General features: G+C 52.6%; 90 protein-coding genes across 90 annotated transcripts in view; 45 read left to right on the top strand and 45 right to left on the bottom strand.

Annotated features, from left to right (window-relative positions):
• Positions 1-4029: 4029 nt before the first annotated feature.
• CORC01_03052 (UDP-glucoronosyl and UDP-glucosyl transferase) lies at positions 4030-5298 on the bottom strand (the record flags this gene model as incomplete). Its single annotated transcript, XM_022614702.1, has 3 exons — positions 4030-4347; positions 4679-4846; positions 5170-5298. The coding sequence occupies 3 exons, from the start codon at positions 5296-5298 to the stop codon at positions 4030-4032; spliced, it is 615 nt and encodes a 204-aa protein (XP_022478704.1).
• A 966-nt stretch (positions 5299-6264) lies between these two features.
• CORC01_03053 (GDSL-like Lipase/Acylhydrolase) lies at positions 6265-7295 on the bottom strand (the record flags this gene model as incomplete). Its single annotated transcript, XM_022614703.1, has 3 exons — positions 6265-6593; positions 6657-7099; positions 7180-7295. The coding sequence occupies 3 exons, from the start codon at positions 7293-7295 to the stop codon at positions 6265-6267; spliced, it is 888 nt and encodes a 295-aa protein (XP_022478705.1).
• Positions 7296-8184: 889 nt separating this feature from the next.
• On the bottom strand, positions 8185-9480 carry CORC01_03054 (glycosyl hydrolase family 6; the record flags this gene model as incomplete). Its single annotated transcript, XM_022614704.1, has 3 exons — positions 8185-8867; positions 8929-9185; positions 9251-9480. 3 exons carry the CDS (start codon positions 9478-9480, stop codon positions 8185-8187), a joined length of 1170 nt encoding a protein of 389 aa, XP_022478706.1.
• Positions 9481-12354: 2874 nt separating this feature from the next.
• CORC01_03055 (uncharacterized protein) lies at positions 12355-14367 on the top strand (the record flags this gene model as incomplete). Its single annotated transcript, XM_022614705.1, has 2 exons — positions 12355-13507; positions 13571-14367. 2 exons carry the CDS (start codon positions 12355-12357, stop codon positions 14365-14367), a joined length of 1950 nt encoding a protein of 649 aa, XP_022478707.1.
• A 1075-nt stretch (positions 14368-15442) lies between these two features.
• On the top strand, positions 15443-18308 carry CORC01_03056 (uncharacterized protein; the record flags this gene model as incomplete). Its single annotated transcript, XM_022614706.1, has 7 exons — positions 15443-16067; positions 16123-16429; positions 16494-17037; positions 17117-17456; positions 17658-18076; positions 18136-18169; positions 18229-18308. 7 exons carry the CDS (start codon positions 15443-15445, stop codon positions 18306-18308), a joined length of 2349 nt encoding a protein of 782 aa, XP_022478708.1.
• A 1006-nt stretch (positions 18309-19314) lies between these two features.
• Positions 19315-19755, top strand: CORC01_03057 (uncharacterized protein; the record flags this gene model as incomplete). The annotated part of the gene is made up of 2 exons (XM_022614707.1): positions 19315-19381; positions 19469-19755. 2 exons carry the CDS (start codon positions 19315-19317, stop codon positions 19753-19755), a joined length of 354 nt encoding a protein of 117 aa, XP_022478709.1.
• A 4960-nt stretch (positions 19756-24715) lies between these two features.
• Positions 24716-25978, bottom strand: CORC01_03058 (NUDIX domain-containing protein; the record flags this gene model as incomplete). Its single annotated transcript, XM_022614708.1, has 3 exons — positions 24716-25395; positions 25479-25837; positions 25902-25978. 3 exons carry the CDS (start codon positions 25976-25978, stop codon positions 24716-24718), a joined length of 1116 nt encoding a protein of 371 aa, XP_022478710.1.
• Positions 25979-26583: 605 nt separating this feature from the next.
• CORC01_03059 (AT hook domain-containing protein) lies at positions 26584-29376 on the bottom strand (the record flags this gene model as incomplete). The annotated part of the gene is made up of 1 exon (XM_022614709.1): positions 26584-29376. One exon carries the CDS (start codon positions 29374-29376, stop codon positions 26584-26586), a length of 2793 nt encoding a protein of 930 aa, XP_022478711.1.
• A 590-nt stretch (positions 29377-29966) lies between these two features.
• CORC01_03060 (ribosomal protein S21e) lies at positions 29967-30377 on the top strand (the record flags this gene model as incomplete). Its single annotated transcript, XM_022614710.1, has 2 exons — positions 29967-29998; positions 30146-30377. 2 exons carry the CDS (start codon positions 29967-29969, stop codon positions 30375-30377), a joined length of 264 nt encoding a protein of 87 aa, XP_022478712.1.
• A 949-nt stretch (positions 30378-31326) lies between these two features.
• CORC01_03061 (major facilitator superfamily transporter) lies at positions 31327-33072 on the bottom strand (the record flags this gene model as incomplete). Its single annotated transcript, XM_022614711.1, has 4 exons — positions 31327-31353; positions 31412-31635; positions 31708-32453; positions 32522-33072. The coding sequence occupies 4 exons, from the start codon at positions 33070-33072 to the stop codon at positions 31327-31329; spliced, it is 1548 nt and encodes a 515-aa protein (XP_022478713.1).
• An 816-nt stretch (positions 33073-33888) lies between these two features.
• On the top strand, positions 33889-35641 carry CORC01_03062 (carboxylesterase; the record flags this gene model as incomplete). Its single annotated transcript, XM_022614712.1, has 2 exons — positions 33889-34512; positions 34610-35641. The coding sequence occupies 2 exons, from the start codon at positions 33889-33891 to the stop codon at positions 35639-35641; spliced, it is 1656 nt and encodes a 551-aa protein (XP_022478714.1).
• A 1340-nt stretch (positions 35642-36981) lies between these two features.
• CORC01_03063 (malic enzyme) lies at positions 36982-39149 on the bottom strand (the record flags this gene model as incomplete). Its single annotated transcript, XM_022614713.1, has 5 exons — positions 36982-37762; positions 37820-38063; positions 38124-38420; positions 38564-38693; positions 38766-39149. The coding sequence occupies 5 exons, from the start codon at positions 39147-39149 to the stop codon at positions 36982-36984; spliced, it is 1836 nt and encodes a 611-aa protein (XP_022478715.1).
• Positions 39150-39861: 712 nt separating this feature from the next.
• CORC01_03064 (uncharacterized protein) lies at positions 39862-39960 on the bottom strand (the record flags this gene model as incomplete). Its single annotated transcript, XM_022614714.1, has 1 exon — positions 39862-39960. One exon carries the CDS (start codon positions 39958-39960, stop codon positions 39862-39864), a length of 99 nt encoding a protein of 32 aa, XP_022478716.1.
• Positions 39961-41081: 1121 nt separating this feature from the next.
• Positions 41082-42733, bottom strand: CORC01_03065 (uncharacterized protein; the record flags this gene model as incomplete). The annotated part of the gene is made up of 2 exons (XM_022614715.1): positions 41082-42046; positions 42142-42733. The coding sequence occupies 2 exons, from the start codon at positions 42731-42733 to the stop codon at positions 41082-41084; spliced, it is 1557 nt and encodes a 518-aa protein (XP_022478717.1).
• Positions 42734-44424: 1691 nt separating this feature from the next.
• Positions 44425-48108, top strand: CORC01_03066 (uncharacterized protein; the record flags this gene model as incomplete). The annotated part of the gene is made up of 2 exons (XM_022614716.1): positions 44425-47872; positions 47930-48108. 2 exons carry the CDS (start codon positions 44425-44427, stop codon positions 48106-48108), a joined length of 3627 nt encoding a protein of 1208 aa, XP_022478718.1.
• Positions 48109-51184: 3076 nt separating this feature from the next.
• On the bottom strand, positions 51185-52293 carry CORC01_03067 (60S ribosomal protein L23; the record flags this gene model as incomplete). The annotated part of the gene is made up of 5 exons (XM_022614717.1): positions 51185-51217; positions 51279-51356; positions 51501-51747; positions 51824-51871; positions 52280-52293. The coding sequence occupies 5 exons, from the start codon at positions 52291-52293 to the stop codon at positions 51185-51187; spliced, it is 420 nt and encodes a 139-aa protein (XP_022478719.1).
• A 964-nt stretch (positions 52294-53257) lies between these two features.
• CORC01_03068 (uncharacterized protein) lies at positions 53258-53671 on the bottom strand (the record flags this gene model as incomplete). The annotated part of the gene is made up of 1 exon (XM_022614718.1): positions 53258-53671. One exon carries the CDS (start codon positions 53669-53671, stop codon positions 53258-53260), a length of 414 nt encoding a protein of 137 aa, XP_022478720.1.
• Positions 53672-54262: 591 nt separating this feature from the next.
• Positions 54263-55979, bottom strand: CORC01_03069 (FAD binding domain-containing protein; the record flags this gene model as incomplete). Its single annotated transcript, XM_022614719.1, has 3 exons — positions 54263-55285; positions 55361-55568; positions 55630-55979. Coding segments are annotated over 3 exons (1581 nt in total), but the record flags the coding sequence as incomplete, so codon positions are not given.
• Positions 55980-58460: 2481 nt separating this feature from the next.
• Positions 58461-60083, top strand: CORC01_03070 (uncharacterized protein; the record flags this gene model as incomplete). Its single annotated transcript, XM_022614720.1, has 1 exon — positions 58461-60083. One exon carries the CDS (start codon positions 58461-58463, stop codon positions 60081-60083), a length of 1623 nt encoding a protein of 540 aa, XP_022478722.1.
• A 370-nt stretch (positions 60084-60453) lies between these two features.
• Positions 60454-60729, bottom strand: CORC01_03071 (uncharacterized protein; the record flags this gene model as incomplete). Its single annotated transcript, XM_022614721.1, has 1 exon — positions 60454-60729. The coding sequence occupies one exon, from the start codon at positions 60727-60729 to the stop codon at positions 60454-60456; it is 276 nt and encodes a 91-aa protein (XP_022478723.1).
• Positions 60730-61699: 970 nt separating this feature from the next.
• CORC01_03072 (uncharacterized protein) lies at positions 61700-61882 on the top strand (the record flags this gene model as incomplete). The annotated part of the gene is made up of 1 exon (XM_022614722.1): positions 61700-61882. The coding sequence occupies one exon, from the start codon at positions 61700-61702 to the stop codon at positions 61880-61882; it is 183 nt and encodes a 60-aa protein (XP_022478724.1).
• A 7953-nt stretch (positions 61883-69835) lies between these two features.
• On the bottom strand, positions 69836-71784 carry CORC01_03073 (fork head domain-containing protein; the record flags this gene model as incomplete). The annotated part of the gene is made up of 2 exons (XM_022614723.1): positions 69836-70612; positions 70828-71784. The coding sequence occupies 2 exons, from the start codon at positions 71782-71784 to the stop codon at positions 69836-69838; spliced, it is 1734 nt and encodes a 577-aa protein (XP_022478725.1).
• Positions 71785-72699: 915 nt separating this feature from the next.
• Positions 72700-72948, top strand: CORC01_03074 (uncharacterized protein; the record flags this gene model as incomplete). Its single annotated transcript, XM_022614724.1, has 1 exon — positions 72700-72948. One exon carries the CDS (start codon positions 72700-72702, stop codon positions 72946-72948), a length of 249 nt encoding a protein of 82 aa, XP_022478726.1.
• A 1827-nt stretch (positions 72949-74775) lies between these two features.
• Positions 74776-76774, bottom strand: CORC01_03075 (uncharacterized protein; the record flags this gene model as incomplete). The annotated part of the gene is made up of 3 exons (XM_022614725.1): positions 74776-74793; positions 74870-74902; positions 75341-76774. 3 exons carry the CDS (start codon positions 76772-76774, stop codon positions 74776-74778), a joined length of 1485 nt encoding a protein of 494 aa, XP_022478727.1.
• A 676-nt stretch (positions 76775-77450) lies between these two features.
• Positions 77451-79471, top strand: CORC01_03076 (DNA photolyase; the record flags this gene model as incomplete). The annotated part of the gene is made up of 2 exons (XM_022614726.1): positions 77451-78856; positions 78922-79471. The coding sequence occupies 2 exons, from the start codon at positions 77451-77453 to the stop codon at positions 79469-79471; spliced, it is 1956 nt and encodes a 651-aa protein (XP_022478728.1).
• Positions 79472-81013: 1542 nt separating this feature from the next.
• CORC01_03077 (cellulase) lies at positions 81014-82261 on the top strand (the record flags this gene model as incomplete). The annotated part of the gene is made up of 2 exons (XM_022614727.1): positions 81014-81400; positions 81458-82261. 2 exons carry the CDS (start codon positions 81014-81016, stop codon positions 82259-82261), a joined length of 1191 nt encoding a protein of 396 aa, XP_022478729.1.
• Positions 82262-83499: 1238 nt separating this feature from the next.
• CORC01_03078 (aflatoxin biosynthesis ketoreductase nor-1) lies at positions 83500-84425 on the bottom strand (the record flags this gene model as incomplete). The annotated part of the gene is made up of 4 exons (XM_022614728.1): positions 83500-83574; positions 83639-83738; positions 83791-83841; positions 83914-84425. The coding sequence occupies 4 exons, from the start codon at positions 84423-84425 to the stop codon at positions 83500-83502; spliced, it is 738 nt and encodes a 245-aa protein (XP_022478730.1).
• A 921-nt stretch (positions 84426-85346) lies between these two features.
• Positions 85347-86516, bottom strand: CORC01_03079 (beta-lactamase; the record flags this gene model as incomplete). Its single annotated transcript, XM_022614729.1, has 1 exon — positions 85347-86516. The coding sequence occupies one exon, from the start codon at positions 86514-86516 to the stop codon at positions 85347-85349; it is 1170 nt and encodes a 389-aa protein (XP_022478731.1).
• A 967-nt stretch (positions 86517-87483) lies between these two features.
• CORC01_03080 (trichothecene 3-O-acetyltransferase) lies at positions 87484-88815 on the top strand (the record flags this gene model as incomplete). Its single annotated transcript, XM_022614730.1, has 1 exon — positions 87484-88815. One exon carries the CDS (start codon positions 87484-87486, stop codon positions 88813-88815), a length of 1332 nt encoding a protein of 443 aa, XP_022478732.1.
• A 663-nt stretch (positions 88816-89478) lies between these two features.
• CORC01_03081 (uncharacterized protein) lies at positions 89479-91285 on the bottom strand (the record flags this gene model as incomplete). Its single annotated transcript, XM_022614731.1, has 2 exons — positions 89479-90828; positions 90887-91285. 2 exons carry the CDS (start codon positions 91283-91285, stop codon positions 89479-89481), a joined length of 1749 nt encoding a protein of 582 aa, XP_022478733.1.
• A 225-nt stretch (positions 91286-91510) lies between these two features.
• Positions 91511-92741, top strand: CORC01_03082 (uncharacterized protein; the record flags this gene model as incomplete). The annotated part of the gene is made up of 3 exons (XM_022614732.1): positions 91511-91877; positions 91952-92491; positions 92665-92741. 3 exons carry the CDS (start codon positions 91511-91513, stop codon positions 92739-92741), a joined length of 984 nt encoding a protein of 327 aa, XP_022478734.1.
• A 1570-nt stretch (positions 92742-94311) lies between these two features.
• CORC01_03083 (FAD binding domain-containing protein) lies at positions 94312-95857 on the top strand (the record flags this gene model as incomplete). The annotated part of the gene is made up of 2 exons (XM_022614733.1): positions 94312-94805; positions 94861-95857. The coding sequence occupies 2 exons, from the start codon at positions 94312-94314 to the stop codon at positions 95855-95857; spliced, it is 1491 nt and encodes a 496-aa protein (XP_022478735.1).
• A 135-nt stretch (positions 95858-95992) lies between these two features.
• On the bottom strand, positions 95993-97295 carry CORC01_03084 (uncharacterized protein; the record flags this gene model as incomplete). Its single annotated transcript, XM_022614734.1, has 3 exons — positions 95993-96256; positions 96342-96661; positions 96893-97295. The coding sequence occupies 3 exons, from the start codon at positions 97293-97295 to the stop codon at positions 95993-95995; spliced, it is 987 nt and encodes a 328-aa protein (XP_022478736.1).
• Positions 97296-98253: 958 nt separating this feature from the next.
• CORC01_03085 (daunorubicin C-13 ketoreductase) lies at positions 98254-99441 on the top strand (the record flags this gene model as incomplete). Its single annotated transcript, XM_022614735.1, has 4 exons — positions 98254-98327; positions 98382-98614; positions 98677-98749; positions 98805-99441. 4 exons carry the CDS (start codon positions 98254-98256, stop codon positions 99439-99441), a joined length of 1017 nt encoding a protein of 338 aa, XP_022478737.1.
• Positions 99442-100587: 1146 nt separating this feature from the next.
• On the top strand, positions 100588-101985 carry CORC01_03086 (uncharacterized protein; the record flags this gene model as incomplete). Its single annotated transcript, XM_022614736.1, has 5 exons — positions 100588-100834; positions 100894-100973; positions 101038-101414; positions 101476-101540; positions 101612-101985. 5 exons carry the CDS (start codon positions 100588-100590, stop codon positions 101983-101985), a joined length of 1143 nt encoding a protein of 380 aa, XP_022478738.1.
• A 3335-nt stretch (positions 101986-105320) lies between these two features.
• CORC01_03087 (uncharacterized protein) lies at positions 105321-107035 on the top strand (the record flags this gene model as incomplete). Its single annotated transcript, XM_022614737.1, has 4 exons — positions 105321-105443; positions 105844-105984; positions 106034-106515; positions 106573-107035. 4 exons carry the CDS (start codon positions 105321-105323, stop codon positions 107033-107035), a joined length of 1209 nt encoding a protein of 402 aa, XP_022478739.1.
• A 207-nt stretch (positions 107036-107242) lies between these two features.
• Positions 107243-107818, bottom strand: CORC01_03088 (uncharacterized protein; the record flags this gene model as incomplete). The annotated part of the gene is made up of 1 exon (XM_022614738.1): positions 107243-107818. The coding sequence occupies one exon, from the start codon at positions 107816-107818 to the stop codon at positions 107243-107245; it is 576 nt and encodes a 191-aa protein (XP_022478740.1).
• Positions 107819-109241: 1423 nt separating this feature from the next.
• CORC01_03089 (UV radiation resistance-associated protein) lies at positions 109242-111136 on the top strand (the record flags this gene model as incomplete). Its single annotated transcript, XM_022614739.1, has 2 exons — positions 109242-109619; positions 109682-111136. 2 exons carry the CDS (start codon positions 109242-109244, stop codon positions 111134-111136), a joined length of 1833 nt encoding a protein of 610 aa, XP_022478741.1.
• Positions 111137-111487: 351 nt separating this feature from the next.
• On the bottom strand, positions 111488-115351 carry CORC01_03090 (WD domain-containing protein; the record flags this gene model as incomplete). Its single annotated transcript, XM_022614740.1, has 1 exon — positions 111488-115351. The coding sequence occupies one exon, from the start codon at positions 115349-115351 to the stop codon at positions 111488-111490; it is 3864 nt and encodes a 1287-aa protein (XP_022478742.1).
• Positions 115352-116573: 1222 nt separating this feature from the next.
• On the bottom strand, positions 116574-117569 carry CORC01_03091 (uncharacterized protein; the record flags this gene model as incomplete). Its single annotated transcript, XM_022614741.1, has 1 exon — positions 116574-117569. The coding sequence occupies one exon, from the start codon at positions 117567-117569 to the stop codon at positions 116574-116576; it is 996 nt and encodes a 331-aa protein (XP_022478743.1).
• Positions 117570-119303: 1734 nt separating this feature from the next.
• Positions 119304-120058, bottom strand: CORC01_03092 (uncharacterized protein; the record flags this gene model as incomplete). Its single annotated transcript, XM_022614742.1, has 2 exons — positions 119304-119574; positions 119637-120058. 2 exons carry the CDS (start codon positions 120056-120058, stop codon positions 119304-119306), a joined length of 693 nt encoding a protein of 230 aa, XP_022478744.1.
• A 505-nt stretch (positions 120059-120563) lies between these two features.
• On the bottom strand, positions 120564-121924 carry CORC01_03093 (uncharacterized protein; the record flags this gene model as incomplete). Its single annotated transcript, XM_022614743.1, has 3 exons — positions 120564-121116; positions 121173-121711; positions 121769-121924. The coding sequence occupies 3 exons, from the start codon at positions 121922-121924 to the stop codon at positions 120564-120566; spliced, it is 1248 nt and encodes a 415-aa protein (XP_022478745.1).
• Positions 121925-123234: 1310 nt separating this feature from the next.
• On the bottom strand, positions 123235-123608 carry CORC01_03094 (uncharacterized protein; the record flags this gene model as incomplete). The annotated part of the gene is made up of 2 exons (XM_022614744.1): positions 123235-123391; positions 123526-123608. 2 exons carry the CDS (start codon positions 123606-123608, stop codon positions 123235-123237), a joined length of 240 nt encoding a protein of 79 aa, XP_022478746.1.
• Positions 123609-124873: 1265 nt separating this feature from the next.
• Positions 124874-125524, top strand: CORC01_03095 (uncharacterized protein; the record flags this gene model as incomplete). The annotated part of the gene is made up of 1 exon (XM_022614745.1): positions 124874-125524. The coding sequence occupies one exon, from the start codon at positions 124874-124876 to the stop codon at positions 125522-125524; it is 651 nt and encodes a 216-aa protein (XP_022478747.1).
• Positions 125525-126387: 863 nt separating this feature from the next.
• Positions 126388-129042, top strand: CORC01_03096 (uncharacterized protein; the record flags this gene model as incomplete). Its single annotated transcript, XM_022614746.1, has 1 exon — positions 126388-129042. The coding sequence occupies one exon, from the start codon at positions 126388-126390 to the stop codon at positions 129040-129042; it is 2655 nt and encodes an 884-aa protein (XP_022478748.1).
• Positions 129043-130612: 1570 nt separating this feature from the next.
• On the top strand, positions 130613-131512 carry CORC01_03097 (TRI15 protein; the record flags this gene model as incomplete). The annotated part of the gene is made up of 1 exon (XM_022614747.1): positions 130613-131512. The coding sequence occupies one exon, from the start codon at positions 130613-130615 to the stop codon at positions 131510-131512; it is 900 nt and encodes a 299-aa protein (XP_022478749.1).
• Positions 131513-132235: 723 nt separating this feature from the next.
• On the bottom strand, positions 132236-134092 carry CORC01_03098 (FAD dependent oxidoreductase; the record flags this gene model as incomplete). Its single annotated transcript, XM_022614748.1, has 2 exons — positions 132236-133916; positions 133971-134092. 2 exons carry the CDS (start codon positions 134090-134092, stop codon positions 132236-132238), a joined length of 1803 nt encoding a protein of 600 aa, XP_022478750.1.
• Positions 134093-135954: 1862 nt separating this feature from the next.
• On the bottom strand, positions 135955-136997 carry CORC01_03099 (S1/P1 Nuclease; the record flags this gene model as incomplete). Its single annotated transcript, XM_022614749.1, has 3 exons — positions 135955-136551; positions 136611-136702; positions 136766-136997. The coding sequence occupies 3 exons, from the start codon at positions 136995-136997 to the stop codon at positions 135955-135957; spliced, it is 921 nt and encodes a 306-aa protein (XP_022478751.1).
• A 1839-nt stretch (positions 136998-138836) lies between these two features.
• CORC01_03100 (isochorismatase) lies at positions 138837-139658 on the top strand (the record flags this gene model as incomplete). The annotated part of the gene is made up of 2 exons (XM_022614750.1): positions 138837-138902; positions 139029-139658. The coding sequence occupies 2 exons, from the start codon at positions 138837-138839 to the stop codon at positions 139656-139658; spliced, it is 696 nt and encodes a 231-aa protein (XP_022478752.1).
• Positions 139659-143558: 3900 nt separating this feature from the next.
• Positions 143559-147168, top strand: CORC01_03101 (hydroxymethylglutaryl-coenzyme A reductase; the record flags this gene model as incomplete). Its single annotated transcript, XM_022614751.1, has 2 exons — positions 143559-146728; positions 146778-147168. The coding sequence occupies 2 exons, from the start codon at positions 143559-143561 to the stop codon at positions 147166-147168; spliced, it is 3561 nt and encodes a 1186-aa protein (XP_022478753.1).
• Positions 147169-148349: 1181 nt separating this feature from the next.
• On the top strand, positions 148350-150394 carry CORC01_03102 (AAA family ATPase; the record flags this gene model as incomplete). The annotated part of the gene is made up of 2 exons (XM_022614752.1): positions 148350-148586; positions 148643-150394. The coding sequence occupies 2 exons, from the start codon at positions 148350-148352 to the stop codon at positions 150392-150394; spliced, it is 1989 nt and encodes a 662-aa protein (XP_022478754.1).
• Positions 150395-153305: 2911 nt separating this feature from the next.
• Positions 153306-154325, top strand: CORC01_03103 (uncharacterized protein; the record flags this gene model as incomplete). The annotated part of the gene is made up of 1 exon (XM_022614753.1): positions 153306-154325. The coding sequence occupies one exon, from the start codon at positions 153306-153308 to the stop codon at positions 154323-154325; it is 1020 nt and encodes a 339-aa protein (XP_022478755.1).
• Positions 154326-154891: 566 nt separating this feature from the next.
• On the bottom strand, positions 154892-156953 carry CORC01_03104 (cytochrome P450; the record flags this gene model as incomplete). The annotated part of the gene is made up of 6 exons (XM_022614754.1): positions 154892-155014; positions 155070-155562; positions 155611-155736; positions 155800-156164; positions 156284-156480; positions 156650-156953. 6 exons carry the CDS (start codon positions 156951-156953, stop codon positions 154892-154894), a joined length of 1608 nt encoding a protein of 535 aa, XP_022478756.1.
• Positions 156954-159370: 2417 nt separating this feature from the next.
• CORC01_03105 (uncharacterized protein) lies at positions 159371-160881 on the bottom strand (the record flags this gene model as incomplete). Its single annotated transcript, XM_022614755.1, has 3 exons — positions 159371-159907; positions 159988-160563; positions 160636-160881. The coding sequence occupies 3 exons, from the start codon at positions 160879-160881 to the stop codon at positions 159371-159373; spliced, it is 1359 nt and encodes a 452-aa protein (XP_022478757.1).
• A 4271-nt stretch (positions 160882-165152) lies between these two features.
• Positions 165153-165520, top strand: CORC01_03106 (uncharacterized protein; the record flags this gene model as incomplete). The annotated part of the gene is made up of 2 exons (XM_022614756.1): positions 165153-165341; positions 165395-165520. The coding sequence occupies 2 exons, from the start codon at positions 165153-165155 to the stop codon at positions 165518-165520; spliced, it is 315 nt and encodes a 104-aa protein (XP_022478758.1).
• Positions 165521-166217: 697 nt separating this feature from the next.
• CORC01_03107 (uncharacterized protein) lies at positions 166218-166733 on the bottom strand (the record flags this gene model as incomplete). The annotated part of the gene is made up of 1 exon (XM_022614757.1): positions 166218-166733. One exon carries the CDS (start codon positions 166731-166733, stop codon positions 166218-166220), a length of 516 nt encoding a protein of 171 aa, XP_022478759.1.
• Positions 166734-168345: 1612 nt separating this feature from the next.
• CORC01_03108 (monooxygenase) lies at positions 168346-169818 on the bottom strand (the record flags this gene model as incomplete). The annotated part of the gene is made up of 1 exon (XM_022614758.1): positions 168346-169818. The coding sequence occupies one exon, from the start codon at positions 169816-169818 to the stop codon at positions 168346-168348; it is 1473 nt and encodes a 490-aa protein (XP_022478760.1).
• A 2870-nt stretch (positions 169819-172688) lies between these two features.
• Positions 172689-173264, top strand: CORC01_03109 (S-(hydroxymethyl)glutathione synthase; the record flags this gene model as incomplete). Its single annotated transcript, XM_022614759.1, has 1 exon — positions 172689-173264. One exon carries the CDS (start codon positions 172689-172691, stop codon positions 173262-173264), a length of 576 nt encoding a protein of 191 aa, XP_022478761.1.
• Positions 173265-175437: 2173 nt separating this feature from the next.
• Positions 175438-176721, top strand: CORC01_03110 (F-box domain-containing protein; the record flags this gene model as incomplete). Its single annotated transcript, XM_022614760.1, has 3 exons — positions 175438-175697; positions 175818-176292; positions 176350-176721. 3 exons carry the CDS (start codon positions 175438-175440, stop codon positions 176719-176721), a joined length of 1107 nt encoding a protein of 368 aa, XP_022478762.1.
• Positions 176722-177269: 548 nt separating this feature from the next.
• Positions 177270-179169, bottom strand: CORC01_03111 (POT family protein; the record flags this gene model as incomplete). The annotated part of the gene is made up of 2 exons (XM_022614761.1): positions 177270-178659; positions 178715-179169. The coding sequence occupies 2 exons, from the start codon at positions 179167-179169 to the stop codon at positions 177270-177272; spliced, it is 1845 nt and encodes a 614-aa protein (XP_022478763.1).
• Positions 179170-185102: 5933 nt separating this feature from the next.
• Positions 185103-186258, top strand: CORC01_03112 (D-isomer specific 2-hydroxyacid dehydrogenase; the record flags this gene model as incomplete). The annotated part of the gene is made up of 2 exons (XM_022614762.1): positions 185103-185301; positions 185390-186258. The coding sequence occupies 2 exons, from the start codon at positions 185103-185105 to the stop codon at positions 186256-186258; spliced, it is 1068 nt and encodes a 355-aa protein (XP_022478764.1).
• Positions 186259-188558: 2300 nt separating this feature from the next.
• CORC01_03113 (F-box domain-containing protein) lies at positions 188559-189860 on the bottom strand (the record flags this gene model as incomplete). Its single annotated transcript, XM_022614763.1, has 3 exons — positions 188559-188897; positions 188963-189497; positions 189562-189860. 3 exons carry the CDS (start codon positions 189858-189860, stop codon positions 188559-188561), a joined length of 1173 nt encoding a protein of 390 aa, XP_022478765.1.
• A 1815-nt stretch (positions 189861-191675) lies between these two features.
• On the bottom strand, positions 191676-192621 carry CORC01_03114 (short-chain dehydrogenase; the record flags this gene model as incomplete). The annotated part of the gene is made up of 3 exons (XM_022614764.1): positions 191676-192170; positions 192231-192486; positions 192584-192621. The coding sequence occupies 3 exons, from the start codon at positions 192619-192621 to the stop codon at positions 191676-191678; spliced, it is 789 nt and encodes a 262-aa protein (XP_022478766.1).
• Positions 192622-193493: 872 nt separating this feature from the next.
• On the top strand, positions 193494-194708 carry CORC01_03115 (Ras family protein; the record flags this gene model as incomplete). Its single annotated transcript, XM_022614765.1, has 4 exons — positions 193494-193556; positions 193623-193687; positions 193765-193894; positions 193962-194708. The coding sequence occupies 4 exons, from the start codon at positions 193494-193496 to the stop codon at positions 194706-194708; spliced, it is 1005 nt and encodes a 334-aa protein (XP_022478767.1).
• A 2212-nt stretch (positions 194709-196920) lies between these two features.
• On the top strand, positions 196921-199610 carry CORC01_03116 (glycosyl hydrolase family 2; the record flags this gene model as incomplete). Its single annotated transcript, XM_022614766.1, has 2 exons — positions 196921-197508; positions 197562-199610. The coding sequence occupies 2 exons, from the start codon at positions 196921-196923 to the stop codon at positions 199608-199610; spliced, it is 2637 nt and encodes an 878-aa protein (XP_022478768.1).
• Positions 199611-200330: 720 nt separating this feature from the next.
• CORC01_03117 (xylose isomerase TIM barrel) lies at positions 200331-200830 on the bottom strand (the record flags this gene model as incomplete). The annotated part of the gene is made up of 3 exons (XM_022614767.1): positions 200331-200454; positions 200519-200638; positions 200694-200830. 3 exons carry the CDS (start codon positions 200828-200830, stop codon positions 200331-200333), a joined length of 381 nt encoding a protein of 126 aa, XP_022478769.1.
• A 518-nt stretch (positions 200831-201348) lies between these two features.
• On the bottom strand, positions 201349-203094 carry CORC01_03118 (sister chromatid cohesion protein Eso1; the record flags this gene model as incomplete). The annotated part of the gene is made up of 1 exon (XM_022614768.1): positions 201349-203094. One exon carries the CDS (start codon positions 203092-203094, stop codon positions 201349-201351), a length of 1746 nt encoding a protein of 581 aa, XP_022478770.1.
• Positions 203095-205814: 2720 nt separating this feature from the next.
• On the top strand, positions 205815-206057 carry CORC01_03119 (uncharacterized protein; the record flags this gene model as incomplete). The annotated part of the gene is made up of 1 exon (XM_022614769.1): positions 205815-206057. One exon carries the CDS (start codon positions 205815-205817, stop codon positions 206055-206057), a length of 243 nt encoding a protein of 80 aa, XP_022478771.1.
• Positions 206058-207487: 1430 nt separating this feature from the next.
• Positions 207488-208561, top strand: CORC01_03120 (uncharacterized protein; the record flags this gene model as incomplete). The annotated part of the gene is made up of 3 exons (XM_022614770.1): positions 207488-207595; positions 207660-208342; positions 208405-208561. The coding sequence occupies 3 exons, from the start codon at positions 207488-207490 to the stop codon at positions 208559-208561; spliced, it is 948 nt and encodes a 315-aa protein (XP_022478772.1).
• A 2214-nt stretch (positions 208562-210775) lies between these two features.
• On the top strand, positions 210776-212018 carry CORC01_03121 (alcohol dehydrogenase GroES-like domain-containing protein; the record flags this gene model as incomplete). The annotated part of the gene is made up of 2 exons (XM_022614771.1): positions 210776-210799; positions 210894-212018. The coding sequence occupies 2 exons, from the start codon at positions 210776-210778 to the stop codon at positions 212016-212018; spliced, it is 1149 nt and encodes a 382-aa protein (XP_022478773.1).
• A 1561-nt stretch (positions 212019-213579) lies between these two features.
• CORC01_03122 (uncharacterized protein) lies at positions 213580-214731 on the top strand (the record flags this gene model as incomplete). Its single annotated transcript, XM_022614772.1, has 2 exons — positions 213580-213831; positions 213922-214731. 2 exons carry the CDS (start codon positions 213580-213582, stop codon positions 214729-214731), a joined length of 1062 nt encoding a protein of 353 aa, XP_022478774.1.
• Positions 214732-218797: 4066 nt separating this feature from the next.
• Positions 218798-219301, bottom strand: CORC01_03123 (uncharacterized protein; the record flags this gene model as incomplete). The annotated part of the gene is made up of 1 exon (XM_022614773.1): positions 218798-219301. The coding sequence occupies one exon, from the start codon at positions 219299-219301 to the stop codon at positions 218798-218800; it is 504 nt and encodes a 167-aa protein (XP_022478775.1).
• Positions 219302-219605: 304 nt separating this feature from the next.
• On the bottom strand, positions 219606-220868 carry CORC01_03124 (globin; the record flags this gene model as incomplete). Its single annotated transcript, XM_022614774.1, has 1 exon — positions 219606-220868. The coding sequence occupies one exon, from the start codon at positions 220866-220868 to the stop codon at positions 219606-219608; it is 1263 nt and encodes a 420-aa protein (XP_022478776.1).
• A 554-nt stretch (positions 220869-221422) lies between these two features.
• On the bottom strand, positions 221423-221842 carry CORC01_03125 (uncharacterized protein; the record flags this gene model as incomplete). The annotated part of the gene is made up of 1 exon (XM_022614775.1): positions 221423-221842. A coding segment is annotated over one exon (420 nt), but the record flags the coding sequence as incomplete, so codon positions are not given.
• Positions 221843-228089: 6247 nt separating this feature from the next.
• On the top strand, positions 228090-229637 carry CORC01_03126 (FAD dependent oxidoreductase; the record flags this gene model as incomplete). Its single annotated transcript, XM_022614776.1, has 4 exons — positions 228090-228336; positions 228391-228736; positions 228806-229331; positions 229413-229637. The coding sequence occupies 4 exons, from the start codon at positions 228090-228092 to the stop codon at positions 229635-229637; spliced, it is 1344 nt and encodes a 447-aa protein (XP_022478778.1).
• Positions 229638-230306: 669 nt separating this feature from the next.
• CORC01_03127 (L-amino-acid oxidase) lies at positions 230307-232520 on the bottom strand (the record flags this gene model as incomplete). Its single annotated transcript, XM_022614777.1, has 3 exons — positions 230307-230534; positions 230603-232101; positions 232154-232520. The coding sequence occupies 3 exons, from the start codon at positions 232518-232520 to the stop codon at positions 230307-230309; spliced, it is 2094 nt and encodes a 697-aa protein (XP_022478779.1).
• A 2206-nt stretch (positions 232521-234726) lies between these two features.
• Positions 234727-235305, top strand: CORC01_03128 (uncharacterized protein; the record flags this gene model as incomplete). Its single annotated transcript, XM_022614778.1, has 2 exons — positions 234727-235036; positions 235124-235305. The coding sequence occupies 2 exons, from the start codon at positions 234727-234729 to the stop codon at positions 235303-235305; spliced, it is 492 nt and encodes a 163-aa protein (XP_022478780.1).
• A 212-nt stretch (positions 235306-235517) lies between these two features.
• CORC01_03129 (LSM domain-containing protein) lies at positions 235518-236040 on the bottom strand (the record flags this gene model as incomplete). The annotated part of the gene is made up of 4 exons (XM_022614779.1): positions 235518-235589; positions 235655-235729; positions 235786-235857; positions 235957-236040. 4 exons carry the CDS (start codon positions 236038-236040, stop codon positions 235518-235520), a joined length of 303 nt encoding a protein of 100 aa, XP_022478781.1.
• A 300-nt stretch (positions 236041-236340) lies between these two features.
• Positions 236341-237849, top strand: CORC01_03130 (uncharacterized protein; the record flags this gene model as incomplete). The annotated part of the gene is made up of 1 exon (XM_022614780.1): positions 236341-237849. One exon carries the CDS (start codon positions 236341-236343, stop codon positions 237847-237849), a length of 1509 nt encoding a protein of 502 aa, XP_022478782.1.
• A 263-nt stretch (positions 237850-238112) lies between these two features.
• On the bottom strand, positions 238113-239333 carry CORC01_03131 (uncharacterized protein; the record flags this gene model as incomplete). The annotated part of the gene is made up of 1 exon (XM_022614781.1): positions 238113-239333. One exon carries the CDS (start codon positions 239331-239333, stop codon positions 238113-238115), a length of 1221 nt encoding a protein of 406 aa, XP_022478783.1.
• Positions 239334-239719: 386 nt separating this feature from the next.
• On the top strand, positions 239720-241671 carry CORC01_03132 (uncharacterized protein; the record flags this gene model as incomplete). The annotated part of the gene is made up of 3 exons (XM_022614782.1): positions 239720-240755; positions 240814-240955; positions 241017-241671. Coding segments are annotated over 3 exons (1833 nt in total), but the record flags the coding sequence as incomplete, so codon positions are not given.
• A 930-nt stretch (positions 241672-242601) lies between these two features.
• On the top strand, positions 242602-244494 carry CORC01_03133 (uncharacterized protein; the record flags this gene model as incomplete). Its single annotated transcript, XM_022614783.1, has 1 exon — positions 242602-244494. The coding sequence occupies one exon, from the start codon at positions 242602-242604 to the stop codon at positions 244492-244494; it is 1893 nt and encodes a 630-aa protein (XP_022478785.1).
• Positions 244495-245645: 1151 nt separating this feature from the next.
• On the bottom strand, positions 245646-246526 carry CORC01_03134 (uncharacterized protein; the record flags this gene model as incomplete). Its single annotated transcript, XM_022614784.1, has 2 exons — positions 245646-245707; positions 245788-246526. 2 exons carry the CDS (start codon positions 246524-246526, stop codon positions 245646-245648), a joined length of 801 nt encoding a protein of 266 aa, XP_022478786.1.
• Positions 246527-246666: 140 nt separating this feature from the next.
• Positions 246667-247002, bottom strand: CORC01_03135 (uncharacterized protein; the record flags this gene model as incomplete). The annotated part of the gene is made up of 1 exon (XM_022614785.1): positions 246667-247002. One exon carries the CDS (start codon positions 247000-247002, stop codon positions 246667-246669), a length of 336 nt encoding a protein of 111 aa, XP_022478787.1.
• Positions 247003-247606: 604 nt separating this feature from the next.
• Positions 247607-248960, bottom strand: CORC01_03136 (uncharacterized protein; the record flags this gene model as incomplete). Its single annotated transcript, XM_022614786.1, has 2 exons — positions 247607-248265; positions 248318-248960. The coding sequence occupies 2 exons, from the start codon at positions 248958-248960 to the stop codon at positions 247607-247609; spliced, it is 1302 nt and encodes a 433-aa protein (XP_022478788.1).
• Positions 248961-249681: 721 nt separating this feature from the next.
• On the top strand, positions 249682-250906 carry CORC01_03137 (uncharacterized protein; the record flags this gene model as incomplete). Its single annotated transcript, XM_022614787.1, has 4 exons — positions 249682-249748; positions 249808-249906; positions 249969-250336; positions 250394-250906. The coding sequence occupies 4 exons, from the start codon at positions 249682-249684 to the stop codon at positions 250904-250906; spliced, it is 1047 nt and encodes a 348-aa protein (XP_022478789.1).
• Positions 250907-251484: 578 nt separating this feature from the next.
• CORC01_03138 (uncharacterized protein) lies at positions 251485-253269 on the top strand (the record flags this gene model as incomplete). Its single annotated transcript, XM_022614788.1, has 1 exon — positions 251485-253269. One exon carries the CDS (start codon positions 251485-251487, stop codon positions 253267-253269), a length of 1785 nt encoding a protein of 594 aa, XP_022478790.1.
• A 1324-nt stretch (positions 253270-254593) lies between these two features.
• CORC01_03139 (immunoglobulin I-set domain-containing protein) lies at positions 254594-258039 on the top strand (the record flags this gene model as incomplete). The annotated part of the gene is made up of 4 exons (XM_022614789.1): positions 254594-254911; positions 255019-255452; positions 255505-256811; positions 256862-258039. 4 exons carry the CDS (start codon positions 254594-254596, stop codon positions 258037-258039), a joined length of 3237 nt encoding a protein of 1078 aa, XP_022478791.1.
• Positions 258040-258680: 641 nt separating this feature from the next.
• CORC01_03140 (kinesin motor domain-containing protein) lies at positions 258681-262278 on the top strand (the record flags this gene model as incomplete). The annotated part of the gene is made up of 3 exons (XM_022614790.1): positions 258681-259066; positions 259135-259251; positions 259302-262278. Coding segments are annotated over 3 exons (3480 nt in total), but the record flags the coding sequence as incomplete, so codon positions are not given.
• Positions 262279-266199: 3921 nt separating this feature from the next.
• Positions 266200-266992, top strand: part of CORC01_03141 (endothiapepsin) — a gene marked incomplete at both ends in the record, with an annotated part of 1306 nt that continues 513 nt past the window's right edge. The window contains one exon of the mRNA XM_022614791.1: positions 266200-266935. Coding sequence (XP_022478793.1) covers positions 266200-266935 — 736 coding nt within the window. The remainder of the gene's footprint in view (positions 266936-266992) is intronic.

Below are 266992 nucleotides of genomic sequence, written 5' to 3' on the forward strand. Positions count from 1 at the left end.
TATTTAGTTAAGGACGTTAAAGTCTTCACTAAAAAGAATTTTTATCTATATATTCTTAAATACATAAGCTTCGAAATATAATTTTATAATAATAATCTTTTTATTAATTTAGCTACTTATTTTTTAACTTTTTATTTATTTAATTTTAATAAATAATTAATTTAAAATACGGTTAATTATATAATTTAATATATAAAATAAAATACTTTTATAAATAATTAATTATTTACCTTTAAAATTTATATAAATTTATTTTTATAAATTATAAAAACCGAAGTAAATTATAATTTTAAAATAAATATAACGTATTTATATAACAAATAAGCTATTATAATAAACAAGCTACTTTTTTTATTATTTATATCTTTTCTTTTATAATAACTATTTTTTATATATAATAATAACTTTTTTAAAAAAGAAAAAGCTAAGTTATTTTTACATTTTAAATTATTAATAAAACTTTTAGATTATATATATAAAAAGCCGTTATTATTTATAATATTTTAAAAAGGAATTTAATATTAATATATTAATTAATAATTATAATAAAAAGTATGTATAGGTTTAATAAAAGAAGCTTTATAAAAAAACCGTAATTGTTAAATAAATTCTTAACTTAATAAATTAAAGATTTTAATTATAATTTAATAATATATAAAATATAATAGATTATTTTTTAATAAACGTAATATAATATATATTAAATTATAATAAATAAAGAATTTTATATAAAATAAATTATAATTAAAAACATTTTTTTAATCTAAAGTTAATTATTTAAAGGTATTAACTTAAGGTTTTATAATTATTTAAACTTAATTTATTTTTATATAAAATATAATTATAAAATACGGAATATATAATAATAATATTTATAATTTTAATAAAACGGGCTATTTAATAGAAAATTCTTTATTTATAAAAACTATTATAATTATTAATTATTATAAAATATAAATATTATATCTTTTTATAATATATTAATAACTAATTCCCTCCTAAATAATATTTTTACTTTAGTAAAAATAAATAAATTATAAATAAAATTAATTTAAATTAATTAAAATATTCTAAAAAGATTTAAAATTTTATATAAAAGAATATTAAATAGTTTTTAAATTTTAATAATTATAATAATTATAAATTAATTAAATTCGAAAATTATTATAAGAAATATAGTATTATTACTTTTTATACACCTTTTTATTTATTATATAAATTTTAATCTTTTAATATAAACTATTTTAACTTATTAAAAATTATATATAATAAAAAAATTAAAAAAGTAATATATATTATAAATCATATATTATTAATAATAATTCTTTTTATTTTAAAATAGCTTTTTTTTATTTTACTAAATAGAAAAAACGTATAAATTAATTTTAAATAAATTAATATTATATTTTTTTAATTTAAAAATAATTCTTTTATTTAAATTTTAAATTTAAAATTTTAATATTATTTAGTTTATATTTAAATAATTAAAGTTTTTAAAATTTAAAAATATAAATTATAATTTATAATATTATATAAAGCTTTATTTTATTTTAAAAACGGATTTATAATTATTTATATAACTTATTAATATATTTATATAATATTATTAATTTATAAATTAAAAATATTAATAAGTTAATATATAAATTAGGTTTTATTAAAATTAAATACTATAAGTTTTATATAATAAATAAAATATAAAATAAATATTAAAAGATTATAAAAATATATTTATATTTTAAAAAGTTATTTAATATTATTAAAATTAAATTAATTTAAGTAAAAAAAATTATTAATATTAAAAATAAATATATGTATTAAAAAAGTATTTATATTAAAAAAGTTAAATTATATAAATAATAATATTATAATCATAAAAAAACTAAATATAATATATAAATATATTAAATAGTTTAAAGAAATTTTAAAAAAAAAGTTAATAAATAGTTTTTATAATTTCGTATAATATAGTTTAATTAATTTATATAAATAGTAAGAGGGAATTTAAAAATAGTCCGCTTATTATAATAGCCCGCTCGCTATATAAATACGTTATTGTTTTTTTATAAAAAGCCGGTATATTAAATAAAACTTTATATTAAATTTTATAACTTTTTTTTAATTAATTTAAAATTTAAAAAATCTTAATATTTCTTTTATGAATAATCGTAATAATGTAAGGGTTTTTAAATAGCTTTATAAAAAAAATAAGAAGGTTAGTATTTGTTATTAATACAAAGGGAGTCTTTTTTATTTGCTTTAATAATAACCTTAAGTTATATATAATTAAATTAACTTTTTAATAATTATTAAATGCGATACAAAATTACGTATAATAATTTAATTAAGGGTATTTTAAATAGTTTAGTTATTAGTCTTTTTAGTTATTTAGTAATTAATAACCTATATTTTAAAATATCATATATATAAACTATAGCTACCGCTTTATTAATTTATTTTTAGTTTAACGTTAATTTACTATTAATATTTATAAAATTAAAGTGGGATGTTTATTAATGCTAAGGACGTGAATATAGTAAATATAGTATTTCTTAATTTAAAAGTATTAGATAATATTATAGGCGAAGATTATATAGATATATTTATAAATATATTTATACATAGAAAAAAATTTAAATTGAAAATATTAAAGAGTTTTTAGTCGCTATATTAAACTATAGTAATTCAATAAACGGCGATAAATAAATTTTTAAATTTACGTAACCTATTTAATTCATAGTTTGGGTATAATTATTGTGAAATTTACTATTTAATTATTAAAACATTAAGCGGCTTAATATTTTATTAATTAAACTAGAATTTTAATATTATTAAGAACGTTTTATTTATAAATATAGTAAGTTTAAAGTTTAAGAGCTTTTTAATACAATATATATAAAATCTTTTTAATATAATTTAGGCTTTTATTTAATAATATTTTATAATCGGTTTTTATATCTATATATTTATATATATTTATGCTTTTTAATTTTGTATTTTACGTAAGTTAAAAAAAATTATTATTATTAACTAAATATTTCTTTTTTTTAAAAAAAAAAAAAAACTAGAACTCCGGGAGCCGCTACGGGCTATTTTTAATTATCGCTTACTTAGGTAATAAGACAAAACTCTTAGTCTACTCCAATATTAGTTATTTAGTCTTATGTCTTAGCGTTATATCTACTGCTCCTAATTAATGTTTCTCTAAAAGATCTACTTATCTTTGTTCAATCTTTACATTTTCTCTACTTTTTTAAATCAATCCTGCTAAATGCTCTCCTTTTAAGAATATTAATTATAGTCTGTTATAGGTAAATTCTTAAACGAGTGGTTAATTGTCGGATTAGAAGCCTAATTCGACCTCGAGTCAGCGCTGGCGCAGGGGCCATCTGAGGGTGTCTATATCAGCGTTCAACTGAGTGTCCAACCGTAGGTTGGAACCTTTCTTTTCCACCTCACGCAGAGATCAATATATAGTTAATTGACCCTTCGTCACCACGGTTCGACTCGAACAATCACACCTGTGATACTTAAATCAACATTAATAGATATCTGATGCTTCCAAATATCATCATTTCAACCGCAATGACTCTGCTACTACCTTCCGCCCTACAAAGACCCGCTATGCCGGCGGCCTTTTTTTCCTAGGACCACCTGCTTTAAGATCGGACCCAGTTCTTTAGTAGCACACTTAGGTGCGTGATTAGTGGTGCCGCGCTTTCTAATACCTAGGTGTTCTACTCGTGTGGCGAAAACTATACGGGGAGGTCGAGTTGAGGAAAACTGATACCGTCAGAAGTTTAACTATTAAGTTGAATAGCTTGATGTAGTGGAAGAGAGTTCAAACCTTACGGCCTTAAAATGCAAGTTTGCGCCTCCATGGTTGACGGAGTAGATGACTGATCCAAACTCTAGGACAAACATTGGGTCCGCCTCGAGCCACTCTATGATACGCATATTCTCATCCCGCTTGGAGCCTATGGTCTCTATGAAGATGACGGTAGAGAAACCCTCACCGGTGTACTCGCCTCATTGATTTAGCTTCCATAAAACCCAAAGTTCCTGGCCAATCTTCCTGGCCGCGATAAATAGAGTCTTGAGCGCACTAGCTAGCTCCCTTGCGTTGGATTCCTCATACGTGGTATGGGTTCCGAGGTTGGTATGAACCGTCGGCAGCTTAGCCATCCGGACAGCAAGGCCAGCGTCAGCCTCCTCCAAGGGCTTCGTGGGGAGAACGAGGGGGCCACAGGAGACAAGGTGATCCGGCACAACAGACAAGGGAAAGTCGACTGCTGTACTGCTGGGTAGGATGATCTTCAGGCCGTCGGGGGACCATAAGGCGACACGCTCAGTCGGAGAACTCAGTTCCAATCTTTTCAAAGATTTATTTGGCGTGACTGATAACGTACGGGTTGTGAGCGTTCTCAACGTACTGATAGAGCTGGTAGATGGAAGGTGGTATGAGGCAAAACGGGACAGGGTAGGAGATGGTAGATCAGGGGCTATGTTTATTGTGCTTAGTTCATGTGTTTCATGGCGCAACAAATGCAAAAGGGTGGGGGAGCCTTACGGCGGGTGTTTCCATATCGCCTCGTTCCGCCATTGTGCGACCATGACGAATTCTCGATAGGTGTTGGGTGACAACACATGCCAGTTTTTGCCTAAGTTTCCAGCACACAGTGATGGCGGGGGTGAAGAGGTTATTCGCCAGGACAAGGTCGGCATTGACTTCCGTGAATACCTTCATAGTCGATTGGACTACGTAGACATACTCTTCGAACCGGTGCTCTGAGCAGTCGAAGAGCGCTTTTTCCACGTCGGCCCCTTCAGTTTGTGGGACGTGGCACTAGGAACGGAGGAAAGCAAACCCTTGTTTGAGGTATGCAAACAAGCAGAAGGGTGGGTCAAGTATAGCGTCGGGGTTTAGGAGCTCCTGGCTCACTGCTAGATGGACATTAACCTGACCAAGCTTCGAGTTAGTGATGAGGACTATGCGCTTACTTTCCGACATGGCTTCTGGGGCAGCGGTGGAAGATCCTTGCAAGAGGCGAAAAGCATGGGCGTAAAAACATGAGTAGACATCATCATGAAGGCTGTCATCGTGCGGGACTGGGCTAATTCATATCGCGCCGCACGTTATCTGATTGCCCTAGTATCGTCATGGCTTACATTCTGAGCATCTCGGAGAAGCTCGACTGCAAGATCTTTGTCTGCGACGGCAATGGTAAAAACGGGATCATTATCGTACAGCAAGATCTGCACAAGCTCGTCAGCGTGTCCGATACGCAGCCGTCTCATTTTCAGAAAATGATTTGACTGGACACTGTTGACTGACTGGGCATACAAGCTATCACAGAGTTTGCACTGGACAATTCGTCCAGATTTGTTTAGTACAATGCGCTTCGAGCGGTGAGGCTGGACAGTCTCCAAGTTGCCGTAGCTGTTCATAGTATGACAGCCGGAACCTGATCCCGGGAACCCCGTGTCAGAAGAGATGTTGGGCTGGAAAGACCAAAGCCCAGTCAGCGCATCTGCTTAAAGATTTGTCTGCCGCCTGTGCGCGTTGACTGTGCCGAGCGAGGCATGATATGTATGGCAATAGGACCACCCGGACCCGGTATGCTTGTGTAAGCCGGCTCGAAATGTCTTGGGCCCAGATGTCTCCGCACTTGTTGAATAGTCACAGGGCATCTTGGAGCCTAGATGGGAAAAGTGGCTAGTACATGTGGGAATGTTTTTCTTGTTGTGCTGAGCACCCCTTGCCGATGCACGGCAAACCCACTTCCCCTCGGCGGAGTTGAACACGCTGCTGACATTGTCAACATGAGCACATAGATCTCTTTGATGACAGTTTGATACTTTAGTGTACGTGACTCGGGCTCGAGTTTACCTCCGGTGGTGGTGCTTGAGCACGGTAAGTTGTAACATACTTCTGTGAGGTTCTGTTGTTTCATAAAGTTGTAAGGCTTATTCCCGTCGTCCTGAGAACTTAATTACTTTGCAGGCCCGAGGGCAACCCTTGATGGCTGTCTCAAGTCGGCCTCATGAGTTCGAATTCAAAAAGTCTCTTGCTCAGCAACTCTAAATTCATCTGGGAGGCGCTATGCCTGTCATCAAGCGCCTTCACTGGCAGGATTTTCCTCAGGAATTGTTATTTTTTAGTCGAATTGGATTCAGCAATTGCAGCCTGAGTGAGAGCTCTATGAGTGCCAGATTGTATTTGAAAAATATATCCTATCCACAGCCGTTACCCAATTATCTACTTTAAAAGACAAAGTTCTCAGCGACACCCTTGACCAAGTTCTGAGCAAGAAGCTTGTGGATGGCCAGGCTGGCGTGGTAGTTGTCAGCCCAGATGCAATCGCTGGAACCGTAGCAGGTGGCATCCTTGGCGCCGTACTGCGCAAAGTTATCGACAACGGTGTCGAATGAGGGCTTGGTGTCAAACACAAGACCCTTGACGCCGCTATTGGCTGACTTGAAGGTGGCGAGACGGGTCTCGAGGGCATTGTTGTACGAGGTGATGTCGGAGCGCAGGCGGGCCAGGTCGGTCTCGGACTGGCCGATCATGGCGGGAATCTGGTCAGAGAAGGCTGGTGGCGAGGTCTTAGGGGAACATGTTTTTAACGAAGAGTTGATTTTTGGAGAACACATACGAGGAACAGAGAGCAGAACAAAGTTCTTCAGGCCATCGTCGGCAAGAGTCTGAAGGAGCTCAAAGTAGCGGTCCATAATCTTGGTGATTGGTGCAGAGACCCTGTCCCAGAACGGCTCGCCAACGTCGTTGATTCCGATCCAGACGGCGACGAGGGCGTCGGCCTTGTTAACGACGCTGGAGACGTACTGCTTGTACTGGTCGACCTGGTCATCGACGCAGTACTGGGCGTAGGTGTCGACGATGCTCTTGTCGGTGGTGGCGCCGGTCACGGCAAAGTCATAGGTCAAGATGGTCGAAGTGTTGAGGGTGCTAGTAAGGTGACCGACCCAGTTCAGACCGCCAGAGGTAGTCTGGCCGGGCAGCGAGGGGTTGCCGAGCGGGTTGCCGGCAGCCGGGAGGGTGCCGCCGGGCCAGAAGCCGACAGTGGAGTAAGAATCGCCGCTACGAAGTAGTGCGAGTCAGATGGGGCCCTCCCAGATGTCACTCTGCAAGTACACGGGACGGAGGTGCGTGTGACTTACAAGACAATCAGGTTCCTTGAGCTGTTGGTCTGTCTCGGGAAGACGCCCGGGGTGGGACTGGCAAAGGACAGGGACAGGCCGGCTGCCAGGGAAATGGCTTGGGTGAAGGACTTCATTTTAGGCCAAGGATGTCAATGTAATGTACCAGCAAAATATCAACAATAAGAAGGATAACAAGTAGAAAAAACGAGAAGCGAATGAGAGGTTAAGAAACCGAGCAGGGAAGAGCAACGAGAGACGGGACGAATGTGAACGGAAACAGTTCAGAGTTCAGACGGCCGGTTCGCGTGGGACGCGTGCTTTACATACTGTACTGGCGGCTTGGCTCCCCTCCGACTGTTAATCAAGAGGGGGGGCTCTTGATCAAAAAGACTTCGTCACTCTGCGTTTGCAGTACATTGAGTTCCCCATACTCGGCCAACGTGCTATTCGATGCGATTGGTGGAACTCCCAGTTCAAGCTCGGGCCTAGGCAGTGCAATTCCCAAAAGGAGCGAAATTGCAGGCCGCTCCGCTGGAGCATGCGGGGCCGAAGCGCGCCATCGGACTCCTTTTTGGTGTTTGAGCTCGACAGATGTTGAAGTTAGCCGCTGCATTTCGGTCTCTTTTTGGTCTGCTGGTGTCGTTGACTTTGTCGTCCTAATTCGGCGGGTTTCCTATTTGGACGACTCGGCTTTTTTTTTTTTTTTTTTATCAGGCTTGAGGAGACTTTGATAAGAGTTGGAGAGACATTATAGAAACTTATTCCCCGTTGAAGTTGTATTCACTTTTAGGTCTCATAGGGTCAATCTCAACAAGTCCACGTCAGCCACGAAGCTTAGGCGTCTGCACAAACTTCAAGTGTGATAGAAAAAACCCATCGTTCTCGAAGCCTCAGGAACATTGTGAAGCATTGAAAAATCTAGTGGGATTTCATTGCGCTTAAATCTTGGATCCTATTGATCTACTATGAAATTGGAACAGAGCAACAACAACACCCTGCAACCAAGTTCCTCGATAGTCACATCTAGAATGCAGGGTTGGCATTCTGCAACAATTGCGCAAAGTAATCCTCGAACCAAGTCCCAGCTTCCGGAGCCGGAATAAGGGAAGACGCAGAACTACACTTCTCGTCATAACGGGCTGAGGAAGAATTGCTTGTTCCATCAGCTTCGCCGCCTGGCTTGACCCAGACGAAGGCGTCCAGGGTATCAATGCCAGTCTTGACGTTCGGCCTCGTGCCGAAGCCAGTGTCCTTTACGTTGCACCAGTCACCCCAAACCTGGCGGCCCCCCGGCTGCTTGCCACTGCGGCTTTGGTCGACGAGATAGTTTGCCGGGTACCCAGCCTGCTTGAGGAGCGGGGTCAGCGCGTCGTGGAACTTGGACTCGTCCCACTGCTTGTTGCCCTGTGTATAAGATGGCGCGGTCGTCAGGTTCCAGCCGTTGTAGTTGGACACGTTCGAGACCAAGCCTCGAACCGCCTTTGGGGAGCCGGCCTTCTTGTATAGTTGGCTGTACAAGTCGGCGGTGGGCTTCAGATTGGCTTCCCAGCCCAACCAGCCTGCGTGGCCCACGTCCACGTAAATGGCGACATTGTCGAGGTTGAGGGTCTTGAAAGCATAGTCGGTGCCCTCCTTGTACGCATCCGCTGCGCCGGCGCACTTCGGCACATTCAAGTTGGTGATGAGGTTTGGCAATCCGTCAGGTTCTGGTTTCGTCATTAGCATGCTGCGAACATGGGGTCTCCGGACCTCGTCCCAAAAACGTACCGTAAACAAACACCAGGCGAACATCCGAGTACTCCTTGGCTAGCGCGGCGATGGGGTCGATGTATTCCTTCTTATACTTCTCGAGACCGCCCTCGGCAATGACAAGCTCGCCAGCTGAAGCCTTGGCGGAGCAATCGCGGTCGGGGAGGTTGTAGATGACATAGGTGCCGGCGTACGGCGGGTTGGCGCCGGCTTGGTTCAGCTTGCGTATCTGCGCCAGAGTGCTGTTCATCAGACTGATCTTCGCGCGGGTGTCACTGCGGTTGTCAGCGGACGCTCATATAAGGGCACTGACCCAACCCAGGGCGTGAATGCTGCTCACAGCCAGGCAAAGGTGGGCACCTCTGCGACCTTGGCGGCCTTGGCCGCGAGATCACTGGTAAGTTTGGGAATGGCGAGATTCTTGATCTCGTCGGCGTAGAAGGGATTGGCGAAGAGTTGTCTGTCCGCCAGCGGATTCCCCTGGTAGGATGCGACGTCACGCGGCTTGAGGGGGGTAGCTAGAGCAGCCGGCGCAAGCGCTGCGGCGAGCAAAAAATGAGCAACAACCATTTTGAAATAACGAGTGGAAAAAAACGGGTGGAATGAGAAAAGAATGTAAGACCCTGGATGGATGTTGTGTGATGAGCCACGATACCAAACAATATTCAACCAGGCGGACATATCTCTCCTCTTATACCACACCAGCTCTTTCGCCCAGCTGTCTCAACTCCGAACTTTGTCATTCTTTGAATCGCGCCGGCGAGGCAAAGTCCGAGGACTCCGTGAATGCACCGGTCGTTCGTTTTCGGCGTGATTCCTCCGAGGACATCGGGACGATCGCTAAGGCTCTCCGTACCCACATGCAGCTTTCTGAGCCTCTGAGGATACTTTTTTCGGCCGTGTGAGATACAAAGTCGCCGGGTCTCGTCCGGCGGGGATGATGCTTGGAACACGGACGAGTGCATTGGCCCCGAGCCGTTGGGACCTGGACGTCTGCTCGATCCGGCAAACTTTGGGGGTTTACTAGCATTTGACCCCGGGCTGGATAATCTAGGCTATGAAGATCTCACGGAGAGTTTCGCACCAAAGCATGACACCACGTGAAGTCGGCTCATCCCCTCGGGGCTGCCGGCAGTGCTGGCCGTTGCTGTCTACTTAGTCTCCACTTGGTTTGGATGACAACATTCGACTAGGGAGTTTATTGAACTTGAAAGGGTGAGCTTGGGGCGAGGCGGATTGATTAAGGGGAGAATTGCGTCTATTATTAAGGTACGCAATGTGTGCCGTTTCAGAAGGGTGCCCTTGTTCAAGATGAGATAACTTTGTAAGTTGGGGAAAACCTTCTTTTGCTGGAATAGAGTAAGGGGCAAAGAATCATCGGCTATAGGGCCATGAGTGTGGGGGCTTCCACAGCACTCGAGTCAATAGCGGGCGGCTACGTTTGCGATGTCGGTGCCGAAGAATTAAGCCCAAATCTGTCCGTCAGGTAATAATGACAGAGTAGCGTCATGTGGAAACCATCCAATCTTCCTCACTTAGAATCGCAGAGTTGAGCTGGCTTCCAGCTACTCTATAGGTTGGAGACATTCATCCTATGATAGCTGAGTTTCCTATGATAAGTTGACCTGCAACCGTCTTGTTTCTGGTTTCCACTTTTCTAGATCAGCTCGTCTCCCTGTTCGGATGACTACCCAGTCCATATTTCCCATGCTACATCGATAACGCCACAGAAGCGCACGGGACACAAATAACGCCGTGCGGTCTATCCGTACCCGTGGGCAAATGGACAACCAAGAACTCGAGGTCTGTGTAGTTCCTTGTTGCCATGATTTGGGAGAGAGCAGAATTGTTAAGAGCATCAATTTTGACGAGAAGGGAATACGGCGGAGATGGCAATAATAGTTGGCGAACTCGCAAGGTTCTGAGAATGCTGACAATTTCACTAACTATATCGATTACTCGTTGAGAATAACTCGTTTACAATCCTTAAACTCCGCAAAATTCAAATGATGGGTGATAAAGCGCTGAAAGAATTCTCGACTTTTACCGTCAGTAGACTCATGGCCGTGCCTTCTGTAAAAGTCAGAGTCTACTTCGTCATACCATATCAAACTTGAGCGAAGGAGAACCATAAGTGTTACATACACACTACCGATAACACTGAGCCATGAGAATTATACAGACCTCGACTGGCCCGTGAGAAGTGAAGGACACCATTAAATGCCGAAAGCCAGGACGAAGCCTACAAGCTGCGCGCCTTGACAACATGAGCAGGGCGAGGTTAGCACTTCAGTATTGAATCGAGCTTTTTTACCCCAGAGATCTTCGGGATATCTCATGTTCATATGAATCCACTCTATCTCGAAAAAAAAAGCTGATCTGCAGTTTGCTTCACCCACAGTCCACGGCTTTTTGCACCCAAGCGAGGGGAAACTAGACCAACATCGCTGTTTGCATTAAGCATCGAATAATGCCGCTCGGATTTGATCGCACGTTTCTGCGGAGTTCCTCCTGCATAGGTCAAAACGAGCAAACTCCTACCCTTCGACCCCACACCGGCCATCAAATACCACAGGGTATGTTGAAGATGATTTTCTCCAAAACGACTTTCGGGGCACGAGGTTGCTTACTGAGATCCATGAGAACAAAGGTGGACAGATCAAAATGAAATGGGAATATGGCCTTGTCTCGCTACGGTTTAAACCCTCGAAAGACTTGGTTAAGGGGTTACTCGGTGGCTCAAGCGATCATCTGGTGTGTATGACTGACCATTTACTACCAACACTAGTAATAAGCTTGTGGAAAGCGACCGAGCCCACGGTGCTGGACCTTTGCCTTCGCAGGCTACCGTGTAGGAGCATCCTACGTCGTCCCACCTGTGACACATTCACTTTGTCGGGTTTTTCTTCGGCCCTTCGAGATTTGTTCCTCGCCGCCGGCCCGCTGCACAAATACAACTACCCAAACGGCTAGCCTAATGTTAGTCCCGGAGTTCCGCACCAGGCCTGTCTCCGCCGGCCGAGTTCACTCACTCACCATGGTAAAAGGTGAGATGATGGCCCCATCTGATTAGATTTGGGAGAAGAGAGGGCGTAGCTAGCGCTGATCCTTCAGCCCACACTATCATGGGATTATTGTACTGCCGTGGCTGTATCCGTAAATCTTTCCGCATAATCTCGACCTAGACACACCACCATTGTCGCGGGGTTCGATGATCCCTACCTCTCTGGTTCAACGACTGCTGCGAATTTTCTCACTCTATACCAGAATCATCTGCCTAGGTAGTCATTGGGCCAGCTCGAGCAACACATTTGATCGGTTCGCGGGTTTGCATAAAACTACATATACCTCCTACGACTCCTGCCACAATGCCCAGTCTTCGCTTCCAAGCAAGCCGTGGTCGCTCAGCCATCCAGTCAAACTGTCGTGTTGTGACTTATCACGATGAATAACAACAAGGAGTCGGGCGTCTTCTCAGACGACGTGCACTTCCCCAAAGATGGCACAATCTCCCCTTCAACAGACCGCGAGGAACTTCAAATCTTTTCCGTTGGCGAGATCCTACAATCACAGGGCGTCACTCGCATAGAGGCAGTCTATCGTAAAGCCAAGCAGAACCGCATCTCCCTCTACCTCGTTGGTCTATCCGTCCTCGTCTGCGCCTGGGCCTACTCCCTCGACAGCTCGACTACCTCTTATTACAGCATGGACGCCTCTTCCTACTACAAACGGCATTCATCCGTGCTATCGACCCTCTCCATTGCCACGAGCATCATCTCAGCCATTTCGAAGCCCTTCATCGCAAAGATCTCCGACACCACGTCTCGTCCATACACCTACATCGTGACGCTGTTCTTCTACGTCCTCGGATACGTAATCGCCGCTTCAAGCACATCAATCTCCGCCTATGTCGTCGGCGAAGGCTTCGTCGCCATTGGCTCCTCCGGTCTCGACCTCACCAACGATATCATCGTCGCCGATCTGACACCCCTGGAGTGGCGCGGCTTCGTCAGCTCGCTGCTCTCGGCCCCTTTCATCATCAACACTTGGTTCGCTGGGAAGATTGTCGACGCGATGCAGGCTCGCAACCAGTGGAGATGGGGATACGGTATGTTTGCCATCATTATGCCCGCCGCTCTCGGCCCGGCGATCGCGACATTGCTGTACCTCGACAGGAAGGCGAAGAAGGACGGCATCGTCAACCTGGCTTCCGCGAATGCGGCGCGTCGTGCTGCAAGGGAGTTGGCAGAGAAGAAGGGCTATGATGGACCGCGTGGAGCTATTGTAGCTCCGGCTGCTGAGCCAGCGGGCACTTGGACAGAAGGCCTAAAGCGCAACTTGATCGAAATCGATGCGCTTGGTCTGATACTCTTGGGCTTTGGCTGGAGTTTGCTGCTTCTGCCATTCAGTCTCAAAACTTATGCCAATAACGGTTGGAGAAATCAGTCACTCATTGCCATGATGGTTGTTGGAGGCATCTTGCTTATCGCGTATGTGGTCTATGAGATCAAGTGGGCAAAGGTACCCAGCGCACCGCGCAGACTGGTCATGAACAAGACGTTCCTTATGGCCATCGTCATCGACTCATTCTACATGCGTAAGTCTTGAATTTCGGTGCTAGTCGTTTGAACAGCGCAGTCTTGCTAAGAACATTTTTCAGTGGCAGGTAATATGCGCGGCTTATACTGGTCATCTTACGTATACATTGCGAAGCCTTGGTCCTCGCAAGACTGGGTGTATTACAACAACACCCTGACACTTGCGCTTTGTGTCTTTGGCATGGTCTCAGGTCTGCTACAGCGATGGACCCATCGTTACAAGATGCTTCAGGTCTTCGGTCTTTGTATCAAGATCATTGGGATCGGCATCATGATCGATGGTCCCCGAGCCACCAACTCCACCGCGCCCATGGTCATCTCGCTGATCATGATCGGTGCCGGCGGTGCTTTCTCCGTCGTAGGCTCACGCGTAGCGTCCCAGGCCTCCGTCCCTCATCAGGACGTTGCCTTGGCCATTGCCTTGCTCTCTCTGTGGTCCAAGATTGGTAGCTCCATAGGCAGTGCCATCGTGGCGGTTATTTGGGCCGACAAGATGCCCAAACTCTTGCGCCAGTATCTACCTGCGACTGCGACTGATAAGGACGTCAAGACTCTCTTCGGCAGCGTCCGCACCATTCGGACCAAGTACGCATTCGATGATCCGATGAGACAGGGTGCCATCGAGGCGTACCGCCGCACATTGTACTATTGCCTGGTGCCAGCTTTAGCCCTGGCGTTTGTCCCTCTCATTGCCGCGCTCTTCCAAACCAACTTCTATCTGGGCAAGCAGCAAAACGCGGTGACCAACGTCGGCAACGATGGTCAAGTTCTGAAGGAGGAGGACCACAACTCCAAAATTTTACCCTCACCAAAAAGCAAGAAGGAGGCGTTCCTTAGGTTCTGGGCCGGGCAGAAATGATGGCCATACCTTTTTCGCGGGGTTCAGAATTGACTTTGCTCTACATAAAGCGTTTGACAGGATGTGCTATCATTTTGGGAAGATCAACCTACTAAGATAGAGCACGTTTCTTAGCTTGAGAAACTTGGTGTGACCTCTCCATGCCTAGAAACTCGTAAGAACATTGCGTCTTTCCTGTTTCTCGATTTCAAATGTGCCTTATTGTAAGACGGATAAATTAAACCTTCAACCCCGAACTACAGAATCGTACTTCCAGAGTATCATTACGGCAGAGCCACACTCGTTCGTCTCATATCTTACATGGCCAAGCTTTGGGCGCGGGTTGCCAAGCGTTTGGCTTAAGGTCAGAAGGCTTAGTGAGATAAGACAAATTTACCCATAGAATCACCCGCTGTGCCGTTGAAGATAACGTGGTGTTAAGCAATGCGAACAGGGACAGGTAAAAATTGTTAGATTAGCGGGTGCCACCACTCTGGGCGGCACTCCTACTGGACAGTCCCAACCCGTTGGTGACCAATCTTTTCCAATTGAGCCCAGCTTGTTTAACTCAAGCTTTTCTATTTGGTGCAAAACCCTCTCCTTCATTGGGCTACCACAAGCGTTTGTGGAGGGTCGCCTTCGCCCGACTAGATTGATGTGCGACCGTCCACGTGCCGTCCAGCTCTTGGGACCGTCCCAGCCGCCCGGCGCTAGCTGTTATTGTAATCGCCTACGCCCGTCTTAATGCATAGCATTTGGTGTCTTCTTGTCTCAGTCTGCCTAGCCGCCCTGTAATGAAGCGATTCAAGGCTGAATCGGCGACTGGCCGCCAGTTCAAGAAGACGGAAGAGTCTTATGACGTGGCCTGGGTATCCGCGAGCCTAGATAAGGCTTTGCCAAATCCACAACTGCCTCTTTCAATTCTTGGATACATGATAGGAAACTAGCAATAGAATGACATGATCCTCCCTGTATGAGGTCGAGCATCCAGGCTGGAAAGAGAGTCGAAGAGACTCTACCCCGCATTCCCCGATATCCATCTCGGATCTGATCAAAAGCGCACCACTTACCATTGAGAGATACCACCAAATCAGCGATGCCCTCCTTTTTCAAGAGGTCCAAGGCCAAAGAAAGGGAGGCAGAGGCAGAAAAGGCCAAGGCAGATCGCCCAGCAACACCTCCCCCCGCCTACGACGCGGCACCAGACGAGCCTCCGCCATTCGAAGACCAACCACCACCATTTGAAGCTCACAGCGGGTCCAAAGGCAAGAGGCCCTACACCGAGCAGGATGTCGCCAATCTTACGAGCGCCTTCGGCTCGCTGCGACTCGGCACCCAGAGAGATCCCGACGTGGACTCCTGTCTCGCTCATCTGAAGCTCCTCTACGCCATTGAGACGCTGAAAGAGGATGTAGGCTACAGCGATGGTCTATGGGACCTGTGGGATTCGCGAGCCGGACCCAAGGACGGCGACGACGGTTCCAGCAAGGGTAGTCAGGACCGGGTGAAGGAGTTATTGGCAATGTTGCGCGAGAAGAGGTGGGCTGTCTACTTGGCGCGGGCGGCGGATCGATATCAGACTTGGTGGAAGATGCTCTCTGGAGGAATTCGCCTGCGTGAAGAGGAGATGAAGGACGCCGAGACGTTTTCAGATAAGTATTTGAACTTCCCTGAAGGAGGTGAAGACTATCCCTGGACGGTCGATAATCTGCCACCCCTAGGTGAGCGCAGCATCCCTGTCAACGCGAGAGTTCGATAAAGTCTAACGAGGGCCAGATGTTCTCATGATCTGGCATGCGCACATGCTGAATCCCAGAGCCTTTCTGGAGGACACTATGCGCTTCAACCTACGTAGATTCTGGACGACGGGGATGCCGTGGGGTCAGGTCAACCAAGTCATTGACTCCAAGTTCAACTACGAGGTTTCTGATGTGGCTAAGGCGAAGTGGGAGAAGGCAACAGGAAGGACGTGGAACAATCTTGACGAGCCACAGGAGAAGCAACTCGAATGCCCAGCATGCAAGCAGACTAGTGTAGTCCCTTGGACCACATGCGGCTTACCAGAGCTGTACAAGGGTGAAGAGTGAGTTTCATCATGACGGAGGCTTGGTACTGCTGTCTGGGACGTGCTGACCTCTCTGCGAAAGGCGGCCAGGTTTGGCTGGGAAAGGATACGGCGATGGAGACTTCTCTCAATTGTGCACAGGCTGCAACACCCTTATTACGCATCGTCTACTTTGCGTCGCCAAGATGGTCAGCGACACGGAGCTATACCTCAGCGAGGGCATCACCCTCCCCAGCACCGTCCTCGATCCAAAAGTGGGCATGCCGGTCGCCACTGAGGCAAAGCTCAGGGAAGTTACGTTTCCCAACAGGCTCATCGGAATAGGAATTTCAGAGAAGCTCTTGCAACTCGTCGAGCCTGGCCAACCAAAGACGCCTACGATGAAGGATGTTCGAGACCTCGTTACTGCCGCACTGGCCGACGACGACACTTTTGCAAGAATACAGGAGGTGAAGCCAGCCCTTTACGTCAAGAAGGACGGGACAGGCGGCAAGGTCATTACGCGAACGGAACGCTTTCAGAGTAGCAAGATGATGTCGAGGTACTGGGAAAACAGCTCAATCTTTGCTCTTGACCTCGTTGGAGCGACCGTACGCCAGGGAGTGTTCATCGGCAAAATGTTCAATGTCAGTTCTCAACATCCCATCTCCCCCGGGCCCTCGGAGCGCGGCTTCTGCGCAAGTTGCTCACAAGAACCATTCTCAGATTGACTGGCTACACAGCCCCAACGCGCGGGCAACCATGGATCGACTCATCCAAAAGTACCAACGCTTCATGCTGATCATGACAGAGTACCCCTTGTCTTTGACAGTACCTACTCTGGATGTGGACCTTGCATGGCACACTCACCAGTTGGCCCCGAGAGCTTACTACAAATTTTCGACATTCAACAGCGCAATGAGTGCCAGCAAGGAAGCCAAGTTCATCGACCACAACGACAAGATTGACGAAGACCAGCTCTCCCAATCGTTCGAGTCGACTAGCAAAACATACTTGGAGAAGTTCAACGAGGTCTATTCGGAATGTACATGTTGGTACTGCGAAGGTTCGTATGAATCGTTTTCCCGTTATCCCATGTTTTGCTGTTCAGTGAAGGAAATAATACTCATCAATGGTTGAACAGCCGTTCGCGTAAAGATCACAATCGATAGCTCCTCCGTCTTTGGCAAAAGCAAGCCGCAAAAAGGCATGTGATGGAAATTCTGCCCTGCCCAGAATCCAAGATATTGACACTTCTTACCTCTAGCCATCGACACGTTTGAGAAAGCATCAGCCTCGCAGATCTGTAACCCATCCACATCAGTCCACATATCCGCCCACAACGCCGTTCGCTCGGATGGGTCAGCTACTCACAACGCAACGCATCGCCAACAACGCGCAGTCTGGAAAATGCGTCTCGACGACGCCTACGAGCGCGCAAAGAAGCGTGCGGCGAAACGAGGAAAGACGCTGCCGCCAAAGGAGGAGTTTTACGACAACTGGGGAAAGACGCATCACAGAGACTCCCCTTACACGTATCCCGCGTACCTAATCGGAGGGGTCTATCCCGCTGGACACCCTAGCGTCATCCATGGATCTTGGGCCGACTGCGCTCAGGGACTTTGTGGTACGAATGAAATTGCTGCTGGAGGGTGTGGTGGCGCTGGTGGATGCACCAACCTGGCTGTGAGTTGCATGTCTTCAACCCACTGCCGAGTTGAGTGCCTAACAAGGTTCGATATCAGGGTTACTGGTCTGGAACAAGTCGGCAAGTTGGCGGTAAGTACAGGTCCATCCAGCCGGTCTCAGTTAAGGTTCTAACATTTCATGATCGATAGCCTGTGCTTATGGCGTGGTCGCCATGGGTTCAGGAGGAGGATGCGGTGGCGGCGGCGGCGGCGGATGTGGTGGCGGATAAGCAATATCTCGGCAGAAGTTGAGCCTCGTTATCTCAGGCGGTGATGCCCTCTTACTGTTGTAGCTGAATCATTTACAGTTTATTGAATCAAATATCGTCAACGTTAAATTGCTCTCCAACCAGCTCAATGCGTCTAGGCAAGCCACTAAGTTGGCATCACCAGTATTCCGCTTTAACAAGGGCGACGCAATATAATACATAGCAAATCCCTGTAATTAAAATTTGCCAAAAAAGAGATCGATAGTCAATTGACCAGAGGGTGTTTGCAAATATTTATCAGGCTCATAGTACCGAAACCGGATCTCAAACGCCCGCAGCATCAAAGGCTTTGGGCACAAGAAACCACTACCAAAGACGCGGCCTGGTCAGATGCAACTCTGTCCTAGATACGCCAGTGGATTCGATAGTTTTTGCGCGGCGACCGAGAATCGAACCGCTGTGTATCGATTTCTGTTTGACAGATAACTAAGAGAATCACCTCCAAGCCACCCGGCCGCCCTGATGGAAGATCGAAGACCTTTCCGCCCTGAAATAGGCCACGCAGGCGTCAGGAGGTAAAAGGAAGGAGCGAGGTGAAAGGGGGGGGGGGGTCAACGGAAGGTGAAGTGAGGGGCTTTTCTTTCTTCTCATTGGTAAGTGGCGGGTGGTGAAACGCGAGGTGGTTTGTTGACGCGTGCTTGCCCTCAGTGGTGATAGTTCACTCTCACCGACCTTCACCGAGAGCCGCCTGCTTTTTTGCTTCCCAAACCAGAGTACGGTAACTCCTTATTTTCCCACCACAACAACCACTTTACATATCCAATTTCAAACCTAGAAAACTCGCCCTTTTTCTCTTGGCTCTTGACTTTTTCACATCATCGATAATTGCACCCTTTTTTGTTCTACTTCACATACAATCCGACCTCACACCGTACCCAAGCGCGTCCTCTCATCTCTTTATGGCGCAGGTTCAATAATGTCACTCCTCATCATCATCAGGATTCTAATTTTACTCCAAAGCATCACAATGTCTCAGTCTCAACTTCCCACCGTCAAGCCGCTGATCGACGGCCACGCTACCTCAGCCATCGGCGGTACATTCAGCGAGGAAACCAAAAAGGCAGAGAAGGACGAGAAGGGCTAGACCAAGACCTTCAAGAAGGTCCTTCCATTCCGCCCAGGCTTCCAGCTGTACCAGAATGCTGCCTGTAAGGATCTCAAGGTTCTCGACGACAAGAACGAGGGCATGGCCTTCAAAAATGCTCTGCGCCTCGTGTCCCCCAATCTCGAGAAAAAAGCCATCGACAACGCCATCGCCCAGCTCTTCCTCACTGCCGATATACTCTCCTCCCAAAGATCCTACGTTACTGAGAGTGTCCCCAGCCTCCTTCTCCTTGCCGCCAGGGAAACCCCCTGGGGCAGAAAGCGGCCGAGACAGAGCTTCAGGAGGCTCATGGGCAGAAGATGAGAGAGCTTGGAATCACAGGCACCGCCGGATTCTTAGGTTAGAGTGTTTGGTTTGGTCTTTGCTGGTTCAACTCTGTCTGCCGTTGTCGCTTCCGATTTTTCCGCCCATATCAGCTAGCAAAGGGGCGATTGATTCTGGTCGCTTCGTGATTACTTTGATCACGAGTAATTGCTGGATGATGAACAATATTGCATTCTTGACTGATACTGACACTATGAATTATATCGAATAAGCCTGAACCCGTCAGTTGCCTACCTACTTACGAGATCATGGTGGTAGGCTGTTTCCTTTTCACGTGAAGCGAGTCAAGTGTACAAAGGTCAAGTCTTTCTTCTAATTCCACTGAGAAACGCATATCAAATTGGTCATCTAGAAGAATGATTCTTACTCCCATAACATTTGAATGCAGCAGGAAGTTTTGCGGTGTCATCATCTCCAAATCCAATAAGTAGAACAGCTATTTCTTATCCTTCGTTGCCGATCCTGAACCCGCAAGCAGTCTCTCCTGGACCGTGTCTTTGCTCTTGATGTAACTATCCAACTGGGGACTCGGCGAAGGCTGAGGAGCTGGTGTGCTTCATTTCATGTAAGCCGACTATCTTCAGTATGATTCGGGAAGAAGACTTGCGAGTTGGGCATTTTGAGAGATGGCCGTAGAGAGTGATATCGTAGTGTGATGGGGCTGGTAATTTGACCAACGTCTGCGCAGAATATTTATTGCAGGGTAATTGCTTTGATATTTCAAAAGTTTTCAGCCTCTTGAACCGTCCTTGTGATGTATTCTTCATTGCGTTGTGGCGTTTCGATCGGCATTTATAGTTTTTGTGACAGTTACTTGTCTCTTGACCACCAACCCCCCCTGGAATTCCTTTCCATGTTGTTGATTCCGTATTTAATCTACCAGATAGCTGATGAGCTAGCTCCTAATCACTGATCACCTGCTCATCTTCAGGACTTTTGTGTGGTCCACCCCACGGCAGGACAACCTACCGAGGTTGCTCAACTCCACCCCTCTGCGGCCGGGACAGGGCCAAACCGCCGAGCACGACCGGACCCGTTTTGCCGCCTCCAACCGCCAACTATTACTCGGGTTGCGTAGCCAATGATAGCGCCCCAGACCCCAGTCTCGTGAGGCTCTGCGACTATCCCTATGAGTTGGCGCGCCGCTCCATGCTCCCATCACTCTATCATCATCCCCCTCGGCGGTTGGCCGCTCTGCAGTTACCCCCACCCCCCTTAGTCCCACATAGTTCATGATAGGCGCCATGGGCCGGCACGAGGGCGGACGGCGGACGGCTCGGGTGCAGATGCTGTTCGGCTGATGTCTTTCCTGACTACACCGTAGTATCAGGCTCTCGTCTTTTTTCACTGCGTTTCGAGGTAACATCCGCCCCTCCTCCTTTTCTGACCCCCTTGTCAGTTCCCTCGTTTTTCTCACTTGCTCTCCCCTCTTCTCATTTTCAGTGCTTTGTGCATAGTAGGAAGTCTAGTTTCCAGAGATATGCTGGTTCAGGTTTTATGACGCACAGACGACAGCAAGGGAAGGCCGTGCGGGTGGTAAGTACCGGTGATGACAACCACAATCGAGGGATCAGTACATTTTGGCCGCAGCGAACAGTCCTGTTCAGATCTTAAGACATGGTTTCAGTGTCAAAGCATCAAATTACTATGGTCGGTATACTGAGTAAAATCAGCCGCGCTGCGGTCAAATCGTCAACCCCTCATCACTCTCTCGCCCATGTCCAGCAGATCCCAATCTCAAGGGCAGAAAATGGGGGATATGTTCCAACTCCAAAACAAGAGGGTATTAGAAAATTCCACGTTGCTCCCCTACTTTCTGTTCCTCTTATGAAGCCATGCTAGAGATTTGCCACTGCAGCCCTCATCGTCGCAGGTAAGCTGCCTCATTACTTTGCTGTTCCCCCCCATAGCAATGTACTCAGATACGCTTGTGGATTCGATGAATTCATCAAGTTGGGAGGTGGTATCGCTGTTTATCAATGGTTTAGTTTGAGGTTCCACCCGTGCTATATCAAACCTGTCGTAAAATAAGAAAACATACTCAGGCATGATGGATGAAGATTGCGGGTCTTAAGCTGGAGTAATGGCCCAGCCACAGATTTCGTGAAGAAAGTTGAACAAGATTGTAGGTCTGAATATTTCAGGAAGCCCAGCTTCAGAAAGTTTGTTTGGTTTGCAGTGAACTTTCATTCATCAACGTGGGAGGTTTCCTCGGTATTTATAACTTCACTTCTTGAGCAGCATCTCTCCAAGACAGATGGGTCACTCTTGTCTCTTCTCGGATCTTATTCGATATGAATCTATATGCAGTCCATCGGGCAGCATAGCTTACAAGCTAATTCCTAATCTATGGATCCGGTCATCTGCTCCTCCACAGTGTACGCGTTACGTTTCACTCTCGGAGGGTATAGATGCTGGCCACCCCACTCCCGCGGCCGCAACGTGAGACCGCAAGCCGCAAGCGACCTCCACCACATGCCGTTCAGCCGCCGTCAACCGACAGACTTCCGGACAGGAGATCCGTAAAATTGTCCAACCACAACGTCCGGAGTCCCGCGGGCTGAGGCTCTGCGTATCTAGAGTGGCTTGAGACTCCTTCTTATTTATCGAATCTTACTCGGTATCGGATCCCTGGTTGGCCGGTCATCATCTTGCCAGCCCTTCCCTCCTTCGGATACGGTCCTTCGGATGAAGCCACAGGCCCACGATAGGCGTAGGCGCCACGGATAGTCGATCGGATCATGGAACAGCACGACGACGGAACTCGGGTAAGGGCAGACTGGATACATCGCCGGCCACCCTTGCCATGACATTCCATAACCAGCCCTTTGACCTTTCTTATACTGGTGTTAGCGCCATACTCCCCGTTCCCTCCTTCTACATCTGCGCTGTCTTTCCCTGTCTCTCTCACTTTCCCCAATTCCCAGTGATTACTACCTCCGGGGTTAATGTACTGATTCAGTATAGATCCACTGTTGGTTTGTACGGCATGCATGCATGTTTCCTGCAACCCACCAACAGCCATTCCGAACGCTCCAATCAAGAAACCTAAACGCATAACGAAAAGAGGGGGTCTCTAGGGTTATGATGTGCTTCCTGCCATTATTTGTTCCATAGCCTTGCTGAGGGCGCATGGATGGCGTATGATGTGCCACCCGATGTAGTCGAGTATTATCCCTATGAGGTAGGTCTTGTACGACACAAACCGCTCTGAGGTTCGGCGAAGGATGGTCAAGACATTGCAGATTGCGGAGGTGGGTGAGGTGAGTAGCTGAGTTCCTTGTGTATTCGGCAAGTGAGGACATGACATCGAGAGGAGTTGATGATCTGCGATGAAGAGTGACAGCTTTTCAGGGATACGGTTCAGCACTTCACTCGTCAACGTTGGCAGGAGGCAAGAACGAGACTATAGTGCCGGTTGGACGACTTGATTTGTGGTTTTGATTCCAAAAACCCAGGTGTGAAGGCAAGGACTGGTGTAGCAATGCGGGATGAAAAGTCGACCAAAGATCCAATCCTTGATCCACGATATACGATTGGACGCAAACCAATTCGGCACTGCACTCGAGATAGATATTTTGCTTGGCTTACCGTCTCGAGGAGAGAGACGGACGGAAATTTCATCAAATCATTCAAGAAAACGACGGGAATCAACGTCATGATGGTTCGATCTGCGTCCACGAGACCGAAGCCTTCGGAGCGATAGTCGTTCCAACTCCCCGATGCCGCGTATGGGGGTGAGGGGGAAAGCCACAAGATAATGGCCCGTCGTTTTTGGCGACCATGAAGTGACGATAGACCGACGAGGATCAAGGATGGAGCAGAGGGCGCGAACGCGTACGCGATGCAATCTTGAGCGGTGACGAACCCTCGCCCTCTCCGGCCACAGAGCCTCAAAGTTCGAGTAGAAGACCAATCATTGGCGGAGAAGGAGGTTTACGCATAATCATTGCGTTTTAGGCGTTGGGGAGCCGTGTTGGCATTGGCTCGACAGATGAGGGAATATGGACCAAGAATTAGCATCACGGAAACACATTTCCCATTTCCCCACGGCTGGTAGATCTTGGTACGAGACACCAGTAGAGTTGCTCTGGGCCAACCACAAGTTCCCCCACGAGCACGGCGTAGCCGAACGTGTGCTATCAGATAATAGCTATATCTTGAGCCAATGATCAACCAGGCGGATAACCACAAAGGAGGTTGGGGCGTAGGGAAAGGAGGGTGGTGTCCTCCACTTCTTGGACAGCAGGGGGCACAGAGGAAGATGGATGGTTAAGCTGATGGCCGCATGGCGGCGGCCCCAAGGCAAGGATCACTCTGCGTTCTGTTCACCGTTCCAACAGCATGTCCAGGATATCTGCATCTCGTGTGGGGTTGCACATACTTGGGTTCGGCGCAACAGGCCTCTTTGAGAGATGAGGCTCTGCACTAGAGGCTCTCTTTTGGACCGACGAGCGTTCAGGTAGGAGCGCATTCCCCCCTCTCGACTCTCTTCTGGACTATGTTTGCTGTGAAGGCCCGGAAGAACTCGCCTGGCAGGGCGGGAAAGGGTTAAGGTGTGGCTGCCATGGCTCGATGAACTCCTGCAACGGCACTGCCCTGGATGCCTTGTTTTCCTGCACAATAGCTATGCTCGTTCGCGTTAAACGTCTCAGATTCATCAGATCTCATCTTCCCATCGTCGGAATGTGCAGTTCATATTTTTTTTAAGGTTTTTCTCGATGTTGTGCGGTGGTAGAATGCCAAAAGCGTTTGACCAGAGTTCTGGGTGAAGAAAGTGAGCTGACCATCCGGTCGGGTGCTGCAGCCCTGGGTCGTCTGTTGTCTCTCCTGACATGTCCAGCCTCAGACCACAACCACACAAACCACAAAGAGGTAAGAAAACCATCCTCTCATTCATCAACTGATCAATATCTAGGCTCTACGATGATGACCAGCTTCACAGCTTATGTCTACCCCCCTCCTCCTCCGCTTCCCTCGCCCTCTTCGCCTCCTTCTCCTCTCTCAACACCTCCTCGCGACCCCTCACCTCGACCTTGCGCGGCCCGTCCCTCGTAAACTTGACCAACACGACCCTCTCCCAATCACCTCCGCGGCCCGACCCCTTGAGCTCGGGACCAGGCTTGTCCAGACCGAGCACGACGCGGCTGTCTCCCTCGCGAATGAACAAGTTGTGCGGGCTCATGACCTTGTCCGCCCACGGAATCTCCGACGAGGGCTGCCTCCGCCCGGCCTCGGACACGGCCGTAGGCGCCCTCTCAAGGAACTCAATCAGGCCCCGCCTCTGCGACGCAAAGTACGCGTCCCCGTGGCCCTTACCGGGCGCCGGCGACGGCGCGGCGGCCTTGCAGAACTGTGAGACCAGGTACAAGAGATAATACTGCGGCGGGAAGAGGATGATCTCGCCTTTATCGGCGCGGTAGAGCCACGTCCACGCGTCGTCAAACTTGGCGGCCGTGTGCTCCACGCCGCCGTCCGGGGTCGGCACGATGATTTCGTTCTCCGCCGCATCGGCCCCGGTCGAGGCGGAGTGCGGGAGCATGTAGATGTACATTTGCGTTGTGAAGCGTTTGGACACGTTCGTGGGCGTCACCCACCTGGTGAACGGGATGAGGCGTCCTATTTGCGAGCATGAGTGAAACAAATTCTTCCCTGCGGCTCTGCGGTGATGTGCTTGGGTGCATTCAATATTAGCTACTTACCAGTATCCGGGACGCCGCCCACGCTGTCGACCCATTCGCTGAACCGCAATTTGCCGCCGTGAATCTGCTTGCGGGCCCTGTCCCTGTCTGCAGATGGAACGTGAATGAGCGTGGACTTGCCGTCGGAGCCCTTTCTGGTAGCAAGGAGGATGCCCGTCTCCTCAAAGCACTCACGTATGGCACCCAGCCGATACGCGTGGCCGTCCTCGTGCCGTTCTCGGGCATCACTTGGCGGGATCTCTCCATCGTGGAATGAGTCCAGATTTCCGCCAGGGAACACATGGGCCGATGCGAACGATGTTGAAGTCTTCACGCGGTGCAGCAGGAGGACTTGGTTTGTCGGTGAGAGGAGCAGGATGCTACGGGCCGGCCATTGTGAGCTGATGGCAACGAGCATGCACGCTTCTTATGGGCGGAACTCACCTGGCACTGGGCCGCGGCTCCATGATCTCTCTTTCGCGCTTCGGCGGCGACGAAGATGATGAACGCTGTTGTGGCATACTGATGTTTGGCGCGCCTGCTTGTTGTCGGGCTGTGCTTGAAAGAGGCGTTGCTATGAGTGACGTGTTTGGCGTGAGATCCCTGCTTGAAATGCGCGTCGCAATCGAGCGTGAATATGAGTGTAATGCGAGGTTTGGGTATCGAATTGATGGTACCGAATAGCTTCCTGGAAAATACAATCTACCTGTACGGAACACTGGCGATAACAAAGGCATTGAGGACCTGGTGGTGACAGCCGATTAATAGCTCTAGTCAAAAAGTCATGAGGTGTACGGGACAAGATCACCGACCCGGCGGGGGGCGTTGGCGTTTTTGCCGAGGCTCGGTGTGCGCCCTGTGACGCGCCCTGTTGCGACCTCTTACAACACCACAGAACACAGTTCATTGCACACCTCATTTCCTCTCACGTAGGGGGGGTAAGTCATATATCACAGCTTCTCGATCGGGATCATTCTCGTCTCAAGGACAACGTTATTTCATTTGAAGTGTGGCTTGACAGTACCAATAGTGTCAATTGGCGCCGGGCATCTTATAGTAATGTCTATGCCTAACAGAATGCAAGAATATTCAATGGGTATCGTAATTGCATGATGTAGACGCCGAATCAATACCTCTTCCGCTCCTTTCCTCTTAAGCTCTCGCGCCACAGACAACAAACGCTCTTGGACTCGCACCATTGCTTCACTTCAGTCGGCGACACTTCCCCGTCATATCCAACCCTAGACAGCTGTCCAGTGTTGAGCCAAGTAGCAAGATCTTCAAGCACGATCGGATCATACATCAGCATCATCTCGTGGAAGGACGGCTGCTTGGGGTCCGTCGTGGGTGGTGCCGAAGTAACAGCTGCAGTGATGCGCGCAAATAAGACTTCCGGCTGCTGGCTTTGGGACGCCGCGAGTGACATTTCCGTGTCGTCGCCGATTGACACTGAAGCTTCTTCTGGAGCTGGCGAGAATGTAGACTCGGGTGAAGAACACGGTGATGGCGACAACGAAAGTGATCCTTCAGATGCCGAGTCCGGGATCTCAATAACCTCTGACACTTTGGTCTTCTTCCGAGGCGGGGATGCCACTGGCGAAGCCGCCTTCAGAGGCACCTTGGGTACATTTGATGCACCAGGATTTGGTTTCGAAGTGCCCTTCTTGCTTGACTTCGAGGCAGTAGCTTTCGCCGGCTCTACGTTCTTTCTCGGTCGACCACGGCCTCGTTTAGGAGACGGTGGTGGAGGCTGAGCAGATGGCGGCGGCTCGCTGGACGGCAATTCAACTTCAACTTGACTATTCTTCCGCGGACGACCTCGCGGTCGCTTCGGGGAAACGGTTGCTACTGATTTCTGTGACTTTGCAGCAGCAGCTTGCGCCTGGGACGTCGTCGAAATTGGATGGTTTGTGGGAAGCGGCGCAAGGGCGATCCTCTGCTTACCCACCCAGCACTGGTCCAAAAGAGCAAGCATGGCTTGCCTTCGCTTGACCGGTTTGAACCCAAAAGACGAAATCTCTCGCGCAAGCTGGTTGTCCGTGTACAGGCTGAAGTCTGGTTTCGCGATTTCTGGGGCCGCGTCACCCACCACCGAGGGCTTGGACGCTTCCGATGCTTGTGTTGGTGGTGACTCAAATGGCAGGTTGCTAGCCTCGTCCCCCATGTTTGGTCCAGATCCACTAGAGACCAACAGCACTTCAGCTCGGTGTTCTTCCATTTTAGCTGGGCTGGCATTTGGCGAGGACGGCGATGCTTCTTTCTGCGACCGCAGCATGTCATCGTCGCGGGTCTCTTTACCCAAAAGATCGTCTATGTCTGGAAAGGACATGTCCGACAATATGTGAGCTGGCAATGGCACCGTTACTTTCTCCTGCGTAGAAACGATAGGCTGTGGCGGCAACTTGATGGCTGCATCGTTGCCCAGTAGGTAATCAATATCCGGGAACGAGACATCTGATGGAATGTGAGCTGGCGGGGGCGCCATTATTTGATCGATACCCGCGTAGCCAAAAGGATTGAGACCATTTGCAGCGTCTGGTGCAGCCTGTGGAGTGTCTGCAAGATTGATGACGTCCAAGTCTAGCAGCCTGCCGTCCTCGTCCCTCGCGCCTACATCCCAAAGCTTTTGCTTGGGTTCTGGCTCAACCGCGTCGCTGTTAATCGGGGTCACGAACGGGTCTTCTCTCAAAGAGTTCGATGCCTGCAGCGCGGACTGGAGATCCCTTAAGAAAGTCGGCGAGTGTTCCCGTGCCAATTGGCTCGAAGTCCCGAAAACATAATCTTGTTTCGCAGCTTGCCTGAGAGCTGCGTTTGGTGACAGCAGGACTGGCTCTGGTGGGGGAGCCTTTTTCGATTTCTTTGCTTTGGATGCCCGCGCCTTGCCCTTTGACTGGACAGTCTCACCGCCATCATGAACACTATCAACTCGGAGCCCAGAGGCCCGTTCCTGTTCGGTCGGATCTGGAACCGCGTAGGCTGCGGTGGCCAGTCCGGTAATTGTACGCGGCTTCTTCCTCGGCGCCTTTACTTTCAAAGCCCCCTTCTGCGGCGGCCCCATTTTTGACGATTGGTTGACGGGCATTGTCTCGATCAATTTCCTCTTCTTCAATACCGGTGTGTCACCATCAGATGGCTCAGCCGAGGGTCTCTTCGGCTCCTCATCCGGCCGACCAAACTTTCCGAAAAGATTATCAAAGGTATCATTCAATGCGGCACGGCTCGGGCTTTTCGCAGTCGAGGAATGGAGGTCGGTGGCCTGGGAAGGTTTCGACCCTAAACTCAGGCCATTGTCGGCTGGGGGTGGTGTCCAGTCCACGCGACGTCTCATAGCCGCCTCTAGCTCCAATGGACCGCTTACATCCTCCTTTGGTGATGGTGGAGAGGCCTCTTTGCCTTCATTCTTGGGCTTCGCGAAGTGGCGACTCTGAACCCCACCCTTCTTCGCCGTTGTCTTGGGCTTCGCAGTCTTGGATTGCCTTGCCGCCTTCGCAGATGTTTTCTTCGGTTCTGCATACTTCTTCCACGGTGGACTAGCAGAGGCATCTTTGATCGGTTTGGGTGGTGGAGGCGGTTGGTATGCCTTCTTCTCCAGAACCTTAACGCCTCTCTTGCGTTTCGGCTTCGGCACATTCGCAATGGAAATCACCGTAACCTCCTCTTCCTCGTCTTGGGGCCTCGGTGGCGCACCCTCATCTCTGCAAGGTGTTGTCAAGTCGATTGCAGGTTGCTCCTGGCGCAGAAACCTCGAAGCACTGGTGAAGTGGTGGCTCGCGTGACTTGGAGAGGACACGGCAGCAATGGGACTTCGAATGGGCGGTTTCTTTGGGAATTGAGACTTGATCTGGTCTAGAGATGGTAGGTCAGGCGAAGAGGGGAGGTTGTAGACATCATGACGGGTGCTTCGAAACGGCGACCCCATCGTGAATCTCGGCGAACGCTGTGCGATGCGCAAAGCGCATGTTTTCGACACGACTCGCAGCAGATTGAAATGTTTCAGGATTGTACCGGCAAATAAATGATTGCACAGCTAGAAATAGATAAAGCGCGTCACTGTTTCCCTTACGAAGACGGGGGAACTGGTGGAAGGAGTAGAGAGCGCATTCGAGTGGCGATGACGGTTTAGAAGGAATTCACGACGTCGACTCAAACATCAACAAAGCACCCACGCGCGAAGGAAGCATGGAGGGGACCAAGTTCTAGGCTCGGGTACGTACCGTGCCTGCCTGCAGCAGGGGGGGAAGACCATCCTGGTCAGGTTCACTAGACGGAAGCACAGACCACACATTCACAGTGACAGCTCCGTCTATCTTATCGCAGCCATGAGGTAAGCAGCGTCGCTAGATCCACGTGATCTCAACCCTTTCCTGCCGCTTCGGCCCGCCCACACGAAATTTCGAAAAAAGAAGGCAGTCTATCACAGCTCTCCCGCATCTCGACCCCGCGAACGACAACATCCACGCAAAACACTACCTACTTGCTTCTAGTCAACCCCGAACGCAAGCAGCAACAATGGAGAACGACAAGGGCGAGATCGTCGATCTGTGAGAAATTCCCCTCCCCATGCCGAACCGTCCACGAGAATTTCCGCGCGACGAAATCGAAAAAAGCAGCTTCGAGGAAAAGCCCGATTACACAAAATTCGAAGTCCAAAGTCTTGCTAACCTGTTGTCTTTTTTCCTGCCGAATAGCTACGTTCCGCGCAAGTGCAGCGCCACCAACCGCATCATCAAGGCCAAGGACCACGCCTCCGTCCAGATCTCCGTCGCCAAGGTTGACGAGAACGGCCGCGCCATCCCCGGCGAGAACCACGTCTACGCCCTCTCCGGTTTCGTTCGCGCGATGGGCGAGAGCGACGACGCCTTCAACCGTCTGGCCCAGCGTGATGGCCTCGTCAAGGCTGTCTGGTCCGGCCAGCGATAAACGCTGAAAAGCTGCGACCTCGGGGGAGGATGGTACGTCGGGAGTTTATTTTACGGCTCGCGAAGGGTTGTTCAACAGCCGGACGGATGGGCTGACTTGTCAAAAGGGTCTAGTCGTCTGGTCTGGTCGGTCAACATCATGGATCTAGAGTTGGTTGCATGGTATATCGCCAATTCGAGGCGTCCGGCTCTCTGCGGAGAGGAAAATGGCATAGGAATGGTTCACGACTACCCAACAAAATGAGAATTTCCGCGTTCGAGATCAAGACAAAAACCAAAAGTCCCCAGTGACCTACCGCCCCGCCCCGATGCGATCGCTTTTCCTTTTCCCCTACGCCCCGGCTAGCGAAGGATTCTCGTGCCACCCTCGATGGTCTCCATGGTCGAGGATTCTGGGGCTACTCTGATAGCCTCCGTGCCGCAGATTGATGCAGGCCTTGAAAAAGCCGTGGCCGTTAAGGTGTTCGTCATGGTACAGATACGGGTCTCACATGTCTAGGCGCAGCCGCCAGGCTGTCAATACGATTATGACTTCAATCCCAAAACTTTCTCCATCGCGCGGCGTCTTCACGCCAAGTTATGGATTGACCTGTCCCGAGACTACATGTATCATTCGTGACCTTCATTCACTGTGAGGCGGAGCTTGCTATTAGATGCGACATCAGAAGCAATCATCCACATGAGCGATGACTACGGTGAGTCTCAAGTGAAACGGACGATGGCGTTGGAAAGTAATGTATGAGCTCTTGTTGCTGAGGAGGATCCCTGATGGCACTCGGGGTCTAGTGCCCAGCCACATCTACACTATGCGCGGGCGATCCCGTTGACCACTTGTACGCTTCAATATGCTTTATGATTCTAGTGATAATCTTGTTTCGAACATGGTCTCATGAATGTCGCTCTTCTAATCAAATTGTCGTCTACAGTCGTCTCTACAACGCAAAACCATCTTACAATACATAACGGAAGTTGGGGTTCTGGCCGCGTGTTAGTCGTCAACCTTTCTTGATGATCACAACAGCTTGGATAACTTACCTCCTTGTCAGTCAAATCAACACCCTCGTCCTCGTGCTCAGCATCCGGTGTGACACCTGCCGCCGCCGCCGCCGCATCTCTCTGCTTGTTGCGCCGAATCAGCAGCATACGCAGGCCAACGGCGATTGCCACCTGCGAAGCCGAGCAGGCGAGAATAAGTTTGCACCCAGTCTCATACAGCGGCGCCTCCTTGGCCAGGAAGGCATGGGGCCCAATGATATTACCTAAAAAAATTGTGTCAGAAAACTGTGAAGCACTCTGTGTCTGGGCAACTGGGGAGACAAAGTAGGTCATACCTAAGCAATATGCCGTAAATACGATGGCCGACGCCGTGATGCGCTTGGTATATCCGCCGAGGTTCGTCGCCGGCATCTGCAGAGCGAGTACCAGAGACGCGACGTAGCAGCCACTCATGTAGTATCCGAACAGGACGCCGACCTTGTAGTGGGTTCTATCGAGCTTCCAGATCATGCAGCAGCCAATGATGGTAGGGATAAGCCACAACGCCATGACGGTCGTGCGTTGGTTGCGGAGCTTGGACGCGGTGAAGGCTCCCGTGAGGATCCAGAAGACCTGGAAGGCTCCCTGGGGGATTCCCAATGCCGTGGTCAACAAGGGGTCAGTGACGAGTCCCTTGATAATGAGCTTTCCAAAGTTGGCCACGCCACCGTTGATGACCTCGTTGAGCAGGACGAAGAGGGTCAGAAGCCAGACCTGGGCGTCGAGGCAAGCCTCCTTGACCTGGTACCACTTGATGGTCTTGTTGAGAACGCCAGTCTTTGCGAGACGAGCACGGCCGACCAGGAGTGCTCTCTCCTCGAGAGAGAATCTCTTGGCGCTCAAGATGCTGTCTGGGAGGAACGCAAAGAGCAGCCCTCCCCAGATGACGGTGATGCCACCACAGATCAGGAAGACGGCCTTCCAGACTGGGAAAGAGTCGATTTGGCCGATTCCGTAACTAAGAACACCGCCGAGCATGCTGCCAACACCGTTGCAGCAGTAGAAGAGTCCTGCTCTCATGGGCTGTTCCGATCGCACATACCTTGGGCACGACGAGTTAGGACCAACATTGGCGCAAGGTTGGGGGGGGGCCGATTCATCTAGACTCACCACATGGACACCATCATCATAAAGCAAGTCGTGATGGGCGCCTCAAAGACTCCGAGCAAAAATCGACATGCAGCAAGTCCCGGGAAGTTGGAGCACGCAGCCGTGATCATCAAGATGGAACCCCATGACAGAACACATCCCGCCACGACCTTGCCCATGCGCGTCTTTTGGGCGATGTAGACCCACGGGTACTCGGCAAACAGGTAGGCCAGGTAGAAAATACTCGCAAACCACGAGTACTCGGTCTGCGTGACGCTCGTGCTGGAGAAGAGGTCAAAGACGGCCGCGTAGGACAACGCCTGCTTGTCAATGTACTGCAAGACGTAGGTTCCTGCCAGGAGCGGCAGGATCATGAGGTCGATCTTGCGGACCAGGCGTCGGTTCTTCTCCTTGTCGTTGACGAGCTCGGCGAGATACTCCTCGGTGATGTTGTTCTCCTGGAGAAACGCCTCGGACTCATCGAGGTGCGCGACCTCGCCCACCGTGAAGGACTTTGTCGGCTCGAGGCCATTCTCGGCGACTTTGATGTCCTTGGAGACCTTTTCCGCCATGGTTGTCGATGTAGGTGGACTTGAACGAGACTGGGACGAGGTGAGCGTGATCCGGAGATGAAGCCTCTCTCCGGTTTTCCCAAGGGACTCCCATCTCTGTCAAGAGCGGGATACCTCCTTTAATGTCTCATGGCCAATTGGTCATTATCTCGACAACCCTGACCACCCACGCAACCCATTCCGGGGTAACTTAGATAGGTTGATAACACGGAGGCCCAAAAGCTCATCAATGGGACGTCTTATCTGAGCCCAGATCCATGAGGAACCACAATTTACGGGCGATGTTATCCACAACACTGGAAACGCAGCTGACAAACAATGGCAATAGTGGCAGTTGGTTATCGCGGGGAAGTCATGTCGTGGGGCATGAGTCGGGGGGCGTCCGATAGCACAAGTCGGAGGCTGATAAGCCGGGAACGGGGGACGTTCTTGAACTTTGATCAAGGGGGCCCGGCACCAGATCTGGGCCCGGGAGCACGTCGCCCGCCGAGATCGGCCGTTTCGTCCCCGCGGGAAAACCGCTCGGTATCAACACGTCTGTCATTTAACGCCAAATCAAGTCTGCCGCCAAGCACATTGGACAACTACTCGTCAGGCCACTATTCGGAGCTTGTCCGAGAACGCATCTCTAAGTCGACTGCAATTGAACGGCAAGCCGGCACGAGCAACCGCCGATTATCGATAAGAGCTTCGTTGCATAACCCCCCCGGTTGAGAGTTGTGAACTGCAACTCGAGTCAACTGAACTCAACTCGACTCAACTCAACTCAATCACCTGTCCCAACACATTCAAGACAGAAAAGACTTCACAGCCGCAATGGGTTCAATAGTTCAAGACACCCGTCCTTCAGTAAAACTCACGCAAGGAACCGTCATCGGCACTGTGGTGTCAGATGGTCTCCCCCGGCCAGTTGAAGCTTTCAAGGGCATTCCGTATGCGCTCCCTCCAACTGGAGATCGCAGGTTCCGCGCGCCGGTGAAAGTCGAACCATCAACCAAAGAAATCGACGCCTCGAAATGGGGTCCCGTTGCGCCCGGCAAGCAGCTCTTCCCCGGCGGTCCTACATTCGAATACAGCGAGGACTGCCTGACAGCCAACGTCTTCCGACCCATCTCGTCATCTCAAGATGAGACGAGCACCTCACTGCTGCCCGTCGCCGTATACATCCACGGCGGCGCATTCAACAGAGGCACAGCTATGATGCACAACACTGCTTCATTCCTGGCAAACTCGGGACAGGCGTTCATCGCGATTTCTTTCAACTACCGTATAGGCGCCCTCGGTTTTCTCCCGTCAACCAAGAGTCTTGAGGAGGGTTCGGTGAATCTCGGTTTGAAGGATCAACTCATCCTTCTCGAGTGGGTTCGCGACAACATCACCGCATTCGGCGGAGACCCCAACAACGTCACGCTCTTCGGTATCTCCGCCGGAGCACACTCTGTAAGTCCTCAGAGACTGATTCACCCTTCGAAACAACCCCCTCCCGCCCCCTCCTCCCCAAAAAAAGGAAAATTCCGAGTCTAACAGAAAACACTAGATTGGTCACATCCTAATCAACGACGAGGGCCAATACAATCCACCCCTCTTCCACAAAGTCATCCTCGAATCCGGCGCCCCGACATCCCGCGCAGTCCGCCCCTACAGCGCCCCGGTCCACGAAGCCCAGTTTGCAGACTTCCTCGCGGAAACCGGCTGCCCGCCCGACCTCTCCGCCGCCGACACCTTCGCCTACCTCCGCGCCGCGCCCACCGAGGTCGTCCAAAGAGCCCAGATCGCAGTCTTTGATAAGTACAACCCCTCCCTGCGCTGGGCCTTCCAGCCCGTCGTCGACGGGGACATCATCCCGCGCCCGCCCATGGAGTCGTGGCGCCTCAACAAGTGGCGCAAGGTGCCCATCATGACGGGCTTCAATCGCAACGAAGGGTCCATATACATAAGCAAAAAGGTATCCAAGTCGGAAGAATTCACATCCTTCTTCGCCGACCTGCTACCGCTGCTGTCAAAGGAGGACGTCGACACCATCGACAAGCTCTACCCGGACCCCCTCACCGTCGCAGACTCGCCCTACAAGGAATCCCTCGACGGCACGGGAGCGCAATACCGCCGCCTGGAAATCGCCTACGGACAATACGCCTACGTCGCCCCCGTCCGCCAGACGGCCGACCTCGCCTCGCGATCCACCGCGGAGCCGGTATACCTCTACCAGTGGGGCCTCGAGAGCTCCCTCCTCGACCGCGCGCGGCACGGCGAGAACATGTACTACGAGGCCTGCGAGCCCGCAAAGACCAAAATCTCGCCGACGCAAAAGGCGCTCTGCCTGACGCTGAACGCGTACCTCGCCAGCTTCATCGTCGCCGGCGACCCCAACGCCGTGCGGGGCGAGAGCGCGCCGGACAGGCCCGTGTGGGAGCGGTACGTGGCCGAGGACCCCAAGGCGCTGGTGTTTGCGGAGGAGAATAAGGAGCTTATTGGGGGCCCGGCGGGTGTCCCCGCGCGTCTACATCCTGACACGTGGGCGAGGAAAGAGTCGGAGTTTTGGTGGACCAAGGTTGATGTGTCGCAGCAATGAGCACATCTGCAAGTAAAAATAAATAAAAATAAAAAATATGATGCCAACTCGGGTTTAGCCCAGTTAAAAAGGCCCTGCTGATAATTGCGGATAACTACTATGATCACATTTTCAAAACTTCTTCCACTGCCGAAACCACTCATGTTCTCTCGAGGTGGGAGTATCGCAATGAACGATATCAATATCCGAGTGAACTGTGCCGAGCCTATGAACGAGAATTCGGCTTCGTCATTTTGTATTGGAGCATTCACATGTAAAGCAGTGCAGCTCACTTGACGTTGAATCAAGATCAAGAAAAGGGTGCTCATTGGATAGTGCTTAGCTTATGTCCAGATCCAGAGATGATTGTCACGGCAATTCGCAAACGAGAAGAAACCGTTATTGACAACAGGCACCATTCGTTAAAGTGTACTTGCATTGAGTGATTGAATGCCACATTGTATATACAGACATGGAACAAAGTTGAGCCTTGAATCTGGGTATCTTGAATCACGGTGATTGGTGAATCGGCTACATTGCTGGAATATGGTACCATGCTGACAAGTTTCGAAGTAAACGACTACGGACATTCCTCATCGGTGGGATTTCTATTTAGATGAAGACTATTTGCAGTTCCTTGAAGCAATCAATAACTGACTTCTTTGCAAATTTCTTGGTTGTTGCCGTTCCTATGGGAAGTGTTTTCCTTCGTCTTAGTCACCTAAATTACGCGTAATAGATCATGGACCCTGAAGAATGAGTACAATTCTGATGTTTCTAAATCTGTTATTGATTTACAGCGATGTTCAGAGCTACTTAAAATTCTTCATTCGTATTGAAGTGAGAGTAATGAGTGAGTTTAGTTGAGGACGTTTCAAAGACCAACGCGATCGGAGATTGCGACTCTCTTTTCCATTTAAAAACAGCATTTATTTGCCAATTTAATTCATAAAACAACAGCACATTGCAATTCTTCCCTGTTACTTACAAAGATATCTCAAGATGAGATTCCAAGGCTATTGTCAAAATTATCCGAAGGATTTGGTATCGGAAATCTTTCAATGACCCCAAAACGAGGCTGAAAGGCCTTTCTACAGAGAGCCTCACGATCAGCCTTCCGCCTTCAGCATCCTCGTTTCCGAAATACGGCACATGCGACCACACCCACTGGAGAACTCGGGATCCCGTCCGCTCTCCCATCGATAAATCAGTGAGGGCCGGAGTAGTAGTCGGGTCGGTGACGACCGGCGAATGCCCGGTGTTGCATGTAAAATTCATTTTTGCCGTCTTTACTTCCTAACGGAAGAGGCTCTCTATTCAAGGACACACACGTCCGTCCTCTTGAAGAAATCGACCTTTATCTACCAGCTGCCGACTCTGCTAAAACTCCCAGCAACCTTCATCTCCCCCTTGGCCTCCCTACTCGCTTCGCTGAACTCAACAAGCTTCAGCGGGCGGTACTCGGGCGACCACATCTGCTCCCGGACCCACTCGTCCAACTCCTCGTCCCCCTCCGGAATCCCCTCTTCCGTCGCCACGCCCTCCTCGATAGCCGCCTTGATCACCGCCCTCGCGACCCTGACACTAACGTCCCTCACGACATCCACTCCAGGCAGCAGCGGCGCCGTCTGGTCCTTGAGCGCGGGACTCAGCGACGCGACGCCCTCCACGGCCGCAACGAGCATCTTGTCCGTCACCAGTCTCGCCCGGCAGAGCACGGAGCCGAGGCCGATGCCCGGGAAGACGACAGAGTTGTTGCACTCCGCGACCTCGATTTCGATCTCCTTGCCGCCGTCGCCCCAGGGGCCCTTTACCGGTTTGAAGGGGGATCCCGTGGCGACGAGGGCCTTGCCGTCGGTCCACTTGTAGATATCCTCCGGCACGGCCTCGTGGAGACGAGTCGGGTTGGAGAGGGGAAGGATGATAGGCCGCTCGACGCCGGCCGCCATGGCACGCACGATTTCTTCGGTGAAGGCCTTGGGCTTCGTCGAGGTCCCGATCAGGACGTTGGGTTTGACATTCTTGATGACCGACAGGAGGGACCCGTCCTTGTCTTTCCAGTCCGCAGGGTCCTTGGCGAAGCCCTTTTGGGCAGCGGACACCTCGCTGTCAGTGGTCAAGAGGCCGGGCTTGTCGATCAACCTGTGTTTCTGTCAGCGGAAGTGATACATCTCATGGGGTTTGCGGACATTCACGTACCAGATCTGCTTGGACGCATCCTCCTTGCTCATGTTTCCTTCTGCGGCAATGGCGTCTCTAACTTGGTCCGCGATTCCAACGCCAGCCGAACCAGCGCCGAAGACCACCAGGCGCAGGTCAGTGAGTTTCTGCTTGCTAACATGCAGAGCAGCCGTGATGGCTGCCAAAGTAACGCATCCCGTTCCCTGCACATCGTCGTTGAAGCATGGGATGTGGGGACGATATTGATCCAGAATTCTTCTCGCTGAAATGTTCATCGGGCGTCAGCAGAGCCTCGAGATCAAGCTTCGCACAACGTGCTTACCATTGGTGAGCCCAAAGTCCTCGAAATGGATGTAGGCGCGGGGATACAGCCTCCTGGCAGCCTTGACGAACTCGTCAACGAAACGGTCGTACTTGTGTCCCCGCACACGCTTCTGTCGGAGTCCCAAGTAGAGATCATCGTTCAAGAGCTCCTCGTTGTCGGTGCCGCAGTCGAGCACCACAGGTAGGGTCCGGTTGGGGTGAACGCCGGCGCATAGAGTGGTGAGGACGAGCTTCGCCACGGAGATTAAAACACCACCGACACCTTGGTCACCGATGCCCAGAATCTCTTCTCCGTCTGGTGCAGCTAGTTAGCAGGCTTTTCGGGCATCACAGGTTCGGAGAACTGGGGGTATAGGCAGGGATCGGGGGACATGCCGGTAACGACAATGTAGTCGATATCCTCTGGTCGCCCCCACTGGGCGAGATCGTGATACACACGGTCTACGTCATTAATGTTCAGGAAACAGCCGTCGGGCCTTCTAAACAGCCTGGAGAAGTTCTGGATGGCGTCTCCTTCAGTCGGCGTGTACACGATGCTAAACATTTCCGGAAGATGCGCTTGGAGCAACTATCTCGCTGTCTCAGAATCACGAATGCCTTTCAAGTCTAAACTGACCAGGATGATATGCAGAAAACATACCCGATAGTACAACACCTCATTCTGCTCCTTCAACGACGTTAGGAAAGTATTCTTGGCGAGATCATCCTGTCGGCTCTTGTACTGCTCGTAAGCGCGGTGCATCTGCTGGTCCAGGGAGTGGATGCTCTGGGGAAGTAGGCCGGTGAGGTTGAACTCGCGGCGCTCGTCCTCGGGGAACGCGGTGCCTTTGTTGAGATACGGCGTGTTCAGCAGCGCGCTTCCGGTGACGGCGCAACTGATGGGGCCGCTGGTACTCAGAGGCAGGTGGGAGAACTTGGGCTCCTTGCGGTCCTTGGCGGGAGCCATGATGTGGGATAGACGGGATGGATGGTAGCGGCGGGTGATGGTGTTACGCAGAGGGTTCACGATGATCCTGGGTAGCATCGAATTCTAACGAGTCTCAAGGGAAGTTGAAGATGGCTTGGGCACTGAATTGGGTGTGGGTGTTTGCACAGTCAGGTATATGATGAGTGCGCGGGAGTCGAGATGAACTGATTTGAAGCACATGCAAGGACGAGAGGTTGTGATAAGACGCCGACTTTGGATGTGTCCCATTTCCTTGGCACAGAAACGCTAAGAGCGGCTACGTACATTTGGGGAAGGGGGGTAAAGCGAAGTAAGGTAGAGAGGAAAGAGCGACGTGATGGCGTTGCCGTCGTGCCGTTTGTGAGCGCTGACTGCCAAGTGACGTCAGGCGTTCCTTTGTGGTGACTGGTGACAGAAAGGGCGGCCAACTGGCGAGGTGCTATTTGCAAGTGGGTGGCCCAATGCGGTGGAGGAATACCTACACGGGAGACTGGCAACTTGGACTGGGTCTCGGCCAGCATGGTGCAAACCTTTGCTCCTCTGAATCCATGGTTCTTTTCACGGAAAAAACGGAACCGGGAATGCGGGCACCATTGACCACAGTTTTATCTCGTGACAGTTCTCAATCCCAGAGGACATTTGGAGGTTTTGCCAACTGGCAGATTTACTGGCGGCGGCAAAGTAGGTGCTCTGCAAGCCTGGAACTAGCAACTCGCAGCCATGCCACGACTTTGCCCAATTTAATTTGACCGGCAAATTGGTAGCTGGCCATCGAATACTGCTGGTCTCTTCACATTCCAATCACCCATTCAATACACATAACGTCACGCGGATAATATATGTCGGTACGCCTGGAGCCTCGCCCATGTAGGAAAAGTAAGATGGGCATGGACTATGATGGTCCTGTTTCTCTCGCAGCCCGGCAAAACGAAAGAAGAGAACGCGACACCAGAGCCGAAGCCCCGACATCCCGCCTCCCCTCGATTCGCCGTTCATAAAAGTGTATTTCCAGTCCTCTCCAGAGTGTACCGCAAAACGCGGCACAAGAAGGAGACCCTCGCCGAAGCGAAGACTCGTGAAAGCCCGAGTGACTGGGTAGACGCTGCTGTGGGTAAGGGAGGTGGCTGCTGAAGCTACCTCCTCCTGTTCGTTTGGCATCGCCTCAATGCTTGACGTGGATCTTGGACACTGCAGATTACAGGTAGGCAGGCAGACAAAATAGTGCGCCGGTTTCTCATAGAGGTGCGAGAATTGCCCCTGTTGGCTCACTTGACCCGTCTGCGTTTGTGCGCTGCCAGTCTTTGCACGATGTGGTGTTCAGCCTGCGAGTTTGAACCAAATCAAGAAAGCTAAAGGAAATTTTCTTGACGGGTTTTACGGTGAGCTTCTAGATTATGTAATCAGAGTGATCCACAACTACGGCGGGGTGCCCGGGACGGGAGGTTGGAAGTAATGTGGGCCTCGGGAGAGAGAGGTGGTGCCGCACACGAGATGCAGCTGGCACCGGCTGCTCTCTCCCGCGCCGTGTAAGTCGGTTTCAGCGGACACCTCAATGTCTGGGGGAGGTCAATGAGAACCGTGGTTTAAGAGCAGATTGACTTTAGTGATTCCGTTGATAACGTCAATGAAAGAAGATTTGATGAATCATTGCTTCGTCGCCGAGGTAATATCACCGTTATCCAAGATACGGGTGCTGCGGCTACCTTATCTCAGCTTAGCAAGTTGATGCGCTTCCAACCCAAGGCTATGGCAAGGCAATCGAACCCATGCTGAATTAGTGCTTTCGTCGGCTTTGTCCACTGAAAACGAACCAAATATTGCATCAAATCTCTGTGCCGGAGTCTTCTGATGTTTGTTACCTAAGGAAGCACATTTGACAAACCATTACAACATTATGCATACTTCCAGTGGCTACCACTAAAGGTGCCAATTGCTTATTGATAAGGATAAAGAAAGCGGTATACCAGAACACCTAGATGAATCCATACAGTCACTATTACTCGACATGGCTTAGATGAGACCAGCCCGAGCCGCCTCGCCACCGCCATCCTGAACAAGCTCATCCATGCGTCTCTTGCCCTTGCCGATGCCTCCCTCACCGACGCCCATCCTCCTGGCAACATATCTCTGTGCCACAACACCGACTGCGAGACTCAACAACTCTTCAATCCACTCGGCAACCCACTCGCGGGGGTCAACGCCGCCGCCCTCGACAATCTCACGAATCTCGTCCGGGATGGATTGGGCCAGAGAAGGCTCCTGACCGTCGTCGCCGCTGGCGGGAGTCAGCGGGTTGGAGGCGTCCAACCAGCGAATCCACTTGGCCGGAATGGACTGGCTGATGGCCGAGTACTCGATCTCGTGGACGGGGTCAAGGCAGAAGACGGCGAAGCACACCGTCTCATCTGCCTCATCCTGATCGGCCACGGCCGAGGCCTCCTTCTCCTTCTCGACAGCCGACGTACGGGCAAAGAGGGCCGAGTCGGCCGTGGTACCCACAGCCTGGATGGCAAGGAAGAGGTCGGAGCTGCGAACCGGATTGTCTTCGCTTACCGGCTCAGTGGCACGTACCCGGGCCAGCTCGACGCCACCATGGGCGGCGAAGTACTCGCTGGCATAACCCTCGGCTCCGGCACGGCAGAGCTTTGTGCCCTCGGTCAGACCCTTAATCAGACCCAGGTCGCGCGGGGAGTCGGATTGTCTCCACCAAGGACCGTCCCTCCAGCCCGCGCCACTGTCATTGGAGTATCTGCGGCTCGTGGTCTCTTGGCCTCTCTGAATCACCATCAACTCGCCGCCCTCCACCTGGGACATGACGCGCGAGAAGGTGCCGTAGATTAGGGGATCAAGGGAAGGGTATCCAACCATGTCGTGAGCGATGTGGATGAGGAGCCGCTCATGGGAGCTGATGGGAGGGGCAATGGTATGGAGAATGTTTGTGAATGTCGGGAGTGCTTGCTGGCGAAGGTTGTCTCCTGTAGACGCACCATTAGCAAACATTTACTCAGTGTACCTATAGCAACGCGTCTAATATGCAGTGAGACGAATGCGCAACAGCTTTGGAACCTACCAAGGGCCCTAAGGCCACCAACGTTTCCTCGAACCTGTTCGGCCCACTTCTTGGCTTCCTCGTTCTTCTGGATCTCCTTGACAGCAGCCTCGGCTTGCTTCATAGCAGCAGTCGCCGTGTTGAAGATGCCACCCCACCAGCCACCGCCAGCAGCAGCAGCAGGGGGCGCGGCTTCGGGGGCAGCAGCTGACGAAGAGGCGGTCGTAAGATGCTCGGCGGGTCTCTTCTCGGGTTCTTGCAAGTCCGAGCTCGTGGCGCTAGGAGTGAAGCTGGCGCGGAGAGATCGTGCACTGTCGGTAGACTTGCGGGGAGCGGTAGACCTGTCTTCGGTGGTAGGAGTCGCAGAGCGTTTGGGAATCCCCTTCGCTACCGTCTCCTTAAGACGCGGCGTATGCGGACGGGAGGGTTGCTCAAGGTCCTTCTCGAGTTCGGCCAGAATATCGTTGTCGGCCATGGCCTTGGAGGCGGCGGTGGTGGGCTTGGGCTTCTTCTCGGGCGACTTCTTGGGGGGAGCAGCATTGTCTCCAATGCCCTCAAAGAGATCGTCAATGTCGTCGCCGGCAGCGGCGGATTTTGTCTTCTTGGAAGCCATGGTGGGCGATGGAGATGTTTTGGTGCTGGTGCTGGTGATGTTGCGGGGCAGACGTCACTAGCTGCGAGCGCCTCGAGGGCGGTTAGGTAGCTCCAAAAGGGATGCTCGGCAAGCTTAGTCAGGCGACGCTAGGTATCAGGACGCCTTGAAACAAGAGCTCAAAGTAGCAACGATAGCGTGGGGTAGTGACTTGGACGGTTCAGGCCGGAGCAATGCAGTGGATATTGGTGGTAGTGACACAGAGACGCCAGCTTGCTGTTGATATGATGACGGGTGGTTGAGAAACACCGTTGGACGGTCAATAATTTGAGTTCCCTGACTGTGAACCAAACGGGGGAACGTGATGCACCAGCGCAGGCACGGCACCGCACATTGGCGACAGCTGCTGGAGACATGCATCACCAGGGACGGGACATGCATCAAGCGGAGAGAAGGGATGCGCTAGCCCGGATCCGGTGTGGATGAGAGCCGTGTCATCTCATTGGCTCCGGCTGGGCATCTACCCCCAGTCGGAAATGAAAAAAGCGTGTCTTGTGGGTCCCGTCTGAAGTCGCCATCTGGCCGGGCGGCTGGGTTCCCATCCAAATTCTTGGTCCGTTAAGGAATGCTTACAGCGGCCTGTTAGGGGGTCCTCGTCACTACTTTTAGCGGCATGTCCGCTAAAAACTCCAATAGACGCAAGATCACAGGGGAGGCCAAGGAGGCTCGATGCCGCTAAAGTAATCTCCCTAGCTTCCACTACAGCACCCGTAGGGCAGGGCTGCGACGGGATCTTGGGGCGGGCGGGAGTCGAGGTACGTATCTCGCTCCCGAGTCCCCTTGTACCCACGTACCGTTTTTTTCCCTCCCATTGCCTGGTCCAGGCGTGGCTGGCTCGGAAGACTAACAGCCAATGCCAGTGCAGGAGCGTTCCCAAGGGGCCCAGTCGTGCCTTCCCTTTCTCTCTCGGCCCCTCCCCCAGCCAGTAACGGAACGGAAGGAGTGGCAGCCAGCCCAGCGAGAGGTGGACGTGGACAGGGCCCCGGCTGGCAAAATTGAGAAATGCAAGTCAACGTGAGGACGGGAAGGAGCCATCTCAGCAACAAGACAGGAAGGGGCCACCAACAGCACAAATCACTGCTTTTTACACGCCAGATATTCCACCCTTACAACTTCTTCGCCCTCTTCAAATTATCGTCGCTATTTGCTCTGGCTCTCTGCCTTTCTCCAGAGCCTATTTTTGTTTGCTCTAGCTATCGCGCAAGCCCTTCCTGACAGGTCCTAACTTGACCTGTTACTGGCACCAGCAAGGCCCGTTTCCTCAGCTCAGGTCTCGGTCTCGCTCACTCACTCACCACACCTCTCACTCAGTCGGGTCCAAGTCAAACCACCACATCACCACTTACTTGCATCAAACCCGGTTTTTGCCAGCACCTTCACCTTCAACCTCCCCCTTCCGACCGTCTTCCACTCCCATCCGTCAAATCCACGGCGAGAGAGAGATCAAGGGACAAATTTCTCCTCATTCACACCACATCAATTATTCAGAGCAGTCGCCTCCGTCTCATTGAATGACTCCTCTGCCTTTCCCGCCATCTTATTGCGGCTCCCCTTCTTCCCCCATCATCTACAACCCTATCTCCGTAAGCCAGGCCACCTCTTCACCTGGCTTATTTTAATCGCACCATTACACAACCGCTGCCCTCACCAATATGGACCAGCGCTCTCGTGGTGGTCGTCCGAATCGCCGGAAAACTCTTCCCACCTCCAGTATCCAGTCTGATACCAGCGCCGGCGGCGAGTCAAACTCGAGCATCATGACGCGCTCTCCTCCCGTTGCTGCCTCTCGCACTCCACAGACGGCACCTCCAAACCGCCGCAACGCCAAGCCCATTCCCATGAATAACCCCTTCAGCGTTCGCTCATCCCCCAGCACAGGCGGACCTGGCCCGGGCAAGGCTCTTAGAAAGAGATCTCGCACTAGCGGCTTTGACGGTCCCGCCGACGAAGAGGATGAGACCTACCGCAAAGGCCCTCACACTTTGAGAAAGCGTGCCAAAATCGACTACTCCGCCGCTGACTTTGAGGATGAGCTGCCCGAGATCGCAATTCCGGCTCCTCGCACTGCTACCCGCAAGAAACGGGCAGATAGTGAAGTCGTCGACGACGAGTACTTCACTCCCACTGCACAGAAGCGCCGCGCCAACTCGAGAGAATTTTCCGTCGCCAGCATCACCGCCGCTCGTCGTCGGACCCCGGCCCGGAAGAATGTCGTTGAACAACAGTCCTTTTACTCCCAGCAATCAGACGAAGATATCGTCAAAGACACTATTGAAGTGGTAGGCGACTCTTCTGATCTCATCAGCTCCGACGATGCCTCGGATCATGAGGACGATAACAAGGACATCTCCGGCCACATCTCTCTCCAAGAAAACCTTGACCAGCCCTCGTCACCCATTCAGCGCAAGACTCAAGCAGTTCTTCAGCTGGCATCCCCCATCGACCACCAAATCATCAAGCAAGATGAGAGACAGTCGAGCCAAGCACAAAACGTCGCCGATGGTATTGTTGCCGCTGCAGATATAGTGTCAGGCCCTATCATTGCCCACCCGCAGCCCATCCGCGTCAACCAAGTCACAATTATCGAGAACACTGGCCCGCGCCCGGACACCGAGGCGACAACAACTCATCACGGCGGATTCGCCGAAGATTTCTCATTCCAGCCCAAGAGAGAGGCCAGTTCTCCCGTACGGCCTGCCGAGAGCTTGCCGCAAAGAACGGCCCTACCGGAGGCGGCTGAGTCGGCCAACACCTCGGCCAACACCGACTCTGCTGTGGTTCCCGGCGCCCAGGAAAATTCCGCACCACCCGTCACGCAGATTTTCAACGCCACCAACAACGACCAAGTCAACGTCGCACAGCCGATTGAGCAACCACAAGAGTCTATTGCTCCAGTGTCAAGCGAAAATACAAAAGTCAACGGTCATGTTGAAGCAATTGAAAACGAGCTTCCGCCTCACAATGAGCCGTCAAATTCACAATTTACTGCCGCGTCGCATGATGCCGACGTCTCGGTATCATTCACTACCCAGTCCGAGGAACTGTCTCGGGCTCAAGATGAGATGGACGTTGATGTCGCAGAAGAACCCGATGCAGAGACGCAGGATGATGTCCCTGTTCCCCAGCCCAAAGCTTCGTCCCCGCAACCCCAACCCGCCGCTACTGAAGCGAAAAAGAAGCGCTATGCGTGGTCCCACCTGACACCTTACATTGATGGCGAATATGTCACTCACTCCATCTATCCCGTCGCGGTCGAGGCGTCTGCGCCCACCTCGAATGCCGACGCCGCTGAAGCTTCCGGCGAGCGAGAAACCGCTGAAGAGACGCCTGAGCACGCTGCCGCGAATGCCGACGCTCAAGGTGCTGAAGGAGATGTGGAAGATGGTGCCAATGTCGATGCGGACGGCGAAGTCGACGACGCTGAGCGCGATGCTGAACACGACGAGGATCTCGCGCATGACAGCCAAGGCCAGCAACTTTCTCAAGGGTCCGCTTACAACTCGGCCGCCCCTACTCCCGCACTTACGCCCCGCCAAGGCTCGCCCGTCTTGACCTCGGCCGCAACTGGAACCAGCACACCAGCCTTGCTTATGCCGAAGCAACGCTTCAGAAAACAGTACAAGTTCAAGAAGGTCCGAGATCCTGCCGAATTCTTGGCCTTCTTGAAGGACTCCGAGGACCTCCCCCAAGAGCAGCTCTGGGACCTCTTGGCTCAGGCCAATGAATGCCTCCTCGCCTACCAAGAGGAGTACAAAGAGTGCAGCAGGATTGTAGACGATCAGGAAAATGCGCAGCGCCGCGCAATTCAAGATGCCGCCTACGAAAAGAAGACCGCCGACTTGAACGCCTTTGCCAAGGTAGACTCATATATGGAAAAGGAGTTCGAGGTGCAGGGCTCCCGAGCGACCATCAAGGAGAAAGACGCTGGAATCCTCGAACAACGCTTGCAAGACAGGATCATGGCCGCCACGTATCACTTCGAGTACGATCCTCACCCCAACAAAGTCGGCAACCAGGATCCCGGTGCCCAGAAGGGTGGTGGAGGAGAGGGTGTTCGACAACTTCGAAGCCAGCCACAGGCAAGCGCAAAGGCAGCTGAGGGCGACGGAGTCATCGTCTCTGGGAAGAGAACCCGCAACCCCCCGAAGTTGTTTGACGGCGTGTTACAGGACGACCACCGTGCAGCAACTCCGGGAACGAACAAGCCGGGTCCGAAGAAACGAGGCAGGGCTGCTGCCGCAGACAAGGCGGCATCTGCCCAAGACCATGAAGAAGAGCCAGAGCCAGAGCCGCAGACCGTATCACCCGCCAAGCCCGGTCCCAAGAAGCGAGGACCGAGAGGCAGGAAGTCTGCCGTGGTGATCTCGGAGCCGAGCACGCCTGTTCCCGAAGAGGAGGCCATCGCCTCGCCGCCGGAGCCAGAGCAGGCACAGCCCCCCAAGCGCAAGCGTGGCAGACAACCAAAGTCGGCCGCCATTGTCGAGGAGGCGCCAGAGGAACCTGAAAAGCCGACCCCCAAGAGAGGTCGCGCAGCGAAGAGACAGAGCAACGGCCATGTCGCTATTGCACCCGAGACAACCGACGAGTCTCGCCCTACCTCGTCATCATCGATGGCCACTATCTCGGACGCTGGGTCTACCTACGGACTGCGCCAGAAGAAGCGACAGCGGAACTGGCAGGACGACGATGAAGTCGACGAGGAGGAAGTGGAGGCAGAGCCTCAGCCCAAGAAGGCCCGCATCATTCGCATCAACAGAAAGCAAAGCGCACCAGAGCTCGCACCCAAGCAGACAATGTCTGAACAAATTCTCGCTGACATACACCGCTTCTCGGCGTCTCTTGATGCACCCGACTCGCCTCAGCCTCGGCTGATGGTGTCTTTTAGATTGATTGGCAATCGTCAATGGACCATGAAACCCGCAGCCTCGCCGCGCCAAACATCGACCGACGTCAGTGAGTACAACCTGTCGACCTCTCGACCAGCTCCGATGTCTGCGCCTACGTCGGCCAAGTCCTCGGCCCCGCCGAGCCAGGCCGAAGGGGAGGAGAAGGATTACTCCACTATGACAAAGTCGGAGAAGATGTCGGCCTCGATGAAGAGTAAGTTTACATAAACCCATCGCTGCTTATCCGACCAGTCACTAACAACCGTCCCAGAGCGATGGCTCAATGGCAGTATGCAGGGTGCTGTCAATAAGAGAAAGGCCACTCTCGCCGCGAAGAAAGCTGCTGCTGCTGCGGCCGAAGCTGAAGCGGCCCGAGTCGCCCAACAGAAAGCGATGCAACTCCAACAATCAGGACAGCCGGCACCGTTTCCCATGGGACAGGGCCAGTAACGTAACTAACACAATTACCCTTACATATCAGTCCGTCAAGAACGGCATGTGGAACCACCACGCAGAGTAAGATGATGACCATACGGATCACATCAAAGTACAACCAACCATGGTCACGAGACCCACGAATATCATTACCAGCATCATGTGCTTCTCAGAGCATCTTTTCTTTTCAGTCTTCCACGATTAGCATTCTATACTCATTCGCATGTCGCATGTCGCCTGACAAAAGTCGCATTCGGATGACGTGGTCGGTTCGGGCAAACAAACACCCAAGACCCGCGTCGACACACAACTTTAATCATTTTTCTTGTTCGAGTACACATAACGGGGGGGACACCATGGGAGACTTTTTCTCCCTTGAGACTTTTTTTCTCTTATACATCAGCATCGGGAAGCGAGGGCATCCGATTTTCATTTTCGCTTCGAGTGTTGGAAACCAAAAAAAGAGGAGAGAGCGTACGGATCTTTGCATTGATGGACCGACGGAACGGCATACCACCTCACCTGCCCAGAGCTACTGAGGATATTTTTAGTGCCGCCGTCTCTCCGTCACTTTTTTCTCCACTTTTCTTACTATCTTCGGCCATTGTGTATTTGCGCCAAACTTTTCCTCTTGATTCTGTGCGACGAACACGAAACTTCGTCGACTTGGTACGGCTTGTCATGTTGAGCGAGCTTTTCAGAGACGGCACTCCAACTACGTCTTGTGTCAATGGAAGCGAAGAGTCAAGTCGTGTACTATCTGGCACTCGACCTCGCGGTAGAGAGAGCTTCGCATTTCTGAGCGGCTCATGGATGAGGGATAATGGCTCTGATTTCCTGTTGAAGGATCTCGTTGAGACGCCCTAGGAAGTGGGTTGGTGATGGATGGGTGGGGTTTTTCTTTTGATACGAGGGTGGGCGAGAGATAGGGTCGATACTCTCTGATGACATTGAAGATGATGCCATATATACGCAACGTTCTTGATGTGACCCGATGAAATTTCTGTGATGTGTCTCTCTTTCTTTCGAGGGAGGTAGACCCGGATGCTGCTCTCTACCTGACCTGAGAAACTCTTCTCATTATGTGGATGTGGTATCTAGCGAGTCTGACACACCTGATGGCTAGAATTCCCCGAAACTGACTGAGCCTCCCCTCTTCCGCAGCGGACCAGAAAGACCACGGCGCCAACATGATGACGCTTATGGATTCAACGCAAGACCTCATATGCAGCCTCACTTGATCCATTATACTGGTGAAACGGCCGGCAGACACAATTTCACCAGCCGCTTTCTCCACCAGTAGCCTATGGCTTGTGCACTCGAGGTTCCGGGGCTCATCGCAGAGTCCAACACCGCCGGCTCCAACAGCCCAACATCGCCGCTACCAATCTAGAAAGCCGCAGGGGTACTGGTGGAGAGGTGCCAGCCTTCTGTCGAGTACGCCGTCTTCTCGAGAAACCACTTTCGCCGCTGGCCTACGAGATTGGTGATTGGGTCGAGAGGCGTCAGCGCTGTGGGCGGCTTTCCCGGGAGCGTCGGCGGAGGCGAGGCAGCTGAGGATGTAAGATGGACGCGACGTGCAGGAGGACGGGCGTCTTTTGCTGACAGCTGGGTTCAATGTGATAGGTCGATGCGCCCAGCACGGCCGATTCAGCCTGAGTGAAGTTCTTCACGGCATGCAAGTCTCTGCCTCCGAAATTCACTGCGATTTTAACCCCCCCCCCGAGGCCTTGCCAGTAGTCACTCCCATATGGGCGCGAATGGCTTCACCTTCGAGGTATGGCCACCCGTGCAAACATCCCACATCGACGGTCTCCCCTTGACCAACTCTACCAAGTCCAGTCCTCGCCAACTCCTTGTCTCGCACACGCAGCCTTTGGCTCGCAACCATGACCGCGTCCACCCGCGCCGAGACTTTGAATCCTGCTATTCGATAACACTGGCTACCTCAGACATATATGTTGGTTCCAATTGCAAACGGGTGATTCCAGTCCGCCACTCGCCTCAGGGCCGACAAGTAGTTGATATCTCCTCGTCACCACCAATTCTTCAACTTTGAGTACGGGTATTCGCTATCAAATTCAATGAGAGACGCAAGTCGGCGTTGATCATATTTTGTTTTCCCCGCGCTTATTTTGCATGCGCTGCAATTCCACCCCCATTTCAAAAGTTTCATTCTCCCATGGTCAGGAGTCGATGTCGGGCCTCTCATGAACGCTCCTGCGAGTTGGTTCGAGATGATTTTGAAGCGGACCCGGTTTGGCTTGCTTGGGTGATTCCTTTGCTTCCGCGCGTGCAGCAAGCTATTCTAGCGCTCACGTCGCTCCTGCCTGTCCCAGCAGCAGTTTGTCCATTGATCAATGTCATGCGTCAAAATGATTGGAAGCAAGACAGAATTGGAATTTCATTGAGGTTTCAATTTGTGGCGGAGTAGGAAGTTGTACTATCTACCTTAGTCGGGCACTTCACTGCAATTTTAACCCCCCCGGAGGCCTCGTTGACCTCGTGTGCTTACATCGCTGACGTAAGCGCTCTTTTCCGTTGATGAAATGATCCGTCGTCCTGGTGCATCGCAGGCATGATAACCGCTTTTTTTTCAGGCAGTGTCCTAATCATTCCCTGTGCCACTACTTGGACGTTGTCCATTGTCTTCACCGGGGACACATCACAGGCAGTCTTGATTCAAACAGACTACGCGTACGCCAAATGGAAATCATGGGGAAAAGAGAGGCCGCATATGTGTGAAACGTGCGCAAAGAATCGGATTTTTGTATCTCTCCTGTATGCGAAATGCCTGGTATGAATTTCTTTCCCTTTACACGCCACAGCCGAAATGCAGAGCCTGCCAGTCCAGCGAGGAAACTAAAAAGAAAAAACCAGGCCCACAACCCTCTTTCAGATGGTGTTTTTGTGTCTTCCCATTCGACCTCGCTCTCCTCATGACGACAGGGGAGGGAGGTGTCAAGGAGAGGAGGGGGGCAAATGGTGTGATGAATAATGTCCCATGGTTCGCACCGGTTGACCTAATCCGTAGCCATAACGTCGTCCTTTTCGCCCTTTTATTTCTTGACTTGTGTAAAAAAAAACTCCTTTACATGACGACACCAGAGTTGCTGGCAATACGCTGTGGGCGGGTGTTAGTCAAAAGCATCCCAAGAATGTTCCTGATGTTGGATGTCACTTACGGGCCAGAGCTCAGCAGCCTCCTTACCGACGGGGCCGGTGATGGCGGAGCCCTTCATCTCACCCTTGGGGTTGACGATCTGTGAGAGGCGCGTTAGTAAACAGTTCTTGTTGGTCCTCTCCGCGAGATAGCGAAGCCATCTTTAAAGACAGGCCTTGCCCAAATGGCATTGCCAGGTCCCGTCCGACGCGTTCAATCCCCCCACATATCGGAGAGTACTTACGACACCAGCGTTGTCCTCGAAGTACAGGAAGACACCGTCGAAGCGCTTCCAGGGCTTGGACTGGCGGACGATGACGGCGGGGTGGACCTTCTTGCGGAGTTCGGGCTTTCCCTTCTTGACGGTGGCCATGACCATGTCACCGACACCACCGGCGGGCAGTCTGTTGAGGCGGGCACCGATACCCTTGACGGAGATGATGTAAAGGTTACGGGCACCAGAGTTGTCGGCGCAGTTCATGACGGCACCACTGAAGCAGCAAAGTCAGCGACGGGGTTCCCATCAGAGAGAGGATTTCTCTCGTTCGGGAGAGGAAAAGTTCGTACACGGGGAGACCGAGGGTCATCTTGAGCTTGCCACCGGGGGCACCACGCCTGTGATCATCTGGTCAGCGCTTCCGTATTGATGGATATGCCAGAATTTTCTCTATTCAAGTCTCGTCCAGTGTCGGCGCAAAATTTCGGTTCTCGTGGTGGACGGGCGGTAGGCGAGGGGTGTCGTTTCGCAGTATTGAATGTTCCATTCGTGCATGCCGTCAACCGTCGCGTCTCTCGCAGTCGAGTCCCAATCCTACACTTCCAGCCTATGCCTGATGTCGGCAGTTTTCCCCCTCCTCTTTCCCTGCTTCAGTTGTTGTTGTTTTGTATCGAAATTTCGAGCGCCCGCCCGCATCCGCCGAGTGCATCCCACCAAAACCTCCGTCGTCGATGGAGGAGGGGTGATACGAAGCCGAAAATTTTGCGCCGTCGCTGGATTCGAAGAATAAAATGACAATGACTTACGAGAGCTTGGCCATTGTGTCGGTTTGGGGGTGTCGGATTCAACTACGGGGCTGGCTGGAGGGTTAGATGGCGGACGTGGAATCGTGAACTAGGCTGGAAATTTCACGACTTCGAAAATGTTTTTGGTGAATCGCTGGTGTGGAGCACCGAACCCTACGCTCCTCCCTTACCCGAGCCAGAAATCCGGGTCACGTGGAGATTAGATAAACATATCAAAATCCTTTCTTTCCAGGTTGGCTCGATGCGTTGAGACCAACCCCTCTATAATTCTTGCCCCACCAATTCCCTCATCGCCTTTGGGAGAGTTTAAATTGCAGTGAAGGTCCACTTTGTGGAAGTACACTAGCTTATCGATCCCTACCTATCGCAGGATGAGAACACACCGGTCCCTTCCCCCCCCCCGCCCGTAATCATGTACCATGACCACCGAGAGAACAAATGATATCCGGTGATAATGATGAGGAAGTGGATTGATCCGGCGATTGTCGGTAGGCTAGACTGAGGGAGTTCGCGGCTGAGATGACCCTGGCGAGCCGTGAGAGACCTCACCGAAGTGGGTTCGCTGTCCGCAGCGCTGTTTTCTCCCATTTGATCGAATGTTTGACGCGACCGTCGTTCACATCGCGATAAGTTGTTTGAGGCGTGGGTTCACGAGAAGTCGTCGGTTGAAAAGTAAGCAGTTGTAGATTTTTGAGAAAGATTCGCTGGCAAGAATATTTGCCGGATGAATAAGGGAAGAACCCCGTGGTTGAGGACCTTTAGTCTGATCATTCTCTGATTACCTGCGCAGCTAGTCTATGATATATCTGACTTGCCGAGTCTCAATACCAGTATTCTCAGCGTGAAGGAGGCTCTTCCAATAATCACAGCAAAGTCCCTTTCGAACCCTCCAAAGTCGCCGCCCAACACAGCATCAACAGCACCATCCTCAACGCCAGGCCACACATCTAAACAAGCATCGTCCATATCCCCTCGCAATCACCTTCTAAGCCATCTAACCCCCTCCTCCGCCAAAGACCCTCCCACAGCCCCGACGAAACCCCACGCAAAAACCTCGTATGCGAAAGCCCAAATCCTCCTCGCCACCATCCACCGCAGCGCCCGGAAGCAATCCCAACGGGTCAGCTCCACCTTCCAACCCGGCGGATACCAGCTCGGTACCGGTGGATCCTCCGGGCACCACATGTCACGGCCGCCGGCCTCGAAGACGAGGTAGCCGAGGCTGCGGAGCGTCAGAAGCGCGCAGTAGGTGATGTAGGCAAGGTAGATGCCAAAGACGACCTCGCGCGAAGTGAGAAGGCTGGGATGGTGGAATATGTGGGTTATTCGTGTTGCTGATTCCCGGGTGGTGTAGGCGCGGTGGGAGAGGCGGCCGTCGATTATGGATGGCATGTTGTGTGGGGTTAATCTTGTAAAGTGATGGAGAGCGAGGTTAGAGAGGATGCTCCTGGTTCTCTGGGCGACTTCTGATGTGGTATTCTTTTATCATTACCTGGTCATTTCCTGAAGGTTGGCAGCTTCATGAAACCCAGGTATCAAGGAACGATGAGGGCTGCTGAGTCTCAAATTGTTGGTGTCGGTTGATGAAGAGTGTTGGTTGACGAGAACGCGAGATTATGGCATGGCCCCCACCAAGTAGCGACCGGGATCGCATGATGGGTGCCTGTGAGATTCGCCGTTGCTCAAGTCAGGACTCTTCCGCGCGTACGGCATCAACCGCATTTACTCAGTTGCCTAACACGCTTCCTTGCGCATCCACAGCACATCGATGACTACCGACCCGCGTAGCCAAACTAGGTAAGAATCAAATAGAATATGCTTGAATTGATACCGGGTATCTTTGACAACAGAGTCGACTGCCTCATGATCTACCGCTACCGAGCCAGTCCTTCACACCAAGAAGAGCGAGGATACCAATACCCAAATCGTCGTAAATGCAAGTGCCATAAGACCATGTGAATGCCGGGTGTTCCCGGCCCCTTCCTAGCTGTCGCCGCCTTTGGAGCCGCTATTGTTCGATCCACCACTAGCCGCGGGTTCAACGTCCTTTGCGCTCGCGTTGGGCCGCACGCTCTGGGGATTCGAGAACAAGTCCTTGGGATCCCATGTCGCCTTGATGCGCTCCAGGGCCGGGAGGTTCGGTCCCCAATACCTCTCCTGCGCGTTGTCGAGCGTCGGGTCGACATACCCAGCGTATGTGCTCAGCTCGTTCGGACTCGCTTTGCGGATCTTGTCGGCGACTCCAGACATGAAATCTTTGGTCTTGCCGCTCAGCGTCGGGATGCCGACGCCATAGCCCTGGAAGAACATGACCTTGTCGCGGTGGCGGTAGGCGGTAGCGTTCATGGGCACGTCGTTGATTGCCCCGCCAGTGGAGTCCAAGATGAGGAACCAGATCAGCGTACCACGGTCGACGCTGTCCACGTAGTCCATCATGGTTTGGATGCCATCTTCGCTGATAAGGTCGTTGTGGGTGAAGGCGAGACTTTTTGAGGTGAAGGCAGACTGGATGTCGCTCAACCAGAGCGCTGCATCTTGTGCCTTTTGAGCAACGTCGCCGAGCCAGTTGTTAATTACCACAGAGACCTTGCCCTTGGGGATGCGATCTGGGATACCCGTCTTCTTGAACTCATCCTCTGTGCCGTAAAACGTAGCTGTGATGGCGACACCGAGCTCTTGCATCACGAATTCGCTGCTGAATCGACGGTCCAGGGTTGGGTCAAAGATGAGTTCTTGCCATTGCTTGAAGACAGGGACAAGATCGCGGTGCTTGGCAAAGGTGATGGCGTACGAGTACTGCACAACGTCGCCGGGCTCCGGATGGGTCCGCATGACGAACTCGGTGATAACGCCGAAGCCGGCGCCCGCGCCCTTGAGAGCGAAGAACAGGTCCGAGTTCTGCTTGTCATTCGCACGCTGGATCTTGCCGTCTGCCGTGACCACCTCAACTTCGACGACATGATCTAGACAGCTTCCCCACATCCTTGAGCTGGGGCCGAGACCGCCCTAACGTGAGACTTGCATTAGCAGGGCGCGCAAAGGTGCGCTGGATCGCCAACTGGGGGGAGGGGAGGGACTAACAATTGTGGCATGGCCTCCGATGCCTACGCCGGGACACGTGCCGTGAGCAATGGCCCGTTTCCCATTGTCGTGCAACTTTTGCGTCACTTCGTGCAGCTTGTGGCCTCCACCGAAGGTTGCCTGCCAAGTATTTGTGTCCATGGAGAAGTTCTGAAAGTTGACGAGGTCAATGACCAGAGCGCCGTCGGTGCCACCGATGGCAAAATTGCTGTAGAAAGACAAGCATGTTAATGATGGAACAGAGAATGAAGACTTTCTCAGAGACTTACCCATATGAGTGACCGCCCGATTTGGCTTGGACCTTGACATTGTTTTCTGCAGCACACTTGACGAAACCGGCGACATCCTCCGCCGTTGATGGACGGGTAACGGCGATAGGCTGCACCGGGATGTCGAGGTTGTACGGCTTCACCCAGTTGATTTGGAAGAGTGGATCGTTTGGATACCCAACGCAAGAGGATCGGCCGTTGCAGACTTTGTCGAGGCAAGTCGCTAACGGGCTGCTGGGCTTCTGTCCCATGATTATCGGCACGGAAGGGGGGTTATCGAGGGCGACGGGACAAGATATTACATGCGCTGAACGGAAGGGCGAGCGGGTGAGAGATGTAAAGGGCTGCGGACAGACTAAATTTATACCTGCCAAGGGGACTCATCTCTTTTTGGCCTCGCAATCCCTCTCGTTCTCTCGAGGCCCCCAGCAAAGAATAATAAGCGCGTTAAACAGGCAATTTCCAGCTTCCTGCAGCGGGATAAATCGAACCTTAAGCAAGATCCCCCTGTGTGTGGGTAGTAGCGACGGGATAGAGTTCCTGGATGATCATCCCATTGCAAGGTTGTGTGTGTTGACGCCTGCCACTCTGGCCATCCGCCGCCGTCATCCCCTTCTCGCCCATGGAAGAACCCGGGTCTATCCTACAATCCCACAATCCAAAGCAAAACCAGCGTACGGTACGCATGGCTGAGGTGTGGCGGGCTGCGAGCCACGGGCCAGAGAAAAGATGGCCAATGGTGCGTTGCCAGCGGCGCGGAAGATTGCTACCGCTTTCCCATATTGCCATGCTGCGCTGCGAGAAATTGAATTGAAGACGGCTCCCGGGCTACCCTCACCAGGGGGACGTCATCTGCCATGCCCCCATGTCCCTACTTTTCGTCAGGCCTGCCGTTGGTGATGTGTCTTGTCGGACCAGTCAGCGTGTTGAGAGAGGCTCGCAGGAATTGTAAATCAAGCTTGTTCAGCGGGGGTGGCGTAGCGCCGCTAGACGTCAAGTCAAGTCAACAGGCTCGCGTGGAATCTTGGCGGTGGACGGGGGATTTTCATGCAGTGACGCTGGAGCATAGAAGGTGGCGGATGGGGGAATTGAGTGGCGCATCCAGCAAGTTGCGCACCCGCACCGTTGGCGCCACGACAGTTGGAAAAAAAAGGGGCGCTGTGGCGGTGCAGAGCTGCTCCAATCACAGACTTCGGATGATGATTGAGTGACGGCTTTCTCAGGGAGTCTGGCGAGGCCCAGCTCCACGTTGATGGTAGCATTGCAACGGTTTGTCTCACTTGATCATTTTGGCTGTTGATCACGCAGCGGTCAGTGGCTACCGATAACAAGGGCATACAATACATTGCAGCTGGAGTCGTAAAGGCGCTTGACTTGACTTCAAATGTGCAAAATAATAGCAGTGTCTGCAGAAGAATGTTTGAAATAAAGTGCCCAGGCCCTGGAGCCACTTGGGCAGTCCACCGCCATGATATCAGGCGGACTCGCACGTGCCGCTCATGATGAACCACGGCCATCTAGTGAGTTGAATAAGGTACTGCAACTCATGAGTGAGTGAGTGAGCGAGTGAATGAGTGAGTCAGTGAGTAAGTGATTGAGTGAGTGAGTGATTGGCTTGGAGAAGCAGGAAAGAGAGTGACAAGAAGTCGCACCTTTTTGGCTGAGACAAATGCCTCGCCAATTCTTGAAATGACCTGGCGGTGCTGCCGAATGTCAGGATGCCCTTGCCGCGTGTGAACTCGTGCAAACCTTATCTAAATTCAGCCTCAAGTCATCCAGATCACCAACCATCCCGAGTTGGACCAAGGTTGCTTCTGCGACACGTCAAATTCAGCCGGCTGCAGCCTATATCAACATGGTACGAACCCAGCATATCTACTCGCAGTCAATGATTGAATTTCTGCGAGAGTGAGGCCACGTAAGAAACCTTCACTGGCAGCTACGTTCACACGGCCAGGTAAGTCGGAGTCACATCTACTCGTGACATTGCCAGTCAGTGTCATGGGAACAACCCAATGCTGTGGTACACCGTCCTCGACAGCCTCACTTGAATTGAATACAGGAGACGTACTGATGCTGCTACCCGGCTCTTCACGTTGTCTTCATGCTCATTCTCACGCACGTTCTCATTGTGGTACTCCCATGTGCCCTACAGTGCAGAAAGTGCGGATACCGCCCCACAACGCCTGCCATCCTTCCGCCCCAAAGTGGCTCAGCCAGGGACAACCACAGTTTTTTACCACTCACTCTCACTGTACAAGGTACCTCGCTGCCTGATTGATGCACAGCAGCACAGCACGCCAAGTCTACGGTGATACCTTCCACCTCCACCTCCACCTCCAACTCCACCTCGACGTCTCGCTCTCTCCCTACCACATATTCCATCCTCGCTAACCCCTACCAACCCGTCCGTACTGCGGAAGTATCGTTGCTTCCTCGTCATACGTGCCACTGCAAGATCATCACAGCGTTTCTGCACCCGACGCGGGGCAACTCATCCATGCCGCGACTGGCACAGCCGCCGTTTCCTCCGCCGCCTTCCATCTCAATCCATCATTGAGGGCTGCATCGAAACGCTGTCTCAAGAGCGGTCAAAAATAGGAAACCCACACCCTTCCTTAAGGTCGTACAGGAAGCCTCTTTGCTCAACCTCCAATTTGCTGCTGCAAGGCTTCGTCTGAATCGGCTCTGACGTGCCCCCGATGCAACGGCCCTCCAGCTGCGAGATAACGCCGCTTCGAGCCCTCAGACGGTCAGCTGCGTCGCCGTTTTTCTTCTAGACCACCGAAATCTGTTCGTGGGTGTCGAGTACACGGGAAGCCTGCATAACCATGACAACGCCGCCAGTCTGGCGACGGCTGCCTGTGCCCCCATCAACCGACTTGCCTAACCTGTTGGTATCGACAACGTTTTTGAACACATCGTATACAATCTATGTCACAGATCTGGCCAACATATGGTCTGAATCTTTGGATCGGCGTGCAATTTACAAGCGCAGCCTCAATGAGTCTACCAGTATCGACCCGACGGACAGCGACAGCAACATGCGAGCTTTCCTATCCAAGATCCGATCCGTGTTTGATCCATCCCATCGAGATCATGACAAAGCATCCATGTCAATGTCAACACGCCCTAACAAGGAAGCTGGGGAACGCGGACTGACTTTGAGTATCATTTGCGAGCTGGAAAACATGAAACCTTTGGAATGGCCGGTGTATCTACAGAAATGCCCCCAATCGGAGCTCACGACCGAGCTTGTCGTACCCCTCGCACAAGCAAACTCTGTGGGCCGAAGACGAGTCGAGTTTCTCGCAGAAACCATCAAGCAGAAGGACGCGATCATCATGAAGCTTCTTGACAAATTAGAGGCTACCGGGACTCGCCTCGAAAACGTCTTTGCCGCCTTGTCAGCGAAACAGAAGCCTACGAGAGAGATGGCGGAGGAAAAGGTCAAGGGTCTGGCTCCCTTTTCACTCGAAGATTGGAAGGGTCAGTCGGATAATGCCCCAGAGGATGTTCTCAGTCTAATCGAGAGCGTCTTCGGCGGTGATGGACTCGAGTATAATCGCAAGGTCGTCATGAACGCCACTACTCCTCTTGACGACTGGTGGTCCAAGTCGGAAGCGTTGTGCATCCCGATTGTGGGACCCAGGGCAAGCTCCCGTTCAAAACAGCCGGCAACGTCGTTATCCGAGTCCGAACAAAAAGGGCACAGACATAGCGAGCCGGCAAATAATGAGGCAGTGGGAGAGGATCAAGACGATGACTTCCAAGTGCAGTCGACGCCTCCCCATCTCATATCCAATCGAAAGCGTTCTGGACAGCCACCCCCCGCATACGACGATGAAAGCACCGAGGATGAAGATGTTTCTCACATTCCTGATAGCGTGCCTGTACTTCCTGAAGAGCCCAAGGTTCATACCAACCGCTTAGGGACGATAGGGAGGAAACGAGAACCCACGCCAACAGCGGAGGCTTTACCACCGAAGAATCTGGGGCCAGATGGTTCGGGTTTGGATACCGAAACGGCGTCTGAAGACGATAGCGCCGCCTCTTTAGCGAAGGTCTCACCGCCACCAAAACCTGCGACGAGGACCACCAGAGGGAGTGTGGGTCGCATTAGTGGTGGTAGTAGCAGTTGCTCAAATACTCCTGATTCTCCGAAAAAGGGGACTTTAGGTCGCATTGGCGGAGAACGTCAACGTTCCAAATCACCCGAGCGCCCTAAGAAGACTGGCTTAGGCCGAATAGGCGGAGGAACGCGCCCCTCTAAAACACCAGAGCCGATGGTCGCAGATGCGGAGACCCGAGGAAGGTCTCGAGCGCATAAGGAGTTGTCGATGGAGCCCAGAGAGACTTCGCAGGAGCGGGCAGATCGGAAACGGGATGAACTCCAGAAGGAGTTGCAGAAGAAGGCCACGTCGGGACCAGCACGGAAGAAGCGAAAGTTCTAGATCTACCCCATTTCCAAATCTGACACTTCTGACACTTCGATCTCGCTCAGAGGATATCCCATGCTACACCTCATCGCGGGATCTCTCCCTAGTAACCACTACAGCGAGTGATTTTTCGAGATTATCTCTACTTCCATACTCGGACCCGAGGATCTATCAACTGAGTCCTACTGAGGAGAGGGCCAAATATTCATGTCCGGGACTGCTCTCAAAATAGACATACACATGTCGTCGGATACGGGTGTTCATGTACACGAAGCATTCCGGAATGTATCCGATGCCGACTGCCTTACACATGAGACCCGTATTCGGCTTCTGTTCGATACTTATTCAGAAACCTCAGAGATGTTGTAATGTGGCATTCGATACTCTAGAATACCACAAGACCCATGCAAGGACGCTTAAGGACGGCCCGAATCGATTTACACGCCGATGACTTGCTTGTCCAACGTGGGATGTTAGTTTCCGGAGCCCCGACGTTGAGCAGCAGGATCTCGCATACGACTATGGAGGCAGCGTTCATTGAGGAGCCCGCAGCTGCGTCTTTCTCCGAGATGATACCGGAAGTTGAGGCGAGGCGAGGCGAGACAGGCCGAGCTGGTACAGCAGCAGATATGGGATTGGCGGCGTCATGGAGTCCGTACATTGCTTCTAGAAGAAGCCTGGTGGTCGATGAGAATTGAGTCCGCTTTCTCGATGTCGAAAACTTCGCCTTCTATCGCGACACCCAGCCAACGGCAAGTAACGTCTTTTGGCAAGGGATGCAATGGAAGGATGGAACGTTGCAGCCTCATGCAAGAACTTATGTGAAAGGAATGATGCTCTTGGAGCTCGTTTCACTTCACCACCACCATGCCATTCTATTTATGACTTCCCGTGATGACAAGACGGCCGTTGAGTTACACATCTCCAGTCGATCCGGAAGATTCTTGTCCTTGGGAAACCTAAAACGATGCTATTCTATATCTCAAAATATTTTCCCCCACAGGGCACTCGAAGATATTTGCAATCGACGTAACATCCTTCAACTTTTGGTGCAAGTCACTGACGGCCTCCGCCTTGTTCGACGTGGCACTGTGCGACATCAATCCCTCAATCCGACAAACCGCGCCAGTTCTCAGGAAATCTACCTCGCGGCTTGACGGCGCGGCCCACCAGCGGGAGCCGAGACTCGTTGTAGAACGGAGGGCACGAGAGCTCTCGCCTATCTCGTCTGTCGGCTGCCGCGTCACGCTGCGGTTATGGGATATTGATCAGATATTCGATGAGACAGAGAAGTCTATATCCATCAGCAAGTCAAGCAAAGCCGCTCGCTTTGATGCATTGCCTAGAATCGAAATCGGGCAAGGGACGGCACTTGGTCTGCATTTCGACCATCTGTCCGAGGCAGCGGCCCGCCATGCGACCTTGCAGCATTGCGGGCCATGTTTCCTTTTCATATGTCTGTCAATGTAACAGGTAGCGATAAGGCTTCGAGATTTTGCAACTGGGCTTGGCCGTCTACCTCCGCCTTTCTGCAGAAGCGAAAGCCAGCATGCACAGATTACCACCTATGCCCCCTCTGTTGATGGCTTCTCGGATGCCTCGAGATCCGACGGGACAGATGCATCATTACCATGCTGATGCTGCACCGGGTTCATGTCCCGGTGGTTTGTCCCATCGATCGGGCAGGACATCTCCGGAGTCTGCACACCACGTTCTGTTCTTTCGGACGTAAGATGACGGGACACCTCTCGCAGCGGGTGGATGACTGCTTTAGCGAATCCAGACGTAAGCTCATGCTACATCCTAATGACTGATCTTGGCTTGCTTTACGTACGTGATGTTTTGACAACTTGTTGCAGGCCGGTGTGCAATACTTTCTCTTCCAGAAGTTGAGCTCAACGGGCGACGCAGAAGCCATTGACTGGTGACCATTGACTTTGCCGACCGAACACAAGCTCGCATGGTCGTTCCGAGCCTGCCAACTCAGGCCTGCAGCTTAGCGAAGGCGGAAGCTTAACTGAGCTCACTGAATCATTGCTATACAGGTCGATGGACATAATAACTTGCGCAATATCATCGTTCGAGAAAAAGAAAGCGCCTCATCAACGCTCATCAACCAAGTGTGACTCAGAATAACTAGCGAAACAACATACAGACATGCCACCGAAAGTTCGATTGAAGCGTTGAGTCGAGGTTGACGCCATCACGCCTCGCGAAAATCGTAATTCAACATCAAGATGTTGCTTTGTCGTCGAGCATCAGATCTTGGATTGAAGGACCCCCATAGTACATCAAGCAGCGGCTGTCCGGGCGGGTAACCAGAGGAACTTTGCAGGTTGTTCAAGCATACCTGGCAATGTAATTGACGCCGACGGGCGTTTGAGTACTTACTTGCCTTGCATGCTGTCGGTTGACGATGCTCATCGGCGTGAACTGGGCATCTGACGGGAAGACGGAGTCTTCAAACGAAAATCATAGAACTCGACCAGAGTCACCAAAGCCATAGATATGGGCCGAGGAGACTGCGGGTTGCCTTCGGGAATGTCGATCCCGCGGCGTTGTGGAACGCGATGAAGCATAATAAGGGCCGTATACCTGTTCCTTTAGGGTTGCACTCAAGGCTGTCAAACGGGCGGCAGCATAGAGGCTACGACTGCCTGGTCTTTACATGCGAAGATCTCGACGAACCGACTTCACCTCCTTGATTCAAGAGCCGGTGATCTCGGCTTTCTGAGAATGCATTGGGCCTCTGGGAACATGCACTTCACATCAGACCCAGACCACCCACCACCAAAGCCTTGGAAGTATGAGGGAGGGCCGAATGGCGGTGGGCGAGATTGCAGGCACACTTTCTGGGCGCTGGCTCCTCCCACATCATCACCAGTGCCGTGCGATGTGTGACAGACCATCATCTTACGTCCGTACTTGGCGAGGACAGCAACAAAGGGGTTGGGGACTCGTCAAGACCAGCATCTCGATAATCATAGATCCAAGATCTTTCACAAATTTCGGCCATCGAGCTCAGAAAATTGTGACGAGTCGGCGGTCGGCAGAGTGAAAACCTGGCAAGCCACGGTGGTGTGCGATCATCCAGCTGGAGGCCTGGATCTGTGGAAGCACCCCCTCATGGATGAGTGCAGAGGTTTGGCGACCTGGCATCAGTACCGCGGGCCTCGGATCGAGGGCTACCCCATCTGACTTGTTGGAACCAACGAATACAGCTCGAGCCCAGAACAGACACTGGTGGCTCCACAGGCGGGATGTTCCCCTACCGAACCCAACAGCCAGGGTAGACTTGCCTGTCTCGCAACCGTCTTTGCAATAGGTAAACCGTTGGAGGTGACTCGACTGTCGACGAGGGTGGGCTAGCGACACGAATAAACGGCGTACTAGTTCGCCCGGCAGGACGGCTGTCAAATCTGTCAACTGCGCGGCCAATCACTACCACCTTTATTCGATGCAGGCATTGGGATGTGTGGGGAGATTGGCGAATATGAGCGAATCAGACCGGTATCTGCAAGCCCCCTTGGTTGGGATATCGTCGTAATTGTGCTCCTCCCATGGCGTTTTACGATCAACCAACGAGTGCCGTCTGGCGGGTTTTGTCTCCTCCGATCATTTATCCGAAGATTCGAAGCCGTTGGCGCGGGGATCTTCGCACATTGGAAGATGCCAGGGCCCAGAGATGGATGGTTGGAAGCCAACCCCCAGGAGCCAACCTTGCAAGCGTCATCTGTCCATCACTGGCCCTGGACTAGGCTAGTTGTCTCTTCAGCCTTTTTGAAAAGACATCAACACGAGAATCAAGGACTCGTGGTTTAGCGACCAAGATCTCCTCTCTAGAGACTAGGTTTCGACCCGTGGGGCCCCCTCTGAAAGAGGGCAAAGGTAACGAGTTGTCGTTGGTCGTTACCAGTTGGGTTTTACCAGTGACAGTCTTCGCCCTGGTGATCCAAGCCTAGATAGGCCAGGGTTTTCATTCGAGGGAGCAGCGGTCGCGGTGGGCGGGCGTCTTGGATGGAGCAGAGGAGATGTCCGTGGCGTTTCCGCAAGGAGGGATGCAAGGGGCTGAGGGGGGTAGCAAGGATTCCACTTGTACCTGGCACTTCCAGGTTCAAAAGTGGACGAATTATGGACCTTGTCCCTCGGACGGTTGCCCGTCTCCCCGCCGCAAAGAAAGGGAAAAGAGAAACGCCCCCAAGAGAGAAAAGACAAGTCTGTTTCAACGACGTGCGTCTTCTTGGTGAGCCGTACACACCATCGTCGGCGTCGGCGGACGCTCATCAACTCCGACCTGGGGCAGCGACGGCCTCTTCAACACCTCAGACGCCTATTTTACCTTTGGGGTTTCTTGCATGCCGCCGCAAACAATACTGGCGGTCAATCAAGGCTTTATCAGACTCGCGATCCTTTCGCCTGCATGTCATGTGCCACAAGATGTGCCCCAGACACTGGACCTACATCAAAGTAGCTGGATCGCTCAGCGGCATCTAATTTGAGCGTGGCTTCCTTGGAAGACTGGCCCCCCTTACTCGCAACTCGTCAGTGCTAGTCCTGCGCCTCAGCTGCTATGCCGGCCATGAACAGCGGCACATCGTATCACGGTGCAAAGTATCTTGTCCCAGCAGCAAAGTGGGACAAGTACCCATGACACCCTCGACCATTAGCCATCTGACCGTGCGACTGCGGGTTTTCCTTTGGCAAACCAGCCACTCGAGAGTCCTGCAAAGCCAAGCCCGCCTGCCGGACGGCTTCCGGGGGACCAGTCAGTATCTCGTGCCCAGCATCGTGGCTTACCGTTTCTCTTGGCTCAACTCCTCGACTTAAAAGAAAGACGGGGGCCATATGGCCTTAGCCAGGGATGCCGTCGCGACATCCCTCGACGCTGTGACATGCCATGCCGTATTGCGCTGCGCCGCTGTCCTCGGGTTCGGTCAGTTTCTCGTCGCCAGTATCTTGATTGATCGATACGTTCGGCGCAAACCCGGCTTAAAGCCATCAAAGTAATATCGACTGGCCGGCGACAGCACCCCCCGCCTTGATCACGCCTGCAGAACATGATGGCTTCTTTCAGTTCCAGCTGTGAGTCTGGTCCCTGGCCTGATGCTGCGAGATTAACACCAATCCGCTCTCCTAGCCCTTTTGGAAAGAGGATGCTTGTACAGGGTATAAGCAAACTAAGATGACGGCAGCGGGACCAAGTAACCTCGTCCCCAACTACCTGCACCATGGGCTCATTAGCTTAGGTCTTGTTCATCCCAGGACCTTGGCATGGCCACACCTGCCAGCTCGAACGAGCAGGAGTCCTGTCTGGGAGACGCCATATACCAGGACCAAGACGCTCCTCAGTGCCTAGCCCGGTCCCGAGGACTCGGTAACCAATGGCAGAGAGAAGAGAGCCAGAGTCACAACTCTCTTATCATCCGTCAACGACAGGCTCTGATAAACAAGCATGACATTCACCCAGGGCGCGGCAGGGTAAGTGGTTCGCCAGTTATTCGCCATTGTTGCATGGCCAAAAATCCCCGGCAGGTTTTTACGCGGCTCGCGGAAGTCGGGGTCGCAGAGCGGCTAGTCCTGTTGCATTCAAGCGTCTGTCATACCCATCTCTTCTGCTCCTCAATGTGCTGCAGATGAAGCAGGAAAAAAGTGAACACGTCTTGCAGGACTTGCTTCTCCAACGGTGCCTGTGTTGAAAGGGAGATGGCCTTCATCTCGACAAAGAGGAGCCTCCTCCGCCTCCTCCCCACCCCCCGCCATACGACATTTGGAAAAGGCAGACTGGTTGACAATACTGTGGGAAAAAGAAAGCGGCAGACATTTGAAAAATTGACGCGAGATTGGGCTTTGAAGAACCTTCACCTTGGGAAGGGGTGTGGACTCTATTCACCGCTCGCATGCACCGTCAACGTTAACCTTGTCGCCGCCGCCGCTGCCGCCTCCGCCGCCGCCGAGCCAGGCCGCCCAGTAGTCCAGGCTGATCTAACCCGGGGCGGCCGCCGCCATCGTCGTCGTCGTCTACGGGACCTATCAAGTCTGAACGCTTAACCTGATCACTGCCCGCCTGCTTTACCCCTCCAATGCCATGGAGGCTACTCTTCGCGAGGCTTTGATCACCGCCCCTCACAGGGCGAAGGAAATAGGTTGGGAAATATACAACCCCACGGCGTGCATAGCTGTGGAGCGGCAGCCCTGGGTGGGCACATCGAGCTCCATCCTGGCGATCCCCAACACTGAGGCTTGCTGTTCACCATGTTCCCACGACGGTCAAGGAAATCCGGTGTGCTCTTTCGTCACAAGGGCTCCCGCACCCCGGGGCATTCGTTCCATGGCATCTCCACATCTCGAATCCTGTAACTTTACCACGGTAGGTCATTCCCGCCCGCCTGGCTTCGGTTATCCAATCATGGTCAGAGATCTGAGAGCGAGGGCGGCACGGCGGGCGAGTGACCTAGCACGAAAGGAGGACGAGGGAATAGAAGCTTTGTGAACATACCGTCGTCTCACTCGAATGCTAGGTCTGAAAGGGCCCGCAGCTGGTGTACGGGTACTGTTACCTTGACCTTACCTTGCCATACCTTATCCTACCTTGTTTACCTGTGCCCTCGCTGTTCGTCCTTTCTGCGCCTTTCATCCTTCCGCGAATTCGCACCGCCGTCCAGGTCTAGACTGAACACCTTGACTGACGGGAGGGTTCATCGTCCGACCTTCAAGATTGGGGCTCCACCCGGCCGCCCACTCTAGATTACTTTGGCCTCGATTACCAAGTTGACATTTGTGACATGCCACTCAGCCTGGCATACCCATCGTCATTTCGACTCCACAATGGGCGGCTGCGTCTAGTAAGGTAGTCTAGAGTTGTTCAAGGGGTATCCATCGACCTTGCTACATATTGTCCCCTTGAATGATCTTCCTACAGCCCTGTCAAAGACTCAACTCGCGGCCCTCCCCCTGGTTCCTTCAGACTTACGCAGTGTCTACCTACCTCACATGGCCCCGCAGGGTGTCCCAGCCCAGTCACAGAGACGGGAGACGACACACGCTTCCGTTGAACTCTGTATTCGTTCTGTACACTCTATGCTGTCACATTCTCTTTGTGTCCCGTCTTCGAAGACACACCGATCTCCCCTCCCTCTATCCTGGTCGAAACTTGTTCTTCTCTTCCTCCAGCCCAGCCGCCATCTCCGAATCAAGTCGACCAGTCACCAGTTTCCCCCCCACCCCTTCCCAAGCCACCCCGCTGGCTATCTTTATACGCACGATCACTCATCGTCCGTGCGTCTCTGTAGACCAATGGACCAGTGAGGCAAGGAACAAAGTTGCTTGCTTGCTGATCGATCGTCCGCTCCGTCCTGCTCCCCGAAAGTCTATCTCTATCTACGCACCACCCCCCCTCAAGCGGGGTCCCACGCGGGCAGATTTTCTCGGAAACACCTCCCCTGTTTCTGCCCAAAGATCCACTCTGATTGAAGGTGACCAGGGTGTCGGAGCCGATCGGGGAAGGGGGGGGAGGGGGGAGGGGGGAGGGGGTGGGCTCGAGGTGAGCGGCCGCCTGTCTGCACGCTGCCTGGGCTCTTTTTTTCCTTTTACCTTTCCGATGAACTGGTAAATTAGGAATCCCCAATTGAGATGAGATGGCACGAAAAGAGGGGAATGGGGGAGGGGGGAGGGGATGGAGAGCGTGAGAGTTTCGCTTGACGTGCAGGTTGGATGCAACAGCGCGGCATTATGAGCTGAGAGAGACTATTGGAACATACATGCATCATCATCATCCTCTGTAGTCAAATTATTGTTCATCACCATCAGAGGAGGGAAACCCTTTGCAACAAAAAAATCATGATACTCATAATTCAGATCATAAGCCAGACTACATTATTTTTTTGCCCTTCTAGATATCAAGACATTTTCCACCGGACTCATACCAACTCACCAAGCTGACAACGTTGAGGCTCGCCTGTGAAACTGTTTCTTGGGAATAAATGCAAAAAAAAAAAAAAAAAAAAGACAGGGTAAGAGAGACCAAATCAAAGCAAAAAGTTCCGAACCGGAAAAGAGAAAAGATAGCTAGTCAAGGGTGAAACATGGGGTATTTTGCAGCAGCGGCTGCACGCGCTCTATGTTGATGATGATGATGATATCGTTGTTGTCGTTGCTGTTGCTGTTGATGATTTTGGCGACGTTTGATTTTGACGACGATTTGCCTGGCCCAGGTGAAGATGATGATTGATGACCGTGGCATGAGATTGGTTGTATTCTTTTGCATCGAGGCCGGCCCAGCACTTCCATCGGTCATGAAGAAAGGAAAAAAAGTATGAGAAAAAGGAAAAGTGGAAGAACGCGAACAGAAAAGAGTTGGTCGTTTCCGGATATCCTTGTTGTTCTCAATTCCCTATGCCCTCACATCGTGTCTGTGTCGTCTGCTGGTGTGTGCCGTAAGAAAGGAAAAGGGGAAACCATAACAGAGAGGAAAAGCGGAAAGAGATAAGCGGTAGATGGAAGAAGGGGATGGAGAAAAGTCGCCACCCTCTTCTCTTCCCTCCTCTCTCTCTCCCTCTCTCCCTCTCTCGTGCGCACGCGCGCTATGCTTCTCTCCCATCTCATCTCATTCCCCTTCCCTCCCCTCGTTTCTTCCCCCCCCCATGCACACACCCCAGTCTCTGATCGTACGTTCAGAATTGCTTTTTCCAGACTTCGCGGCTACTGCTTCCTACAGAAGAGCAGCCTACACACGCCCGCCGCGCCGCACCACCCACCACTACCAGCGGGCAGGACACCAAAAAGAAAAAAAGGAAGAATAGTAGTAGTGAAGAGCGCCAACAGGCCTCGAACCCTGCAGGTGTCAAAAGACGGGCACTGTACTCCCTAGTCCACGCAGAAAGAGAGGGGTGAGGGTGTATGGAGGGGTTCGGTGTGGGAGGGGTGGGACTGGGAGGACGCGGGCGTGTGTGCCTGGATCTGTGAACATAGTGTGGTGTGGTCGGCGTTGGGAGGAGAGGAGCATCGAGGTAAATCTCTCTCGAAGAGAGTTGTTCTCCACCGCCCATGCCCCACGCCCCATGCCCCATGCCCATGCCTGTCCCGTCTCATCGTCGAACGGGGATTGCAGACCACAGATCCCCGTCCCCTGGATCGCTCTCTCTGCCCCCGATATGCGTCGACCCTCATCCGAATCTGTCCCCGGACCCAGATCTTGGCGGAAAGAAACGTAGGAGGACAGGGGTGAGAGGAGTGACCGGGTCCCGTGAACAGCTAGCTAGATAGCCAGCCGTTCGCTCTCTCTCATCCAACGGAATAACCCGCTGGTAGACCTCGTTGTTGATGCCCCCTCCCAAAAGAAAGGCAAAGTAATCGAGCGCGAGATAGGCGTACGTAGACCAACGAGATAGGGAGAGGAAACACACGAGGAGACAGTGGAAAAGAAATGTCCAGAAGCTCTTTCCCTTTTGGAACCGATCTTGATCTTTTTTTTTTTTTTTGCCCTCTTTACTGATCCCTAAGATCGAAAGGCGAAGTTTTTCTTGGCTTCCCGACCGTCCAACCCGCAGTAAATAATACATCATCGCCCTAAAAGGCGGAAAAGCGGGAAAGAAAGCCACCCGCCCACTCTACACGTCTGGTAGGGGGCTGGGGGGGGAGTAAATCGCCATCCCGGTAAACGCCGTAAAAAATAAGATAGAGGAAAGAAAGAGTCACAGACGGCCCCCGCAAGAGCCACACCACCCAGCTGCACCAAGCCTTCCAATCATGAAGTGTGATATGCCAACAGCTCACAACTGGGCGGTGGAGCCCCAGCCGTAGATGGCACCGTCGGTGGGTGTCGAAGGGCTGTACACCCCAGAGACATCAGCCATGGCGTAGGCTTGGAACTGGTAGGGCTGGGCCGCGGCGGCCATGAAGGAACCGGGAGCGCTGGTGGGAGTCGTGATGTTGCTGCCGCCGGGGTTGCTGCCAACGATGACAGGACCGGCGGGAGGAATGGGGTTGAGGTTCAGAGGACCGCCGCGGGCCTGGACCTCACGCTGCTGGAAGCACTGCTCGTTGGCCGCCTGACTCCGTCGCATCATCTCCTCGTGCATCCCCTGGATATGCGGAGGGAGCTGCTGGTGATGATGGTGGTGCTGCTGGTGATGCTGCGAGGCCATGACGGGGCTCATGGAACCGGTCTGGGATCGCTGGCGCCTCGCGTTGCGGGAGTTCGTCGTGGCGCGGCCTCCACGGCGTCCAGACATGGCGCGGCCGGGCATTGAGCGGTTGGGGTAGTCGGGATTCGGGTAGTGAGTAATGGTGGAGGAACGGGGAGGGCTGTTGCGTCTACTCATGCCCATGGGACCGCCGCCGAACGAGTTGGCATTGGCAGCTGCGTTGCAGGCACGGCGGCTGAGGAGGCTGCGCGAGGAGCCGCCGCGGTTGCCATCGCGGAAGTGCGTGGTTGGCAGGATGTCGTCAAGGTACTTGGGGTTGAGATACCACTCAGACACGCGCTTCTCGCTAGACGTGTGGCCATCTGGTTGAGTGTAGCTCTCCTTTTCTCTCCTCTGGAACGCCTAGATGAAGGTTGTCGTATTAGCGAAGAGGATCATTATGCTAATGTGGGGGGGATAGGGACAGGGAGGCTCTTCGATTATGATTATGCAATGCAAGGTGTAAATGCTTCACTGGCCAGGGGTTGGAAACCAGGCGCAATATGCATGGGGGGCTTCCTGAGGGATCATGATCCCACTGGAGTGACGTGGGGCGAGAGAATAAGCAGGGTACTCACGTCGTTCATGCTGAGGTTGTGGCGGATGCTATTCTGCCACCCGTTCTTCTCGGTTCTCTGGGGTTTGTTGGTGTTGTCTCTAAACCACTTGTAGAGCTCTTGGAGAGTCATGGAGTAGTCTGGCGCGTCCTTGAGGGCTTTATGGATAAGCTTGGCGTACGGCGGGCCGTCGTTGTTGCTGTTGGCAGCGTCTGGTTGGGGGTTGACCTTGGGAGGGGGACTCTGGCCACCAAGATCCTGGATACCATCGGGCAAGTCGCCGCCGTGGAATTCGGTCGGGGACCCGCCGTAGGGGGATCCAGGGGCGTCGGTGCCGGGCGAAGACGCATGGTGAAGCCTTTCGCTCTCCAGAGTGCGCTGCAAGGGCTCGGGGTCGAAATGGCGCTGGTCAAAGCCGTGTGAGTAGCCGCCGCTACCATAGTGGAGAGAGACATTCAGGTCCGTTCCGCGCAATGTTTCTGGCGACATTGTCAACTGGTCGTTGACGAGCCCAAATGGCGGTTCATGAGAACGAACGGGCAGCTCGTACTGAGAGGCTTGAATCGGTGGCGGAGTCTGGGTTGATGAGGCCCAGCTTCGCGGCGAGAGAGAGGCCGAGTTGTATATCGAGTGAACGGCTTGGCCGCGGTATGAGTAGTTGTCAAATTCATCTGTCGTGATGGACTGTGGTGAGGACCAGGCCGTCTGGTTCATGACGGGCGACTGGTATTGATGTTGGCTGACGGCGGAGAGCTGGGTGTAGTATGGTTGAGGATCTTGGACGGTGAAAGAGCGTTGCTGCTGCTGCTGCTGCTGCTGCTGCTGCTGTTGTTGTTGCTGTTCCGGAGCCATGGTGTTGAATGTTTCCATCATGTCCGTCCTGACGCCCAAGGTGGCTGGCGATTGTGTGGCGTTGGTCCGTTGTTGATGACTCAAGGTAGCGCGCATGGTGTGCTGAGGTGAGTTCTTTGCCGTCATGATGCGGGAACAGTGTGACTGAGGAGGTGTAGAGGAGGAGGATGTGAATCAGGTAACGTTGCCTAGAGCAAAATGGGGAGAAGTTTGCGCGGGAAGACGTTTTTAAACGAGGGAGAGATCAAGATGTCACAGACACCACTTGAAGATGTTGTTGTAAGGATGAAGGGAGGGTGGGGGGAGGAGTCGAGGTTGAACAATGATCGAGGTGAGACAGCAGGTTGATGATGGAGAGCTTGCTTCCGGATGAAGACCGTCTCAGGAAGGCGTCTCGAGAAAGAAAGAGGAGACACGAGAGGTTATTAATGAGGCGACCACAACGATGTTGGTTCAAGAACTGAGCGCTGGTCGCTGTTGAGAGAGCCTCCAGCAAGGGGTTGACCCCGTTGTGATTTAACGAGACAGAGGCCCATCCTATCCTCCAGATGTTCCCATGTTGGTAGAAGAGCGTTGTGTAGGTAGTGCAAGGAACATGTGTATGTCGCCCAATTTGGCCCCATACTTGTGTACAAGAGATACGTACAGGATCTGGGATGAGCAAGAGAGGCGCAGGGCCGGGGTAGTTTGGGAGATGGGGGGGAGTGTGGACTGTCGATAGAACAGACATTGGATGGAGGGGGGTCGGCCTAACATGGCCATGTGGATATCGGGGGGGAGAGAGAAACAGAGAGAGAGAGAGAGAGAGCAACGTGTGCCAGCTCATTGCTTGGCCTGTTTTAGCGTTGTCTTCCCGCAGCCGCGGCGGCGCCATGTGTGCGTGTGCGTGCGTGTGCGTGTATGTGTGTCTGTCTGCTTGTTGTGTATATGCTTGTGTGCATATATGCGTCTGTCTGATGTTCTTCTGTATGTCAGATTGCTGGTCTGCGCGCCCTCTCTCTAATTCCGTCTGCTGCCTGCGTCTCCCTCTCGTCTTTGCCCATGTATGTGTCGACTAGATGGAGGTCCCCATCCACGTCTGCGGCAAGCTCTCCACTGCATGCACAGATCCGTTGCAGCCTCTATTCTCCAAAGTGGATGCAAACGGAAACAGATGGAGGCTTGGTTGTGGCTTCTGCCATCAGGTCCGTCTGGGACAAGTGCAATTGTCGACCGGGATCATGGAATTTTTTCCCTCCAATGCTGATTGAAGGAACGTTGGAGAAGGCGTTCCCTTCTGCATTCCCATGAAGGGACCAGGTGAGTAAATCTGAACAGATGAGTTGCCCTGTTGCCAAAGAACAGGTATGTGGACAGCTGAAGCTGGATTGGGCGGTACGGAGAGCCTCCAAGACGTTTCTTTATTCGTCTTGCATTTCTCTCTCCTCCCTCTTCTCACTGTAGTCTCTACCCTGAAGGTCGAGCAAAAACCGTTGGAACTAACAACGCCACCGACTTGGAGCCCATTCGTTAAGAGCCGTCGACCCATGATCCAGGTCGTCTGCGTGCAACCATGGTTTGATAGCAGGAGCGGAACTCTGCCCCAGTGACCACAAGGGACGACCATGGCGGCCATGCCAGTCCAGTCCTCCGCCTCATGCGGGACGCGGGTGAAGAGGGGGAGTGTGGGAGGTCAACGGCAGGATACCAGCATGGTACACGCTCTGAGCCTGAGGCTACCTCAGCACTAGACGAGGACGCAAGAGGAGAAGAGAGAGAGACATTGAGAGATTGTTGCACACATCCACAGCCAGGCCGATGTGGGTAGCGGGTCGTGGCGGGGCTATTGTACCAGGTACAGCTTGACATGAGATGTACAGACGATGTACGCCTGTCATTAACATGGTTGGAGTGAGGCCTGCCGGCCAGGTAGACAACCAACCAGTCAACCTTTGAGCTGAGAAGCATTTCGGGCAGAACAACAGCTTCTCGGAGAGCAGCAGCAGGTACACCGGACGCGTGCATTGACTTTGGCGAGAAGGCCAATCATCCGCAGCCGTCTTCATGGGCGCTGCCTCCAAGTCCTGGTTTGTACCAGTGTAGAGGAGTTACAAGGCAGGCGGAAGATCGGTCTCTTGATGCCAGCCCGCGGACACGTAGATCATTGTCGAATTCTAGAAAGTCCATGGTGCTCCTCAAAGTTCTCGAGACGGATTTAGAGTAGGGACTCATGTAGTCAAGGTGGAGGTTCAATCCCGCCTAGGCCGAAATGTGGCCGCTTGCCCAGGAGTGGTGTTTCGGGTTTCTTTGCCTTTACATCTGTGCATCACCGGGGAAGACCGATCGTTCCAGGTAAGTAGTACCCGGAGCTCTGCTGCTCGTCATAGTACCCCATCTTCCACCGTCAATGCCCAACAGCCACGTCGGTGAAGGGGTTGGATCGCCAGCCCAGAGATGAGAGGACAGGCGTGGCAGGGTCGTGAGTGGAGTCGTCTGCGGTGGCGTGGAGATCAGCAGTAGCTGCAGCCATTGTACTCCGACTCCAGTCAGGATAGCTTCATACAAGACTGCTTCGGATCATGTCAGTCGCCCGGGGATGGCAGCACTTGGCGTCGTGGGGGCCAGGCAGGCAGCTACACCAAAAAAAGGTGCAGCAAGAGACCCAAAAGGGTTGCCCTGGCGTCCTGCTACCCATTGTTGCACGAGAAGATGGAAAGGAGGTATTTGATTAGTTGGAGACGAGAGCTACGGTCGCCTGTGTGATTGTGCGTCATTCTCTTGTCTTCCCAGAGGTCGGCCCGCGGCCAGCGACGGTCAGTTACGGTCGTCGGCGGGTGTATGTTCCGAACGATGGAGGGGGGAAAAGAGGAGGGAATAGTACGTGGTACCAGCGAAAGTGAGAGCGGCGAGTGAGCAGGACAAGAAGATGAGGCGGACGCGATCCGGAGAACAGACACCAATCTGTTCTGGCTTCTGGCCAGGCCAGAGAGAGAGAGAAAGAAAAAACAACCTTCCAACACCAAGGCGTCCCGATGTATCCGCCCACACGGTTGATTCTGTCACATCGTGACATCGTAGATGCATCGTGACGAGACGAGCGAGCCTCCTTTCCAACCCCCAGCCCGATTCTGGGGACAATCACTTCCGGTAGTAGATCTGCGGAAGGGGGGGGGATCATGTCAGTACGGTTGCAATCAGTGAATCAAACGTGGGAGTGGGACTTGTCCCTTACCTTTTTGAATTGAAAGTGCAGTTGCAGGATACCCTGCAGGGAGTATAAGATTAGCTCAACGCCATGACCAGGATGGTTGGTAACAGTAATATGACAGAAAAAAAGGGGAACTATTTGGAGGCGCGCGTGTAGGCGGTTGGGTTGGGTGGGATGGCGGAGTCGGCGGTGCTGGTGGAAAGCAAAGACGGTTCCCCCTCGTGGCCCGCCTTTCTCGGCATTGGAGAACGGGCTTATGGACATGGAGGGTTGGTTCCTTCGACATGACGGCAGATGGGGGAAACGAGGAAAAGAGAGAAAGTTGAGGGGCACAGTTATGCAGGCGCTCTCTTGCTTGCCCCCCCATGAGTGACTCTCGTGCTCTCCGTGCATATGCACCGCGTCGACTCCGCCACGAGCAGGATGAGATGGGGGGAGAGGAACTAGACGCAAAGGACGGCGCGAAAATGGTGTAGAGAACGCCACAAAACATACCTTATCGAAGGAACTTTTGAAGCCGCGATCCTTCTTTGCACTGTAATCCCACTCGCGGTCCACGATCCTGAACGCAATGTCTTCATATGGGGGACCTGCGATGAAACGAATGAGGCACGTGTCTTCCTCCCCTGCTGCGGCAAAAGACTCGCCCCTTTTTCTACCGTGTTCTCGAATGATCTTGAATGTGGGCGCCTTTGTCTTGTCGATGAGTTCGGGGTAGAAGATGTTGAACTTGTAACCCTGGACAACCTTGGGTGGCGGGTTGTCGTGGTCGTAATGTGTCTGGTTGTACTTGTTCCACTCGTAGCCCATCTGAACGCGGTTGAAGTATCTCGGCTTTCTTGGCCGATGCTTGTCGGCCCATTGAGGCTTAGACCCGCTGGCAACGGTTTCTTCTGCTGTAAATATCTCCTCGTCTTCGCCAATGCCACGCGCGACTTCGCGGTCGTAGAGAGCTTTGGTGGCCTGGGAAAAGTCTTCGTCGCCCGTCTGCGTAAATCGAGCTGTTCCTGGGGGCGCACTTGAAACAGGTACCGTCTTTGTTTCTGTCCTGCTTGGTTCAGATGACAGGTTCCTGACTGCTGCAGTAACCGAAATAGAATCGGCATGGTTGGCCTGGTGCTGGCCGAGGGCCTTTGCCTTTTCCGGATCCTGCAGCTTGAGCAATGCAGCTTTGCTGGCACTGATTGCGTCGGAAACCTTTCTCAGCTTGGCCTTAGCCTTCCACACCAGCAGACTGCGGAGAAGCTGCTCCCAATAGTCAACGTCTATATCGTCGTTGGAGTGGAGCTTTGCCTTGATCTGGGACTCGAGGGCCTCGAGCTGTTCGTACGTCTTGGGGCGCAGGATCTTGTCAACGTCTTCGGATACTGTGCTGACAACCCGAGCGTCTGGGCCTTGCGGTTTCAGCTTCTGCCGCCTGTCGGCACAGATGGTTTGCAACGACTTCCAGTACTCGCGGTTGCGGTCGTTCTGCTCGAGGGTGTGGTAGGACGTGATGTCAGAATCCAGTTCTCGGAGCTGTGATTCGTCGAGCCCCTGCAGGACTTGCTCTGGAGAGGCCACATTGAGGTGCAGGTCTGCATCGTCGTCGTCGAAGACGTCCCGGTCGTCGTCGAAGAAGCGCAGATTGAAGGCCAGGAGATCAATAGGCTTGGCTCGGCCTTCCCGAACTCGAATGTCAGCCTTCTTCTTGGCTTGTTTCAGAACGAACTTGTCTTCGTCGGCGACAAACTGTCTAGACTGTTCATCCTGCGTCATATAGCTCGAGCTGTTGTTCTGACGTGGCCTTGAGAAAGGGGGCGGGTTCGAGGGTTTGGTGATGCGATTATTGGGGTCGCGTCTTGGGGAGGCTATGTCCCGGTCCCTTTCGCGATCTCTGCGGCTGGGTGATCTGCGCCCAGAGAGCATGGCTCTGCGGCCCGGGTCCATGTTTGCTGTCGTATGGAGGGATCGGCAACAACGGTTCGGGTGTCAGGGAAAATGTCGTCTTTGTCGTGGAAGTCGCAAGTTGTGACGATCTCGACGTCGCCAGTTGCCTTGCGACATGAAAGAAGCTTATCGGACACTGCGTTACGGGGCTAGCTCTTATCGCCATGTGACATGCGAATGCTGCGTGGGTCCGGCTGATCTCCGGGTCCCTTGGTCCCTCTTCTGGCACAGTACGTACCTGCATGGTGCTTGGCAATGCTTGGCCCTACCTTAAGGTACTATAGTAGGTAGTTGAGCTCACCGAAGACCAGTTTAGCATACGGAGCCCCTCACTCGTCCCTCACCGCGAGCCGCACGGGCGGTTCCGGAGAGCCAGTCAGCTTGGCTCCTTGCAGTCAATGCCCCCATAATGGACTCAATCGGGCGGGCCCCCCGCTAATCCAGGGCCCTGGGACGCTAGAGCTGATGCATGTCCAGATCTCCCGATTTCAGGAACATGATGACGCACAAGACATCGGCCGATCGTGGACCAGTCTCTAGCTGGATCCCATCGATCCCCATTCCGCAAGCTGAAGAGCTTGATGGGAGGGCCGATGGAAGTTAGTACTATGCAATAATCAAACAGCCAATTCAGAATTCGTCTTATGATTGGGAACACCTCGCTTTTCGACTCTCTATGCTCCTGTGTCGCGTCTTGCTCCCCGGCAACGCGCACTTACCTTTCGCTGCTCCGGCTCCTCCTCCCTTCGCCTCGTCCTCCACCTTGCGTTTCGCCTCGCTCTTTTCCCAGGTCTGCATTTCTCACCAGCCGAACCCAAACCACTTCCCAATAGCGTACTCCCGCTATTTTACCACGATGCCACCCAAGCAGAAGCGCAAGGCGGCACCCGCCGCGGAATCCAGCGACTCTGGAAGAAAGAGAACAAAGACCGAGCAAAACGGAGGAGATGCCTTGCGCAAGCCGCACCCTTTCCACGAGGACGCCGAGAAGCATGGAATCGTCCTCCGGAAGTTCTATCCGCACGAAATGAGCAATGACCGAGCACGCGCCTACAACGAGAACGAGCTTCCCAGACCCATCGAGGAGCTCACATCCGCCTTGGAGCAGACTTCCAAAACCAGGAAGGCCGTCGAGACAAAGAATGCCGTCGTCCACTGGTTCAAGATGGATCTCCGGACGACAGACAACAGATCGTTGTCTTTGGCAAGCGAAAAGGCCAAGGAGGCAGGGGTTCCGCTGATCGCCATGTTCATTGTCAGCCCCCAGGACTATGAGGCTCATCTAACGGCCCCCATCCGCATCGACTTCATGCTCAGGACTCTGCATGTTCTGAGAAAGGACCTCGCCAAATTAGATATCCCACTCTATGTCGAGACCGTTGAGAAGCGCAAGACGATTCCCGACAGAATCGCCGAGCTCATGGATCAGTGGGGCGCCAGCCACTTGTTTGCCAATATGGAGTACGAAGTGGACGAGCTTCGACGCGAGGGAAAGATGGTCCGCATGTTTGCCGACAAAGGACTCTCGTATGAGGTGCTGCACGACACGTGCGTTGTTCCTCCCGGGCAATTGACCAGCGGAGCAGGCAAACAGTACGCCGTCTATTCGCCTTGGTTCCGGGCCTGGGTCCGGCACGTCCACGAGAACCTTGACCTGCTGGAGCTATACGATCCGCCCGCGAAGAACCCGCCCAGCGCCAGGGAGAACTACAGCAATTTGTTTGACACGGAGATCCCGGAGGAGATTGTGGATCGGACGCTCGATGACGACCAGAAGAAGCGCTTCCGCGCCTTCTTTCCGGCAGGGGAACACGAGGCACGAAGCCGTCTGGAGAAGTTCTGCGAGGAAAAGGTTGGCCAGTATCACAACAAACGCAACATCCCTCACGATGCTGGGACCTCGAACTTGTCAGTGCATCTTGCCAGTGGGACCATCAGTTCGAGAACATGCGTGCGTCACGCCCGGGACCGCAACAAGACGAAGAAGCTGGACGCGGGCAACGAGGGGATCCGCGTCTGGATTAGCGAGGTGGCATGGCGAGACTTTTACAAGCACGTCTTGGTAAATTGGCCATACGTGTGGTATGTCGGATAAGGTTCCCCTTGCGTCGCAATATGAGCCATGATCACTAACGAGCCCAACCCAGCATGAACAAGCCTTTCAAGCCCGAATACGCAAACATCGAATGGTCCTACGATATGGACGACTTCAAGGCCTGGAAAGAGGGCAAGACCGGCTTCCCCATTGTGGACGCTGCGATGCGCCAGATGGTCCACATGGGCTGGATGCATAACCGATGTCGCATGATCGTCGCCTGCTTCCTGGCCAAGGATCTTCTCATTGACTGGCGCATGGGAGAGCGGGTGTTTATGGAAACCCTCATTGATGGCGACTTCGCCTCCAACAATGGTGGCTGGGGTTTCTCTGCCAGCGTCGGCGTCGATCCCCAGCCTTACTTCCGCATTTTCAACCCGCTCCTTCAGAGCGAGAAGTTTGACGCCGACGGGGACTACATTCGCAAGTGGGTGCCTGAGCTGAAGGGCATCAAGGGCAAGGCCATTCATGCTCCATACGATCGCGGTGCTGGCGCTCAGGCGAAAAAGGCAGGCTACCCTGAGCCAATGGTTGAACACAAGGGATGTCGTGAGCGGGCGCTCTCGGCATACAAGGCCGGCCTAGGAAGGACTGACTTGTGAGCATTTACTCTTTGACTAATCGGGTTTGAAGAGCAGGTCTATGTAGGTAGGTTAGTATCGCAAGTGCTGTTGGAGTTTAAAAGCAAGGCATGATATCGAACAGGGTGATATTGGGGCAGTATGAATCCCTTCGTGAATGCCCGCCCTACCAGTACCTGTCCTCGAGACTACAACATCCTTGGTCACAATGTAAGAGATGTCACCCGTTTGACCACTAGCCATCTAAACGACATATATGACAAAATCTCTGCAATAAAGAAACTATGATAGAGTAGAACGATGCTGCCTACCTCGAAGCGCGCTGGCCGTCCTGAGATGAGGAAAAGATCAGCAAGTATACATTTCCCTCCTGCTTATCTTGCGCTTGTCCCGAGTAAATGCTCTATTAACGCTTTCTCTCTTCCGAATAGAAGGCTATAATACAGCACTATGTCTGCGAATTCAAGTGTTGTTTTCCGGTGTCCTGTTTCGCAAGTGGCCATATACATCCTCATCGCCTTTTAGAGGCCAAACACAAGTCTGAGACTATGTGCGTTCAAGAGGGATCTTCCGTCGCACAGATCTACGACAGTCTCGGCAGTACTGTTCCGTCACCTGCATCTGGCATTGATGGAAAGACATTGTTCAAGTAGCTGTTGGCGGTTCCGCCAAGATGCCAAGCCATGAAGTTTCCGAAGGCTTGCAGCAGGTTACGCAAGTCAGTACAAAACTCTCGACCACATCGCCAAATAATCTACAACTCCAGACTCGGCGCCAACTTCTTCAGTCTTGTGTTTATAGTATTGTGCTAAATGTGGATGAACAGAATTCGAGGCAGGACGGAGACGTACCGACGAGCCGTGACGGGAGCTCCCAGCGGCGGGAACCGGGCCTTCTTACCCCTTGTGCCCACTCTCAACTTCATTAAAGTCGGATTCGTCACTGGTGGGTTCGTGAATGAGGATTCGTCATATTGTGCGTTACCGAAAATTGCTCGAGTCGTAGTCATGTGCTGTAAAGTGCGTTCCGATGGCCCGATGCAACCCCGGAGCCAGCTACTCCGGCTCGACCTCCCGTCTAAAATCACAACTTTTCCGACATTGCAGCACCTGTTCTTCCACTTTAGGAAATGAAACACATTCTTACTGGTACCATGTAGTCGCATTTCTTCAAGGTCACCTGCTCAACCCCCCGGATTGTGTGATTCCAGTGAGCCGGTCCGACGTTGCTGTCGTCCTCACCAAGGCTTGATGGCACCTGCGGCTCTATACATGCCGGCCCCCAAGGAGAAACACACTGGGGACCCTTGTCTATATCCTTCTCCTCAGAAAGCACCTGCGATCCTACGGGGGTTCGTGAACTCGATGGCGAAAGGGGAAAGGTGCAACGGAATAGAGGGCCCTATGGGCCGAGGGAACTGACTCTAAGGATTAACGGAAGCATGGTCGAAAACATGCCCATTCAGTTTTCAGACGTATAAGAAGGCGAGCAAGGCCAAGGGCTGAGACATACCTTTGATTCTCTATCCAGATACCCAAGAGAAGAGAATCCACGCAGCTCACCATGAAGTATCTTGTATCTCTCGGAGCCCTCATCGGCGCGGTCTCTGCTCAGGCCGGCCCCTGGGCGCAGTGCGGTGGATCTGGCTGGACGGGTGCCACGACCTGTGTATCGGGGTACATCTGCATTATTTCAAACCAATGGTACAGCCAGTGTCTCCCCGGCTCCGCCACGCCCTCGGCTTCGACGACGCTGGTCACGGCTTCGACGACGCTGGTCACGAAGACGACTTCCACCGCCAGTCCCACCGCTACATCGACTCCTCCCCCTGTCAACTCTCTCGGCTGGAAGTGGTTCGGTGTTAACGAGGCCGGCGGCGAGTTTGGAGAGAAGACGCTCCCTGGTACCTGGGGCACGGATTTCATCTTCCCCGATCCGTCTACTATCACGGTGAGTTTTCCACGTCACCTACCTCGGTAATACTCCGCAAGACTTACAAGCAAGCAGACCCTTCGCGGCCAGGGCTATAACACCTTCCGCGTACAGTTCAAGATGGAGCGCATGACTCCCAATTCCCTGACGGCCGGCTTCAACACCGCATACCTGCAAAACCTCACAAACGTCATCAACCACATTACCTCGAGCGGAGGCTGGGCTATCCTGGACCCCCACAACTACGGCCGCTTCTACGACAACATCATCACCGACACAGGTGCCTTCCAGACGTGGTGGAAGAGCTTTGCTACTCAGTTTAAGAGTAACGATCACGTCATCTTTGACACGAACAACGAGTATAACACCATGGACCAAACCTTGGTCCTCAACCTGAACCAGGCCGCCATTGACGGTATCCGCGCCGCAGGGGCAACCCAGTACATCTTTGTCGAAGGAAACCAGTGGTCCGGCGCCTGGTCGTGGCTCACGGTCAACGACAACATGAAGGCCCTCACGGACCCGCAGAACAAGATCGTCTACGAAATGCACCAGTACCTCGACTCGGACAGCTCCGGCACCTCCACGGCGTGTGTATCGACGACGATTGGTGTCGAGAGGGTCACCGCGGCCACGAATTGGCTGCGCCAGAATGGCAAGATTGGCTTCTTGGGCGAGTTCGCCGGCGGCGCCAACAGCCAGTGCCAGACTGCCGTCAAGGGCATGCTCGACTACCTCAAGGCCAACTCGGACGTGTGGACTGGGGCAGCATGGTGGGCCGCCGGGCCATGGTGGAATAATTACATCTACGGCTTTGAGCCCCCGTCCGGCACGGGCTACACCTATTACAACTCCCTGCTCAAGGGGTATGCTGCGTAAGGGGGTGGGAGATGTGGCGCACCGTCGAGTGTGTCGCGGGTCGAGAAAGGTGCTTTGGGATGGGTTAAACTGATTTTCAGGTTATGCTGATATCTATACTTCGCTGTAAATATTCATTTCGTATATACTATCCATTCTCACAATTACATGATCAAAGCCGACCTCAAAATGGGAACCTGAGAGCTTGCTATGGTCTTCGGGTGCCAGGATGCTTGACGTGCTATCACTTTCGGTTCAGCTTAGAAGATATGATGTGTGGGATCAAGCAGACTAAACTCGTAGAGCTACTATTACTAAGTCCCGATGCCCCCGATGCCTGGCATCGCCAATGGTGCGACCGGTGGATCGGCCCCACAGGCGGCGGAGGAGTGGATAACCTCCGGAGCATTCCCAGATGGACCTGCTCTGACAGTTGAGCTGTCATCATGATTTCACTCGTTTGAATTAACAACACTGAATAAAGGTAGAATCTGAATGCCGCAAAGCCTGAAAACATCATTGATGCCTTCGGCAATGTGTTTACGAAACATCAGTGAGATGAGATTTCGAGTATTCTGGAGCTCATGATATTTATTGCGGACGAGATGGCATCCCTGGGAAAAAGGTTGGAAGAGGAGGATAAGAAAAACATGGTGATTTGTGTTTATTTACTTTATATGTTCGTGACTTTTGCTGACGTATCCAATTTCCCGTCGCAGAATGCCCTCGAACTGATCAAGGGTCTGCCAGAAGAATTTCAAACCACAAGGTTGCTTTCGAAGGCGACCAATGGGCGAGTTGCTCACCTGCGCCACCAGTCTTCAGATTGATCTGCAGATACGTAATCCATTGGTTCAAAAGGAAGTGTTGGAAGTTTTGGGCATGTGGCAAGTTAGGAAATCCGAAGCCCCTGCATAATCTTGCTCAGAAGCACAATAAGGCTCCGTTGACGAAGTAAGATGGGTCATCGTTGATTCCATTTCATAGGTAGTCCCATAATGGCACGTAGTATTTTCGATGCGCACCCTGCGCGATGAGTTTAGACTACACGGCTCTATTGTAATTATGTGTATCATCCACTGGAGCACCTTGCTTTGGCCATGGAGTCCACGTACAATAAGCCTCAGTGCCTGAAAGATCATTCTGGAATCTATTTGCGACCTTGCAAGTACCGAATTTCGAATAAAATCCTCTCAAATCACAGTTCTCTGTTTCGCGGGGGGAAATTTTGGCGTGCTAGGTTCGCTTGTGAACGCGAATCACCAGGGGATCTCCTGACCGGTGATGACGTTGATAAATTTGCCCGACGTATTGTCACGGGTTGCGTTATCAATCTATTAACAATTCAATCAGTCAGCCAAATTAAAAAGGGATTAGAAGAAATGCAAGGTAGCTCACCAACTGCACCGTCTTCAAAGTGCTCTCTTCGATTGTATGCGGTGCTTCTTTGAGTCCCACCATCTGGGCACCGATGTTACCCATGTCCGTTTGGACGTGGCTAAGTCTAGTGTCAGCATATTCTCGCCGCCTCAATTTCTGGAGTGACTTACCCGGGGTGAATGGCAAAAGCGACCAAAGATGGATTGCCAGCGTGGATGGCCCTGATTTGAACGAATTGTAAGCCATCTGATCTCTGAAGCCCGTCTCCCACCCAACGTCGCATAATGACCTACACGGTAAACCAATCTTGAGCGGCCTTGGACACACCGTACGCACCGGCGTAAAACGCCATGTACTTTTCGCAGTTGGTGATGGATCCAGCACCGCTGGACACCGATACCCATTTGGGCGAAGCGGACTTGTCGAGAAGCGGTTTGAACGCCTGGAAGAGACGGATGGGCCCCAGAGTGTTGACCTGCAAGGCCCCCTCCACGGTCTCAATTTCGGCGGTGTCCAACTTCTTGGGAGGCAGCGGACCCATGCCGGCGTTGGCTATGATGAGGTCTACATGCCCAACTCCAGCTGTCTCGACGTCCTTGAGGGCCTGTAGCGGATCGGTTGGTGAACTGCTGTCGATGCCCACGAGAAGAAGCCGCGAGCCTTCTGCCTTGGGTAGTTTGTCTAGGTCTTGCGATGCTGGGGCCTTGGTGTCGCGTACGCTGCCGATGACCGTGTGATTCGGCCGGGCAAGGTACTTTTCCAACAGCCCCTTGCCAATACCTAATGGGTTGGTTAGATGCGACATGTTGAAACCCCGTATCGAGATACGGCATCAAGATGGGGAGGTCAACTCGCCTTTATTGACTCCGGTAATGAGAACAACAGTTGCTGCAGACATATTTCCGTCTTCGTTGAAATTTCGAAACTGATGAGACTTTTAAATCTAGAAGCTCAGAGTGTCCAGCGTGAGATGAGAGTGAAGGAAGCCAAGATGCTGAGCGTACTGTATGCAATCTGAGTGAGGTCAGGTCTCATGTGACGACGGAAGCCCTTTTATTAGTCTCTTTATAACATGTTGAAGCACTTACAAACCGTTTGAAGCCACCAAAACAAAAGATTTGTTCTAGTCCCCTCTTGGACAAGTGTCGTTTGGTTCCGGAGTAAATTGCTGCCTAAGGTACGTAGTGAGGGGGAGGACGGCTGGTTGGTTGTTGGCTGATAATGCGGCATCGGAATACTTGCTGCCTGTTTATCTGAAAGCATACACGAACCAGTCGCGTTGGGGAAATGTTCGAATTATGCGGGTCCACAAACAGTCCGTCGATGTGTTAATGGCGCACATCAGTGGATTAATGCTGCATGGCATATGCGGTGGATGTCAGTCCGGCTCACGGCTAAAATCTGGGCCCACCAAGTACACATCAAACAATGCGGAACTCATGCTGATTCTGTTGATCAGCCAATTGCAATTACTTGAATGATATCAAGAAGCTTATTCCAAAACTTCTGCCTACTGAGAGCGGGGCATGAGGAGCTAAGTCTCACTGAGGCAACAATCTTGACGCATTCCTGGCCCTCACCCTTGCAAAAACATTGACCATGATTACTAAATCCGTAGAAGGATGGTCCGAGTGATTGGTATCGTAGGTAATGCGATAAGTTCTAGTGCATCATCTTCGATTCGGGGTCAAACGATCATGGCTTTGCGGAGCTTCATAATAAAATCTCACTCATCCTCCAATGCCTTGTAAATGGCCTTGATATAAGACCTTACAGCAGTGTTTCCCAAGCCCGTCATGGACATCTTATTCATCACATATGTGATGGTGAGTTTCCTGTCCAGATCCATGACAACGAACGAACCGCCAAGGCCTCCCCAGAAACAAACACGTCCGTTGGGCAGGAAGTCAGAAACGGTTGTACCGCCCTCGCCCGTGATGCCAAATCCGACACCAAAGCGAATGGGCGCGCCAATGACAAGGTCAATCCCGTTGGACTGTTGCTCAAAGATGAGGTTGATAGTCTCCTGTGAGAGCAGACGTTTGCCGTCCACGATGCCACCGAGACTGAGTGTCGAGAGGATCCGCATGAGTGCGCGGGCGTTGGCGTGCCCGCTCCCTGCGAGAATGTCGCCACGGCGCCAGGCAGGGCCGTTGCCAAAGTCCGATGGAAAGGGCGGGGGGTTCATGGTTTTGAACGTGATGGAACCCGGCTGGGGACCCATGCCGGGACTGAGGGTAGGCATGGGTGCGGGAATGATATTGGTCGTCCGGAAAAGCTCTTCTTCGGACACGCCAAAGTGGAAGTCTGCATCCAGCGGCTTCACGATCTCGTCCACGACGAAGTCCCTCAACGTTGATCCCGTCGCGCGACGGACGATAGCTGCCAATAGGTGGCCGAATGTGTATGAGTGATATCCAGAAGCGGTACCAGGCTCCCACCACGGCGCTTGCGTAGCTAGCTTTGCTGCGGCCTCGTCGAGGTTGGATATGTCGTCGAAGGAGAGCGGCCCGTCGGCATCCCAGCCAGAGACCCCCGACGTGTGGGAGAGGATATGGCGGATTTCAATGTCTCCTTTGCCGTTGGCGGCGAATTCAGGCCAATGTTTCGAGACCTTGTCATTAATCGACAGGACCTTACGGTCGATGAGGATGAGGACCGCGAGACTGAGAACGGTCTTCGTGGAGGAGAAGATGGTGACAATCGTGTCATCGGCCCATGGCCGGGTGCGTTCCTTGTCCGTGAACCCACCCCACAGGTCTACAACATCTTGGCCATCGATATTCACAGCGATGGCAGCGCCGACTTCTGCCCCTGAGTCGATGTTGTCCTGGAGTTGTTTGCGTACCTGTTGGAATTTGGGGTCGCAAGTGCCGTGTGCTTGTGTCTGTGCCATGATTGCGAAATTGTTGATAGGGAGTGGGTGTAAGACGTGATCGAGCTGAGAGATGAATGGCGGGGCTGGAGTTGCTCAAAAAGCTGATGATGATGAAGGCTGAGCCATTGTGGACATACTGAGATGCCCTCTCGTTATATACTTGAAGACCATTGGTATTCACATTATCGGTTCTTCTTCGTTCCGAACCATCACGGCACTGAAGGCAAGCTTGCAAATCCATAGAGCTTGTTAGCGGAGGTCGTGTCGCATTTGCGGCATCGGCGACCACCCCGCCGACTCGCCGGCCGTCGGAGCGGCGCCTGGCGCCTGAGATGTCGGTGCTTCAGCCGCCGACTCGCCGGGTGTGCGTGAGACCAGGGGCTGAAGAGAGCATCAGCGCCTCTTAGCGAGCTGATTTTTGTCCATATCTCTTGGCTGACTGTCACGACCCCCAGTCTGCGGCGCAGAAAGCCGGGCGCAAGGCATGGGAAGAAGAATCAACTCCCGAGACCTCCCGGAAATAACTTGTACTAGGGTCAGTCAGCCAGGTTGCCATCCGATGGCTGGACGTTTCGTTGCATCTTTTAGCCAAAGGTGAGAAAGCGGCGTAGGTTTGGTGGTGCCTGAGCACTTCAAGGATGTGGATGAATCATTATGAACCAGAAGTGTTCAGAAATAAACGAACCAATCGAATGCTTGCGCCCTTTCTTTTGGGCAGGCTCATCCCCGCTTGGCTACATTGCTGCTGCAGTGACTTCATTCTCGTTCATCCCTACATACTTAATGCTCCATGTTTCTTAGTTCTCAGTAAGCATATAGCCATAACGCTATTGCTCCTTCGTTGACTCTGATTCCAGAGAATATCATCTATATCATCTCCTACAGAGTTTATGTGAATTTCGGCATTCCTAAGGCCTCCTATTTGAGAGTTTTCAGAGCAGCTTCACCAATTACGACCACCATAGCCCAAGTCACAACGAGCAAGATGAACGAACCGATTGAGATCCTCGGCCAGCAGCCAGGTTTGAAAATATACACGCAGATAGCGGTGTGCTTCTCTGTCGAAGATGACCACTCATATGCAAACATCACAAAAACCCTTTCGATCGGTCTCAAGCGGCTTACTGCAAGTTTTCCCTGGGTTGCCGGGCAGATCGTCAATGAGGGCGCAAGCGACGGCAATACGGGCATCTTCAAGATCGCACCACATGAAGCAACCCCGCCCTTCATTATCAAAGATTTACGAACGGATTCATCAGCACCGTCGATGCAGGATATGAAAATTGCAAACTTCCCTTTCAGCATGATAGACGAGAGCATCGTGTGTCCTCGCCCGACTCTGCCGATCGACCCGACGTTGGTGGGGAAACCAGAACCAGTCTTCATCATCCAGGCTACTTTCATCAGGGGCGGGCTCATTCTCGCATTCCTCGGCCACCATCAGGTATTGGATGGCACCGGACAAGGGCAACTCATCAAGCTCTTATCAAAGGCGTGTGAACATGAAGGATTCACCGAAGAAGAAGTAGCAACTGGGAACCTGACACGCCACAACATCATTCCCCTCCTTGAAGGATATAGTGGAGGGCCCGAGACCGATGCGATGATCATTAAGCCATCAACGACGCCATCAAGGGCGCTTGCCACGTGCAGCTGGGCCTATTTTGACTTCTCATCAGCTTCGCTATCAGCCTTGAAGTCATTGGCTTCAGAAACTGTCAAGTCGGGGTACATTACAACAGACGACGCAGTCACCGCGTTCGTCTGGCAGTCCATTTCTCGTATCCGCGCAAAACGTCTGTCGCCCGACGACGAATCCAAGCTCGCCCGAGCCGTAAATGTGCGAGGCTACATGGGAATCCCTCAGACTTTCCCGGGACTCATCCAAAGCATGACGAATAATTCCATGACGATTAAGAACCTTGTCGAAAGGCCCCTCGGGGAAGCGGCATCTCTACTGCGATCGACTGTGGACCCCGAAACCTTGAGTTATGGTGTGCGGGCACTGGCGACGCTCATAGACCAGGCCGTTGATAAGAGCATCTTCTCCTTCACCGGTGCCCTTCGTCTCGATAGGGACTTGGCGTTCAGTTCGTGGGCGAAACTCGACCTTTATGAGCAGGACTTTGGCTTGGAGCTACGGAAGCCAGAGTCGGTTCGACGACCACAGTTTACACCAGTGGAAAGTCTTGGATATCTGCTCCCCAAGGCACCAGATGGAAGCATAGCACTTGCGGTGTGTTTGAGGGACGAGGACATGAAGGAACTGAAGAGAGATGAATTATGGTTGAAATATACCAATTACATAGGAGAGTGATTATTGGGAATTCGAGCCCGGTTTAACGAATTTAAATTTGTATGCCAATCTCCATCTAACGTGAAAAAAGTTTTTAACCTTCATGTACGTAGCAAAAGGGTGAACCATCATGCCCCTTGAGTTGAACGCTTGTCCTATTCGTGGTAATTACTCACACGAGACATGGGGCAAGCACAACGCAGTATTGCGAGTTTTGACCGACTCTCTATATGCGAAAATTTGCATCGATGGTCTTGCGCACTAGCAGTTTGAAGACAAAAAAGGTACTACTCATTTCGCGAGAGCTTGATCCAAAGGACAGTTTTTGGTGATTCAGGATAGCCAATGAGAAGGTTGATTTTTTTCTGGGAGAGACTAAAAAGCGTTGCTCAATAGAAAATAATTCCGTTTGTTAAGTACACATGACACACTGAGCGAAATTGAACGGGAGTGCCGACAAAATTGATTTCAACAGAACACTAACAACCCGCCCCTTGATGAATTATGCAGCGTAATTTCCATCCGGCGCTTGCTGTTCTCGCTCCTCGCTCTAATGCTTTCCCCTTCCGTACTTAGCCAACCACTCTCCAGATTCGAGATGGCATTCATGACGCCCCCGGGCGAGTAGATCATAACAACCGAAGATATCATATAAAGGTACTTATGTATGCGCTCATGGCTCAATCAGAAAGACTCTTCATTCTCCTCGCCGAAATCCAGTACGCCTATCATCTCCTCTAGCACCCCTATCGTGTTGTTGTAAACCGCCTCCTGCAACTCCGGTTTCGTCAAGTCGTAGCCGTGGCCAAAGTCACAACGTAGACACTTTCTTGTAATCTCGCCGTACTGCGGTCCGAGGGAAAAGCGACACCTCGACATCCGCCGGACCCCAACAATGTCGTCGGGCGTCTCGATCTCCAAGCTCTGCCACCTATCAATCTGGAGCAATGCCACGCCGAGGCTGTGCAGGCTGAGGTTATCAACGCCATAGAGCAACTGGTCATAATCCGCCCCCGCAGTCTGGTGGTTCGCTGCCACCTGAATTTCATCCGTTGAGTCTGCTACTTGCCGGCGTGTGTCCTTCTGTGCAAGGCCAACACCGACATGTAGAGTCCCGAGGGTTTCAGACAAATCATCTTGGCTCCGCGAGAAGATAGAGAGATCCTGCAGCCGCCACACGTCATTAAGCCAAGGCGTCGAGTGAAATCTGAGTATCGCCAGAACGAGAGCCCGCGCAAGCTTGAGCTTAGTCACAATAGACACGGAGTCCCATGTTGAAGAATTGAGCATCTGTGAAAGTGATACCGCTTGGTTGCAACAGGCAATATCATGGAGCCTTGGGAAGAACGAGTACCTATAGCCTGGGTCCGTAGTGATGTCGAGGTGGCCGATACACACGGTAGCGGCCTTTTGCGGAAGTGGCTGAGCCCTCTGCGTTAATTCCCAGCAAAAGTCTTTTGTAGAACGAAGATCATAAGATATATGTGACTGAGGGTCTGTTCGTGGAAGGTCGGTGTCGACCTCGATTACTCGGTTGGACGATCTGAGCACATCCTTACCGGTAGGCAGCCTGATAGACGGAAGCTTGGGATGTTCCAGCGCCTGAGACCGCACGACCAGCTCTACCAGTGTGCTGAATCCCGTCTCATGAGCATTGTCCTGGCTGGCGAAAGCAAGGCTAAGCTGGATCTCGTTGCAGATGAGCTCACTTTCGGTAAAGAGCTTGACGAAATGTCTCTCATGGACTGCCTGTCCACAGTTCCAAGCCTCTGACAGCGCTTCATGGAGGGCTTGCGATGCGCGGCGGGTTTTCTGTACGCTTGCCCATTCGTTGGGCGGCGGTGGTCTGCTCTTCACGCGGATTGCCGTCCCCCCTTTCTCAAGATCCAGGATCTGCGTCCTGAGCAAGATGAGGGCCTCGGTCGACTCTTTCAGGTTCGCTATGACTCGGCAGTATTCAGCCTCGTTGATAGCAATCTTGAATCCTTCTTGTACCTTGCGGAGGCGCCGTACGGTGTCCTTTAGCCGTTCGCCCTAAGTTGATATAGTGTTTAGTGAGGCATTTGGTCGGTGGGCAAACCTCGATCCATACCGTCTTCTGTTGGGCATACACAGCCTCAAATTCTTTGCACTGTTCCCGGAGTCCCTCGAGCGCCTCCGAGCACGCCTCTACAGTACACAGGTACGCTTCGCGATTGCTGCCCAGCCATACGGTGATATTTCGGTCCAGGTCTACGTTCATCCATTCGGGGTGATCAGGGTCGTCCAACATTTCATCGACTGCATCATCTCCGCGGTGCGCACGCTGCAGTAGTAACTGACATTCGTTCTTGAAGATCCTCTCCTGGTACGTGAGAATGATCCGGGTTCTCTTGACGACGGTTGAACAGTGCCGGAAGTCACGGAACGTCTTGGAAATGGCCTTGTAGGACTGGAGAACAAATCCAACGATTGGCACTACACCGACGACGCCGAGGGCGAGCTCCGCCATGCTTCATGAGATGTTGTAGAAGTTGCCTGAAGAGAAAGAAGATTCAGACCCTTGCCCGCAAAGAACACCTCCAATCATATGGGGCCTCCGCCTCATCTGCACGGCTGCAGCCTGATCTGGCCCCTATGATTCGTTGTCCGTAGCCAAGAGCGCATTTACCCCTCTTTCTGATCACTTTGCTTCACTATCTTGTCACTCGATGGACAGACCTCATGAGCAGTTCCAATGTCACTGTACCAAGAGAAGGACTCGGTCGAATCGACTCCTGGGCCTGGTGAGAGCGAGCTTACCGCGTCGCGTGTTAGCAAGTGGGATGTCGACGCCTCCGACAAGGACGCCCGGAGTGTCGCAGGCGTTCTCTGCACCGAAACCATCCGAGCATTCAGAGGCATCGTGCGAAATATCGAGCGGCGTGACGACCTCCCTCAAAGTAACCGGCATTGCTTGAAGAAGACCTGTGATACTTTGATCCTGTGGGCCTCAGGATACGGTGTCAATGAAGGAGATCTGGATGAGGCCCTCGCAACATCATGGGTATTGCAGCGGTCTATGCTTGAGTTAATGGTATCCGTTGGTAGTCTGCTTTTGCTCAGTGCGTGTCCTTTTCCCCTAGGTTCCAATGCGTGCGCTCTGCTGACTTTGAAGAACTCATTCCCCTAATATCAGAGCAAGGAATCCCAGGAGATGTCGACCCCTTCGCCCTGAAGACAGCCATTTCTGATGCATCAGGCGTTTTGTCAGAAGGCCTCCAAAGCCATCTTCGCAGGGAAACCGAGAATGATAACGACAGCGACAGCAGCAGTGACTTGTCGGCAACCGAGGGCGACAAGCTCGAATGCATCATACAGGACATCGACCTCTCAGTGCAGTGCCTTCTCGACCTCGGACCTCTCATCAACAGTCAAATAAAAGATCGCAACATCATCGAGGTGCCCCGTTCTGGAGCCGCTGTGGCCACATTTAATCCACATCAGTTCTTCGCCGACATGCTGTCACACCGATACCCGAGAGCAGAAAAGGACATGAGAGACCGACTTGCTAGAGCCAACTTTGACCGCTTTCTCAGGACGAATGAGCTGAGGGCAAAGAATGCTGAGGGTACTCCAACAGAAGATAATGCCGCTGGTTCTACTGAATTCAATGACTCGGGCATCGGAACGTCCATTCACACAGGAGCTCCGTATGCCGCGACACTCATGTCTTACCGTCAGAAGGACAGCCACTCCGTGAAAATTCCACCGTTATCCACAGCCGCAAAGCAGGGGGAGCCTTTTGAATGCGTGGCCTGTGGAGGCAGGGTCTCTTTCAAGAATAATTCTACCTGGAAGTTAGTCGAATTCTTCCGCGATAAAGAATCGAGACTGACGTCATATTCGCAGGGAACATTTATTCCGGGACCTTAGACCCTGGGTTTGCCACGACACTACCTGTCCTCGAGGATGCAAGCCCTTCGTGAGCCGTCAGGAGTGGATCGGTCACCTCTCAAACGGACACAATGTTGACAAAAGTTGCCAACCCAGGTGTCCGTTCTGTCAGGAGATAGTGCAAAAGTTGGACATTGTTGATCATTTGGCGGCGCACCTCGAGGAAATATCACTCTCAGCCCTTCCTGCGACAATCAACTCGGACGAAGATGTATTGGGAGGCGAGCAAGATCATACCACACTTGATGAGTTGGCTTTTGATGGCGATTCCCCCAGGTATCGCTTTCAGACCCGGTGGAGCCAAGTTTTGAGTCCACGCAAGGAGGCTGCGGAGGGTCTATCAACAATTTCGCCCGCAGACCAGCGGACAGTGTCAAAAACGCCCATAGATGGCTGTGTGAGTAGGGCCAGTAAAGATTGGCGTTTTTATACCTGTCCAACGTGTCTCAAGGTATGGTTCAAGTAGCCTTCAGTGCGGACAAAATCAGTAGACTCGCAGATGCTAATGCAACTTACAGATCTACACAAGAAGAGATAATTTAATGCGTCATCAAAACAGACACCACAATGGTTAAGCCTGTGGATTTCCTGGTTGTGGCAGGCGTTTCCATCGCCAAGATCTTCTCGATAGTCACCAGCAAGAACAGTAAGATGCTCTCTCGTCGTAAGCTTGAACAAGCTGATATTAGATATTAGTACGGATACGGGCTTGGCCTCCTAGGAAATACCCGAACTAATTCATTGCAACTAGGCTACAAATCGAAGACTGATGTTTACGTGCCTTTTGGTGAACAACGTATGGGTGGGCGACCCAGTTAGTTACCTTAGGTGTGCTAGTTGCCAATTTAAAACCGAGGAGTGGCTAAGCCTTGCTCGGGGTAGCCCGAATGTATTGAAATGTAGCACTTGGAAGGTGATGATTGATTTGATACATCCGACCATCGAAACGAAGCAGCCATCTTATGAATTGCTCCTGCGCCAGGCTGTACGTCCCGTTCACAGTCTCAAATAGTAGGAAATTATAATCTAACGCGTGTTTTCATATTTGAGCTTCAACGTCTTGCGTCGATTCGCGATCTCTGTGGACTGTGAGGGTTGCTCAAGATAGGTACTTTACCTAGAACCAAGGAATGCGATGTCTGATACAAGGTGGGCTGCGGGCCAGGAGAGCCCGAAACTACGGGCGCCACTTCAGAATGTTTATTTGACTTGCCGTAAATTTGACCACAATTCTGAAAGGACTCAATTGCGATCGGCTTGGCCATGGGCTGCTTCCGTCGATGCGGACAGATCGGTCCTCCAGGCTAAACTACTTGCGACTCTGGCCCCAGACAACCAGACTAGTCACCAACTCTGGACCCGATGCATCTCTGTATGGTCTGGTCTCATCACCAGAAAATCCATACATATAGATTGACCCGTGCAAAGATACTGTGGAGATCGGTTTCAAGTATCAAAGAGGCGTTGAGCGGCCCTATCCGCAGCACCAGAAACAGGCGTCGCTTTTATGGCTCGGCAACATATAATAAACCTCCATAGCATGGCGAATAGACCGAAGGAATCCCACCTCACAAGCCAAACTCGTTCACACTCATTGAAATCATGCGGTCCAACATTATTCTTTCCTTAGCGGTTGGCAGCCTTCCCTTGGCCGGATCCAACCCGTTGCCCGAAGCAGCAAGCAAGCCCGGCACATCCAACAACACAGTCCAAGGCTGTCTCAATGCCGCCAAAGCACCGGTTTCCGTGCCCTCATCCTCAGATTGGTCCGACGACATTCGGCCCTACAACTCTCGCTTGCAGTATACTCCGGCCGTCGTCGTAACGGCTACCGACGTCAGCCACGTGCAGGCGGCCGTGAAGTGCGGAGCGCAGTATAATCTCAGGGTCACGGCGCGGGGTGGTGGCCACAGCTACTCCTCCGCAGGGCTCGGTGGTGAAAACGGCCACGTTGTTGTGTGGATGGACGAGATGTACGAGGTCACGTTGAACTCCGATAACACTGCAACTGTTCAGGCGGGCGCGAGGCTCGGCCATATCGCGACGGAGCTGTTTGATCAAGGGGGCCGGGCCATCTCTCATGGCTCATGTCCTGGGTAAGCATTGGAGTACTTGGACCAGCTGAAGAAGAGGCTAACACCTAATCGACAGTGTTGGAATGGGACATGTCTTGCATGGAGGCTTCGGCTTCTCATCTTCAATGTGGGGCCTTGCGGAGGACTGGATCATCGAGGCAACCGTAGTCACGGCCGACGGGAAGATCGTCAAGGCATCGCAGACCCAGAACACGGATCTCTTCTGGGCCCTCCGTGGTGCAGGATCTTCCTTTGGTATCGTCACCGAGTTCAAGTTCAACACCTTTGAAGCTCCCTCCGTCGTCACATGGTTCAAGGTCCCATTCGCCTTGAAAAAGGATAAGCTGGCTTCGGCTCTGGTGGCTCTCCAAAAGTATGCCCAGAACGATAAGCCTCTCGAGTTGAACATGCGGGCCGTCCTCACCCACGACATCACCTCGTTCGACGGTCTCTACTTTGGGACCGCAGACCAGACACGCACCGTGCTCAAGAAGTTCCTGTCCCCGCTGGTTATCGACATTGGTGGCGCCAACATCACCCAGACTGACTGGATCGGTCAGCTGGAGCACTTCGCTGGCGGGACTCTGGACCAGACTGGACCGCAGAGTCTAACGGATACGTTTTACGCGTCAAGTCTCATAACGAAGACGGTCTCGAATGTGGGCTTCTCTGCCTTTGTCGACTACTACCAAAACACGGCAAAGTCGACAAACACTGACTGGTTCGTCTTGATTGATGTCCACGGCGGCAAGACCAAAACAGCTCAGGTCGCGAACTCGGCGACAGCATACGCGCATCGCGATAAGGTATTCATGTGGCAGTTCTACGACTCCTCTGGCTTTTCCACGTACCCTAAGTCCGGGTACAAGTTCCTCGGTAACTGGATGTTGTCCGTCACGGACACGATGGCGAAGAGTGACTGGGGTCGGTACGTCAATTATGCCGACTCTCAGCTCAGCAATGCAGATGCGCAGGATCAGTACTACCGGGATAATCTGGGGCGTTTGAAAACCATCAAGGCTAAATTGGACCCCAAGGGCTTGTTCACCTACCCGCAGGGTGTGGGCTCATAAGTCAAGCGCATAAATGTACCTACTGCCTAGGTTACACACAGGGGTGTGCAGGTGTGTTATTTAATTGAGACAAAAAAGCATCGGTACCAGCATAAACATCAAGTATTGATAGAGATGAATTTCGAGATTAGTATATCAGGAAGTTCTCGTCGGACGTAGTACATAGTCCATGTTCCGGGCCACTCCCCCTAGCCTTTGTGGTTTCTCCGATTTAAAGCTGAGATTAACCTGTGCTATGTGAGCCGGCGATTCATCATTTTCGCTGAAGAACATTGTCAGATCATTGAGCGCGCCATCCCATTCTCCTTCAACTGCCTTCATTCCTCCGGTCGCCAACAGAGCCATGCGCTCCACAGCTTTCATGTGCTTTTCGGCAACTTCAGGTTCTCCAACCAAATTCTTGGATGATGATGTTAGTGTCTTGTGTTTGTACTCTTTTGATGGGCATGTGATCTTGGCCCTTGAGGATATATGGAACTCTTACAGCGTCTGATGCCAAGCAGAGGCTCTTGGCCATGGTGAGGTTACTGATGTTGTTCCCCTCTCTGGTTATTGATGCGTTGAGCTGACGGATGGTCTCCATCTTGTACATCGTCATCATGGGGTCGGAGTAGCCCTGCTCGCGTACGGTGGCAAGGTGTCGCATTGACCAAAGAAGTACCAACGAAAGCATTCCCGGGTCAGAGAGGGCTGACTGCACCCAGTAGGTGGTCATCGTCTTGCAGAATGCAGTCCTTTCGCCTTGCACCATCAATTCCATGTCTGGCAAACGAATCAACTCTAACAACGCCATGCTATGAAGAACTGCATCCCGACAGTGTCAGCCATTGGCCTTGGCCCGATCGAGGAGAGTATTATAAGCTTCCTAAGGTACAGAATGCGGTCCTGTTATATAAGCAACCAGCGGAACGGATCCAAAGGAAGGGGGGGGATCACCCTTTCCCGCAGCCCACCCATTAAGACTCGTGAACACCGTTCCGCAAAATCTGCAAGCTGGTACACATGTTGTGCTAAATCTTCGGGTCGCATACTCACAGTGGTCAAGAAGCCCTTGCTCCTGGATGGTGACCCTCCTAACGAAGGTATTGAATGGATCTGTTCTAGCGGCGCCCAGCATTGATATTGGGCTGTTGGCGAGAAGGGGGGTGTGGCCGGAACGCGAGCCGTTTTTGAGGGTCGTGACAAGCCATGACCTCACAGACTGGATCGACGGGCGAGCCGGGGAGTCTTCTACCAAACCTTGGCCGAGGGAGAGTTGACCACCATGAGGGGGTGTGGTTGACTGCTGATAGGCGGCTACCCGCTGCTGACGGGCCTTTGGATTTCGTGCGGCATGCGATCTGACCTTTTTCTTCCAGGCCTTGGACTCGCTCGGGTGGGTGATGGGTACAAAAAGGAACCCATCCTCCGGGGACCTGCCCTTGCTTGGGGACGGCATCGCGGGCAGGGCATATAGTGCGTCGAGAGAGGGGAGGAGTGACGGCCGGACGTTGGACGAGCCTGGATGGCGTACCCTTCGTACCCTTCCCAATTCACCCTGGCAAGGGAGCGACGGTCTTCGCTACCGAATTGCCAGAAGACGAGAGGAAGCCGCTAATCGAACTGAACCGCAGGGTCGGGACGAGATGGGTGACTTGAACGCGCCTCACTGGCTCAGGAGACGTCCGTGGTGATCTGAGAATAAGGCTTGCATTTGCCTATTCCAGCAAACGCTCGGGTCACAACACACAACGTTCCTGGGGTACGATGAGAGGAGTAGGTAAGACCCTGACTAACGCGAAGGCCGTGTGGCAGAGTCGACAGAAGAGGAGGTCTGGAGGACGCACGAAGCTGACCGTGTCGTCGAAGTCGGGCTATGAATCCCTCTCCGGCCCCTCCTCGTCCTTCGACTTCCTTTGTTTGTTGGTTCTGGCTGTGATGCGGAACTTGACCAATGATATGTCTCATCGTCTCGACCTGATCCCAGCATCAAAGGGCAACCGATGGATAGCGTCAAGACAATCCACGAATCGGAACCTCGGACGATTCAACCGTCCCAGCAATGGTGGAGAATGCCCAGAAAAGCATTATCCCGAATCGGACGAGAACCAGGGAGCAGTAACGGGCCCATCCGAACCCCCACTCACCTTGGCTCTCCGCCCCTCCGTCGGCTTCGGCATCGGTGTGCGGGTTGATTACATGAGCAAACGTGGATAAGTGTCCGAGAAAGGAGACGTAGGCCTTTATGCCTAGCAAATGATACAATGTTACTAGCACAATGAATCCTTCGCGCTGAACGTCATAAGTATAGTGACAAGGAGCGGAATCAAACTCAGTGGTTTGGTCCGGTTCGAAAATTTCATGACCGATTTGCTCCTTGAAATTAGCTTCAATTGAAAGTCAAAAAGCAGCTCAAGATGTCCAGCCAGTGGGATCCCCTCACTGACATGCCTAATCTTGATGGTAAAGTGGTCGTCGTGACTGGCGGGAAGTACGCATTAGGGCCATTCAAAGGGAGCAACGAATTATTCTGACACACCCACAGTGCAGGCATTGGCTTGTCAACCGTGAAGTACCTCGCCCTTCGCGGCGCAAAGGTCTACTTTACGGCGAGATCAAAGGACAAGGCAGACGAAACTCGCACCGTGCTGACGACCGAGAACCCGGCGATAGAAGCCGACAACCTTCATTGGCTTCCGCTGGACTTGGCAGACCTAAAGTCGGTCGCGTCCGCAGTCGAAGAACTGAAGAGCAAGGAGACCCAGGTGGACATTTTGAGTGAGTTGCCATTGTATCTTTTCGATTTGGGGATGAAGCCTTGCTGACGGGATACCAACAAGTCAACAATGCCGGTGTAGCTTCCAGCACGACGGAGACGACAGGGCCCGGGTGGGAATGGCACATGGGGGTCAAGTAAATACTCCTCAAACCCCCAGAAACATATTGGCTAATATGACATTAAAAATAGCCACGTAGGGCACTTTGTCTTCACCAACGGCGTACTGCCGCTTCTCAAGGAAGCAACAAAACAAGACGGGGCCGACGTGCGCATCATCACACTCAGCTCCAACGTCAACTACAAAATGCTGCCGTCCAACTACGGATTCACCTTCGACTCTGCGTCGTTCTTGACCAAGCCCGTGCCATACTACCCCTGGCACTGGCGCTTCCTCACGAACCGTATCTTCGTGGTCGACATGATCCGTTATTCCGTCTCCAAAGTCGCCAATCTCCTCTTCGCCCAAGAGTTGCAGCGACTCCTGGACGAGCAAGGCCTACCTATCCTGTCCATCTCGGTGCACCCGGGTGGCGTGGCCAGTCCTGGTACCAAGAACATTGGGAACTACTTCTTCTCGCTCGTTAGGTCGGTCTTCCTCACGGTCGACCAGGGCGCCATCACGTCCGTCTTCGCAGCCACTGCCACAAAGGTTCGCGAGAACGCCGACAAGTACAAGGGTAAGTATATAGAGCCATTTGGTAAGATCGTGACGCCGAATCCAGTCGCCAAGGACGAGAAGCAGGTGAAGGGCATGTGGGATCATACCACAGTTGAGGTGAACAAATACTTGTCGACTCTCGGACTCGCGCCCCTACAAGCATGGTAGTCACCACCTCTCCAGCGATGAGATCGAACCATGCTTGCCAACGTCGCGAGAGCTGGAGAATATGTAATGACCTTTCACAGACTAGTAATAATTACACCGCGTTTCACCAAGGATGATCTCCCGCACAATAACCACAATCTCACAAGAAGATGCACACTTAGCGCCTTGGCCATTACAATATGCCACGCTGATCTCAATAGCAGCTTTCCAGATGAACGTCGAACTTCTCACAGATGCCTGTATCCCACGTGTTGGGACTGCCGTGATATCACATCGAGACGGTCCGTTCCCGTCAGGTGAGTCGCAAGTGAAGAAATTCGTGGACCAGGCGCCAGTGCACTACGGCCTAGCCCCCTCCCAATCCGGGGCACTAAGTTGTTTATGGTGAGCTAGTCGATGATTCTTGGGGGGGTTTATCGGTCTAATTTGGGAATGCTAATTTTGATCTGGCCGTGCTCCCCGTTGAGAATTGGAGAGGGAGGCCTTGTGGCGGCCTCTTGTCGATTGGCGCCGAGATAAGCTGTGCCGTTAATCTTCTTTTCATGTTCCAAAGAGACATGCCCTTCATCTTTCTTTCCTTCGCAGTTTCAAACGAACGCGTAGAGTTGACTCTGGTAGTCACTCTGCTGGACACTTTCCTCGGCTATACTCACTGAGAATGATGTCGTTTCTCATACAGAATCTTCTGGAGGGCCGTGTTGTATCGCCCTCGATGAACACGAGTATGCACGCACACACTCGGGCTTTTTACAAAGACGTTGCACGGAGTAGTGCCCTTGGGAGATGTTGCTAGCTCGCGCTGGTCGACGCGGCACTCGGTGGCATTTCCCTTTGATCTGCTGGTCTTAGGCGGCGCCGAGGGGAAGAGGCGCAAAATGTCACTCGTGAAACCACCGTGGCTTGCCGATGCTCATGACAACGGCCGTGATGCATGTGCGTTCGAGAAGACTGTTGCGTGTGCATAGAAAAGTCAACCGTCTCCCGCCACGCGACGCGCTTTCGCCATGATGTCTGATGTCTCTGTTAGCAAATTTGTTTCTCATTCTTTTTTCCAGCACTTCACTTCAGTTGCAGCCGCCGACATTGAGTGTCGCCATGATTAATCGATGACAGTTGTACGCCTTTCCTAGTTTATATACACCAAACATGAACAGCGAATTCGCCAACGGGTCAGAGCTGGAGGTGGTTCAGACCGGAGAAGACGTCGGTGACAAGAGGAGTCTGGTAGCAGTAGTTTGGGCAGTCAACCTGACGGCTTTTGTCCTCGTCGGTATAATAGTGCTTGTACGGATTATCGTCCGCTGCACGGTAACCCGCAACTTCTTCAGCGACGATGTGCTGGTCATTATCGCGGCTCTTTTCACATTCGCAGTATGCGCATTGCTACCCATTGGTATGTCTTTCGTGCGCCGAAAAGTGTCATTCTAGCCCTGTCACTTACAATGATGTTAGCTACCGACCTCGGTCTTGGTCAGCACTACTGGAATCTCGATGCTGAATTTCTCCCCGACAACACCAAGAGCTTGCTTCAGGTAAGGACTGCGGAGAGCTCATGAGATTACAATCTTGCATGGAAATGACTGACGGACCTTGTAGCTCATTTTCATCGCTACTACTCTATACCCTTGCGCAATCGCGTTCACACGTCTCTCAGCCATCTGCTCCTTTCTCAGAATCACGACACATCAAAGTGCGCGTTGGGTTATGTACAGTGCGGCTGCCATCACTGGAGGATTTGGGCTGGCGTCCATCTTTGCCGTCATCTTTCAATGCAAGCCTATTACTGCGGCATGGGACTCATCGATCAGCGGCGCGAGTTGTTATCCATTCATCGACTTCCTCCATGCCAGCGCGGCGTTGAACATTGCGATCGATATGTTGCTATGCACCATGCCTCTGTTGTACATCTGGAGCATGAAGATGGCGCTGAGCAAGAAGCTTCTGCTGACGATTCTCTTTGCATTTTCTGGACTGTGAGTTTTGACCGGGATGGCGTTGCTTGGAGAAGAACGTTCAAACTGACCAAAGACTCAGTTCCTGTGCTGCGGTGATCATCAAACTCATCAATCTAGAGCCTCTGAGTGACTCTGACGTTACCTGTAAGCTCTCCTTATATCCAAAGACAAGAGGTCAAGCAATGAGGCGAAGTATTAACTTTCAAATGTAACAGACAACTGGGTCTCCTGGGTGCTCTGTTCCATCGCAGAGTGCACCATCGGTATCGTCTGCATGTCAATACCGCCAATCATTCCTCTCTTCGCCAAATGCTCCCGCAACAAGCCGCCCGCGCCTCGAAAAGAAAGGAGCAAGTCGTTGCGGTATACCTTGTTCGCCGAAAAGCCAACATTTGGCCGCGCCGTGGCGCCGCGAGTCATAAGGCCGATGGCGACACCATGGAAGGATAAACCGCTCGAGAGAACCGTCAACCCGGATTTCAAGCCAGATTTCCATTGGCTCAGGCTGGAACAGGAAGAAGCCGGCCACTGTTGGGATAAGACGCCTCAGTCTACCAAGGCGGACCAAGTTCTTGGGATTGCGTTGTAGAAAGTCCCTTTGTGTTATACGTCACTTTCGTATTTTACTATTCGATTCCGAGTTATTCAGCGACGGAGTTTGGAAGATTTTCACATAAATGTACGGATACATCCAGATTGACGGACGGATAAAAGACGGTTGAGAACGGGCTTGATTAAACCCAAAACAGTCGTAATTATGTTTCTATCGATCGGGTATCACGAGTGCCATCGTACAATAATACGAACGCGAGTCGTTCAGAATGTAATCAATACCGTTTCATACATGTAATCCAACCTGGTTATCAACTGCCGAGCTGCAGTACGAGGTAAGCTCCGCCGAGGCTCTCACGCTTCGCCTCGCACGTCAGTCAGCCGGCGATGGCCCCAGCGACAGAGCATCGCCGGTTCTAAAGAACAGTTCCCAACCTGATTGGGTGAGCGTCATCGCAGCCAATGGGGATTCCATCCGCGGCCGGCGGCCGCTGGTAATCAAGTGTACGTCGGCAGCTATATTTCCGCCTTATATCCCATGGGGCTGGGTCGTAAAGTTATCCGTCCAGGCCAGAGCTTCTGAAACCCAAGCACCCGCCATGGGGTGATCTTCGAAGCTTCTGTAGGCTCTCGTAGAGACAGCAATGGCCCGGGTGCGGTCTGGACTCAGGCTGACATGGTCTCATGCCTGGCCCCGTGCATGTGGTTGAACCGTCTGGTGGTCGAGGCAGACCAAACCTGGAAGGAATTCTGACAGCTGTGTTCTTTTTCTGCTGACTCTGCAAGACTGCCGATGCGCAGGCCCCCGTTTCAAGCTGTCTGGGAGGATTTGATAGTCAGACTACGCGGCAACGAGGATCTCGAGCAGCACAGAAATCCGTGACATTTTCCATAGGAAGGACCTCGGAAGCTCTAGACTGCCCACGAGACCAATCATGTCTGGCATTACGTGTCTCAGTATCGTGTTGACCTAAGCTCGTCATAGATCTCTCGCAACGAGGCTCACAATGTGATGCATCAGGGGGGAGAACCGGGAGATTTTCCGCTCCCTATGAAGTTCCCGAACCTCAGATGGAGATAAAATACGACTCTAGCAGGGAAGGAACTTCTAAATACCGGTTCGACCACTAGAAAACTGACATCAAGATTGAACCAAAGGAGCCTAGGCGGCACCGCAAACCAGGTGATAGAGGCGAAAAAATCTATACTGCTTTTCTGGAGTTCTTCTGACACTACATACTCACTTCCGCCTCGAGCCACGTCCCTGCTTCATTCCATCTACGCCGCGCGGACAACAGGGCCAGACAGTGGCACGAACACCGGCAAGAAGAGCACACGGGACAAGAACTAGGGGCCGCGCCTATCTCAGTCCCATGCCCCAACTACGAAGGCACACCAACCTGGTATCTGGACCTCGATCATGACGTGCAGCATCAAAAGCGACTCAGAAAAGTCCTGCCACTCCGAATCAACAACATCCCCCCCACCGAAACTTTAAAAAAAGGGAAAAAAAAAAAAAAACGGATAATCCACATGGACTCGGCTGCAGTTGTTTTCCGTCCGCCGCGCCCGTCCGCTCTCCCCGTTCTAATAGCTCATTACGAGGTAGTAAATCGAGTAGAAGAACAGCAAGGAACACACAACCACCCTAACCCAGTAAAACAGTCCAGGCGTCGCCTAACCCAGGCGCCGGGAGAGACTTGTATCTGCGGAGCTAGCGCCTGCTGCCTGCATAGCACTAGCGACCGGATTGGAACAGAGTTCGGCCATGGTTTGATATGATCCTTCAGCCCAAGGTGTTCAAGGGGGCTGAAATCTGCAAATGGCAATGAGAAGCTGTGCGCGGTGACGCTAGAAGTCGCTTGGAATCTACCTACGTTTAAGGGTTCTCGAAAGGGACTGGACGGTGCTGGAAAGGAGGAAGACGTACATCCTCGGTCACAAAATTAGGTATCGATCTTTTGGTTAGATTGGGTTCATTCTGTAATGGATGTTGGCTTCAAGATTCTTTACGTCGACACCAAGCTGTCAACTCTATCTTAGTGATTCGACTTGCCGAGTTGCCATTCGAAGGGAAACCAGAGTTGTCATCCCTGGTCAGGCACAAAGTCAACTTGAGTCATTGCTTTGCCTCATCAACCCCAGTCATGTGTCATTGGACAAGCTGATAATTCGACGTCTTGGTCAGACCTCTTTTCCCGAGATTCAGCCTGCTTCTATCCGCTACCCCTTGCCTGAGGTGGCAGCGACTTAGTAATTATCAGTCCGAAGGTTGGCGAGCCAGTAAGCGACGAGCTGCCCCTGAGGCGCCCGAGCGGCATAAGATTCGGCGATGGGTAGCGTCCGAATCTCTGTCTGGCAGTCTGCCTGTCTCTTACCCTCCCTCTCTCACCCTCCCTCTCTCACCCTCCCTCCATCTTCTCTTTTCTCGAACGAAATGGTCAAAGGATGGTGGTGGGGGGGCTTCCCCTTTTGGCATGTCGCTGATCCAAGGTTCTCATTCCCCGCACTGACGGGGCTTAAAATGTGATAAATTTCCTAAATAGTGGTCTTTCCATCGGGGAGATCTCCCCGATTCACCGCCCCCAACGCAACCTTACCAACTTGGCCGTTCGAAGACGTTTCGGCTTGGCTTCGCCCATTCTAGGAATTGTTCGCTACCCTCTTTCTTCAACAAGTGTGTCTGGTCATACAAACTGTATGAGTTTGTATGGCCGATCTAGGGACAATAACACAAGTTACACGAATACGGGAGTAGGCGGCGGCCTACGCAGCCACTAATTGCCAAAGACTTGGAGTATCTTTACACGCATTGACGGCCCTTCTTTTGGTCTAAACTATCGTCGGCCAGGGTTCATGCAGAAGCGTGTGTCAGGAGAATAGTTCACGCCATGTGTACTTCCCTGTATTTCACCCTCTGTACTGGTGCGTCACGCCTTTTTCCTGCCCCGGGCAGCAATTCTGACCTCGGTGGGCTAGCCCGCTTCTCCTCATTACGCTCGGAAGTCTGCCGCGTCGACGCAGATACAAGCGTGTGTGTGGGGAGGGGGGGAGGTGGGTGGGTGTGCTGTGGTTCAAGATGGGCTCGTACGCTCGCGCGATGAGGTCTTGGCCACAAGGTAGGATCAAGAAGTGTGAGGGGGGTCCCAATGCTGCACACTGCGTAGCCTTCTTAATCCGTTCCAGTCTCTCTCTCATGTAGGGCAGTGGGATGAAGGGCCTTGCATCATATTAAAGAAGAAGGGCGTGTCACACAAACACCGTAGAGAATGGAGGAGGCCTTTTTCCCCCTTCGCTTCTCATGTCTTTCTCTGCTGGTTGATCCTGGGTTCACTTGTTTCTGTTTATGATTTCCCCCAGGGTATCTAGGAAATGACTACAAACCCGGGGCAGTATGGCCAGCGCTCGCTACTACTGCTTTTGTTGTGCTTTATCGCTTCGGTAGTCGAGGCGCAGAGCGTCGCCGGGGTGCTTACGCAAATCCCCAATTGCGCCGTAAGTCATCAAGATGCCAGTTTTTTTTTGTTCTTGTTTCCCCAAGTTCTTTTTTTTGCTCTTTCATAATTATGCCCCTACATTCCAGCCATGGAGCCTGGTCAATCATTCTGCCAAGGTACAGTAGGGCTGACTGGTCATGTTTTCCCACGATAGCTTCCATGCTTTACGCAAGGTCTAGAGGACGGCAATTGCAATCTGACATCGATTGCTACTGTCACTGGTTGTCTCTGCCCTAATATCAAACTTCAATCCGATTTGTCGACGTGTGCACAACTCAAATGCCAACTCGAAGACCAAGCCCGTAAGTATTCCTGAGCAGCAATGTTTTGTTCGGCATGTTGAGTAGAAATCAGGCGCCGCAAAACTGGAGACAAGTCTCTGTGATACATACCCAAAGGATTTTAGAAGCGGAGAAGTCAAGGCCATCGCCATCGCCCTGTCGGTCATCACACTTCCCGTTGTTTCGCTGCGGTGCATATCGCGATGGAAGATCACCAACAAGTTGTGGTGGGATGATTGGACGGCCATCTTTGCAACGGTGAGTAGATTTTTGGAGTTGCGTGGGATGATGGCTGACAGAATCTCAGATGTTGCTAGCCGGGTTGACCAGTATAGAAATTGCGAGCACCAACTTGGGATTCGGAACACACTACTGGAACATCGGACTCGACGCCGGAATAAAGCTGCTGAAGCTTTCTTACGTCGTCCAGCAACTCTACATCCTGATCCAAGTCTTCGCCAAGATCTCGATTCTCTTGTTCTTCTCCCGCATCTTTCACGCAAAGCGGTTCCAACTCACTGTCCGCTACTTGATCATATTTTTACTACTACACGGCCTGATATCCCTTTTGGTCGTCATACTCCAGTGTACGCCAGTCTCGTCGACCTGGGACAGAAGCAACACGAGCCGGAAATGCCTCAACGTCACCGCTATTGAATACACCGGAGCAGTCTTGAGCATTGTAGAGGACTTGGTAATCTTGGTTTTGCCCATTCCCGAGTTGGTCAAAATACAGCTCAACATGCGGAAAAGAATTGCGCTGGGGCTCATGTTCAGCCTTGGCTCATTGTGAGTTTCATTGATAGCATCACTGGTATCCTTATGACTGGCTAACAAGACTTGCAGTACTTGTATTGCAACCATGGTCCGTTTGAAATACCTAGTCATGTTCTCGAGGAGTTTCGACACTACTTGGGACAATGTCGACATTGTCATTTGGTCCATCATCCAGGCATTTTGCGCCATCCTCTGCACGAGCCTCCCAGCACTGCGGCCGTTGCTGCAGAAAGTACCGCAACTCTTTCCCAGCAATAACATCAACACCAAAAATAACAGTAAAGGAACTGTAAACTCGAGACACTCGATGCTAAACACTGGCAAAGACAAGTTTCGCGAAATCCCCGAGGCGCCGTTGGCGCCAGAGTTGCCACCCACGCCAATCGACATTGCGGACGAGATGGCGGCAAAGGCAGACGGGAAGCGTCAAGTCCTCATCACCAAGGACATCAAGGTTAATTTAGCCAATTTCGAGTTGCAAGATGTAACGTCAAGCAAGAAAGTGCAGAAGAACGAAAACAGAAGGTTCTGATTGGTCAACGAGGGCAACGAGTAAGGGAAAGAGAGCATCCAGCATTATGGATAAAACTTTTGTGTATTACATTGGCATCAAAGCGACGGCGAACTTGAAAACTTGATTTGGGAGCGGCGGAATACCAATAACCAGGATACCATTTTGTTTTAGCAAGGGTATAGAACACGATCAAACTTATGGAGTGTACATGGAAGGATGAGCAGATCAGCCGTCGCGCCCTTTGTCCAATTCCTGCGTCTCTCGTGCCGCCTCTGCCTTCTCCAAGACCAGGTCCCAGTCTTCATCCAACTGACGATGATACTCTGCCGCCGCCAAGCCAGTGGTGACCACCAGATCGAGGTCAAGATCGGCGAGAGCGGCATGCAGCTCAAACCCGGGCCCCCACCCCGCCTGGCTCATCATGTTTGTATGACTTGCAGGGGGAGGACTGTTCCCGTCTTCTCCACCCTCTCTTCCACCTCTTCCTCCTCCTCCGCTTCCAAGACCAGCATTCATCACATGCAGCCTCGAACGGAAAAAAGCTCGAGTTTTGCCGTTGAAGTCGACGAGCCTCATGCCCTTGCCATGCTTGCCCAGCACCTCCCACCGCATCTCGCGCACGCCCAAGAAGCGGAAGCTGAGGGTGCTGGACAGGGGGTGCTTGCGTGCCATTTTGAACTTGACACCTCGGACGATAGCGTCGACTCGCGGGGGTATCTTGCGGAGTTTGAAAGCGCCGACGGGGCGGTGTTTTGCGAATGTGGCGTCGCAGTCTACTCGTCGGATCTCCAATTTGGTCATTTTTGAATTATGACTGAAGGAGTATAATGGGGCGAGACACCCTTTGTGTTTGACAAGGTTGACCACGATGGCATCTTCGTTGCCTCTACTTAGGACGAGGATATGTTGCGGCTCTGGGGTTGTTTCCATCTCTCATGGTCTGGCTTGAAAGAAACCAGCTGCGTGAGCGTTCGTAGCTATGTCAAGTCAATTTTGGACAGAGGTCCTACTCTAATCGCTGGGAAATCGTGTAGCAAATGTATTCCGTGGATTCTCGTATCTCCGTTGACGTCCACCAAAGTTTTCAAAGGCACTGAGCGAGACTGTCTGTGGGCGGCATCCCACGGCTTTGTGTAAGTAAACGGACCGAAGACGGGATGGAGAAGCCCATAGAAAGCGGTTCATCCATGAGCCTCGAGCGCCATGGTGAGACGGATAGGCGAACCAAAGTCTCAGATCTATGAGAAGAGCTGCAGCTGCCACACTTGCCATCTAAAACCCGCCCTAGGCGCCCCGTTACCCATGGATCTTTGGGCCGTAGGCATGCTGCGTACGTTTATACGGTGACGTACGTCTTACTGTTGCTTTCTCCAAAGCTGATGTGAAAACTGACCGGCGGATCCCACCCACAGCTAAGCTCGGGCATCTTGGCAGCGATTTAAGGTTTCGGTGAGGGCGGGGCGATCGGAGTGGAGACGCCTTGCAGCCGTGATGCCGGTCCTGCCGGGGGAGGGAATCTCGATACAACGGGGGTATGCGGCCAGAGATTTTGTCATCTCGGTTCTCCTTGATGGAGCGACGGCTGGATAGAGAGAAGTATGTCTAGCCGGGAACAGCCCATCTTCTGGGGTTGCTGCAAGAAACCACAAGTTTTGGTTAATCGATGGGGTGGTAACCGTGGAGGAGAAGGTTCCTTTCTCCATCCTAGGTTGAAAATATATTGAAGCTTTAAATACTGTCAAGATGATTGAAGGGACGAAAGCTGAGGAAGAGAGATGTGGAGAGGACATTAGAATCCATACGGAGTACGGAGGTATTGTTCATCTCGTTTGTATCAATGGAGGATATGTACGTATGCACTGATCAGTTGCTGGATTGAAGCTTATGAGATGTAAGCAGTAAATGCATCTAAACAGCTATGACGATAGTGGGGCTAATTTCATGGGCAGGAGCTCCTGCCTGCATCAGCGAGGCACCTTCTGTCAGCAAACCGCCTCGGCAGCAGCAGCAGCAGTGGCAGTGGTAGGAGCAACGTGGACAGCAACGGTGAAGCTTTGTCCGCCTGGGAACCCCAACCATCACCACATCACGATCCTTTAGCAGACTTGGCGTGCGACTCTTACACAGCACATCCTTGTCATACACCATCGCAACTGCGACATCCAGTCCCATGAATCTTTGAAGCAAGCCTCTCCGCCAGCCATGAATTGAGTGGCACGTCAAGATGCCTCCGCCCGAGTCCCGCCCCCTCCTTGTTCCTCAAAACCGCAAGCTTCGTCACCTGCGCGGCATCTACCTCCGAAACCTGAGTTTCATTCGCCCTCGAGGCCACACTATTGACGATACTGCTCTGAATAAGACGCCCTCGAAGCTCGAATCTCTTCGCGATGCCCCTCAGCTCCAACATGCCCTCTCCAGCGGCAATCTGCGACCCAAAGCTCCGCGCCGCCGCAGCACTGCCCTCGCCCAAGCCACTCCAGTGACGCGACAGCGCATGCTGCAGTTGACCGTCGACGGTAGAGCTGCCGATGCCTTCTTCTCGCTGCATTGCGAAGGCGAGGATGAGCCGGTCTATATCAGCGAGATGCAGGAGCATGCGACGGTACGTCGCATTCCCACCCGGCTGAGGTTGTCGGCCTGCTGAACTGACATGATGATCATCAGAACTTCAATTTCCAATTCTTCGATCTCAATCATCACGGTCCCTCCGTCACTCGCTCACCTGTCTTGACGATCAAAATCTGGGCGAAACGAACATCGTGGACCCTCCTGCTCCAACACACAATCGATCTCCGAAGCCTGCATTTCATCGGCAGCCTCCAGAATCGCAAGTTCCCGCCCAACGGCCTCATCTTCCACCTCGCCGACGGTATATACTCGCTCGATGTTCCGGCTAAGCCCACACAACCAAAGGAGCTGCCACCCCTCCACACGTCGTCGTATAACGCCCTCATGAAACTCGCGACCCTGGACAACTCGATCCAGGACGCCATCGCGACACAGGAGCAGCTCATGTCACAAATCAACCAAATCCTCGACAAAACCCCGCACAATGAGACACCGGCCGCCGAGGAAAAAGTGAAGCTGGCCAATAAGTATGTGGCGCAAGAGCTGCGATCCTTAAAGGCAGCTGAAAAGCGGCGAGAAGAGCTACGCGCATCTCTCAAGTCGCGCCGAGAGGCCATTGCCCAAGGCCGCGCTCTTCAAGACAAGCTGGCAAAGGATATCGTGGACGCCACGGAGAACCTGTCGGCATCCAAGGACGTTCTTGCCCAGACCAAAGAGACAATTCGCGGTCAGCGCCGCCGTATCTGCGCAGATCTCGGTAACATTTACCAGATCACCCCCTCCCCGACGGGTGCTCCGCTCTCTTTTCAGATCTCGGGTTTGCCGCTCCCGAACACAACTTATGACACCGCTACTTCTCGAGGGCCTGACGATGACCTTCTCTCCGCCGCGCTGGGTCATGTTGCTACCCTAACGAATGCGCTGCAGTACTACCTCTCTGTGCCGCTCCCGTATCCCGTCACCCCTTTCGGCTCACGATCCTCGATCCGCGATGATATCTCTCTCCTCACCGACCTGAACTCGGCGCAGGCGGCTCGGCAGCGTGATTTTCCTCTGTACCTGCCACGAGGTGGCTCGACCGCAGCCCAGTATCGATTCGACTATGGCTGGTTCATTCTCAACAAGAATATCGAGGCCCTCTGTGCAAGCCAGGGATTGAAAGTTGTCGACATCCGTCACACCCTGCCGAACCTCAAGTACCTTTTATACGTGTGTAGCGCGGGTACTGAAGAAGTTCCCGAGCGGAAGCGCGGAGGCGTCCGTGGCCTCTGGGCAGGACGGTTCAAGGGTCGCATCCCGTCGTCGGTTGCAGGCGTTGGCGACGGAGACTCGAGCAGCGTCGGTGGCAGTCGCCGTGGTAGTACCGACAGCGAAGTGCTCAGCCGCCAGCGTGACGAGCTCCGGAAGGCTCTGACCATTCGCGATGGAGCTAACTCCCCAGTCGACTACGACTTCACTCATAACGGCAACGGTGGATCTGCGGGCCTGCCGTTCGATGAATTCAAAGTATCGTTGAGAACCAAGGGGATGAGAGAAAATGCTGGAAAGTGACAACGACGACCGGTACCAGTTTGCTGCTGCTGCTTCAATGGAAAATTCAGGATGGTGGAAGTTGGTCAAATTACGTGGTTTCATTGTTGAGATACCCCGGCGATCCATCGCCGCCATAATAAAAATTTGCTAATGTTGGGACCTTGATCAACCAAAATCCGGGCGGAAACGTCTCCGCGCACCCATCGCGCCCATGCCCTTAGATTTAAAAAACAGCAGCTTTGTAATGAACATGGTCAAAAACCCAAATGCTTGTGACCACAACGCCGTAGAACCTCACCTGAACCAACCCGATCCCTCCCTCCTCCCTTGAAGTGATTACAGCGAACGAAAAAGACGGCCAAGATGCCACTAGCGCTCCGTCGGCACAAACTTGACGCTCTTCCTCCTCTCGCGCTCCCCTGGTCCGGACCTGCTCCCCGGGCTCGAACTCAGTATCCCCGACGTAGGGGTCCCATTCGCCAACGCCTCGCGGACGCTCTCCACCGCACGGCTCTGCGGAACTTCGACGCTGTCCCCGCGGACATTGGGCGGGATCACGGGGCTTCGTCCGCCCTCGGCCTTTCCCCCGCCACCGACGCCGCCGATACCACCGGCGCTAATGCGTACCTTTTCAACAGCCGCGCGACCCAGTTCGTCTGACCGCGTCGTCGACTTCTCGTCCCGCCATTTGCCCGGAAGACACGCGTGTCCGCATCCGTCGAGGGGACAGCACCCGTCGCTGAGCTCGTAGCTGCCGTCATCCGAGAGCGCGTGCCAGCCTTGGAGACAGGTCGCGTGGCCACCGTGAGCACAGCCGGGACAATACCACCATATACTCATGACCGGGTCCGAGGACGCCTGGGTACTGGCGCCAGCAACGCCATCGGCGAGGGAGAGCATCGTGGCCGTGGTCTCGCGGTGGCCGCATACGGCGCAAGGGGCCATTGTCGTGCGGCAGCGCTCGCATTTCCAGAGGGCCCTGGAGCCGAGGGACGGGTCTAGCTCGCGGGGCTTTCGGCAGCTGGGGCAGATGAAGCCGCCCTTGACGCCTTGTTGAGCACGGCCGAAGATGGAGGTGTAGTTGTCGCCCCAGTCGGGGATGCCCTCCGGCCAGCCCTTGATGCAGAGCTTGCGGAGGAGGGCGGCTTCGATGAAGAGCTTCATTCCTGTGAGGCGCGAGTGGTGTTGGCGGAGGATAGAGGATGCGCGAAGGGGGTCGATGACGGATTCAGACACGAGAGGCTTGAGAAGCAGTACCATGGCGGAGGCGTTGAGTGCCGATGTCCGCGTTTCAAAATCCAGGGCGCGAGCGAGGAGGGTATCAGGGTTGAGAGGCGGAGAACAGTCTGCCTCTGGATTCGATGCTAGAGGATATGGGTAAGGTGGATCTTCTGGCCATGGAAGGTAGTCGGATTCGAGAATGCTTGGCGTTGAGTCATGTTGAAGGGCTGGAGAGATCCTTGGAGGACTCGACGAGGCAACACCGACATGAAGAGGTGCGTGATCTTCGTAGGTTGCAGGTAGAGATCCCAGCTGTGAATGTGCCGACGGTTCATCCGTGGCTGTATCAGAAGCCATGGTCGTCTGAGAAATCATGAATATTTCTTCAGGAGAATCCTCCGGCCCGCTCTCGCCAGGACCATGGAGTGATGTCAGGGCGCCATGTTCGGGAGAATCTTCGATTTCTCTGCCACGGATGCGGCTCTCATATTCACCCTGTTCTTTAGCATTACTTTGATGTGCGAGTTGTGCAGGATAGCTTGTGATGGATTGTGCCGACACTGACGTCCCACCTTCAGAGGATGATGCCAGCCCTGAAGTTTGCCGGCTGCTCTCCGACATGGAGAACATTTGGGAAAAGCCATCAGAGTCATGTCGCAATGGGCGTCGGCTATTCGGCGTGCGGGGGCCATAGTCCAGGGGCTTCTGCTCCTTTTTCTTTGGCTCGGGCACATCTATGGCTTGAGACAGGGCGTCAGTATCATAGAAGTCGTATCCCTCTGTGATGGAGGTCTGCGACTGATCGCTTTCATGACTTGTGGTAGACAAAGGAACCGAGTCCAGTCGCCTCCTTGGACTAACGTTAAACGTACTGTGGGCAGCGGGGGGCAAAGCAAAGCTATCCAACTCCTTGACCGGTGGCAACTGAGCCTCCGATGGGTAATCAAACTGGGCCGCGTGTTCCTCGTTGATGGCCCGAGCAATTGGGGTCGCAACGTTGGATGTACTTTCGATCTCTTCGGAGAGCAAGGACCGCGGCCCCAGAGACTTGCTGTCTACGCCGTTCGATAGGAGAGCTGACGGTCTTCTGGGAGTTTCCTCCCCATTCACTTCTACAACAACATCCAATGCCCTCGGTACCCTCAGCTTGGGAATGTCTTTGGCTTTGGAGATGGACGGCCGCTTCTGAAACCGTCCGAGTCGAGTCTCGAGGTGAAATTGCGCTCTCCTGTACAACAGCAGGTTCATCGAGTACGCCAGGATTCGCCATGTTTGTGCTAGACGAAACAAATTAACGTGCTCGGCAGCGCGCGCGTAGTTTTCCATGATTCCGGCAATTCTATGAGCCAGAGGCTTTCCACCCTCAACGAACGGCAGTTCTCTGTCCAGCGTCTCGAGGTAATAGCTAGACAGATATTGGTAAATGTCAGCTCTCGCGGCCGCAGGTACGTGCCCGACGGCCATAGACTGCTGGGTCTTGTAGGTGCCAGTGACTTTGATGGCTTGCTCGAGACCCAAGACGAGATCGTCGCCGAGACCTGGGCCTGAAGAAGGGGGAGTGGTGCTGAGGATAGGAATAGAGCGCAGACTATGCCTCCGTTTCCTACTCACTCTTCGACGAGGACCTAGGAAGCTACCTACGACATCTTCTTCAGAGTCGCTGCGGCTGATGCTCAACATTGGTGTCGTTGGGCTTGAGCTATAGGATGTCCGAGGGGGTGCAACACTCGGCTGATGATGAACGATGGAAGGTCGTGGGCGGTCGTGCAATCGCTCGTCGAGGAACATGACGGCATCACCTCTTGCAGAGAGTGCCATTGTCGACACAGATTGCCTGTCAAGGACTTTCGGGGCGAAGGCGACATCGCATTGGTTGAAAAAGCCGTCGTGGCTGACAGTCCAGAGAAGGTCCTGATTCTGCCACAACAGACCCGAGGGTGAGATTTCGAAGCGCTCGATTTCCTTATATGGCATGGAGGGTCTAGCCAAGTCCCAAATATGCACAGCATTGATGCCGTACCGCTTATGGCTGCCGTCGTCGTAGGAAACAGCAACCTGGGCGGCACGTTTTCCCTGGGCGCTTGCAGACCAGAGACCAGGCCGCCAAGCCACCGCAGACACAGGGGCTGGTGTATAGATGACCCATCGAGGTTTCTGCCGCTTGTCGGCGTTCTTGGACATATCCCACACGAAGCATTTGCTGTCCCAGCCACCGCTTATCAGATGGTTGCCGTCCGGATGCCACGAGATGGAAGCGCAAGCCTTGTCATGCGCAGCTATCTTGAGCAACGGCTGAGCAATCTTGCGTACATCCCACTTGAGCACGACGCCAGACTCTGTACCACAGGCAAAGTAGAAGCCATCTTTGGGTGACCATTTGACCTGGCGAACGCCGTCCGCATTGCATTTGTATGCTCCTCGAGGGCTGTAGGTGAGACCCCCTGACCTGCTCTGCACTGGTGCGCGAATGTCGAAATACCGCACCAGACCGTCCTGACTTCCAGAGAGCAAAGTTGTCTGCCTATGGGGATTTATGTCGAGACTGTTGACCTGGCGTGAATCCTCCCTCGTCTGTACGAACTCGAGCGCAGCGCCGCCTGTCGCAATTCTTGAAAGGTCATAGGAAAAGATTTTGCCGTTGGCGCAAGCCGTGAAGATGGTGGAGTCGCCGTGCCATTTGACGTCTCGAATGGAGAGCTGGTCTGCCGTTAGAGAGCTGGACGCGCCCTTGCTGGAGGCCGATTGGGCTGTGATGGCGGAGCGAAGGTCGGTGCCCTCGCTCACGGACAGCTCGTCGAAGACGATGGTCTTAAGGACATGTCTTCCGGCGATGACAGCGGCTTGGTGATCTGGGGATGTGTCGAGGCAAAGGATGGGGGCGCCGGCGGAGTAGACGGCATTCTGCGAGGCGCTGGGCCGGTACGAGGTCTGGTAGTGTGGCGCACTGGTGATGCCGATGGAGTGGGTGTCGGTGCTGCTTTCGGCAGTTACTTTGCCGAGGAGTTTTCTCATGATCTTGTTCTCGCGACTATACATGGAGCTCAGCCGGCGCCATTGGCAGCGCCGTTATGTTGCGGTCGGTATACCGAAGGGGGTTTGGGGGGTTTCGTGGATGTGATACGAGGATGTTGAGTCGAGTCGCAGCTCTCACCTGCGAAAGCGATGGTGACGGTAGTCAGTCACTCTGGGTGCGTTGGTGCGAAGCTCGGCGCGCCCAAGCTCGGGTCAGTGGCGGCGTGTTTTCGATAAGCAGATAGCGATAAGACACCTTCCAGGTTGATTGTGGTGTGATTAGATAAGAAGCCGATGGGAGAAGGTACCTCGAGGTATCCGTAAATGCCTTACCCTACCTAAGGTACCTAGGTATTTACCTGGTGTGTAGGTAGGTACCTGGGTGCCTACGCGCTTACCTACCATAGGCCCCACCTCATCTTTCTTTTCAACATCCCGTCGTCACGGTTGCCTCGTTTCTTCTGACCTTGCCAATCCATTCCTGTGATACGCAAAGAGGAACAGGTGTTCCGAAAACATACAGAGGATTTTCCTGCCAAGAGAAATAAGAATACAGTCGGTGCTAACGAAACAGCGTTCGGCTCGTGTGCCACCTTGAGTCGCTAGATCTCACTACATGGAACGGCTTACACCCAGGCATTGGAATACATTCAACAATTCAAAGGACCTTGGCCTCTGCCGACCCCTTCGTGGGTGGCTTTCCACCATCGAAGAATTCACGATGCTATTGGAGCGGTTCTTCAATTCATCTCATTCACCGTAATCGCACTATTTATCGCCTCGGCGCAGACGTCGCCCAGACTTCTAGTCGATCTACCCTTATCACCCCAAGTTTCAGGCAAAGCCAATACACCTAGCACAACTGCTTGCCCTCGGAACCGCGTACGATGTCTCGCAGGATAGCCGATACTCCTACAAGCAAATGAAGATGGCGCTGCGAAACCCTCTGCATTTGTCGCCGCCGACGACGATAGTCGGCTATCTTGATGGCCGTGCAGCTAGTTCACCCCGGGCGCCTTGCCAACGGAGACCGCCGGGATGCCCATAGTCCCTCCATCATCTCCGAGTCCTCATCCTTTTCGGCCTTTCGACTCTTCCTTTGGGGGTTCTTGCTGGCTGGAATGTTCTGGTTCTCCCCGCCTCTCTAGCCCGACGGCCTTCTGCCCTGCAAAGCGTCAGCAAACAGTCAGTCGACGATGCTAAGTCTTTTCGACTTTTCGACCTACAAAAGCTGGTACAGCTCCGCCGTATCCAAGTCTGATATAGCCGAATCCGAGCCATGACGCTCATATCCCACCTCGATAGGACCTTGTGGTGCGGGCACTGCGGACATGGCGGGCGATGGTACCGCAGGTGCTGGTGGGACATCGTCTGCCTTGTGACCGGCCTCCAAGGATATTGAAGGGTTCGAAGCAGGCATAACGTTCTCCCGCGATCTATTCATACCCATTTCCAGGCATGAGTATCGGTTGCTGCCTTGCAGCGTGCTCTTAGACTCAAGCTCCCACATCTGATACGCCAGCACTTCGTGGGGATGGATTGAAGACAGGTACTGCGTCAACGGTTGCCCGATTTTGCCGTCTTTTGTGCCCTGAGCAGTTCCAAACGGCGATGTGTTGCGTTTGGGCTGCTCGTAAACGCCAGGCACTCTTCCCTTGCCAAGGACTACCGATCCGCAGGTCGAGGGGTCTGCGTCTCGCTCTCGATCGTCATCGTCGGGAGGCAGCCAGAGCGCCCGTCTCTCATGTGAATGGGGACATGCCAAGTACGATTCCAAAGGCCCAGCATTTTGTGGTGTTGTTTCTGATACCAAGCTGCCGGACGAGGAAGCCTCGGGTGTTGCTGGAGTCCCGGAACTCGACCGCGTTGCTCGGCCTGCGTCGTCGTCTCGCGCGTTGGGGCTCCCGTCCTTGTTTTCATGCATGTCTACGAGAGACTCGGGAGATGGGGCTGACGACCGACGAAATTCTTGTTTCGAAAGCTCAACCTTTGGCCTGTGTGCAGTTAGAACACCATCCTCGTCGGTTGCGGCATAGGAAGAACGGTACCGTAGCACATCTTTCGCCTCTTTCCTCGGTTCTAGGCTGATGCTAGATCCGTCCGGGGATTTTGATCCATCACGCCAGATACCAACTACGTTGATCTCCGAGCTCGTGCCAATGCCATGGTATTCGATGTCATCCAAGCCGGGCAGGAAGCCAAGACTTGATATGACCATGCTGAAGAACGAAGACTCGACACTGCGAAGGCGTTATCCCTCTCCCTCTCTGCCGCGAGGATTCGACCTGGGGATTATTGCAAGGAGGCTTGGGATGGCCAATGGTGTTAGCAGCCGAAGCTGAGCGAGGCAGTGAGGAGGATGGGAAAAGCAAAGATTGCATAGAACGGGTGCGCCTTAGTGTCGTACGAATGGTGTTATCTTCTTCTCTATTTTGGACCCTCGCGCAGGCCAACACAGGACGAGCGAGTCCCAAGCTAGCGGCGCAGCAAGGCGACCACTATCACGCTTTCCGAAATCCCGATGCCAGAGCGTTGGGTTCCCGCCAGCGTGAAGTTCTGCACGTTGGCGGCGGGACAAGGAACCGCCACTCATTTAACCGACCACCTCACATCGTCCCAGACTGAAGCCTCTCCTCCAGAGAGACCGTCCTGCATTCCTAGGCCAAGACAGGAGAGACCGGCAGTAGGATGGTGTTACGATCACTGGCGGAACACGGTGGGGCGCCGCAGGGTTCCCGACAGAATGGCACACCAATTGAGAAGTTCCTGGGCGGCAATAAGCAGTCATCCTTCCCTATGGCTCCCACCGGGGAAGCCCGGCGGGGAGACATGAGGAGGGCTTGACCGGGGCCCTGGTCGATATTGTTGCTTTTCTGTCTTGGCATCCCACCCCAACTTCATTTCGAGAAGCAGTTGCCTCGTCTGAGAGGGCGCCGTTTGGCTGGAAATCGCGCCGGTGGTATGGATAGATGCCGCTGTAACACCTCTCCCCTGGCTGGCTGACCGGGTCTGCTCCTCCCATCCAGCCTCTGCATGTCTCTATCTGCGAGTCTCTACTCGTGGATGGACCAGTGGATTGTTGATGATATGATTGACACGCACACACACAGCTGTCGACATTGGGAGACAAAAAGCAAAGCTTGCTTGGTACCGAGCGAAAGCGGACTCGGAGCGTTGCAATGCAGACTATCATTTGCCCATCCGGGAGAGACATGCATCCGTCATAAAAGCACAGAGCCGAGCGTCTTACTGACTTATTCAAGGCTTCATCTTAGTGTTGCAGTCTTGCAGACCTTGCATACCCATCGACGGGATTCCCATCCGGATATAAGACTTCGGGATTTGAACATTTTCTCAGCCCTCAACAGCGGCCCACCTCGTATCTCATTCTCGCTCTCTATCGTTGTGTTTGTCTCTCCCGTCACTTTGACTTCGGCTCGGCATTTGTTCGCATGCAGGGGGGGACAAACCGCTGGAACTGGAAAGAGATTCGTCAATTGTTCAGGGGCTGCCCGGGCGTCCCGTCGCGCCCGCTCCTCCTTACCATTCGGTTGGGTCATCCCCGCCATCGCCTGATGGGTTGACAGATTTTCCCGCCCAGGCGGCCCTGGCGAACCATTCTTCTCCTTCACATCTATACCTATCTCCTTCCAGGCCTTCCAGGTTGTCAAATTGGATCCTCCTCCCTCATTATCGGGACCAGACTGCAGATCCAAATCACATATCATTCACGCCATGGAACTGCAAAGGCCAGCCAGCCCTTGACAAATTGTGTCCTCGACGCTGCGATTACGGTCTGCATGCATGCAGCTCCCTCACGCTTGGCACCGCTCATCTGTCACATTTCTTCCACCTCCTTCGCATGCAGTATCCCATCACGATCGCCGCGCCCACAGGCCTGGCCTCAGCGTTAGCAACCACGCTATTGCCGGTCCGCAGTCATGTACCGAACTCACAGTAACAATACCCGGAATACGCCCACCGCCATGCCCATCCTCAGCCCAGCCCAGCACTCCGACGCCCTGTCGCCGTACTGGTCGCACAAAGCCTTGTCCAGGTTGGTCTTCATCGCAAAAATGAGATAGGATCCCGTCGCGGTGGCATTGAGGCAGAGGAGGGCGGCAAAGGCAACGGAGAGAGCCATCCCGACGCAAGAGCACGCCACTAAGGTGGCCATGATCCCAACGCCAACCTCGACGCACATAGATATCAACGATAACGTGCTTTGTATCTTGATGTCAGTCCTGGATTGTTTGACTCAGCGACCGGGTGGGCCAGAACTCACGACACAAAATCGGCCCTGTGAACGAGCCACGAAAACTTCTTTACCCTTTCGAGGCTCTGTGAGGAGATGACAAGGGCGATAACCTCGAAGATGACGAGGACTACATGTCCCACAAATATCAACGTACCGCCGTTTTCTGGGTTGTACCACGTCCACGACGACGCCGGCCGCACTTGCGCTCTCACCGGTATAAGATGACGGTTCGATGAACCATTCGCCGCGTTTCTTGACGTTCCAAACAAGGTGAACCTGCCAAGTGTCCAGTGCCGGGTCATGCTGGTATTGGCGTTGTGATATGTCCAAGGCTGTGCCGTGTGCGATACCGCCGAAAAACCGGCCCCGTTGGTTCCAGGGCTTCCCCATGGTGACTGCGGAGCGTTGGCGTACCCGATCGGTGTCTCTGGATCGGCATCGGTAGCCATGTTGATGAACTTGAGTGCGACGAGCTTCTCTTTTGAAAGGATCTTATTCTGGTTAAAAACTCGAGTCTCGGGAGAAGACACTCTAGCTATGAGAGGGGATTCCAACTGATCACTTATTCACCTCACGATGAAGTGCTTAGGCACTAGGGCACCAGGGCGCAAAGCGAGGCGAAGACCTCCCGAAGTTGCCAAGCACGATTCTGCCTTATTGATCTGCAAACACGCGCGACTAACTTGGTCAGCTCAACCTTGGATCCGCTTAGCCGACTGACAGCATGCTTAAAGCCTCACCCTGGGCCTTCAGTCAGTCTGTAGTGTAAGGTTTCAAGTGGATCATTGCTGCCCGCTGGCCAAGGCGCAAGCATATTTCAAGGTCACGATGTACTGAAATGTAAACGGACGAGACCCAACAGTGTTGCATTTGATTGACTGGATGCATCAAAACAGATGCATGAACCCTGGTCGCAACCCCACAAAGCGCTGTGTCATCTCACATATTCCCCTCTCAACTCTGGAAAATGTCCAGAGGAAATCTGTCCGCGATCTCCTGGTACCCAGCCACATTCGGATGCAAATGATCACCGCTATCAAACTGCGGCTTCAACTGGTCCCCTTCGCCAATAAACGACGCAAAATCAACAACTTGATCAAACGTCCCGTTCTCCAGAATCCACTTATTCACCCGCAGCCGCGTCTGCTCCCTCGCCGGGTCCGCGTACGACTGCCCGGTCCCCGAAAACGGCGTGATCGTCGCCCCGATGGTGGCCAGCCCGGCCTTCTTGCAGTCGGCCACGATTTGGCTATAAGCGTTGATGAGCCCGTCGCCGATGCGCTGCTGCGTGGCCGCGTCGGTGGCGCTGGGGCCAATGTCGTTTACGCCTTCAAAGATGAGCACGCGGGCGACACCTTGTTGCCCGAGGGCGTCGCGGTGGTAGCGTGACAGGAGCGTTGGGCCGATGCCGCCGCTGAGGACTGCGTTGCCGCCTGCTGCTTCGTTGGCGATGGCGATGTTGGTGAAGCCATTTTTTCGGATGCGAGCGAGGAGCAGGTCGGGCCAGCTGGAGGGATGTTAGTTTGAGGCGGAGCCGTGTCACAAAGGAGGGAGGTAGCCAACCGGTTGTTCTCGTTGTCGATACTCCCGCGTCCGTCTGAGATGCTGTCCCCGAGGACGATCAACGCAGACTTGTTCTTGGGAGCCCACGCCTCCACCGCACTGGCAAAGTACCAATGCGTTGTATTTACACCGCTGATGGAAGATGCATTCACTCGATTTCCGCTCTGAATCCATGAACTCGTGCGACTTCCGGGGTGTCCCGTGATACGGGTTCCAGATTGCCCCGACTGTGTGTACAGACTCAATGCGATGTTCGCTTGAGGGGTCACGTTGAAGTCTATGGGGTCAGAGTAGACAACGGTGCCTTGCTTGATAGTCACGGACGAGGACCCGGAGAAAGTGAGTCCCTTGAGGGTGGAGGTATCGATCCCCGGGACACCAGCCGCACCGCCGATGGGGAGAGCCAAAGAGGCCGCTGTGATGGGCAGATCTGAACCCCCAAAGGTATTGGTAAGCTGAACGCGGATGCGCGATGCGCCGATGGAGGCGTGAAAGGTCTGGCGGAGGGTGGCATTGCGAAATTCGGCACTTGCTCCGTTCTTATAGAGTGAAGTTAGCACAAGCATAATGTGTGAGAGGAGGTAAAGGCAACATACGTAAGGCGAAGGTGGCAGGTTGCTCTGCCCTACGTCTTGGGGCATGGACGTCCATGTCACGACCCAGTGGTTGTCATCCTGTCTTTCGTGGAGGCTATCGCCGGTTGGAACGGCGAGGGTGAGCGTTGCCCAAACGAACAGCCAGTATGCCAGCATCGTAGAAATCCGTGATGAAGAATCGTCTCCAGTGACTTAGCAGGACTCAAGCCCCTCCGTTATAACTAATATATTTGAATTGGATTTTGTCGCTGATAATGCAATAATTCTTTGTTTCAGACATTGGATGGAAATCGTCCGTATTAAATAATAAAATTCTTTGCACCCCTCTCTCAACTGGCTTTTAGCCAGTTCACTTTAGCCAGAGGGCCCCTGATTCCATTCCCCCGATTCCATTCCCCCGAACATCCGCACTTCGCCCAAAGTGTTGACTCGACATGGCTAGGAACGATTATGCCATGCCAAGGGTTCCCCGGCTAGTCTGTTTAAGCTTTATAGACGGGGTGCCGAGACCCGCGTTTTCAACTTAGTCCCAGTACGGATACTCCATATCGACACCCCCTTACAAATTCACTCCCATCTCGTCGGATCCGATTCAAGAAGCAAGAAATAATCGGGCACTGTGCGATGTTGTCCAGACAGTTAGACCTGGAAAGGGTCTGGAAGAAACAAAGAGAATCAGCAGCTAGTCCTCTGAGGAATGAAACAATCAGAAGGCAACCAAGTGAACTTCTAGTCCCTTTTTAAGCAATAATCGTGCCTTTTGGGGAAATTGCCGTCGTTATGTCCTTGAGGAGTCTGATTGCCAGCATCGGTTATTCAAGGCGTAAGTGAAGCAGTCTGCACATCGTCATCGACTGGTTGAGCACCACCAATGATAGTGGAACCTTTCTTTAACAAGGTGATTACTGGCATATGATTCACAAAATCATTAAATCACTACTAGAATCGGAGGGTCGAAGGCAGCAAGTTTTGATAAGAGTATTGAATTAATGAATACATCGAAATTAATGTCCTGAGCAGAGCCGTTCTGATCGATGGCTCCGCGAAGGCCCTCGATCTTTGCTCCACGTCTTTTCGATTCGAATCCCCCCTGCTTCTCCCACCCGTCCCCCCAATTGTTGTATACTGAGTTCCTAGGCTTTACACTTGGTGTACGGGGTCGAACGTAACGAGGCACGGCGTCTATTCTTTGTCTGGCGGCGCTTTTCGTATCTGGTCCGGAGCTTTTTCCACTTGGCTATGGCTCCGTCTTGAAGCTCTTGCTCTACCAAATCGTCAAAAATTTGTTTTCCGTCACTGAATTGTTCCAGGGATATAGTTACAGTCTTCTTTTTGTTTTTATCGAACCAACTGAGCGTCTTTGTCTCCTCTTCCCATTTGTAGTCCTGGGCTTGATAAGCGATGTTAGGGCGGAGCGGTTTCAGTGGACTGTCGATGCCCCGGGAAAAGGGCAAATCATGAGCTGTTCAGTCCTCGTCCCAGACCTCCCAGCGACACCATTTGGTCCATAAGTCAAAGTCTACATCTTCGTCAAGGATCTTGTAGACCGCAAGCGCGAGCTTGGCTTGAGTGAGTTCCTCCAGAGAGGGATGAATCTGACTCATAAGGATCCATGAATAGCAGCTGGTGATGAGTTTGTCAATGCTCTTGGCTGCTGCATGTTCATGAATGTTCATCGACCATGTTTGCAGATGAATGTGCGCTTTTTCTGCCTTTCCGTTTCTGCCGCCGAGACAGGTGTGGTGAGAGGGAGGAACGGGAGACCCAAGAAGCCTGCTTTCGAAGTAGCAATGTTGTTGGGGATATTGATGCCCTGGACGGTAATGGCCTTGGAAGACATGTTGACGTAGGGGCTAGTATGACGTTTACCGTACTCTTAGTCGTAGAAGAAATTGAAGATTGCTTGATTGGAGTTGTGAGCTGCTCGTTGCTATGAGATCAGTAGAATGAAGGTTGTCACTTTGAAGGAAAGGCAGAGGCTTACGGCACAACGACGGCAATATGTAATGCTGTCAGAGAGTTTCTCCGGGTCTTGTTACCTGTACGTCCCCGGTAACCTTTTGAATTTCGTTGGAATGATGGATAGTTTTCACATTTCCTCGTTCGCTGTGATGATGGAAGTCCCGGAAAGATGAGGCTTGAGTCATTTAGAAGGGTGGCACCTATGCGGACAGGTTTGTAACACTGGCTTTGGAAATCTACTGTCACATGGATTGAAGTGAGCACCTTTTCGTTCCGGAGTAAATGTGTGATCGTTGCGAGCCGACGGTCTGAAAGGCTCCATTTCGAGTCAACGAAGATCATCGAGGATGCCTACGTCCCCTAATTGAAATGCACTTGACATGATAGATTTAACACCCCATCTTGTTGAATCCACGACATAAATGCAGTGTGAATCAGGTTGTACAATTAGTATAGGGGTAGATAAGATAGGGACAGGAGGGTTCAAGATCACTGTGTGGACGACAATGACTTCAGGTTGCAGCTTCATACAATATGCCGGTTAATTCAAGGGTTGCCCAACTTACACTAGTCAAATAGGCTACCCTAATCTTCACAATGTATATATTCGTTTGCATTTCTCATCTTTGTGGAATCTTTCTCTACGTTAAATCTTCGTTTAATCTCTGTGGTATTGATCCGTCATAATCGAAACCATCGCGATCTAGCCAACCGGGGTACCGGGGGTAGAATTGAAACCACACCAAGATGACCGTTAGAATTCGACCTGCAAGCCAAGACCGTTTGCGGAGATAAGCATCTGCAAGAGCCGCAAAGCTTAAGCGGACTAGCTCCAAGCCAAGACGCTGGGAGCGTGTGCCTCTGATACCTCAATGTCCATTTGGGGTAAGGTAGACACACGGGTGCCTAGTCTCAAAGCTTCTTCTCACCATGTTTTAACTTCCATCATAACATGGGCCTCCAAACCTTTGCATTTGCCCATGATATCGACTCTGGAATCAACCTTTGACCAGTACATTGAGGTCTTCGGCGTGAAGTATTGCCTGACGAGAACGCTACGGCGTAGTGCGTCTCTTATTGTCGCTCAACATTACATGTACACACATCCGCGTCTCCAGCGAAAAGACCACCCTCAGGCGAACCATGGCAAGCCTCAAAGCAGAGACCAATATGGAAGCAGGAAATTTGCCTGAAACGCCCGGCACTATAACTCTTCCACCAAGGTCCCCGGAATCCATCCCGACCCTCCTATTTGAAGATAAATTCAAGTGGGAGAACTACCTGGAGAGCTCCTACCGAAGTCCACTTGGCGTCTGGCTCAAGATCTCCAAAAAGAACGCCGAAAAGTCGACAGTCACCTACGACCAGGCCCTCGACGTAGCGCTTTGCTTCGGCTGGATCGACGGACAACGCAAAGCCTTTGACGAGCAGCACTTCATCCAGAGATTCACACCGCGTCGGAAGAACAGTCTGTGGTCAAAGAGAAACGTTGACAAAGTCGCGGCTCTGACGCAAGCGGAACGCATGAGGCCAGCTGGACAAGCGGAAGTCAATGCCGCCAAGGCAGATGGGCGATGGGATCGGGCCTACTCTTCTGCAAGCATGATGGAAATGCCTTTGGACTTTGCGGAGGCATTGCGAGGAAACGAAAAGGCGAACGAGTTCTTTGATTCTTTGAATAAGACGCAGCGATATGCTTTCTTATGGCGGATTGAGACTACGAAACGGTCAGAAACGAGGAAACGGAAAATAGATCAATACGTCGGTCTGTTAGCTGAGCACAAGACGATCTAAATTGACGACGCCGGAGGTGGGAATCATTGTATGGGGCCTTGGCGATGAAATGTTCGAAAGTCATATAAATAGCTCTCCCTTAGGCTCAAGGAGGTGATATTCATGCAAAGAAATTCTGGGAAGGGGCCGAAAATCACGTGCAGATTCGGGAGTCATTCCAAAAGCAAGCGTAGTGTCTGACCACATGCAGAATGCGCATGGGTGAGCATACAGCAAATAGCATGTAACTAACCGTGGGTTCGCATTTGACAGGGCATCGAAATACAAGCTTGAATGGATTCACTCGCGCCCTCCACGCTCTATTTTCTACATCTTGGCCTTGTGACTCCATCCTAGATTACTGGTCTAGGCCAACATGACAGGCCTTCAAGACAATGGGTTTGGCATATTGTCATACCGCAGCCGAACGGCATAGAAGAACGTGGAAGTCTTCAACTTCTTGTCAATCCAACTTACGCCCTTCACGTTCATATCATTGTGGAGGCTCATCTTCTCCTTGCCAGGCAGCAGCCGTCAGCTGCGTCATTCCAGGGGTTCGCGCATTTTCCCGATGCGGACTGCCCACATCAGGTCAGCATTCTTCGCCGCAAAGCCATCCCAACCAACAGAATTTCGGATCTGGCCTTGGCTTACCATCTTTCTCAGCCCATCGTCGAGTCACAATAAATGGCCCATCCCCACTGCTTGTCAAGAGCCAATTTGTATAACAACAGCAAATACGTTCGGGCAGCTGGTGCATTTATTAGCATCACTTGCACCAGCTCACGAACCCTTCTTCCTTGACTTTGACTTTGACTCGTCGATTTGGACTATTCAACTCTCCATCGTCCAGAGCAGCCAGAAGATGAGCTTTGACCAAAGCGATGGATGACCTACTCCCTCCAAGAATTGTTCGAATCGCCCGCCAACTATCGGTGACACCAGTCGAGCTTATTGAGCCTATCCTCGCCGACCTCCCATATCACCGTATTCTCGACCTCTTAGCAACTCAGTATGGCGCCGGATCACATTACGGCACAGCACTTCAGTCCGCTATCAGCAACAGTAAAGCCTGGGCGGCACTACGCGGTCAAGACCTAGCCCGAATGGCGGCACTCTGGGTGGCCCTGAACAGGCTCTCGTTGTTGTCAGAAGGGCAACTTGTTATGGCGACGCCGGCGGACTCCGAGTTGAGACCTCGTCACGCCAACGATTCATCCTCGAGCATGCAGAATTGGCCGCGCCTCGCCTCTCTTCTTGAGAATGATCTGATTCGCGCATTTTCCAGGGTGACACTTCAGAAGGAAAAGTTTCGGGATCGAGGCACCAAGCTTTATGCTGTGACACAGTACCTCCCTGAGCCCGAGACATCTACGTCCTCCCAACATCCGAGGACCGTTGCGGAACTTCGCGCCAAAGGCTGGCAACCCAACGACTGCATCGAAATCATTCCACGTCTTGCCGAGGCACAGAAGCTTCTCAATGAAGCAAAGGCATCAGAACTTCACCGCCTGGCCGACCTTTACGAGCAGTTTCCGACCTATCTGAAGACCCCTTTGGCACCCCAGACCCCTCGGAAGAATATTGCCCACGTTCCTCGACAATTACGTTTCTACGCACGAAAACCGGATCGTACTGTATGGTCTTTTCGGTACGCCCACCCGATACTAGTCCCATACGATTGGTGTTTCCAGCTATTTGACGCTGTCAACCAAGAATTGGAATACTCCGCGGACCTGCAGAAAACGAGAGACGGTATTCAGAGCATTCAAACACTCGAAGACACCCTCCCGCGCTTGAATTCGACCAAAGGACAAGAGGTTCAAGAGAAAAAGCACACCATACCGAGTTCTGCTTCAGAGCTCGAATGGCTCGAATCCTTCATGCGCATCATTGAACAAATGGAAGGCCAGTTCCCCGATTTAGCTGCAAGCATCAAGGAGAGGACGGCAGATCGGTCTTTAGACACAACTTCCGACAACCCTCCTGACACTGTCAAGAGACCCAAGACCCCTTCCAACGTTCTTCTAGAACCATCTGACTTCCACCATTTCATTACAAACTCACGCTACCAAGATGTCGCAGTACAACTTCGATATGATTTTGAGCTCTCAAAAAAGGCTAGCAGAGGCGCAACAGAGCTTCCCAGCCTCGTCGCGCTTTACATGCCTCCGTTCTCTGCGAGGGAATCCAGAAATGTCGCATATTCCATATGGCCTACGCTCGATCTCGGTATGCGCCAACTGCTGTTTGAACAAATGATTGAGACCATCAAGAAGAAACTCTCCGAAACGCCCGACTCAGCTGCTCCTGATGGTCTGCCTGACGAGCTTCACCAGTATGTGCCCAGCGGCACTCGCCAGCGAACTTGCTACGTCTGCCGAATGGTTCTCGATAAACCCCACCAAAAGCTGGCATCAATGTGCATACCTTGCGGAGAATTTAATCTCGCAGAAAGAGCCTTGTCGCTTCCTGAGAATCTGTCACTCATTGGGAAGACGGCCGTTGTCACGGGTGGACGTGTGAATCTCGGCTTCCAAACGGCTCTGCGACTGCTCCGGTGCGGCGCTGCTGTGATTGTGTCGTCGCGGTATCCCGAGGATGCCCTCTCGCGGTACCGACTGGAGTCTGATTTTGAGGACTGGGCTGAGAGGTTGAGAATTGTTGGGGCGGACTTCCGAACAGCAGCTGATGCTTTCGCCCTGGTTCAAAGCATCAGGAGAATCTTACACGAAGAAGGATGGGTCCTCGATTTCCTGATCAATAACGCCGCCCAAACTCTTACTGATCCAGTTGAGAAAGAGCAGCATGCCATTGAACGGGAGAAATCGCTGCTTGGAGACACCTCGGACGATGGCCAAAAAGTGGTCGTACGCCAAGGCTACTCGGCTCGCGTACGCGGTGGTGCCGGTGGTCTTCTGGGCGGTATGGCCGGAGGAGAGCCTGGCCGCATTTCTGCGCCTTCGGCTCCTGACAACACGTTCCTTGCTGGTCCAATGTCCGAGCTGCAAATATCTGGCACAGACAAAGAGACACCAGCCTCGTCATCTTGGGTTCAGTCTCTCTCAGATATACCCTACGAAGATATTATCACCGCTCATAGCGTCAATACCTTTGTGTCACTCATCTTGATTCGAGAGCTGTTGCCCTTGATGCGAAAAGGGGGCCACATCGTCAATGTTTCATCCAGAGAGGGCTTGTTTGAGTCAAATCAACGCAGCTCTGCCAAGAAGAGCAAGCATGTCCATACCAACATGTCAAAGGCTGGACTGAATATGATCACTGAGACCGAGGCACCCACCGCTTGGAAACAAGGAGTAGCCATGAACACTGTGGATCCGGGATACATGAGTGCCGCGCCAGAATATGAAAATGCGTATAACGGCGAGCGACCTATTGGCTGGGAGGATGGTGCTGGCCGCGTTTTGTGGCCGATTGCTAGGGTTGAAAGGAAAACATTTCCTTCTCCTCCTATTTGGGGACGGTTCTTGAAACATTACGGTGCGATCAGAGTTGATACCCGACTTGGTCGTGGATGATGTGGTTGGTTGCATTCTGATGTGTACTCAGCAATTGGGCAATTCCTGAGACTTCGGAGGAACATCAGTGTTTATTGCGTGTTTATAGAGGTCCCTGTTTCTCACTCATAATCTTTTTTGCTGTTGGTGTTTGTGTTATTTACTGATAATAACCACGCCGACATTTTGGGGTGGTCAAGATGCTTCTGTATCCGCTTGAAGGTAATGATAGTCGATTTGTCTTTCTCCCTCTGGGTCCCCATCGTGATGTGATTTCTCCTCCCAAACATTTGGGGGAGTTTGTCGTACCTGCCACCCCTCAATGCGAGAGACGCATCTTGTCGGTCGCAGATACTTGGAATTCTATTTCCAACTTGCGTCATGAACTAGTTGCCTCCTTCTACATCATTTTCGAGGAGGAACGATCGGAGGAAATTTTAGACGCAACTGCCATTGGTATTACGATGGAAGGCAGCCTGCTTCTGGACAGTACCAGTATCTTGAGAGGTGGCTTCACCTCAACTAGAGAACCACGAGAGCAGCATATTCTACAGTAAACAGGCTTCAATCAACAATCTGACCAGAGAGTACGAGGTTGAGGAATTTCGACATGAGCATAGGGCGATCGTACTTGGCACATCATACCTTAGGTGGAGGATCTCGAAGGGATCCGCTTCATCGGGCTGAGATGGCGACGACGACTGGCATGGAGGTCTCGAAATGATTGATGAGAGCGTCAATTTCTTGGCGAGAGTGACGGAAGAAGCAGTACCATCCAACTCCAAAAGTTCTTTTTCTTGACACCAAAGTCCCACCCCTCTTCCCGGTTCTCGGCAATTGCTGTGCCTCTCAGGCCCCGCAGACAACCCCGACCTCAAAAGGCGTCTTCCAGTCCGGACTGTTGTCACGATTTCATCAATGATGTGTGCGACAAAAACATTTTAACGATATCGTAAGAAAACACACAGATAACTGGCATGCTTGGCAAGCGTTTCCAACCCGTAATTTGGGGCTCGAGAGGCTTACCTGAAGCATGACCTGATATAAATGGCGAAGATGGCTTTCTCCTAGCCGTCTCTGGCTCACAATTGAAACGTTTCTTCAATGCCGATAGAGAGTGATTTCTATGACAGCAATAGTCAAATTTATCCTCATGTTGGAGATCAAGGGCCCCTCAAAAGCTTGTTTATCATCACTCCATATGCTCAAACTGCAGCAGAAAGTCTGTTGGACCCTGGTTCTCCTTCATATCCCCGTCACTCCACTGTCTTCTTGAGATACCGCATATGCAGTCACACGGCGACTTACGCAAATAGGAAGGTCGACAAGAACTTTAGTCGATGAGTCTGGGCCCCATCGTTCCATGCCTAACGTGTTTGCTTCTACCGCTGACGTTCGAAGCTTGTTCATCCCAAACTATAAGGCACCCGAGGCCAGCTCTACAGTCTCACAACTCACAGTCTACGGCTTTCTCGGCCTACTCTTATCCTACCTATATCAAAATCAGACATTCCAGTTCGATTTATTAATATCTGCCATTCCAACAAGCCTCTTTGGCCTGGGCAACTCATAAAATCCTCACCTTCCCAACATGTCAGAACCGCCGGTCCCGCGACCGATCTCTGTTGCCGAGCTCGACAAAGATATCGAATCTCTCAATGAAAGGCTTGCAGACATATCTCTTCCGGACTCTGACGCAGATGAGTACGACACCGAATCATCTGACGGAGACGTTGCGGCCCAAGACAACTTCGATCCCACGCGGTGTCTCTTTTGCAATCAACTCAGTCCAAGCTTCGCAGAAAACATGACACACATGCAGAAGGGACACGGACTGTCGATTCCGAATCCCAATAGTTTGATAGTAGACTTCGAGACGTTGATCAGGTACTTCCACCTCGTCATGGTCGAGTACAAGGAGTGTCTCTACTGCGGATCCGTCAGAAACACAGCCCAGGCTGTTCAGCAGCACATGAGAGGGAAGGCGCACTGCCGAATAGACATTGACAAGGAAGACTCGGAGTTTAGAGATTTCTATGATTTCGACTCCAGTTGTGGCACAGAGAGCGGGGACGACCCTACGTTTCGGCAACTTCTTGACTCGGACGAGAACACCAGAGAATTAGCATCTGGAAAGACTGTATCTCATCGAAATGCCAAAATCTCCAGAGTGCGACGGAAACCACAAAACGACGAGAGGCAAGCCAGCGACTCGCTGTTGGGGCGGAAGAGTTCATCCAGCGGAGATACATCGACAGCCTTGACAGCAAGCAGCAGTGCCAAGAAGAATCTAGCAGCGGCAACAGAGAAGCGAGACAGAATATTCGAACGGCAGATGGCCACGCTGCGTCCGACCGATCGGCAGACGTTGATGCACCTGCCGCTCCCTCAACGAAGGGCTCTGTTGGCTAAGGCGAAGAAACAGCAGGAGACTTGGAACAGCGAGCAAATAGCACAGAAGATCAAGCTTCAGGCAAAGGCCAGGAAATAATAGAACTGTAACTCGAGGGTAACCTCTCCTCTTTGTTCCTATACGGTCTTGCCCCATGAGCATTTGCGATACCTATGGTGCGCTACATGGGTAAAATAGGTGTCAGCATCCTCCTCATCTCCTCTTGGAAACGGAGCGGGAACCCGCTCCACCAGGGACCGGTGAGGCATCCTGCCGTACCTGTCCGGCCGAAACCAAAAGCCAAGTGTCATGCGCCTATCGGCAAGTCTTATGCCAGGAATTCACTAATCCAGCTCAAAATCATCCGGAATAGCTTCAAAAGCAAAACGAATCTGACAAGAGTGGGATTCGAACCCACGCCAATTACTTGACTAGCACCTGAAGCTAGCGCCTTAGACCGCTCGGCCATCTTGCCTTGGTATCCACCGAGACTGAATTGCAGCCTAAGTTCCAGTTCGTGGAGTCGGGCCATTCTCGACCATTTTGATCTTGCAACCCCCATCGAATCTCAATCTCCGTAGGAGTCGCTGTCTAGAGGTTGTGCTTCGGCATGGAACCTTGGAGCCATCGAACATTGCGCATGTATGCAATGGCTTCAGAACTTTGGTGCCAGCACCTCAAATCACCGGCGTGAACCACGACACGATGACTGAGAGCATCATTCCTCTTGTGCTGATATCAGCAGATCCTGCACATAAACCACTCTAATTAGCTTAGCTGCTGAGGAAGTTGTACAAAATGTCTTGCCTCCACGACCTGAGCCTATGGTTGACTTCTCCCGTTATTACCATCCGCCAGGTTCTCCGTGCTCCTACCAGCCTTGACCTCCTCCCTCCAAACCGATCTCTCCTGCTCGGCGACACCAGGGCCCTTGTAGACACTACCATACAACCCAGAAGCCCAGCCAGCACCGTCCTTGGCCTTCTGACTCTTGCTGTCCTTGAACTTGCGCCGGTACCACTTTCCATACACCAGCAGATAGTACAGCCTAAAGCACAAGAGCGCAAACTTGTCATGCTCCAGATCCTCGGGGTACTCCGCGCCCATATCGACGGCGGCAGCAATGCCAGACATGATGGCGACCTCGTGCGCGTTGACCAGAGTCCACGAGCCCGCGAACCGCACACGCTTCTTGGCCTGGAGGAACATCATCCACGGCACGACAAAAGTGTAATGCGTCCAACTGTGACACAGCTGATGCCACCAGTCGGCGCGGATGATCTTGTCCTTGTCAATCTCGCTATCAGTCCAGTGCTTGCGGTCACGGTCCTTGTTCAGGTAAATCGTCTGGAACACGTGCTGCTCAAAGGGCACCTTTTCGGGGAATTGGGACTGGTAGTTTGTGGTGTCGAAGCTCATCTCTAGCTTGGAGAGGTCGCCATCGTACATGCGGATATAGTACATGGGCCGAAAGTTGTCCTTGGCGAACGCGAGGCGGGATGATTGATCCACCTCGCCCTTTTTACCGAGCGCCTTGACGGCCTTCTTCTCTTCGTAAAAGTTCTCGTAATACTTCTTCATGTAGTCGGCGTCGTTGTGGGTGATTGTGATGTCGTCAGAGAAGGTGGCCGAGCCGAGCACCTTGCGCTCGCGCCATGACGACGTCTTGCCCAAGATCTTTTTCGCAGTGTCGGCAAGGACGCAGAGGACGATCTCGTCGTAGTGCTCCTCGGACTCGATCGCATCGGGGTCGCCACCGGCTGGGTTATGCCCGTCTTCTACGGGGGTGCGGGGCTTGGTCTTGACGAGGACGCCGCGCTTGTTGCGGTGAACGACCTCGGTGAGTTCGGTCGACAGGCGGACCGTCACACCGCGGGACTCGAGGTCCTTCTTCCATGTGGTGTAGAAATCGGTGAAGTTGGGAAAAACGACCATAGGCGGTTGATTTGAGGCGACGCTATGCTGGTCGGCGGGGTACCACATTCCGTACGTTGGCGAAGTGCAGAGGCGTTCCAGCATAATGGCGGGCACTTCTGGGGTCGCGTTTCCGGTACCAAGGAAGAGAGCCGTCATGGGCAATCCCACGACGTTTGTAAACTCGTCAGAAAATCGGAACAGCTTAAAGACAATCTTCAGCGGTAGCAGAGCGAAGAAGACCTCGAACCACCTCATGAACTTGAGCATGAAGGCCAGCCTGCGGACTTCAGCCTGGTGCTTCGCGATAAAGTCGGTAGGGAAGACATTGGTCCAGAACTTGTCGTCCTTGCCAAAGGAAACTTGGAGCTTGACGGGATCTGCGTGGTACCCCTGGCGGGCGAACATGGTCAGCGTGTGGTGGAAGATGTAACTGCCGCCCTGCACGCCCTGGTTGAACCAGCTGGCTCCATGCCGGTCTTTGTTGATGGGCATCGAAAAGGCCTGCCCTCCGCAGTAGTCGACCGAGTCGATGAGAGTCACATCGAACTTGTCAGGGTGGTTCGAAAGATGGTATGCCGTCGACATTCTACAACATGTGAGCCACTTGTGTCACTGAGCCCTCGATTGCCCTATGACTTACCCAGCAGCACCGGCGCCGACAACGAGCACCCTCTTGCGCCCATCCTTGCCCGTGTTTCCGTTTTGCGACATGTTTTTGGAGCCGTTCTGCTCGAGGTCACGGTCAGGAGCCTGAGATGCCATCAATATTTAGGGGTAGGGTTTATATCCATCGTACCGGCAAAGTCAGGCGACGTGCGAACGCGTGCGGGTCAAATATGTGACGAGAATGTGCTGCTTTGGCGTCTATGACGCTGTGACATAGAGTTTAATGAGGTCATCACCCACAAGGCGCCTCTTTGTTGTTCATTTACGCCCAGAAACTAGCGATCGATCCGGGGGATCCACCCCCAGAGATCGGGACTAGACAGCTAGGGTGCTTAAATTGTTAGCGGGTGAGCTGGACCACAGCCCTCATACCACATGCGCTTAACTCACATGTCAACAGGAGCTTCTCACTCTTTCCTCACCTTCATTTCGATGAGCTAGAGCTTTAGATTCCAGACAACTTTCGGAAGCTTCGAGGCTTATGCAGGTCAATTGCTCTTCGTGTGGGCAGTTGGGTAATACCATGCACTTGTCCTTTGAGGCCAGACTAACAAGATGGAGAGATCACCCCATTATGGATCCTGGGCATATTCAAGGTGAGATATTCCAAAGGCATGGAAGCCACTTATATACGGGTTCCTGACTCCATTTTTCAATTTCACCTACTCTATCTCTCTTACGTACTAGACTTCAAGGTCGTAACACGAACTATACCACACAACACATGGCCTAGTGCGACCTCTCATCAAAGCTTAGTAGCCCTTTGCAACCTCGCAACATGCCATTCATCATCTCTATTCTACCAAGGCCAAAACGGAACACTCTTCCGATCAGTAGAGTCCATAAACAGAGGTTTCCTTCTCTCCAAAAAGCTGTTCAATCCCTCAACATTATCATCCCTGCCAGCAAGCTGCACCAAAACCCTCGAATCCAACACACGCGCCCCCTCAGGCGAAGGACGACAATAACTCACCGATCACCATTGGTTACCGCACTTGAGGCTGGGCACTCCTACCAATCCCTGAAATTCCCCATCGAGCCCTCCGTCTCCTTGAGGGCAAACGTACCCATGAACCCGACATTGAGATCCGTCCCTCCGGAGAAGACCATGCCTGCTCCCATGATGACCACCATCCGGACCCTCGGTCCTCGCTGACGGTGTTGAAGATCATCTCGAAGCTGGTAGACATTTCGAGCGCCATAGCGTTGTACTTTTTTCGGCCGGTTGAGTGTCAACACGTATTCATCATCAATTTTTTTAGTCCCAGGCTGCGTATCTCGTCGTCAACTACCCTGCATTAAGTTCATTACTGCGTAAATCGGATCTAGATTTGGCCACAAATCAATGCCAACGCGGGTCTATTTCCCAACCACAGAGCTCATCGCCCTTCGCCCTCCAGGCAAGGCCTATCACAGATGGGAGGTATCCCCCCCCCCCTTAGAACTCAGAAAGAGACGTACGCTGCTATACAACGTCTTTCAAGCTAATGAAATGACCGGGTACGATACTACTCGTCTGGTCAAGTACACCACCTGGCCAGACTAAGGGTAGATCCCCAAGCCGAAACCTGCTCCAGTAATGATATGTCTTTCGCAGTAGAATGCTGTCCCAGAATCATCAGTTTTGTTCATTCATCAAGTCCATCTATCTTCAAATAATGCGTGATCCAGAGTTGTTGAATTCGAAAACCTGTAAAGCGCTGCCTCAACATGATTCCAATTGCGTGTCTCGAGACATGCAAGGAACGATTCTCGTCGGTGTCGTGGGGCGTTTTTCTCTATTTCTATGAAAAGCATGCCGCGTGTAATACGCGAGTGGGTTGGTTCCAGAAGACACTCGGGATATACGAGTCGGCGCTTGGCGGAAGACCAGGTATCGCGAAGCATCACGCTCAGAAATCACCTTCTGACCCGAGGTTGACATCCTACCCGACGACCCAACCTGTTTGATTCCCCAATCAAAGATCCTCAAACACAGGCTCCTCTTTCGCCGCAGATAACCTCTCGGCAATGGCGTTCAACCACGCTCCCAGCCTCACGCCCGCCTTCCCAATCACCTCATCGACGACCTCCCAGTTCTCGTCAAAGTAACCCTCGCTGAGGTCATTCGACTTCAACCACGCCAGCCCATTCTTCAGCACGTGCGAACAGACATACGCATTCGACTCGGTGGCCCATCCCAACGCGCAAGATCCCGTCTCTAGATCAATGCACTGCCCGACCGTCGCGTTGACTCCCGCCTGGTCCTGGCGTTGATAGAGATCAGCAGCCCACGCTGCGGCGGCAACTTTCTCCTGCGGGATGCTCAGGTGCGGCGGCAGACCGCGGATCCGGTGCGGGATTTGCGTGTCCCAGACCGAGTGCAGGCTCATGGGGCCGTTGCAGACGCCGTGGTTGGGCTGGCGGCGCCAGCAGACGGGTCGGATGTCGTTGCCGCCGCGGAGGAGGCCGGTGGCGTGCAGGGGTTGATGGATATCGCCAAGGAAGTGTATCACAAACATTGTTGCGTTCTTGCGGTCAATGTGCGCGAGGCTAGTATCGAGGATTTGAGATGTCTAGTACGAGCAGGTCAGTCTCGATAATCGCCGCACGGTCAGGGTGGCTCAATTTGTACGTAGTTTGTGATGGCGGAGATGACGCAGCCGCTGGCTGGGCAGTCTTGAGGGTACTTCATGCCGCAGAGACGAGGAGGGTCATCGCGGGGATCTGACGATTCGTGAGCAGCCTGGTCCTGAGAGCGTGGCTATGCCAATGGCCAAGAGACAGTACTGATGTAGTGATACTTGCTTGCCCAGCCCATGTGGCCTCTGAGGGTATCGGCCCAGGTCGCCGCATCGGAGAAGTCATAGTTGCGATCGTTGGCGAGCAGGTCCCCGTAGATGGCGGCGGCTTCGTCAGTCAGGTATTTCTCGGCGAGGTATCCGACGGTACGGTGACCGACATTGCCCCAAGAAACCGCCGGTCGGACGGCGGCGGCCAGGAGAATGGTAGAGAGACGCATGATCGGTTGCGTAGTTCACTGTATGTGTAGAAGCGTTGGCGATTCTTCAGCAATCGGTGCAGCAAACGCGGAGCTTGGAGCTCTTATCTGGTATCGCCTCTCCTCCAACAAATGATCTGTGCTACAAGCTAACCCGTTGCACCGCACTATTGGCCCCTCACCTCTGAAGTGGCTGCCGTCTGATGTGGCACGTCGAGACATGGCGGCAGCAGCTCTCGGGAACTTCCGCAGTCGAGAGTCCATTTGATGTTTATGATTGGAGAGGGTGAGAGGGCATGCCGCACGACAGGGCTGAGAGGTCTCTGTCTAGAATCGGAACAGGAGCTCTCAGTCCACGAGTCAGCTCAAGCCGAGCTTAGAGAGGGCTGAGAGGGAGCTGTGATGCCGCCCACCCGCGCCGAAGTGGCAGATAGCCAACATTCATGGCAGCCAGGTGCGTGGGTGACTGGAGTAGGTACAGCATCAGTTGAGGCACCAGATGAACATGACGTCTCGATCGGCGAGCTGAGGGTAATTGGGCAACGATTGGCAGGGGAATGAATTACCGGAAACGGCGTGTCCAATTGCGTGCCGAAGTAGCTGCACCGGCCGAGCTCGGATCTCCACTAACGGGCCCGGGGGGCACGGTGGCAGGTTACCTATGGACCTGGTAGGAATGTACGTACGCTGATTGATACGTGACTTTAACGATACCTTACCTAGGTAGCAAGTTGCCGAGGATATATCTACCCTGCGCCTGCGCCTGCGCCTCAGGATGCTCGCAGGTGTTGGTGGTGAAGCTTGCTGTCAGGTCATTCAGGAAATGCTGAAAATGCCACTGTCTCACAGCTCCAACCACAAGCCAATGACAGCGCCGAAGCTGAGCACCTCGTCTGTCTCAGAGGCTCAGGGGTGGTCGTTGAGGTCCCCCGCCGGATTGGTTGGCGCCATCAGCTGCTGCCCGCTGGTGGAGAACAAGACAAGCTCCTGAACTCGGGAGCCCTGACATTGCCGATGCGAGCTTGGCGCAGCTCAGCTGTTGGAGAGTGGCGCATTGATGCCGTGATGCTTAGATCAACTTGGTGTCCTGGGTCCGGCACCATAGGCCGAGTTCGTGCTGCTGTTGCGAGGGCTCCAAGGCCGCCGCATCTTTAAGGTATCCAGGATGGTTAAAGTCAAAAAGCAGTGCTGGTTGACAGGATGAGAAGGATACATCCCGTAGCGAATGAGCGAGTCAAGCTGATGGGTGTCAATCTTGGTGTCGCAGCCCACTCGACTGGCACTTTGTACCAGACTTGGAGTGCCCTGCTTTTTGAGCAAGACAAATTGCGAAAAGGTCAGATAAGATAAACAGGGCCTGACCGCCCGATAAGGCTATCTAGAGCTGTCACCCACCTTACCCTTACCTAGGTAGGGTAAGGTGGCCTGTATTGGGCCAGTGGCAGATCAGGTTGCGGCAATTTGAGCCTGCCAATAGCGTCCTGAAGCCTGTAATTTGGTTCCAAGGACCCCTACCTTACCCTAAGGTACGCAAGTACGGTGGGTACCTATTTACTTCGGTACGTAGACTCGAGTAGTGTAGTTGTTCCCCGCCGTTGACGATAAGCAGCCGTAGGCATCACGTTGATTGGGATGAGCCATCGGAGGCTGACATTTTCATTGATGCCATTACAGATTGTGCACCTACTCTGCCTCGATCAGCAGCACGCGACACACGAGGTTTCCTTTTGTGAACCACCTGCCCTACGTCAAGTCTTGCCCGAGTCGGTTGGTACTTGAATCGTTGACTCGCATAGACAAGACGAGCCGTGTCGAGTGAATCCAGGACTACGGAACGCAACCATCAGGCAAACAGCCGCCATGTCGGAGGACCCGTTCAGACCGGCGCTGATCATCGTCGACTTCCAAGAGGACTTTTGCCCACCTGTAAGTACATGGCCATCATGCTTCCCCGTCCGTCACATATCGGTCCGGCATCACTTGGCGACTTGCGCGGCCTGAGGCGTCCAAGTCAGCTGTAGTTGCTGCGCCATTGGCTGACACCGGCTCGAGAATGGCTCACTTGCCGTTGCCAACGGCCGCGACATTCACCCTGTTGTCAACTCGTTACTGCGCCTGCCATTCGCGACCAAGATTGCCACAAAGGACTGGCACCCCGAGGATCACGTCTCATTCGCATCGAACCATGAAGGCAAGCAGCCCTTTGTCGATGCCTTCGACATCGTAAACCCGCGAAACAGCGCCGAGACATATCACACCCGGCTGTGGCCAGTGCACTGCGTGCAGGGGACGCCCGGCGCAGCCCTGGTGCCGGAGCTAGATGTCTCGGCCGTTGATATCATCATCGGAAAGGGCCAGAACAAGGACATCGAAATGTACAGCGTCTTCTACGACCCCTTCCAATCGCCCAGAGTGTCGGATAGCGGGCTCGCGGCATCTCTCAAGAACAAGGGCGTCACGGACGTCTATGTGGTCGGGTTGGCTGCTGACTACTGTGTCAAGTGTACCGCGCTGGATGCCCACAAGGAGGGGTTCCGGACCTTCATCGTGGAAGAGGGCACCAGGCCGGTGGACGCCGAGAAATGGGACGAGTGCAAGGGCGCCCTGGAGGCCAGCGGAGTGAAGATTATCAGCATGGAGGGCCCGGAGATCCGCAAGGTTGGAGCGGCTGGACGGGGATGAGTGAACGACGCATGTCCTCATCCAAAGCCGTCTGATTCTGATATCTTGGACGTTGGAGACCTCCAAACGGAGGCCAATGAAGTTTTTGTATTCCCTCCAAAAGAGGCTATGCGATGAGTTCGGGATATCTGGTGTTTCAAAGAGTACCGGCTTTTGGGAGGACCGCCGAGGTTTAGTTTACTCCCATCGGCCTTTGTGGCGTACAGAAACCATGCCTCGACATAGCCCTATCCCAACGACAAAGGTGCTGTATGAAGCTCGAGACAGTTTAGAATTGCAATAGATATGATGGCGATGTACTTTGTACTCTCTTCTTTGACATCATGTCTAGAACTGCGGCGTTTCGCACGCCCAAGTACCTACCACAGGTACCTTTGCTATTGTACCACGCCAACGGCCACTAAGAAAGCAGTTTGAACGTTTCTTCGGACTTTCTTCGTAACAGCGAGCAGAGCAGACTCGGCAGACACAGACATTTTCGAGCGACAAGGACTTTTTGGGCCGTCGACGTGGTCAGCGATGCTTGGGTAATGGGAGATCATGAGGGATCCGTAGCCCCGTGACAAAGCAGCAGGGCCCAGGCGAAAGGGTAGACTCGGGACCTTCAGCTGGTCCATGCAGGCGCAGACTCTCGGAGAACCAGTTGGGTGACTAGGTTCTGCGGCACGAAACAAAGACGGGGGAATAAGGCAAGAAAAATACAGGGGGATCGCCAGGGGTTCGCTGCACAGATCTGACGTTGATGGACGTTGGCCACGAACCTTTGACCGTGACTGGAGCTTCACCGCCCGGGCTGTACCCGTTGTGCCCACCGGCGTCCGGAAACGTCAAGATAACATGAGAAAGGACCGGGAGGAGGATTCGAATTGAGTGGGCAGGGGGCATTCCATCACATCAGATCAGGCCCGCAGGAGGGGATGGTCCGAGAGAGAGGCTAGAGAGGGGGCTGGAAGACGTCTTCTCTGTTGGATAAATGTCCATGTCGAGGGGCATCTCTCCATCTGGGGGAGGCTGACAGGGTAATAGTCGTCGTTGGCAGGGGGTCTTGCAAAAGTGTGAGACGCTGAATCGAGAGACTGGGGCGAGAGTCGGAACGGAGAAGGGTCCGAGGAGTACAAGGTCGCAGGTGAGGCTCAAATGGCACTGAAAGGTGATGCATGAAAGGACTTGTTTTTGTAACCCGACGCCGACGGGATTGGGAAAACCAGGGCAAGGAAGTCGAGAAAAATTGCGTCTCAAATGCAGTGCAACGTGTATCCGTAGTGCCAACGAAAAACGAAAAACAGCAGCCAACAGGAAGGAGCACTCGCTGCAGGAGCGGGAGACCCACCGCAATTCCATGAAAGATCGCCTTTCCCAATTGGGACGTAATCCAGGTGTCAATTCCTAACGGTATTCGACTTGGAAATGGAAGGTGCCAACCTTAGCGTGCTTAGGTGCCTTCTTCAGTATTGAGGTGCAACTATATCCGTATTTAGTACAGTAAATTGGAATGGAAGAGAAGGAGGGAAACCAGGCTCAGCGATGTTCATCCGAGTCCGCCTGCGCTCTTTTCTCTCTCGTCCAAGACACGTTTGAATTTCTCCATTTCCATATGCGTCTCACCTCACTCAGGTAGCACCAAAGCCGCCTTCTAGAAGGGAGTCAACGACGCAGAAGGACGCACGGCGCATAGGCACTGCAATACGCCTCGACACATTCAAGGAACCACACAGTGCCCTGCTGCGTCCGTGGTGTCCCGGGCAGGTTGCTTCATCCGTCTCTTCACAACAGCTGGGAAGCTGTCGCAGCAGGTCCCGTTGAGTGCCTGTGCAACATGAAGCGGCGGCCAGGCGGCATTGCTCTTGGGAGTTTGAGGGTCTAGGTCCAAGGCCTCAATTCAAGTAGATGTATGTGGCTTATCTCGAGGTGTCCTATTGGCTTATCAGGAGTCTTCAACGTTCCTCCCTAGGTACCTGACATAGGTACACCTTAGGTATGCTGCATGCTCAATTGGGCAAGATAAAATACGCCATTATACAATGTAATGACTGGAAGCAAACGTTCAGCAAACAGCAAACAACTTTTACAGAGCTTTCCCTCCACTCGTGTCTCTCTCCAATGACATGTCAGTCCTCTCTGACCAAAACCCCCAGACATTTACAACAGAGCCAAATTACGGCGAAGAGGAATGAGTGGACGAGACGGGACGCGCCATCCGTGCGGGTACTTCTCTGCAGCCCGGCGGTTTTGTGGCTCCCTACCTTACCTTATGACACATCCGCTACCACCCCACGTCCGCTTGTCGGCTGGCTTTCTGGGTGACCTGGACGCGCTGGAGTGCTTAGATCGACTTGTTAGTGACGATGGAAGCCTCAAGATAGGTAGTCATTAGTGCCCGCCTGGCCTTTCCCAATACCACAAAAGGTGCGTTAGCGCATGTCGACAGGTTGGCTGCTATGCTGATGGGAGGTGCCAGATGCGATAGGCGGGCGCACCAACCCGAAGCTCGACACCTCCAGCTCAAAAACCTCGACGAGTCGCTGTCAAGCATGGAACAAGACCACCCCACCCTGTTTACACCTGCCACAGCGGACTCTATGCACAGCTCACTTTACCGAATTGAGACTAAACATTGATGTACCGCGGTACATTGGCGCGAATCATCATGGGTAAATTAATTGCCTTCGGTGGGCCACCCATGTTCAAATCGTCGCTTTTTTTCTTTTTTTCTTTTTTTTTTTTGCAGCGTCCCTCTTCGTCCCAGGTGCTCATGCTGGCGCTGCTCATCATCATCGCCCACCATAAACTTACGCCAACATCTTGCCGGGATTACCATCATTTCACTTCCGTCCCAAGGTGGATCTTTGAGATACTTCCTTGGCCGCCATCTGCTCCCGCAAAACGATGGGTACCTTCGGAGCTGACCTCTCTGCTCGTTCCCTCCGTCCGCTGTGCCATTGACAAGCATCCGGGTGCCTGGCAACTCTCTTTTTTGTTTTTGATCTTATTTCCTGTTTTTCTATTCCCTGCACACCTCCTTGCCCACCACCACCACCACTACAACCACCAACACCACCACTACTACTGCTACTTGGAACCGTTGCTTAAGCTTGCTCCTATCCTCTCACCTCTCCTATCTAATGCTGCGCACCTCACTACGTGTTGCTCCTTTAGCACCAGGTCTTATCCTGTCTCTCTTCATCCTCGTCCCCCGCTACGCCACTTGTGACTATCTAAGTAGAGACCGCTTGTCTCCATATCTTTAAAAGGTACTTTGCTGCCCATTGCATCGCGAGTACACTTCTGCTCTTGTTCCTCTTTCTCTGAGCGATCTTCTCCCTACCTCCCCCTCCACCCCTTTTGCAAGGCATCCTCTTCAACAGGAACTGTGCAACCCACTCCCGTCTCCGATTCGAGCACTTCAACAGCTCCTTGCGACTTCGGCTCTCCGCGACCAACACCCTCGATCTCCGACACACTTCGCAACTTTTAATTTAATTTTCCCTTTGCTCCTCCCACAAAATCCTTCTCAGTGATCTGCGAGCGTTTGAGGCACTTTGCTGCAAATTCTGAACTCCAACGACGTCAACGGCGTCGGCTCAATTGGTACGCCAATCCCCCCTCCAATCGGCATTGCAGCGCAGAGCAGCGCAGCGCATCCCACACAACCATCTCGTATCCGCGTCGCCAAAATTCCTCAACCCAAATTCCAACCAGATAGTCTTCCACCCCAAGTCCAACCACCTCTCCGCGTCTTTTCGCGCAATCATCCGCCTCGAAACCCGAATGCCTCTGGATTGCTACCAAGGTCTCAATCGCTAATCCCAAGAAACAGACTTCGCCTTCGTCCCCTCATCCTCGGCCGTTGTACACCAATGTCTTCCTAATAGACGATCTTGATTCACCGCAACTTTCGCCATGATATCCTCAACACTTCTCCCCCGCCGTTTTCGGGGTGAGCAGCCCGCCGCACAGGCCGCCGCCCCCTCCTGGGTCAACAAAAAGATCACACCAACTCTAAAGCTTCTCTCCAAGCTCGCCTGCTCCCATCCCATCCACACTGTCGTCATTGTTGCCGTTCTGGCCAGTACTTCGTACGTTGGCCTGCTGCAGGAGAGCTTGTTTGATGCCACCATCAGTGTCCGCACCGCCGATTGGTCGTCCCTTGTCGAGGGCAGCCGACGCCTGCAAGCCGGCCCCGAGACCGCCTGGAAATGGCAAAATGTCGAGCCCGAGGCCTCCATCGCCGGTGAAGTTGATCACCAGGCCCTCCTGACCCTCGTCTTCCCCGAGTCCCAGTCTCCCGAGTCGATTAATACCGCCCCGCGCACCCACGCCGTCCCGATCCCGCAGAACCTCTCCATCACTTCGCTTCCCTCGACCTCCAACTCTCTGACGAGCTACTCCCAGGACAGCGCTCTCGCGTTCGCTGTGCCCTACCCCCAGGCCGCCGAATTCCTGTCCGTAGCTCAGGAAATCCCCGATGCCGCAAGTGACGAGACGGAGACGATGCACGGCAAGGAGAAGAAGATGTGGATCATGAAGGCTGCCAAGGTGCACACCCATAACAGTCTGGTTCAGTGGGCACGCAATGGCTGGACAGAGTTCCTCGACCTGCTCAAGAACGCCGAGGCTCTCGACATCTTCATCATGGTCCTCGGCTACCTGTCCATGCACCTGACTTTTGTCTCGCTCTTCCTCTCGATGCGCCGCATGGGCTCAAACTTCTGGCTCTTCACCAACGTCCTCTTCTCCTCCGTCTTCGCCTTCCTGTTTGGTCTGCTCGTCACCACCAAGCTCGGTATCCCAATTACTATGGTGCTGCTTTCCGAAGGCCTACCGTTCTTGGTCGTAACAATCGGGTTTGAGAAGAACATCATTCTTACCCGCGCCGTGCTGTCGCACGCTGTTGAGCACCGCCGGCCGCAGGAGAACAAGGACGACAGAAAGTCTAGCAAGAAGAAGTCCGACGTGCCATCCCCTAACGTCATTCAGTACGCTGTGCAAGCCGCCATCAAAGAGAAGGGCTACGACATTATCAAGGACTACGCTATTGAGATCGGCATTCTCGTTCTCGGCGCTGCTTCTGGTGTCCAGGGCGGTCTGCAGCAGTTCTGCTTCCTCGCCGCCTGGATTCTCTTCTTTGACTGCATCCTTCTCTTCTCCTTCTACACCGCCATCCTGAGCATTAAGCTCGAGATCAACCGCATCAAGCGCCATGTCCACATGCGCCGCGCGCTTGAAGACGACGGCGTCAGCCACCGCGTGGCCGAAAATGTGGCCAACAGCAACAATTGGCCCGAATTTGACGGCAAGGGCCCCAAGGAGACTTCTTTGTTTGGCAAGCAGATGAAGAGCAGCAATGTCCCCAAATTCAAGGTGCTTATGGTCAGCGGTTTCGTCCTGATCAACGCCATCAACATCTGCACTATTCCTTTCCGCAACTCCAGCTCCCTCCCCAGCTTATCGTCACTGACTGGCGGTCTCAGCGCTGTTGTCGCTGCTGCTCCTGTCGACCCCTTCAAGGTCGCCTCGAACGGCCTGGACGCCATTTTGGAATCAGCCAAGGCGAACGAGCGCCCCACCGTTGTCACCGTCCTCACTCCCATCAAGTATGAGTTGGAATACCCCTCTATCCACTACGCGCTTCCTTCCCCTGCTGGCAAGTCTGGCCAAAAGCACGAGGATGAGTACGATACGTTCGAGAGCTACGGTATGGGCGGTCGCATGGTTGGCAGCATTCTGAAGAGTCTCGAGGACCCTGTTCTCTCCAAATGGATCATTGTTGCTCTGGCCATGAGCGTTGCTTTGAACGGCTACCTGTTCAACGCTGCTCGCTGGGGCATCAAAGACCCCAATGTCCCCGACCACCAGATCGACCCCAAGGAGCTGGCTCGCGCCGAGAAGTTTAACGATACCGATTCGGCTACCCTACCCCTTGGCGAGTACATCCCTCCTACGCCCAGACCTGCCACGCCTGCGACGACTGACGACGAGGCTGAATTGGCAATGACCAAGGCCAAGCCTTCTGAACCTGCCAGCCCCGTCGAGAAGCGCACCATTGCCCAGCTTGAAAAGATGATTGCTGAGAAGCGTGTACACGAGATGACTGACTCAGAGATTGTCGCCATGTCTCTTCGTGGCAAGATTCCCGGCTACTCTCTCGAACGCGCTCTCAAGGACTTCACTCGCGCTGTCAAGATTCGCCGTTCCATCATCTCCCGTACCAACGCTACCTCTGACTTGACTAATGGTCTCGAACGGTCCAAGCTTCCGTACCAGAACTACAATTGGGAGCGAGTCTTTGGCGCTTGCTGCGAGAATGTCGTCGGTTACCTTCCTCTGCCTGTCGGCGTTGCTGGCCCTCTTGTCATTGATGGACAGAGCTACTTCATTCCTATGGCTACTACCGAGGGTGTTCTGGTTGCGTCTGCCAGCCGTGGCTGCAAGGCGATCAACTCTGGCGGCGGTGCCGTTACCGTCCTTACCGGCGATGGCATGACCCGTGGGCCTTGCGTCGGCTTTGAGACCCTTGAGCGTGCTGGTGCTGCCAAGATCTGGCTCGACTCTGAGGCTGGTCAGGCTACCATGAAGAAGGCTTTCAACTCTACTAGTAACTTTGCACGTCTTCAGACGATGAAGACCGCCCTAGCCGGTACCAACCTCTACATCCGTTTCAAAACCACCACTGGTGACGCCATGGGTATGAACATGATTTCCAAGGGTGTCGAGCATGCGCTCTCTGTCATGGCGTCCGAGGGCTTCGAAGACATGAGCATTGTTTCGGTCTCTGGTAACTACTGCACGGACAAGAAGGCAGCTGCCATTAACTGGATTGACGGACGTGGAAAGAGTGTCGTTGCGGAGGCCATTATTCCTGCTGACGTCGTCAAGAACGTTCTCAAGAGCGACGTTGATACTCTCGTCCAGCTCAACGTTGACAAGAATTTGATTGGCTCCGCTATGGCTGGTTCAATCGGAGGTTTTAACGCCCACGCCGCCAACATCGTTGCTGCCATCTTCCTCGCTACGGGACAAGACCCCGCGCAAGTTGTGGAGAGCGCTAACTGTATCACGATCATGAAGAAGTAAGTCGCTTCCCTTCCTCGCAGGTATATCGTCACTAACAGCTCGTAGCCTTCGTGGTTCTCTTCAAATTTCCGTCTCCATGCCCTCGCTCGAAGTCGGTACCCTCGGTGGCGGAACTATTCTTGAGCCTCAGAGTGCCATGCTCGACATGCTCGGAGTTCGCGGCCCCCACCCCACGACCCCAGGTGAGAACGCTCGCCGTCTCGCCCGTATCATTGCTGCCGGTGTCCTGGCTGGTGAGTTATCACTGTGCAGTGCCTTGGCTGCCGGTCACCTTGTCAGTGCTCACATGCAGCACAACCGTTCTGCGCCCCCTACGCGGAGCAACACGCCAGCCCCGGTCAACGGAACCATGACACCGGTCAGCCTGGCCATGACCAATGCGGCCGAGAAGTCTGCTGGCAAGAGCGCGGCGGCTGTCGAGCGGGCGCGTCGTTGAGTTCGCAACGTTGCTGTATATACGCAAAAGAAAAGGGATGAGACATAATTATGGAGTTTTGGGGATAGAGCAAACATGACAAGGCGAATGATACACCATTTTCGCATACGCTGCATTGCGCTTGCAGCAGCAAGGAGAAGAAATCATGCCCGTCGCAAGACGGGGCGCTGGCCACGCCAGCTTGTATGTAGAATCAGATACATAAGACCTTCTTTGTCCTAAACGATCCCAACGAATCTCTGCTGTGATGCCACATGGCTCATGCTACTCCCTTAGGCACAAACGGGTTCGTTGATTAACATGCCACACGGGACTCGTTGGTGCTGCTGCTGACATGAGTGACTAGGGCATTTCTCTCTGCGCCACAGGCATTGCTGCCTTGGAGTGTGGCTGGAGTGGCCCCACTCTTCCCGTCGTCTCTCCACCCCCGGGACATATTCTAGAGCCTCAGGATTGTCGACGGCAAGTCTCCAGGTGCAACAATCCATGCACACCTTACCAAGTACTTTCCGCAAGCTGAGTAGCTCCAATTAAACTCATCGAGTTACAATTTTGAATCCTCCCCATTGCAGAGCCTAATGGAAGCATGATGTCTCTGTCTCCGTTCATTGCCAACGGCGGTTCAAGCCAGGCCGTCTTCAAACAACACCATGTGCGATGATGCAAGCACATAGGTCCAAATAGGTCGCAACGCACCATGCAGGGGTTTCTTGAGGCTTCCAGGCCACTAGTCTAGGTCGCAAATCAGAGGACTCCAGGCTACGCAGGCAGCAAACCCCCTTGTCACAAATCGTGGATCATTACACAAGCTTAGAGCCTCGCAAGTATCGGGCCATTTCTTCGTTTACTAACTCCTATCACTGGTTACGATATGGCGTTGACTCACATCGTTATCGGCCCCGTCAATCTGACGCCTCTCCGGGAGCCGATGACCCTTGACGGCCGTCCGAGCGGGGTACGGCTGCCTACTTCACCTATGTCCTGCCTGGAACCTCAGGACCCGGCTGGCTAGCACGGGCTGAAGCCTTTTTGGGCACCCTCAAGTCTTACGTTGCAGTATAAAAGCCTGTTGATCGAAAAGAGATATCTGGCTTCAAGAAAACAAACCATCTTCTCGTCTTCCCAGATTCCTCTTGTCAAAACACCCAGAGACGTTACTAGTCAAGCCTCGCCCAGTCACAATGGCACGTACCAACAATGAGCTTCTTGATGAGGAGGACCAGCAGGAGATCAACGGCATCCTTACCGAGGAAGACAAGAGACGCCGCGAGGAGCTTGAGAGGGCGCCTATGCAGATCGAAGTTAAACACCTAGAGAGGCGATGGACAAAGAAGGGATATTCATACATTACCGAGCCAAAGGAGGACGAGGATGTACCCGAGGAGAAGATTAATTGGTACGAGAAGTATGCCCTCTGTGTAAGTACTCATTTCCACGATTCGTCCGTGTTGTCGTCTCACACTGGCTCTTCCAGATAACGCGCCAGTATGATAGCCAGAACAAATACATCTGCCGCACCTCACTCGAAGTCAACTCCCCCGGGCTCAAGAAAATTCTAGCAGACGTCATTGGCAGCAAATTCCCTGGCCAGTCCTATCTGACTTCCAGTATCACCGTCGACTTCCCTCCCCGCAGTCTTTACCACTACCGACACGAGCTGGCCGAGGCTGCTGTCGGTCTCGAACCCGATTCCGATGGAGCCAGGCACCTTCCCCTTTTGCTCAACTTTATTGACGAGGAGTTCAATGATGTCATCACCAAAGGCGCAAACCTTCTTGAGCAGGGTTTGATGAGCTACGAGCACCTCTGGACCATCTTCCGACCAGGATGCCTCATCTACGCTACCCGAATGAGCCAGGCTCGCGTGTACAGGCTCCACAGTTACCAGTATACATGCGGCCAATGCCCAGGTCTTCAGCTTGGCGTCGAGTATGTCGACTTTGACGGTGACAAGTTTGGCACGAGGCATGAGGCCCTCTTGATTCCCGCTTTTGCTGGAGTTGCGCCGATCGCCTCTCTCAATGCTCTTCCTTTGTTATACCATCCTAGCCCTGACACTGCCACGCGCATCTTGACCGAGCGCGGTCGTCGATGGGAGGCTCTCGCCGGCCAGAACTTCCGTCAGTACAAGGGTGTTGCGTTGGACCACCACAACCGCCGCTTCAACATTGACGGCCGGGTCATGGTTGACACTGAGACTCACCACCGCATCATGGCCGACCACGCCTTCAACGTCGTCTCGTTCCCAGAGACGGTAGGCCGGAAGCGGAAGCAGGACGACGAGACCGGCGATGTAGAACTCGTTCCAAAGGAGACCAATGAGTTTGCGCCTCTGACTGACGAGCAGTGCCTCCTGGCCAGCCCCATGGTTCGTGGCTTTAGCTTTACCGAGAAGAATTTCCTCAACTTCTTCGTCGACGAGATCAGCCCCATTGAGTGGAACACCCAATGCTTCGAGCAGCTTGTCCTCCCAGACTCGCAAAAGGAGCTCGTGCAGGCTCTTGTCGCGCAACATACCGCTCGCGCCACGGACCCAAATTCATCTGCTTTTGATGACATCGTCAAGGGCAAGGGCAAAGGCCTCATCCTCGTCCTCCACGGCCCTCCCGGCGTGGGAAAGACGTTGACGGCAGAGTGCGTGGCCGAGTTTAGCCGTCGGCCCCTGTATATCGTCTCCTCGGGCGACCTTGGCACCTCATCAGCGGTCCTGGACGACAAATTGGCCAGGACGCTCGACCTGGCGAGCACCTGGAAGGCTGTTCTCCTCATCGACGAGGCCGACGTCTTCCTCGAGCGCCGCTCGCTGCACGACATGGAGCGCAACAGCCTCGTGTCCATTTTTCTGCGCACGCTCGAGTATTACAGCGGCATCCTCTTCATGACGACGAACCGCGTGCGCACCTTTGATGACGCCTTCAAGAGCCGCATTCACGTGCCGCTCAAGTACGACGACCTGCCCCGCGACAGCCGGATGAAGGTGTGGAAGAACTTTTTGGGCAACGTCGAGGGCGGTATCGACATTGACGAGGCTGGGTACGAGAAGCTTGCTGAGAGCAAGTTGAATGGGCGGCAGATCAAGAACGTGGTGAGGACGGCCAAGAGTCTTGCTGCGTACAAGAAGCGGAGGTTGGACTGCGAGCAGTTGCAGCAGGTTGTGGATATCCAGATGACCTTTGAGAGGGAGTTGGATAGCGCGGATGGTGAAATTGATATGGTTGTACGATAGAGGACTTGGACTTGTTGCAAAGGGATCTCGGCAGCGGTAGGGGGAGGCATGTTGGTCTGATTGATATATCGTGAGACAGAGCTGAAATCCACAAACTCCAAAGAGAAATAGTGCCCATGCCGTAAACACGAATCATAGCACTTGAGTCGAAGATCATGGAAAGCACGAAGCTCATTTATCCAATGCGGAGAATCTTGTGTTTCTTAGGCTTCATGCTTGTACTGGGACGGCCCGCAAGCCGTTGATGATTCTGGTCGCTGGCCAGGTGAGAGATGCCTCTTCAACGCTCAGCCCTGGACTTGAGACACGTATGTTGACTGCATCTTCATCTTTGGCTGAGACAATGACTGATAGCCAGACGCTCTCGTTGCCGTTGCCGGAACCATGACTATCGCTTCGGGCCGGGAGAAGGTCTAGACCGGCTAGGGGATGGATGGCGCGAGAAAAGTTAATTACATGTAGGATGATACTTGCCATGGATTATTGGTGTAGATAATCCCGCGGCATTGTGGAGCAGCCAGTGACTTGTGCTCTAGTTCGACAGGGGGAAGCGTCGGTTGATGATTGTCTCATGGGTGCATGGGAGAATTGCCCTCGGCCTCCGAATCTGCAACGGAAAATAGTATTTGAGGGTGAAGTGTTGGTCTCCTAGCCATTTTGAGAAATATTAACACAATCATCACACATGGGATAAGCTTTGTAATACGAGGTAGTCATTAGCCTGCAGTCCATGGAATTTATTTGGTAATGGGATGAAGTGCTAGCTGGGAGCGGCACACTGCATAGATGTATTCATCACGCCCTCGCCCAAGGGCGATGAACAGTGTTCAACTCATTTCACGCAAAGATCCTAGCGAAATGTCGTTCCATGCGCTCAGAGTAAACATAAATCACCATGGAGAGGGTCAGTAGCAACGTTGCTTTACATTTTCCTAATGCTAAAATCGGCGATTCTGCATGCATGTGGGATTATCAGTGGGCTCTATGACCTGGTGATGGGTATTTAAGGGTCTGCGTGTCGTGATTATGCTGGTCCGTCGCTTTCGGAAATTGGATCTCGCTGGACTGGACTCAGCTTCATTCCATAGACCCCAGCCCTGATTCAGGAAACAAAATGTCTCACTTACGCGAAAGCCGTTGGCTGGTAACGTAACCCTTTTCTCCCGAGTGGTGAGGCCTCTTTGGTTTGCCCGATATGGCAAGTCTGTCAACTTTCCACGGCCCCTGTCGTGAAGACGGATGAATAGAGACGGACAATAGCAATGCCTTCATGTCAAAGGGCTTTGATCAGATAAAGCGGCTACCTTAGTTCCAACACAAATACGAGGTCTGTAACAAGCAACCGTTCGCTAGTTCGTAGTTTTCCGATGGTTGTTTGGATCTGATTGGCCGTGAAAATCAGGATGCTTGTCAACTTTTGTCTGAACGTCTAGTTTACCGTAGCACTGGATCTCTCATTGCCAGGATGTCCCCTCTCTTGTGTATGGATACCAAAATTGCTGCTGCCTTGAGGTGGAGGACAACGTAGTAGGTCGCAGGCCATCTGGTGCACTTAACTCTAGGCAAATATTGCCGCTCTGGTTATAGAATAAGAAAGTCCAAGTGTAGTGATCATATAAATCACTGTGCCGTTCAAAGTTGACGTAGAATCATTTGGTGTACATTGACAGAGTCACCTTTGACTATGTCAAGATCTGGGCTTTTCGTTTGCATGAGATAATTCCTCGTAACGTTAGCGACCAGAGTGAATCATGAGCCGTGGTTTCATGGTCAGCATTATGACTCCACGTCCGAACCAGATCTCCTGATGAAAGGCACGGCTAAGAACCCCGGAGGAGGTCAAGTTGATGCAAGTTCTGGTGTGTTTCCTTTTTGTGAACAAGTTGGGACGAAAATATGAAAAGACCGTTGAGTTATTACAAATCGGCATGCAATTGGCCGGGTGCTTGTCGTTCATGCAGGGGAAGAATTCAAAAGATACCATCTTAAGCTCAGCCCTCCTTAATCCAGGGTGGCCCCCATCACCTTTCCCAGCTGGGAATTTTTAAACTGTTGCCTAGGTGTTGGGCGCACGATGATCTCGCCTCAAAATCCCACGAACCACACTTTGCCCACAGCAGCGCTTACTCCTGGACCACTAACGTACACGTGCGTCCGAATACGTAAGGGAGCAACACTATTACGGTCAAAAGAGGGTTTACTTTGGTCATCCGCAGTTGCCGGGAGGTGGCGAAGCTATCAATAGGAGAGTGTTTCATTGTTGCAAAGCCAGATGCGTGGGAGGAGGCAGCTAGGCCGTCCAAAAGTCTACTAGCCGCCTGATGGGGTAGGTCCGAAAGGGTGTCAAACATGATGCCCCGCGCCTCCACGAGTCAAATTTTGGGACCGGAGAAAGAATTTTCGACGATGATTTGTCGAGTCAAGAGAGTGGCCCATGATCATATACGGTGTGGTGGTTTAGGAATAGCCTGGGAAATGTCCAGCTTTCCTGAAAAGGTTTTATGTTTATAGGGTATCAACCACTGGAAACTACTTATAAAACAAGGTCACAGTTAAACTCAAAAGAGATCTTTGAACCTAATCGTTTCTTGCTGCTCACTTCCATCTTTTCCCTCCTTTCACCGTCGTCTTGCGGCTACGAAAGCGCTTAGGAAACAACCCGACCTTGGGAATTCTTTTCTTTGATACCCTACCACATCTCGAAAAAGTCGCAACACTGTTCATTCTCCCTTGGCTCGCTTCGTCTTGCTTGTTCTTGTCATCAAAATATACCCCGATTCATTGTCTGTTTCATCAGCGTTTCCATTCTTTCGATTCTTTTGCAAATCATTACTCGCAAAACGATAACCTATTGGAGAGTTCACTCGGACAACGCATCTCTTCATGAAGATCGGGTCCGACTACAACCAAGATGATAGCGCTCCCAGGAAAGGTCATTTTGAAAGCTTCAGCTCTTCTCATCTTGGGCCTGATGGCGGCTGTGGTTCTTCATCAACTCAGTTACACCAATGACTTTTCCCTCCCTAGCCAGTCCATTGAAGTCATCAGTCTTTGCGATGATTCCGAAAGAAATGGGAAAGACACTCGGAGTCCCGTCAATACACCGAAATCGCAAGAACCGATCCCCAAACTTGTTCACCAAATCTGGAAGAGCAAAAATGTCAGCACATATCCAGTCCAAGCTTCTCATGAGACATGGAAGAATATGATGGAGCCACTGAATTACACCATCAAAATATGGACAGACGAAGACGTCGTTGAACTCATAAAGACTAAATACGGTTGGTTGTTCTCTACATACGAGGGCTATGCTCAAAACATCCAACGAGCCGACGTAGCAAGACTAGTTGTTGTCCATGCCGAGGGAGGCATCTACGCAGACTTGGACGTGTACCCTAGATCGACGCAGGAGATGTCTTGCGTGCAAAACCTCGGCCTACAAGGCGTCTTTGCTCCCACATCGGGAACTCTTGGACTCAGCAACCACTTCTTCATGGCGCAACGTGGTTCTCCCTTCCTCGAATGGGCTCTCCAAGAAGCCAAGCGACGCGGCGGTTCTGCTTCAAAACGGATACTCCTGCCCTACCTCCAGGTATTCTGGTCCACGGGTCCGATCATGGTGACATATGCGTTCCGTCAGTACGCGTGGATGTACAGCACAGTACACCACGGTATGGTGCTGCTGGATGAGGGATACGCGGGAAAGCTGTTCGGGCATGCGGCAGGACGCTCGTGGCATGGGTCAGACGGACGTTTCTTGAATTACGCGTCTGATCATCTGGGAAATGCGTTGTTCTGGGTTACGCTGTGCCTATCTGTGCTTTCTTTGGCGATAATAATTGTCGTCAAGCGGGGTCGCGGGAAGTCCATTGAGTTTCTCGTAGGGTGTGGATCTTTCTGTTGGAAGAAGAACTCGGAAGACCAAGCATAAGACGGAAAGTTTCTATATTCTACGGAGTTGGATGAGTGAGAGTGTCCCACACTATTTCCTGATTTCTCATGCTCTGGCCCTCTGCGATATCCGCGGCAAAACATGCTAAACATGCGTCGACATTGGGTGATCAGACCGCTCCGGCCGACCATAATCATTACTCACTACTGCTAGCTTCATCTGCTATTGCAGATTTCTGAATCAAGTCAGCGATCCGGTAGAAGGCGATGGCCTAGGCATTTGGGAAGGCGCAGTTGGATAGGACGGGGGAGGGCCTTCATTACATTGGCTTGAGTAGTGCAATCCACTTTTTACCAAGTTTTCAGTGCGCGGCGGTAATTAAGACGTGCGTCCATCCTTGGTTGACGTTAATGTGACAATCAAGATGTGCGGACGAGATACATGTATTAAGGTAACATAAGGTATACAATGCAAACATGGCTTTACAACCGGGTATGATGGAAAGCATTCAGCCATGGCAGGGTCAGGTTGCCACAACTCAACAAATAGAGACAAAAATATTGAGGGGATTCGTAACGTCACAACTGAAGACGAGGAGAGATTGGTCACTGATTGGTCGGGCGTCTGGTCAGCCTGACCCAAAAGTCTCTGGCGACAAAGAAAATCGCGCTGAGAGTCTTGATAGGCTTTTCCGGGTTCATGACGGTGAAATCGTATCGCCTCAACAGCTAAGCTCAAGTCAGTCGGCTACTGCAGACGTGTGTGGGGAGGAATATTACGTACCTCGACAAAGATCTTGTTCAACTCCATCATGGCAATCGGTTTCCCAAGACAAGAATATTTTCCATGGCCAAAGTGTGTATCGACGGCAGCACTCATGTGCCTGAGCTCGTCCTCACTTGCCGAAAGCCATCTCTCGGGGCGGAAGACATCGGCGTCTGGGCCCCACACCCAAAGTGAGCGTCCGATGCCGAAGAAGTTGTGCCCGATCTGCGTGCCGCCGGGAATGAAGTAGCCGTTTAGGACGTCCCCACCCTCAGGCGCTTGCTTGAAGCCAAGGCCAGTGACGGGAGGGTAGAAGCGCAAGCCTTCCCGGATGACAGCCTGGAGATATGGAAGTTTGAGGGCTTCGGCGTTGGTGACGGGAGAGCTGATGACGCCTGCGGCGACAGCATCGTCAATTTCCTGCCGGAGCCGTTGGTATGCGACAGGATTGTTTATCAAACATAGCAGTGTCATGCGCATGGCCTGCGCAGCTGAATTTGTGCCAGCGATCCTGAAGTAGCATGAGCGTCCGTGTTGATGAGATCTGTGGCCGACTTACATGTGGATGTACACAAGCTGAATAAGCTCATCTCTGCCGAGGCCCTGGTTAATGAAAGCTTGCATCATGTCCTTCTGGGGCTTCGCGCCGGGTTGGAGTCTCATTTCGGCGTAATTTCTAGCGAAGCTGCGCCATGTTAGTCTTCAGACTCTGTCTTCTTGCGCCTCAAGACTGGCTGACACCACTCACCCCATCAAACGGCCAAAACCGACTTGGTCACCCTCCTTGGGCAATACCAATCTAAAAGGCCACTTGTGAACGAGCCGACCAAGCCAAGGAAGCACCGAGACGAGATTCATAATGGGTAGAGATGACTCGTTGATCTCGATATACCGAAACAAGTCCCGATCCTCGGCAAGGAACCCAAAAGCACCACCAAAGGAGACGTCGCCAATGGCGTCGAGAGCAAAGAATTGCGTCTTTTCGGCTAGGTCTAGCGGCCTAAACTCCGAGTCCGTGGAAACATAATGGTGGTCTATCAGGCGGACGAAATTCATGAGTTGGCGGTCGATCCCGATTTCAAAGCCGTAACCTTCGTTCTCTTTGGCGGCATACTATTCGGCGAGGTTGAGCAATTAGCGGACCAAAACTCAAAAGTCGCCGCGGTTTTCCGGGTCTTAATGACACCAAACACAACCGAGGGATTGAGAACACAAAGACAACAGAGACTTACGGCCGGACCCATCCTCGCCCTCATGGCCTTGTGCTCGTTCTCGTCCCGCATCGAGACAACATTGTTGACGCCCGGCGTGATTCGGCCGGAGTCGTAGAAGTCGCCCTTGGTGTACGGCGAGCGGGCGGCCGACATCTTGCGCAGTGAGTCCGGGTCTGTGCAGAGGAGCTCGTTCGGCCCTATGCGCGCAAGGGGGCCTGCAGCGATATCAGTGATCAGCATCCATCTCTCCAGTTTCCCGGGGCGCTTGTTGGACAGGTGTCGCAACACCAAAGCCATGGCTTCATAGATTGCGCATCTTTGAGGCCAAAGACATGGCTTCTGGGTAACAGTGAAGAATAGTGCGTCAAAGCCGAGTTAACTTACCATATTTCCGCGCAATCTCATTCAGATGTTCGTGGTACGTTCCCCCAATTGCCTTCTTCAACTGCCACAGGACCGAGATCGAGGCGAGGAAAGGTCCGGGGATTTTTCGCAGACGGTACCACGACCGGAACTCCCACACCAAGAATGCGATGACTGCGGCCAGAGCGACTGATTTGGCGAACAAGAAGCCGGACGTATTCAAGCCTGAGACGGATTCCAGCTGACCATCGCCCATACCCACCTGTGAAGGCCCAACCCCAGTCATTTCCTCTGATTCTCTTGTCCCTCTCGCGTAGAATACCATCCAGCACCGCCCCGGGCGGTTTCAACAGTCCCTCGATTCACACCTCTGCTGTCGCTGCGCCGCTGGTGGACCTTACCACCGGGCAGGGCAGGGGAGAGCGCCAGCGGTTGATGCTATCAGAGACGCGTATCTGATGGCTTCTTCGCTGCTTGCGCCCTTTGTTTTCTGTTTCCTTTCTGTTTTTGTTTCGCCCGTCTTAAACTATCAACCGCTTCTGATCCAGCAAGGAATATTTTGCGTCCTTGCTTCTGGGTTGATAGACAGTGTTCGGTGTCCAATCCTTCAGTTCTGTTGTCGGTTGGTTGGTGGATACACCCTGTTCCTATCCTGTCATTTCTCGTTCTTCGCGGACCCGGCAGCTTGGTAGCGCGGGTAGAAGGGGCACAGCAGCAGTGACAGGGCCGATCAGCACAGGGCTGGTTGAAAAGAAACAATACCCCCAAGTCCAGAGCGTCGGGATCCGGGATTGGGATTCAGACTCGACGACGTGGGCCCGTGAGTGCGGGAAGAGAAATGGGAAAAGAAGAGGTACGGAGAACACGGTAGATGGGAAATTGGGGAATAAGTTTCACTTTATTGACAAATGCGACCCAAGGTAAGGTGAGCGCCCGCGACCGAGGCGAAGAATCGTGGCTGCGGAAGGCTTGAGTCGGAGGGTAAGCCGGGCACAAGCCTGGATCGAGTTGGGCAAGGCTACCTGCACTAGGACTTGCGCTAGATGAAGCATGTGGAAGATGTGGAGGGGTGACTGATCGGCCTTCTTCTTCTAGGCTTGATGGTTCTCCCTCGGCTTTACGGTTCCATGTTGTGATGTGATGTTCACATTGAGACATCTCACAATCAATGCAGCACAAGACCTAGAAGATACGGCAAGAGGATGATTAGGCTGGAGCTTATCTATGTGAGAGAGACGGGCTTCATAACTCTACAGAATGCTTTCACATGGATAAAAGCGCCATGTATCCGGGCTTCCTCATCTCCTAGTCTTGGTTAAAATTGTCTTGGTTTCTTTGTCCCCGGCTGTAGATCCACCTTCTGACCGAGAGCCTGGATTTGAAGGGAGTCAAGCGCAGAAAAGCATCATCTGGAGCAATCAAACAGAATCCAGGACCACATATGTAGGTCAACATGCAGGCTGCCGAACAGCTGCTGTCGACAGCGCCGTGCCATCTCACCGGCGACATCCACCGTGACCCAATCAGGGCAATCGGTTTTCTCTCGGGGAGCGGTCCAGTGGTGCCTTTCTTGAGACCAGTCCCCAGTCTCACTGCACATCTGCAGGTTGCCGCATGCCCTTACTAGTTCGTCCCGACACCAAGCCTGTTCCGTGCCCGGTTGCATTGAGAATTACGCTAGAACAGTGCCGGCCCATGCGGCCTGCCCCCAAAACTCTTACTGGACTCCAATCACGGCGGATCGGCTGAAGTTCTTGGGTGACGGCGTCTGCTCACTCAAGGTCGAATCCGCACGCGCTATCGATACAAAGAGGAAACGAAGATGCTTCTTGCATGATGTTTAAAGACGATAGTCCGTTAAATCAGTCCCGAGAGCGAACATCCATCCTGAGACATAGACAGCATTCCGCAGTACCACACACCCGCCAGTGGAGAACCCGCTGCGGCAGCGTCTCACTCCGGGCGTTGCATCGCGTATTACAAATCCTCCATCGCCCGCACTAACTGCTGAGAATTCTTTTCCAAATGAATGACAAAGATCACATGAAATTGAGATCAATGGCAATCTATGTGAAGTTGGCCGTCAACCGCTGAACTATGTTCAACCTGCGTCGGCCTCTGAGGGCACAGTGAAGACTCCGCAAGATGGGCCGCAACCTCGCGATAGCTTCATAGCCAAAAGCGATGACCAAATGCATCCAAACAGCAAAAGAATGGACGATCTGGGAATCGAACCCAGGACCTACCGCATGCTAAGCGGTCATTATACCACTAAACCAATCGCCCAAGTGATGATCTAGCCCGGACTTGAACCGGAGACCTTCAGTGTGCCAGACACGAGAGATGGAGCTCTCGAACTGTTAGACTGACGTGATAACCAACTACACCACCAGACCATGTTTCTTGATGACTCAGCGGAAGAAAATGCAATATCTAAAGGGTTGACTCCATGTGTGGAGGGCATCGCGAAGCGAAAGGGCTTGTGGACGATTGCGTGGAGAGCAGCAACCCACAGTGACGAAGTGGGACATCCAAGATCTAGGCCCGTCCTTGCAGGTCTTGACAGGGCTCTATCCAAAGAACAACAAGACGGAGGTGGCTGGTACAAGTCCTCATTAAGGTAAGTGTAGGAAACGAAGTCTCAAAGACACAAACATTGAGATGAAATCGAAAACTTTTTTTCATTTTTGACATTGTCATGCTCCAACTCATTCCTCGCATTGCTTTTAACAAACATCCTTCTCAACCCCGCCAAACAGCCTCGATGATGACGAAGAAAGTCAAGGGATTCGCCTCGACGCGCTTGATCTCATACCGTTCATCAGCCTTCTTGAATAATTCCGTCCAGGCGTCGACGGGCCTCTCCTTTGCGCTGAACAGGCCCATCATTCTCAGATCCGTGGAAGTGCCCATCTGCTGGATAGATTTGGGCAGCGCCGCCGCCGCCGCAGCGTTCTCCTCGACGTCACCCTGCTTGCCCACGTAGTCGATGAAGAGGACCTTAGCGCCAGGGCGCAGTGCCGGCGTGAGACCCTGGAGGATCTTGATAGACTCCGCATCGGGCCAGTCGTGGAGGATCAGCTTGATCATGTACAAGTCGGCTTGCAGGGGCTGGGGCTCGAAGAAGCTGTGGGGTTGGAAGGTCACTCTGCCCTTGAGTTCCTCGGGGATATTCTGGTCGAAAGACGTTTGGCAGTTGGGCAGGTCCTGAACGGTAATCTTGAGGTTGGGGAAGTTCTTTGCTAGGACGAAGCTGTCGTGACCACCAGAACCGCCGAGCTGATAGAGGTTGTCAGTAAATGCTGTCGTGAAGTACCGGGACATTTGGCCGCCAGAGCCCAAAACACCAGATCACTCACATCGACGACGCTAAAGTCACCAGCGGCCTTCCAATCGTAGGCGCTGTTGACTAGTCCCTCTAAGCGGAAGATCTCCTTGATGTAATTCATCCACTTGACAAAGTTTCTCTGACGGAATCCCTTGTTCTCGCCTTCGCCGTCATTCTCCAGCAGCTCCCATGAATTGGTGTACCCGCCACAGAGCTCGCCAGAGTGATACAGCGCAAATGCCGTCTCGGTCATGTCCTCCCTCAGCTCCGTTCTATCGCGCTGGTACTTCTCCAAAGCGTAGGGAAGCACTCCCATAGCCGGGCCAGCGTCGTTCATGAGAGCCTCAACCAATGCTCGGAGGCCGGCGTTCTTCAGCAGCGCCGCTGAGCGCGAGGTGTGGCGCACACGCGTTGTGAAGGGTTTACCGGGATCAGTCTCCTCAAAGATGCGCAGGGTGAAGGCGTGGTCGAGGACGCGGTGGACAACTTCTTCGGGGAGGCGGACGTGCTTCGCGATGTCTGCGTACGAGGCATCGCCATCGATGGGCACGGCAGACCAGAAATCGAAGTGGTTGAGGCTATTCAGCGACGCGGCATCGGGAGACATCTATGCAGTGTTAGTCTCCAAAACCAAGGCGCTGAGAGGAATTTGAAAGTGGTGGAAGGGAAGCGAGCTTACGTTGTGGGTGTAGTTGAAGATGCTCTCGCTTGGTCCTGACACCAGGTATGACAAATCGTTGGCGGTGTCCAACAGCTTCTGACGAAGCAGAAAAGCTTCCGAGGTGAGACCATCATAGCTTGTGACACTGTCCGCGGCAAAAGTAGGCTGAGTGATCTTGTTCTCGGTCAAGAATTTGGTGAACTCGGCCGAGAGCTCGCTAATCTTGGCGGCGAGGTCGTTGATTGTCGGCTGTGGCGCTGCCATTTTGGAAGTCAAAAAAGAACTAAAAGGGGTATCTATGAAAGCAGATGCAGACATTTCCGAATGGTGTGAAGAGACGTCATGGTCATGGAGGGGTTCGAGGGGAATCTGTTTCTTTTATTTACTCAAACCGGTCCCCTCATCCCACGCATGCCGGGGGGCAGAGCCAGATCTAGCCAAGGAACCTGTACCTCTCTTCATCGACTTCTCCTGCGCGTCAGGGTTCATGACGCGGGACAATGGCTGCTATTCTGTCCTGTTTCCGTTCCATCTTCGCTCGTTAGGTAATTAAGCGGAGTGTATGCAGCAATGCCACGGCCAAACACGCTCGCCGTCGCGATGGAGGGGCAGCTATGTGACGGAAAATGCGACGCACACTGCAGATCTGATTAGATTATCTTATCCATCTGAATAATAATCATTCAATGGCGATGAAGGGTTACCCCTCTTCGCCAAGCCGCCAAGGGGCTAGAGCAGAGGAAGAGTTCTGTCAGATTTAGAGGGCTATACGAGCACAAGGCCGTCGCAGAGCATCGCGAGAGGTTCTTTTCGGCAGCCATTCCGTTAGAGGGATCCATTCTTGCCCCGCGGTCCCCTCTATTTATGCTCCATGCGGCTTGAATGTCACCTCTAAACTTACCACCGTCTGTTTTGGTTATCCATTCGTTCCGTTGTGCCATGGGGGACATTGGGGATCAACGTGGCTTTTGCAAGAGCCCCAGCCTGTATTCGACAACCTGCCCGCCCCATTCCCCCTCCGCGAGCTATGCCACCTGTCGATAGCTTGCGATAGGCTGGGATTGAGGTATTTTCTGCAAGGTTTTCGCCGCAAATTGCTGCTGCATCATGTGCGATGATGTAGGCATGGGACGGCCGGAAACGGCCGTCTGCTGTATTCATCAGCCTCTGAGCTGTCTGTCGGGTCTCCAGGCCCAAAAGTAAAGTTTAGGGGTGCACTGCTAGAATTTAGACTTCAATCCTTGAGCTGAACCATTACGCTGGGAGTCGGTCATTGGGATCCATCATTTAGGCGCGTCCAAGTTCCTGGAACGGATTGCAGGTGAACGGAGAGTGGTCGGTTCGGATGTTTCTACATGGGGTCATGATTCGGTCCAGTGATGATTCGGTTCAAGGTCGACCACAGTCAGTCTTGGGGTCCCTCGCATTCGCTGGTTAGAGTTTGTGTAGCTTGGCGCATCTTGAACTTGGAAGCTTGTTGCAAACTCACCGCTGGACCACACTCTCGAAGGGACTACTCTGTACTTCACAAGCATGAGTTGGGTGAACGTGTGCGACTCTTAGGTGACAGGTATTGTGTGATTCCTCAATCCCTCCGCCCAAGTCGACTTTGTGGTGGTAAGGTATTCAGGACTGGCTCCGCAGATGAGCCCACACAAAAGTTCGATACGCGGATTCCTGCACCGCAAAGTGGCAACACTACCTATTGTGCTCTTGGATTCGGCTTGCGGATGGATCATTAGCGGGGTCTACCAACTACAGAAGACAGACTGTGTTCATTTTAGGATTGTTCCCGCAGCTGTCCCACATGTAACTCTCCACGGTGTACTGACTACTGTCCAGTGATGTACCCATCTCTCCTCATTGTATCGGATAAATATCCGTTTACCAGTTAGATTTATCGAAGCCGTTAGGTGACCCTTCTTCTTCTCAAGCCCATCCCTGTCTCGAAATTTCTACTACCATCTAATCCACTTGAAGCTGTACGTACGCATCCCCGCTGAGTGGAACTTGGGACATTTTAAACGTCAGGCCTCAGCCAATTTGGGCCGGACTTGCCGCTCTACATAGTAGATTTGATCTGTATTGGCTACGTTACGAACCAAGTCAGGGGTCAAGCTATCTACCCTATCGGACTGTTACCACGACATACCTCAGTCTTCACCATCCCATGAGCATCAAACTTGCATGTGGAGCATCATGGCCCCGCCTCACCAGGTCGCAATTGCAATCTTCAGGTCACGATGAATTGATTGAATTACAGCGGGAGCCAGTCCGTGATTCAAATGACCGGCAAGATTGTTCATCTCCATTGGAATCTGCAAGAAACATCAATCTATATGGCAAGAAGAGGCGAACTGACAAGCCGTTGCAGAATTGAAGCCAAGGCCGATTGATTCGAGACCTCGCCAACGAGGCAGTCTTGACGGCTTTTTTCTTCCTGTCACAGGCATCGAAAAGAATTGTACCCCGCGATTGGGTGCCCAAGTCTTTCTTTTTGGAATATCAAGAAGCCACGGAGCAAATGCCAGAGGCAGACAGTCTTCGCGCTGGGGTGGCATTATTCCCGCTATTGCGGGGAGTTACCCAAGATGAATACGGTCCCGTTGTATCCAGGCACGGAGGTGACTCGAAGGTGCCGAAACTGTCCTGTTGCCAAGTAGCAATGTCGATTTGATGTAAGAGGAGGCATGAGGCCAGATTTTCATGCTCCCGACTTCGAGGTCTAAAGCAAACAACAGCCAAGTATCCGACATGATCACAAAGGCCGTGTTGCGATTGTGCAGCAGCAGATACTCTGTCCCAGTCTGCTGCGAAAAGTTATTGATTGGAAACTGGATCAGGATTGCTAAGACTCTCTCTATCCAACTCCCCGGCGAAAGAGAGATGTTTTCCCCCGCCGTAGGTTTGAAAACAAGGCTTAGAAGGCTCCCTTTGGGGAATTGCTAACCCAATCACCAGAAGTGGGCCTCGATATAAAGATAACTTCAGTGCATATTACTCATATAGTCTGTCTTGGTGCTACTTGTTGACGTAGGAGTGTGGAAGAAATGTGGTTCCATGCAATTTCCCCTCTGCACTATCACAATTCCCTTCTAGATCTTTTCTGGCCTTATAGGGTCACAAACATATTCAGCATATTGTCAACAAATGTTACCTTGAAGACCTATAACGCCTGCTTTCTTAGCTAGCCAGAACAATAGTTCTTGACCAGCACAAGGTCTTCGAATGCCCTTCGGATACTACTTACTACTTACTACTTGACAACTTCTGAATTCTATTTCCGAAACTAGGGACCCCATAGCAACAGCCGCTTGTGCAAAACTGACTCCGTCGGGTATAGGCAGGGTTTTCGATCCGTAGAGCAAATAATACTTGGCGAAACCGCCGCACATGTCGATATCGAGGCTTTTAACGACATTGCCAATTTCTACCAGGTGTTTTGTGGTGATTACGGACACAAATAAGTCATGGGAGGCGGTGTGGCTCAAACTTAGGCATGGAACTACCCTCACCGAGGTCCACAACTTGATCCTGGCTGGGACCCAGCCAGGTGTTGGAAAAGGAGTCATGCTGCCCCCTCAAGAGGTGCTTGAGTGCCGGAGCGTCCAACGACGAGCCGCTCACTATGGAGGGCATGGTCTATCTTTTCCACTTTCCGTCGGATTCGAGCCTGGCACTTGACGAAGCGTGATTGAAGCGAATCCATGAGTGGGAAGTTGACGGCGAGATCGCAGGGAACATTTGATCGGATCCGGGCAATGGCTCAGCTGAACGCAATCTTTTCATTCACCGTCAACACGGATAACTTTGAGCGCCTGGAGAGTATCAATGCTCTAACCTTGGTGACAAATGGCCATACTGACATCATATCACCAACCTCCAACATCTTTACTCTTCAACAAAACTTATCAGATGCTCAACTTGCTTATTTACCCAGATCCTTATCGCGGCCATCTCTTCCAGTGCCCAGAGCTATACACGGACCACCTTAACCTGTTCCGTGGCAATAAAGAGTAATCCTTCTCTGACAGCTTAGTTACCACAATCGAAGAACTTTGAAATAGCCTTAGACCACGGCGACATGAAATCTTGGACTTTTACCTCGCTTGAGTGAAATCTAATTTTATACAAGTGTTCCAAGCTATCAGGGATCCATCCAGGTGCAGTGTATAGAAATTTTACCGCCTCAAAAACAGCAATACACCTTGACTGACATTGATGGCCTCTATCAAGGTAGGCAACCAATTCATTTTCTCCAGACCCACGAATCTTTTTCTACTCTGTCTCCGAAGTTAACACGATGCTACCACGGAACAGTCTTGGACCTTTGCAAACCCCAACTTTGATTTAACTGACAAAGAAATCTGAACCTTCAATCATATATGTATAGAACACTATCCTCATGCTCAACTGTGGTCCAGCTCCCAAACCACTACCAGCTACAATTTCGATCACAATTAATCGTCGCATACTTCTTCTACAACTCAAACTTATACAGCAAACGGAGTCAAATCTCTTCTCAGCCCATCAAGATGCATCTTTCGGCTTTCATCCCGTTTCTTGCTGCCGCTTTGATCACTCCTGGCATGGCGCTCCCAACCCAGATCAATGGCACTTTCCCAGCACCAACGAACCAAACGTTTCCGGCTGCGATGAATGCAAATTCTTCAGCAGACAGCAGTAGCCAGGATATGACAGTCACAACGACAATGTGCATACACGTGAGTCAACCTATCACTGGGACGTCAATTTCTCCATTCTGACCTGATGAAAGGCGAGCCTGAGGGGGCTCTGCCCTGCCCTCTGCCTACCAGTAATTGTGCTAGGCGAACACCAGCACCAGGATTGCTTGACTGGATGCTACTGCCGCTGGAACCTGCCGAATCCCCCACCGAAGTAAAGAGGCTTTGCAAAATATCGACAATCAAGGCAGAGATTGGGCTGGCAAAAGCCGTCGTTGCCGAGGATACCTCACCAGGGATCGCTGCCAGGCGAACCAACTCAACTTATAGCCAAGGCTATCCTGGCCAAATGGCGACCTCCACATCACGTTACTAGTTAAGAATTTTGTTTCATAGGAGCTCTCGTAGTCTCACATCCCTAATACCAGTTCAACACACATGCACTTCCTGTCTTATTTGCCCTTGGCAATGAACACCCGACATCTGACCCCAAAGGACTTCTAACTCCATCGATGCCGTGAAATTACTTGTTGATGGTGCAGTTGGTATCTACAACAGGTTCAAACTTGAGTTAGAAGCTCATCATCTACGGCGTTTAGCTATCCAAACCCCCAAAAACTTTGACACGAAATGATGATGGATGTGGAATTGCTGAAGCAATAGGCAAAGTTTTAATGCATTGTAGAACACATCATACATCACTACATCCAGATCACACCGTCGGATATATCTCGCGACAAAAAGATGAATCTGGTCACCGACGATGCTTCGTAGACTCAACAGGATTCGTGATCCGATTTCCCTTCGCCATTTGCTGTAACAAAGCAGAAATTTGAGTTGGCTTTGGACCTAGCTCTGGGCTATCTTCATGAATGCTTGCATTGCAATGATCTAGACCATTTCACGGCCCAGAATTTAGTAGACCTCCTCCTGCTCATCATCGTTGGTAAGCTGGACGTTGGGGTTGATCTCTCTCTTGTAAATCTCCTCCTGCTCATCGTCGTTGGTAAGCTGGACATTGGGGTTGATTTCCCTCTTGTAAACCTCCTCCTGCTCGTCATCGTTGGTAAGTTGGACGTTGGGGTTGATGTCTCTCTTGGAAACCTCCTCCTGCTCATCGTCGTTTGTCAACTGAACGTTGGGGTTGATGTCCCTCTTGTAAACTTCTTCTTGCTCGTCATCGTTGGTGAGCTGAACATTGGGGTTGATTTCGCGCTTGGAGACTTCCTCCTGCTCGTCGTCATTTGTGAGCTGGACATTAGGGTTGATGTCTCGGCCCAGGAGGCCCTTGGCGGCCTCAGCATCCTCGGGGTTCTCAGCAGCGAGAGCCTGGATGGCGGCGTTGAGGTCTTCCTGGCGGGCAGCAAGGGTATCGAGAGGTGCGGCCATGACGGCGGCGACCAAGGCAGTGAGAGCGATGGTGAAGCGCATTTTGGCAGTGCGGGCTTGAGTGAATGATTAAAGTTTGACGTTGAGTTGGAGAGCACAGCTCGCAAGTGAAGAAAGAGAATCAGGGAGTGGACCGGCACGAAAGTAGGACACTGAAGGTGGATGGTTCGTCAAGAGGTGGGCAGAAGGGTGGACGATTACGGGTATTTGAACACTTTGCATCCCAATAGGGCGGAAATCTCGGATCGCCACATTCTCGACCAGCAAGCTTAGAGACTCCCGAGACGCACCGCTGCCACAGAGCCAGTGTAGTGGATATCGAATGGCATCCCGCTGACGTTTCTTGGCAACGCGCACTCTATTTCCATCTTCGAAACGAGCCTTTCGTCTCGCCTTGGCGAACGGTATGGGCATATGCTTGCTTCTGCTTGATAGTATTGTCCTGATGTACACTGCGAAAGCGTTTCGAGTATCAGGCGAATCGCATTTCATACTTCCTCTGGGGAGGCCTCGAACAGGGGTAGAGGTTCGTCAGCTAGGTGGGTGGGATTCGTGGCCTAGTTTGTTTAAGCTGATCAAACCTGGCCAGTGGGATGGGCACGATGAGGGTCTCCCCCGCGCGGAAAGACTGCGGGTTGGACGAATAGACATCAGGTGAAGCGATACTTTGTCGGGAGCCTGAGATTCCGTGCTCAGAGCCTCATTTATTGCATTCCATGCGGCACGAGTGCTCAGACGACGAACAGATGAGAGAGGGCTGGTTCCCACCTGAGTCATTCTAGTCTCACCCAGCCAGACGGCCTGACGAGCCGGTCTCCAGAGCCACGTTTAGGTCGTCAGCGGTAGACGACTTTTCGTTACAATGTCGTGGACCCCGTAGATAAATTAGCAAAACTTGACTGTTTGGTACCATCACCATCGACAGGAGTTGCAACTGGGGTTCTGTCGATCCTGAAGACCTCCCGAGACGGCCCCATGCCGGAGACTTTTGCCGCCATCCCGCTCTTGCGTTTCGTTTTGCGTCTGGGGCTGTCCCAGAATTGTCCCAGCGGCGGCGTGACCGTGCACTACCCAAGGTTCCTATAGCCGCACGCACACTTGGCGGTCTTTTTCATTCTACTAAGCAAGTTGGGATGCTATGCATATCTTATAGCGTTATTCTGCTCGAGTTGGTTATCCAAGAGACTCGCAGTCCATCGGCGGTCACGAATTACCGACCGTTCGATGGGCCTAACTGACCATCCTGGGGCTATCGTCGACACCGCGAGTGCAGTTGCTTGTTCGTTTCTCCGAAATTAGCAACTTGCCAGAGCCGGGGGTTCCATACCCAGTACCACCTTGACACTTGGGCTTTCTTGGGGCAAAGTCATTTCTATGGTGAGGCAAGTCTGAAGTGCAGCCCCAGAGAGCACGGGTGTGAAGTCTCGCCTCACCTTTTGGGCGTAACATGGAGCAGCTTACGCCCTCGTAACGGCCAGCGAATCAACTGATCGGGACCGCCGCGGATGTATGATCAGCGTAAGATCATAGGTTAAAATTGAAAAAACGGGAGACTTTCAGTTTGCCAAGCAATCTTAATTTTGTCCCGTCGGATCCTCAGCTCTATACCGCCGACCGGCCAACCAACATACACGGTTCATACTACCCATAATCATCAAATGTCCTTTGACTTGGTTGCCAAGCGATAGTCCATGCCTACCGTCACACTTCCAAACCAGAGCGCCAGCTTGTCCACAATAAGGTTCTTCCTTCCATACCAAGGTCCTTGGTTAGTCACCACCGGCATCCGGCCATGCGCACGGGTGAAGTAGTTGGATGTGGCATCTACACAAGGCAACCTGGGCGAGTTCTTCTTCTCCTCGTCCGACAAGACGGGGGTGGCAGCGACGGCACCGGTCCTTTGCATCTGCTTGATGACACGGATGCAAAGCCGGGTCACGGTGTCGGCGCCAGGAGTCCAGGTTTGCGTGACGTAGCCGATGATTGCCGCTGCGTTCGGCACACCGTCGAGCATGCATCCGCGCCAGGTGTACTTCTCTCCCACTTTGACGGGAACGCCGTCGACTGTCACATCCGTCCCTCCGAAAAGCTGCACGTGCAGGCCGGTCGCCGTGACGATGATATCGGCAGGGAGGTGGCGGCCTGATTTGGTGAGAATGCCGTCCTTTTGGACAGACTCGATATGATCCGTGACAATCTCCGTGTTCGGTCGGTGCAGTGTCTCGAAAACATCACCATCTGGGCACATATTGAGGCGCTGCTCGAAGGGGTTGTACTTGGGCTTGAAGTGGATGTCTACAGGATAATCCTTCGGAAGCCGGCGCTTGGCATCGAACCTGAGGACCTGCTTGGCCAAGTTGGGGAACCCCAGGACGATCTGGATGAAGACTGTCTCCAGCAGGAGGTCCTTGAGCAGGATGAACCAGTTCGCCAGGACCAGCGGCAGGAATCGTTTAGCTGCCTTGTCTACCGGTGATTCTGCGCCCAACGCCAAGACATACGATGGACTGCGCTGCAGAATTGTGGTGGAGCCAGCCGTTTTGGCGATGCTGGGGAACAAGGTCATGGTGGTGGCACCGGAGCCGATGATGATGACGCGTTTCCCAGCGTAGTCGAGATCTTCGGGCCACCACTGAGGGTGAATCGTCTTCCCCTCAAACGTCTCGATTCCGGGGATATGTGTCTCCAGGGCCTTCTCATACGAGTAGTACCCGGAGCACATGAAGAGAAACTTTGCTTTGATCTTCTTTTTCCCTTCCGGAGTGCGGCATTCCAAAGTCCATCGTGCCTCATCGCTGTCCCAATTTGATGACAAGACTTTGTGCTGGAACCGGATGTGCTTGTCGATGTGATGCGTCTTGACAGCATCTTCAATGTAGGCGGCAATGGGTGCTCCTTCAATAATCTTCTTGTCGTGGGGCCATGGATGCCACCCAAAGCCAAAGTTGGTCATGTTCGAGTCGGATCGGAATCCAGGGTACTTCCAATAAGACCACGTCCCACCGACGACGTCACGGGCTTCGAGCACCGCGAAGGAGCTATCGGGCAGCTCCGTCCGCACGCGGTACGCGGCGTTGACGCCGGAGATGCCTGCGCCAAGAATGAGAATGTCGAGCTCCTCAGTCATTGTGTTTGTCTGTTTTCCTGCTGTCCAGTCCGTGAGAGAGGCTCCTATGGCATCGAAATGTGATGGCAGCAAAGGTCCCGAGGATAGAAGTGCGTGCGATGAGAGATTTTTTGTTGAGGCAAAGTGTATGCCGAGGCTCTTCTGGCGGGACGTGCACGCGTCCATCTCGTGCCAGGTGGAGGATGCCATCAAATGCAGGGGGCTCGCATGTCTTAAAGTCTCCTAGACTCCTCGATCCAGCCTCTCTTTGGCTGCTCCGTCCCTCCACTAACACGCGAATGCGAACGACAATGTCAGTTAGAACGTGTTCCTCGGCATATTTGATGCTGCGATAACGCTTCTATGCGTCTATTGGCCTGTTGATTCGATGACGACTTCTCGAAAGCTCCATCATTCGACATTATGCTGTCGGCTACAAGCCATCACCTAAAGTTTGTACTATCGCCCGAACTCAGCCAACCTCTTACTTCGCTGAATTGGCAGCAACCTTCTGATTTGCATTCGTTCCTCCGTAGAGGGCAAAATTTTGATTCATCAACACCAACAATTGTACCACAGCGGATCACGGCTTCTCAGTTCAAATGTTCAAAGTTACACGCGTGTTCGGGCCTTACATGTGATTGCCAATGCAAACCGCCAGTGCGCGGGAATCAGACTTGACTATTGGCTTGTGTCAGTTCGTACTCTAGTGGTAGCATCTAAGCTTACAACTTATTCCATACATGTAGCCAAAGGCTCTATAGACTCCATATAGCTTCCTGATGCCGACCCTGCCGACCTTTATTTTGTGGGATGACTCACCATTTGGATCCACGTGGGAAACATCCAAGCAAGTTCACCGGCATAGTACAGTTCACCGTGCCTACGCCAAGATTTGTTGCGTCACTTGTTGTTTGTACATGTAGAGTTAATGTTTCACCTCGTATCCTGATATAAAAACTATGCTTCAAGACAGGCAGCAAGTTGACGATGGAGGCCTTTGAACATAGGGAAGCCAGTCAGCTGCTAGCTTTGTTTGTAGGATCTTCCTGTGTTGTCGACCTGATGATGATGAGCCAAGCCATTTGTGAAAGGGATTTTGGCACAACAATTAATGGAATGTTGCTTTCCTTGTCGAGACCTTTCTGTTTGAAGATTGAGTATGGTGATGTTTCACGAAAGTTTCTGCAATCCCTTGGCCCTTCGATTGAGGATGTATTGTTGATCTCGGGAAGTGTAGCCTCGCAAACATACTTACTTTAGCAATTGAGATTGAGATTCTTTCAAATTTCGATGAAATAACCATTGAAATACCGGTGTTTATTGATTATAATGGTTCACGTCCTGGCCTCATATGTGTTGCAGAAACTCGTTTGTCGACGATGGCTCGGAGACATCTTTCTGGCTGATCGCGCTATGGCCCTACAAATCGGAACAGGAGGTCCAAATCAATCAGCTCATCCCAAGAGACGACGAAGCTGATGAGACTGACAGCTCAGTTATTCAGCCCAGCTCATTACGGGAAAAAAGTCTTTACCGGTGCAATCTCAGGCAGTCAATGACGAGGAAATCATAGGAGCCATCTATACTTGGTGCTCACAATTGATCTCAACCAAGCTACCCAAGTGGAGTTACTAAAGAAGACCGCAGCTTGATGGAATGATTCAGGTTCAATCCGACTGATCACTCGCGCTAGAGTGTAGCCAAGGTAGAGGGGAAGAGGAAGTTTCAGCTCAAACTCATCAATATCCAGGTTCGTCTCATCAGATCACTTGTTATCCTGGCCGTAAGTCAGATCAAAGCTACACGACTGAATTGCTGGGGTGACCATTTGACATTTCACTCAAAGAGCCACCACCATCCGTGCTTATACCTGTCAGACCTCTTAGGTGTTAAAGATCGCCCTGTGTTCCTGCCCATGCGGCAGGTTGCTAAATCACTAGTGCGATCTCTCGCTGGTCTTAGATAGGTTCGATAGGTTCTCGAGCTCAATTCTTGGTGCTACAGTTCGAATAAGCCACAACTCCTAGTCGCTATGAGAGTTTCATTGAAGGAAAAGCCATTCGCGGAATACTGCCTATCTACGGGTCGACGGGCCGAGCCTTGAAGCCGTCATCGGCCGAGATACGAACTCTTGGAGACTGTCCTCGGCGCTATGGAGGCAATTCGGAGACTTGAGGCTCTGCGCTATTGGATCACGCCTTTTGGTAGTTCAGGAGACAATTCGGTCTTCCATAACCGGCCAAGCCATCGTCGGCCCCAACCTCGAAGACCCCATGCCTAACGCCGACGACTCGACCTTACATCAGCGGCCTCTACATAGTATCATGCTAGACCGCCATCGTCCGGGTCGCGGGGTTAGGCGTTATGTTGGCCGAGCAGGGTATAGCTCTTGGTTCTGGGTGACACAATTGACTTCAGAGTGAAACTTTGCGGGGTCTCGTCGGCGTCGGCGTCAAATCGGGTGGGGACCTGGTAGTCTGGGCGCCCTCATAATAGCAAAGAGGAGACATGCAATCGTGGAGATTAAGCGGCACGGGCAAGTTTATCCTAGTTGAGTGCTCGAATCAACCTTTGGCTGGCAGCATTCGGCATTGGAATGCGGGGAAGCCAGCGAATCAGGTAAGCCAGCGCGTGTGGAGTTGGTTCCTGTCCGGCGTCTTCGGGGATGGCTCGGGAACCGCTCAGCCAAGCTACCGGTCCAAATATCGGTAGATGAGAAGACCCGAAGGTTGAGCTGTTGATATAAAGGAATTCTTCGTCGTCTTTATACAGGGAGAGCAGTAGCTAATCAAATCCATCAAGGTTCTCTTTCCTCCATCAAGGTCCTCAGTCCACCCATCAACACGAATACCTGATTCAGCAACCAACACCAACATCTCTAATCCACCATGGCTCCTTCTCTCCACCCCCTGATCGACAACGGGCTCACCAAGGGAGACCCCAACTTCGCCGGCGGCAAGCTGCGTTGCCATTGCAAGAGCAACCCCGTGGAAGTCACACTTGGAGGCAACGTTGCCCACAACCACGCTTGCGGATGCTCAAAGTGCTGGAAGCCCGCCGGCGCCCTCTTCTCTGTCGTCGGTGTTATTTCAAGAGACCAAGTCAAGGTCACCGCCAACGAGGACAAGCTCCACATTGTCGACGAATCGGCAGTCATTCTCCGAAACGCTTGCAAGGACTGCGGGGTTCATCTGTACGGACGCATCGAAAAGTCTCACCCCTTCAAGGGTCTGGACTTTGTGCACGCGGAGCTCTCGGATCAGAAGGGATGGCAGGAGCCCCAATTTGCAGCCTTTGTTTCCTCCATCATTGAGCAGGGTTTCCATCCCAACGGCATCGACGAGGTCCGCAGCAAGTTCAAGTCGGTGGGATTGGAGACATACGACGCCCTGTCACCTCCCTTGATGGACCTCATCGCGACTTGGACGGCGCAGCAGGCCGGTCGGCTCCCGCTCAAGCTTTGAGGGGCACTTGGAGATTACAAGTTGTCCATGACATTTTCGTTCACTCAACTTTGGCACTTGGACTGCGCAAAAGCCGGAAATGCGTAGATTGGTTATCATGACAATATCAAAAATGTAAAACCACATAGTCGTATCATAGGGGGCCACAACCAATAAAATCTATCAGCTGCTACTACGCGTCATGAATGACGATCCCTGGCCATTTGTCAAACTCCAAAAAAAAAAGGTATCGAGAACAGTGAGCAACAACCTTTCTCGGAGTGATGTGTTCAATGATTCTACATAGGAAAGATACTTGTCAATCAAGGCTACGATACTGTCGACAGCTTTTCAAGTATTTTTTTCGTCGTACGTAAAGGAGTGATTCGCAAACCTGGTGCTAGTTGTTGGATTATACGAATAGCAACCTGCGTTGCAGTTTGACCTGATAAGAAAGTCTCCTACTGCTGCCACTGATGCGTCCCACAATCATTACAGCATATCGATCGGAGTGAGAACAAGTGCAGCTTGTAAGCGTTTGATTTCGAATGTCGCTGTTTACCCAAAAGCCTGGACATACCACCTGACCAAGCTGGCAATAAAGTACTCAATACAACCGATAATCCGATCATGATATGATACAGCTTAGAATTGAAGATGCTTGCCTTGTGTTAGATGCAGTGGGGTCTTCTTTGCATGGGAAACATCGCCGCTAAACTGGATTTGCAAGTAGACCAGTTTGATGAACCAGTAGTAATGAGGTCGCCTACCAGATGCGGCGTAGCGCAAACGGTCAGCTCGGTTTTAATCCCCTTGGTGAATGGACTGGATTCCATTTAATGAAGACTACTAGTACGGTTCTAGAGGAGAACGATAACGAGTAACTCCAAGAAAGACTCTTGGGTATATCATCATCTTAAGAGGGGATTAAAGAACGCCACCGGCGATATGCAGGAGAAGTTGATCCAGTCTATACTTGAGCGCAACCAGTTTGAGTACCGCAACATTGTCTATTTTATTACTGAGAGCGCTTATGGATTAGAAATGCGTGGCTAGTCTTTCTATTGCGTCAAAACAACCCTTTCACTGCATCGGAGCTTGGTATTATCGTAGCGTGGTAGTCTTTCGGCGACTTACATTCAGCTAGGATTTAGTAATGATGGTTATTGTGCAATGTCATAGTTCAATGACTCGAAACAATGATCTTTATACTACGGTCCATTAAGCAGCCTCTCCGCGTCGTGTTGTCATCCCCAATGAGTCAAGGTATGTTTGGCCATCGAACATACTCTTTTATCCCAACGCCACGGCTTGTTTTCACTGTGCTCCTTCCTTAGTTTTATTTCTGGTACCTCAGTCCCTTCCTTAGAACCCTTTCAACCTCCCAAGTATTTCAGCAGCCTACTTAGCCCTTTGTCAGAAATCTTACTCTTCCATACTTCTCACCCACCTCATCATTTCTCACTCACTTCGTCGCATCTCATTCACTTCATCGCTCCTTATCTACTTCGTCGTAACTGATTCACTTGGTGAGATCTTGCCCACTCCGTCGCAACTAGTTCACTCCTTCCTTCCTCTGACCCTTTTGAATTCTTTCAGATATATAAATATCTACACCTTCACTCTTATGCCACAACCTGCTTTTTTACTTAAACCTACTCACTTCATCGCTTTTGCCTAGACACGTTTTATTTCCTTGACAGGCCGTCGGATCATGCTTATTTCGTCGCATCTCACTCACTCCATTGTTTCTCGCCTCCTTCGTTAGAAATCACTCTTTCCTTCCCTTTCACCTTTGTCATTCCTTTCAGCTGCTCAACTTGTCACACCTTGAATATCTTGGTCAAGCTCACTTCTTTGTTGCAACCTCCTCACCTTCTCACCTTTTACCACCACAACTCACTAGGTGCCCTGTTCAATTTTATAATCTCGTCGGCTCCTGCCTATCTCGTCGTATCTCACTCGCCTCATCGAATTTAAACCATTTCGTTGGATTCCGCCTATTTCGTCGTATGTTCGTTCCATCGCTGATTCACTCCGTCCGCCGCTTTTTTCCAACTTTTGTTTGAAGCCCTATTACAATCACGCTTCAAAAAAAAAAACCCACGCAAAATATCTAGTTTAAACCAGGCGAGTCTCTTGTTCTTGAAAATCTTTCTGTTTCAACACATCACCGAGCTCCAAACGACCCAAGATGCCAGCTCAAAGCACCAACGCGTCCCTGGGCTCATTGCCAAATGAGCTCAAACGCATGATTGCGGGCTTCGTCCACACCAACGAGATTTCCAACTGCAGCAGCTCCTCGGTGGGCCAACTGTCGCTCGTCAATCGCTGCTTTCGGGCTCTGACCGTCGAGTTCGTGTTCGGAAGAATTGAGATACAGACGACAGAGGACCGCCTCCATCACCGCGTGAAGGCCATCGCCAAGAGAGAGGTGATCAAGAAAAACGTCAGGTAAGTCCATCCGCTCACCCTCTCATCTCATTATCTTCATCCGCATCATCGGAACTGAAAGAGCTTTTAATCCCGGCACTCAATCATCTCCACGACGTTGCTAACATTTCTGTTCTACAGGTTCTTGACCCTTACTGTTGATTCCTCCAAGCAGAGTGGATTCACACTCCCCCCTCAAGTCCCAGCTCAAATTGCTGCGGTTTGCAAACAGATGGTGAAGCTCGAAGAGATGATGCTAATGCTGTTGCTGCCTGGATCTGGCCCTACGTCGCTGGCTGGTCGCCTCCGCCATCAGCTCCGGTTCCAAAACGTCCGCCTTCCAAAGGTTAAGGCTCTCGTCATTTGCGCAGTTGTAACGTCTGTCACGTTCATTCCGGGCGTGTTCCCCAACCTCGAGACCTTGTCTCTGGACGTACACGTGGCGTTCGACCAGATACCCGAGCTGCTCGAAGTCGGCAACGCCCTAACGAACCTCACTACCTTGCGCGTCGCGAAGCAAGCTTGGTCAGAGGCTGACCTCCCACTCCTTGCCCGTGCTAGCCCGAAGATCAAGTACCTCCTTTTGGAGGGCGGACTCGACAACGTGGCTGTTTCAGTACGCCTTGAACTTCCCCTGCATAGACTTGATAGATTGCTCACTGTCTTTTTCTAGATCCTGGCTCCAAATTTTAGACGGTTCAAAGAGTTAAGCTGCTTGGTCTTGACCACGGAGCAAGATTGCGGAGTTCCAGATAGCGCTAGTCTTGACGACGAGGAGTGCGAAATGGCAAACATGTTCGAAGTTGAGAACCATCCGCTCAACGAGGAGCACGAAGATAATGCTCGAGGCCTGGCTCAAAACTGCCCGAAGCTGCTCGAAGTGACCTTGATCAGGCAATGGTATGCTCAGCGTTTTGGTGTCGAACTAAGATTCCCCAATATCACCAGGCCTGATGTGTACGTCATCTCGATCTATGGTCCGGATGACACCCAGCCCGAATACTGGAAAGCCGGTGTATGGCCGAGGACCACCAACCTGTGCTAGGTCACTGCGACAACTGAAATTGGCATGAACAACTTGCTCTAGTTCGAAGCGATGCTGGACCATAAGGACGTGAGGAGGGGAAAGAAGGTGTGATTCGGACATCGCAGTCCAATATACACTGCGTTACATCAGGTCATAATGAGACCTCTGAATGATAATAGCTTGGAGTGGAGGCAACGGGCAGGATTAAGTAATTATGGTTATCGAAGGAGAGACATTGAGTGTTGGTGGCTGTTTACTAGATGGCGTCAGGCGGGCACGCTCAAATGTAGACAGAGTCATTTAATCCAAAGCAGCTGGGGTCCTTCCAGTATGATTCCAATCTCATTGAGGTAATGCACAGTGGGATGGAGCAAGATCAGAATATGGGTGATAGGTATTTTCATTATATGCATTATCGTGCACTTGTCTAACTAGGAGTTTTGGCAGCTAGTCCTCAAGACCAACTGCCGGGGAATCATTCGACGCGGGAAATCATACAACCAATGAGGTTACACAAGCTCCTCCGCGGGAGGAAGCACAGCCATGAACAGTTCTGAGAGAAAATCTTAGACCTTCTCAGAAACGTGCGCCTGAGCGACCTCGTCCTCCTGGGTCGCTGCGGTGGGCTGGTTGGAACCAAGGAACTTGGTCTTCCTAAGCTGGTTGAGCTCGTCCTCCTCTTGGTCAAGGTGCTTGAAGCAGAACCAGAAGGCGACACCACCGAGGAAGGCAATGATGGCGACGGAGCCGTAGTTCCAGACCAGGAGGGGGTCCTCGGACAGAGGAGTCCAGGCCTGGCCGATGGCGGAGGACACGGCGCTCATGGCCAGGTTCACGGACATGACGAGGGACTTCATGTTCTCGGGGGCCTTGGAGAAGGCGTATTCGTACGAGGTGACGTTGAGGAAGATCTCGGCAAGACCGACGAAGACGTAGGGGAGACACTGAGCCCAGACGTTGATGGGAGCAGGGCCATCGTCGCAGATCGTGGCAAGGTCGCCGCAAGGGGACATCTGGTAGATGTAGTGCTGCATGACGGTGGCGGCAACCATGGCGGCGGCGGCGAAGAAGAAACCAGTAGTCATGCGCTTGATGGGAGTGAAGTTGAAACCAATCTTGCGGAAACCGGGGTAAACGACGTGATCAAGAATGGGGATCATGATGATGATGGAGAGGGGGTTCAGGTTCTGGATAACATCGTTGGGGGCTCCGCCAAGGACCATGGAACCGGCCTGGGAGGTCAAGTTGTTGGTCATTTGGTTGTAGGCGAGGAAGAAGATGGGCAGGAAGAGGAAGACCTTGCAGGCCTTGAGACCACGGCGGACTTCGTCAACCCAGGCATCGTCGTAGGTCAACCAGCCAGGGCGCTCGGCAACGGGAATATTGCTGGGCTTCGCGTTCTCCCAGTTCAACTTGGTGATGCCACCAGAGCGCTTCGCAGCAAAGTTGGACATGCGGAAGAACTTCTCGAGAACGGAACCGGTGGGGGGAGTGAGGTGGTACTTCTTCCTGTTGGACCAGAGGACAACGGGGCAAATCAAGAAAAGGATGGTGGGCAGGAGGAAGGCCAACCAGAAGCTGTGGTATTTCTCGACAAAGACCATGGAGATCTGACCGCTGACGGCACCGCAGTTGATGGCGAAGTAGAACCACAAGAAGATGCGGGTGTTGGTGACGGAAGGGTCGACAATGACGCGCTCGCCCTTGCGAGTCTCAACTCGCATGCGGACGTCCTTGTTCTGCTCAGCGAGCAGGGGAGAAATGTTGGCCTTGAACAGACCAGTGCCGCAGCAAAGAATGAAGAGACCGATGAAGAAGGGGGCGAAGGCGACCTTGCCCTTGGAAAGGACGGAGGGAGCAGCGGCGATAGTCAGGATAACGTGGGCGATGGTCGAGACGCCGATGGCGATGTGAATGACCTTGTAACGACCCAACTTGGAGTCGGCCAACCAACCACTGGATAACTAGTCAGTCTCTGTTCTCAGTGAAGATTCCATCAGATGCAACATACCCGAAAAGGGGAACGAGGTAGGCCCAGAACTGGTTCACCAAGGACACACCCTGGGAGGCTCTCTGGCCCATGCCCAAAGCACCGGCGGGAATATCAGCACCGTAAGTGGCACCGGTCCTCGAACCCGGAGGAAGAGGGCGCATGACGAAGTTGGTATACAAGACGGAGGAACCGTAGTACGAGAAACGCTCGCAAAGCTCAGCGAAGGCGATGGTGTAGATACCCCAGTGAATGGGACCCGACACACGGCGAAGCGTTTTGAGCTCCTCCTCGGTAGGCTTATCCTCGTAGTCATCGTCAGACTTGGAGTCGTAGTAGTTGTCTTCGAGGGGAGGGGCGGCGGCGGCGGTCACATCGAATGAGCCGCGAGTCTCCTTCGAGGTGCCCTGCACAATGGCCTGGGGAACATGCGCCTTGGCCAGGACATCGTCCTGTAGGCCTCCGGCGTTACTCATGGCTTGGGTTGGAGGAAAGCTTCCTGCGCGTGAGCGGGGTGAAGACCAGAGATTTGGTACAAGAGGCTCCGCGTGTGTATAACGAAAGACACGAGTTAACGAGTCTTTGACAGCAAATTGACAGTTGGGTCGAACGAAGACCTGAGCTGTTGGCCGTGGATGAAAGGCTGCTGATCGCGAGAGGGAAGGGGATAGGAGGATGTCGAGCGAGGGAGCGTCTCATGGAAGATGATTTATATTTCCCGGCCACGACACTGGGAGGTCGCATCACAGCTGCATTCGGCAACGAGTAGGTATCCGCAGATACACAGACATGGACGGGATACTCTAATGCCTGAAGGTGGGGGGACAAGGACGGGGGGTGGATTACATGGACATGGACTCATGTCTAGCAGGGAAACAAGACAGTGGTGGCATGGGTTGGCATGGGACGGGCCAATCGTGGAGGAGGTAAGGTTTGCTTCGATGTCAACAAGGTTCCTGGGTCCAGGGTTCGTGCGTGGGCGTCGACGGAGCCGTCGAGGAGGGAGGGGACCGTCCATCTTGCCCAGAACCGTCGCCACGGGACAGGACGCGAGAGAATACCATACTGTGAACACGCTACCTCTTCCTCTACTCGGTTGGCGCTGTAAAGAATCGATCGGTACGGAGTACCACACCACGTTGATGGTGCTGTCGGGGACAACGAGGTCGAGGTCAGGCCTTTGGGACGGATAAGGTGACGGTGCAGGGGGGTCAGAGTCGGAGACAGGCGGCCAGCGCGCGCAAGACTTTGCAGGTCGCAGGGGACAGTTGAAGGGATCTTTGGCAACAGAACGATCCCACAGGTGAGAGTCCACGCCCGAGACCAGGCTGGACCGAGACAGATACCAGTATCCGTGGTGGGCAGCTCCAACGAGAGGGAGACAATGGGCCCTGATGGATGGGATGGACCGTGATGGGCTCCAGGACGAATGGCCCGATTAGGCAGGTCGAGGATCGGAGGGCAGCAGATAGGCGGCGGCGTAACTGGTGTCGGTCTGGGGTTAACACCAGACAGAACTGGTAGCACTTGAGAGTAGGAATCCGTATAGGTTCGATACACACTCCTAGGCGGGCATCTGATTCGCGGTTCGTGAAACCCGGGCAAACAGCTGAACTCGGCCGGCTATCCAACGCCCTACGTACTGTCTGATATCAGCAGGTTGCAGAAATCTGCCTGCCAGACTCGGGAAAAGTCAGCCAGCAAGTGGTAAGAGCTTGAGCCCTTGACGGTGAAATGCGACAGCCAAGGGGCTCGGCGGTAACGTTGATCGACCTTGGCATATCCGCCACCCCTTTCCATCGAGCACTGTCATTGGCGCGTTTCCCGGACCCGACTTCTCTATCAGTGCTGGCACGGAAAAAGCTCGTTGGTGTGGTGGTGTAACATGGATAACCAGACGTGTGCTTTTTGGCGTACAATGTACACTCGGCTCACAGGAAAGCCCCCAGCCTGAGGCCGCAGACGCTACAGCTGCGACTTGGCTTCTGGCGCGGCTTCGAGAACAAGTTGGTCCTGGTACCTACCCGTCCTGCACGATGGACGGGAAGGGCGAGCAAAGGGGTAGGTAGTGTAGTGATAGCCGAGTGCCACGCCGAGGTCTTGATTCATTGATGCGCCACAAGAAGGATTGCCGTTGATTAGGGGCCTTTTTCAGTATGCGACCTATCGCATTGTGAGTCCTGCTGCGTCCAGTCGCTGCCAACGGATCACTGTTAGTCGATTGATGAAGTTTGGTGGATGCCGATGATGCGAAGGCGCGTCTCAAATCATTGCCCCGTCCATGATATGCTCGTCCATGATATGCTCTGCCAAGACTCGTTGACGACGCGGGAAAGGGAAGGTGATGTTGCTGCTGAGGCCACCGCGGTGTTTGAATATGCGTGGACGGCCTTGGCTGGAAAGGGGGTGAATGGACAAATGAGTTTGCAAACGAGGGCAAAGGCCGAGGATTGCCGCAGGTGCACATCATGATTCTTCAGTGAGATCCTGTCCGTCAAAACTGACTTTGCGGTTTCTCTCTCATCTCCTCTCACTCTTCTTCCCCTCCAGGCAAAGCCGCGTCGTACGGATACTCTCCGTACCTTACGTACGCGTTCCTAGCTGGTTGCTGACAGATGGAGCGCATAGAAGATTTCGGTCAGACACTTTAGTTGCAGCTCTCTGCCGTGCCACTAGCCCCCCCCGGCAACCTTCCCAAACGATAAGAGCCGTCGCAGTGGCCATAAGCTTAATGTCGCGATACCCACGTCCTCCCCTGTTTGGTTGGTTCCGGAGCGAGGCTATACCCAGTTCAGCCAAAGACCCCGGGGGATTTTTGTCTGCAGTTCTTGGAACGGCCCCATCCCAAGGTCCTTTTGGATGATGGATCAGCTTCTGGCTCTTGAGATGGACCAGTGGGACGGGGGATTCGTATCAGGCTGCCTACGATCCACTGGATACCGCCGAAATTGTGCAAACTTGCTGGTTGGGAACTTGGGGGAAATATTGGAGCGGAAGCCCGCCCAGACACCCCAATGCCCCGAAGGCTTTTCTCCTAGCCAACGGGTGCTACTATGTAGACTCATGGGCAGCGGGTTCTTGCTCCAGAGTTTAGAGATGATACTTGACATGTGCCCGCAATGTTATGGGGTTCGACGGACCAAAACGACAGGTGGTATCCGTACTCCCACACAGTCCTATCTCAACCGCCCAGACAACGGGCAATGAAATATATGGTCTTGGCTTCATGTCCTAGCGGTTTGGTCTCTTCAAAAGTACCCCCTTCTCCCTCGTTTTCGTCCAGAGCCAAGACTCGGTGGCCAACATGCTCCAAGCTTCGCCTCATTGCTTGTGTCCTTGGCTTTGGTTGACAGTGTTTGCCAATAGCGCCGCCGAGGCTTCTCTTCAAAAGTTCGCCTTGACGAAAACCCGCAACATCAAAGCCCGCATGCAGCACAAGTAGGTGGTGGTCGCGGTGTCGCGTGCCAACGTTCTACACTTCACGGGGGTGACCGCTGCACAGACCAGACAGACCAGACAGACCAGACAAACCAGACAGACTCCGATACGACGAGCGACAGCAGGCCGGCCTGCCCCAGATGGTGTGCCACTGTGGGTTGCCAGATTGTCAGACTGTCAATGGCCTGAGCAGAGATGGGAGCATCACTCTCAGCATGTGCGACGCGGGATGTTGCATGCAATCAGCACGGCAGTCCTACGAACCATCCCTCTCATCGATCCTTCAGGCTTTAGCGAACCGACGAATGACCTGACACCCGATAAGAGGAAAAACGAATGGAAGCATACCTGAGTTGCCTAGATCTTTTCGGCAAGTGCACAAGAGGGAGTGCGAGCTGCGATAGCGGCGTTGTTGATGAGGAATCCGCAAGCGATCTGAATCGTTGACTTCACTTTTCTCAGCCGCTGGAACCAATACGTTGCCTGTTGAGTCCAAGGGGGGTATAAAGTCCGTGAGTCGCTCATACCGGACACCGACAATGAACGCAATTCAGTCGTATCGTGTTCGCGAGGCAATCATCTACATTTCTCTTGTGCTCAGGGGCCAGTCACTCCAGCCCCAAAGCTCGCTGAACTGGCCACTTCATCAAGTCGTCGCCGTCGATTCCAGAAATCAAGTGTCGCGAAGGAACATCAAAATCCCAGATTAATTATAAGCCACACAAAAGCAGAAGGTGTGGGAGCCGTATCCTTCATTGGGGCGAACGCCTGCACGGGGATGGAGCCGTTAGTGACGGGTGGGAGGATGTAAGGATGAGTCCACTTGTTAGCACGACGCAGGTGGCGTCCGGGGGGGCTCGGGCGACGCCAGAGGGCCCTGGAAACTCTCCCTGTGCCCCCCGAGCGCCAGTTCTCACAACGTGTGAGCCATGTCCCTTCGTGGTAAGACGCGAGGGCGGCGAGGTTAATCAGGACGTCTGTTTCTGTCGCCGCACAGCTTGCCCAGCAAATGCCCAGTCTCGCCGAGCTTCTAGCTACAAGGCTTGAAGGCTAGCAGAGGCTTACGGCGGCAAATGCTTGACAATGCTTGACAATGCTTGATGGCCTTGGTTGAGGGCATTGTCTTGCCCCGAGTCAAGGCGATGCCGCGACGGGATGGGCGCGCTGGCACAGCGGCCTCCAAGAACAGACGGCAGCGCCGAGAGCAGAGCCGAGAGACACAGAGAGAACGGCCCAGAGGGCTGGCAAAGCTTGTTGTCGACATCACGTTACATACGTTCGAGCGACCAGCGAAGAGAGCGGCGACTGAAACCCTACGCTAAATGTCCCTCGCAGTCCAGGGTCAATCTTGATTCATCAGTCTCGATGGTGACATTGATAGTCGACCGTGAGTATACCATGACATTTGACACTTTTACAGTATAGAAGTTGTTAAATCTACAATTCATCAGAAGGGAGGCAAATCGCACCATGAGCTGCACCATTTAATACAGAATCAGGTGAGAGGACGCAGTACCTGGCCACCCGCGAGCCAACCTACCAGAGAAACATCATTTGTCGGTTGGGTTGGACCGACTTGGCAGCGGCCAACCGATCAACCGACTTGGGGCTTGCCGATGAATGCTTTTGGTTGCTTGGCGAGGAACTTCTGAACTGTTCATCCGACCTCTGTTGGAGTGCCCGGCGTTCGCCATCCTCCTAAAGCTCCTGCTGAAGCTGTCAAATTCTGTTAGCAAATATTTTCCTCTGGCGGGACGCTAAGCGATGGCGTCATTCGCAATGGTCCGAGAAAGAACGTGAAGAGGTCCTTTCTTCAGACTTCAATCCACGTCCCCAGAACGGAGCGGTCAGGGACTCAGGGACTCAGGGTTAGCAACCTTGTACGCGCCGACGCGCCGTCGTTGAGGCAAACATCAACTCCACAAACCTCTAAGCAATCTCCACTACATCTCCAGGTTGGCCCTCATGGGTAGCCCATGACTAGTGAGCGCGATGGAGAGTCTCCAGAGGGCACCGAGTGGTCTGGCCACCACCCGGGAGAGATTGGGGGCCAGGAACGTACATTACAGGTGAGGGAGTACGTAAGCACGCCTGATTGTGAGATAGCAGGCTGTCTTACCAAAAGATTATTACTAGACTTGATTAGATAATTCGCTCGTCGTGAAATCCTGGCCTGACTATCGATGCATCTGGGCGCGCCGAATCAAACAGGCATGAGTCTTGAAACCTGCCGTCAGAAGAAGAAGCACTCGCGGCGCGTCGAGAGAAAGACTGCCGGGCATTGTGGAGAGAGGTAATGGATGTTCAGGCTTTCAAATTCAGTCAGGTCAATAGAACACTCTGTGACTCTGTGCTGTTCCAGAAACCGAATGCAAGTCAATGACTGGGGTTTTCGGTACCGAATCGGTCTCTTCCCCTCATCTACCCACACGAAGACGCCTATGGTTGGCTAATGTTTTACCCCTCCGTCTGGGTAGGAGATGGTCTTTAAGTGATCCAAGAGCTATTCGTGACATTTACAACTGACGCTGTGAGAAGAAAGCGTCTCGTCCAACCAACCGCACCTTGCGCAAGGCCTCCCTCTGTTCAGAAGCTTCTCAATTTGCCTGACCCTACTAACAGCGCCAGTAAGGCTGCGTTTGCACGTTCGCCTTCAAGCCGCTGACTGCGTGCGCCGCGCCAAGATCTCCAGGCCGACTTAGGATTGAGTCACCGTCGCCAGAAACCGCTTGAAATCACCAAGCCTCCTCATGAAATCGAAGCACCAGCATTCACTGTCCCCTGTCCTCTCATCGGCACTACGCAATTCGAGATCTGCATGAGGCTGAATCGCTCCCCAATACGTATCAGGAGCCTGATACTCCCTTTGAGCCGGCCAACTTCGACGATTACTCACCGTGTATCCCTACCCCCCGAACTACGCCTTCGCACTCCCGCTAGTTGTCTTGCCGCGTTTAGACATCTAGCAACCATGGTTCAGGTCACGCAACTCAAGATCGCCGTCCTGGACGACTACCAGGGCCTCTCGGAACCACACTTTAACAAGTTGGATAAATCATTGTTCTATATCACTACTTTCAAGGACACCCTGCTGCCCTACAACCATCCCGAGACCCCCGAATACGCCAAGGATGCGTTGGTCTCGAGGCTGGAGCCATTTGATGTTCTCTGTAATCACTCCCAATTACAATTTATACGATATCTCCATCGTCTTCTCGTGCTTTACTCAGTTGATAATGCAGGCTAACACGGATAAAGGTACTATGAGAGAACGCACTCCGTTTCCCAAGGATCTCATCAGAAGACTGCCTAACCTCAAGCTTCTTCTCTCCACGGGTCTGCGTAATAACAGCCTCGACCTCCCCGCGTTCAAAGAACGCAATATACCTGTCGCTGGCACCGCGGACAAGTCGACGGTCAAGCAGGCCGGCACGGACAGCACGACCCAGCACTGCGTAACCCTAATCCTTTCGCTGGCACGGAATATTGCCGCCGATGATCTCGCCGTCAAGTCTGGCCTGTGGCAGACGGAAGTGGCGACGGGTATGACCGGCAAGACGTTCGGCGTCCTTGGACTGGGCCGTCTCGGAGTCTCAACGGCCAAGATCATGCACTTGGCATTTGGCATGAACGTCATTGCTTGGAGCACAAATCTGACGCAGGAAGCTGCCGACGAGAAGGCCAAGGCTGAGGGCTTGCCGTTAGGCACCTTCAAGGCCGTCAGCCGGGAGGAGCTTTTCAGTACTGCTGACGTTCTTAGCATCCATATTGTCCTGTCAGACCGATCCCGGGGACTGATCAATGCGGATGACCTGTCCAAGATGAAGAAGTCGGCCTTGTTTATTAACACCTCCCGCGGTCCGCTCGTAGTCGAGAAGGATCTTCTCGACATCTTGAAGAAGGGTGGAATCAGAGGCTGTGCCTCGGACGTATTCGACCTGGAGCCGCTGCCAGTGGACAGCGAGTGGCGAACGACGGAATGGGGTCGTGACGGGCGTAGTAGGGTGCTCCTGACACCTCATATGGGTTACGTCGAGGAGAACACTTTGAACGCGTGGTACGAACAACAGGCGGGCAATATCAGGAGGTGGCAGGCAGGCGATGCTCTTGAAAATGTTCTGGTGTGAATAGGACATGCGCAATAGTCCTCGTTCCCTGGACTCATTGGAATGAGTAAGAACAAAACACCATTCAAAAAAAAAAAAAAGCCCATGCGAAACATCGAATTGTACTGAAACAGACTGAGGACTATTTTAACCTGTTACAAAGATGATGTTTATGCTATAGATGTTGTATTACTGGGTCCAATTGCTAACCCGTCTGAGAAGTTATCATTCGTGTGAAGACCTGCTACTAAAAGACCATACCCCATCAATCTTCCAGTCCTTCGCAACGTCAGATACTATCAACTAACTGAGTAAATTGAAACCGAGAAACTTGACTAATGTAACCTGTTGACATTCGCCGTTTGTCCACCTCACGCATTACTAGCGGCAACCTAGAGGAATACAAGAGGTGGGATATGACGACTTACCTCGGACTGGCTTTGACTTTCAAATAAGAAGCCAAGGCAGTTCGAGCTATGGAGGCCGTAGCCGACTCAGCTACAGGTACATATCCTGTCGCTTACTGAGACTCTGGTGGACTCCAGTTCGCCGTCGATGGGCAGATGACTAATCGAAGGAAACAGCTTAGCAACTTCCTCTACATGCTCACATTTCCAGTGCGCCTTGTATAGCTTCAACCTGGCAAGGGCCTGCAGCTTCGGCGCAATGGCCTTGATACCAGCCGTCTTCATGGGCCATCCGCTGATAGTTAGCATCCGCTGATAAATAGCGCAGATTTTGAAATGCCTTGGCTTTGAAATCAATGGTCATCGAGGATGTATATATCAAGATTTTGACAGATGGCAGGGATGCCTTGTGCGCGGCCACCTCTTTTCGGAAGAAGGTGACAATTAAATTTGTTTCCCCGCATGAATCTCAAGCTGACTTCCTCGGGGTTAATCTTGCATATGACCTTGACCAGAAAGGCTGCTAAGTATGCTGAGCATGGTAGAATAGGCTGGTCGCTTTGGAACCGCTACTTCAGGGGAGGCTGCTCATGACCTACGGTACGTAGAGATTGGTAACTTAGAAGGAGTCAGTACTTGGAGCCATGTCGAGAGAACTATAGGCTGAAGCTCGTGCAGAAGCCCCTGCAGAAGACAGCGGAATATGGACGTACGGTATAGAGGCCAGAATCAAGTTGTTTCCTTCTATGGCTTCAAGTTGGGCGTGGATCTAATCCTCGTTGACCGATCGATCAATGGGCTTGAAGAGGGAAGAAATGGTAAAAATACGAAGAATCCTGCAGACACGCGACAGCAACTTGAGGGAAGGTCTATGTTCGGAGCTCTTTCGGGGGTTTGCCTTGGTTCGCTTTCATTGCATAGCTTGATGATGTTGATGAGCAGCTCTGGAGGTATGGTGACGTGCCGGACGCTCATGGAGGGAGCGGAAATGACCGCTTCGACGGCGGTATCACCGCCATCCTTAAAATTGGCCATCATGGAACTGGCTCTCTCAAATTGCTTGTGATTGATTGATGACTCGAGGAAAATGGAGATCGACGTCGGCGAGCAAATGTAGGTTCGTTGCCTCACAAGGGGCAGACTTGTGGAAGTGTTGAGGGGAAGACTTGGGGAGAGAAAGTAGCAAGGGCTGACAATATCAGACAGGAAATAAATTGGCCCAAACTGAGGATGTAAACACTGGGAAAGAAAGGAAAGTGCAGAAAGGCGGTGCTCCTACTCCAATTTGAGGAAGGCAGATGCAGGAAGTGACCATCTTGGGTACCTGCCTGACCTTAAGGTACCTACCCAAGGCTGCCGGGAGCTGGGCAGGTACCTAGAGGCAACTTCAATGGTCTAGCTACCTTACCTCTCCTTGCCTTAACTCAAGGTACCTTACATCACAGACAAGGGATCAGATATCAACAAAGAAGGCACTTTGCAGACACCCACGGTTCTCTCAAAAGATGGAACATGAGAAAGGGAACAATGGACAAAGAAGTGAGCCCAATGTGAACAGAGAGTAGCCAAGAGCCTGAGAGATGGATACGTTCTACTTTGAAAGAGCTCCAAAACCCATACGTGTAAATCACAAAGTAAACAAGTTCCATAGAGCCGAAGCACAAAAACTGCATGCCCATAAGAAAACGCAAGATTATAATGCTTGTGTACCAGAAAATACCTGTTTCAATTCAACGCCGTTACGCCTCGTCCACGTCCAGCTTAAAGACCTTGCACAGTCGTGTAGCGTATATTAGACCAATTAATACGCAAGAGAAGCAATCAGGGGTTATCATTTATGCCCGAAAGTGCTAGTTCTGGCAATCCACCGCACGTCTTTCTGGCGTCCTTTCTCAAGCCACCAAACCAGAATTCTCAGGCAACAGGCCAAACCTGCTCCTCAAAAGCTTCGGATGTCTTGAGGTCAATGACTACCCCGTGATTATCTTTGATGGGCACAAAACAATCCCCACTAAAACTGCGGTTTACGATGTATACGACCTTGAGGTTTGGTAGGTTTTGTATGATCCCCCACGCCTGGTCTGTCCTTCTGGATCTATCATTGTGGAAGCCAATCACAGGCTTGAGCTTCGAAGCTATGATGGAAGCCCGATGATGGACTGGTGAAATTGGTGACAGTGACGTTACCGATCGTTCATCAGAAATTGCCAGGACCTGAAGTTTTCTCAGGGATTGAATGTCTTTGGTCGCAGCCTGCAAGACAGGTCAGCTTGGTGTTCATCTTTCTTGCATTGAGAAGGCAAACAAAATCAGCTTACCCGCAGATCCCATGTTGGACGTCCTGGGGGGCCTCCAAAGGCCATTGATCCTCCAATGGTCAGGTGCGTAACGTGCGGGAACATTCTTTGGATGTCTCGAAAATCCGACCTCTCCCATCGCATTTTGCACAGCTGGACGTAGACCAGCTGGGCTCCGAATGATCGCGAAACATGGCGCAAACCAGCAATCTGATTCAGGGTTCTGTTGACTGGCGCTTCAATGCTCAGAGCTCTCAGATTGGGAAACATCGTGGCAATGAAGGTGAGATCTGTCGCGACAGGAAAGCTCAAGGCGGTGATGGATGTGAAATCCATTTCATGCAACTCCAGAGTCCGGCGCAACGGCTTGATCAGAGACATGACTGCCTTGAACCTGAAGTCCAGGCGGAGCTCCTGAAGGTTTGGCAAGCTGTCGATGAAGAAGGCAAGGTCTCTTGCGGCCGACTTCTCGCAGGGAAGTCTGATGCCTTGGATCTGGCTGAAAGTTGCGGGTGTCCTTGAGGCGGAAGGGCCTTCTGTGTAAATACTGAGAACACTAGCAGGATCCAATGTCAGTCGATCTTGAGACTCAAGCCATTCAGGTAGAATGTAAGACTCACTGGATGGAACGACAGATTTCATCCTTCATCTCGACGCTTTCAATGTGATCGGCGAGTAGGTGCTCGGCAGTCGTCAACTGGGCAACTCGGAACACAAATGGAACACTCACGTCCCGCAGCAACCTGCAAGTCATGGACAGTGGGACAAGTGAAATGTCATCATCTTGGTTGGTGGGGTCGCATTTCATCTTGTCGAGCTGTCTCACCACTTCCACAACCAGATCTCTGGGGAGCTTGTGGAGCGGAAATGCGCCAGTGCTTCCACCAGCAGGGACTTGGCTGGACGAGAGGGAGCTCATCTTGTGGTACGCTTTTGATGAGTTGAAGATGTTGAGGTGGAAGGCAGAGGAGGTCAAAAATGAAATCCGGGATGAAGGCGAATGGGATTGATTTCGTGGTATGAGAAGAAGGATTTCATGAGTGAGGGCGAAGTGAAGGGCATGCCTCAGCAAGTGATGGGTTTGAAGTGGAAAGTAGGAAGGAGAACTCAGCGGTCGTACCTTCCGTACGATTCTTCCCATCTCCCTTGGATGAAGAGGTGATTCATTCATCCATATATTGGATTACGATGCATGTATCCGGCTCAGAAAGCGTTCCGGGTAAACCTCAATTCATACTTAAATTTGAGGCAGTTCACCTACTTGAGTCCTCTCGGCACTTGATAGTCTTTCTCACCTTACCTAGGTTAGGTATCCATCACCTTGATACTCAAGGCAAGAACCTCTCTGTTCAATTCTCTGGCGAAAAGCCGAAAAAGGAAGCCTGCAAGAGCTGTCGCTTGTCAATAATTGCCTGCGCTCCATACATTCCAGCAGTCTTCAAACGAGCGAGGTTGGACATTGAAGGAGACAAACTTGAATAGCATCTCGAAGCCATTGACGGCCGGTCTGGGATTCACTTGGCGGTCCGATGAGCTCGCCATGGGCTGTTGTTTCGGTCTAAAGATGTTTCCATTTCTGACTTTCAGAAGAGTCCTCACAACCATCAACGTCGGTTCTACTCGTCCTACTTTTGATGGTGATAATAGTTTGTTGGCCAAACCAAATAGACAGCCTTGCGAAGCCAGTAATCTTGCCTTTCTTGCAAGTATTTTGAGCCACATGACCAACCTCTTGACCGCCGATCTGAGGTTTCTCCATGGTACCGAATCGCTCGTCCACCCGTTTCGCATCGGTCTTCCGGTAGAAAATCACCCTGCCACCAGTCAGACGCTTGACTTACCCAAGAAAAGAGAACTTTGAGCTCATATCCGCCGTCTCCTCGAACCTCAAATTTCTCAAATTGAGAATTAGGCACTCGCCGAAGACGACACGCATTTTCCAAGCTGTGGCTCTTAGCCTGAAGCCAGAGACTCTGGAGCTTCAAACGAAGCAATGATGGTCTCTCACGGATGTCTTGGAGGTTGCAGAGCTGTTTACAGGAGTCCAAAAGCTCCTGCTCGCTGGTCGGCCAATGCTCGAATCCGTGGGTCTGTTTGTTTCGATGGGACTTGGGTGAAAACTTATACCTGTGTCACAGGTCACTAATGCTATCCCAGCATTTGAGCCCTTTACCCGGCCTAGACATCTTGCTCTCACTGACTGCCACGTCCTATACGAAGAATTACGTGGAAGGTACATACGTCGGCTACTCGGTACATTAGGTCAGTATTCTGGCTGCTCTGCTCCAGAAGACTAGTAAATGATGGGCCGTAGGGCGCAAGTGGGAAAACCTCGGGAGCTCTTTGAGCAGTAGTCAAGACTACTTAAAGTGGTCATGGCGCATCGTTTCGTTGCCAACCGGTTCTGGTCCATCAGGAAGGCGGATAAATTGCTCAACATTGGAATGTGGATAGACACCTGCTACAAAGGATGCTGCAGAGAGAACGGATGGCAGTCACTTGCTCCTGGCAGCTGAAAACCGGTCTCTGGATGTTGGCGAAGGACCATTGATCCTGTCGACAGGTAAAAGATGCATCATGGTAATCGGGTGAACTAGTAAGGTTGAATTGGGAATGCTTAGTACTAGCCTGGAGTCGTGGAACGTAATTCAAAACATCCATTTATCAAGTAAGCAGGAGCTTTGCATATTCCTCTGTTTCAAGATCAAAATACCAGCTCGATGAGTTAATCCTACTACATCTTGCTCGGCATTCGCATGCCGCCATCTAACCGCAGTACTGTCCCATTGAGCATCACATTCTCGATAGCATGCCGGGCCAATGCTGCAAACTCCTCGGGCTTTCCCGCACGTACGGGGAACTCCATGGATCTCTCGAGGCTGGCGCGGACTTTGTCAGACATCATAGCAGTCATACGGGACTCGAACAGACTCGGTGCAATGGTAACAACGCGGATGCCGAAGCGGGCGAGGTCGCGGGTCATGGGGAGCGTCATGGCCGTGACAGCACCTTTACTCGCAGCATAGGCAACCTGGCCCTTTTGGCCGTCAAAGGCGGCAGAGGACGCGACCATGATGACGACGCCGCGTTCTCCGTCAGGCGTTGAGGGCTCGTTCTTTGCCATGAGGGCCAATGCTTGGCGGGTGAGGTCGATGGTGCCGCGCAGGTTGATGTTGAGGACAAAGTCCCAAGCGTCGAGGCTGAAGGGTTCACCATTGCGATCCAGTATCTAGCTCGGAATGTTGGACATTTACAAGACAGCAGCCGGGGACAAGGGGAGAAAGCGTACAGATGACGGATTTCCAACACCGGCGGCCGGAATGACGCCCCCGACAGGCTTTCCGGATTCCTTCACCCACGCGGCGGTGCCCTTGACGGCGGTCTCGATGCTCTTGGTGTCTAGGACATCGCAGACGAAGAACTTGGCTGAGGAACCCAGCTTGGAAACCAACTCGTTGCCGTTATCTTCATTCATATCCAGAATAGCGACGTTTCCTCCATTCTTGCATATCTCCTCCACGCAGGCCTGTCCCAGGCCAGACGCGCTGTCATGGGATGAAGGTTAGCGCGTTGGCCGTTGGCATGTGATCAGGGATGATGAGCTGGCCGGGGCAAGAGAGAACGTTGAGAAGCAATACTTACCCGCCGGAGATGATGAAAGTGCGACCTGAAATCTTCATAACGATGATGATGATGATGATGCTTGTCTGTGAAAAGTATGACTTAAATCACATGCGTTACAGTTGAGGCGTCGTGGGATATCAAACAGGGTACCTCACTGTTGAGGTGAAAGCTTACAGCGGGTGCTTCACTAAAGCTCGGTAGTCCGGTGAAGAATGGAGGTCAAGCCTCGGCAGCCGGTGTGGTTCCGGTGAGTGATGCCTGGTGGCTTGGTCCATTCTGGAATGTCAAGCCACGATTGGCGGGGTGTCCTGGAACCTTAGATAAGGCAGTACCTGCCGACTCGGGCAAGAGGTGGAACTACATCCCGGGCCGTCTGATAAGGTAAGGTAAGGTCAAGAGATACGTGCTCTGAGACAGCCACACTCGTGGGTGGGCTTGACGCTCGAGCCCCCATCCCTTGGTGGTGTGCCGTCATTCTGTTGTTGGCGGACCCAAGCAACAGGAATAGGTACACCGGGCAGGCCCAGAGCACGAGCGCAGCACACAGCACTGCACCAACCAACAATCAACCAGCCCGACGCTTTCAGCACAAGGCAGCGCAGCATCAGCATCCGACGCAGACCTCTTCTCCCTTGCCCAACTCGAAACAGACCCAACGCCTTTCTGCTCGTTGCGACCTCAACGTCGCCGCCAGTCTCAGAAGCCGCCGATTCTCCTGTTTTCTTTCCTAGTGTTTTGGTTTCTGCGAATCCTGCGCTTGGACGCGTTATCGGCCCAGACTGTCACCGTCTTTGCTTACAAACTGCAAACTGCACGAGTTCCCTCCTCCGCCTCTCCCCCGGCCTTATCGCTGCTGCGCCGCCGTCGCCCGACTTTTCCGACCGATACACCACATCGCGCTGCAGTAAACACATTCCGTACCGTCACGATGACGAGACCGCGTCGTTCCAGCGCCGCAAGCGAGGAGAGCAACGGCACCGCCGGCGAGCAGGTTAGTGAACCTCTGCACTCCGATCTGATAGCGAGTAAAACACGGGGATGCTGACGACATGCGCAGGAGCTGGGTAGTATGTACGACTACCTAGCAAAGATAATCTTGCTGGGACCGAGCGGGACGGGCAAGTAAGTTGCATCAACCCCTGGATCGAGCTCGAGACCAACTCCGGAACCTGGCTGACTTGCGCTTCTTCGCGATACAGGTCCTGTCTGCTTCACCGCTTCGTCAAGAACGAGTGGAGAGTCCTGTCGTCGCAGACCATCGGCGTCGAGTTTGCGAGCAAGATCATCAAGGTCGGCACCGGATCACGGCGGAAACGGATAAAGCTTCAGGTAAGGCCGCGATGCTCTCATCAACTACAACGGAGAAGGAGGGCGATGCTGACTTTGGGACAAATAGCTTTGGGATACGGCCGGCACCGAACGATTCCGCTCTGTTTCGCGATCATACTACCGAGGCGCCGCTGGCGCTATTCTTGTTTACGATGTCACGAATCATAGCAGCTTCCGCGGTCTGCAGCCTTTCCTCAACGACGCACGCGCACTAGCATCGCCAAATCTATCCTGCCTTTTGGTGGGCAACAAGCTCGATCTCGCGTCCGACCCCCTGATTGATACAAGTCTACCTCCGCCAACACCGAGCAGCGTCGGCTCCATGTCGTACTTTGCAAACGGCTCCGTCGGATCGACTGGAACAAGTCTACCTTCCCTCGGCACGCAACAGAAGGCCACGGAGGCGCCGGAAGGGCGGGAAGTCAGTAATGCCGATGCAAACAGATGGGCAGGGACGGTCGGTATCCCGGTGGTGATGGAGTCGAGCGCTTTTAACGGCGAAAATGTGGACGAGATCTTTGCGAGGCTCGCGAGAATGATTCTTACCAAGATCGAGCTGGGCGATATAGACCCTGACGACCCAATGAGCGGCATCCAGTACGGAGATGGATACGGAGGAGGATGGAATGCGGGAGCCAGCGACGGAGCGAGTATCAAGAGTTCCATGACTGGCGCGACACTCGACGAGGCGGTGGGAGGTGTCCGCAAACGAAGAGGCAGACGGAACACGCGCAGCGGCGCAAACTGGGGGCTGAGAGACTGGGAAGAGGTCTTCACATTGTCGAACCGACGTAGAGGTGGCAACTGCTGCTGAGGCTTCCTTTGTACTGCGTGGCGGGGAAGAGATGAAACTTGGATTCTTGCTGGTGTCTTCGGGCGTGGAGTTTTGCGAGGGAGGTTTTTGTCTCTTTTTCAAGGGATGGTCCGTCACAGGGCCGGGATACTACGGACTCGAGGGTCCGAGATTAGCGTTGGTATCTGATTTACTTGATGACGGAGGAGCCACGTTCGCTTCACAGGTCGAAGTTTGGGAGCTGGCGTTACGGACACGTGACGGGATAGATACCTCGCTCCCAGGTCGGGGCTGGTCGTACATTTACACGCTTCGTTCCCACAGCTACATACAATAATGACACTTTTGGTATATGCAGGCGATGCTTGTGTCGTGTGGCGATGTGACTTCTGCGGGCGCCTGGACGGATGGACCGTGAGGCGAACTTGGAACTATGTGCATGGTCTGATTTGTATTTGGAAGAGCAGTTTTGACCATCTCGAGACGGAGATTGGGCTTCCTGGGCGGGAATGCATCCGTCCCACTGGATGACCATCTGGGTGATGTTATGAGAAAGAACAAGATGCTCGAAAAGGAAACTTGAAACGGCGAGCTGCAGAGTCGCAATCCATTTGTAACACGGCTGAGAATTCCAGTGATTCGAAATCAAGAAAACTCTGTGAGAGAGAGAGAAAGACTGGCAATATGGAGCCTGCCGGCCGTCATGAGGCTGTCCTCGGGCACTAGAGGCTAGAGCATCGGAGAATGATGCAGCGACTCCCACATCTAATCCCAACTGGGAAAACGGAAGGCGTCCCTCCGCGACAGGACCCCACCGAGGTGAGCATGGGTCTGAAGGTGGAATTGGGGGAGACTTTTGGGGTAAGAGGCGTTTCTCCACTCGTCGGTGGTGATTTATATCCCCGACGGTGAGACTTGATGAGAATTATGGGAACTGGGACAAAGACGTTCGAATGGGATGAGATGCCGATTTGCCATGGCGAGTTGTGAGAGGATACCGGCGTGATGGAAACAGTGTGTTGCCAAGGATGTGTACTGCGCCGTCGGTCGGTTCAGAACCGGCCTCAGTCGGCGAGGAACACCATCACCAACGAAGAATCACGATTTCATGGTTGAACCACGTGAACAGAAGTGGACGGTCACCTCACCAAGAGGCCCCTTGGTCCTGCAGCCATGTGCGCGGCTGCCTCCGAATGCAGCCAACCGGCATGTTGACTTTATCCAGCAAGGGATGTAACCACACCGGGGCAGCATCTCTCTAAACAACGTCCTTTGGAGAGCGTACATCTTGTGCCTGTTGGAGAAAGGAGGTGTCCCTCATTCTCCGCGCGTGCCTGGCTTGGACTGGAAAGGGAATAAGTGAGAGCAGAGGGTGGAGGTGTGGGGGACCTGGCGCCCGGAAGCACCAAGGAAAGGTTGAGAAGAAAGTAACCTGGATCATGGATCGGGCGTAAAGGGAAGGGAATGGAGATGCATCTCGGCGGACGTCGTCCCGTCGTTCAGACTGAGCCAAGTAGCACAAGTTGGAGCAGCTCCTCATCCCGGGAATTGGACAAGTTGATCGAGCATCAGGGATCCTTTGGAAGCTCTGCGCCGCTCCCGAGGTGAGGCAAGCTATACGAATTGGAGGAAACTCACAATTAGAAAGAGCTAACGTGTGAGATAAGGCGAGATGAGGTGAGGTGAGGTGAGGTGAGTTCAAGTGGAGAGAGCTCCCTGGTCTGGCATGAGCGAGCGAGAGAGGGATGCATGGAGGAGAGGGTGAGGAGTATATGAAGACGACACATCCTCCCGACTTTTCCCACACGAGAAGGCCATTTCAATTGAATTGCTCTGATAGCCTTCATCCACAGCTACACAATCACACTTACTCATCGCCTCTCAAGATCGTCGCGAGGCTTTCAACTGAGCGAGAACAGTGTCTTCTCTTCCTTACTCTAGACAGACCTTTCGTACCTTACCTTAGCTCAGTAGTATCTATAACGACCACCGCAAGCTGCCCCTCGGCCCCTCCAAACCCCCGTCCCCATCCCGTATCTACTACCCCGCCATCCTCCGCGGGGCACCTGTGCTCGGTGCGCTCATCCCCGTCCGACTTCATCGTCGCTCCCGCGCGCGCCTGCAAAACACCCGACATTTCTTTCCCTTCATCCTTGGTGAGCATCGAATCATTTCCTCATTCAATCGGCATCTCTACGTGTTTCCGTTGCAAGCCTCCTCGCTCCTCCACGCTATGCGCGTTCATCCGGAACTCATCCGCAGGTCCGCCGCAGCTAACACCGCTTCTAGCCACCGCCGCACGCCCCAAACCATGGCGTCGCGAACCGTCATTCCCATCGACAAGAACTGGCAGTTCAAGCAGGCTGACAAGGAGGACAGCGAGCTCCTCGCCGCCAGCCAGTTCCCAACAAATGTTCACCTTGACCTCATCCACCACAATATTATCCCCGATCCGTTCATCGGCAAAAACGAGCTTGACGTGCAGTGGATCGGCGAAGTGCAATGGCTGTACAAGACCACCTTCGCCTCTGAGGCCATCCCCGAGGGCGCCAAGGCGATCTTGGCCTTTGAAGGCCTTGACACATTCGCTACCGTCGTGCTCAACGGCAAGACGATCCTTGAGACGGATAACATGTTTACACCAGAGCGTGTCGATGTCACATCTGTCCTCCAAAAGGATGGGGAAAACCAGCTCGAAATCACCTTCGACAGTGCCTACCTGCGTGGCTGGAAGCTGGTAGAGAAGTACCCCGATCACAAGTGGGGATGCTGGAATGGCGATAACTCGAGGCTTGCAGTCCGGAAAGCTCAATACCACTGGGTATGCCCCCAATCAACCTATCATCCCGAGAATCACTCTACTGACGCTGCCAGGGCTGGGATTGGGGTCCGACTCTGCTGACCTGCGGACCGTGGAGGCCAATCAACCTCGAAATTTACGAGTCCCGTCTCTCCGACCTCTACTTCGAGACCACCGTTGACGACTCCCTCAAGAGTGCCAAGGTCGTTGCCCACGCCACGACCGAAGGCAAGGCCTCAAAGGTCCGCTTCGACGTGTCCCTCGATGGCAAAGCGCTCGCCTCTGAGACAATTGACGCCAGCGACGATGCTACTATCTCAGCAACCTTCCAGTTACAAGACCCCGCGCTGTGGTACCCCATCCGCTACGGGAAGCAGCCCTTGTACACCGTGACTGCCATCCTTCTAAGCGGCACCGACGAGGTCGACACCCTGTCCAAGAAGATTGGCATTCGCAAGGTTGAGCTGGTGCAAAGACCTGTCAAGGAACAGCCGGGAACATCGTTCTTCTTCCAGGTCAACAACGTGCCCGTCTTCTGTGGTGGAAGTGACTGGATCCCTGCCGACAACTTCATCCCCCGCATTAGCAAGGAGAGATACTACGACTGGATTCGGCTGCTGTCGGACGGCAACCAATTCATGGTTCGTGTTTGGGGCGGTGGCATCTACGAGGAGCAGGCTTTCTACGATGCTTGCGACGAATACGGCATCCTCGTGTGGCAAGACTTCATGTTTGGGTGCGGCAACTACCCTACCTGGCCAGAGCTTCTGAAATCTATCGACAGAGAGGCGAGAGAAAACGTCAAGATGCTGCGTCACCACCCTTCCATTGTCATCTGGGCGGGCAACAACGAGGACTACCAGTACGCAGAGAGCGAGAACCTGACGTACGACCTCGCAAATAAGGACGCAGAGAGCTGGCTTAAGACGGACTTCCCAGCACGGTACATTTATGAGAAGATCCTCGTCGATACGTGTAAGGACCTCATCCCCGATACCTACTACCACTTTGGCAGTCCCTGGAGCGGTCAAGACACGAGAGATCCTACGGTGGGCGATCTCCACCAGTGGAACGTCTGGCACGGCACCCAAGAAAAATACCAAAACTTTGACAAGCTCGTCGGCCGGTTTGTGTCAGAGTTCGGCATGGAGGCCTTCCCCTCTGTCAAGACCATTGAAGCATACTTGCCCAAGGGTAAAGACGATCCAGACCGCTACCCTCAATCCTCAACCGTCGATTTCCACAACAAGGCCGACGGCCACGAGCGTCGCATTGCCTTGTACCTAGTAGAGAACTTCCGCTACGCTCCGGATCCCTTGGAGCAATTTGTGTACTGCACGCAGCTCATGCAGGCCGAATGCCTCGCCTCGGCTTACAGGTTGTGGAAGAGGCAGTGGAAGGGTCCCGGTAGGGAGTACTGCGGCGGAGCATTGGTGTGGCAGATCAATGATTGCTGGCCCGTGACTTCGTGGGCCATCTGCGACTACTACCTACGTCCGAAGCATGCCTACTTCACCGTCAAGCGCGAGATGGCACCAATCTCTATTGGCATCACCCGGACGGAACATAAGCACCCCAAGGACAAGTACACGCGCGTCGACATCGACACCAAGACGCAGATTGAGATCTGGGGCTCAAACCTTCAACTAGAAGACCTGACTGTCGACCTGCTCGTCAAGGCATGGGACGTTGAGACAGGCGAGGAGACGTACTCCGAGATTGTGGACAAGGACTTTGTCCTGCCTGAGAACAGGTCAACGGAGATGGCCGCCTTTGAGGTCCCCGTGAGGCAAAGGGGCGACGAGGCGAAGACTGTTGTCGCAGCTTACTTGATCCAGAACGGCGAGCAGATTGCGCGGTACGTCAACTGGCCTGAGCCGCTCAAGTATTTACACTTGCAGAAGCCCAAGAGCTTGAAGGCGACACTTGTTGAGGGCGATGATGTGGTGGAAATTAGTGCCGAAGTGCCAGTCAAGGGTGTTGCGCTGGAGGCTGAGGATGATGGTGTGGTCTTCAGCGACAACTTGGTTGATGTCGTCCCCGGTGAGGTTGTGAAGATTGGAGTCAAGGGAGCGAGCAAGGATACGAGAATTGAGACGAGGTATCTGGGTATGGTCAACTAGAATGAGATGCACGGGAGAGGGCCATTCTTCGGAAGATGCGGAGGAAGTAGAAGGTATTCTGAAAACCTATATAGATTGTCTTGCATTCCACGTCATAATGTTGGTCTGTGTTGATAGAACGGAAATGCTGTCTCTTTCCTATGAGTCTGTAGCTGCAACCATATACCCCCATGCGTGTCGACTTTATGAATCCCAAGAGCCAAGATCTCTTCTTTTAAATGCCTCGCGTGAAGTACCGTCGCCATGCTTCAATCCATGAATACAACCATCAAGGTTGAAAAGCTGTCTCAGCACTCTACGAGACCGCCAAGAAGACTCCCTCTAGGCGAGTATCCTCGACGTCACCAACTTCGGCACACGCTCTCGAGCTGTGGTAGGGATGGTATGGGTACGGTCTTGTTTTTAAATCACATGTTAGCATGCAGGTTCTAAGAGACTTTCGGTTGCTCTAGCAAATAATGAGGATCTGAGTGCAACTACCCGTACTCGGGAATATATGGACTCTGATAATCAGCGCCGCGAGTGGCGCTATGCTGCATACCTTTTGTCCAGAACCGCTCAAAAAAAAAAACCCCGTTCGGGCTTGTAAATGGGGTCTGACGGTTTGGCACACTGCGAGGCTTTCATTGTGTTGGGCCCATGCAGCCGTGGGCGTGGCAGATCTATAGAGGCATAAGCATTGTAGCCCGATCATTCAAGCGACGCCAGAGTCATTTTTCTCTAGGATTCAACTTCCGTGCGGTGTGACCTTTTGAGAATCTCTCGGTCTTCTACTGACTCGTCCAACGAGATGTCCGCTCTTACGCGGAGGCTGAGGCAGGATACCGTCGGCACAGAGCTCGGCCTGCGTCACGTTTGTAGTGACCGTTTACTTTGGCCCTCTGCCTAGGATATGTTTTGCCGCGTACGGGTTGAAAATGGAACGATGTCGGTGTGTCTTGTGCGTCAACCAACCCGCAAACCCCAGCTCCCCGTCGACATTGAAAGTGCGGTAGAACTCGACCGACTGGTCGAGAGTCCATATGTCGCTGTAATTCAAGTCAGCACTTGATTCAGAACCAATCCACTTTTTCATGGACATACCTTCCAGAATAAGCATTGGGGCCGGTACTCTTGTTACTTAACGGTATGAAGAGTGAGTTGCGCTGGGAGGATGGGTGGTGCAGACTGGAGTCAGTCCAGGTCTGCCAGAGTCCTTTGAGACTCTTCATCCTGTCCATCGTATGGGAGCAACAGGAATGCGTTTTCAGATACTTTTTCGGTTCCATAGACAATGATGTAGCACTACTGAGCAATCGAGATTGGGTGGTTTAATTATATTCAGCCCTGTCGGCAGATTTGAACGCCTCCATGCCAAGGTGGATGCAACGTGGATGACTGAAATAGCCATAGAAATGACTGCTATTCGCTAGACCGCGATGGGAGCGCAAGCCTACCTCTGTCGGGAAGGAATCCGCGCCAGCGTGCCGGCTTGATAATCCCTGCGCGATGCTTGTGCTACCTTATCCTGCCACCCCTGCCGTGGTTGCCCCCCTCCCGAGCGTTCTTCAGATAGGCCGTGTATAAAGAGACTTGATCCTGAGGTGTCTGGTCTTTTTGGGGGCTGACATTCATCGATCGAGTTGGCCATGTAGTACACAAAGGAAGCCCCATTGGGAAAGTTGCATGTGGAGAATGACAACATGGAAGCGGTCAGATCACGTCGGTTGGCACGTGTTTCTGCCATGATCGTGGAAGATCAGCTCTCTTCATTCTGAAGCTCCACTGCGATATGCCAGTCCAGATGTTCAAGTACTTCTTGGGGCTGTACAGACTCGCTACATTTCGGACACAAGTAGTGCTGCCCTTGCTCGTCCTCTAAGCCACCTTCGACAGCTCTGGGTGAGGTAGTTGCAGTAGCTAATCTCGCGGATTCTGGGTCGTCGGTGGATTGGCCAGCGACATGCACCCTCTTATAGTCCGCAGGCATAATAGTCGTGTCTCCTTCTCTATTTCGTTTGCGAGGAGTTGTAGAGGTGCTAGAGGAAAAGAAGGACGTGATGCGCTGCCCGGCATCAGTTGTGGGCATCCCGGAATCCAGATTCGACATGCTGACGGATATACCCAAGCACGGCCAAGACTCCCCATGGCTTGTTAGATCCTTGAGTAGTTCATGCAACATGTTGAATATGGTATTCCGGTTGATCTCAAGTTGTGGTGGGATCGGGGCTTGCTTGGATCGTGTCGGGCCGAACCGTCCCCGGATATGGTGGTGAACGGCAATGGTCTTGGGTCTTCGAGGAACCTCGGAGTCTAGATCGAGGTCATGGAGTCGCGACTCAAGATCTGCGGCGAAGATCTGAAGCCATTTACTGGCTTGTTGAAGATTTTCCGCTCGTGGTACAAAGGTCTTCGCAGCCAACAGAGACTGAACTTCACTCCGGGGCCTTACTGGGCCTGTTTCCTCGCCTCTGATCGCCCTAAACACCCATTGACCATCATCGGATCCCAATTCTGACCTCATTTCTGAAAGAGAGACTTGAAGGAGATCTCGTATGCCATCAGAACCAAAAGTTTTGGCGATTCTCTGACCAAGCTGCCCTCCCAGGCCGGAAAGCGAGGTGGCTTTGAGAGTCGGCATAATGACGGGGATGGATTTGCGCCTGATGATCGTTTGGCCGGCTGGCTTGTTCATCCGTGAAGCGACCTTGGCGAGCATCTTGTTGTGACTGATGCCGGCAGAAGTGGTGAGTTGCATTTCCGCCTGGATCTCTTTGCGGATATTGCGAACAATGCCAGCTCCAATGCTCAGAACTATGTCGTCCCAATCAAGGGTGAATTCAGGATCACGAGTATGTGGAGGACTCATCACCTTATCGGACTTCCAGTTGAGTGATGTGTCCACCAGGGGCAATGGTAAACTCTGTTCAGGGTTGTTGCTGAGCGATTCCAAGACAGGGAACCGTTCCGTTAGCATCTGGTGAACCTGAGCTGAGAGGTCCAGATAGAACTCATCCACACCGGCTCTCTCGATTGTAGGCGCAGGCTTGACCGGCAAGATCTTCCGGACGAGCTGGATAGTCCTTCTCGACATGTGGCGATACGGATCCAGGGAGGCCTTGTCCGTCTTCAAATGATCCAACACGTCGGTCCTGTACCTCCAGGAGTCATCTCCTTCCCTCCAAGTCGGGACATGCTGAAGGACGATGTCTGGGCAAAGTCGGCACGCTTCCTCTGCCGAGATGGTTCTCTTAAGCCCGCGCTCCTTGGCTGCGTAGTTTAACGCGATGATGGCGTTCCATTGTCGTACTGCGAGGGGTTTGGAAGGGGGAAGACCTAGCCTCACAGATTCATACTGGGCATAAAACGAGTCGTAGTCGATTAGTGCGACAACTCGCAGGGGCGATTCTGGCGATGATTGTGCCAGGAGCTGCAGGTCGTGCTGGGTAAATTGTGACTCTGCAATCCCCGGCTCAGTCGGGAACTCGATGCTATCATCGGACATGGCTGTGATCTATGGAGCTCGGCAAAATCGTGTCAGCCGACTTGTTCAGGGTGCCCATAGCGCCCATAACCCAACTAGGTAGGCAATCGCAGCTTTAGGGCGCAAACTCCATCGGATAACTGGAAGGAAAAGTTGACGAATTTGCCGTTGATCAAACCCAAGCTCAAAGGGAGCTTGTGGATTTGAAGAAAGTGTCCTCCCAAGTATTCCGCAAACTCTGCTTGCCTGGCAACATGGGGTCTCTCTAGCCGTGCTGTGAGATCTTGTTATAGTGCAACCTTGGATCGCACTCGGTCGTTAACTCAACCGATCGCTCACTGATGCGGGGTACGAGGAGAGTTTCAGTGCACAAAAATGTCCTAGGCTGAGCTTACGGCTACTCTTCCCTTGTATCACCGTCGATATCACTATGACCCGAAGTAGCGACGCACTGGCACACACACACTCCTAGAAACAATCCTCCCTACATTAGGGTAACCATCGCCTTTCAACACTCGATCTTACATTTGATACCATGCTTTTTTTACTCTATTTTAGGGCTCCTGGCGTTTGGCCAATTTGCGTTGGCGGACACTGTGCTTTAGGCCCAACGCTTCCATTGTGCCCTACAGGAGTGCTCACACACATCGTACGCCTGACGAAAGCCACGGTTGGTGTTATTGCCATCGAAGAGGCGTGAAGAGACGTCTCGATGAATGGCTGGCTAGTGCAGCCTGCAATGATACCCAATAACCCTAGATTTGACAAGCTGGCTCTGGGATATCAGGGTGTGTCTCTTAGCACTCTCACCCACAAGGTATGAGCAATACTACCTATCAAACCCACCATACAAAAAGAGATCGGACTGAAACCTGGCAGTTTTACGCCATTGGACGAACGGGAGGTGTTGCCCGTTTTAAATGATCTTCAGCGGGATTGTTTGTGGTTCTGTAAAATCAGCTTTCGTCTAGCAAGATCCATATCGTTGACTCATCAGCCATCCATATTATTCCCCTTCCCGTAATGACATCAAAGCTGGAAACGAAAATAGACGCAATACTAGAGAATAGAACCTAATTTCATTAATCGTTTTGCATTCTGATTCTACGGAGATGCCGTTCAAAAGTTTCAGCTAGGGCTGCTTAGATAATCCCAACTCAAATAAGGATAAGTACCTCTAGTAACATGTTTTTGTCTACACGGAAAACAAGAAATTATATAAAGGTAGACTTTTTAACAAGAATATTTCCAAGGTTGTATAGGGGGTGTTTTATTTATAAAATAGACCTTTATATTGATATCATTGACCGGGTGATATTCCCTGTCTTTTCTTGGCAGGCAGCCAAAACTTCTGAACGGCACCTCCGTGCTGCGTGGGGAAAGCTTTATTAGTGTTCACTAGTAGAAACTTTCTGTTCACTAGCCCCCTCTCTGCGTCAAGATTAGATTATGCGGCGACTAATTACCTCTCCCCACGTCACCGCAAATAAATAAAATAGGGCGAAGGCAATTTCCGGTTCGCAAGCAGCGCCTTCCATGACGGATCGGATCGGAGATCAAGCTTTATTCCAGTAATGTAGCCTGTTCATAGAAGAACGTGCTACTGACGAACCCAATTGAGAGTTCTGACATGGCTTTCATCAGTCCCTAGCATTCCTACATTTTTCTTAAGATTGTCCTGTTAGAGCATCATGTGTAACTTCATCCGCTTGGGGTGTTGCCCCCTTCTTTACGGCAATGTAAGCGTTGCTACACGCTGGCGGTGTGAAGAGGGGGGAAATGGGATGCATAGAGGCAAACTAAGACCAGTTCGTAACAGTGTAACTGACTGGAAGGATTGATTCGCCATGGGCTAGGCGTGAGAGAGCAGTTCAAATACGCGAACTCCGGTGTACAGTTAAAGTAATCGCGGATGGGGATGAGCACGATGAGTGAGGTAGTAATTCAAAACTTTGTGAACGGATGTGCTGCAGACACGATGAAGCCGTTTTCGTGTCCTGGATAGTGTGTAGCAGGCAACTATGACTGACTGGTCTGGTAAAGCAAGCTAACAATATCATACAAAGTAGCTGAGGATACCAGATCTTTGCACTTGACTATTATTAGTTGAGAGCGAGTAATACCTGAGACCAAGAGACTATGCGTAGCATATCATTCGAGATTTCGGCCAAAACTAGTGGCTCGGCATCTCCGGACCTGAACTCAATCATACTTAAGCAAGAAGGCTGTTTGTTCCATGACTTGGTTGCTCACAGTGGTTTGCGTGTTTATAAAGTCTTTCCAACCGTCGCCCACAGCAAGCCTTTGGTTGTCGTCAGGAAAACACACATCTCTTTACCTCGACATATCTGACGGTTGATCACTCCAATATGGTGAGAGATGTTCTCCCTCGTGCTGCTGACTTGACTTAACGCTAACTGAAGGAGCTCGCTTCTGCTCTGTTCAATTTCATTTTGGGTTTTGGGCTCTTGTCGCTCACGCAGGCACAACCCAAGCCTGATGACTCTGAGCCGCAGCCTCAGCCGCTACCTCTGCCGCCTAATGCCCTCCCACTCGCTTTAGTTTCTGGTCCTGAACCGAAGTTGTATCGCTACCACTGGGACTTTTCCTTGAAATCAGCTTCCAACAACGTACTTGAACCTACGGAATATAGTTTTGATGGTGTCAAAATCGCCGTGTTTCGATCCCCGATCAAATTGAGCAAAGCAACCAAAACAACCAAAACAACCCAGCGTCAACAAATGATCTTTATTCATCTTGAGAGCAGGATGAGTGACATGGACGCTATTTGGCAGATTTACCAGGGAGACAAGATCGTCACGCGCTACAGCGAAGTCCAACGCCAAGCCGAGTCGTCTAGGCTGAAGTCGACGAGGGAAGGCACCTTTGCCATGATCCCATATGACTCTACTTTGGACATCACCTTACACTGGAATTTGACGGATATCCCAAAAACGACGCCGTTAACTGCGGGCAGCAATTAACGCCATATACACCCTTGTGACAAAGGACAAAGGCCAAAAGTGGTGGACCGGCCGGTCCCAATCATTTACGTCGTGGCTCTTGGTCTCTGAACGCTATATCGGGAGTGGCACGAAGTAGCCCTTCAAAAGTTTTCGCTTAGACTGCCGAGACACAACAGGGAATATCACCCAATCAACCGAATCGGTATACAGGTCTACTTTGCGCTCAGGATTTCGCTGAACAGTCCCCTTTTAATACCTCTTAGAGATACTCAATTAAATAGAGAGGATGCTCTATAGGTCGTTACCTGTAATGAGGAAATACTTTATGAAGTCCTTGTCCTTATCGAGCTCAAGATGAAGACGGCCATCGGTGACTTTGAGGATTGCTAGCGGCTGAAGTAATAGCTTAGCGAGAGCATTGAGGAGTATGGTTGCTGCTACGTCGAAATCCTATTGGTCGACGTGGGGGTGCCTTTATTTTCGAGATAGAAAGTTTATAGAGTTTTTCTGTTGTTTGGAAACGTTCGTACAGCTTTGCTCACTTAATTTCGGTTGTCCTCATGTTAGTGATGTATGTGATCTCTTACCGTGACTCTAAAGAGCTGGTCTCTATACTTTACTCCTCCGAAGCCCTTTTGAGGTGGCCTAGCTGCCGCAGGGCGCTGGAGAGGCTCGTCCTGACAAGGGATGTCCTATAGCTAATTATTGACAACAATAAGTATCGTCAACGTATGCAGGCCACCAAACGACGCTCATAAGATCGTATAATAGCGACTCACTAGAATACAAATCTTTCAGAATTGCTCTAGCCATGGGGGGATCTTGATGTTCCCTATTAGGACTTCAGGCAAAGGGGTAATAATAGGGTAAACGATAAGGCAGACTAGGTAGATAACTCCGGTCTGTTTCTTTTTAGGACTTTAGGAAGAGAGAGGACGTAAAGAAGCAGTATAGGCACGTCCCTAGCCTCGAATTCTCTTATATCCCTTCTTTAGACAATACATACCTATAAAAATATGTGAGCATCCTTCTCGTAAGGCCAGATTATAAGGCAACAGTAACTATCACACTACCTCGTGATCGCGTTTAGACATAACATGACTAATGAGTCTTCTTAGTGCTAGGGATTCGGTGCTATGTATGATGTGAGCGCCAACTCCCAATTCCGAGAAGGTTCCTAGGAAGTATTCTACAGCTTGGAGCGGACTTGCGGGGTTGCGGAGCTGCGGAGAAGAATGGAGAATAGGAGACGCCCGCGGCCCATGACGAAGCAATACAACGACATGGCAAATAGACTGTCCCTCAATTACCAATCGATAAAAGTTTCAACGTTATCCAATGAGAGACAGTGCTTTTAAAAAGCGGCCGCCAACTTGACTTCTCCTCAGCATGTCGACCATCTTCACCTCTTCTCCTAGTCAAACCCATCCATCGATCAAACAACAGCCATGGTTTCCATCATCGCAGTAGCTGGAGGCACTGGTGACCTCGGCCGTACCATCGTCGAAGCAATCCTCGCAGACGGGAAATTCTCGGTCATCATCTTGAGCAGGAAGGTATATTGTCCCAGACCTCGTGCCTTGCAGGCTTCGATATCTGTCTGACTAGCAAAACCCGTAGGCGGATGACGATAAGGAGAAAGAAATCGGTGCCCGCATCCTGCCAGTCGACTATAGCAGCGTCGACGATATTCTCAGGGTATTGGAAGAGAACAATGTGCATACGATCATCTCCGCCCTCAACATTTCGTTTTCCGTCGAGCCAGAGTTGAACTTGATTGCGGCCGCCGACCAAGCCAACAGCACCAAACGATATGTCCCCAGCATTTGGGGCGCCGAATTCACCAGCGAGCAAGTTCATACCTCGAGTGATTATTGTATTTTGTTCATGAAGACTAATACATATTCCCCTGTTTCCAGAGACGCAGAGGAGATGCCCATTGTCAAGCCAAAGATTCTCGTCGCCGACGCACTGAAGAAGACGAACTTGGAGTTTACAACATGGCACCCTGGCTACTTTGCTGACTACTATGTGTGCCCGCCGCTGAAAAGTCATCTCAAGAGCATAGTTATGGCCGTGGATGTCGTCAACAACAAAGCGGCCATCCCAGGATCTGGAAATGTGCCAGTAGCATTCACTTTCACACGGGACCTTGCCAAGTTCGTCGCCGCGTCCCTGACCTTACCAATGTGGGAAACGGAGACGTATCTTGTGGGTGATAAGTTGACGTGGAATCAGCTCGTTGATCTCGCTGAGGCAGCCAAGGGTGTCAAGTTTGACGTAACTTATGATTCTGTTGAAAGGTTGAAAGCCGGAAAGGTGACGAAATTGCCTCGGCAAAGATCACCTTATCCCAACATTTCAGACGAGCAGGTACAAATTTGTTTGCCAAGTTTGGCCTCATGTTCGAAAGGGGTGTTTTTGACTTTAAAGTCGATGTCTCTATTGCTCAGGAGTTCCCGGATATCAAGCTGAGGTCCATGAAGGAGTTGTTGGAAGAGGCGTACAAGCTTGAAGCTTGATCCTGCAGCAGTTGGGAATGATTTGGGGAAAGCATGTTGAGGAACCTCTGATGTAATCTAATTCAAGAATCAAGGACAGCTGTTCTGACCGCTGTAGAAAGCAGGATTCATCTTACTTTTTTTTTTTTTTTGGCTCAGCTGAAAGACTTCACCATGCAAAGCTTTGTACATTGCCTTCATGGCTGCAATTTCGCATGAGTGCATGCCCAGAATCCGCGACTCAGATAGGCTCTGCGAAATACACCTGCGGCTGTCAATGACAGCACGCACAAGCCCCATGTGCCATGGCATGACAGTGGTGGTCGAAGACGATTCGGGCGATCTCGGAGGTAAAGAATGTGGACTCGGCAGGAGGCCGTTTCCCCAGATCGACAGATTGCCCTGCAAGTGTCCCAAGACGTGCACCTAGCAGACGGAAGGATGTTCCGAGAGCCAAGAAGGTTCGGGTGGGACAGGAACATAAATATCGAGGTAATCCCCTGTCGAGCGCTGCTATGCTGGCAAGAAAACCTAAGCAGAACCGACATCGAACCGGCATCAACGTCTTCACGTAAATTCCTGCGAGTTCCCCCGAACTGGCCAACACCAAGCACAACACCTCAATGTGGATGATTCCTACTTTCCTTATGTCCGGGCCTTCGCCCTTGAGCTGATGATAGACGAGCGAATCACCGGAGTTGCAACGAATTCGGAGTGAATCTGCAAGAATCGTACCACAGGATTCGGACGTGCCGGATGCTCACGAAAGGAGGAGACACATGGTATGAGAGAAGGCTGGAGGTTGAGCTTGGCAGCTCGCAGCCTAGCCCTCGGAGGGACTCCGTTCATAGGAAAGGGGGACGATGGGGAACTCGAAAGCCATCACGAATCAGCAAAACTTTTCAAGAGCACATGACGACAAGCGCTGGGTCACGAACAACGTGACATGAAAATAATTTTCAAAAAGGAGAGAGGTGAGGAAAAGGAGCGGTAAGACTCAAACCGGCCGAGAGGTGAAGCAGTATGACCCAAGACCGGGAACGTGTCTCCCCCTCTTCCCCACCGCGCCCCCAGATCTTTCTGGGGTCTTTGCTTTCAAACCCGCCAGAACCCTTTTACGGATCCAATTCGCAGGTTCCCATTGGCGCGGGTAAAATCCTGGATAAATAGGCCAGGCCACAGGACGCTAAGGTCGGATACAATGCGGCTGCGTTGCGCGCCTATGACACCTGGGACACTTGGTCCACTGCAATTCCCCATGCTTGGGCGAGAGAAAGCCATCCGAGGAGTCGAGGACTTAACATTGTTGACTTTGATCGAGACGAAGTCGAGACGAAACAAGTCAATCGACAAGGAGTCTTCCAACGCCCCTCGTCAAGTCCACGACCCCGGTCATTTGTCCCCATGAAGGCTCCTCTTCCAGACCACCTACAGAGTACATAGAGAGACTCTTTGGCCTTATCATAGGTACCACCCTATGCTCTCACGAGACGAGCAACAATGTGGCAAAAGTTGTAGAGCTCCCCAAGTAGCAACCAACCTAAACCAACCCTCTCTTTTCGTTTTACCCTCACCCCACACCTGCGATAGCTCTCCCCCATCCTGATAACTGGAGCGCAGTCAAGGAAGAGTCTCGACCGCCCTGGCAGGGAACGAGGTGTATGGATTCGGGTAATGACGCGGGATAATCAAGAGCGTGGAACTTTCCTCCAAGCTCTAGGCTGGAACTGGGCAGTCTAAGACGCGCCGCAATGAGGGGCAGCCGTCAGTCGCACAGAACACCGCTGGGTTGGACGATGCGCGAGCTTGGTGGTTTCTCATCCACGGCTCACGGCTCGCTCACTCATCCTCCCAGAGCAACTCGGTCGCATTCCCGATCCTGATCGCGTCCTCCACATCCCTCCAATTCATCCAATCCCGACCCATCGCACCATCACTGCGGGCCTGAGCCGCGGTCATAGCTATTTAATCCATTGCGCGCCTGTCCACGATACCCGGAGCTTCACCTCACCTCTCGCTCTTCTTGGTCGTCCATTATCTAACGTTCCGATTCTCTCTACGCCCCTCAGACGATACCCCTTTTGCACAGGAAGCTGCAACTTTGTAACAGATACCCAACAAAAAGTTACTTGACTTTGTGTTTCCTCGGTGGAACGAGCACCGACCACTCAACTCCAAAAAACCCGTCCCTCACCAAGTCTTTGCTCTTCCCTGTAACCCCGCAATCCATTCATCATGGCCGGCACTGAGGGCAAAAGCGTATGTTTACCTCCTTCGCAAAGACCTTGTCCCCGCCGGGGAGGTCTTTGTCCCCGCCGGGAAAAGCTTCAGCAACATCTACTTACACGCGTAGAATCTCTCCTTCATCCTCAACAAGCCCCACGACGTCGAGTTCGCCGAGCGCCCCGTCCCTAAGCTCTCCGACCCCCACAATGTCCTCGTCGCCATCAACTACACCGGTATCTGCGGCTCCGATGTTCACTACTGGGAGCACGGCGCCATCGGCCACTTTGTCGTCAAGGACCCCATGGTCCTCGGCCACGAGTCCGCTGGTACCGTCATTCAGGTCGGCGAGAACGTGAAAACTCTCCAAGTCGGCGACCGCATCGCGCTTGAGCCCGGCTACCCTTGCCGTCGCTGCGGAGACTGCCTTGCTGGTCACTACAACCTCTGCCCCGAGATGCGCTTCGCCGCGACTCCCCCCTACGATGGCACCCTCACCGGTTTCTGGACCGCCCCCTCCGATTTTTGCTACAAGCTGCCCGATAACGTCTCCTTGCAAGAGGGAGCTCTGATTGAGCCCTTGGCCGTCGCCGTCCACATCACAAAGCAGGCCCGAATCACCCCCGGCGCCTCCGTCGTCGTCATGGGCGCCGGCCCCGTCGGTCTTCTCTGCGCCGCCGTCGCAAAGTCCTTTGGTGCCACCAAGGTTGTCAGCGTCGACATTGTCCAGTCCAAGCTCGACTTCGCAAAGGACCTAGCCTCTACCCACACCTACCTCTCCCAGCGCGTCTCGGCCGAGGAGAACGCCAAGGCCCTCATCAAGCAGTGCGATCTCGGCGCAGGAGCCGACTGTGTCATCGACGCCAGCGGCGCCGAGCCCTCTATCCAGACCAGTTTGCACGTCGTCAGGATGGGCGGCACCTATGTCCAGGGTGGCATGGGCAAGGCCGACATCAACTTCCCCATCATGGCTCTCTGCTTGAAGGAGGTTACTGCCCGCGGCAGTTTCCGCTACGGCCCCGGTGACTACAAGCTCGCTATCGACCTTGTCGCCAACGGTAGCGTCAACGTGAAGAAGCTTGTTTCCGGCATTGTCGAGTTCAAGCAGGCCGAGGAGGCTTTCAAGAAGGTCAAGGAGGGTCAAGTCATCAAGATCCTCATCGCCGGCCCCAACGAGAAGGTCGATGGCACCTTCAGCACCGAGGTGGACCCTAAGAAGGCGGCCGAGAACGGCGACAAGGGCGGATGCTGCTGAGCGATCGGCGGGGATCACAAGAGTTAGATAGAAAAAGCGATGACTGGCGAGCGGATGGTATTGAAAATGGGCGTATCAGGCGGATTTGCCATGTATTTCTCGGCGCATGCAGCATGTTTGGATGGGTTTTGATGAAGCGGAGCGAGGGGCACAATGTATGTTTGCATTGAATTTGATTAACCAAGAATCATACCCTTTCTGCACTTTATGGGCTTACGGAGTATTCCCACACTCCTCATGCCAACTCCGGCTCTCCCAAGGGGCTGGCAAGATTTGCCGACGCTGAAAAAGGTAATTTGCTATCTGGAGGCTGCCTCTCTCTGCCTAGAGCATCGTCAGTCCCACAGATCAAGCATCATACGACAACCTGCGCCCTTTATGAATTAGTGTCGGTGTCGTCTGAAACCTCACCACAAGGCAATGGTTACTGGCGGATTGTTATGTGTTAGCTGTCTGCCATTAGTCACACCCAACGGTCGCGTAATTCCGAGTCATCGCTATCGCGACAACGCAGAGCCTTATTTCCCCCATGTGCCCATGCATGTGCCCATGTCACTTGGTGGAAAGGAAGCACCCATTCACGGCCACGAGATAAACGAGTCACAGGCATGCAAACTGCGCAAAACTCCGCCCTCCCGTTCAGCTGAAGGCGCCACCAAGCGCACTAGTAGCTCGAGCGTCACTCTTGGCCCCCGAACCGGCCTAGCCCGGACGCCTCGGGGTCCACAACCTCACCCGTTCCGCCCTCTCACCCCCGGTCACCGCGGAATCTCTAATGTCCCCCATATGAACCCTGATCAAGCCGGGCAACTCGACCTCAGACATGGACGAGGTAATGGCACACACAGCAGCCACCAGTGAGAACAAACGTTCGCACCCACGACTCACCACAAGACCATGCCGACCACCCGCATTACCGCAGCCTTGCCAAGGCCAGCCATGTCAACCTTGCAGATTAGCTGAGCCACTGAACAAGCACTCAACCGCACTAGACCCCGACTCATGGCTACTCACGGCCGTTTCTAGCTTGTATAGAATCCACAATTAGGCTTTCTTCGTCTCTATACACCAATCTGGGAACCAAGCCTCTCACAGGCCCGGTCACTTTGTTGTATGGGAGCCTCATGCAAATCTCCCGCTAGACTCAAGCCTCTCCTGGGGCTGGCTCACAACAAGAACCCTGCATCACGATAGACGCCATCAGGCACATGTGGCACGCCCAAAGAGCGGAAAAGAATGGAGGCTGATAGACGGAATGGTCTGGTTGGCTGCATGGGAGATGTGGGCGACGATGTCGGCTGCCCCCTCCCTTGACTCGTCCTTCTCACATTCTGTTTGAGTCTCACGCCATAAGTATGTCTGTACCTGCCCATGTCCACCATGGCGCTCTTGGTTCTCTTGTCCCCGGTTTCCCACGATCTCTACGACACCTTCTTCCCACCCACGCCGACGCCACGGCTGCTGAGACTGTCGAGTCGACAGAAGACAAGATCATCCCTTCTCGCTACACAGCCTTCCTTGCCCATATCTAGCATCCTTTGCTCTTCAACTTTGGAGCATCATGGAAAATTCCCAACATCACCAACAGCCCCAGATGCAGCCGCAAACACAGCCTCAACCCCAGGTTCAGCATCAACCACAGCAGTATACCCATCATGCTTCAACCGGCCCCCCACCACCTATGATCATGACACCTGCGTGGATAATTGCTATCCGTGGCGTTCAGTTTTTCCTCGCCATTGTGATCCTCGGCTTGTCAGCAGCTATCATTCACTGGGTATACATGGATGAGCTCGGCCTCGCCATCGCCATTGTACGTCGTTTTCTCTATGAACGCTCCAATCTTTCCATGCCCTTATGTTATCGCCAAGCTCTTGAAAACTCCCCAAACTCACACAATCAGCCTCTCTTCACATGGATCATTGTGCTTTACGCAGTACTTTCCGAAAAGATTTCTTCTCTCCGCAGCCTCTACCATACCTACGCTGTCCTCGCCCTGGACCTCTTCCTGGTCATCCTCTGGCTCGCGACTATGGGCGCCTGCGCCGCCCGTCGCTCAACCTTCACGGTTGACGTGACAGCATCGTGCACCTCGGATGGCTCTGCTGTGAACTCGGGAAGTTGTACCGTGTACAAGAGGTTCATCGTTATGAGCCAGGGGGCATTGGCAATGTTCTCTGCGATTGCAGGGCTGTCTGCTCTCCAGTTCATTCTCTTCTTGGTAACCTTCATCTGGACTCTAGTCCAATTCCTGAATTGGAGAAAGACCAACGCGCCTGCCGCTGCCGCGAGTGCTAGCCAGGGCGAGATCCAGATGGAGTCCAAGCAGCCGTTCCTCACACAGCAAACAGCGTACCAGCAGCCGCACAACGCCCAGGTCCCCCAGCAGCAGCAGCAGCAGCAGCAGCAGCAGCAACAATTCTACCCGCCTCAATCCTACACACCTCAGCCGCAGGCTGCTCAACAGTACCAACAGCAACCGCCTCAGCAGTTCCAGGAGATGTCCAGCCAGCAGCCCCAGCAACAACAATACCCTCAGCAGACTCCTCCGACCCAGAACTACACTCAACAGCCGCAGGATTTTCAGCAACACCAGCAGCAGTACTCTCCTCAGCCCTATACCCCTTCACCCGTCAACGGCACGGTTTCGCCGACGAATTCTCCGCCCCCTCAAGGACAGACTTATGCCTACCCCCCTCAGGAGCTTCGGTAGACATTGGTCGTGAGGCACGAAGACACGACGGTGAACTGATGAACTGAAACTTGTATGAATGGCATAAAACTGCTCGTTGTATGACGAGTTGTCGTACTGGATGGTTTGGTCGATGGATTGGTCTGTTTTCTTGGGTTGATGGAGTTGGTGTGAGGTTGGCAGGGACGCTGAAGTCTCATGAGTTGCTAGTTGCTTGCTTCGATTTGGATGATACCTTTATATAAATGCTTTAATGAGATTGTCCCGTTTTCCAATGAAGAACAAGCCGCGGAAATCCTGTCATTATGTGACTTTGATCCCACCCGTGCTGCGCTTGAACGAACATGTCTTGGTCATGAGACAGATTCCGCCACAACTTGAGGCCAACGCCGTCCAAAGTAGCGTAAGCTTTATCTCTTAATTGCCTGCCAGATTTGGAAAGCCTAGACTGCATTTGAAATGGGATACATTGTCATCAGGCAGGGCTTAGCTGCAGCAACAAATCTGAAGCAGGGAAGATGTAATTTTTTTAGTCTTCAACAGCCTAGAATACAGTGCTTAATACCATGTGATTGTTGGGTACATATTTGCTTATCACGATTTATGAACACGAGATCGCACTCTCCCTGTCGATCATCTCGTTGATTATGCTTGCCCTTGGCGACAGGCCCTTTTGCCCAACTGTCCATTTTGTCCTTCAGGAAAGTTCACCCTCCAGATCGTGCTGTGATGTGGACAACTATTTTTCTCTAATTGAAACAGTTGGCCGGAGAAACTTGGGACTAGTGGTATCGAAGCGCCGACTTGTATGACATCTCCCGAGATAAAGACGTACGCGCTCAGCATATCACTCGTCTTCAAGGCTGAGAAACTCATCCTGAGAGCATGTTTTCTTCTTGAAGTTTTGCGCGCTGGACGTGATGTATGACTTGTTTCACTCTTTCACATGAGAACACCGCTGGAGAGCCTCATTATTATAATCATAATCAACAGCTCGAAGGAAAGTATTGAAGTGGAGAAAGAGCGCCAGCTTCATTTTGCAAGATGATTAAATCTGCAAGTAGTTCTACACGGCAACCATCACGGGTGTTGCCTAAGAAGCGGTGGTGCTCCCTTAATTTGCTGCTTTGGCTCAATTGCACTCTCGTGGCAAGTGGTTTGAGCCGGTCGTGCTCAGGCAGAAGCTTCAACCCGCACATCACAGATTCATAGGGAATAGCTTCCAAATGGACTTTCTCTAGATACATTCAATAAACAAGCAGATAAATCTCTTCGGTGCGATGAAACTCTCAATTACCAATATCATCCCATCAACTCAAAATTATTGGAAATCAACTCTTTATTCTTTAATATGAAGACCTATATGAACGTAGCTCTTCTCTTCTAGACCGTTTCTCCAGCAACACACGCCTCTGGTGCCGCGGGAGGGGTCGCAAGATTGGATAGAAGGAGAGATCGCCTACGCCGAGACCTACAATATCACCCTTCGGGATAGCGACACCAGCATTGACAACCGCGGCGTGGTCCTGGCTCGTTACAACGACGCACATCGGTAAATACTTCATGGCCCTTAGGGGTTTCCCACTCCTTGCAGAAATGTCTTTCATCACCTACCTGGTATCTTTGTGACGCCGAAACCGAATTTGAGGCAATTCTTCGTTGGGATCTTATAACTTGCATATCAACAGCAGACAAAGTTCGTTTTATTTGACTTTGCCTGGGTGTTCTAATATCCATTATCGGCCACTTCCGAGGCTTAATCTAGCAGATCCCTATGAAAATGTGTCAACCTTTAATACAGTCGGGCTTTCTCGGATGCCTTCAAATCCACGAAAGACAACCCGAGGGCCAGCTCAGGAGGCCTGTGGCCATCTAACCAGCCCACGTGTCATTACCAAAAACTGAGTCCCAATCAATTACCAGACCGTCGGTAGCACAAGGCTGCTTTCCCTACCAACAAGGTAAGGAGAGCGAGTCAAGCCAAGGCTTCTGGGCCTGGTCGACACCAGTCCGTGGTTTCCAGATTAGTCAATCTGTAAGGGGAAGAGCTGGCCTGGCTTTCACCTGACGGTCATTTCGGTCACTCCTCATTCTAGGGTAGTTTGCTGCAGCGAGAATCACTCGAAGATTCTGGTGCTCGATCTTTGTAAAGTCGACGTCCTTATCTCATATGTAATGCGTGCCACATTCTGTTCCATCATCATCACCGCTTGCCCACTACTCGCCGGACTCTCCTGAAGAAAAAGCCCTTTAGTGACTATTCAATTCTTGAACAGTATCAATAACGTTTGCGTAAAGAGGTTAATGGAATACACTCAGAGACAAATGTCGCTCGATCTTCCAGCTGGTTGGGAATTGGCTAGGCATTCTCTTGCAGGTATCTCGTCGTACTAATGTCTACGCCTGTCATCGGGCGCTGAGGCTTCCCATATCTGGACATCACAGTCAAAAATCGCACTGGCCGAGGCACGTTGCGTTGGAAAAGTTCTTTTGTCTTCCTTCTCAGAAATGGGCATGGCAGTCTTGAATCATCTTTGATGTCATTCTCAAAATTTAGCAAAGAGGGAGACACTTGCCGGGGTATCGACAGAGGCTTCAACATACCCTTTAGGCTGAACGGGCTTTCGATCTATAGGCACTGCGTGACCGATCGATGCCCTTTCTTGCAAGAGAAAACCTTACGGTCGAAGGAATAGCGCGAGCTGTTCTAATAGCAATGTTCTTAAGTCAATCCCCCCTCGCCGTTCTCAAATGTTCAACACAGCGCTTGAGGATACTAGTACCCAGATGACCCAGATGGGGGCTTCCACTTCAAGGGAATCAAGGATACTGAATCGTCTGCATGTGACTCTGAGATCAGTCTACAAGCCTTTGTTGATACTTTATGGAAGAGCTGTCTCTATTCGTGCAGTAAAGAGAAGCAGACTATTGGCACAACTCGCAGCTGAAAATCTGAAGACAAGCTCAAGTAGCTGAATGGTCTTTCTTCCCTGTGGCTCTGAAACGTACGGGCATATGAATTAACGGCATCGACAATCGTAACGGTCGCACTGTGCCATTCAAACGCCCCTGTAGCATTGTAACGGCACTTGACGAGCCTCAAATGCGGCCAGGGTAGCTTAATCAAATGCCAGACTTCGACATCGTGACGTAGAAGGTCTTGACACGGCCGCCATGCAGCCGGGTTGACCACCTTGTTGACCAGGCCCTCCCGTAACTTCCGCGGCGAAGTTTCCCCATCATGAAGCCTGTCGTTATATGCATGGGGTGGAGTGGATGTTTCCGGAAGTGACTTCAGGCTCCTGCGTCACGGTCTCCCCGAGAAAGTTACTTGGCGGACCACAAGGTCCGGTTTGCGTGCTACCATCGCGGCCGCGCTGGGAGACTGGATGTTTCTCTGGATATGCGAGATATCAAGTCCTTCGAAATCTGTTTGTGCCTAGGACTAGTGCCTAGGACTAGTTTAACCGCGCGTTTGGCATGAAACTGGACTACAAAGTGTTTCGGCTACAACAGCTCGCCATTCTCTCCCTAACCGGGCCACGAGGTAGACAAGCGGGATTTTGTATGGTCGGCACGGACGCCGTGGAGGGAAAAGAGAAAACGAAATAAAGTGCCACTCTCTGCCGAACGTGTACCGGTATTTCTCGCCGATACTACCACACTACTATGGTGGACAAGCATCCGCACTAGCGCCCGTTGCAAGAAAATCGTTGGCGTTTGTGCGTCATCGTCAAAGGTATGAATTAGCGGGTAAAGATTTGAGTCAAGGCTCGGGTTCTATTTCGATCTTCCACCTTTTCAACCTTTCATTAGATTCATTTTCATGAAAGATCCAAGTCACAAGTGGTCAACCGCCAGGTCTGACCCACGATATCCATAACACAGATGTAGACCGAGTTGTGGAGGGAATCCGGTTGCGGCAAGCTGTGCTTGGCGTTGGCAGCGTTTCTTTTTGTCACCGGCGGAGTTGACCCGGGAAGACTTCCCGTCGACACGTCTTGATTAGTTGTTCTCTCTCATAAACAAAATTCCTATGGCCGATGGAAACGTGATGTGCGGATGTCGACAAGGGGGAATCTCAGATTCATTTGCCCATGTTGTGCATTGGCACACTGTCAAGATCCCAGTGTTCCGTCTGCGGCTTCGGCTGCGAGAATGTGACAATCCTGTGGCTCTCTTTTCCTTGTGCCTCAGGAATCAGCCAACTGACATTGCCCCATGGGTCATTGGAGATGGAGATGCGAACAAGACCCAGGTTGCACTGAACTGAGCCCACTTGAAAACCCCAGCGTTCCTCTCCAGGCCCCCATTTTAGAGACCCCATAGGGAGTTCTGGGGGGGTTGAGCCTGCGCGAGGGGGGTCGGAGACTCGGAGGAGCAATATAATTAGCGGCGAGTCAGGTGGTTGCATTGTCCGGCATCCAGTCCAGTTTTCTCGTATGATGGAGGAAACCCAGTCATTGTCAACCAGCGAAGATGTACAACGGCGGTGTAGGTGACGTCTGTTTTGACATCGGCAATGAGTTACCAATCGAATAGGCTTGGCCAATGATGTCGACTTTGCACGGCAGGTTGATTCTGCAAACATGAGTCCTCTGAACCAGAGCGCCGTGGGAGGCAGTGAATTGTAGTATTATGCTTTTGATAGCAGACACACACGTACACTCTGAACCCCCAGAGCCAAAGGAGACCCATCCAATTCCTGCTCTTGCGTCTTTCCAAAGAAAAGCATAAACATGTCCGTTTGTGTAGTTGCTGTACCCGTTTGCCAGATAGACCACTCAATCATGAAACTCCGTCTCGTTCGTTTCCCTGAAATAGCCCCCATTACCCATTTCATTCTCCGTAAAAACCAATCAGGCCAAGAAAGTGTTGGGTTTTTTCCAATGCTCTCATTTTTTGAACTCCAAATCGCCTGTAGTAAATCGCTCGAATTTGACTCTGTTGGGGTCGACACCCTGGTTAATGAGGAACTGTGACATCTCAACCATGAAGATCTCAGGTCCGCAGATGTAGTACTCCGCACCGCCATGACTGAGGTAGAGCTCTTCGGGTGCTATCCGCGCAAGATCCATGCGAAGGCCAAAGTCGCTTGAGGAGGAGAGCGAGTCGTCGTCTTCGACATCGGCGATTTGAGAACGGAAGAACTTGGTGATGAAGTTGGCGCGACTGTAAGCGATCTTGCGGATATGCTCTTCAAAAGGGGCGGCGCGAGCTGAGCAGTGAATCCAGGAGATGGGGCGGACAGCCTGGCGCTCGATGATGGTGTTGCAGATGGACATCAGAGGGGTGACGCCCACACCGGCGGAGATGAGTACGACGGGGAGAGTGCCGGCGGCGTGGGTGTCGAAAAAGAAATCGCCAGTAGGATGTGTCAGCTCGACAATGTCACCTGGCTTCTTCTCGTCGATGAGGTGGTTGGAGAAGACACCAGGGTTGAGGTGGAAGACGGCCGCGCCCTTGCCAACCTTGGCGCCTTGGTCACGTTTCACGGTAATACGGTAGTAATCAGGTCGCGGTGAGTCACTGAGTGAGTACTGTCGTGACTGCAAGTGGCCCAACATAGGAATCGTGGTACGGATCGAGGTGTATTGGCCTGGGTAGAAGTCGGGAAGTCGTTTGCCGTCGACCGGCACCAAGTAGAAGGAGAAGATGTCGTCCGTCTCGGCAACCTTCCTCTCGATGCGGAAATCGCGCCATCCCTTCCACTTGTCATCGTCGAATTCGCGATACATCTGGGCCTCGCGGCCGATGAGCATCTTTGCGAGAATCCAGTAGGCCTTTGTCCAGGCCTCGCGGATCTCTGGGGTCATGGTTGGACCGAGGATCTGCCCAAAGGCCTGGATGAGGTACTTGCCCACGATGTCATAGTGTTCGGGCAGAATTCCAAGGGAGCAGTGCTTGTTGCACATACGCTCAAGCTTTGGAATTAGCTCGCTGATGTGGTTGAGGTTTGCGGCGAAAGATAGGATGACGCCGGTCAAGGCGCGGGGTTGGCGGCCGTTGGCCTGGTTAACCTTGTTGAAATGGTCATGAAGTTCGGGATGAGCTCGGAGCATATTGGCATAAAATATAGTTGTGATAGTCTCGCCGTGCTCACGGAGAGCCGGGATCGTGCCCCTGACGAGTTGTGATTGCTTGTATGTCAAAGCCATGGTTGTGAAGATGTGATGGGGAGAAACTTTTGCTTCGCTTGAGAATGCTGTTCTCCGGTCCTCGGCTGATGGCGAATAGTCTGAAAACCAAAAACGGGAACCCTTGCGGTTCTAGAGTACGTCTCGTGCCTAGGAATGGGATCGAGGATGGATATCTGGGAGCAGACTTGAAGAGGGGCGAATGTTAAATGGGGCATCAACAAGAAAATGCACCGACGCTGGATGGTATCCGTCTGTGTGATAATGAGAGCCGAATCCTGGGGTTTGGGAACACAAAAGCACACGTCTTTCCTGGCCGTCGGGTTCGGGCCCTGCAGGAAAGATATAGAAACTTTTAATTCCAGCCCAAGATGCCTTCGTGTAGGAACACTCTGAGAGACAGAGCTCAGTCCTGTCTCCCCCCTCCCCCTCGTCGTGCGACGTCGTCGCGTGCGCTCGAGTCCCCACGGTCTGCATGCTTCGAATCAGGCACCGCCTGTCTCGACGGATAGACATCGTATGATTTGTATCCCGTAGTGTAAAAAGAAAGCTGGTTCCTCACTAGAACACGGCTCTCATGGGCCATACATGCATGGATTCAAGGGTGGGAGGCACATGGAGAAAGACGTTGGGCGCCGTTGATGCTTCATCCAAGGAGCAGCACCAATGGTAACCGGGCGTTCGCGACGAACCGAGGAGCGGTTCAAAGTCAGCCCTGTCCGTCGGCGGGTGGTACAAGACCGGGGAACCAGGGTTATCAGGGATACCAGGATGTCAAAGGCACCAAGGGGAAACTCTGCAGGGGTATCAACTGGACCCTGAGGGTGGCCCGAAGCCTCTCCAGCGGGACACCCCCCATAAGCTGCCGAGCAAACCGAAGCAACGAGGAGCTCCGGGGGGTTTTCTAGAAGTACGCTAAGAGGGAGGCGGGTTTGTGGATGTTCCGCAAAACTTTTGCTGCATGCAGTCCAACCTGCCGCGAGGGGAATAAACTGGAGTTATTGGTGGCATTGAAGAGTGGTGATTGGGGATTTCGTGGAGACAAGCCCGCGGTCTGGTCACCCAGTCTGTCCTATATGAACGGGCATAGTCCCAATCCTTCTGCTTAGAGTGGCTGTAGTATCCTTTGACATAGAAAATGACAATTCGGACAGAAAACCCCGGGCCGCGATGAAGGCAGCGGTTGGAGGTGACTCGACTCTGCGGTCTTCTGGCTCGTCCCTTGTTCCTAACAGACGTCAGTGACACGCGATATCCAGTGGAGTAGGGAACACGCCACAGCAGGGAATTCCCGAGTTGCAAATGCAAACTCGTATGATGAGAATTGCAGTTTCCGCAATGCCTAATTGGGGGTCCTGGGTCCACGGGGGGGTCGCCCAATTATCTCAATATTGATCCACGAAGGTACTTGACGCCATGCAAGGCTTTTCTTGCAGAGAGTCAGAGACAGCGAAAACTCAGAGGTGTGCGTGTGAGAGAAAAAGAGAGAGAAAACGGGGGAACAGAGGTGACCAGGGTTGAGCGGCACATAACCACAAACACTGTGACGCTTCTCCAGTTAACCCAGGAGCGGTTTTTTACTTTCCGATTCCCCTGGGGGGAGACAACGTCCGTGTGTCATGGACGGCATATTGTTCGGGTTTCTGCCCACTCTGTTGGAGTCGGGGTTGGCTTTGGGACTGGGTCCTGCGCTCAAATCTCAGCTTATCCGTAGATTCCATTATTACGACGTCGGGAAGAGAACTGAGTCTTACCAAGTGCCACAAGTCACAATATCAGCTGGTGGAGTTGCAATCATGTACCGTTTCTTCATCAAGTTTCAACTTGAGCCAAGGGATTGAGTGGAGCTGTCTTTCTTTGTAACTTGCACTGGCCAGTTCGGCTTCGCAGTACTCGAACGGGTTGGTTCCTTTCGCTTATGACTGGAATCTGCAGTGCAGGCACATGGTCAATGAAAAAATCTGATGGAATGGAAATCTGCCAGGGCTTCTTTCATCTCGGTCGGCGGGGTCCGCACTTGTCGAGATTGTAGAAGCTTACATGTACTCACAGTATATCGTCACGCCACGATCTCCCAGCCTCATCTTGTTCATCGTCTCCTAAGGGTAGGTGGTGTTAAGACGGGAACGCCATCGAATGTCGACGCCGTCCATTGTCGGGATTCCCCGGGCTTTGACGGCGCAAAGCTCATCAGCAACCCCGAACACACTCCGCATACAACCCTGGGCAGTATTGAGTAGCCTGCTTTTCTGGCCTCGAAAATGGAAGCCGTCATTAGCGGATCAGAGCCTTCCACACACAATTATCAGATTGGCAATGTCACTTTCCACCTACCAAAGCCCGCCTACCGGGCCCCCCAGTGATGTGATGGAGATCTCCAAAGATCTCGATGGACTAACAAAACATTGAGTAGGGGGCCAAGAGGCCCTCGCAAAGGCCTCCTCAAATTTCCAAGGTGCCTACCTCTCATCATTTGTGACAGGTGTCAAGTTACAATGCAAACATTGCAAGACGAGGCTCTCCACGCGGCGGCCGCAAACATGCCGCTTGAATCTACTGAACGCCGAGCAGAAGATTAGTGGTCGGCGGATGACGGAACTCCTCAGGCATAGCGCAAGTCCAACTGCAGGCGAAGATTCTCACCTAAGCCTATCCGTAAAGTAAAAGTGACGAGCGGGTTGATAGACCCAATTACCCCTCCACCCTTGTTGCTCAATGGACCGAGGCGTAACGAAACGGAATGTGACATGTCGTTTTGTCGCGAAGGCTTCATCCCCCAACAAAAAAATGTTTGCTCCTCGGATTGATCTTTTTGACGCCACCAAAGGAACCAGACTCTCAACTTGCGGCGCTCTTCAATACTGCGGCGGCCGTTTCATTTGCTTCTAGGTGCCCCGAAAGTGAGACTTGACGCATTGCAGGTGGCCCCAAGTTTTTTTAGTCGGGTCTGGGTCCTCTTCAAGATAATTGCATGAAATCTCCGGGGGATCCTGTGCCAACTTGCGTGATGCATCACACAAGCCAGGTGCTCGAGACCCTGTGCTGACAAGCAAACATTGTTCCAGGCCACGTCTAAGCAGAATGCAAGCTTGTTATGTTGCTGGTCTCGCACATTTGTGGTCTTGGAAGAAGCAATGTTCGTCCGTTAGCCAGTCGATATTTGACAAGCAAACATGTAGCTCGGGCGGTCTGGAGCCGCTTGGACTCCCGCGACCTTCAACACCAGACGGATTTCCTCGAGCCACATGGCATCCACGAGTACGACATGATGCACGTGGAAGAAGAAAGGGGATAACAGCACGGCTTCTTCCCCGGCCAAGCCACCAACGGGCTGCACATGCTGCACACGACCCAACTGAGCTCAGCCTGAACTTGACTAACTTGAGCTAGTGCCGGGCGGGTAAAATTTTGACGCTTCCAAAGCCGACGGCGTCGAAAATCTCTTTCGACTCCGTCAGACCCATGCCCAGGACAGTTAGCTCCTGGCACGACAGAGTTGTTTGCTTGCCAGGCTCCCGCTCATCACTCGTCGATGCGAAATTCCAACCCGTAGTTCGTTGCGTATCACGCCCGCAAGCTCGCTTCATGGCCTCCACCGTTTCGGGCACTAAGGATAGCTGGCGAGTCTGACGCTGGACCCATGTCTGTCTGACACAGTGCTTTTGACGTCGCGAGCAATACGGATGAGGGACTCTACATCCATGGCGCATACGGTGGGGCTGGCGAATGCACCGAGCCCGGCATCAAGTTCTGCAAGCGAAGGTGATATCGACTGACGGATCACAAATTGTGGTGATGATAGATTGCGGATCATGCTCATTCGGTCGCAGATTCGACGCCTCATTACTCTGAACTCGGCGCACGGGGTCGATGTGAAACTATCAAAGTCAGATTGAAGTCTAGTAGTGGCGAACATTTGTTGTTTAGTCTGCCGTCGCTGAAATCGGCGTGAACAGTAATCTGCCTGATCACGTCGTGACGTCCTAGACAAGGAAGGCAAGGTGACGAGTAACACGAACGCAGGCCTGTGGAGACTGCGTATGCATCGGCGTCTGAATGATGTCCTGGGTCCAGATTTGCTGCCACTTCGCCCCAACATCTCGTACGAGGCAGGCTGCTCCAGCGCCTCTAGCAAAGGATCGGACCGTTGAACTTGAATGAGTTGTTACTTCCGAAGGATTGGGATGATTTTGTGTGAACATGAGTTGCCGAGGATGAAGCCGCGGCTGCGGCGTAAAATAAACCCCGAGGCTATTGTAGGCCTGCGGCTGCGGGTATCGGCCAAATTTGTTCCTAGGTGTTGCGAACGACAGCCGTCATACCTGGAGTCTAATTTACCCAAGTCTGCTTAGCAGAAGTTAGTACTACCACTTACCGTGACTTCAGTGAAGTCATTGCGGCTCCTCGGATGCTGCATGCGTATGCATGGCTGCATACCTTACATGTAAAGTAGGTAGCAGGCTTACATTATCCATAAAGTGTTGTCAGTCAAGACATTCGGTTAGAGCCAGTAGCCGGCCAACCCACGCGTTCGTGTGGCAATGATACATCCAGAATGAGATGCCATTCAGCGCCCACCCTCAAACTAATCTTCCCAGGCCAGGCATGGGTGCTTCATGGCAGACTTGAGCTATACATTGTAAGCTACGTGAGACTTGCTGCCCTCGACATCTTCCCCCCACCAATGCCACACTACCTGTTCCGGTTGCGGAGTTGGTGCGGAGACTTAGGGCCCCGCCATCTTGACAAACCCAGTTGCCCAGGTTGATATCGAGATTGTCGAATAGTGGCCTGCGTCAATCACGTATCTCCATGTTGTTCAATGCAAAACATGATTCTCGGAAAAGAAATATGATTAGTCAAAGAGACGCTTCGTTGGTTGAACCAGATATTGCAACGGAGCCCACGTGTTGCAGGATGGCCTGCGTGCCCAGCATCAGATGCGGAGCCAGTTGGCAGCACACATATGTGAATGCAATTGCTTGCATGCGTTTCTTCAGCGAATATCGCATTGTTTCTGGGTAAGGTACTTAACAAACAAATTTCCGGCATGTTGGTAAGCTGTCCGTGCGAGTGCGGGTAGTAGTTGTGATGAAACGAGTTTGTCTGTTGGAAAAGATCCCATCTTAGAACGGCGATGAGGATACACGCAAAAAGAGTGGGATGAGACCTCTGCCGCACTTTGACTCGAATCCACGTGCAATATTCCCACCAAGAACTCCGGTTTCGCATTGCGCTGCAGAGACGGTTGTACCTCGAGCACTCTGTTGGGGGAAGATCTTGTGTGATAAGTTGAACGTTGGAGGCATCGCCGCATCGCTAAGCGTACCTAAAACCTCTATCAACGGCTTGAATAGACTCTCTAGCAGTTTCTCTGCAGACCAGATCCTTCGGATGAGGTTGTTATAGGTTAATGAAGCATGGAATGCACATCGATCGACCTGGACGAGAAAGCAACTCTCCCCACCTTCACTATCCAAAGATGAGGGAGAAGGCCCCCGGTAGTCAACCGCAGCCGTGGGATTCTGTGGTGATTCTGTTTGGCCGTGTCGGAAGTCACCGAGGTCCCTGGTAACGTTGAAGTCTTCTGTCCCAGAACAGGCTTCAATGAGTGAACGTGCCTCTTCGGGCAATGGAGACATGCACCTCGTCGTTGAATACTCCTGATTCGGTCTGTATAGGGAATCCTGCGGCAGATTTCTCAAGTCTGGGTGCAATGAAACACCAGCAGCGGCCATGACATGAGTGCATGGTGCAGACAAGTTTACCATTAGCAGGCCTTCTTCAAATTAGTTGAGCTGATTTAGACAGCGACAGGAGCTCAAACCCATGCTGTTGACATATGACACCAAAGCCGAGCCGCCGGAGTTGATGGTTAAGCGCTGAAGCTAGGTATTCTGGTTGCTTCTTGGCCTGGAGCAGGCTCGAGTAGCACAGCATGTGAGTGAAGCCCGAAGCCACAGGAGACTTTTGAATGAGAGGACGAAAATTCTGCCCTGCGCAATAAACATAACTCAGATATGAGCAGAGCTGGTAGGAATGGGTGCCAGAGCTTCGTGCTGGGAAGAAGTCCAGTTTGGCGACTTTGGGGACATGTCGGTGTCGTTTGGTTGTGGTTCGAGGAGCGGAGACTGGCCAATTTCCCAGGGTCGGCTTCGACTTGTGAGCTATCAAAGGCTAGTCTCGGATCCATCATCGCAGAAGCAGGTCGCAGAAGTACTGACATTGCATGTTAGAGACACTGCCGTCACAGTAGTTGAAAGGACTTCAATCCGGTATATCCGCACCAGTTGAAATAGCGAACAGTGTAGCGGTTGCGCGCGTGCTTCCCCAGGTCGACGTGCATTCCCGGGTACCTGACTAGGTTTCAAGCCTCGTGGCCTGTCAGATAGATTAACATGTTGGCGGTGAGCATCATGAAAGTTCCGCAGGGTCTCAGAGACCCAGACTTGACAGATGACAGGCGCAGGGTCAGGGGCATGACGTGTCGTCCGTCAGTGACATTTTGCAGTAGTGTGACGGATGCCCAATGTGTCGGTACCGAGTGTCGAGTGAACAATGTTGGCGCGCTGGGATGGGGCAGGCCGCAGGCCACAGAACGTGTGATTGCGCGAGTCAGGTAAAGCAAGGGGCTGTGATCCCCAGAGTTGAGAGGCGAGGGTGGATAGAGTAGGTAGAGTACCTTAGGTAGGAAGGAAATGTGAGATGTTGAATGGTAATGAAAACGTTGAAGTTGAAAATTCAACTAAACTTGTCAGCAAGGGCGACGGGGTGTCTCCAATGTCCCGAGGCGGCGTCGGGGGGGTGGGGGTAAGGCACCTTAGGGGAAGGACAAGAGGGACTCAGGATTGAGACAGCAGCGCCTTCCCGAAGCGTCACCCGGCAAGGCCCCGGTTTAGCCGGCCCGGGTCTGTGTCAGATCCCGGTCGGCTCCGAGTCGGAGCTGGGAAGCACGACCCCGCGTTTTCGGCATATGCCTGCCTATCTCGGAGCATCTTCACACACCCGGATGGCACTGGGCTTATCAGTCTACAACCACGCAACCTAAGGTAACGCAAGGTTCCTTCTATCTCACCTTACCTTAGCAGGGACAACTTCATTTCATCTCGTGAACGCGCCTTTCGCTTTTTCTTTTTTCTCTTCCCTTTTCTTTTTCCCCCCAACGCCTTCACTGTGTTGGATCTGCGTTATAACTTATCTCAGCACCTTACCTTGGACGCTACATCCCAAAAGTCCTCCCAAATGTCCGAGACTCCCTTCCCAGTACCCAATGCCATCACTCCGTATTGGCGGAGGGAGCTGCACGCTCTTGACAGCCACCAAAGCTCCGATACTCTGCCGGCGGAGCAGGACATTGTCATCATTGGCGCCGGATACTCGGGTGCAGCTCTAGCGTATTACCTCTTGGATGAGACCGATCCGTCATCGCGCCCGACTGTCACGATCCTCGAAGCGAGGCAAGCATGCTCTGGCGCAACAGCCCGCAATGGTTCACCACTCTCCTCCCCTGCAGCACGTATGATGCCAGACTAACGTCAGCAAGGCGGCCACGTCAGACCGGATCTCTACGCTGGCCTTCCCGCTCGCGCCAAAAGATTCGGACAAGAGGTAGCGGATGAGATGGCTCTATTTGAACTTGCTAATCTCCACGCCGTGAGAGATCTGGTACAGGTGAAGAACATTGACTGTGACTTCAGGATGACCACATCCATGGCTGTCTTGAGAGATGAGGCACTTGCGAAGCCCATCAAAGAAGGCCTGGATGAGCTTCTGCAGCTGGGATCGCCAACCGCAAAGCTTGTCCACTACCTCGAAGGCAAGGAGGCAGCGACATTCTCCGGTGTCAAAGGAGCAACCGCCGTCTTTTCATTTCAGGCGGGCTCCATCTGGTATAGTCTCGCCGAACCGCGGCCGTCCTGCCGTTGACGCCGGTCCAAAAGCTAACCCCGCTTACCAAGGCCCTACAAGCTGGTTCTATTCCTCCTGTCGCAAGCTGTCGACAAGGGAGCCCAGCTACACACTCACACGCCCGTTACCAAAGTTTCCGACTCCCGACAGGACGGCTTCTGGACCGTAACCACGCCCAGAGGTGTCATTAGGGCAAAGACTGTCCTCTATGCTTCCAACGGGTACACGTCAACAATCCTCCCAGAGTACAAGAACCGCATCATCCCAGTCCGCGGGATCTGCAGCCATGTGGCTGCTCCCGACGGTGCCGAGCATCCACATCTCCCAATGACATATTCACTGCGGCATGGAACCAACCTCTATGACTACCAAGTCACGCGGCCAGACGGTAGCATCGTGGTCGGCGGTGCTAGGATCGAAGTTATCCCGCGCGTCAACGAATGGTACAACGTCTGGGACGATTCGAAGCTCATCGAGCCCGCTGCTCATTACTTTGATGACTACATGCAAAGGAACTTCCGTGGTTGGGAAACCAGCGGGGCCAAAGCTGACAGCGTCTGGACGGGAATCATGGGGGTGAGTTTTTGCTGCGCCCCGCGTATCTGATGGACACCAAGGATGATCTGGAGAGATGAAGACTGACACAAACGGGCATAGTACACCAACGATACCTACCCCCATGTCGGACCTGTGCCTTCAAAACCAGGGCAATTCATCTGCGCGGGGTTCAACGGACATGGCATGTCATTCATTCTGTTGACAGCCAAGGGTTTGGCAAAGATAGTACGGGAAGATGTGCCATTTTCGCAGTCCGGTATTCCACGGCTGTTCGAGACGAGTGAGCGCAGACTTCAAGAGGAAAAGAATGAGCTGCTCGGATAACTAGCCGGACTAATCCGGATGCCATAATCTGCCCACGCCGGATGATAGTTAGCATAGCTCATGAAAAGATGCCCGCTTTGATACCTACACGAGAACACTTGCGAGTACTCGGAACACTGAATCGCGGAGAAGATCCCGCATAGGAACGACGGATAACAAAGCGATAGCTTACTAATGGCAAATTTGTTGCCAAAGGTTCGGTCTGACGCTGCAGAAGTGCGGCGTTGTCAGCAGATGCCGAACCATCGTGTTCCGAGTCCCGCCGAACCCCTGCTCCAACCGTGCCACGCGGCATCGGACGATGATCATATCTGCAAGGCTGAGCTCAAAGCCTACTTTTAATACACTACTTTCGGCTGCATGCAGTATTTGACAGGGAGACTAATTGGGAATAGCCATGTGGGTTGTCGTCTTTTGTTTTATGGAGCACGTCGCGAATGTGTGTCGTTGGTGGCACGGATGGTTCTTGTTCCTCGATGTCTCCGGACAGACGCAGACAGACGGGCTGCCAAGACGCGGACGCATGTCGGTTCTACAAGGCAGATTAGGTATGATATGTCATTGATTTATTATTCGTCAATCGTCACACTATGTAAGATTATGTACTGCCGTCTGTCGGCGACAAATCGGCCTTGACCACATCACTTTGGGCTTCCCAACTTCATCATATTATTTTGAATCACTAGAGGATGAGATTAGCCACAGCGCATGATCATGTGGTTGAGGACTTTTGCTTACGATATCGATCCATCTAGCCATCCACTTGTTGACGGCAGCCTTGGCCTCATCGACAAGGCCAAGCTCAAGAAGCAGTTGCACAGCGCCACGGATACCAGAGTCGAGAGCAGAGGCAATCCAGGCGTGGGTGTAGGAAGTGTGCTCGCCAATGAAGATCATCTAATTTGAAACCGTTAGAATCTCCGTCTTTTTGCAAGGAATCTCGTCAAGAGCAGTTCAGAACTTACATTGTCGTACGTCTTGAAGTACTCGGGTATGTAAAGCTCATGCTGGCCGGCAACGGGGCTCACCCAGCTGCCGCTCTCGAGCGGGTCGAGAACCCAGCAGCGGCGGTTGTACTTGCCAGTGTACAGTTCACGGGTGTTCTCGCCGTGGATCTCAACCATGGCATCGAGCACGTACTGAACGTGCTCGTCCTCCGAGACGGAAGCCCAGCGGTGGCCCCAGTCGCCCGAGACGTACGAGGCCAACATGGTGGCCTTGCCGGTGCCGTTGATGTTGTACGAAGGGTAGCACGTGGTGCCGATGCCAGCAATGTCAGAGGTGGTACTGCAACCGCCGACAATGGGGTTTTCGTAGTGCTCCCAGAAGCGCTCGGAGAACTCGAGGGCGACCTTGCAGGCGCTGGTATAGGGGAGCTCCTTGATGGCGTTGGAGATGGTCAGAGGCAGGGAGGGGAGGCGCCACTTGCGGATGATGGAGAAGGGAACAGCCAGCAGGGCGTAGTCGTACGAGGAGGTCTCAAAGGTCTGGTTCTTGAAGGACTCACGCCACTGGAGGTTGACCTTGGAGTTCTCCGAGTCGAACTGCACGCGCTCAATCTTGCGGTCCATGGTGGTGATGTCGTCGACCAGGGGGTGGAATGCCAGCGGGAGACGGCTGAGACCGCCGTCGATGGTCTTGTAGGACGCGGCTTGGAAGTACATGCCCTCGTAGAGAGTGTCCCAGAACGAGGTGGCAGTGTAGCTGCCCAGGGCGTCCGTAGAGTTGAGGGAGCCCTTCAGGTAGTTCACCATGAAGGCATACTCGGACCAAACATCGCCATCGAGGCCCTTGAGACCAGAGTCAAGGAACTCGCGGTGAGCTTTGAACATGTTCACGGCCATGCGGACAGAGAAATCACTGTCAGGAAGATACTCGTTGAGCTTCTCATTGAGGGCGTTGGTAGCGTCATCGTAGACAGTGGCGACTTCAAGAGAAGAGTTGGCAGCGATCTGAGCCAGAGTAGGAGGCAGACCGTTGGGGAGCTTGATGCCATTCTTGTACGAGAGACCGTTCTGGTTGGTTTGGATCCAGGGAATGAAGTCGACACTGAGGTTCTTGTCATGCTTGTTCAGGTCATTCATCTCTGCGGCAAGCTGGAAGACGAGCTGGTGGTCTGTGATGTTGTAGGTAGTGTTGGTCTTGGGGTCGACGTAATGCTCAGGGAAGCGCATGGGACCCATCTCCTGGTAAGAATAGTCAAAGGGACCGCCGCTGAGATACTCGGTGTGCACACGGCCACCCAGACGCTGACCAGCCTCGATGATGCTAATGTTGGTCATCCCCGCTTGCGAGAGGACGAGGTAGCTCATCAGACCAGCCATTCCGGCGCCGACAATGGCGACGTGCTTGGACTTGGCGGCGTCGACATCCACTGTGGCAGGCTCCTTGTCCTTGAGGAGGTTGACGCCCTCAAACCAGGCTCCAAGCGTGTCGATCCCGGTGCCGTTGTTCATTTCAATAGCTATGGCGCATTAGACTTTGCAACAATGCAGTATCATCGTAAGCGCACTTACATCTCTTCTGAACCCGACGCTTCCACTTGTGGTGAAGTGTCTGAGGTTCACTTCGGCCCTTCAACTCGCCAGAGACACTCCATGCGGAGATACATCCATCGGAAGCAGCATCCTCGGGGAGGACCCAGACGAGGCGCTGAGAGTCGCGCACCTCTGACTTAACGATGGTGTGGTGAGCATCGCTCAATGAGGCCCCCCGGCATGAACCATAGGTAAATGTGACGGTCTCCTCGATGGGCTCCTCGAGAGTGATGTGAATGTTGGAAACGCGAGAGGTGACCGCACTCCGCGTCTCAAGCTTCATGGGAAGTCCAGAAGCCGCCGCAAGGGCGCTTCCGGCAATGAAAGAGAGGAACCACCGAGCCATTGCAAATGGTGAAGGCCGATCAGAGTGAATCCGGGGTAAACTTGGCGTGAGGATGAGTCTCTGGAGATCTTCCCTCTTCTTTTCCAAGCTGCGCCCGCACCTCTTTATAGACAGGCGAGGGTCTCGATGATAGTTCGCCGGTCACTACCCGGGACGTCGTCAAATCGATATCAATCCCGGTGTAGGAACGTGGCCGATGGCCACAGCGTGAACCGTACCATCGGTGCCCAATCCATGAACATTACAATATTGGTCATCGGATGGCAGCCGGTTCGACCTTGGCGGTATGGGGCCGCTTACAAGTGACACTTGAACAACGGCAGATACAACGTCAAGGGTAGCTGGCTCTGGAACGACATTCAGCAAGCCTGAGCTCCATCGGAGACTTTCAAAGTTCCCGCGCCTTTTGCTCCTTTTCCCTTGCAAGAAGCAGCAACCATACCAGAAGAAGCAGGTGAGAAATGTCAACCAAAGGGCACTCCTATGGCTCACCATGTGGTTGCCATGCAGACTGACGTCGTACACGGGCGGACATCGTCTGTCTGGAGGATCCGAGTCATTGGACGATGGACGTTATCAGCGGAGGCGGTGCAGTGCAGGCGGGAAGATAGGGACAGGAAGCAATAGCGGCCGATGTCAACCAGTTTGGCGGGGCGACAAACCCATCCGACAGCCCCGTTCGCTACGAATCTTAGCCTCCGGAAGCCGCGGTGGGGAAGGAGGAGAGACCGCGAAGGATTGTGTGGAGGTTCAAGGTCAGCGAGACCGGGGACCTATCACACCGTTCATCTGCCGAAGCTATGTTGTTGGCGCCCTAGTTCGTCTCTGTGCGCCCTTAGGAGGAGCATGGCAGATTGAGTTAGATGGAGAGGCCAAGGATGTTGCTGCACTTTTCCGGCTCTGCCCGGAAGAGTCATAGATTGAAGTCATCTATTCCTGTGTGATGGCCAACGTCGCCCAAAGTACCTTGTGGTGATGGCGGCGCAGTCTTACATCCTAACTGTTGACCAATGCATTCCGTATAAGCTAGCGTAAGCTCGCCCGAGATCAAGTTGTGTAACAGAACATGTACGGCTACCCATAGGCAGAAACCAGAGAAGACTGCCTCGCGCCGCTTGGCATATTCCTTCTTTCTGACATAAGCAAGCTGGTTGAGGCTGCGATATCTACACTGGTAGATAAGATATAGCCAGATAAAGAAGACGACAACTCCATAGTTTGTCGGATCGTGTGCGTGAGTTGACCGGCCCGGCTCCGGTAACGGGGTGCTCTCAAGGTTGATTTGCTATCGTGGCATGGATAGGTCGCTGTGGTACCGGCAGTGTGGATTTGAGTGGGAAAGTTTTTTTGTCTTTGCCAGCCGGAAACCTGGGAACCTCGAATCAATAATGGAACGTAACTTTGAGGGGAAGAAGGAAGAAAAGAGACCCCTAAGGGAAGCTAGACGCGAGTTGAGATAAGGACAAATACCGCAACTCGGGGTAATCCAAGATTGAGGTGGACAAGAGTGCCGAACTCCCCACTAATTGGTTGAGATAGCCGATCCGAATTCCACGGGAAAAGATAAGAGATGCATTGGTTAGTCCCGGCATGTGGGCGGGAAGCAAGGTGGTGGGTGGTCTTGTTCAGAGAGACAGAGAAGAAACGTGAATAGGATAGACCAACGACTTTGCAAAGGAAAAAAAGTCATGATAGTTGTAGTTGACAACAGCCAAGGAAACTTACCTTGGCAACTGTCTCCCATGGGGAATATAGTGTGAGGGCGCAAGGGTTCAAGTCGCAGAAAGCATACTTTGCCGTAATGGCATCATGGACAGCCAATGGGCGCCCCGGAATGACAGAGAGTTCCGGGCGGGCATCTCCACAAACCCAGAGGTGCCGAGAGTTCTGGATATTGAACGCACCGCTTGGCTCGCTTCCGCGGCTCTGTCACTCTCTTCCCAATTGCCCAAGCCCGTAACTCCCCATCGTCTCCCGGCCCATCGGTCACGAGCAGTGATCCCATCGCAGAATCCGGGGTAATCTACGCCCGCAACTGTACGCCCGCACGATCGCATCTGCCGTGCACACAACCAAACAACCTTCAATCCCGTTGCCCAACACCGCGTAGCGTCAGGAACCGCTGGCTGGCGTCTCATCGCATTGGATAAAAAAGAAAGCCGGAGTTACACCAGAGCTGGGTTCTGGGACCTACGAGAAGCACGCAATGGCAGAAGTCACAGCAGCAGCAGCCGTAACATTGGAGACCCCGCCATGGTGGGCGGCGTTTCCTGCTCCCAAGGCCAAGTCGCCGGAAATCGAAGCAGATGAGGTGATGGGGTTGCTTGAGGCTCAAGATGCCGCAGGCAACGACACACCTCGAGATTTCCTGCTCGTCGATGTGCGCCGGCACGACTTTGAAGGCGGCACCATCTCAACGTCGATTAATTTTCCCGCCCAGTCCCTTTATCAGACAAGACCAATCATTCATCAGCTATGCAAACAAGCCGGTATCAAGCGTGTTGTATTTTACTGCGGTGAGTTCCGCTGTCTGTCTCTTGTGACTGTCTAACCACCCCCCCTTTTTTTGTCTTTTGGCATGGCCCCCTGCTGAAGCCGCTCAGGAAGCAGCAGTGGCCGTGGTCCCCGATCAGCGAACTGGCTGCAGGACTATTTTGACGAGATTGGCGAAACTTCTGTGCAGGCCGTCATTCTCAAAGGCGGCATCAAGGGCTGGGTTCGTAGGTATGGCAGCCACATGATGGACTGGTATGACGAGAAGGCCTGGGCCGGTCTCGACAAATAGAGACGTCCCGTCCTGGCTAACGGTGGGGTCCGCGCAGTCGAACTCCTAGACCGCCTGAATGTGACATTGTTGTGCTGGTATCTAGCATATTTCATCCCCATCCTTGTTTTTGAAACCAAAAATCATCTTTTTGCCGTCATAACGCCAACTTGTAAAACTTGCAATGTACTCTCGCGGAAGTAGACCACCATCAAAAGATGCTCCGATTACCGCTAGTGGTTGCGATCGTCGCCGCCGATTCTCTCGAGAGCCTCCAGCATGACAACGGAGTTGCCGCGGATGACCTGTTTGCATGTTAGTGTCCGTGTCTCAAGGCAAGTGAGTAGAGAGGGGGTCTTGGTTTACGTACCACCATGCCTATCCGGACCTTCTCGCCGCCCTCCTTCTCCTCCACCGCCTCGTCCAGCACAATGTTCAGGAAAACCTATGGCTCAGGTTAGCAGGGTTCGCGTCCGAGCAGATCGTCTGGAGATTGCGCACATCGTAACCGCGGAGGACACCGATAACCTTACGGCTGCCATTGAGCTGAACAAACAGTCTCTTGTCAAGATACTATTATGGAACACGTTAGCTCTCTGGCCTCGCGGACAGTAGTGCAGGGGACAACAAGGGATGGCCAAGCAGCTTGCAGGCAATCCGTTTTGGCAGTACATCGAACAAGTCCGGAGACTCTGGTATGTCCGTCAGGAATCGTGGCTTCCGTACCTTCTTCAGCTCGGGCTGTGCGGGCGCCATCTTGACTGATCGTGTAGGTGGGTGTAGTTAGTATGCCGAGGGGCAGTACAATGGGTGGGTGCCGATTTGATGATGTCGCGCGAGGTGAGCTTTGCGACGCGACGGAGCTCTCTGCAGCCTGGCCGAGGGGATCTCTCCGCCAGCGTTATCTGAAAATTGGGTGGGGTCACGTGGCGATTAGATAAGCTGTCATCGGAGCGCATCTACCTATCTAATCAAGATACCAATTCCATCTTTTGAAGCTGCCTGACTGACATCACAAAAACAAAAGTCACTTGTCGTGTGCTTCAGCTGTACAAAATGAGCGCGTTCACGCCAAAACGCAAAGCAAAAGTGATCAAAGTCCTCGACGATGACGAAGATGACACGATCAAAGCCTCGCCGACAGGCCAAGAACCAGTGAAGGATGGTGAGTCTGCAGCTCTCTTCCAAAGACCATGCGCTGATGCCATTCGCAAGGCTAATGGGTCTCTAGACGGTGAACCGATAGCAGTGAAATTTACGAGGAAACCATTCCGCCAATCCGGGTTGCGCAAGAGTATCAACTTCAACGAGATCGACGACTCGAATGGCGGCGTTGCGATCGGCACAGCCGCAAAATCCAAACCCAAGGTCGCGGCACAGGATGATGAGGAAGACGATGGGCCTGTGGTCATCCGTCCCTCGGTCAGCCGTTCGAGCTCGCTGAAACAGAAGAAGCGCCAGTCCTCCTCGCGATTGTCTTTTGGTGGCGCTGGAGGCGATGGCGAAGAGGCGACAAAGTCGCAGTACACAACACCCAAGAAGTCTACCCTGGGCCACCAGGCGCTCGAGAACAGCGCGCTTAAGAACCGATTGCCCATGCGGTCATTCCGCGACGAAGACGAAGATCGTCCAAAGTATAGCAAAGAGTACCTCAGCGAATTACAAAACGAGACGCCGAATACGCCGCAGAACCTGTCCACCCTGCGCATGGAAGACGAAGACGGGATGGATCTGGACTCCTCCGAACTGGAAGGCGCGTTGATAGTGAATCAGGATGACTTTGAATCACGGCCGGCGCAGACAAATATTCTTACTGAGGTCGAGATCCTGGAGCGAAAGCAGCGTCGAGCTCGGCTTGCGCAAGAGCAGGATGGGGACTTTATCTCTTTTGACGATACCGAGGACGGCGGGACCTCTCTGCGGAAGAAAAAGACGGAAACACGTCTTGTGGCTGAGGATGAAGATCTGGGCGAAGGATTCGACGACTTTGTCGAGGACGGAGGCTTGTCGCTGGGCAAGAGGGCCGAGAGGGAGGAGAAGCTACGCCGCAGGCGCGAGATGGCGGAGCAGATCAAGATGGCCGAAGGAGATTCGGGTGACGAGTCCGATGCTTCGGAGGCGGAACGGCGCGCGGCTTTCGAGGCGGCACAGACAAGGTCGGGAATGGACGGCCTGGAGAAGCCCGAGCGTAACCCCGCGGAGCAGCTCCTACAGGTCCCGCCCAAGATCACGCCGCTACCTAGTCTGACGGATTGTCTTTCGAGACTACAGACTACGATGCGGGCAATGGAGCTTGAGCTTGCCGAGAAGAAGAAGCGCGTGGATGAGTTGAGACAGGAGAAGGATGGTATTATGATTAGGAAGGACGAGGTTCAGCAGTTGCTCAACGAAGCTGGGCAAAAGTACACTGCTGTCATAGGCAACGGAGCGTCGGTCGAATCCGCTACGCAGTCGCCAGCCAGGCAGATCACGAATGCCGGGGCGAGCGAATTGAAGGTTGAAAGGGGCCTCGAAAGCCTGGGAACAACACCAAACGAACGCCCGAACGTGGGAGAAGTCGGTTAGGTGTCGTAGTCACGACAGACTGCGTCTCATACTTCGATACCCCAGATATACACGATGAATTAATGTCATCATAGCTTCAATTCTTTTCGATTGTCTAAGAAATAACCTCTCCGTATAAAGAGAGAAATGTCCTGCCAATGCCAACGCCGCATAAGAATACACCTATGGTACAGACTACCACTTGCCAATTATAAGCACAATCACCCTCCCTTGATCGAGGTCAAGGCCCATCCCTGTTGTTGAATTACCATCAAACAGGTATCCTATTTGGTCTTGGAGACGCCAGCGCCAATGACACCCGGAAGCTTCTCCTCGCCAACGCTGAACAGCAGACCAATAGCAAAGGTCAGGGTTCCGACCATAGCAATACCGAAACCGACAAAAAGCCAGAAGGGAACGCTAACATCGACCTTGCTGCAGGTCTTGCCACCCCAGTGAGTGACACTGCCGGTTGTCGAGTTCTTAGTTCCGAGGCACAGGCAGGAAAAGCAGGTTCCTGCGGCCTGGCCATCCGCTCTGGCATACTTGTTCAGGCACTCGCCGTGACCTGAGCAGTTGCCAGTGGCCTTGACACAGGCATCCTGCGAGCCAAAGCAAGAGGGCAAAGCACCTCTCTCAGCGTTGCCGACAAATGGCGCCGGGCTCTGGATGGGGGTAGTGGGCGCGGGTTGGTCATGGTCGTCGGTTTCGGTCATGGTCATGACTTCCTCCACTTGGCGGCGACGGAGCTCTTCAGGCTTGGAAGACCAGTGGCGCAAGTTGGAGTTGCGGGATGACTCAGGCATCGCAATGATGACGGTTTCCATCTCGCCATTGGTAGCAAGCTGCTTGAGAAGGGTGGCGTTCTCGGTAAGGGCCGCGAGAATGGACGAGTCCTGAGAAAGGAAAGCGTTAATTTCTGTGAATCGTGCGACATATGCGAGAGAATCGATGATTACCTTCTTCGTGTCGTATCTGACGACAGATGACTTTCCACTCCAACATTGCTCCGCGAAAGGGTTGATGGCCTTATCGAAAGCACAGTTCTTCGCGGTGACGCCAACCGATGGCAAGTCGTTGGCGAGCAGCATATCGTTAGCCGTGATCGATGGAGCATCTCCAACTCTGAAAGTAGGTCCAGAGGCGGCAAGAGACTTCTGGAGCGTCTTCGCATCAACGGCAGTGATGCCCTCGAGCATGACGACAAGCTGGGACGGGTTTGTGGAGGCGGCGTTGCTGAAGAGGGCCTGAGGGGCCTTGCCGAACTCGTTCAAGTAGGTGACGGCCTTCTCGTTGGAAATAGAATCAGGCAGATCCCAGGATGCATGTTGGCCCTCGGGAGACAGTCGTTGGAGAAGGATAAGGCGGGCAATCTGTCGTGGTAATGATGGGATGTCGGAGCTAGAGGGCTGCTTCGATTGTAGGAGATATACGTCAGCGGGCTGGATAGAGAGCGCGGTCGCGACGCCGGTCAGGGCTGCCGCAAGCCCCACGGAAAGCTTCATGGTATCGTCTGGTTTGGTTAGAGCTCGTAGATGGAAATTCGGTGATGGCGTTGTGGAGGCGAGAAGGACGTGGATGCGACTGTTTGCTACCTGCTGCTCTCACCAAGCTGCGCCGTGCGTCGAAGATGTCGAGCTAATAGTGCTACGCCAGCACGCTGTTGCTACTGCCACACGTTCCAGGCCAAGCCCATCCTGACCCCCATGCCCATATAGCGGATATCGGCAGATATAATCTTCCGACGGTGTCTATGACCCAACCCGATGGACCCACCTTGGCGATTTAGAACCTGGAAGGCAGGTCCCTTGATTTGGCCACGGGCGGTCCGTGCTTACCTCTTTCCCACACTGTAACTCGGAAGCTTGTACGGAGTACGGAGCACCTTAGACTCTACGACCTTACACGCCTAGGTCCACCTGCAGCTTGCGCGCTAGGTAGTCACCTCAGTCAACGGGAATTTCATGCAGCACAAAGCAAAGTGGCGGGACGTTATCGGAGGGGCTCTCGTCACACTGTGCGCCGATACGCATCAACGCATCTAGAACCTCCCGTTGGCTTAGTGCGAAGACGACCAGTAGCAGCGCAACCAACCGCCAAACCAACGTTGTCCCCCATCGCACATCGAAGCAGACGCCCGAGTCGCCGGACGAAGGCGCTTTCAGACACCGTATCAGCTTCGGTCTCTTGTATTGCCGCCAGTCAGGTATTCTTCAACAACCGCAACTCTACGGGCTTCCATGGTTATCCTCTTGTCGCCGTCCACTCCGCCGCCGCCGCCGCCGCCGCCATTGTTGTCGCCATCCTCCATCCATCTTCATCCACCATCGAGACAACCTCGCTAAACCTGACGCATCGCCATCGGCTCGGTCAAAACAGCACCGAAAACCACTCCCCTCAGTCCCGTTCTCGGCCGCCGGCGCCCGGCGAGCCCCCTCTACAGCGATGTGGCGGGTATTCCGACCTCGCGCTGGCATATCAAATGCAAGCACTCTGGCTGTTCGCGCAGTCGCGCCACAAGTTCCCAGCCAACAAACAGTCATCGTGCAGAGGGTCAAATTGTCGAAACCTAGATTTAGGGCTGGGTGTGTATACATTCTACAGACTGTGCCGGTGTGCTTTCTCTAATTTTGAATCTAGAACATTTCTCATCGGAGCAGGCATCTCACTTGCTTGCTGGCACATTTACTGGTCCACCGTTCTGAATCCATTCTTCCGACATGTAGACCGAGAATACGAGAAGCTTTCAGCGGCGGAGAAGAAGGCGCTTGACGAAGAAATGGACGAGGAGGAGGCCGAGCCTTGGTTCATTCCGTTCCCCTTCACGACTACATCCGTCAGCCAACCGCCGTATAAAGGCAGCGACCCCGAGTGGCAAGAGTTTATCAAACTCAGCAAGCAGAAAGCGATGCAGAATCAAATTCGCTGTAAGTCCTACCTCGGAACTCGGCTACAAGTATCCTCTCGACTGACCGCTATCACTAGCCGATTTGGCCCACTGGGTAAAGCGCTCGGTCGAGAAGCATCCGGTAATCACAGCCAAGTGTGGTAACTCAGCAAAGCTTCGTAGATACTGGTTGGACATCGACTTCCCATACCGTCCCCCGCCAGTGTTTTACTCTTCTGGGTAGGCGGCAACAAACCAGATCATACCCTGCGACGAGCTAGCTAACGAGACTCCACTGCAGATTACTGCTACAAGGCGATGGACTGTACTGGTCAACTCAACCCGTTGACTCTTTGACTGTCAAACGTCTGCAGAAGATTCTTTGGCCGGATGCAATAGCCATGTCATCATGGGCTTTTACAAGTGCGTTGGTAAAACAGCACTATATGGACATCTCTCGAGCTCTTGGCTTCGAGTCGAGCAGACCAGTCCAATCGTTCCCATCAGTGAGCGGTGGCAACATGCAACAAAAAGCTCAAGGGCCACTTCCGTCTGCCAACAGACAGACCCCTGATGGCACGCCGGCGGAGAACGCATCCCACAATGTCAGCAAGACAACGGATGCGCCACAAGCAGACGAGCCAGAGAGCGGTGGCAAGACCAACTTTGTCAGAGACACTGCCCTATCCCACATAGAGGGGATGAAACAAATAACAGACGGCCCTGCTAGAGAATTCCGAAGAAAACTAGCGCAATCTTGGAAGCTCACGCGACCGCATCCTCCGCGTGGCTGCATCCTCGTTTCGGGCTTCGTCGAATGCGAGCTGCCCAAAGGCTTTGTATTGATCGACGTCTGGGGGTTCTGGAACCCCAAAACGGAGGTCTTTGAGGCCAAATCGACCTTTATGAATGTACGGAGGGTACAGATGAAGCAACAAGCACCTCGTCGGGGCTGATGGGTCTCGCGGAGAAACTCCCACATTTCTCATTGCATACTGGCGGCGTTAGGGTAGCGGTGAGCATCTACCTTTGGGTTCATTTGGCATTGGCCGGCGATTTGGTCTCACCGGCACCCCACATTGATTGGGGGTTTAGCGGAACACTGCTCTGGGTTGCGAACGACCATCCAACAGGGCACAGTAAAAGAGTGAGCGTTTGTTCGATATCAAGATACCATAGACTAGCTCAGAAACGGGCCTGGGACAAGAGAGCAGAAAGGAGCCCCGTCTTCCTCTCTATCTCTCACGCATCCCTCTTTCTCTCCCACAAATCATTTTCATTTGGTTATTCACCATGCTGTTTCTCGCGACGGTAGGCTTGCTCGAATCCAGTCCGTCTTGATCTCTCACAGATCTCCCAAGCGACGGGCTGTCTACCCAGCCACAAAGCGCTTAAGATGTCATGGGAAAGCCTCATTCCTAATCCCTTGTCAGCCGGGTGCCACGCACGGATCAAATAAGGTGTAAATGGAAGCCCTCAAACGATATCGGAACCCGAAGTCGGTCGCGAAACAGGCAAGAATGGGGGGTGCGCGCCCGACCTACCTGTCTCATGTTGCTCTCTCAATTTTTAGAAGCAGCAACGTCCGTGAGCATGGAGTCCCAATGATGTTTCCCGGAAGGATCGCGGGCGTAGGGAGGTTCAGCTGCGCTACCCCCTTGAGGCCTCAGCGAGAGTGAGGCCAAACGACTCCAACAAGGTGCAGCATCCACCGATTGACTCAGCCCGAATTACGGTAGGGCAACCTTGAGAAAGAGGTGGCCTCAGCCTCTTCGTGCATACATAACGATGCAGAACATTTCTGCATCTCAAACTTCTGTTAGATATCAGTCTCTAGCCATATTGGCATCATTAACTAAAGGCACCATCGGCAACCATCTTCTACCATGGCCCAACACCTCCAACGTCGACTGCTTCAGGATTTTGCCGAATTGCAGCAAAATCCATATCCCCGCATTGCTTTGCACACAAGAGACAACGATATTCGCCAAGCATGTCTTGTTCTGCAACCAGAGGGCTGGATTCCCATGCACACCACCGTTAACTTCGGAGACCGCTATCCTCTCGTCGCTCCCACCATCAAGATGAACACAAGACTGGTACATCCCAACGTCTACGGATCCTACATCTGCGCATCCATTCTCAACACGTTCGAGGGGTACACGCCGGCATACACCCTCAAGGGCATTGCTATTCAACTATTGAGCTTCTTCAGTAGCGATTCGTTGGAGCAGGACGACGACAACTACCCCGAGCCTCTTGATTGGTATCGACAAGAGAGCCTCAGGTGCCAACAGAACTTTGCTTGCCGCCATTGCCAGTTTGATGGAACCAAGACCAAGGCAGACTTTAGAAGAGCTCGAAGGCACGCCTTGAAGGCCTTGTCGCCAACACCATCCTCCTCCTCGTCTAGTGGTGCAATGGCCGGCCCCGAGAAGTACCAGGAATGTGTCTTGGCGGCTTTGCCCGACGAGCTCCTGCTGGACACCCTCGACAGCCTCGAATTCCTAGATCTGGTCTCCTTCTCACAGGCTTGGCCGCGAGCAGCAGACATCCTTCGCAGATATGATGTTATTCGGCTGAGAGAACTCCAATGCTTTGTCACCAAGATAAACTTCCGAAATACACAGCTTGGTGTGGGCGTCACGGTCCCCAAGGGTAAGCGGTCTATCGCGTCGGAGTTCGACCTCATCTCTCTACCAGCATTTCAGGACCTGGCAGTCCGCTTCTCTGTCCACAACATCGCCTTCGAGTACTGGCTTCCGCTACCTCTATCCCACCGCCACTGGCGCTCCGTCCAGGGACACGTAGCACAGGTAATGCACAGGCTGGCCGCAGCCATCGCGTTACCGAGCACAAACAACTCGGCAGTGGGGGTTCTCGCCGCCTTCATGAACGACGTTGTTGTGCGGCTGAACCAAGTAGATGCGCATAGGGCATCTAGCGGCACACCAGGCTTGAGCAATGATAATGTCAGGATTCCGCGAATGAGCACATTGCGGCACGCATCGGAGAAGGCGATTGAGTCTTATTTCCATCTATTTCACCTGCTCCTCTGCCTAGTGACTGCGAATCCTCAACTGGTCACCGACGCCAACAACAAAATCAAGAGATTCATGAGCGGTAAGACCTCCAAGGTATCCTGTCCGAATCTCGGCCACCTTTTGGTCTACCTTCTCATCAGCGACATCGATATGACGGAGGCCATGAGGAAAGCGATCATCACCGAGGCCATCACGCGTAATGTCGTTTGGATGCTCGACAGAAGGGGCTCCAATATGCCGGAGCTGAGCTACCTCGAGCCAGATCGAGTCTCGGGCTATCGTCTGAAGAAAACCTTTGAGGCGAATCGCACCTCATACCGACTCCTCATGTTCTCCGAGCTCTTCCGCCGTATCGCCAGACCATCCAACGACAAGAGGCTGGAACAAATACGGGATGAGCTCTTCGAGCGCCATGGCGCACCTCCTCCCGGTGCCGCTCTCCAGCTGTCCACCGAAGTCCGCCGCCTTCACGACATTGACAATTTTCCACACTTCTTCAAGGAGATGGGGATTGTGCACACCCCCACTGCTGAACGATTCACCGACGCACTACGGGGTTGCGTCAGGAAGAGTATGGAGAGGGGCTATTCGGTTTGGGGCTTGTCGGGCTCTACTGCTCTGGCTCTGCGGCAACAGTTCGAACCAAACGTTGGAGTCCGAGGCAAGCTTGTTGCGAGAAATCTCCCTGGTTCTCGTTATATGTCAAAGGTCACTTTCTTTCCCGGAAAAAGCTGATGGAGCTGAAAAGTTGTCCGGTAAAAGGCGTTCGGCGGGGAGGAGAGTTTCTTGGGTTGAGTAATTGAGTTGTTGAATATGATACCCCTTATGAGAGAACAGCTGCGATGTCCAAGGTAGGACAATAAAGCTAGCACTCCGTAGACCAAGTCGTAAACTTTCTAGTGATATGACCTGATTCGAAAGTGAATCGTCCATATTACTCCGATTCTTTAATTTAATTATCAGAGTCTAATGGGCAGCATATCAAGGGAACCTAGGCCGTGAAGAGCCAGGCAAACAATTCTATACCTCACGTCGATTATGAAAAGAACCCCTCATTTACGTCTAAAAAATTGTCCAATCTCTCCATTGTAGTTTTTGATGTGGAATTTTTTCGATAAATTAGATTATGATTATCAAATATTATTGCTAGCACAATCATCCGTTCTGATCTCGCATTTTTTGATGTATTAAGTAAGGTAGATAAGGTAGATATACCATGGGCATTGTATTAGTGCCCCAGCGAGGTCCGCACCATCAAGGTGAAGGCGACTCGGTGAGCGCTGGTGCCTTCGGTGAAGCTGCCTTTGTTAGTCAGCACATGTCTTACGTAAGGCAGCCTACAGGAACACCGGCAGCTCTCACTCAACGTCACTCCCTCCCCCCAACTTTTACGTCTTCCCATGGGCCTCTGAACTCGTCGTTCTTCGGTTTGAGCCCGTATTAGTAGTTTTTGAAAGATTTGTCTTCATCTTCATTCCCAATCCCGTTCACGGATTCGAACGATGGCACAGCACGAGCATTTCGTCTCATCACTTATACTTTTGCCTGCAGAGCTGAGGTCCGGCGGCCTCCCTTCGAAGGTAGCAGCGAGATCCTCTGGGCATTGTTGACGATGATTTCGATGGCTTCTCAATTCAAGCAGACCGAGAGCGATATTCATCAGGAGTCACCGACACACTTTTTGATGACTTTATGGGCCATGGGTTGCTTGATCCTATCCTTTCGACCTGAATGGCCGTCTTGCCCAAATACCAAAAACCTGAAGCAGACCAATCCCTAACCTAATCATACGAGGTTGAACTATCTTTGACCAATTTTGATCACCAGACGTTAAGTTTCACCTAACTTCATCACGAACTTCTGCAGACACCCCTCCTGAATCGCTTTCACTCTCTAAGCGTGCGTCTGCGTCCCTCTACGACCGCCATGTAAGCCAGGGCACCATCTACTGCATCAACGTCAGCAATCTAGCTCCACAACGCAGAATAGCACGACATGAAATCGTGAGCTCGCGAAAAGAGCACTGACACTTGGAGTTAACCCCGTCCCGACCGGCAATATACCAGGCCTCGTTGATCCTGTCTTGCTCAGCTTCGTCGCCGAGGCAGGGGAAGAACTGTACGTCGGTCGATAGTGGCGCAAAGTCGGGCGTACGAAGCCTGGTGAAGCGGGGAGCCCTAGGAGCCAATGATGATTCGGCACATGCTGTGAAGTCCTCGTGGGTGTCTGCTGTGGCATCGTCGGGGAAGAGGATGAAGTCATCATACGGCGCATTCTTGGCTGAGAAATCGCCATCGTGGATGCTGTTAATGCTCCTCTCACGACCAGGTCTTGCATAGGGATCATCGTCGTGGATGCTTTGGCTACTCCACGATCCCATTGCGAGAAGAGTGATGTGATCCGGGCTGCGTCTTCGCCTCGGCGGTACAGATCCAGGGCTTCGCCGGTCTGGTGAAGGCTGGTGCCTCGGACGGGGAGATGCCGGCATGCTGTACAGGTCTCCATTGGTCATGTGGTTAGACATGACGCTTCCTGGGTAGTCGATGGGGTAACATGTCCTCATCGACGTCTGTGTCGGGGACGTTGGCGAGCGTCGATCACGTGTCCCGGGAGGGTTCTGTCTATGCCTCTGGCCGTGAGGGGAAGTGCCTTCCCGCAATGGCAGCATCATTGGGTTGGTCTGACGTCCTGGGCTCATTGTAGATCTGGATCGTGGCAGAGTGGTGAATTCGGGGTGAGTTTCAAAGCTGAGAGGCAAGAAAGCCATGGTGTTGTCTTGATGAGGGCTGGTGAACAGGATTGGAGATGAGTTTAACGAAGCTGGTAACGGATGATGAACTCTGTGGATGAGGAGGTGGGAGAGTTGATGAAGTGGATGAGATGGAGGATGGTGATCTGTGGTATGTCCTATGGGGCGGTGCAGAGGTAGTGAGTGCGTAGGGGAGCCTGAGATGGGTTCTGCTGGGGTCTATGGTCCTGTCCGGGATGGAAACCAGTAGTCGAGGAGGAATTTGGGCCTTTGGAGAAGTTTCTCTGATGAGACCGAAGAAAGAAGAGAGGAGGAGGAGAGGGTGGAAGATGGAGGGTGGTGGGATAGTCGAGGGTTTTATGTGGTGAGTGCTCCCCCGGGCTGCTCTCTCCTCCAAGTGGCCAATCAGCGAGCGGTATTTCACTCACCCCGTTGCGTGCCAACGACCCCGACACGGCACCCGGGCCCGCACTGGACCGATCCTCTTCCTTCATGCATCCAAGTTGGCTGCCATCTCCTATTTTCCTTGTTGTTGATCTCATTGGGTCGTGCCATGGCTCAGAGAGTCAGGTGAATCCGACTAGAGGTTGCTGGATGTCGTAAAGGCTTCTAGATGGTGATGGGTGATGGGTGATGCTGGACTCATGTCTCAACTTCCTTCTTTGCCTTCCCAGTTTCTCTCACTGCTTTACTCCATGCTGCAGTCGAAGCCTCTGGGTTTCCTTCCCGTCGTCCGAGGGCCTTTGGATTATTCAAGGCCAAGTTGCCTTCTCCTCTCTGTCTTGCCTTTCTAAGTCGTTGTTGCAGTTTCATTGGCTTTTTCAAGTAGCCATAGCCTTTGTGTCAATGCCCCAGTTTGAGCGTGTCGGCATTTGCAAACTTGTGGTCCCGATGGTCAGGTAAGATGCTTCTTCAATCCGACGCAAAAATGTCATCCTCGCCATGCGTATTTCGAGAAGCCTGTTCGTTGCAGTAGATCAGTTACGGATGGACTGGATGTGGCACATCAGTCATGTGACCCTAGGCTAACATGAGGCGCATGTCCCTTGCAGTTCGTGCGTCCCAATAGCCGGAGGAAGCACATATATGAGACCGCCGTCACCAGAAGGACGCCGGAGGATACATCGCTTCGACTTCCCAGTCAAAGTCTGGCTGTCGGGCCCCTTCCCACCTCCACCACCAAACATCGACCCGTGTAAAGAAGTTGATGGTGTTGAGTCGAGCAGAGTCCCAGAAGAACAAGCCAAAGAGACGGCAATTTGTCATTCGAAGATCGTTGCAGGTTGACCCTGGGAAAGATTGATACGCCCAATACCAGGCTTCTTCCGGACCCTTGTCGGCGTCCTCGCTCACTAGGGACTGCCGAACATACTCCTTGTACTCATCCGGAGTATAGGATGACAGGGCCTTCTGGATCGGGAGTTCCAAGTTGCTCATTTCGACGCATCTGTCAACGGCATCTGTGAACCATGAGTAAATCTCGCCCACCCGGTTATAGCTGGCATAGCGCGGCTGTTGCGGGAGGTCAACAAGTAGTTGGTAGAACTGAGTGGACGGTGAGGTGGAAACCTGGTAGAGAAACTTGACACCAAAGCATAGCAGTCGCGCCTGATTCTGGTTGATGTGGCAGTCGCCGCGCTCCAAATTGGGAGGCAGGATCGGGGCGGTCCAATACACCATCTGTGCCCCGTTTCTAGGGCCGCAATGATGTGTCTGCAGAGCCTCAGTCTTGCGAAGCTCCACTAGGGCACGCAACGCTGGAGAATATTGTCAACATGCCATAGGTTCGAGGGATGCCAGACAACTTACGAGGGCCAATGACACCCGCTGCAAGAAAGTCCTTTGTTGCAACCAGTTGCTCAATCTCCCAAGGTGACAGGTAGTCAAAGAAGTGCGCTCTCTGAAAGTTCACAACGTCCAGGTTGAACCGTACAACTTCGGGATCCTTGAAGAGCTTGCAGTAGACCTCGAATCGGTACAGGGCTCTCTGAAAACGAGCAATTTCGGCAGTCGTTGGCTTCTCGGCTGAAGAAGGCCCGTCAGGCCAGTCGGGACGGTCGTTGGCGAGGCTGCATTGCTCTTTCACGAGACGGTGCAGTGCCATGTCCTGAAATTTGGATCCCAGATGGCTGACGCACTTGTGTAACTCTGCCAGTAGGAATCCATCTGATAAGCTGATGGTGGGAGGAATACGTGGCCGTCTCTTGACATACTTGTCACTAAAGGCGGCAATGAGGTTGAGATCTTGTGAGTCAAATCTGGACGACTCAAGCGCCATGACGGCATCGGGAAGTAAGTGGTGGCCTATTTCGTTGAAGAGCACCTGTCGACACGCCGACGAGGCGCAACGAAGCCAGGTTGGACAAGCCAGAGCTGCATCGCTGAGATATTTGAATGTTGGTAAATGAGATAGAATGTACACCCAGAGCTCATCTGGTATACGTCGTGACATCTTGTCGTGAAGATACAGTCAAGTCTACCATTGATCTGTGTGAAGAAGCGGCATCGAATTCTCTATTTCTTCCCAAGGTAGGGATATCGGAAATGGACCATTCGCTGTTTGCGGCAGGCATAAGGCGTTTCGAGGTGACGATTTTTCGATCACGGTTGAATTTAATCTAGAGAATGAGTGGTATGAAACGCTTGGCGTTCAGCGTCTCAGAGGCTAAGAGAGAGAGACACAGAGACAGAGAAAGATTGTGTTGGGTGGATGAGCGTAGTGGCTTTATGGCTTGTCGTGACGAGAAGAATGAGTGAGCTGGTTAGTGGGAGCACGAATGAGACGGGATGCAGCGCTATTTGGAACGAGCTCTGGTCCAGGGCGTACTGTGCTAAATGTACAGTGTAAAGGCCCTAGTGGATACTTTCTACTGTATTCGTCGGGGCTCTGATAAATTCTGAGCCAATGAGCGCCCTCCAGAGAAGCTAGAATGGAATCGGGCTAGCGCCCAATTGCTGTCAACTCCCGCCGGCGCAGGTGCAATTCACTGCTGGTCGAGCAAGCTCGCGTCAAATCCCTTCTTCAGCCCGCTGCGTGCCACGGTACCTCTCCTCCAACGTAACTCTTCTTCGCCGCCGCATCGCACCTGACGCCATCGTTCCTGGACCATTGTCCTGACTTCACGAGGTCTCCAACGCCGTCTCTGACAAAAGCTCCACCTACAGTCGTCGCGATGGGCAAGAAGAAGCGCGGACACCCCGACGTCGAGGACGTCCTCTCCCGGCCGTGGTGCTACTACTGTACGCCTTCGTTGCTTTTCGCGTCTTGGGACTGAGTGCACGTGCTGACTTGTTTGCAGGCGAGCGTGATTTTGAGGATCTCAAGCTTCTCATCTCCCATCAGAAAGCCAAGCATTTCAAGTGCGACAGATGCGGTCGTCGACTCAATACCGCTGGAGGTCAGCCCAACATGCCTTGCTCCCAATTGTGGCATCGCAAGCTAACGTCTTCTGTCGCCCAGGTCTCTCCGTGCACTTGAACCAAGTCCACAAGGAAACGCTCACCCAAGTCGAGAATGCGCTACCGAACCGACAAGGCCTCGATGTCGAGATCTTTGGCATGGAGGGTATTCCCCAGGACATCCTCGACCAACACAGGAACCGTATTATCCAGAACTTCTACCAAGCCCAGGAAGATCGCAGGATTGCCACCGGAAACCCCTTGCCTGGCCAGTCAAAGCAGCCAAGAAAGAAGCTCAAGGTCGAGACTCCCGAAGAGCTGAAGGTCCGCCTTGCTGAGCACCGTGCAAGACTGGCCGCAGGGCATCCTCCGACTACCAGTGCCAGCCCTGCCAATGGCGCTCCTGCAAGCGTGAGCCCGGGTACATTTGTAAGTTCCATCGATAAAGTCGCACGTGTGTGCCTCTGGGCTGACCATCCGCTGCAGAACAACTCTCCTTACCCCCCGCCTCAAGCTCCTTACGGTGCTGCCGCCGATCAGAACTACCCGCCTGGTGCTGCTCCCGGCGCTCCGGCTTACCCTCAACAAGGCTACCCGCAAGGTAACTTCGGCGGTTTCTCTGCATCATCTCTTCCCGCGAGACCGACGAGTGGCATTCAAGCGATGCCTGGCCTTCCCCAACGGCCGCCTCAACATGGCGGCCAGTTCTGGAATGGTCCTGGCGCACCGCCGGCTGGCTTCCCTGGAGCATCGACCGTTGATGAGCTGGTTTCTGGTGCGGCGCAACACGGAGATGAAATCGATGAGCTTATCCGCAGAGCTGAATCTGGGATCAAACCGGCCAAGAAACCCGAGGATGAGGTAGGTGAGGAAGCCGTAGGCGACAAGAAGGCGAAGAAGGATAAGAACGGCAGGATGTTCTATGCGGACACGGAGATCAGTCCTGAGGAGCGCATGGCGCAAATACCGAGATATGCCTACGTGCCGCCAGCATCGTAGTAACGTAATGACTGGCATTGGACTGTTTGGATGGCGAATAGGGATGTTGCGGCACGGATGCATCCTACCCACGGCACGTGTCACGGCGACAGACTTTTACCAAATGACACGATTTTCGGTATTCGGGGCGACAACGGCATCCCTCCGGAGCGGAGTTTCAACGGCGTAGCTGGTTTTGGGATGTACATAAAGACTGTAAGAAATACACTGAAAATTCCGTCACTGTACTCATCGCAGGCTGTGACGCTGAACAAAATGACAGGTCCTGCGTTTCCAACATTGGCCGTGTGATTCAAGTTGTTCATGGTGCTGAGGATGAAGAAGCCAGGATGACCTCCGACTACCTTAGTATACTTGCATCCACATCGGTAGTAAGCCATGCATGAGATGAGGGGCTGCTGTATGATAGGCGGTCACGCGTCCGTATCTGGACCTTAGTCCCCAGCCTTGCTTACCTTACTTACCTGACGAGATCGCACGAACGACGCATCGTCCATTACTCTCGGCGTTAAATATACTTCGTCGCATTCCGGCCTTTCTCTCGTACTATCCGAGAACTTTGGTGTACAGCCTTAGCAATGTGGCTAATCGACACACAGAAAACCACATTGCATCGCGTTGCGGATCATCGACAGAATGGCACACGCTCATACGCCATCCTCTCCCACACCTGGGGTAATCAAGAGGTCGAGTTCCACCACATGTCGAATCTGACTGGTGCCAAGACAAGGACAGGATGGAATAAGATCAAGATGACCTGCAAACTAGCTCGTTCCAAATTCAAGTACGCCTGGGTCGACACATGCTGCATTGACAAGAGTAGCAGCGCGGAGTTGACTGAGGCTATCAACTCCATGTACTCGTGGTATCAATCAGCCGAAATATGCTACGTCTACCTAGCAGACCTGAGTCCAATACCCGAAGGTCTAAGGGGCTCTTATCGTTACGATTATCTCAGAGACAAACTGCCCAAATGCCGCTGGTTTTCTCGGGGGTGGACTCTCCAAGAGTTGATAGCGTCAAAGCAAATCGAGTTTTACGACAAAAAATGGAATCTCGTAGGCGAGAAGAGCGACCTCATAACCATCATTCAGGAGATCACACGAGTCGACGTGAGCATTTTGGAAGACAGCTCAGATCTCCAAACGCTCCCAATTGCACGCCGCATGTCCTGGGCCGCCGGCCGCAAAACCACGAGGGTCGAGGACATTGCCTACTGCCTTCTTGGTATATTTGACATCAATATGCCATTACTGTACGGGGAGGGATCAAAAGCGTTTCAAAGACTTCAGGAACACATCGCCAATGAGACCAACGATCTGAGCCTTTTTGCGTGGCAAAGAAAGATCGACTACCAAGCGGTATCTGCTCCAGGGCTCAGTGGTGTATTTGCAGAGTCTCCAGCAGACTTCACACACTGTTCTACCCTCATAAGACACCGAGATCGATTTCAGTTCAGGAATGACTTTACCCTCACCAACAATGGTCTTCTAGCCAAGGCCCAAAAACTCACACTGCCGGCGAATAATGCTGCGGAAGCGGTGAACGGTGCTGATGTGTTCTACGCGTTGAGTCTCGATTGTCTTGAAACTAGTGTCAGAACGCAAGGCACCCCGAAATGGCTGGCAATCTGGCTTCTCAAGGTTGGAACGACTTTCGTTAGAGCGGTTCCGGATCAGGTATATGCCTATTCCTCGAGATTGCAGTGGTCCAACGCCACGCTGGAGACCTTTGACGCATACATCCGCAAGACCCTTTACGATCACGAAACCACGAGGCTGGCATCTTTCATGGGAGCCAAGATCGGGTTTGAGTACGACTCACAGCTCAAGAATATGATTGTTTCCAAAACGGCAAACCCTGTGGAGGCATGCGTGCAATCAACCGTCGCTGATTTCGTCTTTGACTGCCACGGTCGCGACAATTTTGCTGGGACGCATTGTTTCAAGATCCAATTTGGATTCCCACTGCAAAAGGTTACCCTTGGCATAGTCTGTGGCCTCCAGTGGGATGGTTCGCGTTGTCGACCATGGGCAGCACTTTTTGATGAGCTTTCTGTCAGAGGGACCGAATCGGAGCTGTTGATGAGATACGCACAACCGATTCCCGGCGTTAAGGGCGAGGAGAGACTGCTGGAGATCCGTGACTACATGATTTGTCGATTTACGGATCAATCCGGCCTTTACAAGTCGAATCTGATGCCCAAGTCCGCCACCATTGTTCAGCACGGGACTGTCATTACGCATCGTATTTGGATCGAGGCGGAACCCAAAACGGTCGGCGAGGTTTCCTTCTCTCGGGGGTCGTCTTCTACCTTTGTCTTCAAGGTGCATTATCGATCTGGCCTGAACCAGTCGGATTAGGCAACGTTTGGTTCGCGGCGATTATTGGGCCACAATCGAGGGAACAACAGCAAGAGTCAACAACAGCAATCATTGACTTTCATTGACTAGAACTATGGCTAGTTCAGTCATGCCGTTCCAATCTGCTGACTTCAAGTACGGTAGCCGGTATTGCGTGCGTGGTGACGCGTTTGACTAAGTAGATGCGAATTTTGGCTTGTGGGGGAACAGCAAGGCATGCCAAAGTTATCCAACTCACTTCAAGAACCCAAGCGGCCGTGCTGCTCGTGGTAATGGCTTCCTTGTCACCTTGCTCAATAACGCTAGAGTGGCCGGGTAATCAGGGGAGCAAAAATGCAAACAAGGCGAGTCTTGGTGGCGGCCGGGATGATGCTTGCTTTGCGGCTAAATGCAACTCTCCACTTCGAATGTCACGACTCAGACTGATTCCCCGCAATGATTTTTGCCGTAAGATCACGCGGGCGGCGGATCAACAAATCTCCAAATCATCCAGCTGCAGCTGGATGTTTTTGGGGTAGGCAAGTCTTCGCCGTTATTCTCTGTCTCTGGTTCAATCTCTCCGGCCTGTTCAAGTCTTGAATCCATCAAACGCAGAGGTGGCCCATGATAAACTTGGAGAAGAAGCGAAAGCAGAGGGCTCATCAATGTCCGATGTTATACTACCCTGGACAGAGTCGCCGCCGTAATTCGGCCCCGGGTCTTGGACAAGTGTGGCGCCGAACAGAGCTGGGCGTGGGGTAAAAGACGCTTGGAACTGGCAAGCCGCTCGCTTCGAAGACCCGGCCGCGCCGGCCGCGCCGCACTGCGGGGAAGCTCGACTTGACCGTGTTGGAGGCTGGGATCTCGTGGATTCTCTTACCCGTGTCTGGGACGATTGCTCTTCCAGCGGACCTAGTAACTTCGCCGGCCCTTACTCTGGCCTGTCATGGTGGCATATGAAGTGGCCCCTTTTACCCGTCGGTCAGGCACCGGCATCCCATCTTGGCTGGTGTCATTCGTCCCCGGCCGTCCATGGAGGCGGTTCTCGTGCCATTATTGGTGGTTCCCCATGTTGACTAGCTTGTGGTACCATTCATACCATCAATCGATCCCACCTCGCCATGCTTGTTCAATCTGATTTCCCCATGGAAGCGTCATCCCGGCCTGGGGTCTCCAACCGTTCCTGACCCAAGGATGGAGCACATCTATGCCATTGGATGCTCATTTCTGTATTTAATGATAGCAACAGCCCGTCCCTGTGCATCATGTCCGCTCCTCTTCGATCTTGGCATTGTCTTTCCACAAGCGGAGCTTGTTTAAGCGTGAGCTTCTTAAGCCCGCAGTCATGGCGCTCGTCGACCTGAAGTTGATCTACTTGGTGTTCCTGTCGGTCCTTGCACCTCTAATTTCAGCCTTGGGACAGCAACAGATCGTTTCCTTCGAGAATCCCTCGGGCAGCTTTCAGATCGCTGGCGGAGATGTAGGGACAGGCCAAATTCTGGTGTCTGACGATGATTATTGGGGAGTCATTCGAGCTGCTGGCGACCTGACTTTGGACTTTGGGCGGGTCACGGGCACGAATTATACGCTCAGTAATGGTGGAAACAGCTCTAAGCCTGCCGTCTACACCTTCTCCCCGGTGGATGTCAGCAACAACACCGCCGTGAGTTTCCATTTCTCTTTCAAGAATGGACATATCCCAAGTCATCTTAGAGATCTCTGGAGAGTGTGATTTCCAGAAGAAGTTTGAACGCTGACGGCTCATTATAGTATCGGGTTCTAGATGAGCAATCCTTCTCCGGTCCCAAATACGCTAATCCCACTCCCGAGCGCACCGTTATCATTGTTGGCACCATTGGACATTCAAAGGTCATTGATGGCCTTGTCAAGGCTCAAAAACTCGACACGAGTGAGGTTGAGGGACAATGGGAGTCCTTTGTCAGCCAACTAATTGACGCGCCTGTTCCGGGATGCTCCCGGGCTCTTGTCATTGCAGGCAGCGACCCCCGAGGCACCATTTACGGCATTTACGACGTCAGCGAGCAGATCGGAGTAAGCCCTTGGTACTTCTGGGCCGATGTGCCGTCCAAGAAAGCTACCGAGATTTACGTCCTGCCCGAGCGCAAGGTACAGGGGTCTCCCTCGGTCAAGTATCGTGGTTTCTTTATCAATGATGAGCAGCCAGGCCTATCGAGCTGGGTCTCGTAAGTAAGACGCAACCCCCTCGGACACTCCAAAGCTTATGTGTGCGGAAAGGACGAAATGGAACGATACCTGGAACCATGCCGCCGGATACAACTACCATTTCTACGGTCTTGTGGGCGAGCTTCTGCTGCGTCTTCGCGCCAACTATCTCTGGCCGGCCCTCTGGGGAAGCATGATCTACGTTGACGACCCGCTCAACCAACCCCTCCTCGACGCATACGAAGTTGTTCTCGGTGGTTCCCACACAGAACCTCTCATGCGCGCTCAGAACGAATTCAAAACATTCTACCAAGGCCAATGGGCATATAACCTCAACAACAAGACCATTAACGACTATTTCCGGTATGGCGTGCAGCGTGCCAAGCCTTATGCTCGGAACAGCTTGTGGACTATGGCCATGCGAGGTACGGGTGATACTGCCATTGAGGGCAACCTGGGAGTCGAGGGCATCGTCAAGATGTTGGAGGAGCTTGTGGCCAATCAGCGAACCATCATCGAACAAGGCCTTGAAATCGATAGTGCCTCTGACGTTCCGTCCTTGTGGTGTCTCTACAAAGAAGTCCAGTCGTACCAGGAGCAGGGCTTGGTCGTGCCCGAGGACATCACCCTTCTGTGGGCCGACGACAACTGGGGCAATGTTCGAAGGCTGCCTTTGGTGAATGAGACAGGCCGCAGCGGCGGTGCTGGAGTCTATTACCACTTTGACTATGTTGGCGACCCGCGCGACTACAAGTGGATCAATACAATCCAGCTGGAGAAGACAGCCGAGCAGATGTCTTTGGCTTATGCTCGGAATGCTCGCAGGATCTGGATTGTCAACGTCGGCGACTTGAAGCCGCTCGAGATCCCCATCAGCCACTTCTTCGACCTCGCTTATGACACCAATAAATGGGGGGTTGATGGCACCGGCAAATGGCTTGGAGCATGGGCGGCCAGAGAATTTGGCGGCAACTACGCAGACAACATTACGTCCATCTTGACGCGGTATGGCATGTATGCTGCTCGTAGAAAGTATGAGTTGGTCGAGCCCAACACATACTCGGTCATCAATTACAATGAAGCGGAAGCTGTTTTGGGGCAGTGGGCCACTCTTCGAGAGGAGGCTCAGACCGTGTACGATACCCTCCCGAAAGAGTATCAAGCGGCATTCTTCGAGATGGTCTTGCATCCGATCTCAGCTGGCGAGATCCTTCACAAAATCCAGATCAACGGCGCGAAGAACCAGCTCTTTGCAGGACAGAAGCGTAACTTAGCCAACGATATCATTGACGAGTCCAGGACCTTGCTTGATGCGGACGCTGGATTGACCGTCCGGTGGAATGAGCTTCTCGACGGGAAGTGGCAGCATATGCTTGATCGTAAGAACATAGACCCAAGGCCTTCTCTGAACGATACTGATGCGCAACAGAAACTCATCTTGGATATGACGGTTACTGGCAGCAGCCGATGCGGAATACCCTCCCTGATATGCGCTATGTCCAGACAGCCTTCCCATCACTGGGTGGCCAGATCGGTGTTGGCGTGGAGGGGTCCAATGCCAGCGTTCAGGGTGACGACAAGTGGCACACCAACTCTGCCAATGACCTCGCCGTGCCCCCGCTGGACCCCTACGGAGCTATCTCGCGATATTTTGAGGTTTTTACGCGTGGCAATACAGCATGTACTTGGGTGGCCAGTCCATGGCAACCATGGGTCAAGCTTTCCCAGTACAACGGCACGGTTGGCGGCGACAATGGTACAGACAGCCGTGTCTGGATCTCGATCGACTGGGAAAATGCACCAGCAGCTCCCAACGCGACCCAGGTTTACATCAATGTCACAACGCCGTGTGTAGGCAAAGAGAAATATTCTGGACAGGGACAGAGAGTCATCGTGCCGGTTGTCAACCGTGCCGTGCCGGCAAACTTTACCAAGGGTTTCGTAGAATCTGATGGGCATGTGTCTATCGAAGGACCGCACTATCAGAATGTCATTGAGCCCAGCAACTCCACTAGCTCAAGCAGCAGCAGCAGCAAGCTCGAGTACCACTTGTTTGAAGACTACGGCCGCACCTTGGGTGGAGTTGGCTTGTATCCGCCAGAATCGGAGAAGGTCAAGCTCGGCGAGGGCCCGGCGCTGGAGTACCAAGTGTATCTCTTCACTAACACCAGCAAGGCGAACGTCACGCTCTATATCTCACCCACTTCCAATTATCTCGGCGACGGGAACCCCCTCGAGTACGGTATTTCGCTGTACCCAACTGGTGGGAATGCGCCGCAGCCCAAGACAGTCCAGCCTGTGGGCAAGACACAGGGCCAGAACATGCCCAATGGCTGGGGATATGCCGTGGGGGATGCCGTCTGGGGACTCACTGGCAACTATACGACAACGTCTTTTAACGTGACTCAGGAGGGCGCGCATACGCTGCGCATTTGGGCGCTCCTGCCGAACATCATTGTGCAAAAAGTTGTGGTTGACCTGGGTGGTGTGAGAAAGTCGTACCTGGGACCTCCCGAGAGTTTCTTGCTTGGCCGTGATGAACAGGGCACTGTCAAGCGAACCGCCTTCACAGAGACGCCTGGTATCGTTGGAGGGACATCGAACTGATTAGGTGAAGGGTAAAACCTGGATACTTGAAATTATTAATGGGTGGAAAGTGAGAAGTAAGATAACCGTTAATACCTATTTATACATGATGGAATAAAGAACAACGTTTCGGGCTCGAAATAACAGTCTAATGTGAATCTTGATGTAGTTTTCCTCCTCTTTTTCGCCAAATCCTGACTCCTGATTTGTTTCATTATAGGTAGTTCCAGACGCTTTTTTTGCCGTTCTTTGTCCTGACTGCTCCCGTATCAGTGATGTTTTCGTCTTGTTTGTGGCTGGTGCACGGCCTTCAGCCTCAGTCTACTTCAGGCCATTGCAATCAGATGTGGCTCGGCAGGAGCTAAGCCTCCTCATTCGTGTGTGCACTCATGATTGTGGGTCACAGCGGAAGATTAGGACTAGCGGCTCCACTTCCGCCTCGCTAAAAAGGCTCCCGGTCGTCAGGAGCAACGCGGCTGACGGCGGGTGGGAAAACAACAAACGTCAGTCACAGCACAGCACACAGTCAGCTCAGACAGAAACGGGGGACCCTTCAAATCAAGACATTCACGACCTACCTTAATCTTCTTATCCAAGTGCAGCTGCTACTTCACTCTCTTTCCTTCCGTCCTCACTCTCACTAACCCCCCTCTCCACAGCAGCTCGGCTTCTTCTTTTTTCTTCCCCTACTCTTCCTCGCTGCACATGCTTGGTCCGCGCTGCAAAGCGGCTTTGTTTATTTCTTGATTTTACACCCCGTTTGCTGCAACGTTTGGCTTGGACTCGAAGAGCTCGACTTGCTAAACAATCCCCTCGGAGCCGGCAAACGGGACGAATCCGAGTCGCTTTCCTTCCACAGAACACCTACACAAAACAGACAGCATCACGATAGCCAGCAATCATGGTCGTCGATCCGAACGCCGCCTCCATCACGGTCGCAGGTTCGTCTTAATGTCACCAGCCTCAGCTACTCGTTGAGCGCAGATACTAATCTTGGCGGTTCAATAGTTCGAGTGCGACCATTCACAATCCGAGAAGCAGCACAACTGTACGTCAAGAAACGGGAGGGGAGAAGGGGAGCGACCGAGAACAATAACACTGACTGAGTGCGTGCAGAACTCGCAATGAAGAGGGCACCGTCTTTCTGGGCGACGGTTCGCTCGCTGCCGCACCACCCAAGCTTCAAAGGGGCGGGATTAGACCCGTCATCAAAGTCGTCGATGACAGATGCTTGTGAGTGCCTCCCACTGCTGTGTTGTCTCTCATCCTAATTTTCTCCGCAGGGTCTTCGACCCGCCCGAGGACAACCCCGTCCATAGATTCGGACGATCCGTTGTTCCCAACGGCAAGAAGGTCAAGGATCAGACCTTCATGTTCGACAGAATATTCGACGACAATGCCACCCAGAACGACGTCTACGAAGGCACCACGAAGCAGCTCATCGATAGTGTTCTTGATGGTTACAATGCTACCGTTTTCGCCTACGGCGCAACTGGTTGCGGCAAGACGCATACCATTACCGGAACATCACAGCACCCAGGAATCATTTTCATGACAATGCAAGAACTCTTCGAAAAGATCACAGAGCGAAGCCAGGAAAAAACCACGGAGATCACCCTTTCCTACCTCGAGATTTACAATGAAACGATTCGCGACCTGCTGATTCCCGGAGGTAGCAAGCAGGGATTGATGCTCCGTGAGGACTCGAACCAGGCCGTGTCGGTTGCTGGTCTGACAAGCCATCACCCCAGAAATGTGCAAGAGGTCATGGACATGATTGTGCAAGGCAACGCGTGGCGTACAGTCTCCCCAACAGAAGCCAACGCTACCTCTTCTCGATCACACGCCGTTTTGCAAATCAACGTCTCGCAAAAGGACCGCAACGCCTCTGTCAACGAACCGCACACCATGGCTACTCTTAGTATCATTGATCTCGCTGGCAGCGAGCGTGCCAGCGCCACGAAGAATCGCGGCGAGCGGCTGCTTGAAGGCGCAAACATCAACAAGTCTCTTTTGGCCCTGGGAAGCTGCATCAATGCCTTGTGCGATCCCCGCAAGCGCAACCACGTACCATATCGCAACAGCAAACTTACACGACTCCTGAAATTCTCACTCGGCGGTAACTGCAAGACAGTCATGATTGTGTGTGTTAGTCCTTCAAGTGTTCACTTTGACGAGACACAAAACACCCTTCGATACGCGAACCGAGCCAAGAACATTCAGACCAAGGTGACTCGCAATGTCTTCAATGTCAACAGACATGTCAAGGACTTCTTGGTCAAAATTGACGAACAAATCGCTCTGATTAACGAGCTCAAGGCCCAACAGAAGGATGCCGAGAAGACCTTTTACGCCAAGTTCCGCAAACAGTTGGAGAAGCGCGACTCCATTGCTCGCGAAGGCGTGCAACGTCTCCGTGTGGCGTACGAGAATTCCGCCAACGACAGACGGGACAGAATCAACAACATGAAGAAATTGAGGGCTTTTGAGCGACGCATCAGCCTGCTTTCTGCCTGGATTGCTTCTTTCGATACTGTCTGCGACCAAAGAGGAGACGAGGATGCAATGCCCGCGACGCTATTGGCCATTCGCAAAACTGCGCAAGGCATCATGGTAGAGCTGGAACACAGCCGCCATCATATTCACCAAAAGCTGGAAAACACCAACTGGGAGCGAGCTATTGACACGGCCCTTCACCACAGCATCAAGCAGTTGCCCGGAGGCGAGTCCGACACTGCCGAGATTGACACCCTGACTAGGGAGGCTGAGCTTCTCAAGGCCAATTTTGGTAGGGAAGCCAGCCATGAAGTCCTCGAGATGGATAAGGGCGGCGACGCCGCAATGATGCAGGTCCTTCTGACGGCTCAATTCGACATTCTGGCATCTCTCGAGGACACGCTAGCGATGAACGAAGAGGATGCCGTCGCACACGCTAAGCAAATCATCAACCGACTGCTAGAAGCCGGCTTCTCTGCCGCATCTCATATTGTCAAGCCTGACGGTGCCATGATCCCCGTTGAGAAGTTCTCTCCCAGCAAACGGGGCACGCCAAAGCGCAAGAAGGCAGTTGTAAACAACACATCTCCTATCCGCCAGCCGGCCTTTGTTCCTCCGAATGAGCCTGCACCTCAACCTCATGCGTCTCCCATCAAGTTGTCGCCCCGCCGTAGAAAGGCGGCCGCTCCTAGGAGTCCCCGCAAGGGAGTCTCATTCACGCCTGTCAAGAGAAAGTCAGAAGCCAAGCGAGGCGTTCGCTGGAGGGATGACGAGACAGAATCTGGCACGTTGGCGGACTTTGAAAAGACGCCCAAGAAGTTCGAGGTGACGCCAGAGCACACATCACCAGAAAAGGGATTGCGAATGCCAGCTCTACCCTCATATCTGAGGACAGCATCGCCCAGCGCGGCCAACTCGGGCTCCGACGAAAGCCCAACGTTGGAACTCCCCGAGTCCTCGTCCATCCCCCCTGCCAAACCCAACAGATTCCAGGCTGGCTTCCTGACCAAGGGTCGCATCTCGTCGATTGGCTCTGGGTCGCCAACTGTACCAATCCCGACGATGTCTTTGCCCCTCGGCTCTTCTCCGTCCTCAGACAGCGGAGACCGAGCGGCTCCCCTGCGCGCACTGGACGTGCATCGTTCTTCAAACTTGTCGCCTCCGGCTTTCCGCTCTAGAATCGCGAGAGCCAGCCCTCCCCCAAGAACGTCCCTGTCTGGCAGTCTCTCTGCCGATGAGAACAACCCGCCCTCGCCGCTGGGCCCGTCTGGATCAGAGTCGGAGTCACCCAGCATTGATCCTAGGAAGATTCGATCGGCCTTGCAATCAATGAAGAAGGTCCGAGGCGAGCACCGCCGCGTGTCGTCCATAGGAGGAACAGCGGCATCAAATGCCAGGCGCATCTCATCCGTGAACTCTATCGGCTCAAACCACCGGGTGTCGGCTAGCTTTTCCGGCCCTACGGCTAGTAGCACAAACGGAATTTCTCGATCGCGACGGGCCAGTGCGGAGCGGGGACTCTCACCGCCCATGATTTGCTCTCCTCCCGACTTTAAAAGCGACCGAGCATTTACGGCGGGACAAGCAAGGCGAATGCATTTGGGAGGTAGCTTGAGGCTAGAGGGAGGAAGCCCGCAAGCGCCTCAGCACAGAATAGCTAGCGCCGACTTCAAGAACCGTCGCATCACGATTGGAAGCCTGGCAGCGACGGGCAAGATCGAAAAGGGACATGCACCTAGGCCCAGCGTGGCTGGTTGGCGTTGATTTTCATTCTCTGGTTTCCATCATACCCATTTGGTAGTCGTCGCATAGAGGCGATGGGGGGAAATCATTAGTTGTCCCCCTGCTAGATTCTGTTTCTCTCACTGACGGGCGTTGGGCATGCTTCGGATTTTGATCTCAGAGTTCTTTTGGTTGTTTCCAGCCGTTTGGCAGGCCTGTTCGGGGGCCGTCGTGTGGTTGCTGTATCAATAGGTTGGCGTATGGCATATATTCATAGTTCATCTGATAAGAATTCTTCAGCTCCACAACCACCCCCCTGCGTTGAACAAGCGCGTGATGGTGGTAGGCGCAGAGGAATAGAAGACCGGTTTTGGAGTGTCATTTCGCCAAGCAGCCAAGACGCGCGGTTCCGAAGATCCCAGGAAACGTGGATGCAGGCTTGCCGTGAGATCACATTCCCCCCGGATTCATGCCAAGACTGATGCCCGTCGGCCTACAACTACAGTCCGAGAATGCGAGCATGCTGTGTGAATGTGAATGTGAGACTCCAGAGTCGGGGCTGTGAGTGTCGCTTTGGACCTTGCGTCGGTGCGATGTCATGCCGCTACAAACAGCACACTTTGTACCAGCAGCAGCTCAGAGTTTTGAGCCTCATGATGAGACAGAACTCAATGGCCGAGGTCCTCGGAATGATCCGCCCATGCCCCATGGGCGCGCGCCATGAGATTGAGGGCGGCCTCGTTCGAAACAAACGCTCGCTGTTTCAAAATGTTTTCGGTAATTGATGAGGGGATTTACTCATCGCCGATGAGCCGGAAGCCGGGGGAGGGATTGGGACTGGGACTGGGAAATGGGAGGAAAGACAAACGAGACTGAATACAGACTTGCAGGAGTTCTTCTCTCGGGACGAGGGCGTACCGGCCAAATTGCACCGATGCTCGCGATCAGTTTTTGAATAACTCCGGAGGGCCAGACCGTCAGCTGTATGTTACAGGCGCACACCGAGGCTCTCATTCAGCAGCCAGGACAGATCAGATGGCAGACACAAGTAGCCAACAAGAGGGAGAGAAGACGGAGCACACGACATCACCGTCAACACCATCACACATCAGACGCTATGAAGGACAATGAGACGTTGAACTAAGCACCAAATCCGTTGAAAGGGCGGAATGGCGGAGTGGGCCAGCGACAAAGGCAAAATAAAATGGTTTTAAAAGTATCCGTAAAACCCCCTGTCAAGTATCTACTGGGGCACGACCGGAGACGCTCTACTGATTATCTAAGCTGTGGTACTTAAACCTCTGAAGTTCAGCCACATTACCTAATTTCCCTAAGGTATCCGTAGGCGGTACGGAAACGTAGTGGGATTCCCCCTTTACCTATCAGGACGGCACCTCGGCCTACCCGCCTACCACCTACCACGCGCGCGACTCAAGCCACTCCAGGGGAGACCCAGGTCGGAGGAGCTAAGAGTTCTACGACGGCGCAATCTTATTCCAATCATGCTTATTCGGCTGATTATCGCCAACAGATGCTTATCGCGTCGTGGGCAGAATGCGCGTGTAGATTACAATGTGTAATTAATGAGCACGAGGTGAGTGGCTGGCCGCTGTCGAGCGCGCACATGCCTGATTGACGATCGCTTTGCTTCCATTTGTCTTTTTTCTTTGCCTTCTTCTTTTTGGTGGTGGTGTGTACTGAGTACTTTTTTTTCTATGAGTCTGTCTTCTCTTATCTCTACTAGCAAGGAGACCGGCTGAGACGGCATCGCTTCGGACCGTAGCTGAGGCGACTCTCGGGGCTATCTTCAGCTCATTGACGGTGACGACGACAAAGTGCTCGGAGACAGAGATCAAATGAGGAATGTGAGAAGAAGTAGTCGTCGAAGGTTTCACAAGCGCACTGAAGAAACAGGCTGGGAAATGGATAGTTCAGTCGACAGAGAAGAATAGGTACGCGCGAACTTTTGCAAAGGTAACCCCAGTCGCCCGCTGAGTCGCAAAGTCCGCCAGGTCCCAGTCTCTATCGAGAAGTTGAATGCAACAGGAGCAGGGTCCAGGCCGGAATAGCCGCAGCACGTCATGACAAGTCAACAACTGTGCGCTCATTGACATGGCACTCTACCTTACCGGTAGCACTCACAACTCACTCTCAATCATCACTCACCTCACTCACATCACTCACATCATCCTATCACCCCCATCACTCACGCCAAGTCGGCAGGGCAGGATCGCCAAGATGGCAGCAACCAGCCGAAACCCGCTCAGCTGGATACCGCCTTGACACTGAGAATATGCAAAGACTGGCCAAGCACGAGCGCGGCGGCATGCGGCGTGATCCCCCTTACCATTGTCCTGTTGCCTTCGCTTCGGCCTTCATGTCCCGTCTCATCCACCTCCCCTCTTGGGCTTCGTCCCCTCCCCCCTCCCCCCTCCCCCCTATCCCCCCCCCAGAAAACCCGAAAATCCTCTTGTCTTCCTTCCCGTCTCGGCCTCGATCTTGTACCTGCGCGGCCCCAGACTGGGCATTTCCAGGGCAGGTGTGGAATGATGCAATGCCCAGGGAATCGAGGGTCGCAATCCTCAGTCTTTGCTCGCATGCGGGATTGCGGGTGGAGACTTGGCGGTAAAGCTTGTTTCCATGTGCCGAGGCGCATCGAGAGCCAACAAGAAGACCAATGGAAGAGAGACGGGATGGTTGAAGGTTCGCCGTCAGAACAACACCATCACCCACCACTGTCCACATCGCCGCGAAGCATGGATCCGCCTGCTTGCTGTCTCGAGTCTCTCGACTTCTCGGAGCCCCAGCAGACTTGGACCGTAATGTGGCCTGGCTGACTCCCGGAGCCATGTCCCGGAAAGGTAGGTGCCTTCAACGTCGACTCGAGACCACACAGCACCACTAAGACCAGCACCGGGGCTATCGCGAGGGGCGATGGGTCATGAACCAGATCACTTTTGCAGGAGAATGCTCGTTGCGCCTCTGGATTGGTTGGTCCCGCTCTCCGCCGCTGCTCCTCTCCCCGCCGCGGATCCCCCTCCATCAGCTCGGCTCCATCATGTCATCTGCTTTAGATGCCTTGCCTCTTGCTCTGATCCCCTTCTCGCTCATCTCAGCTTCCGGCCTTGGATCGAGGGTGGAGAACGGCGGTGCGTCGACGAGCAATGGCGACACATCCGACCCTTTTCGACCTGCTCTTTTCCACATAGTCTACCGCTTCTGGGAACTTTGTGCCAGTGACAAGCTTTGGTCAAAAGTCCCCATCACCCTTTCCACCCCTGGCCGGTAATAGGCTGGTCCTTGGCTGGGTTCCATATTCCATGAGCTCCATGGCAGACAGACAGATGGAGCTACGACCTTAGTTGAGGCGCTCTAGAGTCCAGTCACCTGTTCGAGACTAGCCAGCCCGTTGATGGCTGCCGCAAGTAGTCAACTGCTTGTTGTTCCTCCTTGTTGATCTACACACTACCGACTACCGTCCCCTCTCATCAAATCTAGCCCCTCTGTTCTCTCGAATCACGATACGATCTACTACTCGTCCTTGCCGCGTGATATGGAGTCGCGACAGGCAGCCTTGCTATTGCACGATGCTCCCTCTTGGAAGGTGGTATCCCACCCCACGGCTAGCTCGTGCCGTACACCATCATGGCCCTCCTTCACAGCCTCTCTGGTTGTTATTGTTGGCATTGACATATCGGAAGCCCGTGATGTTGGCAAGGACTGCGAGTAATGTCGCCATGATCCATCCTATCACCCCGAGTGGCCGTCCTCGGTCTCAGAGTCCAGACACACAGTCTTCATAGACTGGATGATGACGATATAAACCATCCCATCTCCCCGTTGATCATCCCTTCTCTCCTCCTCATCCTCATCGGTCACCTCCCAGTCCTCATCCTCATCCTCATCCTCATATCCTCTTCTCTGCTCCCTTTCCCGGATTCATCAGCTTTCAGTCGTCTCACAATGACTGGTGCTTCCTTCGTCTCGGCCCTCACGGCCGGCCTCGCTCTGGCCTCCTCTGTCGCCGCCCTCCCCGCCAACGCCAAGCAGGAGAGAGGCTTCTCCGTCGAGCAGGTCAAGAACCCCCGCTACGTCCGCTCCGGTCCTCTCGCGCTCGCCAAGGCCTACCGCAAGTACAAGGCTCCTCTTCCCGCCGATCTCGCTGCCGTTGTCCGCAACATCACCTCTGGCGGCCTCGTCGAGCGCGCTACCGGCAGTGTCGCCGCCAACCCCCAGGATTACGATGTTGAGTACCTGAGCCCCGTCCAGATCGGCACCCCGCCCCAGACCCTCAACCTCGACTTCGACACCGGTTCCTCCGACCTGTGGGTCTTCTCGACCTCCACCCCGGCCAGCGAGCGCAACGGCCAGACCGTGTACGACCCCAGCAAGTCCACCACCGCCTCCCGCCTCTCTGGCGCCACCTGGTCCATCTCCTACGGTGACGGCTCCAGCTCCAGCGGTATCGTCTACAAGGACACCGTCACCGTCGGTGGTCTGGCCATCTCCGGCCAGGCTGTCGAGGCTGCCACCACCGTCTCGGACTCCTTCACCACCGAGAGCGACCTGGATGGTCTCCTTGGTCTCGGCTTCAGCAACGGCAACACCGTTGGGCCCGTTCAGCAGACAACCTTCTTCGACACTGCCAAGTCCAAGCTGGACTCTTACGTCTTCACTGCTGACCTCAAGCACGGCAAGGGTAAGCACTCGCTTGTTTTCACAAGATATTAAAAAGATAAAATGAGCGTTGGAATAC

Source organism: Colletotrichum orchidophilum (genome assembly GCF_001831195.1).
Source record: "Colletotrichum orchidophilum strain IMI 309357 chromosome Unknown Scaffold_18.1, whole genome shotgun sequence".
NCBI lineage: Eukaryota > Fungi > Ascomycota > Sordariomycetes > Glomerellales > Glomerellaceae > Colletotrichum > Colletotrichum orchidophilum.